Source organism: Sciurus carolinensis, chromosome 16 (genome assembly GCF_902686445.1).
Source record: "Sciurus carolinensis chromosome 16, mSciCar1.2, whole genome shotgun sequence".
Classification (NCBI taxonomy): Eukaryota; Metazoa; Chordata; class Mammalia; order Rodentia; family Sciuridae; genus Sciurus; species Sciurus carolinensis.
The window spans coordinates 52,809,400-53,080,172 of NC_062228.1; the positions used below are offsets into that span (position 1 = coordinate 52,809,400).

Below are 270,773 nucleotides of genomic sequence, written 5' to 3' on the forward strand. Positions count from 1 at the left end.
GAGGGCGGGGCCGGATGGGAGGGAGGCGTGGCTTCACGAGGGCGGAGACGGCCGGAAGTTCCAAAGGGGGCGTGACAGAACCTTAGTGGACTGCCTAGAGAGGAGGAGAGGGCTCGGGAAGAACGCCTCGGGGCCAGGGGGCGTGGCTAGGGCGCTAAAGGGGCGGTGTTTAATACCAGGAGAGGGCGGGGACTGGTTCTGGGGCGGAGCGATCGTAGACTCCTTGGAGCAGTGGGTATAAAATCGCGGGAGAGGGTGGGTGCAGAACACTGGGAAAGGCGATCGTAGAACCCCGGGGAGGGACAGGTGTGGAATTCGAGGGGCGGGATCAGAACACCAGGAGGGGGAGGGACCAGAGCCCGGGTTCGACTCGGCCGGGGGGAAGGGAAGGGGTGGGTCCTGTGACGTCAGCGAGTCCGAACGGCCGGAGCTAAGCTAGGGGCCCGGGCGTGGATCCTAAGAGCGGGATCCGGAAAGCTGAACCAGAACCGAGCAGGGAGAAGAGTGCGCGACAGGAGCCGGCCCCGAACCGAATCCCTCAGGCACCTGCTCGACCGTTCAGCCGATCGGCGCACGCACAGTGGCCCGCAGGCCCCCGCCCCGGCCCAGTCCGCTCCCGGGCCCCCCATGGCCCGGGTCGCAGTCCTCCCGCCGTCAAGATTGTCGCCGACACTGCCGCTGCTGCTGCTGCTGCTGCTGCTTCTTCAGGAAACAGGTGAGCGAAACCGCGGACGCCCTTCCCTCCCTTCTGAGTGGAAGAAGCCCGAGAACCTTCCCCCACCTCACTCCTGGTTCACCGAGGCCCCGCTCTCGTGCCCCTTCCAGAATGTCCCTACCGACTCCGACGCCTTCCCCTACACACCCCATTTTGTCTGAGTCCCGAAAACCCCTCTGTGTCCCTCCCCTCACACCCTTCCTAATCCCCACCGCCCATGCTACCTGGGATCATCCGTCCCGGTTCCCCCTTGGTCAGATCCATGCGCCGAAGTGGTTAAATCTGAGATCTGTGGGAGGCCTCGCGCCCCCTCCCCATCCTGCGCTAATCTGCGATCCGGGTCTGGGTATCGGTCTCCGTTACCCGCCTCAGGAATGTGGGGAATGTGCCCCCACCCCCAGCAGGACGGTCGTGATGGTGTGGCAAGACGCTCCCCACCCCTCATTTTTCTTTCTTGGACGTCTGAGGCTAGGGGAGTCAAGGGCAAGGGCCAGACGTCGAGATCCTCTACGGGAGGGGCGGGGAGCGCGGACCTTGGGTCGGTGGCGGGCGGAGGATGAGAGTTCCTGCGGCCACCGGGGGGGAAGGGCCTGTGCTGGGCCCTCCAGCCCTGGACCTCAAGGAGTTTAAGGGCTCTGAACACTGGGTTCCAGAAAAATTAAGGGCTGGGGGGTTCCCTCTCCCGGGTCCCAGGTGAAATAGAGGCCAGAGGCTGACACTAACCGGGGTCTAAGTAGAACTGGGGGCAGGAGGGGCTCAAACTTCTGTGAGCAGGGGCCTCTGTCTCCTGGATTCGAAGTGGAACTGGGGACAGAAGGTTTAATTTCGTGGGTTTCAGGTTTAATTGTGGGCAGAGGACTGTCTTCGGAACCCCAGATACTGAGGCGGGCAAGGCACCCTGTCCTTTGGCCTCCAGATGTAATCAAGGACCAGAGGTTCTGCTGGAGGCTGGAGGCTTAGTCTGCCGCGTCCCTGGTAGAATCCCAGGCGAGGCCGGGAGTCTGGGTGCCCCCGCCCTCTGCAAGTGAGCGGTCAGTGGGGACGTCCCTGGGGAAGTTTTCCGGGTATCGCTTTCGCCAGCCTGGGAGGGGCAGGGCAGGAGCTCTCCTGCTCCCGGTTCCGGACTCCCGAGTTTCGAACTCCCGGTTTCGGGACCTTATCTTTCTTCTGGTCGCGCCTTTGTCATCACAGCCGCTTTGGGAGGCGGACGGGTGGAGCCGCCTGGCTAATCCCCGCGCCCCTCCCCACCTCACTGGGGGAGGGGTGCGGCCCCCAAAAGAAGAGAGGCTGAGACCAGACAGGTGAAGGCGGCGCTGGCCCCGCCCTTTGCAGGTGACCGGCTGTTTATTCCTAGCTAGAAATACTGGGATGATGGAGTTTCCCAAGGGTTTGCCCAGAATGGGGCTAAGGGTGAACCCCAGCTCACCCCTGACCTCCATGTCTCTGAGTTGTCATCCAGCCTTGACCCCTAGCTGTGAGCTGCTGGCCGCCTCCCCCACCCTCTACCTCTCCCTTCCCTGTCAGCGATAGGGAAATGAAAATGAGATCAGAACTCGCCATTGCTGGGAGAATTCCCAGAACCCAGCAGAACTTGCTCCAAGGTTGACTTGGTGCATAATCTCACAGCAGGTTCCAGATCACCCTCAGAAACAAGTACCTCTTCCTGTTCCCATTTCACAGATGAGGAAACAGAGGTGTAGAAAGGACAAGCCACTCTCCCAGAGTCCCACAGCCAGCTCCTGGGAGCCCAGATCCAGAGACTACTCTCAGTCCACCCTAGGCTGAGCTGGGCGGTCTCCCCAAAGTGCCTCTGAGCCTCTATTTCCTCCTTTGTAAAACTGAGGTGACAGTCTCTTCCCTGAAGGACCATTAGGAAAATTCAGAGTTCCCCTCAATGCCCCAAGAAAGCTGGGGAGGGGCCTTCCCCTTCCTGACTTTCCATTCTTCTGCCCCTGCTGGCTCAGGTGCTCCCCAGTGTCTGTCTGTCTGTCTGTCTGACCTCCTGCCCTCCTCACTTTCTCTCCACCTCTTCCTTTCTTCCTTTCTCATGCTCTCTCCCCTCCTGGGCTTCCCAGTCTCTCTGCATCCCTCCCCAGCCCCAGCTTCCCTTCTCCCATCCCGCCCTCTTCCCTGGACCTGCTCCAGCCCCGCCTTCCCCGCCCCTCACCTCCTGGGGACCCGGGAGCACCACCTGGACCTGGCTGCCCGCTCCCCCCTCCTGCTCAGCTCTCACTGCTCATCCATGTCAGGCAGGCAGCCCCACGCAGTGGAGGGGGATGGGAGAGGGGACTGCCGGCCTGGCTGTCTCTTCTTGTTAGGGAAGGGGGACTGAGCAGAGGAGAAGCGCTGCTGAGCAGAGGAGAAGCGCGGGCAGGGAACGGCATAAACAGAGGACAGAACACAGGGATGGGGACAGAAGCCAAAAGGGGAAAGAAGGTCAGAATCAGATTCAGGGATGGGGTCAGGGACACTTATGAGACAGGAACAGAGAGATGGAGAGAGGAAGAGACACAGCCACATGGACGGGCAGAAAGGCACTGGAGAGGGACAGAACTGTGCAGAGGGAGCTAGAGGGACACCAGGATGAAGGCAGAGAGACAGAGGTTTGGTGACAGGTGGGGAACCCAGAAGACTCCAGCTGAGGGAGAGTGGAGATGCCATGACCCAGGAAGGTCAGGGCACCGGCGAGCCTCAAGGCCAGTAGCGTGGGGGCCACAGGAGTGGTGGACATAAGAGGGACAGGGAGTAGTGCACTAGGGCCAGCTCCCCCGCCCCTGCCTGGGACGCTGTTACATTTTTAATGTCCCAGCAATGCTGAGAAATGGAGCAGGAGGCGGAGGAGAAGAGGGGACCCAGTGAGAAGGCTGGAGCAGTTGAGAAAGTGTGTAGACGCAGGGAGATGGTGGGAGACCCAGGAGGCAGGGAGGTCCCCGGGTCTGAGACACAGAGAGCCAGACTACAGAGATCAGAAGACCCAGGCCAGCAGACGGAGACCTCTGAAGATAGAGATGCCTGGCCTAGAGAGGTCCTGGCTATCTTCCTGGCTAATGGCACTTTTAAAATTTATTTATTTATTTATTCATTCATTTTTGGTACTGGGGATTGAACCCAGGGCACTCTATTACTGAGCTACACCCCCAGCCCTTTTTATTTATTCATTTTTATTAAAATTTTGAGACAGAGTCTCACTAAGTTACTGAGTCTGGCCTTGAACTTGTGATCCTCCTGCCTCAGCCTCTGTCACTGGAATCACAGGCTACGCGCTGCTTTGTTTACGTCATCAATAAGAATGTTCTAAAATCGACTGTGGCTATGGGTACACAATTGTGTGAACAAACCAATAGGCATTAAACTTACTCTTTAAATAGGGGGGGGTGTATTATACGGAAATTTTATCTCAGTAAAACTGTTCAAAAAAGATGGCTGGGAACATCCCTCGGGTCAGAGTGCTTCCTTAGCACACAGGAGGCCCTGGGTTCTATCCGCAGCACCAGAAGAGTGAGTGAGAGACAGAGAGAGAACTGAGACAGAGACAGGCCAGGGGCCTTGAGGATTAGAGACAGAGGAGCAGGGACCCTCAGAACCAGAGGCGGAGGTGAGAAGATCCTGAGAGACAGATGATGAACTCTTGAGTCTCCAAGGGGAGAATTAAGAAAAGACTCAGGACGCAGCACATTTAGGGGGCCCGGGCCTCAGAGAGACAGACACTGAGGTGTAAAGGCTCAGGAAGCAGGGAGCATGTGGGAGGGATCTGCCCTGGGGAGCAATCTTAGAGCATCATCCCGAGGAAGGTGGGCTGGGCCCCCCTTCCCTCCCCAGGCCTGCAGGGCTGAGCTCCTAGGGGAAGGGAGAGGCGGGGAGGGATCCCACTGCGCCCCAGTGCTCCCAGCCCAGTGCTCCCTGCCCTGCCTGATGTGTGACGAAGACCAGAGGCGGGCAGAGGACCAGGCCCAGACCCTCAGCCCTGCTCCAGCCCGGCTCTGTGGGGGTAGGCAGCGTGGTGAATGCAACTAATTAACCAACCAAGTGGCTCAGGCAGCCGCCGAGCCCACTGCTCAAAGCACGTGGCCTTTAAGGGCCTGCTGGAGTCCTGCCACGCCCTGCCCTGTGTTTTATGGGTTTGCAGGGGGCACGCCAAGCCCTGAGGACTCCAAGAGCCCACTTCCTCCCTTAGATCCAGGAGTCCAGGCCCCAGCCCTCCCCCAGGGTCCATGAGTCACCGTGACCTTCCTCTGTGCCTTGGTCAACTCCTCCTGAATCTCAAGATCTCAAATTCTGTATCTCTGTCCCCTCAAGTTCTCCCTGGGCTTTCCTAATGACCTGGGCAGCCCCCACTCTATGAGGCCCAATTCACAGAAAAAAGAAGTGTGTTTGGGGATCCAACTGACACTTCTATAAAGCTATCACCAGTCTGGCTTGCCCAGGGAAGCAGAGGGAGCTGGGTGTTCCCACAGCGACTCTTTGTCCCTTGGCCATGGTGCCATGTCCCCATCAGGGTCAGGACACGGCTCCCTCCCAGCAGTGTGCTGGGGGCCGGGATCTAACTCCAGGTCAGCCGCCCTCCTGCCTGCATTTCGCCCGCCTCCACCTATCACGTGGACCCTTCCCACAGGCTTCCAGTTCCCAAGGAGTCTTCTTGCCTTCCCCTGCCCGAACCCTGTCTCACTCCCATCTACGTCTGTGTTTCCAGTCCAGCTCCTCCTCCAGTTTCTGCCTCACTCCTTTCTGAGGGATCTTGCTAAAGCACTCAAGCCTAACCCCGTTCCTCCCCCATCGTATAACCCTCCACGACGCCCCAGTGCCCTCAGGAAAAAAGCCCACCCTTTGGTGCAACCTCCCTGTGGGATCTAGCACCTTCACGAGTCCTCATTCCGCGTCTTCACCCAGCACATTCATGGAGCGCCTACGGTGTGCCAGGCACCGTTCTAGGCTCCGGGATATAGTAGTGAACAAGATGGACAAAGATCTCTGCCACTTGGCACTGATGCTCTGTGCGGAGAAAGACAGGGCGCTGGCTGCCCGGCAGGTGGTGATCGGTGCCATGAGGTAGAAGCTGGCTCGAGAGAGTCCTTGTTATCACCAGTATTGTGGTCAGGGAACGTCTCCTGAGCAAAACATCAGAAGGAAGTGAGGGAAGAGCCTGGTGACGTGGGGACGGGGAGAGTGCCTGGAATGTTGGAGGAAAATTGGAAAAACCAGTTTGGCTGCCACAGGAGAGAGGGTGGGAGATGAGGTCAGGCAGGGGGTGACTGAGCAGCCTGTCATCCCAGCGGCTGGGGAGACCGAGGCAGGAGGATGGGCCAGCCTCAGCAACTTAGGGAGACCCTGTCTTCAAATAAAAATAAAAAATAAAAAGGACTGGGGGTGTAGCTCAGTGTTTAAGCACCCCTGGGTTCAGTACTGGCACCAAAAAAAAGAGGTGGTGGCTGAGGACATGCAGGGCTCTGTGGGTCACTTTGCTCTGGTGAGGAGCCAGCCACAGGCAGTCCTTGGGCAGTTCCCAGCAGGATCCTCCTGGCTACTGTGGGGACACCTCTGAGGGACAACCGCAATCTCAGGCAGGAGGGCTAGTGGATTAGACGGGGGGAGTTGGTGGAGGGATCACCTAAGGCCTGACTGCAGATCAGTTCACACCAAGCGTGCAGGATTTCCTGATGGAATCGACGAGGGGGAAGAGGTAGAGAAGGCTGGCTCCAAGGTTGCCATCTTGAGCCCTGTTGAGGCAGAGATGCCTTAAAAACGGACTGTTTGGTCACACGTGGTGGCACATCCCAGCAGGAGGATCACAAGTTTGAGGCCAGCCTGGGCATCTTAGCGAGACCCTGTCTCAAAATAACAAATATAAAGGGCTGGGGTGTAGCTCTGTGGTAGAGCACCCCCAGGTCCAATCCCCAAGATCATGCAAAAAGAAGGTCCTGACCACGCGTCCCTATGGGAGCTTAGAAAGAGGCGCTTACGCAGCAGGACTCGGAGCCCACGCCGTCCTCCATTCAGCAAACCCCAAGCATCTGCTAGGGCCGTCCTCTGTTGCAGAGCCCAGGGGGGGCGTCTGGGACAAGACTAGAGGACCCCACCCTGTGGCGCTGACTGGGTTGAAGAGAGAGATCCTGTTGCGAAACAGAGACCGGGAGGCACAGGGCTAACGGACATAAGCAGCTGAGGAGGAGAGGGAGCGAGGCAGGTGACCCGTGGGGCAAGAAGATGGGTGAGAGCTGATGAAGAGTTGGCGGCGTGGGGAAGCCGAGGGTGGGTTTTCCAGGGGGGTTTTGGTGCTGGGATGGAAGTCAGGGCCTTTCGAATGCTAAGCACATCCCCACCCGAGTCCACCCCAGCCCCACACAGCTCGGCACCACCCTGGTCTCAGAAGGGGAACCTTAAAGTCACTGGGACTGCTTTTTTTTTTTTTTTTTTTTTTTTTTAAATAAAAAGTACTTGAGGGGCTGGGGAGATAGCTCAGTCGGTAGAGTGCTTGCCTTGTAAGCACAAGGCCCTGGGTTCGATCCCCAGCACCCAAAAAAAAAAAAAAAGTACTTGAACTAAGCGATGATAATAAAAGTTTAAAATATCTCTGGGACGAAACAGTACTCGGATGCACATTTATAACTTAAACTACTTGTATCGGGAAGAAGCTAGATGAACAATTAAATTATTTTCAAATTAGGTGGTAGGAAGGAAAAAATAAGAGTAGGTGCAGAAATATATGAAATAGAGAAGGGATAATACAGCTAGAAGTTGGTAAAAGTCAAACAAGTCTTATCAAGAAGAAAGCAAAAGCACAAATTAATATCAATGGAAAGAGAGATATCAAAATAGCCCTACAGATGGCTAAAAATGCATTCAGGTAATATTACGATTGCCCGCCAACATGTGTGGCTTACATAACACGGTCTGTATTAGAGAAGGCTCGGGCGCCGCTGAGAAAGAAGACTGTGTACTCAGGCGTTGATGGGCGAATAGTCCATATGTCTGTTAAGTCTAAACTATCGAGCGTGTGTTTTAGTTCTCTAGCTTCTTTATTTAGTTTTTGTTTGGAGGATCTATCCAGTGGTGACAGAGGCATGTTAAAGTCACCCAGTATTATTGTGTTGTGGTCTATTTGATGCTAGAAACTGAGAAGGGTTTGTTTGACATAAGTAGATGCTCCATTGTTTGGAGCATGAATATTTACGGCTGTTTGTCACATTGATGTATAGCTCCCTTAAGCAGTGGGCAATGGCCTTCTGTCCCTTCTGATTAACTTTGCTTGAAGTCCACTTTATCCCGTGTGAGGGTAGAAGCCCTGCTTGTTTTCAGATCCACGTGAGTGATGTTTTCCCATCCTTTCACCTTCTGGCGGATTTTGGCGGTGCTGGGGATCGAACCCAGGGCCTTGTGCTTGGGCAAGCACTCTACCAACTGAGCGATCTCCCCAGCCCTGGACTGCTTCTTAAGGACCACTTTCTTAGGAGATTCAGGACCCTGCGGGGGTGTGGGCTCCTTCAGTCTGGGGTTCAGCTTCCCCAGTGGTCTCCTCCTGATACCCCCTAGACTGCCCTTTCTCAGACAGGTCAAGACCTGCCACCTCGGTCATCGTGATGTTCTTTCATGCTGATAATTGTTGCGCCATATTTACCTCCCCCACCAGAGTATCAGCCCTGGCCACACGTACCTGCTTTGTCCTGTCACTTCTGTGACCTCTGACCCAGCACAGGGCCTGGTATTCACCCAGAAGTGCTTATTGAGCCTCTGTTGAATGCCAGGCCCAGATGTTGGAGCTGGGGTACGGCAGGGAGTAAGACAGACAGATCCCTGTCCTGAGGGGGCTAAGCCTTGGACCTCAAGACCTGTTTGTTGAGCGGCTCTGTGTCTTGGATTACCTGTGAAGGAATAGCAAGCAGGTTCTCTTAGGGTTACCTTTCTCTGACCCCGTTGCCAAATTCTAGTCAGTCAGAACCTTATGGTATTTGTTTTTTGTTTGTTTGTGCTTGATTTTTGGTGGGGGAATAGTTGTTTTAAATGTGAATTAGCAACCTACATGGAAGGGTCTAGATTGTCAGAAAAATCCAGACAGGGCCGGGCACTGTGGCCCACGCCTGCAATCCCAGCCACGCGGGAGGCCTAGACAGGAGGATCCCAAGTTCGAGGCCAGCCGCAGCAACTTTGTGAGACCCTGTCTCAAAAAATAAAGGGGCTGGGGAGGAGCAGCTCAGTGTAGAGCACCCCGGGTTCAGTTCCCAGTACAACAAAAAGGGAAAAAGCACTGTAGAGACCAAAGCCAAGAGGCGCCTGCAGCAGAGGCAGCTGCCAGTTGCCCTGGTCTCTCTGCCAGGCCCTTCGAAGAGCCCGGGAGGGAAGATCCTTCCCTGAGATTCTCACGGGAACCCTGGAGTTGGGGCTTGAACACCCCAGTTTTACAGGTGGAGGAACTTAGGCTTGGAAGAAGGTTCCCCCAACTGGGAGAGGACAGAGCTGGCCGGAAGCCCATGCTGGGTGGTTCCTAGGTGCCACACCGTGCCCGCCATTGCCGTCCCTCCAGAGTGGTGAGGCCATTTCCCACATTTGATGGGAGAATGACGTTTGTGTCGAGGTCGGCCTTCACTGATGGCTTCTTATCTGAAGCCCCTGTACAGGGGACTACTGTCCACTGGGACCCCTTCCTCAGGATCTCCTGTCAGTGTTCTGGCTCCTGGGGGGCAGGCAGAGGGAACCGGGCAGCCCTTTCCCTGACGCGGGTCACGCGCCCTGGCCTTGCCTCACCTCAGGCGAGTCCAGGGCCTCTTGTAATTATCCGGACCTCGTGGTGTTTATTTGCCAAGCTCTGATCTCGAGTTTCCTGTGTCCCTGCACTGCAAACATTCTTTGATACTCATAACAACCCTGGGAGGTGGGCACCATTATTATCCTGGCTTTATAGCTGCGAAATGGACACAGAGGTTAAGTGACTTGCCCAGGGTCACACACAGCAGAGTCAGGACTGGAACCACTAGGTTTGTGCCTGTGTGCTGCCTCGCACAGCAGGACGTCCTTCCTGGCCCTGTTTTCCTTAAAGTGAGAAAACAGGGCTGGGGGCGGCCCTCACGGTGGAGCGCTTGCCTAGCAGCTCAGGCCCTGCGTCCGGTTTCAAAACTGCATGCGCACATCCTAGACGGCCGGAGGTCTTATTAAGTGGGGCAAGTTTATTGCTGCAGAGGGAAAAAATGAAGTCTGTTCTCATACTTAGCATTTTTTTTGTGTGTGAGATGTGTAAAACATTTATACATGTGTTTTTTTTTTTCCTCCCCCCAGCGCTGGGAATGGAACCCAGAGTCTCTCACATGCCAGGCAAGTGCTCTACCCCTGAGCCACCTCCCCAGCCCTATCTTGTATATTATTTAGAGACAGGGTCTCACTGAGTTGCTTAGCGCCTCGCCGTTGCTGAGGTTGGCTTTGAACTGGTGATCCTCCTGCCTCAGCCTCCCCAGCTGCGCCCAGCTCCCAGCTATTTTTTATTTATTTTTGGAGGATTATTTTACTCCAAACATTTTATAATGAAAAATTTCAAACATGGGTGTAAGTCAGAATAATAGCCTCCCTCGGCCTCTCCGTGTGGATTTGTTCTAGAATATTTTCTACACAACCACAATTTAATTTTCACACCTAAGAGTATTGACAGTAATTTCCATATTAGTGTATAATCTAGTTGTGAGCGTGTGAAATATCTATTTGATCTTCCTCCTGACTCCTGGCATACAATTCCTAAAATCCTTGGACGCTCCTAAGTTTGAGTCTTATTCTATGTTAAAGAGCTGACTGTTGCTGGGTGCGGTGGTGCAGATCTGTAATCCCAGCAATTTAGGAGACTGAGACTAGAGGATTATAAATTGGAGGCCGGCCTCAGCAATTTAGCAAGACCGTGTCTTAAAGTAAGACTAAAGAAGGACTAGGGATGTGGCCTTGGTAGAGTGTCCCTGGGTTCAATCCCTAATACAGAAAGAAAGGAGATAAAGAATTATTGGTCAGCAGCCGCTGCACTTTAGGTTGGGGGCTGGTCACCGGAAGACCAAGGCAGGATTAGAGGGTAGGGACTTGCAGCCCCACCTACAACCTCCAGGGAGGAGGGAGGCGCAGAGTTGATCAACAATGGCCAACGATGTCATTCATGGTGCCTACGCAGTGAGGCCCCCATAAACCTTCAAAGGACACTGAGCTTCCTGATTGCTGAACACAGGGAGGGTGGCATGTCCACAGAGCTTCCCACAGGTCTCCCCCTGTGTCCCTCTTCATCAGAATGCTTTGAAATATCCTTCAGAGTAAACCAGTGCACATTTCCCTGAGTTCTGAGCCAGTTGAACAAATTAATGGACCCCAAGCACAGTGGCACACATCTGTCATCCCAGCGAGCTGCTGTTTCAAACTTAAGAAAAAAAGAAAGAAAGAAAGAGCCTGGTGCAGGTAATCCCAGAGAGGGTGAGGCTGAGGAGGAGGCAGGGGGATCACTAGTTTGAGGCCAGCCTACACAATTTAGTGAGACCCTGTCTTGAAATTTTAAAAGTTTAAAGGTCTGGGGATGTGTAAAGTGCCCCTGGAGTCAATTCCTGAAACCAAAAAAAACAAAACAAACTTTGAAAAAAATGAAAAAGAACTGGGCACAGTGACACATGCCTGTAATTCCAGTGACTCAGGAGGCTGAGGCAGGAGGATCATGAATTCAAGGCCTGCGTCAGCAACTTAGTGAGGCCCTAAGCAACTGAGACCCTGTCTCAAAACCAAAGATAAAAAAGGCTGGGGATGTGGCTCAGTGGTAGAGCGCCCCTGGGTTCAATCCCCAGTACAAAAAAATGTTTAAAAAGTTGCCTTTGTTCTTGTTTGAGACAGGATTTCCCTACATTATGGAGACTGGCCTTGAACTTGATACACCTGCCTCTGCCTCCTGAGTTGCTGGGACTACAGGTGTGCACAACCACACCTGTGCAAAAACAATTCAGTGGAACCCGAGGAGGGAACTACGGTGATACCAGTGTACAGCCAGTGAGTCAGGAGTCCAGAAAAACGAGGGGCTTGTGTTTGGCGTCTGAAGGCGGCAGAGGGGGCATCTTGGGAAATGAGCCCTCAACCTGTGGGATCAGATGCAGTGTCCAGGGCCAGCGCCCGAGCTGAGTGGGAGGACTCCCCACCGGCGTGTGTTGCTTGATGCGGCCGGGCATGCGGGGAGGACCCCCACGAGGCTGGTATCAGAGACGGGTTGTGGCCAGGCGCAGTGACTCAGGCCTATAATCCCAGCAGTTTAGGAGGCTGAGGCAGGAGGATTGCAAGTTGGAGACCAGCCTCAGCTACTTGGCGAGGCCCTAAGCAACTTACCAAGACCCTGTGTCTAAATGAAATAAAAAATGGGCTGGGAATAGGACCTGGGTTCAATTCCTAGTACCAAAAAATACAAAGAAAGAAAGAAAGAAAGAAAAGTGTGTTGTGAGAGTCGGGAGAGCAGCCGAGTCACGGCTGTGTCTCTCCACTCCACTAGCTCAGACCCCAGTTCCCCTAAGTTTCCTGAGATGGTCTTTGCTAACTGGTTTCTTTTGGAAGAAGAGACCCCCATCCCACCTGGGGCCAGTTTCCCCGTGGTATGGCTCAGCCTGGTCTGGAGGTCTCCGGTCCCTCATCTAGCTGACCTGTCCTCCTCTCCTCAGGCGCCCAGGATGTGCGGGTTCAGGTGCTCCCAGAGGTGCGGGGCCGCCTGGGGGGCACCGTGGATCTGCCGTGCCTCCTGCTGCCACGCACCTCGGAAGTGCGCATCTCACAGGTGACCTGGCAGCGCCTGGACGCGGCGGCCGTGGCTGCCATCCACCCCTCCTACGGCATCGACTACCCCAGCCCGAAGTCCAACAAGGAGCGACTGTCCTTTGTCAGAGCTGGACAAGGCACAAAGACAGACCTGTGGGACGCCACGCTGGCCTTCCAGGGACTGATGGTGGAGGACGAGGGCAACTATACCTGCGAGTTTGCCACCTTCCCTAACGGCACGCGCCGGGGGGTGACCTGGCTGAGGATCATAGGTGAGCCGGGTGGGTGCGACCTGGAGTAAGCCCCTGCCAGTCTTTCTCTGTCTCAGCTGGTCACTTTCCTGCCATCTTCAGTCAGTCGGCAGACGTCCACCTACTGTGTGCCCGATGCTTTTCCACGTGCCAAGGATACAGCAGCCAACAAGGCATTCTTTCAGCAAATATTTATTGAGCATCTACTATGCCTAGGCACACTCCCGGGCTCTGAGGAGAAAGCAGTTTAAGGGAACCCCCTGTGCCCCAAGAGCTCACACTGCTGTCAGGGGGCGCCAGAGAGTAAGTCATGTAAGAAAAATGAGAGAGTAAGTCAGGGCCAGCGGGGTGGCCCTCGCCTTCGGGAGGCTGAGGCAGGAGGACCACAGGTTCAAAGCCAGCCTCAGCAACTCACCTTGGCCCTAAACAACTCAGTGAGACCCTTTCTCAAAATAAAAAAAATAAAAAGGGCTGGGATGTGGCTCAGTGGTTAGATGCCCCTGGGTTCAATCCCTGGTACAAAAAAAAGACTCCCAGACTTTGACTCCAGCAGGAGGTGACTGGCATAGCCAAGAATGAGAGACTGAGGAGGTGTCTGCCCCAGGGCTGCGCCTTCTCAATGAAGCCCGGAAATCCCCCAAGATGCCACCTTCCTCCAGCAACTTTCCCGAAGCCGCATCACCCTGGATGCATTATTTCCCCCTTCTCAGCCCCAGAGAGTTGGAAGCCCCCTCCCCGCCCCTGGGTAGTGCTTCCCTTTGCAGAGAGCTCGCAATCGCGACTCCTCCCCACAACGCAGAGGCAGCTGTCCTCCCGCCCTGGCGGAAGTCCCTCTTCTGTGCATCATCCGTTCTCTTCAAGAGAGATTCCCCAAGGGTCTGGTAGCACGGCTAGTAGGGCCCTTGCCTAGCGTGCACTTGGCCCTCCCCAGCACCGCAAAATTAATTAATTTATGTATTTACTATCGTTAATAATAACAGTGAAAGAATTCTTGGAGAACACTTACTAGGCACAAGACAGTTTACGTACAAAGAATAAAGCAGCCAGCCTCCGCCCTCCTGGAGAAGCAGGTGATCCATGAGCCACTAAGGAAAGCCAGACAGAGGTCAGGGACGTTGCCTTGAGGCCTTGAGGAAGTGACGCTGAGGCTGGTGTCCAAGACCCCGAAGTGGCTGGCGAGGAACTGAGGGTGGCAGGTGGGGAGTCCCTGGAACTCTGATGGTGGCCCCAGCCAGGTCCCCTGGGCCAGGAGCCTCCCGGGGCAAGTGGAAGGCCTGGGCTTCTCAGGGTCCCTCTGCACCTCCCCGGGGAGGAGGCAGGATGGGTGGGCGGGGCGGTCGGCAGGGAGGGCGGTAGTGGGGAGGGCAGCAGAGGCGGGGTGCCGGTGTGCAGCGCCGGGTGGCACAGGCAGGGCGCGCTCCGGGTTCTCCAGTGGGAGCTGGCTGCTGCTCCTCTTGGAGGACTCCGTCCCTGTCCTCTCTCCTCCTTCCTTCCTTCCTTCCACACTGGAGGTGTCAATTTCTTTGATCCACTCCACAGTCCGACAGGCAGGGGACATTGGTTTTCCCCAGCTGACAGGAGAAGAAACGAAACCCAGGCAAGCTGCCTGGCCAGCACCACCGCCTGCTGCGCGGCAGAGCTGGGACTGGAACCCAGGCGGTTGGGAGTGACGCCCCCTCTGCTCCTCTCCCCAGCTCAGCCCCAGAACCACGCTGAAGCCCAGGAGGTCACGTTCAGCCTGGAGCCCATGCCCGTGGCCCGCTGCGTGTCCACAGGGGGCCGCCCGCCTGCCCGGATCACCTGGATCTCCACCCTGGACGGGGAGGCCAGAGAAAGCCAGGAGTCGGGGCCCATACCAGGCACAGTCACGGTCACCAGCCGCTACACTTCGGTGCCCTTGGGCCAAGTGGATGGGGTCAAGGTCACTTGTAAAGTGGAGCACGAGAGCTTCGAGGAGCCGGTTCTGCTGCCCGTGACGCTCTCCGTGCGCTGTGAGTGCACCCGAGGCCACCCTGCCCCGCAACACCGCCCACACTGGCTTCTCTGTGCCACTGTCTACACTGCTTGCACTGGGTCCCTGGAGCCAGTTCTGCACTGCCTTCCTGCCGGTCGTCTGCACTGGCTCCTGGGGGCAAGGTCTCCTGTCCACACCGACTTCACAGGCTCTTGCCACGCCACCCCCGTCTGTGGTCAGCTGAGAGGGGCGTGGAGGGGCACTGTCCTCCCAGTTCTGCACCCAGCCACATCCCATTAGTAACAGAGTCACCCTGGGGATTATACACCAAGAAGCTGGCAAACACATTGGGGTTTTTCTTTTCTTTTCTTTCTCAATTTTATTTTGTTACCAGGGATTGAACCCAGGGGCACTTGACCACTGAGCCACATCCCCAGCCCTATTTTGTATTTTATTTGGAGACAGGGTCTCCCTGAGTTGTCTAGGGTCTCACTACATTGCTAAGGCTGGCCTTGAACTTGGGATCCTCCTGCTCGGCCTCCCAGGGCCCTGGGATTACAGGCGTGCACCACTGCACCGGGCCAGAGATCTGGTTTTCAGCATACAACCGTCCCCAGCATCACCGAGTGCCCTGACGGTCCTTCTCGCCTGCCCTGGACCATGGTCTACACTGCCCGACCCAACAGTGTCCACTCCACTTCCCATGCTGTCCAGATCGTCTCCCGTGGGCACTGTCCAGAGCAAGCCCCGGAAAGCCCTGCTCCCCGGCACTGTGTACACTGACCTCTCTGGGCCCTCTTGATTCTGACCCCTGCCAGCATTCTAGGAGGGTTCCTCTGGAAACTGCCCACGGTGACACCCTGCAGTGTCACCCAGAGAGCGCGTTCCAGACCCGGGCAAACACTAACTGTACGAGGAGTCTGCTTGCTGGCCAGGCCATGCCTGCATTTGCCCTGGTCCCCAACCTGATCTACACTGGCTCCCTCGGGCTGTAGTCGTCTGCACCAGCATGTGCACAGGCTGCCCGAGCCTCCCAGCCTAAACAGGTTGGCAGACACTGGTCTGACCTCTCCTGCCCACATTGTCCACCCTGGGCACATCAAAAATAACAACTGGGCACGGTGGTGCACACCTGTAATCCCGGCTATTTGGGAGGCTGAGGCAGGAGGATCACAAGTTCGAGGCCAGTCTCAGCAATTTAGCAAGACCCTATCTCAAAACAAAAAATAAAAAGAGACTATGGATGTACCTCAGTGGTACAATCCCCAGCACCAGGGGGGAAACCAGCGCGCGCGCACACACACATACACACCCATGCACACACACGCAGGCACTCGTTATCCATAGTGGCTCCTCAGGTACCAACAGCCTTGAGTAATAACGTCCTCAAAGTTTCCCACAGTGGCCTCAGCAGAGATGGCCTAGGGTACCCACCGCGTCTTGCGTCTCCAGGTATGCCCCTTGCCACCCACTCCTTTTTTATGGTTCCTGTCTAGAAGCTAATCGTCCACTTCCTCTGGGATCATCCCTGTCTCTGACCCAGACACCCCTTTCCCCTAGATCCCCCCGAGGTCTCCATCTCTGGCTACGATGACAACTGGTACCTTGGCCGTAGTGAGGCCACCCTGATGTGCAATGTTCGCAGCAACCCAGAGCCCACAGGCTACGATTGGAGCACGTGAGTGCTGAGGACCCAGAACCTATGTCTGAGGGAGGAGGCTGGGCCTGGACCCCAGGGCCTGAGGGAGGAGGCTGGGCCTGGACCCTGGGTCTGAGGGAGGAGGCTGGGCCTGGACCCTGGGTCTGAGGGAGGAGGGCTGGGTCTGGACCCCTGGGTCTGAGGGAGGAGGCTGGGTCTGGACCCCTGGGTCTGAGGGAGGAGGCTGGGTCTGGACCCCTGGGTCTGAGGGAGGAGGCTGGGCCTGGACCCTGGGTCTGAGGGAGGAGGCTGGGCCTGGACCCTGGGTCTGAGGGAGGAGGCTGGGCCTGGACCCTGGGTCTGAGGGAGGAGGACTCTGGAGTTGACTCCTTGGTCTGAGGGTTGAGGAGGCTAGAGTTTGGTCTTCTGGGTCTGAAGGTGGAAGAGGCTGGTGTGTGGACTCCAGGGTTTGTCTGGGGTGGAGGGCTGAGGCCTCAACTCCTTTGAGGGAGGAGGGCTGGGGCCTCAACTCCTGTGTCTGAGAGAGGAGGCTTGGCCGTTGGGCTCCTGGGATAAGCCAGGTCACTGGAGCTCGGCTCCTGAAGCTGGACCATCGGGATAGGCCTGTGCTCCCTGTGGACCCTGCCGTGCCCCTTACCTGGCCCTCCACCCCCAGGATTTCAGGCGTCTTCCCAGCCTCAGCTGTCGTCCAGGGCCCCCAGCTACTGGTCCACTCAGTGGACCGACTGGTCAATACCACCTTCATCTGCACCGTCACCAATGCTGTGGGCACAGGTCGCGCCGAGCAGCTCGTCTTGGTCCGAGGTAAGTGGGTCTTGGGACCAAGTATGGAGACCCCGCCTGCTTCTGTTTGTCTCTCCCAGGCTTGGGCGACTTTGGGGAAGGCCATGCTGCCACCCTGGAAGGATGGGATACAGACCCGCCTCGCTGACCACAGATGAGCCCAGTTGGGTGCTTCCCTCTGGGCTCTTGGGCTGGGATCTGGACTTGAGGTGCCCGGAGTTAGGAGGTCGAGACCTTTATGGGGCATCCTAAAAGCCAAGGCCTGGGCAGGGCCTTGAGGGAGAAGCCCAGGGAGCAGCTACAGTCCAGCTCAGGAAAGCTCAGCCCCTGCACAGTGAGGGGCTGCCACAGAAGCCACAGCTCTGCGCCCGACTCGGGAGCGCAGACCAGCCCCAAGACATGTAGCCGGAGGGGAGCAGCAGGAGCCAGGCCTGGGCCCGTCACGGAGATGGGGTCACATCATCACTGTCCAGCCACACACTTGGGGCAGGCCGGACTGTCACATGCCTGGAGACAGCCACGTGGGCATCCAGAGCTGAGAACAGAGTGCCCTCCTGTCAGGAGCATGGCCAGCAGGACCTGCACGCAGGACACCTGCGGCTGGGAGCTCTGGGCAGGGAAGCGAGGAAATCCAGACGGACACCAACCTGGTGTAACCCCACACACCCAGACCTATTGTCACCAAGACACACGCCAGGGAGAGCAGTGGCACCAGCCAAGACACACTGAACAAGGCCAATGACACTGGCCAGAGCCCTTGAGACTTAGCACGTGCCTGGAAAGAGCCACTCTTAGAAACACCTTATGGGTGAGTATCCACACGTTCACCTGTGCAGACACTCAGCTCAGGAACGGTGGCCCCGACGGGGGAGCAGAGTCCCCTGAAAACACAACCACAGACACAGGGACCAGCTCCCAGGCACAGCCACCGCCAGAGACCCCTGACCTAGATGCACTCACATCTGCAGGGAGTCCAGACGCTGGCCAGGGAGGTGGGCCAGGCTTCCTCAGAAACACTGCCACAGACGACAGACCCCAAGAGACAGTGGGCCTCGCTCGGCACATCTGACATACTTGGAAGGAGACACACACCACAGGACAAGAGTCTCACATGCAGAAACGTCAGGCCTCAGATGTGAGTGCTCAGAAAGACACCAAGGACAGCTGGGAGGCGCCTGGAACTATCTAGAAACTCAGTTATGAAGATTCCCTGTCCGTCTTTTTGGTACTGGGGATTGAACCCAGGAGCATTTTATGATGGAGCCACATCCCCAGCCCTTTTTATCTTTTATTTTGAGACAGGGTCTCACTAAGTTCTTAAGGGCCTTGTTAAGTTGCTGAATCTGGCCTTGAGCCTGCCACCCTCCTTCCTCAGCCTCCCGAGTAACTGGCATCACAGGCATTTGCCACTGTGCCTCGCTGGAGAGTCTCACTTGACAGGTCATCCTCTGGCAAATATTTGCTGAGGTCGCCTCTTTGCCAGGAGTTCTCCTTGTTGTTGGGACTATTGTGGTGACATTAGAGGTGCTGTCCTGCCTTAGAGGCACACCCAGAGGAGGCCATCTCCCAGCAACACCAAGCTGGAAACACCCCACACCTCTACCCGGAAACATGGCCCGGAAACTGATGTCCCTGCCCACCCTCAGGAGGCACCGCCTAAGCATGCAGCCCGCAGAACACAGGCTCAGCTCACTTAAGTAACAGTCTGCCCCACGGGGGGACCCCTAGCACATGGGGCATCGTTAGGACAAGTGCCAGGATTTGTCTCCATTCCCCCAAGGGTAGCCACAGACCCATGACAGGTAACATCTTCACAAGGACATGCTTCCAAAGATGGATGCCAGCAGAAATGGGGACACACTCAGCACCCTAGATCCAGTAGCAGACAATGAGTGCACCAGCAGACATCCACCCACCCACGCCCAAGAACACACCCAGGGCTCCGTCACATTGCTCCAAAAGAGTCACAGCCCGGCGTGGTGGCACAGGCCTGTAATCTCAGGAGGCTGAGGCAGGAGGATCACAGGGTGGAAGGCAGCCTCAGCAACTTAGTGAGACCTTGACTCAAAATTTAAAAAATAAAAAGGACTGGGAATGTAGCTCAGTGGCAGAGTACCTCTGGGTTCAATCCCCAGTAATACAAAAAAAAAAAAAAAAAAAATGTGGGGGTGTCGCCAGGACACACATCTTCATTCCCAGACACACAGACTCAGGTCAGAGGCACTCACTGTACAAAGACGCAGTTTGGGGTTCACACCAGCACAAACAGAGGTCCTCACACCTTGCCACCCCAGGACAGATGTCTCTAGGGAGGCTCGGCACTTCTGACCCGCAGACACATGAACAGACTCGGCCCTGGACTCCAAAGCTCCAAAGTTCAACCCCAGAGACAGAGCAAACACTCCAGCTGAGCCAGGACGTCAGCAGGTGCTGCTGACCCGCAGTCCCTTAAGAGTCATGTCACGCCCCAGCTCAGAGCGTAGGTGTGAGTTCAGCCGATCTCGGCATATGCGGGGGACTGCTTCCAGGAGCCCCCTGGATGCCCAGGCAGTGTCTAAATGGCCTGGTATCTGCCCAGAGCCCACGCACAGCCTCTGCACCTGAAATCATCCCAGGATGACTTCCAAGACAGGTCAAAGCTGCGGAAGTAGTTGTTACGCTGTGTCGTTGAGGGAGCTGTGACAAGGAAGGTCTGGACAGGGTTCAGTACCGAGTTTTGGTTGTTTCAGTGCAGGGGCTGGAACCCAGGGCCTTGCACGTGCTAGGCAAGCTCTCTACCGCGGAGCCACATCCCCAGCCCTTTTTATTTATTTTGGGTCAGAGGCTCATTTCGTGAGCCTTGAACTTCTGAGCGTCCCACCTCAGTCTCCCAAGCGGCTGAAGCTGTGTGCTCGCCCCACTGTACCTGGGTCTCCTTTTTTTAATGCCTTATGCACGTCACGACGCTGATTCGCCAGCCTACTGGGTCATGAGCCCTTGCTGGGAAGCCCCGCTCTAGGGCTGGGGTGGGTGTGGGGTGGGCACTGCCCAGCGCGCGGCAGGCCCTGGGTTCATCCCCAGCACCACACACAAAAATATTTGAAAGCACTGATTTCAGTGGCCCAGAGGTGAGCATGGTGGTGGCATCTAGAGTCCCAGCTACTTGGGAGACAGAGGCAGACCAGGTGGGCAGCTCAGCAGGACCCCATCTCAAAACCAAAAATAATAAATAAGTAAAAGAAACAAACAGAAGCAGACAGAAGCCCTCAGGAGCCAGGATCCCAGCCCCTGCTGTGTGCAGAGGGTACAGGATGGGCATCCGTTGTAAATGAAGCCCCCTGATCTCCGTCAGGCCAGTGCATGGAGGTGGGGAAGGGGTTGGTGTGAGAGGGCCTGTGCGCTTCTGTCTCTGTCCTTGGTGTGGGTGCTGAAGCCCCCTTCCTCCTCCCTCCTCTCATTTCCTCCTTGGCCCCCGGCTCCATTTCCGCCTCAGCCTTCCCTCCCCAGACCTCCAGTGCCCCTGCTCAGCCACTGCAGGCCTGGACATGCTGGGCTGCGTGGCCCAGGGAGGAGACAGGGCCCGTCACCACAGGGTCAGGCACTCCTGGTCGCCCCTGAGGGAGGAACTGTCGGGGCCCCTGGTCCTCCTCAGATGCCCAAGAGCTTCGGAGTCATAGATTGGTACTCAGGATCCAGCACGGACCCGACCTCAGAGTTCTTGTGAGGTCCCAGTTCGCCAGAGGTGGCTGCAAACGCAGGCACCTGGGGTGCCCACCGGTGAGTGGGAGTCTGCTGCCCACTCCGGGCCTCCACTGCCACGGTGCCAGGCAGAGGAGTTCCTGGTGCCCTGTGAAGTGTCAGCTGGCGATTTTGACTTTTTGGTCTTGACTTGTTTGCAGTGCCAGGGGTCAGACTCAGGCCCTGAGCACGCCGGGCCAGCGCTGCACCACCCCCTGGCCCAGCGATTTTAATTTTTGAGGGACACCGCAGGTGTTGGTGCCTACCTGGGGAGCACCAGCTGGCAGCCCCCCTCCTGCACAGCACCCCTTGGAGCAAGGGGTCCAGAGGCAGCTCCTGCTCCTCTTCTCTCTGTCACCGCCCCCTAAGCCCTGCGCTGACCCTTGGGTCTTGGGTCTCCCCACACCTCACCCCCAGATGTCCTTCTTGACCTTGTGTCTCCCTCTCTCTCTCCCTCTCTCTCTACCCCCCTTCCCCTCCCTCCTTCTCTCTCCTCAGACACCCCCCAGGCCTCTTCCCGAGACACGGGTCCCCTGGTGTGGGGGGCTGTGGGGGGGACACTGCTGGTCCTGCTGCTTCTGGCTGGGGGATCCTTGGCCTTCATCCTGCTGAGGGTGAAGAGAAGGAAGAGCCCGGGAGGCAGCGGTGGAGACAGGGGATCCTACGATCCGAAAACTCAGGTGTTTGGGAATGGGGGCCCCGTCTTCTGGACGCCAACATCCCCGGGTCCCATGAGGTCAGATGGCAAGGACGAGGAGGAAGAGGAGGACGAGGAGGCGGAGGCGGAGGAGGGCCTCATGTTGCCCCCGTCCCCAGCGCTCAAGGACGACATGGAGTCCCAGCTGGACGGCTCCCTCATCTCGCGGAGGGCGGTTTATGTGTGACCCAGAGACGGAGGGACAGAGACAGCCTCCCAGCAGCTGCCAGCCAGGGCTGCAGACCGGCTGGACTTGTCTGGCTGGCTGACCTGGATTTGAGACGCTACCTCCCGCTTTCCAGGGTTGGAGGGAAGGTGGAATCTCGCACTGGACGCCCCCTTTCTCCAGGGCTGCAGGGGGAGGGGCGGCCCTGGGAGCCGAGTGACGGGGACTCAGAGAGACCCCTCAGAGACTTGCTCTTGGCCCTAGCCGGCCCCTGGCCCCATGACACTCAGGAGTTAATAAATGCCTTGGAGGAAAACTTCAGGGGTGTCTTGTAGTACATTAGACCCCCTCTTTGGGTCCCGTGGAAAGAGTGGGTGGGTCAGGGACTACCCAGTCCCAGGGGTTGGAAAGAACTGAACTGGGCCCCCAAGGGGGCAGCCTGTGGGGGCTCAGACCACTTGGGTGCCCAGGACTCCTGGAGCGAGTGGGACTAGGAATTGGGTCACTGGCTGGGGCTTAGAGGCTGGAGCGTTGGGACTCCTGGGTCCCAGGACAGAGGCGGGGTGACCACACTGGCTGGAGGCCTGAGTTCACCAGGGGAGTGAGGCTGGGCACCTGGACTCCTGGGCCCTTGTGGGCGGGGGGCTGGCAGGAGCCAGGGTGCCAGTGTTCCGGGTTTGGAGAGGATGTGCGGGCAGAGGGCTCCGGTCTCACCCGCCGCAGGCAGCCCAGCCCAGACCCCTCTAGGTAGCTGAGGACCTTGAGAAGGGAGGGCCACTTGGCCCCTGTTTTGGCATCCTTGAGGTTACAGGGCAGGTGTGGGTCTGGGAGCCCAGGAAGGCCCACCCCCTGCCCTCCCAGTGGCCCTTAACGGGCCTTCCTCCACCCTTGCTCCAGGGCGCGACCTCAGGGGAGTCTCGGGGATTCAAGGTGGCGTCCCTCCCGCTCCCCCAAGTAGAAAAGTCCCGGAGCTGCCAGGCTCAACCGGAGGAGAAGGGCAGACTTTAACCCTGGCGCTCAGCTCCAGAGCCTCTGTGGCCCCCGGGAAAAGGGGGCCGGCGTCCAAATCTGCCTCCCAAGACTTTCGTGAGATCCAGCGAGGACACACGCAGGACACCTTCTCAGGGCTGACAGCCAGCTGGGGACCCACCGAGCATTCCTGGGCTCGCGTGGACGCCGCGGACTCTGCAGAGCCTGTGCCGGGTGCGCTGGAGGCACGTGGAGGCCTAGACGCGCCTAGCCCACCCTCCCCGGGGGCACGGTGGGCGAAGACAGAAGAGCCAACTGGGGTGACGGTGTGTGTGGACTGAACACGATCCTTGTCCCCGCAACTCCTTGTCCCCGAGCTCTGAAGCCCGGCTGGGGACTGGGAAGCTGGAAACTGGATGCAGACGGCATCCCCTGGGAAGCTCCCTCTCCTCATCTGGACAGTGGGGTTGGTGTCACGGTGACACCGGGACTCTTCACCCTCGTTCCTTCCTGTTGATGGTCCACCCCACCCTCTGGAAGCAGGAGGGCGGGTGTTCTCTCATCTGGCATGTCCCTGAGTGCTGTTTCCAAACCTGCCCTAGACATCTGGCAAACAGCTGCTGTGCACCTGACCTCGGCTCTCGGACTCATGGGGAAATTGGCAAACAGGTCAAAACTTCAGGAACTACTGGGAGAGGCAGATGTGGGACGTAAGACTAGGAACCGCTGCCCCAGAAAGGAGCCTGGGGACCTGGACTCTCAAGTCCTTCTGCTAGTCCGGAGGAGACTCCATCCCCCATAATGAGTGAGGGGTTCTGCTCCTGGGCCCAGCATCTCCCCCACTTCTCTACCTTTTAATTGATCCTCCATCTCCTTCCTTCTCTCTCCTCTTCACTTTGCCCCAGCCCCATATCTCCTTGCTAGTCCTTAAAAGCACCGTGAGGCAGGGCTGGGGATGTAGCTCAGCAGTAGAACACTTGCCTAGCATGAGCAAGGCCCTGGGTGCAATCCACAGAACTGCAACAAACTAACCCAGGGTGCTGCCTCAGGACCTTTGCACTGGCGGTTCCTCTGCCTGCAGCACACTCAGACATTCTCATGGCTCACCCTGCCCCTCCTTCAGGTCTTTACTCAAATGTCCCCTCACAGTACATCCCGTCTGCACTCCATCACTTCCTTATTGCCTTTGTCGCTCTGCATTTTTATCCTCTATCACTGATTCCCATCTGGCATATATGATGTCACAGCCTTTGTTCGCTTTGGCCTCCCCACCCATCCTGAACTAAAGTTCCACGAGGATGGAGATTGGGTGTGTGTTCACTCCTCCCCACACAACAAGCCTTCCTTACTCGCACTCAGCACGGATGAGTGGAATGAAACAAGCTCCCCCCTTGCAGTGGGAAGGAGGAGGGCAGGCGGGGGATGACTCGCAGGGCGGGACTGGGAGTGGGGAGCGTGGCTTCCTCCTGGAGCCCCCCTCACTCTGTCCTTCTCCTTGCAGAAATGCCCAACACGGCAGGTGCAGGGGCCACCGGTGGCATCATTGGTGGCATCATCGCCGCCATTATTGCTACTGCTGTCGCCGCCACAGGCATCCTCATCTGTCGGCAGCAGCAGAAGGAGCAGAGGCTGCAGGGGGCAGAGGAGGAGGAAGAGTGAGTGGCTGGGAAAGGCTGGCAGAATTGGAGGGCACTGGGCGGGGGCTGTGGGCGGGAGAAGATCGTCCATGATGACTTGGGGACACAGACCAGACTACCTGGAACTTCCGTGGGTGGGGAGGAAAGTCTGACAGCACTGCAGAGACGTTGCCAGACCCAGGTTCCTGCTGCCTTGTTGCTCCGCTTTCCCTAGAGTGTGGTCTTCATTTGCATCCCAAGATGGCCCCCTACTCATCCACCACGGTCTTTGTATATGGTAACCAGACAAGCCATCCTGACCTCAGCACCAACATTCTGGCCAGTGGGAATGGGGAACAGCTGGCAAATTAACCATTACTTCTTTTCACTTCCCATTGGCCAGAACTTAGTCACAGAACTTAGTCACATGGTTGCCCCCAGCAGCAAGGGAAGCTGGGAAATGTAGTTCTTATTTTTTTTGTTTAATTTTTTGCAGCACTAGGTATTGGACCCAAGGGCACTCGACCAGGGAACTACATCCAAAGCCCTTTTTAATTTTTTATTTTGACACAAGGTCTCGTTAAGTTGCTGAGGGTTTCACTAAATTACTGAGGTGGACTTGAAATTGAAATCCTCCTGCCATAACCTGCCAAGTTGCAGGGATCATCGGCGTGGGCCGCCACCCAAGCCGTAGTCCATATTCTGAGTGGCCACGTGCCCAGCTGATCACTCTGTTAGGATGAGAAAGAGGGAGACTGGATATTGGGGGAAACTGGCCGTGCTCTGTGTGCCAGAGTTGGTGAGATGCATTTTGTGTGTGTGACCCCTGCAAAGTCTCTTGCCCATTCACAGACTAAACGTGTGCTCAGAAATCCTGACCTGGAGGGTGGGCCACAAGGATGAAATAGACATGTTTTCAAAGGGTTCACACAGTGAATGGATCATGGAAATACTTTTCAGAAGGAACTAATGCTGCTTGTTTTGTGGATCAGGAGTTTCAGAGAGCAGAAATTCCACTGCTGAAATTCATCCCACAAACATTCTTGTGGCCAAATATTTCACAAATAACACCATCAGGTACAGTGGGGGGAGTGGAATGCACATTCCTTCTGGGCACAGTGACACACACCTGTGATCTAGTCACTCAGGAGGCTGAGGCAGGAGGATCGCAAGTTCATGACCAGCCTCCATATAAGCAACCGAGTAAGACCCTGTCTCAAAGTGAAAAAAAGGGCTGGGGATGTGACTCCATGGTTAAGTGTCCCTGGGATTCAATCCTGCAGCACCAAAAAAAAAAAAAAAAAACCCCGACAACAACACAAAAACACATTCCCGGGCCCCCCCAAACTTACTGGATCACAACTTTGGGGAAAGGACTCAGATCCATGTGTATAACAAGCTCCCCAAATTATTCTGATGCATGGAGGGACTGAGGACAGTGAACCAGTCTTCATCCTCCAGGCAGTTCCAGCCAACAGATGCTCTTGGTCTTCTGTGTGCCGGTCAGTGCTGAGCCCCAGGTGCCCTGGCCCTGGCCTCCTGGGGCTCACAGTGGGGAGGAGACAGACCCGTTAGAGACGCAGGGTCAGAGGGGCGCAAGGGAGTTCAGGGAGGGCTTCCTGGAAGCGGCGGCAACAGGGCTGATGGCGGCATAGCAAGTACCCATCATTACTAGGTAAACAGGATGCTTTGGTCTGTGGCTGGGAGAATGGGGGACCTGGCTGAGGGATAAGAAAGCACAGCGTTGGAGTGGCGGGGGGAAGCACAGCGTTCATTTAATCCTTTTTTTTTTTTTTTTTTTTTTTAACAAACCTCTGAATCCTGCGGCCTGGGGACACCGATGGTGACCCAGGTCCTGTTCTTTTCTTCCCAGAGCTCACAGTAGGGTATGGTAATTGAACACTATCATAAATAACATTTCAAGTACACGTTCAGGAAGCTCCCTGAGGGGCTGCACAGCTAGATGTGACCCAAGTTCCTGATCCTGGGCGGGGGCGGAGTCTGCGGGCGACGGGGCGGGGCCGCAGAAAGGGCGGGGGGCGAGAAGGAAGCAGAGCACGCGACCCTGGGGTAGGGGCTTTCTGAGGTCTTGGCCTCCACCTGACCTACCTACCCCGCAGCCTGGAAGGACCGCCCTCCTACAAGCCACCCACCCCAAAGGCAAAGCTGGAGGAGCCAGAGATGGTGAGCATTTCCCCTGGAACCCGAGCAGTCCCCACTCCCCACCCACCTTTGGGGCGGGCGGGCTGGCGCTAGAGGCCCTATGGCTCCAGACCTGCCCTCTCCCCCACCCCCGCCGCAGCCCTCCCAGCTCTTCACTCTGGGGGCCTCGGAGCACAGCCCACTCAAGACGCCCTACTTCGACGCCGGCATCTCGTGCACTGAGCAGGTAGGAGCTCAGGAGAAGACAGATGGGTTTAGGGCCTTGGGACTAAGGGTTAAGGGTCAAGCCCTGACATGAGACCTAGAGTAAGGGTCAGACTCAGGCAGGCTAGTCTGGCTGGAGTGACCACATGAGGTGTATCAGGACGCGAGGTGAAGGGCATCCGGGCAGCGCAGGTGGGTGAGCGCCTGCCCTGTGCCTGGAGCTGGGTCGGAGCAGTAGCGTCACTCCCCTCAGTGGTGTCCTGGAGGTCAGGGGTCAGACTGTGGCTGAGACAAGCTGAGGTTCAAGGAGCTGTTTAGGACTCAAGGTTAAATAAAGTCAAGATGAGGTAAAGATTCATGGGTAAAGACAGGAATCAAGTGGCAGAGGCCCCTGAGGTCCCTGCTCTGGGCTTTGGGTTGGAGGTGGGCAGGCTTATGGTTGTCCCAGTACAGCATCAGCTCAGGGGACCAGGGGTGGCAGGAGTGGAGTCAGGTCTGACTGGCACAGGGGAGAGGGTGGGCAGGGTTTGTGGGACTTTCATGCTCAGGAGATGACCTTGAGTTCCAACTCCCTCCCCATCTCCAGGAAATGCCTCGGTACCATGAGCTGCCCACCTTGGAAGAGCGGTCGGGGCCGCTGCTGCTGGGGGCCACAAGCTTAGGGTCCCCTGTGCTAGTGCCTCCAGGGCCACCTGCTGTGGAGGAGGTTTCCCTGGATCTAGACGAGGACGAGGAGGAGGAAGAAGAGGAGGAAGACTATCTGGACAAGATCAATCCCATCTACGATGCCCTATCCTACCCCAGCCCCACTGATTCCTACCAGGGCAAAGGCTTTGTTGTGTCGCGGGCCATGTATGTGTGAGTCGCCATGACTCTGACCTCTCCCTTGTCACCTGATCCCTTAGCCTTCTGCCAGGGATCTGGTGCCCCTGAACTCTGGTCAAGCCACTATCAGTTAACACATGTGCATCCCATCAATGACTTCCACTTTGGTGGCTCCACTGTGACCTCTCACCCATGATCTCTGACCCAGAGAAACCTGTCATGACCAAGGAAGCTTGATAACTTTATCTCCTGAGGCAGTGGGTAGGGAGGATATGTTTCTGCACAACCTCTGACCCCAAGGACTCTTCTGAGACTGTGACCTTCGACCATACCACTCCCACCCACATCTCCACTCCCCACAAACCTCCCCGCAAGATGCTGCACCTCAGATTGGTCTCAGGCAGTGAAGTCCCAATGGGTCTGTGATGGTGGGCATTATCGGTTCCCTGCTGCAGACCTGAGCCCTCCAGGCAGCGGAGCCCCCCTTGTGCCCTCCCCACCTATTCCCCAAAAGGGAGAGGAAGGGATTCCCCAGGCCAAGGCAGAGCTCTCCCATCTCCCTCCTGCAGGCAGGAGTCTCAGGGCCCAAACCCTTCCCTGAGCCCCACCACCCCAGTTCCTGTCTACAGAGCATGAAGCCCCAGCCCAGTGCTAGATGGGGTGAGCCTCTGCAGAGTGTGCCTTGACAGCCCAACCCCAGGAGGAGCATTTACTGTTACCTTGAAGACTACTGCATCCCTTTACCCCTGCCTGGAGGGATGAGACCTGAATATCCCCCTTTGGGGAAAAGTGGGTCACCCGGGTTGGGGGTAGAGGATATATTGTTTTGTAAACTAGAATTTCCTACAAAATATGAATTTATACTTTGAACAGGTCTTGTGTTTTCTGTGGGATGTGAAGGGGGTGGGGACAGCAGCTGAAAGAAAGACGTAAAGACTATATACCAAAATTGAAACAATGGAGCTGACATTGTGGCTCAGTGGTGGAGGGCTCGCCTAGCACGTGTGAGGCCCTGGGTTCGATCCTCAGCACCACATAAAAATAAATAAATAAAATAAAGGTTTTGCGTCCACCTACAACTAAAAAAATTAATTAATTAATTAATTGAAGGAGATGGCAGAAGTCCAGGGCATGCATGGTGGTAATGAAAAGAATTAGGGCAACAGCAGTCTAATGATAATGGGCTGAAATAAACGTAACAAAGATTTAAACGTATCAGTAATTAGCTAAGAGGGGCTTAGGTTTAATGAAACAGCGGCAGGTAAAAAAAGGCTCAAGACAAAATTATAAGTATTACTTTAATGAGCAAGAGGCAGAATAAAGAATAATGGAGAAACAGGGGCGGTGGACATGATGGATAATGGACACGAAACACGATGGTTAGAGACAGGCCAGAAGACGGTGAAAGTGAACAGGCAGAAATGGGTTGAAGAAAGTTCAGGCAGTGAAGCTGAAATGAATGGGGCGAATGCATGATGGGTAATGGGACGGGAATGAATGGGCCAAAGAGAAGCCGCAGTGACGCGGGGAAGCGGCGGCATGATGGGAAACGAGAGGGGTGGGTCTAGGACAACCGTAACGTTAAGAAGTCATGGCATTGTGGGTAACGAGCAGGGCAGGGTTCACAGAACAGGTTAGAATTCTCCCGAGGCACTGTGGGAAAGACCAGGACTTCCGGTTTTCGGTCAGCGACTCCGGACTAGAGAGTGCCCCTCTGCCGCGGTGCCTGGTGGGGCGCGAGGCCTGACCTTGCTGCCTAGCAGCCTCTGCCGCGCAACGCACCTTTACCTGTGTCCTTCGACCCTGGTATGTTAACCAATGAGAGAACAAAAGTGATACGTCATCAAGGTCAGCCCTCTGTACACTATAGAGACAATCAGGATGCTTCAAGGGCCAAAGCTGACCAATTACCATAGCGCTTGCCGCAGGGCGGAGTCTAAAGAGGGTGGTTCTTCAGGAGGGAGGTGGGACGAAGCGTCAATGGGCGTTGCAAAGTGGGCAGGACAGACCAATTGGTGAGCTAGCCCCGGAACCCGCGGCATCCGGAGCCAATAGGCGTGGGCGCCGAGAGCCAATAGGAAGGACAAGGAGCTTTGCCGAGCCGCTTGCCAGGGGAAACCAATAGAAAAGGACGTTCGGGAGAGGTGGGTGGGACTTCCAGTGACGACTCCAATAGCAAGACTGGGTCCTGGGAACGGGGGAGGGATCCCAGCGCTCACTGAACCAATGGGCTAAGCGGGGCGGAGCGACGGTGGCGGCGGCGGCGGTAGTGGGTTCGGTTGCGCGCGGCGCACGGGGTGGGAGCGGAGCCCAGGCCGGGAGCAGGCACCACCGCCAGTGAGAACCTGGGTCTGGAGCAGGGCAGGGCTTGACTGGGGCTGAGTCCGGGGCGCGCGGGCCCTGACCTCCGCCCTCTGACCTCTCCCCTCGCAGGCGACCATGGGGAACGTGTTGGCCGCTAGCTCGCCGCCCGCAGGGCCGCCGCCTCCACCTGCGCCGGCCCTCGTGGGTCTGCCGCCACCTCCGCCCTCGCCGCCGGGCTTCACGCTGCCGCCGCTCGGAGGCGGCCTGGGTGCAGGGGCCAGCGCGGGTCGAGGTTCGGAACGGACCCCGGGGGCTGCCACCGTCAGTGCCGCAGGGGTGGCTGACGACGGGGCCTGCGGCTGCCTGCCCAACCCCGGCACGTTCGAGGAGTGCCACCGGAAGTGCAAGGGTGAGGGGCGAGGGGCCTCGGCCGGGTGATCGTGATGCCCCGACCTCGGGAAGGGTGCGGGGCCGGCGCGGGGAGGACACTGGGGACCTTGGGAATTGGCGCGCATCAGTGGAATCGAATCACTCAGCAGAGTTGACGTTGGGAGCAAATGATGGAAAGTTGGACTTGGGGCGTACAACTACGAACCAAATGTCAGAACCGCGGGGTGGACTGCTATAGAGTAGAGAAAAGCCTCAGGGAGCCCAGGAGCTCCAGGATCAGTCACAATAGACTCCTAGTGTGATCGAGAAGGGAACTGAGGCCCAAGGTCACGGTGTCAGCAAGGTTCCCTTGAGGGGTGGAACCCAAGGCTTTTGAATCCTGGCTTGGAGTAATTATGGTAGTGATAGTGATGGAGACCTATTGAGTTCTATTCTGGTATTTAGCTTATGTTAACTCATTAAGTCCTTGGAACAGTTCCATTTAGTGATTACAGATGATGAGTTCAATATGAAGTAACCTGGTTAAAGTCATGCAGGTGGTGCCATTGGGTTTTGGACACAGGCAAAGTTCCTGGCCCTGTCCACTGGACATGACGGCCTCCCTGTTTGCTTGAGATACTTTGCAGCTCTTCTGTTGTGGGTCTCTCCAGAGAGCAGGGTGGTAGAGAAGGAGAGTTGAGAGTTGGTGTGTTGTGTGTTGAGTGGAGTCTGACAGCATTTCTCTTCTCCAGAGCTGTTTCCCATTCAGATGGAGGGTGTCAAGCTTACAGTCAACAAAGGATTGAGTAACCATTTCCAGGTGAGCCCTCCTGGCGTCTTTGCCCACCAGAGGTCATCGTGGCCATCCCCCTGCATCTGCACATGCAAACCCCTTACTGTCCCTAAAGGGCTGCGCTCCCTGGTACTTGAAAGGACTCAGAGACACAATGCCAGGCTGAATACTCAGTGGACCCACTGGTAGGGTTTTGGTACCCAGAATCAAGAGATTCCCCTAACTCCATAGCATCCAGACAGGAGGGAAGTACCAGGTATGTCGACCACCTCCAGCCCACTCTGTCTGAGTCTCTAACCTAGCCAGGCCATACCTCCCAGTCTTTCTCTTTTTAGTTGTTAGGTGAACCCAGTACCTCACTTAGGCTAAGCATGCACTCTGCCACTGAGCTACCTGTCCAGTCCTCATCCTCTGCCCAGAAATCCTGTCTTTGCCCCCTCCAATGGGGAAACCAGACTGGCAAATACCTAACAACCTTCCCTTTTCTTCCAGGTGAACCACACAGTAGCCCTCAGCACGATCGGGGAATCCAACTACCACTTCGGGGTCACATATGTGGGAACAAAGCAGCTGAGTCCCACAGAGGTGAGGTTCCTTTTGCCATCCACTTGAACAGATATGTCAGTCGCCCATCTAAGGAGGCTTTGTGGGAAGGTCAGACCTGTAGAGAACACTTCTGGGGTTGGGAATGGGGACTGGGTCTCTCCAAGAGGCGCTGGGACCTGGGCAATCCCTTTCTCCAGCAGCTTTCCTGAGCCCCTGCTCTCTGTTTGCCAAATGCTGGGGGAGACCAGGGTGATCGCATCACCAGACCCTGATGACCCGGAGTGGGCAGGGCTGGGCTTCGGATTATGTGGGATTTTGAGTGCTAGGTGCTTGGACTTTCTCTAGGGGGCACTGGAGAGCCGTGGAACATTTGAACAAGGGAAAGATGATCATCAGATTTATGCTTTAGGCAGATCCTCCAGGCTGCCATGGGGAGGCAGGATATTGAGGTGGGGGTGACTGTACGCCTTGACCAAGGCGGGCAGTACTCAGTTAGGTCCCTGTTTCTATTTCTCTTCAGTAAATTCATTTATTCAACAACTTTGTTGTAATTCTATTGTATGCCCAACCTTGGCCTGGGACACGCTGGGATTCAGAGGCTAGTAGAATGGGACAGATCTGCTCCCTGAGCGTGTTGACTCAGGGTGGGCACAAAGTGAGGGAATTCAAAGGCCGTGAAGGCCCAGAGAGAGACCCTATTGTGGCCCAGGTGGTGAGGGAGAGCTTCATGGAGGAGGGACCCTCTCTCTGAGGTGCTCAGACTTGGGATTCCTGGCGTGAGCCTCCCACTCATGTGCCTCCAGGGCCGCCTTCTGCCCGCTAACCTGCCCTCTCCCCGCAGGCGTTCCCTGTGCTGGTAGGCGACATGGACAACAGTGGCAGCCTCAATGCTCAGGTCATTCACCAGCTGGGCCCTGGCCTCAGGTCCAAGATGGCCATCCAGGTGAGTGGGGTGAACACCGCCAACTGCTCTGCCGGCCAGGTGCTCCCAGCACCCTACTGCCCTCACGCCTCCTCCCCCACAGACCCAGCAGGCCAAGTTTGTGAACTGGCAGGTGGACGGGGAGTACCGGGGTTCTGACTTCACGGCGGCCGTCACCTTGGGGAACCCAGACGTCCTGGTGGGTTCAGGTAAGAGGCGGAGGCCTTGGAGGGTGGTCGCAAACCCGTTCCAGCAGATCTGCCTGCTCCTCTGGACCTGCTTCCCTACCCTATGAGAAGTGATGGGGTGGGACTGACTTCAAGACGGCCAGCCGGGGGTGGCAGAGCTCTTGGCCAGCATGGGTGAGGCCCCCACCTGCCACTCTGAATCGCGGCCCGGGCCTTGGTTTCTTCATGGGTGAACCAGGGCTGCCTCAGAACCACTGAGCAGTTTGCTAGTTTGTGTCAGGCCCGCAGGAATCTTAGAGCGACCTTAGCCGCAGGGCGGGTACCCGAGTTCGTGTGAGTTGCTTTTGGTGCTATAACTTAAGGAGCTCTGGGCTGACTGGAGCACAGAGCAGGTCACTGGGTGGCACCTGCAGTTGTGGGGGGAGGTGCGAGCTGAGGTCGGGGCTGGGACTGTCTGGCTCTGTATTTCTCGTGTCTCCCTCTCAGGTCCCTTTCTGAGGTTGCTGGGCGTCTGCCTTTTGTCTAGTGGGTACCTGGTGAGCGTGTGCTGGGCAGTGTGTGTTAGAAGCACTGGGGACAAGCTGGGGAAGAGAAGAAAACTGGCTTCTGGGACCTTCCATTCCAACAGGGCAGACACAAGTGAAGGAGGGGCAGGTGGGGTCTACAGAGAAGGCCTCGTTCCATAGGCGAAGCTTGACCCAAAACTGAGGGGTGTGAGGGGAGGAGCCAGGCAGAGGGGGATTCGACCCTAAGGAACCGAAAACACAAAGGCCCCGAGGCAAGAAACGAACTTCAGTGTCACATGTTTTGACCTTTCTTCTGAGTGAGTCTGGGGTGATAGGAGGGTTTTGAGCTGGTGAGGGACAAGGCCTGACATAGCTTGTAACAGGACCCTTTGTGCTGATCGGTGGGGAACAGTACAAGGCTGGAGGAGGCAAAGCCTAGACCCTAGATGTGGATCCTAGATGTAGCTGGAAGATGGACCTGCCGGGATTTGCTGACAAGTAGATTCTGGGGAAGATGGGAGTTGGGTGACCGCAGTCTGGTCTCAACAACGGAGGGGACAGAAGCCGCAGTTGCTGGGCTGTGCTCTCAGGAGCCTAGGCTCTTGGCCTGAGTCCTGAGTGAGGGAGTCGTAGGGCTGGGCAACCAGGACTGGCCTGGCCGTTGCTTCTGCCTGTGGGAGGCCAGGGAGGTTTCTCAGGGGAGTTGTTACCTTCAAGCTTCCGAAGGAAGGATAAACCACCCCCGGCAAGAGACAAGAGCAGGAACGTTCCAGGCAGGGCAGCAGTTAGACCAGGACTTGGACAGAGGAAAGGGCCACGTCAGAAAACCAGGAGACAGGGAAGGTAGGGAAGGCAGCCTGCGTGATGCTGCTCTGGAGGGGCCTCAAGGCTGGAGAAGGCATGTCCTACGCCCTGATGATCTGCGATGACCGCACCCCTCTTCTTCTAAGCCACACGATCCCTTCCAATAGTTCTTTCCACCCCAGGACCTTTGTACGCACCGTTTTTGCTGCCCCCCTCCTGCCTCAGCGTGGCTGTCAGCACATACATTACCCTCTCAGGAGGCTTTTCTTGACTTAGCTGGTGTCCATCTTTGTACTTTATCACCTGTCCTTGTCCCTAGACCTTGTAGCACTTCCCTCTGAGATTGTCTTGCTCCTTGCGGCTGGTCTTCCACACTGGAACCTCAGCTCGCCGAGGGCGAGAGCTGGCCTGCGGTGCTCATCACTGTGTGCCCAGTGCTGGGGCCCTGATGAAAACAGTGGGCGCTCAGTAGTGCTGAGCAGAGGAGGGGCTGCTGATGGCAGGTGTTGCTGCTGTTGATTTGCTTTCGTGGTGTAGGGTGGAGCCCAGGGCTTGCTGGGGCAGGTGCTCCGCCTGAGCCACACCCAGCGCTGCTCCAGGCTTGTCCCTCTTCCTCAGTCAGGCCTCAGCGCCCTGCACACTCACCCAGCACCCTGCCACTGGAGGAGGGCCAGGGGAAGGGGCTCCGTGAATCCTTCAGCAGCCTCAAAGGACGCTGCCCCTGTCCCCACCTTATTGAGGCCCAGAGAGGACACAGCACACGTCAGACTCAGTTCCCTGCTCTGCCTCGTGGACCCTGTTCCCTGTGCCACCTGCCAACCGGACTCCTTTGTGCTCCCCAGCACCAGCCTCCTGAGCCCAAGGCCATGGTTCTTTGTCTCCGTTCTTACAGGTGTCCCTCCAGCTCCTCAGACACTGAAACAGAACCCCCTGCCCTGGGCAGCACTGAGTCACTTGCCAGACCCCATGACTCAGACTTGGACCCAGGGACTCTGCCCGCTCTGGGCCTCAGTCTTCTCGTCTGTCACATGGGCATGGTAGCAGCAGCCACCTTTGGGTGACAAATTGAATTGGAAAACCATCCTTGGCCCTAAACCTGTGGCCAAGTGTCCTGCTCCTGCTCGCTCTTGTGGGGCCTCCATGATGCCCTGTGGCCCCCATTTCACAGATGAGGAAGGCAAGGCCAGGGTCATGGGCTGGAGGCAGGAGCTCGGATCTGAATGTTGGTGTAATTCTCAGGAGCCTGTGTGCTGGGCCTCACTGGAGCCTCTGCTGCACCCTGCGCACCAGGAGGCAGGACTGGGCCACCAGGGGACTGGGACGGGCCAGCCTGCCCTTGCAGAGCTCCAGCCACGGGGGACGTTCCCCTCAAACATCCATTTGCCCTGGGCACTGGCACAGAATCCCAGAGGACTCAGGAGGCAGCTCAGCGCTTGCTTTTTTAAAACTTGTTCTAGGGAATTGAACCCAGGGGTGCTTAACCACTGAGCCATATCCCAGCCCTTTTTATTTTTATTTATTTATTTATTATCTTGAGACAGTGTGTCACAAAGTTGTCTAGGGCCTTGCTAAGTTGCTGAGGCTGGCTTTGAACTTGTGATCCTCCTGCCTCAGCCTCCCGAGTCACTAGGATTAGACATGTTCCTCCCCCGGCTTGCATATTTGAGGACCTGGATTCAATCACTAACAGCACAAAAAAAAAAGAAGAAGAAGAAGAAAAGAGAGCACTGTTCACACAATGAACGTGTTCTTGTTTGAGAAATCCAACCTCAGAAAAGTTCCGATTGCTATAATGACTTCCAGCAAGGACCCCTTCTTACCACTAGTGACAAGGTAGTTTCTCTAAAACAGCAGTGGCTGTTCAGACCCGGGGAGATGGGTCAGGGAAAGGGAGTGCTTACTGAGGTCCGCGTGGTGTGGCAGAGGCAAGGGGTTCTGGCTGGAGCCAGGAACCACCTCCGTGCAGGTGGCCTCTGCCTCCGCCTCTGCTGTGGGCAGCCACCACCTGTCCAGTCCTGCCTCAGGTGACGTCCCCAAGCAGCGCTGCTGTGGCCCTAGCCCAGAAGGGCTGAGGCCAGGTGTGGCATCCCAGCCTGCTGCCCTGCCACTCCTGCCCAGCAGGTTTGGGCGGCCGACAGGGCCCCCTTCCCAGCTGGCCCGAGGCCTCTCCCCCCACAGCTGATTCACTTCCTCTGCTTCTCATGGAAACAGCTTTGTTGAGCATCTCAGGAGCCAGGCCCCCTTTTATTTTCTGTGGTGCAGGGACGGAACCTGGGACCTCGCCTTGTGGGCATGCCTCCACCTCTGAGCACCCCCCGGCTGGCAGGCTTCATTGTGAGTGCGGAGTCAGCCTCGGTGTTGCACCTCCGCGCTGCTGGCACAGCCCGGGCTGCTCTGTGGGAGGGGAGCAGTTCAGAGTCGTCAGCAGACATTGCAGTGTTCCCTGGCTGAAAACTGCTGGTCCAGGCGGAGCTGTCCCTGTGGAGTTCACGGTGGGGTGGGGCACTGGATGTAGGCACTGGAGGACCAGAACACCAGTTAAGGCGATCGAGGGGGTCCACACTAAGGCCTCTGAGCTGCACGTGATGGCGCACGTCTGTAACCCTGATGACTGGAGACTGAGGCAGGAGGTTCGCAAGTTCAAAGCCAACCTTGGCAACTTAGTGGGACCCTGAGCAACTCAGCGAGACCCTGTCTCTAAATTTAAAAAAGGGTTGGGAAGGGGGCTCAGTGGCTCAATGCCCCTGGGTTTAATTCCAGGTACAAAATTAAAAAGGGCTGTGGATCCCGCAACTCGTGCTCTCCACCCAGGCCGGCTTCCACCCCCAGAGCTGCAGAAAGAAAGAAAAGGCCTGGGTGTTGTGGCCCAGGAGTGTGGCCGACCTGGGTGACTCAGCAAGACCCCATCTCAAAAAAAGAAAGACCTCTGGGGCGGGTGTGGAGAAAGCGGGGTCCGCGAAGACGGCTGCCTGGGAACTGGAGAGGCCAGGTTGTGGGGTGGCAGTGGGCTGGACGTGGGACCCCCACAGCTCCCCAGGGACTGCTCTCCACCAGCGTGTTGGACTCACCGTGCAGGCGAGTGACCCCACCATTGGTGGATAGGAAATATCATTAGGCCAAGAGCACCACCTGCCTCTAAGCCAGCTGAGCGTCAGAGCGCCGCTGGTTGGTCCTCCTGGGGTGGCGCTGGCCGGGAGTGGGGCTCACTGCAGCTGCGGGGCACCACAGAGTCGCACCCCACATTACCAGCCCCGGAGAGGATCAGATTTAAAAACGTGCAGTGTCTGTTGAACGGGTGTTACCTTCGCAGCCCCGTCCAGTTGGACAGTCCTGAATTGAGCTCTCATGGCCAGGGACCTTCTGCTTCTGCATCCACGCAGGGGAGGCTCCCATGGGGTTGAGCCAGAGAGGTAGCCAGATCTCGGGAACACTAGAAGACGCAGGTGTCACCAGGCGGTGGGAGGGTTCATCTGCTGAAGGGACAGTGACCCAGTTCAGGACCAAGGGAGAGAGGCCAGTGTGTTCCTGCGGCTCCAGGCAACGTGGCTGTGGTGGGATGAGAAGGGGGTGAGGCTCCTGAGGTTGTGACTGAGCCACACGGGGTCTCAGCTGTGCATGAGAAGCCGGATCTCCCCAGGGTACTGGGGAACCATGGACGAGTCCGGGCAGGGAGAGGACAGAACCAGGTTTGTGCTTTAATGAGATCCGGGGTCTGAAGCTGCTTGGAGAGGGTGAGACAGCAGGAGTGGGAGAGGCGGCTGTGGGCAGAGAGCCGGAACAGGTGCCGCTGGCGGGGCCAGGAGGTGGGAAGGATGGTTGGAGACACCTGGGGACTGCTGGCTGCGTCCCAGGCGTCCCCACAGCTGGAAGGCTGGAAGGAGCTTCTGCATTCCGGCCCCTCTGTCTGCGACTAGATGACCCCTGCTCCTCTGGGGGCCCATTTTCCCCTTGGTTAACTGTGCGGTGGCTGGACGGCTCCGGCTCGCAGTGCTCAGGATGGTCATGGGAGCCTGCGGCCAGCTCCAGCCCTGCCGTGCCCTGGCGGTGGACTTGTGGCCCCATCCATTCTGGCAGCCCGTCTTGCAGGCTGCCTCTGCTCCCGCCTGCGAAGCCGCCCTCTGCTCGGCGCCCTGCCTTCCCCTTCCCTGGGGCTTCCTCATCTCCTGGGGTCTCGACCTGTGTGCCCACTTATGTCCACCCAGTCTCGTGACTTTCTCGTGCCTTGTCCCTCTTTCCTCTGTTCCCAGTGTCTCCATCTCCTTCCTCCCCAGTCATGTGACATGGCACTTGTGATGTGTGCCCTGGGGGCTCCAGAGACCCGAGCAAATCACTGTTGGTCCTGGGCCTCCTTGAGGTCAGCCTGGCCCTCACAGTCATTCAGCAGATGGAGGCCTCAGACATGAACCTCAGAGTGACCGGTCCCAGTGATAGTGGACCTGTTATTTTGTCTTTTGTCACAACCCAAGGACACATCTGTTAACAGAAGTGCCAGTGGCCAAGGCGGCTGGGCTGGCAGCACTGGGCCAGGTGAGCCGCTGTCTGCCGCTGTGCGCTCCTGAGCTCGGGGCAGTGACGCCTCTGCCCCTGCCCTCCTGTCAGAGCCGAGGGCTGCGTGGTGCTCTGTGGGCCAGACTGTCCCACAGGCTGGGAGGCCGACCTCAGTGGCAGGGGCTACTCAAGGCGGGTTAGGAGCGAGGAGCGGTGTGAGGGCAGGACCAAGCCTCGGGCAGGGCGGAGCCCACCCAGCTTCCTGTGGAAGGAGCTCCGGGGGCCCCTGGCTGGGCGGAAGCTGACTGTCCCCTGTCCCGCAGGAATCCTCGTGGCCCACTACCTCCAGAGCATCACGCCGTGTCTGGCCCTGGGTGGCGAGCTGGTCTACCACCGGCGGCCTGGCGAGGAAGGCACCGTCATGTCGCTGGCTGGGAAATACACACGTGAGCCTGGGGCTGCGGGCAAGCAAGGGACCTGGCTGCGGGATGGCCGCGCCTTCTTGGTGACCACCCCACTCCTCTCTTACAGTGAACAACTGGTTGGCCACAGTGACGTTGGGCCAAGCAGGCATGCACGCGACCTACTACCACAAAGCCAGTGACCAGGTGAGCCGCTGTGGGAATGTCCACGGGGAGACCTTGGCCTGGGGTCTCGTCCACTTGGGACCCAAGGTGGCAGCTCACTCGCGCTGCCCCTCCCCCAGCTGCAGGTGGGCGTGGAGTTTGAGGCCAGCACGAGGATGCAGGACACCAGTGTCTCCTTCGGGTACCAGCTGGACCTGCCCAAGGCCAACCTCCTCTTCAAAGGTAAAGGCCTCAGTTTTCCTCCTTGGAAAACAGATAAGAGGTGACTCAGCTCGCGGTGGGTGTGGAGGCCAGAGGAGATGACAGAACGGCCGAGTGCTGGGACTTTGTGGGCCTCCAAATTACCCAGGAAGGCCTTTTAAGAAGTAGGTGCTGGGACCCCACCCCTGGAACATCTGATGGCTGTGCCCGGGCCCAGCCTGGAGCGTGGCACACTCTGCCCAGCCAGCCAATCAGCCCTCGTCGCCCTCTGCCACGGCTCGCTCTCCTTCCCTGGCCCCCATAAGTAGAAGGCACCCTGGAAGCTTTCTGCACCCCCATTCGTCTCACGTTAGCTCCAGGAGGTGGCCTGGGCACAGCCAGAGCCAGAACCTCATCCAGGATGACCGTTTCCAGTCCTGATGGCCAGTTCTTCTGGGCCTTGGTGGTTTTAAGTTTAAGGTGGGCAGCAACCACCTGGAAAGCCCTGGAATTTATCCACTGCTGCAGCCTGCTGTGTGGGGACCTGCTGGAGTGTCACCTTCACTTCTGGCACCTTGTTCTGACCCTTTGCACGGTCCCGGTGACAATCCTTAGAAGGAGTTTTAGTCTTTGATTGGACAGAGGTAGAGCCCCTGTCTCAGCCAGTGGGGACCACTGGCCAGTCCCTGGAGAAGGATGACCCAGAACATTCCCAACTTGGGCGGGGTCCCCCGGGGTCCTGGAAAGGGCCTCCCAGGGAGGGGAGCCGCCCAGCTGAGAGCGGGCAGGATGGAGCTGTCCGCTCCCAGGCACAAAGAGGCTTCCAGGTGGCAGGAACAGCCTTGTGGGCGCCTGGAGTGTGCCCACGCGGGGACGGGATGGGACCTAGCACGTCTCTTAGCACAGGTGTTGGCCCACAGGCTCCGTGGACAGCAACTGGATCGTGGGCGCCACGCTGGAGAAGAAGCTCCCGCCCCTGCCCCTGACGCTGGCACTCGGGGCCTTCCTGAACCACCGCAAGAACAAGTTCCAGTGCGGCTTCGGGCTCACCATCGGCTGAACTCACTCCGGCCGCCTTCCAGCCTTCCAGCCCTTCCTCCTCCTCCTCCACCTCCCCACCACGGAGGGAGACCTGAGCCCCTCCCCCTCCTCTCCCTCCCTCCTCCAGGGTCGGGGGGGCAGCGGAAAGGAGGGGACCCACCACCCCAGCAGCTGAGGAGGGGGTCCTGGATCCGAGGGGGCGCTTCAGGACTCTGAGCGCCAGGGCCTGTGTGCCCAATGGGCCTGGGGTCCCAGAGGGGATTCCAGAATCAAGGGGCGCTCGATTCTGAGCACCAGGGCAGAGGCGGCCAGACAACCTCAGGGAGGAGTGTCATGGTGTCCCCATCCTTCACAGAGGGCCCCGCCGAGCCGCCCGAGGGGCAGCAAGAGGAGCTCCCCGTCCTGTCAGCCCGCCCGGCCCACCTTCCCTTCTACCCCTCGGTATAAATCATGTTTATAAGTTATGGAAGAACCGGGACATTTTACAGAAAAAATGAAAAAAGACAAAAAAACAATATACATGGGGGAAAAAGCGGTTGAGATGGGACGCCTTCATTTTCTGTGGTGTCCCTGACGGCATTTAACCCAGCTGGCCTTCCCGCCGCGGCCAGCAGGGGGCGCGGTGGGGCTGGGCCGGCAGGCCTGCTGCCAGGCTTCCTTGGCAGCTGGAGCTGCTCTGGGGAGAGCCTGGCCCGGACCGTGGCTCCCCGTGGCTTCTGCCCCTGGGGGGCAGGGTCTTCAGGTCAGGGGCCCCGTTGAGGTCTAGCCAGAGTGGCCACAGAGGCCTTTGTCCCTGCAGGCCGAAGCAACAGTGCTGACCAGAGCAGAGGTGGGAGCAGGGCCCCGGGACTGAAGGGTCTTCCCAGATGACAAAAAGGGAAGAGGGGAAGGTCACAGCTCAGACCATGGGGTTTCGGGCTGCTGGGAAACCACAGAACTGTTAGAAGCGAGCATGGGGTGGGGGCTCCCCTGGGTTGACGGAGTGGGGCCGGGCCACCTGCCCCCGGGGAGCCTCAGGTTTGTTTTCTTTGGAGATGGGGTCTCGCCCGTTCCCAGACAGTTCTCAGTTTTGTGCTCAAGTGACCCCTCAGCCTCCCCAGAAAAGGGAACTGCAGGCCAGCTGCCACCGTGCTCGGCAGGAGGTGTCATGAGTGCCAAGCTGGAGCTCAGAAACTACCAACCCCTCCAGACAGGAATTGAAACCTGTCTGCCCCAGGGTTGGGGTGGCTCTCGGGTACAAATGACCCCTAGTTACCCCCAGAAGCCACCTTGGGACTCTGCCAACCACCTCTAGACCAAAGCAAACAGCCCTGGGCCTGACCAGGCACGAGGGCTCCCTTCAGTGTCCACCCTCCAGCCGCACAGAATCCAACGTTTCCAGCCCCTTGAGGAGCCAGGCGTGGACCCCAGCGCCCCAGTTCTCACTCTGCAGCTTCTCCCTTTGCCTCAAGTCCGAAATGGCGGGGACAGGAGGACTGCCGGGAAGCTACACTGCGCTCCTGATCAGTCCTGACCCTGGTCTGATAGGGCCCTACTGCGCCAGGCACTGCCCTCAGCACTTGCTACCTAATTACCTTGCTTTACCACCCAGCCACGGTGGACACTGCTGCTTTAAGAGCACCCCACCCCCATACTGGCATTGAACCCACTGAGCCACATCCCAGCCCTTTCCATTTTTTGAGACTGGGTCTTGCCAAGTTGCCCAAGCCAGCCTCAAACTTGGAATCCTCCTGCCTCAGCCTCCAGAGTCTCTGGAATTACAGGCGTGTGCTGCTGCACCTGCCACTTTGCTGCTTTTCTAGAAGAGTCTGGCTGACCAGGATCGCAGGCTGGCAACAGGCTGAGGTGGGATTCAGGTGCTGGTGGTCAGGTTCCGGAGTCCAGGCCTGACGGTACTTGCTGCTTCCAACATATGGAGGGCACCCTGCCTGTGCCGGTCAGCAGGTGCTGGGTTCCTGTTTCACAAGTGCGGGGCAAGCTCTTAAGAGGTGGGCACCTGCACCCATGGTCACTCAAAAGAGGGAGCAACGGTTAAAACAAGTTTCACTCAAAGCCCGAGATACTAGCAGACGCCTCACATTACTCCAGCCCCCAGCCCAGGTTGTATCCATCCCTGCAGGAAGGAGTGGGGGGACACAGTCTGCTCATTCCCTCAAGGTCCCCAGCATCCTGGAATAGAGGAGGATGCCCCGCTACAGAATGAGTCACCTCCCTTCCTGGGGGCGGGGAGTGGTCCAAGGCCTCCAAGCCCCACCTCCTCTGCCCTGCTGCGTGTGAGGAGGGAGAGCACAGCCAGCCTCCCTCGTGACAGGGGGCTGGCCCAGCCGGCCCTAGCCCCGGGGAGGGGGCGGGGCAGGGGAGCCCTATAATTGAAGGAGCCTGGGATCCCAGAACCCTGCTCAGCTCCCGCGGACTCAAAGGACAGGGTTCTCCTGGAGCCGGTGAGAGGTGTTGCCCCGGGCACAGGGACCTGCTGAGGGTCCTTGGGAAGATGTGGTTGGGGACCTCGGAAACCTGTTAGGGGTTTCTAGGGAAAGAGAGTTAGGGGCAAAGAGGAAAAGGCAGGAAGCTCAGGAGAGCCACTTGGAAGACAAGCTGGAGCAGGAGTGACTGACTTCTGCCCAGATCAGTCCAGATGCAGGGGCAGGGAACTGGACCAACCCAGGGAAAACCAGTGGAGGGGCATCCCACCCCTTCTAGAAGGTGGGGGACGGGGACAGCAGTTGGGCAGCCTAGAAGGACCAGGAGATGAACCAGAGCCAGATCCCACTGTCATTTATTGAGCACCTACTGGATGCCCCGTTTGTCTTTGGATCTCCCTAATGGTGGGTGCAGGGGTGGCTAGACCAGATTGAAAGGAGGACTTTTCAGCGAGGGTTAAATCAGCACGCAGATCTGCGCTTAGACGTGAAGCTGCAGCTTAGAATGTGAAGGTGGCCTGAGGCATGCAGAGCTGGGCCTTGGAGAGCCCAGCGGTGGGGGCTCTTGGAATCTGAACCCTGGAGAGGGAGCTGGAATTTTGGCAGAGAAGCAACCTGGGGATGAAGATAGGAGGAGACAAAGAGGGAGTTAGGTGGCCCTGGGGCGCAGCGGGGTGAGTGTTTGTGATTGGATTAGGCTATCGCAGATCTTGGTGTGGGGAGGCTTTGAGGGTGGGGCCAGCTGGGGGAGGAGTCCCCACGGGCTGTTGATCCAGTCTCTCCCCTCCCCAGAAGGACCAACCGCTGGCAGAAAGATGAAGGCTCTGTGGGCCCTACTGGTGGCCACGCTCCTGGCAGGTATGGCAGCAGGGCCTGCGTGGGTGACCTGCTCCTCCCTCTTCCACCCCTTGGTCCCACTCAAGTCCTCAACCCCTCTTCTGTGGCCCACTCTCCTTGAGCGCCAGGCCCAGCTGAGGCCTCCCTGGCCTTCTCTGGCTCTGAGCAGCTGCTTACACTCTCCGGCCCGTTTCCCATCTGTAAAATGGGCACAAGCCATGTCCTGCTGCTGTGTTGTCAGGGAGGTAGTGAGTACTGGCCAAGAATCGGCTGTGACCCGTTCCATTCTCCGTCACCCTGGTACAGCCCGACATGGGCACACAAAGGCCAGAAAGACTCGGGAAGTGATGAAAGTGATTCCACAGCCCCACCCCCACCGCTCCAAGGCGGCCCGAGCTGAGCAGCATCCGCTGTGTGAGGAGCGTGCTGGACCCTTACTGGCCCTGACCTTGGTCTGTGCAGGATGCCAGGCCGAGATGGAGCTGGAGCTGGAGCCAGAGGTGCAGGAGTGGCAGGTGGGACAGCAGGCCGGACAGCAGGCTGGACAGCCCTGGGAGCTGGCCCTGGGCCGCGTCTGGGATTACCTGCACTGGGTGCAGACGCTCTCTGATCAGGTGCAGGAGGAGCTACTCAGCTCCCAGGTCACCCAGGAACTGACGTGAGTGCCCCCTTCCAGGCCTTTGACCATCTTACTGGACAGCTGCCTCTGGAGCCTCTGAACCTCCAAGGACCTGGGTTCTTTTCTGTCCCTGGGTCCCTCCCTCTTTCTTGTTTCTCTTTAAACTCCTGGCTTTACCTCTCTGGTTCTCTTCAGCTGTCTGTCCCTGTGCATCATCCAGTCTCGCGTGCTGGTACTCTGCCTCTGTCCCACGTCCTCATCCTCTTTTATTTTTATTTTGAGACACTCTAACTGTGTTGTTTAGGGACTCGCTAAGTTGCCTCCAACTTTCCATCCTCCTGCCTCAGTCTCCCAAATTGCTAAGATTACAGGCTTGTGCCACCACCCCCGGCCTCTAGGCCTTCTTTGTCTCTAGGCCTGCATCTGTCTTGTCTCCTCTGGGCCTCTTCCCCCTTCCTCCTCTGCCTCCTGCGGGTCCCTCTGTTTCAGTCCTGTCTTGCCAGCGTCCACCCTTTTGGCCTGCAGGGTGCTGATAGAAGAGACCATGAAGGAGGTGAAGGCCTACAAATCGGAGCTGGAGGAGCAGCTGAGCCCCATGGCGGAGGAGACGAAGGCCCGGCTCTCCAAGGAGCTGCAGGCGGCGCAGGCCCGGCTGGGGGCGGACATGGAGGACGTGCGCAACCGCCTGGAGCAGTACCGCGGCGAGGTGCAGGCCATGCTGGGCCAGAGCACCGAGGAGCTGCGGGCGCGCCTGGCCTCGCACCTGCGCAAGCTGCGCAAGCGGATGCTGCGCGATGCCGAGGACCTGCAGAAGCGCCTGGCCGTGTATCAGGCCGGGGCCCGCGAGGGTGCGGAGCGCGGCGTGAGCGCCATCCGGGAGCGCCTCGGGCCGCTGGTGGAGCAGGGCCGCCTGCGGGCGGCCACGGTGAGCAACCTGGCCAGCCAGCCGCTGCGGGAGCGCGCCCAGGCCTGGGGCGAGCGGCTGCGCGGGCGGCTGGAGGAGGTGGGCAGCCGCGCGCGCGACCGCCTGGACGAGGTGCGCGAGCAGGTGGAGGAGGTGCGCGCCAAGGTGGAGGAGCAAACCGCACAGATGCGCCTGCAGGCTGAGGCCTTCCAGGCCCGCCTCAAGAGCTGGTTCGAACCCCTGGTGGAAGACATGCAGCGCCAGTGGGCCGGGCTGGTGGAGAAGATGCAGGCGGCCATGGGCACCAGCACCGCCCCGGCCTCCAGCGACAATCACTGAGCTCACTCTGCCCTGCTCTGCCTGCCCCGGCAGCAGGAGGCCCTGTCTGCACCGCGGCTGGCCTCCACGTGGCCCCTGCTTAATAAAGATTTACCAGGCTTCACGGCAACATCCGGGCTCGCTGTGTGGTTCCTCACCGCTCCAGCCTCAGTCTGTCTTTCCTTCTTCACCCCGCCACCCAGTTCCCAGTACGGTGACTGTGGTGAGCATGTGTATCAGTGCCTTGCGTTTGTTTTGGTACCAGGGATTGAACCCAAGGACACTTAACCACTGAGCTACATCCCAGTCCTTTTTAAAAATATATTATTATATATAATATAATATATTTTATATATTGCTCCAGTTGCTTAAGAACTCACTATATTGATGAGACTGGCTTTGCACTCCAGATCCTCCTGCCTCAGCCTCCAGAGCCACTGGGCACCACCGTGCCCGACCTTTTGTTTTTGATAGCACTGGAATGGAACCCAGGGACACTTTACTGCTGAGCCACATCCCCAGCCCTTTCGACTTTTTATTTTGAGACAGGGTCTGGCTAAGTTGCCGAGGCTGGCCTCGAATTTGCGATCCTCCTGTCTCAGCCTCCTGAGTCACTGGGATGACAGGCGTGTTCCACCGTGCCTGGCTCAATTTCCTCATCTTCATAACACCTATTTCAGAGTGGCTGCTACCCTGAGCTCCAGATTACTTGGTTTGGATGTGTTGTTCCTCCTTTCTTCTGCCCCCTTCCTCCACAGGCCTTTTCCCCTGCTCTCCCTTCAAGGTTCATTTTCTGGCTTCCTGTTTTCCTGGACCTCTGTCTGTTATCTCTGCCTCCTACAGTTGCTTTCTCTTGCTTTCTTTTGCCCGGGGCCTTATTGTTGCTTTTTCCCCCTCCCACTCCCCCCTGGTCTGTCCCCTGCCTCACGGTAACCGGCCTCAGTAAGCTTCCCTGCCTGGCCTTTCCCTCTCTGCTCCAGCTGTGTTTTCCCCAACAAGCATCCAGGAGGCTGGGTTCAGGCTGGGGAGAGGCATTCACCCCAGAACCCTGAGAGTCCGCACAGGCCCTGCGCTAGCTGGGAGCTGGCCCGAAGAGGGTGGTAGGAGCCCCGGAGGGGCTGGCCGCCTTCCCCTCCCACCCCCTCAGTTCTCAGGGAGCGGGTAGGGTTCCCACCAACTGGGGCAGGCCAGGGCTTGAGCCGTGACTCCGGGGTTTGGCCTGTGCTACTCCAGTCCCCTGCCGGCCTTGGCACACCCTGAACTCAGCTTTCCCTGGCACGGCTCTGAGCACCCATGTACAGACAGCTTCCGCTCCTGGAGATGACTCACCCGGCCAGAGAGGAGGGAAGGGTCACTGGGCTCAGAGACAGGGGCCAAGTTGGTTGGGGACATGCCCATTCAGAGCCTTAGTTTCCCTGGATGTTAGTGAAGTCACAGATGCCACCTCCCACTGAAGAACTGAATCCTGAAATCTGTGCCTGAATCCCAGTGACTCAGGAGGCTGAGGCAGGAGGATTGAGAGTTCGAGGCCAGCCCCAGCAAACTATCGAAGCCCTAAGCAACATAGGTGAAACCCTATCTCAAAATTTAAAAAATAATAAGGGTTGGGGATGTGGCTCAGTGGCAAAACACCAAAAAAAGGTCCTTACTACTGAATTCTCACGAGTGAAGACTTCTAAACAGAGGGTGTCCCACTTCAGCTGTGCCCAGGTCAGCCCCAGGAGGAACGGGGGCCAGGGAGGGATCAAAGACTAATGGAGTGCTGTGGCAAGTGGCTGACCCTAGCAGGGATCCTGAGAGCCCTCCCAGAGTCCAAGAATGGAGTGGGGACAAAGCCCTCTTGTTTCTCACTGAGTTATTGACTGTGCTCGGCTGTCCCTCAGTTTCCCCATCTGTCAAAACCGGAAACCCCTGTAGCTGAGGGGAAGATGAGAAGGAAATAGCAAGGGAACTGCTACCCTATTCTGGGGAGGGGGGGTGCAGACATCCGGGTGTCTGCACGCCAGCAGGAGTGTCCGGCCCCAGGCCAGCACGCGGGGACAGGACAGAAGCTCTGGGTCGGGGTGTTGCAATCCTGCCAGGGTCGTGCCAGTGCCGTCTCTTTCACAACCAGCCCCCACCCCCAGAGCTGACACGTGGTTGCCGGGGCACAGGGCCAGCCAACCTAGCCTCTGGGGCCCGCCACCCTCCCCGCCAGCTGCCAGGGATCACTGTCGGTCAAAGGCAGCCCATGGGGAAGGGGGAGGCCTTGCACTGCGGCTCCAGGGAAAGGATGCATGAGGGGAGGGAGAGAATGAAGGGGCAGGCTCGGAGTCCGGAGCGGCTTGGGGGCGCACAGTGCAGGCATGGGGTCCCACGCTGGGGGCTTTGCAGCTTCCATTTTGCAGTTTAGAGAGTAAGAGAGCCATGCATGGTGGTCCACGCCTGTCATTCTCCAGACTCCGGAGACTGAGGCAAGAGGATCACAGTTCCGAGGCCAGCCTCAGCTATTTAGGAAGACCCTAGCTCAAAATTCAAAAAAAGATGAGCTGGGCGCGGTGCACAATCCTGTAATCCCAGAGGCCTGGGAGGCTAAGGTAGGATTGTGCGTTCAAAGGCAACCTCAGCAAACCACCAACTCAATGAGACCCTGTCTCTGAAAAAAAAAAATGGGGCAGGGGATGTGGCTTAGGGGTTGAGTGTCCCAGGGTACAATTCCCAGTACCAAAAATAAAATATAAAAACCCTGGGGGTGTTACTCAGTGGTTAAGAGACTCTGAGTTCAATAAATTAAAAAATAGGCAGGGAGACATGTACTCCGAAGAGGAAAGAGTTCACGGTCTGGAAATTAGGACCCCAGGGATCACCAGGGACACTGAGGACGCTCCCAGGGGCAAGGGGCAGGCAGCTGCGAGGCCAGCCTGAGGGAAGGGCTCGGGGCACAGGGGCGCAGGGGCAGGAGCCAGTCACAGAGAAGAGTGTGAGCTGGGGAGTTTGCAGAGCAGGGGGTGACGGTGGAAGAGGTAGGCTGGGGACAAGCGGGACGGGGATGAAACGCAGGGGCGTTCCTGAGACGCCCCGGAGGGCAGAGGGCCACAGGGAGAGGGCGAAGCTGTCGCCTGAGTGGAGGAGGAAGGGGCGGCGGCAGGCTGAGGGTGCAAACCACCCCTAGGCCTGGAGGTTTGGAGGGAGGGTGCTGAACGGTGGGGCCTGGGCCCTAAGGGACCCGCGTGTCCCGCCCCAGCAGCCCCCAGCAGCCCCCAGCAGAGGAGTCTGGTGGGCGGGCCCGGCGGGGGCGGGGCTCTGGGCGGGATCGTGACTGGCCCCGCCCCTGCCCTGCCCCATAAAGGCCCCTGGCCGGTGGGACCTCGCACCCCAGCTGTCCTCCCACTCATCCCTGGACAGGTCGGTTCCAGGAGGGCGATTCAGACACAGGAGCCAGGGCGGGGGTGGGAGGACCGCGGTGGGGAGGGTCCTTGGGCCACTAACGTCCCCGCCTCCGCCTGCAGAGTCCCTGGCAGTCATGAGGCTCCTCCTGGCGCTGCCCGTCCTGGTGGTGGTCCTGTCCATGGTTCTGGAAGGTAAAAGTGCGCCAGGAGAATTGGGGTTGGAGTTTGGAATCGCGTCGCTGGGCACGGCCACGGGGTCCAACCTAGCGGATCCTGGAGAGCTCCGGGGCCCATCGGTGCCCTGGGTCCCCTGTGGCCCTCTGGCCACCCGCCCTCCCAGGAGGGCTGGAGGTTCTCTAAAGGTCTGTCCCGAAGCCGGAGTCTGCCCAGGATCCCCGGGACTGATGACTTATTGACGCCCAGCCCAGTGGGACTGGCTGGCCTGCTTCTTCCTCCTTGCAAGAGGCAGGGAGGTGAGGGCCGCATAGTGCAGCCCAGCATCCCAGGAACCCCTTTCCAGGACCTCGTATCCTTCTCTGGAACCCCGTGCTGACTCCCAGCCCTGACATGTTTTCACTTCTCCCTCGTTTTGGGTGGCAGGCCCAGCCCCAGCCCAGGCCACACCCGATGTCCTCAGCACCCTGGAGAACATCCCAGATAAGCTGAAGGAGTTTGGAAACACCCTGGAGGACAAGACCCGGGCAGCCATCGACCACATCCGACAGAGTGACATTGCTACCAAGACCAGGTTAGGGCTCTTCCCAGGGTGTTGCGGGGACCTGTGGGTGAAGCACTGAAGGGCAATCCATGATCAGCAGATTGGGGACACTGAGGCCCTAAGAGGCTGGCAACGTCCCTATGGTCACACAGCTAAATCACAGAGTGCTCAGTCTCGAGGGACAAGTTTGCTGCCTCCCATCCGGGAAACATTTTAGAGATGTGCCTGTGTGGTCATGAAGGACCCCAAGCATGACAGTCCTCAGGCTGGTGTAGACCCCCTCTTCCTTCAAGGGCGCCTGGCATTGGATCAATGCCAACACCATAGTTAACCAACCTCTGTTCCCTTGGGCGAGTTGGGAACCTTTCATTCCTTATGGGGTGATTACTGAGCATCTGCTAAGGGCAGGGACGCCACCAGTGTGGGGAATTTCACAGGGAGGAACGAGGGGGGAGGACAGACCACAAACTAGTGGGTTCCCAGACTAGTCCAGGTGGGGCTCAGCAGTGTGGAGACCAAAGGAGGGTGGGTGTGACAGCCAAGGACAGACCAGGGCTTTTTGGGATTTGGTGGCTGGGTCTGCTCTGAGGAGGTGACACTTTCAGCTGAGATCTGAGTGATGAGGGAAGCGCGGCCGACCCGAAACCGAGAAGGGTGTTCTCTGTGAAGGGAGAGGGCACAGACCCTGGGCAGGAAGTCCTGTCAGTGAGGGGAGGACTTCCAGGCTGGGGACAGGTCAGGAAGGGCCGGAGCTGGATGGAAAGTCCTGACTGAGCAGGGACAGCGAGGGCAGGAGCAGCCCCGGTGCAAGTGTTGGGAGAAGAGAGGGCAGGCCTGAGGCCAGGCAGGTGAAGTGCCCTGACTCCAAAGGGCTCTGGTCCACCTGTGGAAACTGAGGCACGGGAGGCTTGACCCGCCCAGTCCAGGGGTCCCCGTGACCCCACAGATAAATGGGATGGCGTTAAGGAAGGGGAAGATGAGGGAGTCAGGGAAGGCGTGGCTTTGGGACACCTGGGGGCAGGTTCCTGTGCTGACCCCGCCCCCATCTCCCCACAGGAATTGGATTTCGGAGACATTCAACAAAGTGAAGGGAACACTCAAAGACACCTTCTCCTGAAGGCCTGAGGACAGAGCCTAAGCAAAGAGGCCCTGCATGAGGCCCTAGTGGCCCCACCCCACACTAATAAAAATCCTATAAATAAAAAATCCTATAAAAATCCTGAGTGCCTCTTCACTGTGGGTCAGGGGCTGCGGGACAGCGTTCAGGGGCGCACTAAGGACTGCTGGCGAGGACTCCAGAGTATCCGGGCGCGTGGCCCCGGCCTGTGCTGAGGAGGTTTTAACTTTGTGATCCCCAATGAGGGGAAGCACTGTTGCTCCCTAAGGGCTTTGAGGCCCAGAGTGAAGTCCTTGCTCAACAGCCACATTGCCAGGAAGCGGAAAGCGGTACTGACGCTGTGCCACTGTTGTGGGGCGCAACTTAAGAACAGACCGCTCACCACTGAGAAGTCCAAATTTGAGAGTCTTTATTAAGCTGGCCGGCTGACTGTCTCACACAATGCCCCAAAAATGGCTATTGGGAGAACAGCCCGAGCATAGGATTGCAGAGGTTCTTATGCCATAAATCAGTACATCAATCATGAGTGTCTGCTGCTATGATTCGAAACTACAAACTAACATTGTGAAATCCTCAGTAGAGGGGGGCAGGGATCAAAATGACCCTTACCTAGGTACAAACTGAAGAATGGTTACTAACATCCACACAATCACCGTTGACATCGCGGTTCACACAGTGCACTGGTTAGGAGAAACAGGAATCAAAAGAGAACAATTTTTTATCACATGAGAATTGTCGGGGTTGGGGATGTAGCTCAGTTGGTAGAGTGCTTGCCTTGTGAGCACAAGGCCCTGGGTTCAAATCCCAGCACCGCAAAAAAAAAAAAAAAGAGAATTGTCTTTTTGGGGCTGTGGTTGTGGCTCAGTGGTAGAACAACTGCCTCGCATGCGTGAGGCCCTGGGTTCGATCCTCAGCCCCACATACAAATAAAATAAACGTGTACACCTACACTAAAAAATTTTTTTTCTAATTGTTCTTTTGTGTTACCAAACATGTCATGTTAAGTAACTATTGATGGGTACAGAGGTGGGGTGTTCCCATGGAGAAGCATTTACTACATAACATGGAGTCTCAGGGTAAAATGGAGTCTGTTAGGTCATTGCCCATATAGCCTGGCCTGTAACATTTCCATAAGACAAATCTGTCACCCTGTCACATTCCCCACTGGTTTTGTGTACACAAACAAATCATCGATTCATTATTCATGTAGAGGTGATTGTAGTGGGTGCATAACACCATTAGCTTAATAGGCTGGATTCTATGTCTAACATATTTAGCTAAACAGTTTATCATGCATGTCCCGATTAAAAGCCCCAGTATAACTAGGATGAGAGGTCCCGCTGTTGTGGTTATTAGAGTAGTTAACCAGGGGGACCAAGAGGACAGACTGTGGAACCAATTTCCCTAATTTCCCTCAGGTTTTCAGCTTTTCCTATTTTTTTTTTTTTTTTTTTTTTTTTTTTTTTTTTTAGCCTTTTTCTAATCAGAGATAAACTATCACTACTGACAGCTGAGAGTGGTTGGTATAGAAATAACAGGTCTCCCCTAAGGCCATATGTAATCCTCCTTATTTTAAAAACAGCAAATTTAATCCTCCTCTGTTTTGTAAAACTACCTCAGCAAGTGAATCAAGGGAATTTTTTAAGTGGCTTACAGAGTTTTTTTTAAAATTCACTTAAGTTCAGATCTTTTTGTCTACTTAAGGTTTTGAAATTGTTGTTTCCTGTAGTGCAGCTACAGCTGTGGACAGAGCAATGCCTAATCCCACTAGGAGGGGAACTAAGACAGGGTGCTCGTTTAGATATTAGTCCCACATGTCCCCTTCTCCCTCCCCATCACAAGAGTACACCTGGGGAATGACGTGAACAGTAACACAGAATTCATCCCATTTCATAATCTCAGAAAGTTGAAGGGCCAGGCATGGAGTTACTCCTGACGTACAAGTAAACCATGTTCCCTCAGGGGCCACAAGATGGTTGTCAGATGGGCCTGAGGAAGTCCCAAGTACCACAGTAGCAAAAATAAGCAAGAGAAAAAACACAATTAACGCTTTTTGGTCTTGTCTTTAGAGAGTGGTTGGGGTCTCTGAGGGCTGTCCATTTTTCTGTTGTCTTGACTCAGATGTGATGAGTCCATGTTGTGAGTAAGGTCCCCTCCATTTCAGCCGGGTATTAGTCCTTTCTGGAACAATTTGATGTAGACATAGTCTTCTGACTGAAATGGGTGGTGGAAATCAGGGGTCTCTTGGGGCTGGTTCTCTCATAAGTTGAACCTGTTGGAGAGACTTCACGACAGGTTAGAACAGGAGCAGGTTCTTGGTAAGGGTGGAGGAAGGGCTCTGGAAGCATTAACACTCTAATCTCTCAGAGGTCATTTGCCTCCAACTTTCTGGACCAATATGGCCTTTATTTTTGTGATTTAACCCAATTACCTATCTATATTGACTGTCTTTTAATTTTTATCATTACCCCTCTAATTTTAGGGACTTCTTACTGCTGTAAGGAAAAAGGGCGATGACCACTCTTGCTACTTCAAGCAGAGAGGGGGTGATGTGGGGTGGGGTAAGCAGTAAAAAGTTCCTTTTCAGAAATTAAGCAGTTTGGAGTTCCTTTTTAGAAATTGGGTTTTTTTAGGGGTAAAAGTCTGGTTCTGTGAAAGAAACAAAAAACCATGAGCACAAAATAAATAACATCTGGAACATGTCAATGAATATCTTGAAGATGTTAGAAATCAATAATCTCTTACCAGGAGGTGGAAGAGCTGAGATATTGTTTACATAAAAAGTCCTAACAAAGTCTAACAAGTCTGGAGAGGATAAGGCCTTAATTGTACATCTTTAACACTATCAGCGTTACCAGGAATGTAAACACAACATTTAGTTAAGTTACCTAATGTCATCTGATTTTTGTAAAATATCTTTATTGGCATGATCTCTTTGTTTAGTAGAGAGCCCTTTATTTTTGTTACTTAGGGCTAGAGAATCATACTAGCAAAAATTGAATAAGTCTACCTGTATCAGAGGTTAGAAAGATCTGTAGGCCTTAAACTGGCTAAAAACTCATAACTCTGGCAGTTTCTCTTGATAGTCAACAGGCATTTTGTCTCAGAATCTTTTTTGAGACCTCCAGTTTTACTTATTTTGGAGGGCTAACACAAGTGTACATCTCAAGTTACATTAAAATAACTATTGTTTTGCTTTTAAAATGTCCAGGAATGACTATGCTTTGGTTTTAACTGTTTTTGCTAGGTGTTTAAGATCAAGCTGGTCAAATTGACTTTGTTCCTATCTGTTGTTAAGAGTTAGCTGAATTCCCACAGGGGTCACTCATGCGGAACTTGAGAGCAATTCTTAGCTCCTTTAGTGCCATTCACTAGGTAGGGTCTCCTTGATGAGGTGACTTCCTTTGGAAGCATCAGAGATGTCTCCCTTTTCCAATGACCCTCCTCTGCAACAGGTGCACTGATTGGCTTTTTATTCTCTAGTGGTCTAATCAATCTCCCTGATTGGGAGGTCATGTGGCCCAGAGTTGTAAAGTTCCTTAGAGAAGTTCTCTTGTTCCCTGGATTCTGACTGACTCTGAGGGCAAGAGCCAAGTACTGATTCTCTTGTATCCCGATTTTAATCTCAATCTTTAAGTCTTGATCTTAAACATCTAGCAAGACAGTCTCATCAGTCATACAATAAGAGTAATGGGCTTTAAGTTTAATGTCTACAACTTTACAGTCATTTACCCCCTTTAATTTAATTGGGGTCTATATAATCTGTCCTATAGGTGATGGCTTATTATCTCAAATTAATTCAGGTTGTTTGTCTTTTTTTTTTTTTTTTTTTTTTTGCGGTACTGGGGATCAAACTTCGGGCCTTGTGCTTGGGAGGCAAGCACTCTACCAGCTGAGCTATCTCCCCAGCCCAGGTTGTTTGTTCTTGAAGCAGTACCTCTGCAAAACATTAATCAGGCAACAGTTACAGAGTTTACAAGGAAAATACAAAATGGAATTAACAACAGTAAAAACATATTTAGTTGTGTTATAACTATCTTAAGTTTTGGCTGAGCTATATATTATATTCCTGTTTGCAATCACAGTAATTTTACAACAAAAAAACCCAATCTTTTAATATAACTTTAAATGAACTGAACTCTGGCTTATTTTGGAGCCACTGTAACATGTAGTGAGGTGGGAGGCAGAGCCTTATCTCAGGTAAGGTGGGGCTCGTCACAAATCTTAGGTAAAGTGATCTAATTCTGAAGCTGATTTTTGCCTCTTTCTTAAATGTCATTTTACAAAGTTTGCATATAATATTTCCTGAGTCTATATGAACATTAGTTGACACAATATAACATTATATCTAAAACATGAATCAGAGAAAGGCTGAGAGAGTTTTTAACTTTCCTTTTGTGTGGCAAAATGCTTTCCTGTTTCATGATATTAATGTTTAAACAGATCAGGCCCTCATTATCTTTTAGAAATACATTTATATTTTTATCCCAGTGAAGAAGGTAACATAAGGTTCAGTTCTAGTTACAGAATATTAAATGACATAAATAAATCCCCAATAAAATTTACTATTCTCATTTGTTTGTTTTTTCTGCATTCCACTGTCTTGGGGACTTGAACCTGGGCCTCCAGCATGAGAGTCAGGCACTCTACATAATGGGCTATATCGTCAGTACAAATTTACTATTCTTATAAGTCTAAAATTACCATTACAACCTAAGGTTGGAGAACACCAGCTTGATAAAAAGTTATTTTAAAACTTTTATTTTAAAGACTGTATACCTGGAAGATATAAAGAAGAATAATAGAATCAAAATTACATTGATGTTTTTATATTATCCAAGTTTAACTTTTAAAGAAAATTTAGATATTGTAATGTAGTACGATACTCTAAAATAACAGTTGCTGTTTAACCAGAGTTGTATAAGCCCCAATTTTAAAGAATAGTTGTTCTAGGAATAAAACTTAACAGACACAATGTTAAGAGTAAATTAATGTTTTAAGAATAGTTGGTCATTTTAGCATATAGGCTGAACCCTGGTTTATATCAGTATATTAATATTTGACCTCAGGAAAAAAAAAACCTTGAATAGTTTTAACTGTTGTGTTACTTGTATCTTAAACCTTTCAAAATTTATCCTTAATGTACACTTTTTAAAATTTCTTAATTAGACCCTCTTGTTGTTTACTTAGATGTATTACAGCTATATTTTATCATACAAAGTCTTTTTCCCTACAAACATTTTTTTACTAAATATACTTTTAAATCTAGAAACTTCTATTTTTTAATCCATTGATCCCCTTTTTAAAAATTTTTTTATTATTTTTTTTATTTTTACAGACTGCATTTTGATTCATTGTACACAAATGGGGTACAACTATTCATTTCTGTGATTGTACACAATGTAGATTCACACCATTCATGTAATCATATAAATACATAGGGTAATACTATCTGTCGCATTCTACTATCTTTCCATCCCCCACCCCCTCCTGCCCCATTTTCCTCTACACCATCCAAAGTTCCTTCATTCTTCTCTTCCCCTGCCTCTTCAACCCCCTTGTTATATATTGTCATCCACTTATTAGAGAAAATAATCCGCCTTTGGTTTTTTGGGTTTGGCCTATTTCACTTAGCAGGATATTTTCCAACTTCATCCATTTACCAGCAAATGCCATAATTTTATTCTTCTTTATGGCTGAGTAATATTCCATTGCATATATATACCACAGTTTTTTTATCCATCTGTCGGTTGAAGGGCATCTAGGTTGGTTCCACAATCTAGATATTGTGAATTGAACTGCTATGAACATTAATGTGGCTGCATCACTATAGTATGCTGATTTTAAGTCCTTTGGGTATAAACCAAGGAGTGAGATAGCTGGGTCAAATGGTGGGTCCATTCCCAATTTTCTGAGGAATCTCCATACTGCTTTCCAGAGAGGCTGCACCAATTTGCAACTCCACCAGTAATGTATGAGTGTGCCTTTTTCCCCACATCCATGCCAACACTTATCATTGCTTGTGTTCTTGATAAGAGTCATTTTAATTGGAGTTAAATGAAATCGTAGGGTGATTTTAATTTGCATTTCTCTAATTACTAGGGATGATGAGCACTTTTTCACATATTTGTTGATCACCTGTATATCTTCTTCTGTGAAGTGTCTGCCAATTCCTGAGCCCATTTATTGATTGGATTCTTTGTATTTTGGGTGTAAAGTTTTAAAAATTCTTTATAAACTTTAGAGATTAGTGCTCTGTCTGGGGTGTATGTGGAAAAGATTTTCTCCCACTCTGTAGGCTCTCTTTTCACATTATTAATTGTTTCCTGTGCTGAGAAAAAACTTTTTAGTTTGAATCTATCCCATTTATTGATCCTTGCTTTTACTTCTTGCACTATGGGGGTCTTGTTAAGGAAGTCTGCTCCTAAGTCAACGTGATGGAGATTCAAGCCTACTTTTTCTTCTATTTGGTTAAGGGTCTCAGGTCTGATTCCTAGATCCTTGATCCATTTTGAGTTGAGTTTTGTACAGGGTGAGAGATAGGGGTTTAGTTTCATTTTACTGCATATGGATTTCCAGTTTTGCCATCACCATTTGGTGAAGACGTTATCTTTTCTCCACTGTAAGTTTTTGACACCTTCGTCTAGTATGAGGTTACTGTACTTATGTGGGTATGTCTCGGTGTCTCCTATCCTGTACCATTGGTCTTCCTGTCTATTTTGGTGCCAGTTCCATGCCATTTTTGTTACTATTGCTCTATAGTAAAGTTTAAGGTCTGGTATTGTGATACCTCCTGCATCACTCTTCCTGCCCAGGATTGCTTTGGCTATTCTGGGTCTTTTGTTCTTCCAGATGAATTTCATGATTGCTTTTTCTGTTTCTATGAGAAATGTCATAGGGATTTTAATTGGAATTGTGTTAAGTATGTATAGCGCCTTTGGAAGTATGACCATTTTGATAATATTAATTCTGCCAATCCAAGAACATGGGAGATCTTTCCATCTCCTAAGGTTTTCTTCAATTTCTTTCTTTAATGTTCTGTAGTTTTCATTGTAGAGATCTTTCACCGCTTTGGTTAGATTGAGTCCCAAGTATTTTATTTTTTTTTGAGGCTATTGTGAATGGAGTTGTTTTCCTCCTTTCCATTTCAGATGTTTCATCGCTTATGTATAAAAAGGCTTTAGATTTATATGTGTTGATTTTATATCCTGCTATTTTGCTGGATTCATTTATTAGGTCTAGAAGTTTTCTGGAGGAGTTTTTTGGATCCTCTAAATATAAAATCTTGTCATCAGCAAATAGTGACAGCTTGAATTCCTCTTTTCCTATTCATATCCCTTTAATTTCTTTGGTCTATCTCATTGCTCTGACTAGTGTTTCAAGGACGATGTTGAATAGAAGTGGTGAATGAGGGCATCCCTGTCTTGTTCCAGTTTTTAAAGGGAATGGTTTCAGTTTTTCTCCATTAAGAATGATGTTGGCCGTGGGTTTAGCATAAATAGTCTTTACAACGTTGAGGTATGTTCATACTATCCCTAATTTTTCTAGTATTTTGAGCATGATGGGGTGTTGTATTTTGTTGAATGCTTTCTCTGTGTCTATTGAAATAATCATATGATTCTTATCCTTAAGTCTATTGATGTGATGAATTACATTTATTGATTTCTGGATGTTGAACCACCTTGCATCTGGGGATAAACCCCACTTGATTGTGGTGCACTATCTTCTTAATATGTTTTTGTATGCAATTTGCCAGAATTTTGTTAAGGATTTTTGTGTCAGAGATATAGATCTAAAATTTTCTTTCCTTGATGTGTCTTTGTCTGGTTTGGGTATGAGGGTGATTCTAGCTTCATAGAATGAGTTTGGTCGGGTACCCTCCTTTTCTATTTCCTGGAATACTCTGAGAAGTATTGGGATGAGTTCCTCATTGAAGGTCATGTAGAACTTGGCTGAGAATCCATCTGGTCCTGGACTTTTCTTGGTTGGTAGGTTTTTGATAGCTTCTTCCATTTCATTGCTTGAAATTGATCTGTTTAAATTGTGTATGTCCTCCTGGTTCAGTTTGGGAGGAGCATATGTCTCTAGAAATTTGTCGATGTCTTCAAGATATTCTAATTTGTGGCAATATAGATATTCCAAAGTAGCTTCTCATTATGTTATGTATTTCAGTGGTGTCTGTCATGATATTTCCTTTTCCTTTTTTTTTTTTCTTAGTAATTTGAGTTTTCTCTCTCCTTCTCTTTGTTAGTGTGGCTAAAGGTTTATCTATTTTGTTTACTTTTTCAATGAACCAACTTTTTGTTTTGTCAATTTTTTTAATTGTTTCTTTTGTTTCAATTTCATTGATTTCAGCTCTGATTTTAATTATTTCCTGTCCTCTACTACTTTTGTTGTTCTTGTTCTTCTTTTTCTAGGGCTTTGAGCTGTAATGTTAGGTCACTTAGTTGTTGACTTTTTCTTCTTTTCTTGAATGCACTCCATGCAATGAATTTTCCTCTTAGTACTGCTTTCATAGTGTCCCAGAGATTTTGATATGTTGTATCATTGTTCTCATTGACCTCTAAGAATTGTTTTATCTCCTCTCTGATGTTTTCTGTTATGCATGCTTCATTCAATAGCATATTATTTAGTCTCTAGGTGTTGGAGTAATTTCTGTTTTTTATTTTGTCATTGATTTCTAATTTCATTCCATTATGATCTGATAGAACATGAGGTAGTATCTCTATTTTTTGCATTTACTAAGGGCTGTTTTGTGGCATAACATATGGTCTATTTTAGAGAAGGATCCATGTGCTGCTGAGAAGAAAGTGTATTCGCTCGTTGATGGATGGAATGTTCTATATATGTCTGTTAAGTCTAATTTATTGAATATGTTATTGACTTCTATGGTTTCTTTGTTTAGTTTTTGTTTGGAAGATCTATCCAGTGATTATAGCAGTGTGTTAAAGTCACCCAGAATTATTGTGTTGTGGTCTACCTGATTCCTGGAATTCTGAAGGATGTGTTTGATGTACATGGATGCACCATTGTTTGGGGCATAAATATTTACAATCATTATGTCTTCCTGATTTATGGTTCCCTTAAGCAGTATGAAATGTCCTTCTTTATCCCTTTTGGCTAACTTTGGCTTGAGGTCCACTTTATCTGAAATAAGGATGGAAACTCCCGCTTTTTTACTGAGTCCGTGTTCATGATTGTTTTTTTTCCCATCCTTTTACCTATAGTCTGTGGATGTCTTTTTCTATGAGACAAGTCTCTTGAAGGCAGCATATTGTTGGGTCTTTCTTTTTAATCCATTCTGCCAGTCTATGTCTTTGATTGATGAGTTTAGGCCTTTAACCTTCCGGGTTATTATTGAGATATGATTTGTATTCCCAGTCATTTGGGCTTATTTTTGGTTTTTAACTTGGCTTGGTTTCTCCTTTGAATGAATTTTCCTTTAAGGTAGGTCCTCACTTTGATGTTGTTCATTTCCTCCTCTTGGAATATTTTGTTGAGAACATTCTGTAGTGCAGACTTTCTATTTGTAAATTTTTTTAACTTTTGTCTATCATGGAAGGATTTTATTTCATCTTCAAATCTGAAGGTTAGTTTTGCTGGGTATAAGATTCTTGGATGGCAGCCATATGCCTTCAAGGCTTGAAATATGTTTTTCTAGGCCCTTCTACATTTTAAAGTCTGGGTTGAGAAATCTGCTATCCATATTGGTTTCCCCCTATATGTAATCTGATGTTTTTCTCTCATGGCCTTCAAAATCCTATCTTTATTTTGTATGTTAGGCATTTTCATTATAATGTGCCTTGGTGTGGATCTGTTGTAATTTTGTGCATTGGGTGTTCTGTAAGCCTCTTGTATTTGATTTTCCATTTCATTCTTCAGGTTTGGGAAACTTACTGATATTATTTCATTGAATAGGTTGTTCATTCCTTTGGTTTGTATCTCTGTGCCTTCCTTGATCCTGATAATTCTTAAATTTGGTCTTTTCATGATGTCCCATAGTTCTTGAAGAATCTGTTCATGATTTCTTACCATCTTCTCTGTTTGGGCAACTTTATTTTCAAGATTCAATATTTTGTCTTCATTGTCTGAGGTTCTGTCTTCCAAGTGGTGTATTCTGTTGGTGATGCTTTCCATTGAATTTTTTATTTGGTTTATTGTTTCCTTCATTTCAAGGATTTCCATTTGGATTTATTTATTTATTTTTTGAATCTGTATCTCTTTGTTGAAATGATCTTTTGTTTCCTGCAGTTCCTTTTTCAACTGCTTATTGGAGTGATCATTCATTGCCTGCATTTGCTCTCTTATCTCATCCTTTGCTTCACGAATCATCTTAATCATGTAAAATCTGAAGTCCTTTTCTGACATTTCTTTTACCATGCTGTCACTGGAATCTAGATTTGTTTGGATCATTTTTTCCCTTGTTTTTTCATGTTTTTCATGTATCTTCCCCTCTAGCAGTGCAGATCTGGGGTATTGCAGTTTCCCCCCTATAGGCTTATAGTGACCCTATAGGTTTCCAAAACCTTTTCTTTAAGGGGGAGATTAATATTAGCAGTGCCCAGTTCAGACAGTAGGCAACCCTAGACCAAATATCCCCTATGAGGATATTAACAATATTGTCATAATAAATAGAATGAGTTCAATTATTATCTTCAGTGTAACAAATAGATTTGCAATAAGGTCTGCAGATTCTAATGAAGGACAAAGAGGATGTGGAGGGGTATAGGATGTAACTGTTAATGGGAAAAGAAAAGAATATCTAGAAGTTCTAGATAATAGAAAGTGTGAGAGTATAATCAAAAGAAGTCAGTTGTTAACATGAGAAAAGGGAGAAAGAGACTCTGAGGAAACAGGTAAACAAAAGGAAAAGAGGTTGAGAAAAGTAAAGAAATAAAAACTTAAAAATTTTCAATAAGGAGAAAAAAGAAAATCTACAGTGTAACAGTCATATAGTATTCAACCTCCCAGAGTTCAGTAACCTGATGCATGAGAGGTACCTGATAGGGAGCTTCAAGTCTCCAGCAGGCTCTCAGGATGGGATTTGCCCCACCTAAAGATGGGAGATATGTCTTCCAGGATTATCCAAGATGGCTGCTCCAGCTTCCAAATGTGTTGACAAATGGGGAGCTGCAGCTTGGGGTGTGGGCGTGGTTGGCTGGAGGTCCTGGAGCCGGGGTGCGGTTGGTCAGGCAGGGGTTCTGGAGATGAGGTGTGGTCAGTCTGGTTGCAGGATCCTGTAGGCCGGGTGCAGTCAGTCTGAGGGTCCTGGTGATAGGGCACAGTCAGTTGGTCTGGGGGTCCTGGTGGTGGGGAGCAGTCAGTTGATGTGAGGACCCCAGAGGCAGGGAGTGATCGGTCGGGCTGAGGGATCCTAGAGACGGGGCTCAGTCAGTCTGACCAGGGGTCCTGTGTGGCCTGGTTGTTGTCTCAAAATGGCAGCAGCCATGTGTAACCAAGCCTGCAGTTACTGTGACAGTGAACTTCCAGGCAATAGCAGACAGTTGGCGCTCCACTGGTGGTCTGTGGTCAGATCAGGAGGTGAGCCTTGGGTGGTGGGTGATGGATAGGTGAAAGACAGGTGATGGACAGGCAAGAGGTAGGCAATAATAGGCACCTGACAGTGAGCAATCTACACTCAAAAAGGTGTCTATATGCTGGCAGACTGCAGGTGATCACAGTAGACAAATGGGGTAAACAGCAGGGGATCGATAAGCAGCAAAAACTGCCTCACCAAGAAACAGATATCCTCTGCTTGAAACCCGAGTTACGGAGCAACAAGGAACGCAGCCTCTGTAGTCTGCCATCTTGGATCTCCAAAAATATTTAAAATTCGGCAGTGTCTTGGTTTAATCACAGAAGGTCAACTGAGTATATCCTCTCAGAATTGTTCTTGGGTACATTCAGGTTTCAGAGGTCTTAGCCACAGAAGGCCAGTTCCACTCCTCACGGCTCAAGGTGACACAGAACATCATGGCTGAAGAGCGTGGCAGAGGAAAACTGCTCACATCACAATCAGGAAGCAAAAAGAGGTCTCTCTCACAGAATTTAGAGAGAGAAAAGATGTCACAGCGGCTCCCGTTGTCAGCGGCCCTTCTCTGGAATTCCTGGAAATTGTTCAATGTGATTGAAGGGGGTACATGACGAACATGAGGGAGGCTGACCATGTCCACACTCAAGGGCAACAAAAAACAGAAAAAGATGAACAAACACAGGACAGGCAAGACACCAAAGACACGGACAAGTGGCCACTCCTGATTCCTGACCTGAGGGCCTGGGCAACCTCTCGTCACAGTCTAGGACTCAGGAAGTAACGCTGCGTCCAGACTTCCTCAGAGTCCCCAGATGCAGATCCCCCAGAAACAGACTTACCAGTCCCCCAGGGGTGCAGAAACAGGTGATTCTGGGAGAATTTAGTTCAGTCCTGGGGTGGGGCTCCACAGACCGTGCAGCCTGGGGCTGAGGAACGTCCCTCAGAGGCCTTCCCCTAGGAGCAACGCTGTGGCCTCTCCCCTCCACAGGAGTTCCCAGGTCAGTGGTGAGCGGTGGTTACCCACCAGGCAGCGAGGATCTTGCTGGGGCCTCCAAATGTTGTGGAGCACAACTTAAGAACAGACCGATCACCACTGAGAAGTCCAAATTTGAGATCTTTATTAAGCCGACTGAGTGTCTCACACAATGCCCCAAAAAATGGCTATTGGGAGAACAGCCCCGACCACAGGATTATAGGGGTTCTTACACTGTTGCTATGATTTGAAATTACAAACTAACATCATGAAATCATAAGCAGAGGAGGAAGTGGGTCAAAAAGACCCTACGTAGGTACAAACGAAAGAATGGTTACTAACATCTAAACAATCATGGTTGACATCACCATTCTCATCATGCATTGTTTAGGAGAAAGAGGAATGAAAAGAGAACAATTTTTCATCACATAAGAATTGCTATTTTATATTGCTAAACATGTCATGCTAAGTAACTGATGATGGGTACAGAGATGGGGTGTTCCTATGGGAGAAACATTTCCTACATAACATGGAGTCTCAGAGCCAACTGGAATCTGTTTAGTCATGACCCCTATAGCCAGGCCTGTGAGGTTTCCATGAAGCCAAATTTGTCAGGCCAACACACTACTTCCCTGGTTGGGGCTGCCCAGGATGAGGGACAGGTTTGATTGACCTCAGCTCAGTAGCTGCTCATTAAACTTCAAATGCAGAGGGACGGGGACGAGGAGGCCGGCAAGGGCGAGACTGGCTGGAGCCCTCAAGGAGACCAGCAGAGCTTCACCCTCCAGGTCTCAACCCTGATCCCTCGTCCAGGAAGCCTACTTGACCCTAGGCTGGGTCAACAACCTCCTCCCAGCCCTGCCCACTCTGGGTCACCAGTGCCTGTGGACTGGACTACGTGTCCCCAGAGGGCAGGACCCAGGCTGCTGTCCCCTTGGTGTCTCCAGGCACTGCCCAGCGTAGAACCGGTCCCAGTTCAGGGCATCAGTTATATGTGGTAACATAATGCAGCTAAATTTGAATAAAAGTCCATCTTTTTCTCATATTTTAATTGGTGCGATAGAGTGGCACAACGGAGAGATTTGGGGTGGCTGTTTCTGGCACCAGGGTGGTCCCGCAGGCGCTGGGACCCACATGGGCTCCACTGTGCTGGCTTCCAGGGCAAATTTATGGGATGCCAGCGGTATTTCAGTTTTCCCACATGAGTGAACGGACGGATGGACGCTTCCCAGGGAGGGGACACTCCCATCTATTCCACCCCTGGTTCCCTAGCAAGACTCAGCACAGCCAGCAGGGGAGGTGCGTGGTTAGAGAGGCCAGAGGAAAGCCCTGAGGGTGTGTGGGTATCGGGTGAGGGGAGGGGTCCTGGCGGGCGAGGACCCTGGGTCAAGTGCAGAGGACAGTGACTGGCGCTGATGGCCAGGCCCGCTGGCTTGGAGAACATGCTCGGTGGCCCGAGACGCTGTCTGCCAGCAGACAGGCCCTGGGATTTGGGATCCATTGCCACCAGTCCTCGGGCCCTGGGGCTGAGGGCTCTGCTCCCTTCACCCTCCCAGCCCCCACAGGTGTATCTGAGCTGCCACTGAAGTCCACTGTGAGTGACCTTTGGCCTGTCCCTGTCACTAGGATGAGCAAACATTGTGGGCAGCAAACAGCAAACAGCCCACGGCCCTCCCTGGCCACTGGCCTTGGAGCTGGGGCAGGGGACAGAGTCCTGCTGTGACCACCCCAGCCCTGCTCCATGTCCCTCTGGCCCTCTAGAGTCCTGGTGAGAGGAGCAGAGGAAGTCCCTGCCTGGCCAGAGGCCTGAGAGGCCCCTGTGCCCATGGGCCCCCACGCTGCAGCCCAGTGTCCTCGTGTGTAACAAGGGGATTGTGCTGGGCGGGGTGGCCCAGCCTGTCATCCGAGTGGCTCAGGAGCTTGAGGCAGGCGGACGGAGAGTGTAGGCCAGGCTCAGCAACCTGGTGAGACCCCAACTCAAAACAAAAATAAAAGGGGCTGGGGATGTGCTCAGTGGAAAGAGGCCCTGGGTTCAACCTTCAGTGCCAATAAATACAAAAATAGGCAGAGGAGACATGTATCCCGAGGTTGAAAGAGTTCATAGTCGGGAAGTTAGGACCCCAGAGATCACCAGGGACACTGAGGACGCTCCCAGGGGCAAGGGGCAGGCAGCTGCGAGGCCAGCCTGAGGGAAGGGCTAGGGGCACAGGGGCGCAGGGGCAGGAGCCAGTCACAGAGAAGAGTGTGAGCTGGGGAGTTTGCAGAGCAGGGGGTGACGGTGGAAGAGGTAGGCTGGGGACAAGCGGGACGGGGATGAAACGCAGGGGCGTTCCTGAGACGCCCCGGAGGGCACAGGGCCACAGGGAGAGGGCGAAGCTGTCGCCTGAGTGGAGGAGGAAGGGGCGGCGGCAGGCTGAGGGTGCAAACCACCCCTAGGCCTGGAGGTTTGGAGGGAGGGTGCTGAACGGTGGGGCCTGGGCCCTAAGGGACCCGCGTGTCCCGCCCCAGCAGCCCCCAGCAGCCCCCAGCAGAGGAGTCTGGTGGGCGGGCCCGGCGGGGGCGGGGCTCTGGGCGGGATCGTGACTGGCCCCGCCCCTGCCCTGCCCCATAAAGGCCCCTGGCCGGTGGGACCTCGCACCCCAGCTGTCCTCCCACTCATCCCTGGACAGGTCGGTTCCAGGAGGGCGATTCAGACACAAGAGCCAGGGTGGGGGTGGGAGGACCGCGGTGGGGAGGGTCCTTGGGCCACTAACGTCCCCGCCTCCGCCTGCAGAGTCCCTGGTAGTCATGAGGCTCCTCCTGGCGCTGCCAGTCCTGGTGGTGGTCCTGTCCATGGTTCTGGAAGGTAAAAGTGCGCCAGGAGAATTGGGGTTGGAGTTTGGAATCGCGTCGCTGGGCACGGCCACGGGGTCCAGCCTAGTGGATCCTGGAGAGCTCCGGGGCCCATCGGTGCCCTGGGTCCCCTGTGGCCCTCTGGCCACCCGCCCTCCCAGGAGGGCTGGAGGTTCTCTAAAGGTCTGTCCCGAAGCCGGAGTCTGCCCAGGATCCCTGGGACTGATGACTTATTGACGCCCAGCCCAGTGGGACTGGCTGGCCTGCTTCTTCCTCCTTGCAAGAGGCAGGGAGGTGAGGGCCGCATAGTGCAGCCCAGCATCCCAGGAACCCCTTTCCAGGACCTCGTATCCTTCTCTGGAACCCCGTGCTGACTCCCAGCCCTGACATGTTTTCACTTCTCCGTCATATTTTTGGTTAGGTCCTGCCCCAGCCCAGGCCTCCCCGGCACAGGCCTCCCCAGAAGTCTCTAGCACCTTTGAGCACCACCTGGCTAAACGGGACTCTGGAGATGATGACTGCACAGCGCCTGAAAACAAGTATCCCGTCTGGTGAGGGCTTCCCAGGGTGTGCTAGGGGGACTCTGAAGGCAAAGGCCTGGAAGGCTGCCCAAGAATAGCAGATGGGGACACCGAGGCTCCAGGAGGTGGACAACGTTCCTGTTGTCACACAGCTAAATCACAGGGTGCTTAATGTTAGGGGACAAGTTTCTTGACTCCCATCCTGGACACATTTCAGATATGGACCTGGGTGTTCATGAGGACTCCAAACACAGTAGTCCATGGTCTGGTGTCTCCTCCCTGTGTGATCCTAGGAGAGAGGCATGGCCACCAGCCCCCATCTCCTCACCTGTACAATGGGGAGTTCTGAGGGGAAGTTGAGGAGAGGGCCCTGCCAGGCATCTGGCTAGGATCAATGCTGACACACTAATCAGTCAACCTCTGTTCCCTTGGGCGAGTTGGGAACCTTTCATTCCTTATGGGGTGATTACCGAGCATCTGCTAAGGGCAGGGACGCCACCAGTGTGGGGAATTTCACAGGGAGAACGAGGAGGGAGGACAGACGACAAACTAGTGGGTTCCCAGACTAGTCCAGGTGGGGCTCAGCAGTGTGGAGACCAAAGGAGGGTGGGTGTGACAGCCAAGGACAGGCCAGGGCTTTTTGGGATTTGGTGGCTGGGTCTGCTCTGAGGAGGTGACACTTTCAGCTGAGATCTGAGTGATGAGGGAAGCGCGGCCGACCCGAAACCGAGAAGGGTGTTCTCTGTGAAGGGAGAGGGCACAGGCCCTGGGCAGGAAGTCCTGTCAGTGAGGGGAGGACTTCCAGGCTGGGGACAGGTCAGGAAGGGCCGGAGCTGGATGGAAAGTCGTGACTGAGCAGGGACAGCGAGGGCAGGAGCAGCCCCGGTGCAAGTGTTGGGAGAAGAGAGGGCAGGCCTGAGGTCAGGCAGGTGAAGTGCCCTGACTCCAAAGGGCTCTGGTCCACCTGTGGAAACTGAGGCACGGGAGGCTTGACCCGCCCAGCCCAGGGGTCCCTGTGACCCCACAGATAAATGGGATGGCATTAAGGAAGGGGAAGATGAGGGAGTCAGGGAAGGCGTGGCTTTGGGACACCTGGGGGCAGGTTCCTGTGCTGACCCCGCCCCCATCTCCCCACAGGTGTTGGTTTTATTGCTTATTCAGTTCAGTTTGTTAACAGCTCAAAGACACCTTCTCCCGAAGGCCTGAGGACAGAGCCTAAGCAAAGAGGCCCTGCATGAGGCCCTAGTGGCCCCACCCCACACTAATAAAAATCCTATAAATAAAAAATCCTATAAAAATCCTGAGTGCCTCTTCACTGTGGGTCAGGGGCTGCGGGACAGCGTTCAGGGGCGCACTAAGGACTGCTGGCGAGGACTCCAGAGTATCCGGGCGCGTGGCCCCGGCCTGTGCTGAGGAGGTTTTAACTTTGTGATCCCCAATGAGGGGAAGCACTGTTGCTCCCTAAGGGCTTTGAGGCCCAGAGTGAAGTCCTCACCCAACAGCCCAGAAGCAGAAAGCGGGACTGACGCTTCATCCAGGCACTTGCCCTGTGCTACTTCCCTGGTTGGGGCTGCCCAGGATGAGGGACAGGTTTGATTGACCACAGCTCAGTAGCTGCTCATTAAACTTCAAATGCAGAGGGACGGGGATGAGGAGGCTGGCAAGGGCGAGACTGGCTGGAGCCCTCAAGGAGACCAGCAGAGCCTCACCCTCCAGGTCTCAACCCTGATCCCTCGTCCAGGAAGCCTACTTGACCCTAGGCTGGGTCAACAACCTCCTCCCAGCCCTGCCCACTCTGGGTCACCAGTGCCTGTGGACTGGACTACGTGTCCCCAGAGGGCAGGACCCAGGCTGCTGTCCCCTTGGTGTCTCCAGGCACTGCCCAGCGTAGAACCGGTCCCAGTTGAGGGCATCAGTTATATGTGGTAACATAAGGCAGCTAAATTTGAATAAAAGTCCATCTTTTTCTCATATTTTAATTGGTGCGATAGAGTGGCACAACGGAGAGATTTGGGGTGGCTGTTTCTGGCACCAGGGCACTCTAGCTCTGAGCTGCACCCCAGCCCTTTCTTTGACTTATTGATTGTGTCTGAGGCAGAGTCTTGCCAAGTGAGCCGGGCTGGCCTTGAACTTGGGAGCCTCCTGCTCCAGCCTCCCCAGTGGCTGGGAATGCACCGCCCCAGGCTGAAGGTTCATCTGAACACCTTGAGCCGCTACAACCCCCTGCGAGGGAGAGGCTAGCAGCTCCTTTCGTGCCCTTTGCCTCTGTGTGCTGGGCTGGACCCCAGGGCCCCTGGCCTGCTGGCATGCACTCTGCCACCCAACTGCAGCCCCGGCCTTCCAGCCGCTCCCCGGCTCTGCCCCCCACCTGCCTTCTCTACTGTGTGATGTCTACTTCATCAGCGGCCTGTTGACCCGCTGGCTCCAGTTCTTAGGAGCCATGCTCATGGAACCTGTCTTTCCTTGGTCGTTCTGTTGGAGACACAGATTAAACCCAGGGCCAATCGGAGGCCAGGCAAGTGCTCTACCGCTGAGCCACATCGCCAGCCCTTTCCACATTGCATTCTGAGGCAGAATCTTGTCAAGTTGCTTGGGGTCTCGCTAAGTGGCTGAGGCCGGCCTCCTAATTCCATCGTCGTGCCTCAGCCTCTTGAGTCACTAGGATTACAGGCGAGCGCCCCACACCTGTCTCCCTGCAGTGCCCCAGTTCCTACCATAGGTCCTGGCACATAGTAGGTGCCCAATAAGCACTTGTTGGGGCTGGAAGTGTCGCTCAGTGGTAGAGCTCTTGCCCAGGAGGTGTGAGGTCCTGGGCTCCATCCGCGACACCGTAAACAAAACCAAATACACCTTTCCCAAGCCAGGAAGGAACGCTGGCATCCCACCGCGAGGCCGGCCTGCAGCCACCGGGTGCCAGGCACCGTCCACTCCTCAAGTCCCACTTGGCGTCTTACCCTCCCATCCCAGACTTCAGAGACTGCACACTGGTGCTCTTCAGGGTCTGTGAGAGCAAAGGGCCCTGGTCACTGCAAGGAGCTTCCCAGAGTCCAGGTCCCGGATGTACAGAGGTTCCCGCTGCGCATGGCGCATGTCGGGAGGGGCGCTGCCATGCCCCTCAGCTGCAGCCCCCGCCCTGACACCACCCTCGGTGGCCAGGGCAGGGAGGGGGGCTCCCAACTGGGGCACCTGGCCAGGCCCCTGCGTCCTGCAGGGATTCCGGGGTGAGGGGATGTGGGATGGAAATCCAGATGATTCGGAATTAGCCAAAGAGAACTGGGGCCAGGCCCAGGGGTCCACTCCTGATTCCAGCAGCTTGGGGACTGGGTGAGGTGGATGTGGTGGTTTGAATGTGAGGCGCCCCCCAAAACTCCCATGTGAGACAATGAGAAACGATGGGTTGTAAGAGTCTTAACCCATCACTGAATGAGCCCTGGATGGGATTAATTCAAGTGGTAGGTGTGGCTTCAGGTGGGCATGGGGGCGTGGCTATGGGGCATGTATTTTGTATCTGGAGAATGGAGTGTCTCTCTCTCCTCTCTCTCCTTCCTGAGGATGCGGGCTGCTTCCATCTGGCACTCTCTTCTACCATGATGTTATGCCTCACCTCGAGCCCCAAGGAATGGAGTCAGCCTTCTATGGACAAAGACCTTTCAAACCGTGAGCCCTCAAATAAACTTTCCCTCCTAAAGTTGTTCTAGTCTCATCTTTGAGTTGGAACAGCAGAAAAGCTGAGTGAAACATAGTAGGCTCTCAACTTCCAGTCCAGCCTGTGCAACTTTCAAAGACGTGTATCTACTTAAGAAAGAATAAACCAATAACATTTCAAAGTGCTGAGTATGTAGCTCCCAGGTAAAGTGCCCCTGAGCCCAATCCCTGGTGCAGGAAAGAAAAACAAATATAGAGTAGCTGAATGAAGCCCCTGGGGAAAACTCTTAGCTGTTCCTCAAAAGCTCCACAACAGGCAGGGTGTGGTGGCACAGGCCTGTGATCCCGGCAGGTGGGGGGCTGAGGCAGGAGGATCACCCCGTGCAAGGCCAGCCTGGGCGACTTTGCAAGACTGTGTCTCCAAAGATATGTCAAAAGGGCTGGGGATGTAACCCAGCACCCCTGCTCAATCCCCAACACCAGGAAAAGAAAGAAAGAAGGAGAGAGAGAAAAGAGATAGAGATAGAGATAGATAGATAGAGAGAGAGAGAGAGAGAGAGAGAGAGAGAGAGAGAGAGAGGAAAGGAAGGATGGAAGGAAGGAAGGAAGGAAAGAGAGAGAGACACAAGAGGAGAGCAGAGGAGAGGACAGGGGAGAGGAGGAGAGGAGAAATAAGAAAACCCGAGAGGTAGTGAAGGAAGTCAGACTCCAAACCATCCGTCTGATTCACTCATGTGAAATTCCCAGGGAGGCGACTCCACAGGACAGAAGGTGGAGCCAGGGTGCCCACATCAGGGAGAAAGGGAGATGGGGCAGGACCCAGAGGCCTCTGGGTTTCCCTCTGAAATGAAGGAATGTTCTGGAACAGGCGGTGATGGCCGTGCACACCTGTGAGCACACTAAAGACCTAGGCAGGTGCTGCATTTCCCACTTGTTTATTCATCTGCGTGTGCAGCACTGGGCAGGGCACCCAGGCAGCGCCTGCCAGGCCAGCACTCTGCCCTGAGCTGCGTCCTGGGCCCTCCTCCTCTCCTCTGAGCAGGGCCTCCTTCAGGCCCAGGCTGCCTTGGAACTTGCCATCCTCCTGCCCAGCCTCCCGCAGGCGCTGGGACCCACATGGGCTCCACTGTGCTGGCTTCCAGGGCAAATTTATGGGATGCCAGCGGTATTTCAGTTTTCCCACATGAGTGAACGGATGGATGGACGCTTCCCAGGGAGGGGACACTCCCATCTATTCCACCCCTGGTTCCCTAGCAAGACTCAGCACAGCCAGCAGGGGAGGTGCGTGGTTAGAGAGGCCAGAGGAAAGCCCTGAGGGTGTGTGGGTATCGGGTGAGGGGAGGGGTCCTGGCGGGCGAGGACCCTGGGTCAAGTGCAGAGGACAGTGACTGGCGCTGATGGCCAGGCCCGCTGGCTTGGAGAACATGCTCGGTGGCCCGAGACGCTGTCTGCCAGCAGACAGGCCCTGGGATTTGGGGTCCATTGCCACCAGTCCTCGGGCCCTGGGGCTGAGGGCTCTGCTCCCTTCACCCTCCCAGCCCCCACAGGTGTATCTGAGCTGCCTCTGAAGTCCACTGTGAGTGACCTTTGGCCTGTCCCTGTCACTAGGATGAGCAAACATTGTGGGCAGCAAACAGCAAACAGCCCACGGCCCTCCCTGGCCACTGGCCTTGGAGCTGGGGCAGGGGACAGAGTCCTGCTGTGACCACCCCAGCCCTGCTCCATGTCCCTCTGGCCCTCTAGAGTCCTGGTGAGAGGAGCAGAGGAAGTCCCTGCCTGGCCAGAGGCCTGAGAGGCCCCTGTGCCCATGGGCCCCCACGCTGCAGCCCAGTGTCCTCGTGTGTAACAAGGGGATTGTGCTGGGCGGGGTGGCCCAGCCTGTCATCCGAGTGGCTCAGGAGCTTGAGGCAGGCGGACGGAGAGTGTAGGCCAGGCTCAGCAACCTGGTGAGACCCCAACTCAAAACAAAAATAAAAGGGGCTGGGGATGTGCTCAGTGGAAAGAGGCCCTGGGTTCAACCTTCAGTGCCAAAAAAAGGGGGTTCCGGGAGGGGGACATCAAAGATGCCTGCCTCCTGGCCTGATGACCCTGCTCTGTGTCCATGCGCTGCCTATTGCACAGCACGTGCTCTGGTCCATGTTCTAAATAAAGAGCAGCCGACCATCCAGAGCTCCTCCCCAGGCCCTTCCTGTGCCGGGTCTCCTGATTTCTGTCACGCTCCACGTTCTGCCTACATGGTCAGCGGTCTCTGAACCCCAGGCGTGGTGAAGTCACAGGCCCAGAGCGGTCAGGTGACCTGTGTCCCGTCACTCTGCTGGAAAGAAGAGGAGTCGTTTCTGAACCGAACACCCGGCACTGGGTTCATGTTCTCCTCAGCTTTTGCTTCCGCTGTGGCGCCATCCACAGGGCGGGCATCTTTCCATTTTATCCGTTTTTTTGTGTCGAGTGCAGTAAGTACATTCACGTTGTTGCAAAACCATCGATACTATTTCCAGAACTTCTTCATCATCCCAAACCGCAACTCTGGGTAGTCATCTTTTTCTTTTTAATGTTATCATTTTTGTATACCTTCATTTTATTTATTTATTTGTATGTGGTGCTGAGGATCAAACCCAGTGTCTCACATGTGCTAGGCGATCGCTGCACCACTGAGCCACAACCCCAGGCCCTGGGCATCTTATCTCGTGGATCATCGTGAGCAATGAACTCCAGCGAATGTTCGTCACCTACCACGGGTAGGTCCAAATTCTGCTGGAGGCTTCAGGTCAGGACCGTCCTCTTGCACAGTCGTTTAGGTTACAGTCAAGATTAGGTTCTCAGAATTGTTCCATCAAAACAGAGCCTGCGTATAAGCCCAGCAACTATGGAGTCGGAGGCAGGCAGATCTCAAGTTCAAGGCCAGCCTGGGCAATTTAGTGAGTTCCTGTCTGAAAATAAAAAGGGCTGGGGATGGAGTTCCATCATAGGGTGCCTGAGTCCAATTCCTAGAATGAAGAAAAAAAATTTTCAAATTATTCATTCTGCCGGGTAGACTGGCACATGACTGTAGTCGCAGCTACTCAGGAGGCTGAGGCTGAAGGATCACTCAAGTTCAAGAGTTGAAGGTCAACCTGGGCAACATCGTGAGACCCCGTCTTAAAACAAACAAACAAACAAACAAAAAACTGTCTTGAAAAAAAAAAATCATTGTTTAACTGAAATTCAAATGCAACTGGGTGTCTGGTATTTTATCTGCATCCCTAGACCAAGGCATCCCACAATCCCTGTCCAAACCATGTGCCCTGGGGTGTGGCTGGGTCCCTTCCTTCCCACCTGGCACCAGGCCCGTGCCTGTGGTGGACCCTCTGACCTGCTCTGCATGTGGACCTTCCCTGCACGGACCCTGCCCAGTCGCCACAGGAACCCCAAGAGGCAGGTGCCCATTACCCTCCCATTTTCCACATGGAAACACTGAGACCCAGAGAAGGGAGCATCTGTGCCTGGTTGTGCAGTGAGGGAGTCGGGGCTTGGAGGCCAGGTTATCAGGCAGAGCCAGCCAAAAGAAAAGAGCTGGAATTCAGGGCTGAAAGGATGGTAGGAGGTGAACGGGAGGAACACAGTCTGGGGACCTGGGACTGTGCCGCTGTCCTACACCCACTGCTGGCCTGATCCATGGGCACCCTCACTGCCGGTCTCTCCATTCAGGGCTTTCCTCGAATCATGTTCAGCACCTTCAGCTGTGAATCATGGTCCCATTTTTCAGAGGAGGAAACTGAGGCCAGAAAAAATGGACTGCCTCATGAGGCAGAGTGAGAATTTGAACTTGCTTCAGTGCAAGAGACCAAAGAATCTCTGTGTTGGGTCAGGCCAGGGTGCTGGGAGGGTGGGAGGAGAGAGGCCAGCGTGGGCGGGCATGGCCTCTGTCACTGTCACCTGGGCTGTTCTTTCTGAAGTCCCTGCCAAGGCGTGTGGGGAGGTGGCTGTGGGAGGGCTCTGCTGGTGCAGCCGGCCCTTCCCCAGATCTGGAGAACTGAGCACACAGGGACTGAGAGACCGAACCCCCAGAAATGTCGCTGCTGGGAGGCAGGTCCTGGGCCCTGCCCTCCCTCTGCTTCTGCGTGCTGGTCCTGGCCTGCATTGTGGGTGAGCAGCAGGGTCTCGTGCGACTGGTAGACATGGGTACAGCCCTGGGGGCCGATGGTGTGTGCGTGTGCATGTGCGTGTCTGGGGTTCCATGTGTCAGGGACCAGGTGTGAAGTGGAAATGTGGGGTTGGAAGTGGAAATGACAGTGGTTATCTGCGTGTGTGCAAGCAGAAGCATGTGCAGTTGTGGCAAATATGCATGCCGGAGGATGCACTGGTGCGCGTTGGTGTGCTTTTCTCCTATGGGTATAACTGTGCAAAAGATTAAGCTGGGCACAGTGGCACACATCCGGAATCCCAGCGGCTGGGGAGGCTGAGGCAGGAGGATTGAAAGCTCGAGGCCAACCTCAGCAACTCAATGAGGCCCTCAGCAACTTAGTGAGACTCTTGTCTCAAAATTAAAAATAAAAAGCTGGGGATGTGGCTCTGTGGTTAAGTGCCTCTGGGTTCAATCGCTGGTACCAAAAACTAAGAAGAAATTGGAGTGTTGGGCGGTGTGTGAGGGTTTCTGTGAGTGTGCAGTGTGGAGGTCTGTTTTGCACATGCATTTAAAGTTCCTGTGACGTGGACATAGTGCCTCGTGTACAAGGTTCCATCCCTCGTGCTGCATGTGTTAGCTCACAGTTCTCACGAGAGGCAGGTACCCTCAGTCCCCCATTCTACAGAAGGGAAAACTGAGTCTCAAGGCAGTTCCGTCATGGGCACAAGCCACGCAGGTCACGTGGTGCCTCTGGACAAGTGTGTACAGTGGACCTGAGTGACGGGTGGCCTGGTGGGCAGGGCTATGCCCAGGGGCATGGGTACTGCACCCACAGGTGTGTGCAATGAAGCACACTGACCTGTGATGGGCCCTCTGGCCACCAGGAGGGGCTGATGGCATGGCTGTGCCCACCGCCATCCTAGAGGGAGAGAGCCACTGCGGGTTCCGCCTCTGCTGCGTGGGTGGCTCGGACAGTGTGCAGAGGCCGAGGGAGGGCTCGGGGGGCTGGGGCTGCTCCCAGGCAGCAGAGCAGGTGGCGAGAGGAGCCAGGGAGAGGTGGAGTTAGACTGAGGGAGAAGACCCTGCGGGGCGAAGGAGCGCCCTGGGGTGGAGGGAGGGGGTGGACCAAGGGGGGGCAAAGGGTCAGTGGGACCAGGAGGGAGGCCAGGCCCCCGGAGTGACAGAGGGTGAGTAGGGATTCTGGGGAGAGGGAGGAGCGGGATTCTGGGGTCCTGGCAACTCAAGCTGCTCTCTGGTCCCATCTAGCATGTACACCCACGGGGACCCCAAGCCCCCAGCCAGGCCCCGAGAAGAGCCACTGGAGCCTTGTGCGGGGCAAGGTGAAGGAGCTGGTGGAGCCACTGGTGACGAGGACCAAAGAGAGGTGGCAGTGGTTCTGGTGAGCCTGTGCTGGCACTAGGCTGGGGAGAGCAGGCAGGACCCCAAGGTCCAAGGGAAGGCTGAGCCTGGACCCCGGGTGTGAGGGAGGAGGGCTGAGCCTGGATCCCCGGGTGTGAGGGAGGAGGCTGGGCCTGGACCCCCGGGTCTGAGGGAGGAGGCTGGGCCTGGACCCCTGGGTCTGAGGGAGGAGGCTGGGCCTGGACCCCTGGGTCTGAGGGAGGAGGGCTGAGCCTGGATCCCTGGGTCTGAGGGAGGAGGACTGGGGTCTGGACCCCTGGGTGTGAGGGAGGAGGCTGGGCCTGGACCCCTGGGTCTGAGGGAGGAGGCTGGGCCTGGACCCCTGGGTCTGAGGGAGGAGGCTGGGCCTGGACCCCGGGTCTGAGGCAGGAGAGTTTGGAGGCCTGGACTCCCAGGCCTGCAGGGGAGCAGGAGTGGGCTTGGGCCACCGCTGGGGGCTGAGCAGTGGAAGGTGAGAGTGAAAAGCGGGTCCCTGGGGCACAGGGAGGGGAAGTCAATGGGCAGAACCTTCAGAGGTGACTGGGGCCTCAACCGCCGTGTCCCCTGTCCTGCAGGCGCCCTGGGGCTCTCCAGGGTTTCATGCAGACCTACTATGATGATCACCTGAAAGACCTGGGTCCACGCACACAAGCCTGGCTCCTCAGCTCCAAGGACAGCCTCCTGAACAAGGCCCAGAGCCTGTGCCCCCGGCTGCTCTGCAGGGAGCAGGCCCAGGATTAACCTGCTCACGCCCCCACAAACCAATAAAGGCCTTATCTGTGTCCCTGTCCAGTCTCCTCCTTTGTGAGACCAGAGACACCCCTCCCCACCCGCCTAGGAATCAAGGAGTGGGAGAGGCGGCACCTGACAGGGAGCGAGCTGGGCAGGTCTCTGGGGCTCACCGGGTGGGAGACTGCAAGGCGTCTCAGTTTTTGGAGAGCTGGTGGGGCGAACAGGTCCCCAGGGTGGTCCTTCAGAGTTCTGCCTTATTTCCCAGCAGAGAGAGACCCCAGGCCCCATTCCTGATGGGCACCCAGAACCCCCCACCCCTCCACAGCCCCCCACCCGTCCCGACTCTGTCCAAGGGGAGTTTTCAGACTGGGGGTTATCTGAGGTTTGACCTGGTAGTGGACGTCACTGTCCTTCCTGCCCTTCCCGCCCATGCCCCACCTCAGTGGCTCTGTTGGCCAGGACTTTGGCCCAGGCCAAGGGGCTGGCAGCCGTGGAGGGAGGTGGGCCTCCCGGGTATAAAGCCCGGGTGCCTGTCGGGAGCTGGTGAGGACAGACTGCCAGAGTCCGGTAAGAGAGGGCCTGCGGGGCAGGGGCAGGGAGGGGGCCACCTTCTTAGATCCGAAATTACTCGAGTCGCGTGAGGCTCGCGGCGGGGTCCTGGAATTCAGAATCACAGTGTGTTTCCCATCCTGAGTCTCGCTCGGGTCGCATCGCCACTGTTCTCTACTGTGGTCTCTCGTCCCCAGCGTGTGAACGGTGATTTTGTGCACTTAGTCTGAGAGCTCCTTCCCCTGAGGACTGGTATGAGGGTTAAGGAGCCCCGTGGAGAGAACAGAGCCAGGTCAGGCACCGAGGAACCCCAGCGTCAGGCGGGTTGGATGGACATGCAGCTCCACGGCACCTCTGGGTGTGGTGGGTTTTGGCAAAGGGCAGGAGGTTTCTGGTGCTCGCTGAGGGACCAGGGCTCTCAAGGCCTTGGGAAGGCTTCTCAGGGCCAGGACTGCAGCTCAGAGGTGGAGCGATTGCCTGGCATGTGTGAGGCACTGGGTTCCATCCTCAGCACCACATATAAATAAAATAAAGGTCCATCAACAACTAAACAAATATTAAAAAAAAAAAAAAAAAAAAGGCGGCTTCTCAGTGAATGAATGAACTTGCTTGGGATTGACATGACAAGGGTGGGGGGCGCTCGGTGGCAGAGCTTGCCCAGCATGCACAGGGCCTGGGTTCCATCCCCAGCACCGCACGCGCGCACACACACACACACACACCCCGGTGACCCTGCTGCTCGGCACCCCTCAGCCTTCCAGGTCCCCGACGTCATGGGCACACGATTCCTCCTGGCTCTGTTCCTGGTCCTTCTGGTGCTGGGCTGTGGTGAGTGGCCTGAGAGGCGCGTCTCTGGAGGGTCTTCAAGCATCTTCCAGTCCAGGGCTTTCCCTGCCCCGCCTGGTCGCCTCCCCTCCTCTGCCAGCTTGTTTCTCCCCTGCTCTTCCAGCAGCTCCCCTAACCTTGCCCTCCATCCCCCTGCAGAGGTCCAGGGGGCCCAGCTGCCCCCACAAGATGAGCCTGCCAGCCTGCCTCTGCTGGCCCAGGTACAGGAGTCGCTCTCTTCCTACTGGGGCACTGCCAAGGAGGCTGCCCAGGGCCTGTACCAGAAGACATACCTGAACGACATGGACGAGAAAATCAGGTATGGTCTCCCCTGTGGGAGACACAGCCTGGCCCCTGATACCTACCACAGCAGGAACCTGGACGTCCAGGCCCAGCCTCCTCCCTCAGACCCAGGGGTCCAGGCCCAGCCTCCTCCCTCAGACCCGGGGGTCCAGGCCCAGCCTCCTCCCTCAGACCCGGGGGTCCAGGCCCAGCCTCCTCCCTCAGACCCGGGGGTCCAGGCCCAGTCCTCCTCCCTCAGACCCAGGGGTCCAGGCCCAGCCTCCTCCCTCAGACCCGGGGGTCCAGGCCCAGCCTCCTCCCTCAGACCCGGGGGTCCAGGCCCAGCCTCCTCCCTCAGACCTCTCTCCTTTCTTCCCAGGGACTTGTATAGCAAGGGCTCTGCAGCCATGAGCACATACGCAGGCATCTTCACTGACCAGCTCCTCACTCTGCTGAAGGGAGATTAGCAACAACCCATGGTGGTGGAGGGGGTTAGCCCAGGCCCAGCCTCCCCCTGGCTCTCCTGACCTTCCTGGGGAATCAGACTGGGCTCCAACCACACCAGCTGCTCTCAGCCCTCTCCTCCTGCACTAGCCTGAACTCTCATCTGTGAATCAATAAATAAATAATAAGTATTTATTCTCTTTGATGTGGTGGCTTTTCTGGAGCTCAGGGACCAAAATAGAGACAGATTCAGTCCAACCAACATTCAGTGAGCAGGTATTGTCTGTGTGTAGCCCTAATCTGGAACTGGGTCCTGGGAGTGAAGAGGAGAATCAAAACAGTTAATAATCAAAACAATGAGTCACTGCTCTTCACTAAGGTCTGATGTTCTCATCTGTAAAATGACAAATCATGGATGTAGCTAACCTGCAGTGACCTCTGGCAGTTTAGAAGCCCTGTGTTGACACTTCACTCTTTGTTTTCTTTTTTTTCGTGGTGGTGGTAAGAATGGAGCCCAGGGCCTCAGGCATGCTCAGCAAACACTCTAGCACTGAGCTCCACCCAGCCCCTGGGTTGGCAGTTTAGATGTGCTATTGCAGTGAGTGTCCAACGCAGGAAGCTGGGCCCCCAAGAGTCCCTGCTAAGCTCATGAAGTCAGTTCACAGCTTGGAGAGGACACAGGAGGACAGACCCCTAAAGTCCGGATGCTTCAACAATTCCAATACCTTCACCCACGTGCTTTCCTTGAGATCAATACCAAGCCTTGCGGGCATAGTAGGGAAAATGCAGAAAGTCCTGCCCTCACGTGACCTCTCAAAAAACCACGATGCCAGACCTGGTGGGGCATGCCTGTAATCCCAGGAGATTGGGAGGCTGGAGGATCACACGTGCAAAGCGAGCCTCAGCAACTCAGTGAGACCCTGTCTCTAAATAAAATACAAAAAAGGGCTGAGGATTTGGCTCAGTGGTTAAACATCCATGGGTTCAATCACAAGTATCAAAAAAAAAAAAAAAAAAAAAGTCACTGATGGAGGCTGGGGATGTAGCTCAGGGGTGGAGCACGTGCCGAGCACGTGCGAGGCCCTGCGTTTGATCCCCAGCACATTTAAAAAATAAAAATAATAAAGTAAGCTGCATATTGGGAACTGTTGCTGCTGCAAACGGTTTTGGTGATGCTGGTTTGTATTAGTGTTCTGTCAGCTGTTCTCTCCTTGTTACTAATATTTCCTGAGCTCCTTAGAGCCAGGAGCTTCAGTCCATCCTGAGGCTTCAGGTAGACCTGTGCTCCCAGGAAGCAAGCAGACAAGTGGAGATCTTTTCAGACAGCAGCCCGGACCCTGAGGAAGACTGAGTGGAAGCGATTCCCAGACCTTGGAGGTGGATGCTGTAGGCAGGTAGAAGTGGGGCCAGGTTCTCTTGAGGACCGGATGACCAGACTGGAACTAGTCACAGGGGACTCATCACAATGCAGTCCAGGTAGGACTGTTGTTGCTGGAAGGTGAGGGGGCTGCTGATTGGGCCCCGTGTCCGGGTGGGGTGGTTAGAGGGTGGGAGAGGGCTTGGAGCAGCAGGAAATTGCAGGCAGAAAGCACCAGGTGAAGGACAAGGACAGGGGCTCCACAGGCTGAGGGAGGCCAAGGATGGAGGGTGGGGGGCTGAGGGATCAGAGGATGCTCCCACAAGTCCCGAGGTGGGGCTGTTGGTCTCTAGGGATCCATGGCCTGGATTTCTCCTAATCTGCTTGGCATCACCCTCCAGCCAGTCTTTCAACGGTCTTGGGGCAGTTTTCCCAGGTCCTGAAACTGGGCAGCTCTGAACCCAGTAGAAAACAGAGGCCTGGGGAGGGGCTGTGGGCAATGTCCCCAAGTCCCCAAGGTCTGGGAAGAACTGAGGCTGCCAAACCCAGGGGGTGATGGGGAGGGGAAAACCCTGGCGGGGCGGGGGGAACAATCCCTGCTCTGTCCACTTGTTTCCCACAGACTCGAGCCAAACCAAACCATTGCCCAGGCCAGCTTTGCTTCCAACCAATCAGGATGCTACTCCCAGTCTCCTCCTGCCTTTCTCAGACCCCGACTCCCTCCAGGGCCCCAGAATCCAGGCCCCCAGACTCCTCCACCCCAAGAACCCAGCAAACTGGACACTAGACCGCTCCTCCCTAAGACTCAGAAGTAGATCCCAAATCCCTTCTCCTTAGAACTTATAAGTTCAGGTCCCCAGCCCCACTTCTCCCTCAAAACCTGAAATCATAAACCCTGGTCAGTGTTGGGCTCCCCCTAGCGGAGGGCAGAGTAGGTCTGTTCTGTGAACCACTTAACAGAATGAAATTCCTTTGGTCACTCAGCAGGGAGCAGGGCTCCTGAGGACTCTGACTCTGAAGGGCCCTGTGCAATGTCACAAAATCGCAAGAGATTCTCATGCTCTAACGGTTCTGGACCTGCAGCGTATGAGGCTTGGAGGGCAGATTGGGGTGTTTTGTAACTAGAGCTGGAACTGGAGATGGAAGTAAAGTTGGAGAAGTTGAAGCTTCAAAGCCCCTCCCTTGCCTGGACTTTCAGTGGTCCTCGGTACTGACGTTGGCAGGTGTAACTTTTAAAATTTGGTGCTCTGGACTGAACCCAGAGTATTGCACATGCTAGGTAAATATTCTGCTCATGCACTACATACCTAGTCCTTTTAAAATTATTATTATTATTGTGCCAGGATTGAACTCAGGGGCGCTTAACCACTGAGCCACATTCCCAGTCTTTTTTATTTTTTATTTTGAGACAGGGTCTCACTAGGTTGCTTACAGCCTCCCTAAATTGCTGAGACTGGCTTTGAACTTGTGATCCTCCTGCATCAGCCTCCCACACTGCTGGGATTACAGACATGAGTCACTAATCTCGGTCCTTTTTAAAATTGTGAGACAGGGTCTCGCTAAATCGCTGAGGCTGGCATCAAATTTGTGATCCTCCTGCCTCAGCCTTCTGCTTTGCTGACATGCACCACCACACCACCTAAGCAAGGAGCTACAAGCTTCACTCTTCCTTGCACAGACCCTCAAATCACCTTCTGCACTCTGAGGTGCTTTTGCTCAGCAATCATCCCCAGGGCAGTACTGGAGTTTCAGCAGAGGACACCAGGGTTCTGGGTCTGCCTGATCAGTGACGGGGACACAGTCATTCCTGGCAGTTATGACACAAAGTGAACAGGGATGGGGAAGCTGAGGGAACCAGAGAGGCTGGAGAGAGGATGCACGGCCCGTTGAGAAGAAAGGCTTCTATTATACTCTCTAGTTTAAACTGGGCTTGGTGGAGAATGTTTGTAATCCCAGCAACTCAGAAGGCTGAGTCAGAAGGATCTTAACTTGGAGACCAGCCTCAGCAGTTTAGCCAGACTCTGTCTCGAAAAACAAAACGAACAAAAGGCACCTAGTTAATAGGGATGACACTTTTGGGGGCTCATTTAGCCGGTTGGTAGCACGACCCGAGTGTGAATTCGGGTGACCTCCACCCAACGCACTGGTGGAGGTTCAACAGTCTGAGAGGTCTACGTCCCCTCTATGCCTCCATGAGGCCCTTTCTGAGGTCACCCTCAGCACGTGCCCACGTCGGAGCTGTAGGAAGACACACAGCTAATGAAACACGATGGCGTCCTCAAAGCACACGAAGCCGAGTTCAGGACTGCGAGGTTTGCCAGAAAGCGAAGGCCCCTAGGGGAACGAACATGCGCACTAAAAGTACGGCTGCCCAAAAGCCTAGGGAGGGGCTGACGCGGTCCTATTCCGAGATTTTGTGGCCGTGAGAATCCTGAAATAGGAACTCTGAATGCACGGAAAGGCTTTAACCTCTGGGGACCTGAAGGAGGAAAGAGGTGACAGGAGGGGAAACACAGACCAAAGGGCCTTCTCCGTGAGTCCCACTACGGTGGCCAGAGAGGTTCCTTTAACGCAGGAGGGGCGTGGCTCGGGCGGAATGTTTTGAAAGGTTACGGTGGCCGGAAAAGCTCAAGAACCATGCAAAGAAAAACACTCAGAAACGGCGGACCGAAGTGGGCAGAAGGGCATGGAAGGTTCATATGACTCGAAAAGGCTGGTTTACTCAAGGGGACAGAATGAACAGAACTTGTGGGAAGTGTACGCGTTGCCCCAAAAGTCCTGGAACTTCGGTGCACGCAGTTTTTCTTCTGGGTGAAAACAAACGGGCTGCAGGGCAGGAGGAGAGGCGGAGTACGGTGGCTAGTTTGGGCCTTTCATAGACGGAAGTGGGGCTTCGGAAAGGCGTGGCTGCGGCACTCCTGGCGGATACCATTGGGTCGGACAACTTGTGAAATCTCGCGCGATTGAGCTGATGCCGTCGGGGACGGGGCGGGGCTGGCGGCGGGGGCGGGGACCCGGAGCGGGAAGATGGCGGCGGCGCAGGAGGCGGACGGGGCCGGCAGCGCCGTAGTGGCGGCCGGGGGAGGCGGCTCCGGTCAGGTACGGAGGCCGAGAGGGGCCTGAGGGGGCTCTTCCCCAGCCGGGGGGCCTCCCACGGGGCGTGTCCTGCCTCTCTTCGCGGAATCTGGTGCATTGGGGGCTCCATGGCTAGAGGGACCTTGAATATCGGGCCCAGGCGGGGTCGGGCCGCCCGGGAGGCCGGACAGTGGCGGGAATGGGGCCCTGTTGCGCGCCCGGTCCCCTGCACGCTCGTGCCGGACTCCCACTAGACTCTTCATTCGGCCCGGGAAGACCGTGGCGCGGTGGGGCGCAGGCTTGTTCCCAGGAGCCCTAGGTTCTTAACTCTGCGATTCCAGGCTCCAAGACCATTCCTAGAGTGGTCTGACGTCCTGGGTCTCGCCTGCAGTGCCTGAGACGTGGGCAGTGGTTAATTGGAAGTTTTCTGGCCCTGGGGAAGTCAGGTAATTATTGTTGGTAAGGGCACGGGCGGTGGAAGCCAATAGACCCATTTTACAGAAGGAATCCAAGGAACAGCGAGACTAAGGCGCTTGGAGAAGGTCACCCGGGTTAAGTATGACATCCATTCCATAGAAGCTGATCCAGGGTGTCTGGACTGGGATGGGTGTGCTTTTAGTATAAACTGACCCTGTGGGGGAATGGGTCCAAGTGCGGATGACTTCTGACCCATTGTTGCCTAAACTAAGCTGAGGCTGTTGAGCACCCCAGTTCAGGCAGCCACCATTCAGGCATCTAGGGAATGGATGGAGTGACAGCAAGGTGCTGTCGACCCACCCACTGGATGTCACTGACATGTGGGAGGCAGCTCCGGAGGGAAGTGCAGGTTGGGAGGGGAGAATGAAGCTGACTCTCTCTGTGACCTTGGGCAAGTTCCTTTCTGTCTTTGGGCCTTCAGAGATTAGTGGAGGACTTGGACAGGAGGGCCAGCCCTGTGATGGGCCACACAGATGGGCTCCAGCCATGTTCCTGCTGTCAGGGGAGTGGGAGGGGAGACTGCCATGTAAACAGAGAGTTATGCTCTTGGATGACTTGGGTGGTGACAGAAGTCTGGGTCAGGGACTCAGAGAGCCCAAAGGAGAGCAAATAATATCACCTGGGGAGGGCACCAGGAGGAAATTTGGGCGACAGAGCCCAGCATATCTGGACTGAGTTTTTTCAACATTTCCAACCAGGGTTTGGCAGCTAGAAAATGTTTAAGTTCATCTTGGAATGAAAATATGGGCCCTGTCTTCAGGGTCTTCCTGGTCTTTCAGAAAGGAGATCTTTCCTCCTCTAAGTTTCTATTGACTAATGGGTGAGGCTGACTCCGGTTGCCCTGAACTTCCAGATACCTAGATCCTCTCTTGTCCATCTCTGCTTGAAAGCTTTCAATGCTTATCCCTTTGCCTTTAGGAAAAAGTACTTTTTTTTTTTTTTTTTAGCAGATTGAGGCCTTGCATAATCTAACTCTTATTTAGATTAAACTAGGATTTCTCAGACTGGTGCTGTTGACGTTTTAGATTGAATACTCTTTATTGCGGGGGTTGCCCTGTGCACCTGCGGATATTTAGCAGCATCTGTGGACTCTATGTTCTAGAGGTCACTAGAATACAAACCCTTCCATACACACCCTTCCTTGGTTATGACAATAAAAATGTCTCCCGATGTTGCTGAATGACCCCTGGGAGCGGGGCAGAATTACTCTTGCTTGACTACCACTGGACTAGAGAAGGGTCAGCCACTCTGAATCTCTCCTGTGTGTGTGCCTTGAATCTCATTCCTCATCGCCTTCACATGCTTCTCCCTCTTCATGTGGGTGACATCTCATATGTCTTCTCCCCCAGAAAACCCTCTCTGATCCTCTCACACTGGGTCAAGTGTCCCCTCTGGGATCCCCTGTTCCACGCTACCCACTCTGGATTGCCAGTGTCTGGGAACAGGTGTGTGTGTGTCTCTTCTGGTGAAGTGGGAACCCTAGGAGGGCAGAGCCAAGGACTCTCTTGGTCACCATTGTGTCCCTAGCATTGCTCAGTTCAGGGCCAGGCACAGAGGAGATGCCCAAGGTTTGTGGAATTGAACCAGAAGCTGGACTGAGGTGAGGTTCCCCAACGCCCATGGTGGATCCAGGCAGATCATCGGCTGTGCCGGGAGCCCGGCTCCTCCTGTCCTGCCAGCCCCTGCAGTGGCAGCTGCTTCCTGGTCCCTTATGGATGTTCCTAGGTGTTGCGTGAGATTGGACATGCAGGTCCGAGAGTGGGAGCTGTGTCTTAGTCACTTGATGTGTTCATAGTCCCCGCCACCATCCACCAACTCAAGGGCCTAGCACAGCTCTGGAGTGGGCAGACCCTCACCCAGTTGGTGACACAGCCAGCTTGCTGGTCTTTTAGCCAGGAGCTCAGGCCTCCTAGAACCCACAGCGCCACCATTTACTCCTTCAGCTGATAGGGGTTGAATCAGTACTGCCTGCTGGGGACACAGCTGTGCACAAATAGGCCCTGCCCTCTCAGAACTCCTGCTCCACTAGTATGAACAGGGACACATAGTAACAAGATAAATAGGAAGAAGACACCGTGTCCCAGATGGCAGCAAGTACTATGGACAGAAGTGAAGCTATGGTGGGGGTGGGGGGTTGGTTGATGGAAGGCTGCAGTTTATTTTTTGGTTCTGGAAATTGAAGCTGGGGGTGCTTTGTAAATGACTTACAACCCTGGCCCTTCCTTTTCTTTCTTTTCTTTTTTTCTTTTTTTGTGGACACAGGGTCTCACTAAGATGCTGAGGCTGACCTCAAACTTGTCACCATCCTGCCTCAGCCTCCTGAGTCACTGGGATTGCAGGTGTGCACCACCATCTCTGGCTGGTTGCAGTTTATTTCATTAAAAAAAATTTTTTTTTTTTTTTGTATTGGGATTGAACATAGGGGCATTGTACTACTGAGCTACATTCCTAGCCCTTTTATTTTTTATTTTTGAGACAGGATCTTGATAAGTTGCTAAGGCTTTGAACTTGGGATCCTCCTGCCTCAGCCTCCCATGTTACTGGGATCCCAGGCATTATGCCCAGCTGGCTGCAATTTAAATAGGTGGTTCAGGAAGGCTTCACTGAGGAGGTGACACCCGACCAAAGACCTGAAGGAGGTGAGGGAGGAAGTCACAAAACTATGTGAGGGAAGAGCTTTTCAGGTAAATGAAAGCTGCTGCAAAGGCCCTGGGGTGGAACATGCCCGGTGTGATGAAGGAATGGCACAGGCTAGTCAGTGCCTCTGGGGGCGGGGGGCCTGCGGGTTGCCAGGCCCTTACTCTGGGGGAATGGGGAGTCAATAGAGGTCTTTTCCCTCTTCCTCAAGGTGTAGCTTAGCTACTGTAAACTTGTTTGTGGTTGGTGTACAGTGGAGTGGCCTTTAGTATAGTTGTGCAGTGAAGAAATACCACAGTCTGGCCTGAGAACGCCCTGGATCCTTAGAATCCACAGGGAGTGGCCTTAGGACTCCCATGGGACTCCCCTCCTCACTGCCCAGATCTGGTCTGCTCCAGGCCTCTGTAAAATGCTGTGTTATTTGCATATAACCTATACAGCGGTCACTTCTAGAGGACTTACAGTACCTAATAACAGTGTGAATACTGAGTAAACAGAAGAGAACACTGGTGCTGCGCACTGTAACCCCAGCAGCTGGAGGCTGAGGCTGGAGGATCGCAAGCTCAAGGATAGCCTCGGCAACACGGCGACACCCTGTCCTAACACAAAAGATAAAAAGGACTGATGTAGCTCAGTAGTAAAGCGCCCCTGGGTTAATCCCCAGCACCCCACCAAAAAAGCAGTCAAAGTTTTACTGTATTGTTTAGAGAATAACAATAAGAAAAGCGTCTGTACATACACAGTATGGATGCAGGTCCCCCACCGGAGTATCTCCATCCGCAGCAGGTCGAACCCTTGGCTGCAGAACCCACTAATGTGGAAGCAAACTGGACTTCATCCCCTTCAAAGGTCCCCATCTCCCACCACTGCCCTTGTGTTTTTGGTAACAGGGAGTGATCCCAGGGACACTTACCCACTGAGCCCCAGTTCCAGCCCTTTTTATATTTAGAGACAGAGTCTCACTGAGTTGCTTAGGGCCTCACTAAGTTGCTGAGCTTGGCCTTGAACTTAGATCTTCCTGCCTGAGCCTCCCCAGCCTCTGGGATTATAGGTGTGTGCCACCACACCTGGTCCCCAGCCTTCTTGTCTTGAGACTGGGTTTCACTAAGTTGCCAGCACTGGCCTTGAACTTGCAGTCCTCTTGCCTCAAGCTCCCAAGTCCTGGAATCGAAGATGCCACACGTCCAGTCCCTCACCCATACTTTTCTCTCTTGCCAGAACCCTGTCCTTGGGCTCCCCATGGGGCTACCTGTCTTGGCCAGAGGGGTCTGACACAAATGTCACAGGTAGCCCCTCAGAGAGCCTCTGATCCCCAGTCCTCTGGGATCCCACTCGCACCCTGGTTGCTGTCGTTATTCCTTCTTGTTTTTGCAGAGCACTTTTTCCGTTGGTCATTTTTATTGTCCTGTTTACGTGACCTGCACGTGTTCCTGCTGGACCCGGGTCTGGGCGGGCAGGCCATCAGGGAGCCACCGCAGGCGCGGGGCCTGGAGCACAGAGGCGTGCAGGCAGCACGGTTCTCATCACACCAAGGAAGCTCTCCTCCCTAATTTGTACCAGTATTTTTATAACCTGGCTCTCAGGTCAGGGAGGTAAAGTGACACGTCCAAGATGTCACAGCCAAGAACTGTGGGACCAGGACCCTGCTTCCGACCTCAGTGTTGTCCTGTGCTTTGGGAAGGCAGGAACGTGCTTCTGCTGGTGACGGGACAGGAGGAGACAACACCTGTAATGCACCAGCCCCAGCCTTCGCCCCTGTTCCCGAGGCACTTGCTGTCTGTCAGGCGAAGTGGACAGGGAAGACAGGAGTGGCCCTGTGGGGTGGGCCGGGCAGTAGGGCCTGGGGAGCATGAGGGGACAGGTCCTCTGGGGACAGCAGAGCTGACTGTTGTCATGCTGTGCCCAGTGCTGCCCTATGCTGGACAGTACTCCTGACTAGACTGGCCCGGAACAGCTCTGGTTCTGCCTCCTAATTGTGAGGGGACAGTAGCAGGAGGGACAAGGACAGCATGGGAAGGCCAGCAGGGTGCAAGGAGGGGCAGGCAGGGTCCTGCTCAGACTGCTCTACACCTCTCCTCAGGGTTTTTCTGCCTCTGAGCCTTATTCCAAGTGAAGGCTCCTCAGTGGTCCCCCTGCCCCTGTCATCCTGTTTTGGTCGTCCTTCCTGAGTGACCCAGACCAGTGGCTTCACCCCTCAGGGCCTCGCTCTTTTCTGCATGGAGCTGTTGGGAGCCAGGCCACAGGCTTGTGTGTGCGGGCTGCGTTCAGGCACCCACCCTCCTGCGTGGCTCTTGTGTCTGTCTCGCCTCTGGACCAGCAGCCCCTGGAGGGCACGACTGGGCACCCAGGAGCCCGCAGGAACTTTTCACCCAGGGAAGGACCTTTCAGGTAGACCACAGCCTGGCACAGCCTGGCACCTGTCACAGGACCCTTCTCGTGTCTCCAGTAGACACCTTGCGTATCCTGGCTGCAGCCTCGGGCTGATGCAGCCCCAGCCTCACACTGGCTGCCCTTGCCTGCTGCCTCGCACCTAGCATGGCCTTCCCTCCGCCTCCCACACCCACTAGCTTGCTGCACTTTCGATTTCAGCTCCCTGAGCCTGGACTGGGCCAGGTGTCCCTTCTGGGGTCCTGCATCCCAGCCCTGCCCACTTTGGGTCACCACTGTCTAGAGATAGGTCTGTCCCTGGGTTATAGATCCCTACCCAGGAGGTCACCCAGGACTGTGTGGGTTACCACTGTGTCCCCAGTACAGAGGTGGTGCTCAGGAAGTGTTTTCCCCCTGAGAGAAGACGACGCAGCACCCTACCTGGTGCTTGCATTTATTCATTCTCCAACTGTTGATCAAGCCTTCTCTGTGCTCGGCCTGCCTGGGCCTTGGTGGGTGGTAGTACCTAAAATAGCCCTGTCTCATGTCCCATTCCCCCTCCTAACTCTGCTGTATGTCCCCCACAGGTGACCAGCAATGGCAGCATTGGGAGGGACCCGCCGGCGGACACCCAGCCCCAGAACCCACCACCCCAGCCAGCACCCAACGCCTGGCAGGTCATCAAAGGTGTGCTGTTCAGGTGAGCAGCTGGGGCTTTGGTTTGTTTACTGAAAAACTCTGAATAAGGAAAGCATAAAAATTAGGCGGCGTGTTGAACATCTGGAATCTCAGCAACATGGGAAACTGAGGCAAGAGGATCACAAATTCAAGTCCAGTCTGGACAACTTAGCAAGACCCTGTCTCAAAATAAAGAATGCAAAGGTCTGGGGTCTGGCTCAGTGCGGAGCACTGGCTAGCACGTGTAAGGCCCTGGACCCAAGCCCTGGCACCATTAAAAAAAGCAAAGAACTGGGTGGTGGCCCCCGCCTGTCATCCCAGTGGCTCAGGAGGTTGAGGCAGGAAGATCTGAAGTTCAAAGCCAACCTCAGCATCTCAGCAAGGCCCTGAGCAACTTAGTGAGAACCCCATCTCAAAATAAACAATTAGAGGACAGCTCCGTGGTAAAGGGCCCCTGTGTTCTACTCCCAGTACAAAAAAAGAAAAAAAGCGTAAAAGGAAAACACCTGAGGATAATGGTCATGCCACATGTCCAGGGTCGAGGTGGCGTCTGGGTTGGCTTTCTCAGAGCCCTCTCTCCTTGACTTGCAGCCGCCATCCCGTGTGTCCACACAGGGTCTCCCCTCTGTGGGAATTTTTAAACATTTTTAGTTGTAGATGGACATAATACTTTCATTTATTTAGTTTTTTTTATGAGGTGCTGGGGATTGAACCCAGTGCCTCACACCTACTAGGCAAGTGCTCTACCACTGAGCCACAACCCCAGCCCAGGTCCTAGTCTGTTATAAGGAAACCGGTCATAGTGGCTTAGGACCTCATATAACCTGAGTAACATCTTGATTTTATTTTATTATTTATTTATTTATTTATTTATATTTCTTTTTTTGGTGATGTTGGGGATTGAACCCAGGGTCTTGTACTTGCAAGGCAAGAACTCTACCAACTGCGCTATATCCCCAGCCTGATTTTATTTTATTTTGTGGTACTGGGGATTGAATTCAGGAGTGCTCTATCAGTGACATATATCTCTAACCCTTTTTATTTTTCATTTTGTGACAGAGTCTCACTAAGTTTAGTGAGATCCCCCTGCCTTGGCCTCCTAAGTAGCTGGGATTACAGTAGCTGGGCCCCGCTTTGTTTATTTAAAAGGTTTTATTCATTTGTGCTGAGGGTCAAACCCAGGGCCTCATGCGTACGAAGTACATGCTAAGTTGCCTGTTAGTCATTATTTATTATTATTGCTATCTAAAAACCTTGAGGTACCAAGAATTACTCCTTCAATGTAGGAATTTTGGGAAACATGATTGAGTTCACAACCCATGCTTAGTGATAGAGGACTTACCTAGTGTGCTTAGAACCCTGCCTACTACAATCGCCAGCACTGCAAAAAAACACAAACATTTACCATTTGAAGTGTATATATATAATACACACACACACACACACACACACACATACACACACATATATATTCTTTTGAACAGGGAATTGAACCCAGAGACACTTTACCACTGAGCTACATCCCTAATCCTTTTTATTTTTTAATTTGAGACAGGGTCTTGCTAAATTGCTGGCCTCAAATTTGCTGTCCTGCCTAAGACTCCTGAGTTGCTGGGATCGCAGGTGTACACCATCATGCCCAGCTATTTTAAGCCTTTCTAAGTGTAGGCTCTTGTGGCATTCAGTATATTCACATTGCCAGGTGAGATTGCACACTCCTGTAATCTTGGTGACTTGGGAGGCTAAGGCAGGAGGATCACAAGTTCAAGGCCAGTCTGGGCAACTCAGTGAGACCCTGTCACAGAATAAAAAATAATACGGACTGGGGTTGTAGTTCAGTGGTAAAGTACCCCTGGATTTAATCCCTAATACCCCCAAAATAAAAATAAATAAAAAATAAAAGGTCTGGGTGTAGCTCATTGGTAGAGTGCCCCTGGTTGCACCCCCAGCCCCCCACCAGACACAGAAGTACATTCACCCTGTCACATACCTGTCACACTGTCCACCTTTGGACATCTTTCATCTTCCCAAACTGAAACTAAAACCCACTAGATACTGACTCCCCCGCTTTGTCCTCCCTCTGCCTCTGACAACCTGTATGCTTTCTCTCTGTCTTCTGGCTCTAGAGATTGAACCCAGGGGCACTTTACCACTGAGCCACACCCCCGTTTTTTTTTCCCCCTAAATTTAAATTTTTAAATCTTGAGACAGGGTGTTGTTAAGTTGCCAAAGTTCTTGCTAAGTTGCTGAGACTGACCTTGAATTCGCAATCCTCTGGATTGCAGGCATGCACCACCATACCCAGCTCCACCTATCTGCTTCCTGTCCCTGTGACTTTTACCGCTTGGGTTAGCTCTAATAAGTGGCCTCAGACAGCCTTTGTTCTCCTATGACAGGGATGGCTCCCTTTTGTGTATGGATTCGCACGTTCCTTCCCAACGATGGGACTCGGGGTTACTTCCTCAGTGCCCAGCTGCTTGAAGTCTTGGGGGATGCTGGGTGGAATTGGGGTGATATATCTGTCACTTGGTTTTGTCCCTGTCTGTCTACACCTAGTGAGAGACCCTTTTTCTGCTCTGTGCCCTTATTTACCCATCTGCAAAATGGACATTTCTTTCTTATGTTCTTTTTGGAGAGGTACTTTAGTCAAATGGTCAAGAGACCATGTCATACAATTAGGCAGTCATTTGTCCCTTTACAGCTGTAAGGAATTACACAGCAGAATATCTAATTATTTTCTTCTTTTTCTTCAGGGGCACTCTACCACTGAGCTACATTCCCAACAATATTTATTTATTTGAGACAGGGTCTCATGGAGTTACCCAGGCTGGCCTTGAACTTGTGATCATCTGGCCTCAGCCTCCTGAGTCACCAGCATTACAGGTGTGCACCACCACACCTGGACAGCAGAAGTGTTTAAAAACAGAAGTCTCCTTAGCTAGAATGTCCGCACATCCCCACAGCCAGCTGCAAGGAAGGCTGGGAAATGGGCTGTTTATTCTGGGGACCCAAGCACCCTGCTGAAAAGCAGCGATTCTGTTCCTGAAATAAAAGAGGGTGGTTCTGTGGGGGCAATGATCTGTGTAGGTTGTTAGCAGATCTGGTAATCAATTAGATTTTCCCCTAAATTTATAAATTATATATGTTTATTGTACAAAATAAAACAATTTAGACAACACAGAAGAGTATCAGGAAAAACGTACAGGGCCTGGCAGTGTAGCTCGGTGGTACAGTGTTTACCAAATCCGAGGATACACAAGTCCCGTGTGTAAAATGATGTTGAGTCTGCGTATAACCTACTCACGTTCTCCCATTTACTTCAGTGATTTTTGTGGGTGAGGGGAAGGAATTGAACCCAAGGATGCTTTACCACTGAGCCACATCTCCAGCCCTTCTTAATTTTTTCTTTAGAGACAGTTTTGCTAAATTGCCTAGGGCCTTGCTAAGTTGCTGAGTCTGGCTTTGGACTTGCCATCCTTCTGCCTCAGCCTCCTGAGCCACTGGGATTGCAGGCGTGTGGCATTACCCCTGGCATTCCTGTTTACTTTAAATCATCTCTGGATTGTTTATAATACCTAATACAATGCAGATGCTGTATAAACAGGCGTTACACTGTACTGTTGAGGGGATAATGAGAAGAAAAGAGTTTATGCATGTTCAGACACAGTTTTCATTTTTAAATGCTTTCAGTCTGTGGTTGGTTGAACTCACCTAATTGAAACCTGGAGCTTGAGAGGCCGACTGTAATGAAAAGATGTGACTTGGTTGGTGGCCATCTGGTGAGCACATACCTAGCAATTGGCCCTTAGTGGGATCACATGAGGATGCGCAAAGACAAACTTGTTTAAGAAAGATTATGAGCAACCCGCTTGTCCAAAATAGGGAATCAGCTAACGTCATTTGGGGTCAGGGGAGGTTGAGGGGACAGGCAGCCTCGGACGGCCTGGAGGAGTGGGTCTTCTTCCCGAGTCACGGCTCTGTCACCTCTCAGGTGTGGCACCTGCTCAGGTGATCACCGCTCTTGTCCCTCAGTTTCCATCTCACAGATGGTAGTGCTGACCAAGAGTCATCAAATGGATTCCATGAGAATCCGTACCACCAGGGCGCAGGTGTGACCTTTGGATTGCTTTTGTTGTTCAATTAAAAAAAAAAAAAAATTAGGAAACAGAAATAGCTAAAAAATAGCCCACAACATCTGACACAGTCATCAACTACATTCTTGCTTGGGACAGAGTCACCTGCCTCTCGTGTCCTCCAAGGTGTCATACAGCCAGACGTGATGTCACACGCCTGTAATCCCAGTGACTCAGGAGGCTGAGGCAGGAGCATCGCAAGTTCAAAACGAGCCTTAGCAACTTAGAGAGGCTCTGAGCAACTCAGCAAGAGCCTGTCTGAAAGTAAAATGTCAAAAGGGCCGGGCTGTGGCTTGGGGTAGAGCACTCCTGGGTTCAATCCCTGATACCACAAAAACCAAAAAGGTGTCATGCAGGTTGCTGAGAACTGTGGGAAGGAAGTCTCCAGTGTTCAGCCCCGTGGCTGGGCATGTTCCCACCTCGGCTGCCCCAAGCTTCTCCACCATGTATCTCTCGTCCATGTTCCCTTCTCCAGTGGCCACATAACAGTTAAGGATTTTATTCTGTATCACTCATTTTTCATGGCCCAGCAGCTCTACATAGATTATTTTTGTCCCTCCCTTCATTTTTGCAGAAGAAAAGGACTATGTTACATACTGTCCTGCTCCTTGGTGTTTTCTCATTAACAGTGTATCTGAGAAATCTTTCTGCATCAGTACATAAGGGAGCTTGCTTCAGAGAGATTTAATACAGCCTCGCTGCAGGCTCATTTCCTCCCTGAGAACCAGCCGGCGCCACGGATCAGTGGGGTGGGTGCTCACAGACCATCTTGTCTGGAGTCATCTTTTAAGTACTTTTTTTTTTTTTTTGGTACAGAGATTGGACCTGGGGCGCTTAACCAGCTCTAGCACTTATTCTTTATTTTGAGACAGGTTCTCGCTAAGTTGCTGAGAGTCTTGCTCAGTTACTGAGGCTGGCCTCAAACTTGTGATCCTCCTGCCTCAGCCTTCTGAGCCACTGGGACTACAGGCGTGTGCCCCCACGTCTGGCAGCGCTTTTTATTTTTAATTTTGATTCAGGGTCTCACTGGGTGGCCCCAAGCTGTCTTTCAATTCGTGATCCTCCTGATTCCGCCTCCCCAGTAACTGGGCACCACGACCACTGCCCCCTGCCCGTCCACACCCCCAGACGGTGCTGGGAATGGAAACCAGGGTCTTGTGCACGTTAGGCACACACTTACCTCTTAGTACTTTTTTCTTTTCCGACAGGTCTCACTGTGTTTCCTGGGCTGTCCTCGAACTCGTCATCCTCCCGTCTGTGTTGGAGTTCTTAAAATGAGATTCAGGGTTTATTTCTCCCCACAGCTTTAGGGAGGTTATGTGACGTGGGCCTTTTTCGGGGCAGGGGTGGTGGTGTGCCTTTGGTAACTGGGATGGAGGTGGCCAGCAGCTGGGTAGAGAGGAACGGGGAGAGGAGGTTCAATCCCAGGACTAGGGATTGAACTCAGGTGCTTATTTTATTTTGAAACAAGGACTCACAAGGTGGCTGAGGGAGGCTTTGAATCTGTAGTCCTCCTGCCTCGGCCTGTGGAGTCACTGGGCTTACAGGCCTGCACTTCTGTGCCCAGCTAGGAGTTTTAATTGATGTCTTTTCATATATTTTCAGCTGGGTGTGGTGACGCACACCTGTAAACCCAGCTCCTCAGGAGCCGGAGGCAGAAGCATCGCAGGTTGGAGGCCAGCCTGCAGCGCTCTAGAGCCCCTGTCTCAGAATAAAATACAAGCCAGAAGGGTGCTCGGGGTGTAGCTCGGGGCAGAGCGCTGGCCGAAGCACGCTGGAGGCCCAGGGCTCAATTCCTCGTACTGAGAAAAAAAGGAAAGAAATCATGTTTACAATTGTTCTGAACTGGTGCCTGTAGAGTACCGACCTGGGGCGGAGGGAGGACTTAACGTCTGTTTCATTTGCTTCCTTGAGTAAACTGACAAGTGTTAGGAGGGCCCGTGCCCTGCAGGCCTGGGTCCATGGGCAGGGTACAGTCTCCATAAGCCCTCCCAGAAGGTCCTCAAGACCACGGTGCTATAGGGACACAAACATGTTCTCCAGAGAATAGGGACCTGGAGCCCCAGAAAGAGCTGGTTTCATCTGCCTGGTTTTATTCAGGGGACTTTCCTTCTGGGACCCAGAAGCCCAGAGGGATGAGAACCTCCATAAGCCCCTCGCTAAGCAGGACGGAGCTGCCTGTGGGTGTCCTTGCTCCCAAATGTTCCTTGGGGTATTTACTAAAATGGGAGCTTCTCATGGAGGCGGCAGGGTCCCTAGAGAATACCAGCCGTGTGCATCAGGGACTTCTTAGGGAGGCAGCAGATGGCTGAGCTAGGCCACGGCCCCTGAGACCCCAGACTCCTGGGCTCCATGGCTTCTGCAGGCAGAGGCAAGTCCCTGTGCCAGCTCCTGCTCCTGGTGGGGCTCAACCAGCAGGCAACCTGCCCACGCCGGCAGCCACACCTGGCACTTTCCCACTCCAGAGCTTTTGTTCTTTTTTTGTGCGGGGAGGTTAGGGGGGTACCGGCTATTGAACTCAGGGGCACTTAATCACTGAGCCACATCCGCAGCCCTATTTGGTATTTTATTTAGAGACAGGGTCTCACTGAGTTGCTAGCGCCTTGCTTTTGCTGAGACTGGCTTTGAACCTGTGATCCTCCTGCCTCAGCCTCCCCAGCACTGGGATCACTGTAGGTGTGTGCCACTGTGCCCAGCCAGATCTTTTGTTCTTGTTGGACTGGGGTTGGAGCCCAGGGCCTTGTGCATGCTAGGCGAGCGCTCTGCCACCGAGTTGCACCCCAGGTCAAGATCCAGGCTTCTCAGCCAGACATGGTGGCACGTGCCTGTAATCCCAGCCTCTGGGAGGCTGGGGCAAGAAGATTGCAAGTTCAAGGCCAGCCTCAGCAACTGAGACTGCCTCAAATTAAAAATAAAGAGGACTGGGGTTGTGACTCAGTGGTAGAGCACCCTTTGTTCAATCCCTAGTCTCTCGCTCACAAACACACATACTGAGCCACATCCCCAGCCCATTTTATATTTTATTTTGAGACATGGTCTTGCTAAATTGCCTAGGGCCTTGCTAAGTTGCTGAGGCTGGCTTTGAACTCGCAATCCTCCTGCCTCAGCCTCCGGAGCCACTGGGATTACAGATGTGTGCCTCTGTGCCTGGCCTTTCCTGTTGTTTTTTTAGGAAGACAGGATCTTGCTGTCTTGCCCAGCCTGGCCCTAACTCTGGGGCTCCAGGCATCCTCCTGCCTCAGCCTCCTGAAGAACTGGTGCTGCAGGCGTGCACCACCATGCCTGGCTGTGGTTTTAAGTTTTTCCTGAAAAATTTTTGTCTGAGCTTGTTGACTGTACGAATGCAGAACCTGCAGATGCTGTGGGCCAAATGTGTTCTCACTTTATCAATGTTTGTAATTCCAAATATGAAACGCATTGATACAGTCTTAGTATACCGGTTGATTTTGGCTCCTCCGGAGGGTGAGCAGGTCTGGAGAACCTCATCCCTTGAGACTAAACGCAAGGCTGACCCTGCCCACCACCGTTTCTCCAGCTCTCAGTTGATGTGAAGTTTGAAAATGTTCCTTCTTTGAAGGTTTTGTGCCTCTGAGATACTGGGACTCTAGATTCTTAGGATTCTCTCACATGGGGAAGCCCAGGGTTGGGACATCGTGTTGCCCAGGTGTGGGAGTTTCTAGGCTCTGAGCCCTGTGGCCTCGTGGCTGCTGGAGCTCCTGGGGGAGTCAGTGCGGAGCCAGGCAGTGCCAGGCCCCCAGCACAGGCACCTGAGGCCTGTCCCCAGACCTCACCTGGGGCCATCTTGCCATCTCAGCAGCCCTGTGACTGCCTTCTTGGGGACCCTCCCCACTTCATCACCAGCCCCTCTCCGGACCCCAGGCAGCCGGTGCCCAGCGAGGGGCGGTGGGCCGGGCCAGCTCACCCGCTGTGTGCTTGCCTCCTCAGGATCTTCGTCATCTGGGCCATCAGCAGCTGGTTCCGTCGAGGGCCGGCCCCTCAGGACCAGACGGGCCCCGGGGGAGCCCCGCGCGTCGCCAGCCGCAACCTGTTCCCCAAAGACACTTTAATGGTAACTCCTGGGTGGGAGATGGGCAGGATGTGGAGGGGCGATAGGGATGAGGGCAGCCGGGAGGGAGCAGACCTGGTCGTGGCCACCGCCGGCTTGTGAACAGGCAGAGCTGAGCAGGGCTGAGTACCGGGCCAGCACAGCAGGCAAACCCTGTGCCGCCCAAGGGACACGGAAGGAAACCGTGAACTCTTTGGCTTGTTTTTTGGTGCTGGTGACTCTGAGGAGGGCAGTGGCACAGGCTTCACTCAGTTATTCAAAAACTATGAGTATAGGTTCTTCGCTTTGTTTTTTTAGAAGTATGCAAGGGAGGCCGCAGGGCGGGGGACGGGGCAGGGCGAGGAACGGCCTGCAGCCTCCGCCCGCCTGGCCTCTGCACGCGGTGTTCTCAGCTCCCCATGCGGTTCCCCAGCTTCTGTTGGAAGGGTGCTGTTCTTGAGTCACAGGCCTTGGGCTCCAGACTCAGATGGCCTGGGGAAGGAGGGTGTCCTCCAAAGCCTGCCTCCCCTATGAGTGGCTAGCCTTGGGCCTGCAGAATGGTGGAGGGGGACAGTCAAGGAGGGATGCTGTCCTCGGAGGTCCTGCTCTTTTCCACCCTAAAATTCTTTCTTTTTTCCTTCTTTTTTTGGTCCTGGTGTGTGAATCAGGTGCTTTACCATTGAACTATATTTTTGTTTTGAGACAGGGTCACACTAAGTTGCTGAGGCTGGTCTCAAACTTGTAATCCTCCTGCCTCAGTCTCCTGATTCAGGCATGCACCACCACGCCTGGCTCCTGCCCCTAAATCCTAACTGGAGGGTGGCCACTTGAGGTGCTCTGTGCTCATTGATGTCACACTCAGAGCAGGACAGGTGGACCCTCCGTGTCAGTGTGCTGCCACTTCCCCTTCCTGTGCTCTTTATCCACCAACCTTCACCCCTCCCCACAGAACTTGCACGTGTACATCTCAGAGCACGAGCACTTTACAGACTTCAACGCCACGTCGGCCCTGTTCTGGGAACAGCACGACCTCGTGTACGGCGACTGGACCAGTGGCGAGAACGCTGATGGCTGCTACGAGCACTTCGCCGAGCTCGACATCCCGCAGGTGGGGCACTCCAGGCCCTCAGGAGGGGCTCCTCCCGGCCGACCCTGAGGTCCTGGGCTTCCTCTGCCCCCTGAGGAGTGGACGGGGGGACTGGCCTAGGATCCTCCCTGCCGCCTCCAGGACTGCAAAGTCCAGGCGTTAACCAGCGAGCGCAGTGACCATCTCCAGGGCCGCCTCATCGCCTGCTGTCAGGAGGCCCAGTTTCAAAATAATGTCAGCGCCCCCCGAGCCCTTACCCTGCAGGGAGACTCTGCACCCCGTGCGGCAGCCTCTGTTACCGTCCCCATTTGGCAGATGGGGAAACTGGGGTCCAGAGAAGTCTGGTGACTGCCCAGGATCATACAGCTCACGAGAATTCGAAACTCAGGGCCTCTGTCTCTGGATGCCGGCAGCCTGGGTTTGAATGGAGCCTCTTCCAGGCTTGGTCACACTCCCCCCGGGTCCTCACAGCCTGCTCGACTCCCCATCCTTCCCTGTCCACTCTGCGCCTCACTGTCTGGGGACAGATCTTTCTCTCTTGTGAGATTCTGAGCCCTGCGAGGGTTGAGGCTGTGACTGGTTCAGTCAAATCCGTGTCCCTGTCACTGTGACCCAGCCAGGCACTGGGCACAGGGTCAGCAAACATCAGGCAGTGAGGGGACTCTTCTTCGGGAGCTCCCTGAGATGAGCCCTCCGCCTTTTCCTCGGCAGACCTTCCCAGCGTAAAGCGTGGGGCACCTCTGCCCGTGTCTGGGTGGCTGGAAGGGTGGGACACCACCTGCCATGATGCCAAGCCTCAGCCCCGCCCCAAGGCCCAGAGGAGGCTGGGCCTGACCAGTTCACCAGCGGGAGCTGCTCCCGAGGACTTGGGTCTCACCGTCCCAAGGCGGGGTCAGGGATGGGCTTAAAGGCAGGCCCTGGGGTGGCCGGGTGACCCCGAGCTCTGCCCAGATGAAGAGGCAGGCTCGGAGCTGTCCCAGGTCTTCCACTGAGAGCACGCGGGCGACCTGCCTCCTCTCTTGGCCTCGGTTTTTTCATCGGTGCCCAGTGAGAGCAGCCCCTCCTGGGAGGCGGGAGAGTTCTGGTGAGAAAGGCTGGGGCAGAGCAGGCCAGTGGGAGGCAGGACCCAGCGGGGGTGGCAGCGTGTCGGGCCTGGGCTCTGCTCCACTCACTCGCCCCATATTCTTTTTCAGGGAGTGGGACTGGGGATTGAGCCCGGGCACTCGACCGCTCAGCTGGCCCCCGCCCTTTTTCTAAAATTTACTTTGAGGTAGGGTCTCACTAAGTTGCTGAGGCTGTTTTCACACTTGGATCCTCTTGCCTCAGCCTCCCGCGTAGCAGGGGTTACAGGCGTGTGCCACCATGCCTGGCCACCCCTGTACTCTTTAATCCCTTCACGTGAGCCCCCGTCGTCTTCTCTGAAATGGGGCTGTCCTGGGACCCCACTCACTGCACAGGGATTCGCGCTGATGGCTAGCTCAGGTAGGGGCTGCCGTGTGCCGTGCCAGAGCAGGAGGACCGTGGTAAGGCTGGTGTGTGTGGGCCTGTCTTCTGTCCGGCAATGACAGTGGCTGCTGGTGATGGTGACCAAGGCCTCACTGTGCCCTGTGGACACTGCTGGGTGCTCTGGATAGGCCTCCTTGCAGTGTGGTCTGACCAGCTGCTGACCCACGTCCCTTCGTTGGGCACTGAGCTCCCCAGCGGTGGTGGGCTCGGACCCTGTCTGAGTCTAGTGTTGCTCTAACCACCCGCTGCTCTCCCCACCCTGGGCCCTCGGTAAACAGCTGGAGAGGTGACACACAGGCCTTCTCCCTTCTCCCGCCCACCCGCCTGCCCGTGTGTCTTTCAGAGCGTCCAGCAGAATGGCTCCATCTATATCCATGTCTACTTCACCAAGAGTGGCTTCCACCCAGACCCCCGGCAGAAGGCCCTGTACCGCCGGCTTGCCACCGTCCACATGTCCCGGAGTAAGTAGAGCTCCAACAGCCAGGACCCGCCCTACGGGGCCCAGCATCCTGGGTCCCCGGGCTGGAGTGGTGTACAGTGAATCCCAGGTGGAGAAGAGCAGGCGGGAGCCCCATGCTGGGTGGGGGCCGGGTGGCAGGAGGTACTCACACCACCACCCTGCACCCATCCCATGGCCTCAGCGCGCAGACCACGGAGGCGAGGGCAGGGGAGAGCAGGTGGAGTGGAGGCTCCTAGAAGGGGAGACAGCATTCCGGGGCTGGCGGGTTGGGCGTGTGCAGAGCCCCACCAGTTGAAGTGGGTGCTCAGATACCCTGTGGACCAGCTGCAGGGTGAGTGGCAGGGGAGCCGGGTGGGGCTTGAGATGGGGATAGGATCTTTTTCATTGCGTGTGTGGTGGCGCAGTCTTTCCCTGCGGTTGCTGGGGCACACACTGCCTTTGGGGGAGTCTCTGCATGTGTGTTTTGTGGAACACAGCCTGGCTCCTAGGTTGTCCATTCAACAGGGTCCCATGACCGTCGGTTCCCATAGTGAGGTCCAGATACAGCCCATCCTCGAGGAAGCATTTCAAGGACTCTCCCCTCTTTTCATGCTGCCTGGTGCCCTGGGCAGTGCTAAACTCCCCCTGGGAGAATCTTGATGGGGTGGACAAATCTCCAGACACTCTCAAGTGACCCTGAGAAGCCCTGGGCGAGCTGGATGCTTGTAGCTTCTTTCGTGTCTGTGCAGGGGCTTGAGCCCAGGGTACCTTCCCACCCACCATACCCCCAGCCCTTTTTATTTTTAGTTTTAGGTAGGGTCTTGCTAAGTTGCCCAGGCTGGCATCAAACTTGTGATCCTCCTGCCTCAGCCTCCCGGTTCCTGGGGTTACAGGTGTGTGCCACCGCACCTGGCTGTTGGTAACCTCTGACATGACCTGTATTGAAACCAAGGTTCTCTCCGCCCGGTGCACCTGGTTAAATGTTTTAGATCTCTTATTGCACATATATGGTTTAAAATTCAAATCCTGCGTCAGCTCAGCAAAGCCCAGGTTCCTGCCGCTCCTCAGTCCATGCTGCTGTTTCTCTGCTGCCAGGCCCCAGGGCTCCCATAGACAGGTCAGCACTGGAGTTTCTCTCTTTGTCGTTGGTGCTGAGGGTTGAGCCCGGGTGCTTTACCTCCGGGTACAGCACTTCCTTAAATACTTTTGAGTATGTGACTGTTATTCACTTCTGAACCAGCAGTGAATGTGGTTATTTCTTTCCCTTTCTGCCATATTTCATGTTTTCCGGGAAGCTAATAATTGTCTTTCTATTTCCCTGGCTCTCTGTGATATTCCCTTGAGTCCATGGTCTCCTTTCAGCACCCAGAGAAACCTCTCACTGTCCCTGAGTTCCAGCAGCTCTGGAGAAGGGCTCCTTCTGAAACCCCATCCCCCATTCTCCTACTTTGAAATTTATACTCTACATAGCTTTTATTTTATTAAGAACTATTTATTAAGAACTATTCCCAACATCTCCTTGGGCTTGGTTAGACCCATCTGCCTGTTTTGGTGACACATGTCATTGTTTTTGTATGCGTCAGGTCTTCCCTGCTCCCTTTGGTTTAAAAATATTCTGAAGGATGGTCATTCTGTAAAAGAAAGTTGGTGAGCTCATGTCAGTCCCCAAAACTAGTTTGGAAAAGTCCCCTGGAGTTTGCCGGGCACATTCTACGCAAGTGTTCCTAGGAGCGTGTTCAGCGTCTTACCCGCTGACTGGCTCCCTGGAGAAAGCTGGCGAGAGGTGGGGAGAGGTGGCCTGAGAGGCTGCAACCTACCAGGATGGTCCCCGTGGGTGTGTCCCTGCAGTGCATGTGTCAGAGGACTGGGTCAAATTGTGTGACACCTCAGAGGTTGTCATGAATGTAACCCAGGTGGGTCCTACTTGATCACATGATCATCCTAGTGAGCTGTCTGATGCCTGTGTATGCTGTGGTTTTGACTTTGGTGAGTGTGACTTGTCACTTGTGTGGCGAGGTTGTTCATGGGCAGTGCGACAGATGTCAAAATAGTCTGTAAAGTAGGCACTGCCACTACTAGACCTGAAAAGCCCCCAAAGTCACCCAGGCTTTCCCCTGCCCCAGCCTCTGTGCTGGGACCCCTCAGCAGGGACATGGAGGAACTTGGACTTGGCTGCCTTTGCCACAGGGTAAAGAATGAAGATGTGACCAGACGAGCTCCTTTTGTTCCCCAAAGGCCAGCATCAGGGTCCAGAGTGGCACTGTGTGGGGAGCCGCAGTGTGGACCAGAGGCTGTTTGCAGTTCCTTCTGGAGAAAGAACCAACAGTAAAAGGGGCAAATGAAACAAATAGATTTATGTTAATGGTGGCATGATCCACATGGAATCAGTGTGGAGTGAGCATGAGGCCAGCGAGCATGTAACATGGCACGTCTCCCACTGACCAGCCACACGGGCCAGTGACCACCTTACGGGTGATCTGGAGAATAGGAGGCTTTTTGCTCCCCTCCACAGCCGGCCCATCTCCTGTGAGAACCCGTTCCTGTTGAGCCGAGCCCTCCCTCCACGCTCCCCGCCCTGCGCTGCCCTGTGGTCTTGCCCAGCGCCAGCCTCCTCCCTCTGCTAGCCACCCCTCCCAGGTGAAGATGGCGGGCAGCATGGCCTTCCAGAGTTCAGCCTCTAGGGTACCCACCGTCTGGCACTCACTGCTGCCCTTGGATGTAGGTGCCACATCTCAAATTAGTTAATTTTCTTTTTGTTTCTTTTTAAATTTTGGGGGGGTACTGGGGAATGAACTCAGGGGCACTTACCCGCTGAGCCACATTTTGTGTTTTATTTAGAGACAGGGTTTCCCTGAGTTGCTTATTAGCACCTCACTTTTGCTGAGGCTGGCTTTGAACTCATGATCCTCCTGCCTCAGCCTCCCGAGCTGTGGGATTACAGGTGCATCCCACCACGCTTGACTTTTCTTTTCTTTTTTTTTTTTTTTTTTTTTTGAGATGGGGTCTCCTGGTGTTCGCCAGGCTGGTCTTGAACTCCCGGGCTCAAGTGCCTCTCCCGCCTCTGCCCTCCAAATAGCCAGACCTGCAGGTGCACACCACAAGCCCAGCTTCAGATGGGCTGATGAGGACAGCCAAGTGCTGGTGTGTGTGTTGGCGAGAGTGCAGGCTTGGGCCTCCTCCCGAGCCCAGGGAGGGACTCACAGCATCCCTGAGCTGGCAGGAGGCAGATCCCGGATTGTTTCCCGCGCACCTCTGTGGCCAGCTTCTTTCACCACCTCCATCCCCGCTGCCCACAGGGCAGGCTGAAGAAGGGTCCTGGCAGGGACAGCAGCCCTTCCCAGTAGAAAGCAGGATGGCCGTGGGGCACGTGCAAGCACTAGCCTACCAGCGAGTCCAGGCAGCATCCAGGCAGGGTGCAGGGAGCCCGGGGGCCAGCCTGGCCTTCCCAGGAGGAGCGAGGGCAGCCCTGGCTGGGGCGTCACAGCCCCCGAATGCTTCTCGTGTTGGGGCTCCGGGCCTTCTCCAGACTCCATGGCCACCTGGTCATGGCCATGTGCTGCGCCATTCCAGCCTGTGCACACGCATCCGTGTTCAAGTGTGCTCAGGGGAGTCGCGGGAGGATGGGACAGTCGGTCTGAGACATCCAGGCTGAGAAAGGACCAACCATGCAGACTGCAGGGGACAGTCACAGGGAGACGGGACAGCTGTCTAGAGGCCCAGGGTCAGCAGACTTGAGGAGAGAGGGCTGAGGCAGCGGTGGTGGAGGTCAGCTCAGGTGCTGCCCCAGGTACATACTTACAAAGCAGTCGCCTGCCCAGCATTCGCCCTCCACGGAGGTCAGAGGGGGAGTGGCCTCTGGGAGGCCAGGGAGAAGGCACCCCCAGTTGTCTGGGAGGGACACCCGTGGGATGTGCAGTGTGGTAGCTGGCGTCCCCCACTGGGCTGTGGAGCAGAGCAGACAGGCGGGTTCCAGAGGAGCAGACGGGTGGCAACGTCCCTGGGAGGGTGGGACACCTGGCTCAGATTTGGGAGGCCATGGAGGCTTTCCAACTCAGCACTGCCAGGTGGGCAGGGCCTGGCGTCTGGACAGCAGTGCCCTCAGGCCTCATGCCTCTCGCCCTCCTGCCCTCAGTGATCAACAAGTACAAGCGCAGGCGGTTTCAGAAAACGAAAAACCTGCTCACGGGGGAGACCGAGGCCGACCCCGAGATGATCAAGGTGAATACAAGTGGGGCCGTCGGGCCGCAGGGACAGCCGGGTGGGTCACCCTCAGCTTCCAGGCCCCTGGCTCGCGGTACTCCTGAGCTGCGTGTCCCCTGAGCCACGTGGTAGCTGGGAATCCTGTGGAGTGGGAGAATCTACCTGTAAGCCTCTCGCTGGCTCTTCGAGGGGTCCTGCCACCAGTTCCATGTTCAGACGGGGACACTTGCCTAAAGCCTCATACCCAGGCAGGATGGAGCAGGACTCATCCCCTGACTGCTGGCTACAGTAGAGGCACTGGAATGGGCTGGGGAGGAATTGTGGGCTGCAGGCCCTGGTGGGCTGAGAAACAGGTGGCCCGGCAGGCATAGGCTTGCGCCCTGGGTGGCCCAGGTAGGAGAGGCTGCCACGCAGGAGCGTGGGGTCTAAGGACTGGCGTGGGGCTGGCCAGAGCGAGTCCTCTACCGTGGCTGCGGTGGTGGAGGTTCGGCCTTGACAGTGTTGTGGGCGCTCTCAGGAGGGGGCCCTTCAGGGGTAGGCGAGTGGAGGGCAGGCCGCTGGTCCCTTTGCGTGCCTCTGAGGCCCGTGGCCATCCCCGTCTCCCCTCAGAGGGCCGAGGACTACGGGCCTGTGGAGGTGATCTCCCACTGGCACCCCAACATCACCATCAACATCGTGGACGACCACACGCCGTGGGTGAAGGGCAGCGTGCCGCCTCCCCTGGACCAGTGTAAGCCCGGCCCAGCGGCAGCTCGCAGAGCCTGGGGAGGGTGTGGGGCCCTCGTCCGTCTCCTGGCCGTGCCCGGGAGACCTCTCTAGGTCTTCACCCTTCCTGAGCTCCCGCCCCTGGCCTGCCTCCTGTCACACCCATGCGGCTGGTAACCCAGGACTGGCCACCATGTGCCAGAGTCAGTCTGCAGCAGGGTTCGTCCAGCGCACAGGCATTTCCAGAAAGTGCATCCGCTGCGGCTTTTGCAGCTGAGGCAGTGCCTTAAAAATCCTGAGTTCTGAGTGATCCTGTAAAACCAAGGACATGTGGTCACCCCAGGGCAGCCGGGTGCTACGGAGCCCCTCTGCCTTCTTCAGTGGGGCCCCGTGCCCTCCACTGAGATCGGGGGCCCACAGCCCGGAAATGTCCCCCACCCTCCAGTGCTTGTCAGCGGGGCCCCGTTGGGTGCCCGGCCCCCTGGCTGGGCTGAGCAGGGCTCCGCCCTGTGTGCCCTCAGACGTGAAGTTCGACGCTGTGAGTGGCGACTACTACCCCATCATCTACTTCAACGACTACTGGAACCTGCAGAAGGACTACTACCCCATCAACGAGAGCCTGGCCAGCCTGCCGCTGCGCGTCTCCTTCTGCCCGCTCTCGCTCTGGCGCTGGCAGCTCTACGCGGCCCAGAGCACCAAGTCGCCCTGGAACTTCCTGGGTGACGAGCTGTACGAGCAGTCAGATGAGGAGCAGGATTCAGTGAAGGTGAGCGCCTGCCGGGTGTGGCTGTTCCCGCCTGGGGCCTGCCTCCCAGCTTCCGGTGTCCTTGTCACAGCTTTCTCTTCACTGGGCCAGGCCCCCTGATCTGGACCTGCGCCGCCCTGCCTTCTGACTTCAGGTCTCTGCCCTCGCTGCCCCTAAGTGCCTTCCTGTTGCCATCTTCCACCCTGGCTATGTGACACTGGAGCTGGGCTGTGTGTGCCTGGGTCGGGTGGCCTGGGTGGCCGCTGTTCCTCACTCCTGCTGTCCCTTCGTGTCTCTGCCCCACCCCTCTCCCTGTCTGCCCCTCCCTGCGTCGTCTTCACGTCTCTGCATCATGTCCTTCATTCCGCCCGTCTGCCCTTCTCTGACCAGCTCTCCTGAAGGCCCCAGGAGAAGGCCTAGGGGTCGTCAGCAGGCCTGAGACGGTGCCCTGGGCAGGAGGGTGGCTCTGGGCAGGGACAGGCAGTACTCACAGCCCCTCCCCACAGGTGGCCCTCCTGGAGACCAACCCCTACTTGCTGGCGCTCACCATCATTGTGTCCGTAGTCCACAGTGTCTTTGAGTTCCTGGCCTTCAAGAACGGTAGGTGTGGGACCCCAGGGCCTCTGAGAGACCTGTGGGGCCTGGGGTAGGAGCAGGGTCTGCCCTTCGTCCCCACACCTCCCCCTACCTGGGATCTCTCAGTTCCACTTTCCAGAAGCCTGGTGAGCTGGGGAGGGACAGTGACCCCAAAAGTCCCAACCCAGAAACTCCCACCCAGCAGGCATAGAGCAGAGGGAAGCCTGGACCTGCTGCAAAGGCAGAGGCCAGGATGGCACCATCAGGAAGCAGGCCGGGGAACTCCAAGGCCAAGAGCAGGGAAGCCCCAGAGTGGCTCCCAGCCTGCCTGGCGGGAAGGCAAGAAGGCCGCTGGGTCCTGAGGCCGGCTGTGCTAGGCACTGTTGAGCCCCGAGGAGGCTGTCATTAGCCTCAGGTACAGCAGAGGAGGCCCAGATCAGAGCTTAGGCCATTTCCCAGTGTCACCTACAGTTCCAGCCTCTGTTTCACCCTCGAAAGTGGGGCCCCCAGGAGGAGGGGGGCCTGCAGCTACTGCCCAGAAGAACCTACGTCCCACTGCAGTCCCTGGTGTGACCTCCATGGGGACTTGGTTGGCTGGCACACGGGAGATTCACTGGGCACTGGCTCACTAAACCCTCCGCCACCCCTGGGCCCGTCTGCTGGGCTCCTCTTGTCCAGAGGAGAGATGAGGCTCATGGAGGTGCGGGTGCTCCCCGGGGTCACGGCAGGGAGCAGAGCTGCCGCCTCTGCTCCAGGCTGCCTCCCGCCCCAGGAGGGACTCAGCTAGACCTCCCGCCAGAACTCGGTCTCCCATTCTTGCTGATGGGGGCTGGGGGGTGCTGAGGGGGTGAGCAGAGTGAGCCGAGCTCTGGGACTGGGGCAGGTGGGCCCTGGTCCACAGCCCTGAGTGCCCGCTGGCCGGGTGTGACTGTGGGTGTGCTCTTGCTTCCGGGAGCCAGCGGTGGTGTGCTCCTGGGGCTGCATTTGTCAGCCTCAGCCTGGCTGGGCTCAGGGGTGTGGCTGACCTGGGTCCCACAGGCTGTCCAGTTGGAGACTAGAGCCCAAGGGTGTCCACAGTCAGTTCCTTTAAGACGCGGGGAACTGGAGGAGGTCCCCAAGCGTGTGCCCCAGATCTTCCCATCCAGGGAGGCAGGACGGACCACGGTGTGGCACATGCCACATCGGATTCTGCCACATCGGGCTGTGACCTCAGGGAAGCAGTGTCCCTTACGAGCTCTTGGCACTGTGCACAGTGACCATCTGTCTGACCTGCAGACGAGGGACGGCACCCAGGGGCCCTGGGTGCTCCTGACCTGCGGGAGGACCACAGAGGTCCTGCCACTGGTGAAGAGGGACCCTCCCCAGGGAGGGCTCCTCACCGCCCGCTCCCTTCGGCTCACAGACATCCAGTTCTGGAACAGCCGGCAGTCCCTGGAGGGCCTGTCCGTGCGCTCCGTCTTCTTCGGCGTTTTCCAGTCTTTCGTGGTCCTCCTCTACATCCTGGACAACGAGACCAACTTTGTGGTCCAGGTCAGCGTCTTCATCGGGGTCCTCATCGACTTGTGGAAGATCACCAAGGTCATGGACGTCCGGGTACGTCAGGGCCACCATTGCTATTGCGGGGCCTGTGGGGAGGGGACTGTGCCACCCAGCCCAACCCCGGAGCTGACCTCTGGGGCTTTCCCGACGCCTGCTTTGCTCCCTGGACCAAGGGGATTTTCACACCAGGGGATTTTCTGGGTCATACGTCGGCCAGGGGAACTGGGAACAGTGGGGAGGGAGTGCACTGGTTCTGGCTTGGGGACATCAGGAGCCAAGGCCACCGCTGAGCCCAACCTTCTTTCCTTTGTGCAGCTGGACCGGGAGCACAGGGTGGCAGGGATCTTCCCCTGCCCGACCTTCAAAGACAAGTCCACGTACATTGAGTCCTCTACCAAGGTGTACGACGACGTGAGTGTCCCCGCAGGCCGGGGTTGGTCTCCAAGTACCCGCACGGCTGAGGAACGGGGGCTGAGCCATCAGCCTCCCAACTGCTGAGCCCACGATTTGGGGCCTGTGTCACACCCTGTGTCCCCTGCCTGCCAAGTCCAGAGTTCCCAGGGCTCCCTGGAAATTCCCCCGGCCCAGCTTGCCAGGCCAGGTGTGGGTGGGTGAGGGCGGGAGCTAGGTGGGGCCCGCAGAGCCAGCCACAGCCCTGCCTGTGACCCCACAGATGGCCTTCCGGTACCTGTCATGGATCCTCTTCCCGCTCCTGGGCTGCTATGCCGTCTATAGCCTCCTGTACCTGGAGCACAAGGGCTGGTACTCCTGGGTGCTGAGCATGCTCTACGGCTTCCTGCTGACCTTTGGTGAGCCCAGCAGATGGGGTGGGCATTGTCTGTGGAGTCCTAGGCCCGCTCTGGGCAGTGCCAGGACACAGCACCATCTAGTCAGCAGACTGTGCCCTCCCAGGGCTTCACCGCCCCTGGGGGAGGCAGATCTGTCCCAGACAGTGACAGCCCAGGTGGAGAGGTGGGATGTGGGGGTCTGGGGGGCATCTGGCCCCACTGGTGGTCAGAGGGCTTCTGGGAGGGCCGAGCATGGGGGCCGATGAGAGGCAACCGGGGAGTCCACTCCAAGAGGGCTACCGGAGCACGGCCTGAGAGACGCCAGGGATGGGGCTGTGCAGAGATCTCGGGGCAAAGGTCCCGAGGCAGGGTATGCTGGGCTGTGATAGGGGCCCAGAAGGTCAGTGGGGCTGGAGGCTGGGGCACCCTGTGCCCCACACTCAGGGTGCCCTCCGTGGTCACTGCAGGCTTCATCACCATGACACCCCAGCTCTTCATCAACTACAAGCTCAAGTCCGTGGCCCACTTGCCGTGGCGCATGCTCACCTACAAGGCCCTGAACACCTTCATCGACGATCTGTTCGCCTTTGTCATCAAGATGCCCGTCATGTACCGGATTGGCTGCCTACGGGACGGTGAGGCGGGGCAGGCGGGGCTTGGCCCAGGTCTGGGGGAGGTGCCAGGGCGGCACGGGGCTGAGCCGGACCTTGAGGACCCTCCCCTTAACGCCGCCCCCTCCCCAGATGTGGTCTTCTTCATCTACCTCTACCAACGGTGGATCTACCGCGTCGACCCCACCCGCGTGAACGAGTTCGGCATGAGTGGAGAGGACCCCGCGGCCCAGGCCCCCGCGGCAGCAGGGGCCCTCACCCCCGCAGCCCCCACAGCCACCGCTGCCAGGGAGGAGGCCCCCGCGGCCCTGCCCGCCCAACCCAGCCTGGGGGCCAGCCCCGCCACGGAGCCCCAGGAAGCCCCTCCAAAGCCAGCAGAGGACAAGAAAAAGGATTAGTCGCGACTGGTCCTCCTCGTCCACTCCGGTTCCTGGCGACCACCACCCCCGCCTCCCTGGTCCCCTGCCGCCCCTTCCTGTCGCTCTCCCTGGACAGATGGGGCCGGGCGGCAGGAGGTCCCCTCGGGCCAGGGCCCAGCGTGTGACATGGGGGCTGGGCAGGCGGGGCTCGTTGTTGTGGAGGCGCCGTCTGTCCGTCCGTCCGTTTCCAGCCATCTTGCCCTGCCAGCCCAGCACCGCTGGGAATCATGGTGAAGCCGACGCGGCGCTGCCGAGGGGGGCCAGGCGGGCAGGGGCCGGGGCCCCTCTGTGGGACGCCTGCAGTCATCCATCGTCTTGTCCCTCGTTCCCGACCACCCCCTCCTCCCAGACCGCCACCCTTAACACAGTCTGGATTTAATAAATTCATGTGGGTGTTTAACTTAAACTCACCAGGCTTCCTGCCTGCCTGCCTCTGCCACCCAGAGCGGCTCTCCTGGGGGCTGGTGGCTCTCCTGGCTTTGGGAGGGAGGCCTGCCCAGTGCGTTTGCAGAGTGGTGAGTGCGGGGAGCCGCGCCTGGGGACCAGGCCCCTTTCTCACCTCTCCCCTCCCACTGCCCTCCAGGGGCTTCTGAAACTGTCAGCCTTTCGGAAGCTGCTGGGGAGCTGCTGGCGGTGGGCTGGCTGCCCGAGGCTTGTCCACACCCCAGGCCACTAGGCAGGGCCGGGTGCTGCCCAGCAGAGGCCTGCCTCCTGAGTGAAGGCAGCTGCCGCGGGAGGGACACTGCAGGCTCCCTGGCCTGCTGACATGCCGCTCTCCAGCTGCGGCAAGAAGCAGCGTCCTTGAACCTGGGGCAGCACCAGGTGTGGGTGGCTGAGCGCCCAGGACTGCCTCCACTTGGCCCCTGGTTCTGATGCTGGTGCCTTCACTTGGTCCTGCCAGCTGGGACTGTCACCCACTTAAAGTGAGGTGGCTGGGCTCCAGCCTTCCGAAGGGATTGGGACCCCGATTACCCACAGCTGTCTGGGCGGGTGGGTCTCTTCAGCTCCGAGGAGGCCGGCTGGGTGCCACACCTGAGTCCCCGCCCACCCCCCAGTCTGCAGAGCCAGGCAGGGGCTGAGGCGCCTGGGAGAGGGTGGTGCCCACAGAACCCCATGTGTGGCACCGCAGGCAGCTGCCATCCCTCAGGGACCCTGGGTCTGCTTCATTCCCTGCCCTGCTCTTCATCAGTCCATGGCTCCCCAGTGCCCTGAGAGAGTTCCCGGGCTCCACAGCCTAGCTCCTCTGGGCTCTACTTCGCTTACCAAACCCTTCCTGAACACACCCTGGCTCAAAACTTCATGCCCCATGCACCCTCCAGGTTGCAGCTTGGGGGCCTCCTCCAGGATGATTTCCCTGATCCTATGTCCTCTAGGACTTGTACTTGGGATCCTCCTGCTTCAGCCTCCCCATCCTCTGTTCTTAAGCCACACATCTTCCTACCTCAGGGCCTTTGCACTTGTTCCCTGTACCCTGAACATGTACCCCCCAGAAATCCACATGGATCTCTCACCTTCAAGTCTCTACTCAAATGTTACCTCAGACCCTCCCCAAACTTACTAACCCAAGTATCCCCCAAATTCTATTCATATTTCCTGCTGTTATCCATAATACCATCACCACCAGATGGTTATTTATCCATTTTCCACCTCTCTTGCTTGGATTTTGGCTTCTTGATGGCAAGGGCTTTTGTCTGTGTTTCCTTATCACGTCCCCAACTTTTAGAACAGTGCCTGGCACTGTTAACACTGAGTGTAACTTTTTTTTTTTTTTTTTTTTTTGTCCCGGGGATTGAACCAGGGGTGCTCCACTGAGCTGTTCCTGCAGCCCCTTTTTAGTTTTCTTTTGAGATGGGTCTTTAAGTTGCCCGGGTTTACCTTGAACATGCAGCCCTCCTGCCTCAGCCTCCTGAATAGCTGGGATTACAGGCATACACCACTGCCCGCGTCGTGTGCAGTAATTCTCTAAATGGAATGTTCCTGACAATCCTGTGGAGCATGCTGTGGAGCCTCCTCTCACAGATCAGGAAACAGTCCCGCAGAAAGGAAGGAGTTTGTCCAACGTCATACAAAAACATTGCAATGCAAGTAGTGCGGACCTAAAGTGTTTTGAACAGTACCTGTCACATGGAAGAGCTACCACTGTTATTACAGTGATTATGATTATGATTATTTTTTGAGATGGGGTCTCATTGTGTTGCTCCAGCTGACCTCAAATTCTTAGGCTCAAGTGTGGTCCTCTTGCCGTATCTTCCCAAGCAGCTGGGATTATAGGCGTGTGCCACCACATCCAACATATTATTAGTATTTAATCCCCACAACTGTCATTAAAGACCCGTTTTACAGACCGGAAACAAGTTCAGAGAGATGAAGTCAGTTGCCTGAAGTCACACAGCAATCTTGGTCTAGGATTTGAACCCAGGCAGTCTGATTACACACAAACCACAACCTCTCTGGCAATGCCTAGATGCCAAATCCACCTGCCACTTGTTTTTGAATGGTTTTTGCATTTTAAGTGGTTCTTACAATCTAAGGAATAATCTCATGCTCTTTTCGTGGCTCACGGTGTGATAATTGGTATTTCATACCATCGAGGGGCGTGTCTCTGTCCAGCCTTGTTATGATGTCAGTACATTCCCCATCTGGCAGGAAGAAAGAGAATGTATTCCTTTATGTGAAAATTGTATGAAATTGCACTAACTTTTTTTTCAGTACTGGACATGGATCCCAGGGCCTCATCCATGCTAGGCAAGTGTCTACCTCTGAGCTACATCCAGTGAAATTTCACTTGTAACATCCATAAAAATGTTGTTGGAACAGCCACACTCATTACTACTTTATCTTTTTTTGTTTGTTTGTTTGTTCTTTCTTTTTGGAACTGGGGATTGAACCCAGGAGTGCTTTACACTGAGCTACATCCCAGTCCTTTTTATTTATTTTTTAAAATTTTGAGACAGGGTTTTACTAAATTGCTGAGGCTGGTCTTGAACTTGAAATCCTCCTGCCTCCGCCTCTGGAGCCTCTGGGAGCACGGAGTGGGCCATCACGCCCGTCTACACGCCTGCTTTTGTACTGCCGTTGACTGATGGTGTGCAGTGGCAGTGTTGAGAGTCAAGACCACCTGGCCCTCAAAACCTAAAGCCTGACGTATTTGCTGCCTGGTCCTCTGTGAGATGAAGTTTGCTCTGTATTTTGCTCTATGGCATTAATTCTCCAACTTGGGCCTCCTGCCCATCACCTGAAAGGTTGGAGGCCACACTCTGGGAATCACTGCTGTGCATGAGAAGCTACAAGACCAGAGCAGCAAAGCCCTGTTCCCTACTATTCATGCAGATTGTAGCACACAACACATGCTAAAGTGTGTGTGTGTGTGTGTACGTGTACCAGGGATACCTGACCATTGAACCACATCCCCAGCCCTATTTGTACTTTATTCAGAGACAGGGTCTCTACGAGTTGCTTAGCACCTCGCTTTTGCTGAGGCTGGCTTTGAACTCGCGATCCTCCTGCCTCGGACTCCCGAGCTGTCAGGATTACAGGTGTGCATCACTGTGCCCAGCTAAATAAGTGTATGTTGAATGGATCAATGAATCCAGATGGGCCATGGAGAGAAGAGGTGGAACATCCAAAGTTTGCACGAGCACACAGGGAGGATATCAAACTTTGGTTCTGAGGTCTGGGGGTGCCTGGGGTTGCATCCAAACTTGAGTCTGATAGTGTGACCCCCTCTCTGAGCCTCAGTCTCCTCTGCAACCATTCTAATTCTGGCTAGTGCTGCTGGTGCTCTTGCCAGGTACCAGGCACTGTGGGCACACTGCTCTGTACGTACAGCAGGGCTGCCACCGTTCCCAGACTGAGTCACTGAGCCTTTGGACTCAAAGTGCTCTGTATGTGCGTATATATATATATCAAGTCTAAGATGATAGTTTCTGGGAAGAAGCCAAAGCATTGATCCCACCCTAAACTTTCCCACATACTGACCACTGACCCCACACCCTTCATCTGGCCCAGTAGATAGCCCAAACTGACATGTTTATTAAGTCACCTCTCAGTGTAACCTACACAAACCTGAACTCCCCCTTTGGCTGATGGTTCATTGTACACCAGGAAAGTGGGTCCTTCAGAGGCATCACTCTGTTCCTGAATAAAGCTGTGTGGATTGGTGAAGTCTGCAACCCATCAGTCCTTTTGTGCTAACACTACCACTGAGCAACATCCCCAACTGCCCCCCTCTTTGTGTGTGTGTGTGTGTGTGTGTGTTGGTGGTGGTGGGGTTTGAACCCAGGGCCTGTGTGCATACATACAAGGCAAGCACTCTACCAACTTAGTTATATCCCCAGTCACTGCCCCTATCTTTATTTGAAGCAGAATCTCTCTAAATTTTTGAGCCTTGAATTTGACATCCTCCTGCCTCAGCCTGGAGAGTTGCTGGGATTACAGGCGTGCACACAATGCCAGGCACTCTGTGCTATTTCCAAGTATTTTAGAGAGGTAGTGGGGAAGGACAAAACATATACAACCTCCATACATTCATTCAAAAATATTTATTGGGCACCTACCTACTATGTTGTGTCCTAAGCACTGGGGATACAACAAGGTACGAAACAAATCTACATTCTGGCATTCCAGTTTTAAACGTTCACTAAGTATCTTCATTCCCTAATTTGCAGCTGAAGAAACCTCGCGGATTTCATAAAGATTATCAATGACATCTCTGGGTAGCACAACTTCTGAAGCTTCCCTTCCAGCCTGAGAAACAGCACGCTCAAGTCCTACTGGGAAAACAAAAGGCGAGGGGCTCGGCTTCCCGGCTAGCTCACTGGGTAAGGCGTGAGCCGCCCTGGGCAGGTTTCAGTTGTTCTGTCCAGGGTAATGGGCAGTGACTCTCGCCTGGCCCCTCCACAGTGCCCAGACACCCCTTCCCGGTCGGCCCCGCCCCCACGACCACGTGACGCGCGGGGGTTTTCCCGTTTCCCTGGCGTGACGTCACGACGGGGGTGCAGACCAATGGGCGCTCAGGCTGGCGGCGCCGGGGAATTCCGCCGCCCCGCCCCCTCCCGCCGCCCGCCCGGCCCGGCCCGGCGCCCCCCGCAGCCCCGGGCGCCGCGCGTCTTGCCCGGCCTGCGGCCCCAGCCTCTGCGCCGCTCTCCCGACCCGCGATCGCCCGCCAGACTGTGCCTCCCGGCTGTCCGGCCTGCCCGCGTGCGTCTGGGCCGGCCTCCTGGCCTTCGGTCCCCACTGGCCGGGCCATGCCGAGTCGCCGCGTCGCTAGACCGCCCGCTGCGCCGGAGCTGGGGGCCTTGGGTAAGCGGAGCCGGCGTTCGGGAGAGGAGTCTGGGGCGGGGCTGGAGATGTGGGAGTTCTGGGGGTCCCGGAGTAACCTGGGGGTTCCTACAAGAGTCTAGGTATTGCGCGGGGAGAATGTGAGGGTTATGGGACACTGTATTGGAGGGAGGCACAGGACGATGAAGGCTCCGGCCCAAGGTACAGGCAAGGCGTCCCGCTGTAGAGTGAGAAGGGGGCGGGGCCTGCCTCTGAGGCAGAGAAAGGGGCGGGGACCGACTGCCAGAGGGAGGAGGGGCGGGGCCTGGCTCTGAGAAGGTGGAGCTGGAGCTGCTCCTGAGGGACATAGGGGCGGGGCCAGACTCGGAGGGGGAGGAAAGGAGCCACGAACGGGGCGGGGCCTGCTCCTGAGGGCGGGAGGGGGCGGGGCCTAAAGCAAAGAAGGAAGCAGGACCCGACTCGGAGTGACGAGGGGGCGGGGCCTGGCTGCGGAGCGAAGGGGGAAGGGCGTGTTCTGGAAGCGAAGGGCGGGGCCTGGCGCAGAGAATGCGGAGGGGTGGGGCCTGCCTCCCGCTGGAGAGGGGGCGGGCGTGACAGTGAAACAGCAAAGGGGTCGCGTCCTGCCCTGGGAGAAGGAAAGGGGTAGGGGATTTCCTAACAGGTCGAGAATGGGTCCTCCGAGCCGCACCTTAAGGGGAAGAGGCACGGACGGGTTTTGGGCGTGATGAAGGGTGAGGTGAACGGTAGAAAGGTCAGGACCTGTCCAAGAGTTGGGCGAGGAAACGTGGCCCGACTCTGCAGGTGGTAAGGGGAGGGGCCTGATCCAAAGGGGCGGGACTAAGAGAGGAACAAGGTGGGGCTTGAATAATTCTCTGTTCCTCTCGCTGCCCATCACCCTCTGAGACATGCCTCCCTTTCCTAGGGTCTAATGACCTCTCCTCGATCTCACTGAGCGTTTCCAGGACCACAGGTGAGCCACCCTCCTCAGCCCCCGCCCACCTGCATGTGCGAGATGGGGTGGGGGAAGCCCCTGTGTTGACAGCATTGGACCTACTTCCGTCTGGGGGATTTGCAGAAGTCTATTTCATCCCCCCTGAGATGGGCTGTGTCCCTTCCTGCCCTTTGAGATGGCCCCCTAGGTGTCCCTACTTTCTGGACTGTTAGAGACTCACAGGTAAAAGTGAAAGAGGAGCCCTGGTTAGAGATTCCCCATGGTATAGCAGAGGGTAAAGACTGCCATCTTGGGCCTTAGAGCTGGCCTTTCCATGCTGGAGCCACTGCCCCCTCACTGTATGAATGTCTGCCAGTCGCTTACCCTGCCTGGGCCTCAGTTGTCCTTATCTGTAAAGTGGGCATAATATTAGTGCCTCCCTTTTAGGGAGATGGAGAGGATACAGTAAGTTGATACATGTAAACTTGCAAAGCAGTGTCTGGCACACAGTAAAGGCTCAATAAGTGTTAACTGTTAGAGGTGTAATGATAATGGTAATAATTATTATTAGAAAAGCTATAATAGTGTTTAAACCATGTGTGTCGGAATCACCCCAGAGGGTTTGTTAAAACAGATTATTAGGTCCTACCTAGAAAGTTTCTGATTCAGTGGGTGTGGGGATGGGTCCTGAGAGTTTGCATTTTTAGGAAGTTCCCAAGAGATGCTGAGAACTGTTTATAAAGTCCCTCAGCCTGTGCCTTCCAAAATCCAGTGCTGCCCAAGGAAATGCAGAGTCCTCACCCAGTTTTGACACCCTTTCTGTTTTAGATTTGCTGGATTTGGAGGGCAGGGATAGAGTCCTGACATTGTGACCATGCGATGGTCCCAGTTGGCTGGGTCTGGGCCTCTGTCTAGAAGTAGAATCTTGGGATGAACCTCAAAAGTGCTGGGGTGACCATAAAGGAGATACTGTAGCTTCTCTAACAGGTCTGAGAATTCGGGGGGTGGGGGAAGGTAGGAAATGGCATTGGGGATAGATTTGGTCCAATCACTGGTTCTGGGCAGGAACCAGTGGCTTGAAACCTAGATCATTGGTTTCAAATGAGAGTAATTTCTGATGTCATCTATTCAATAAATATTTATTGAGTGCCTGTTGTATCTCTGGCCCTGTGCTGGGCAGGGCTGGGGACATAGCAGTGACTGAGATAACCCCAGCCCTGCCCTCACAGCATTCCTTCCCTAGATGGGAAGGCGGACATATAAACAATAAGTCAAATGTGGGATTATAAAATGTAATAAGGGCTGTGGTGAAATCCTGGGATCAGTGATATTTAACAGTAGGGTGGGGACAAGAGAACTAAGGAGATAGAGGGAAAATTCCCTTCATTTTCGTCAACACAGGCTGGGCCTGGGGGACACAATGAGGATTGGGCAGACGTGGTCCTCCCTTTTCAGTGCTCACAGTCTGTAGGAAAAGACAGATGGGAATCATTATAATGATAGGCTATGTCAAATCCTAATCAGTGCCATGAAAGTTATAAAACAAAGGTACTGGAGTTGGGGGCTTGGGGGACTGTCTTGGATAAAGTGGCCAGAAAATCCTGTCTAGCGGGCTGGGGAGATAGCTCAGCTGGTAGAGTGCTTGCCTCAGAAGCACAAGGCCCTGAGTTCGATCCCCAGTACCGCAAAAAAAAAAAAAAAAAAAAGAAAAGAAAAAGAAAATTCTGTCTAGGGGGTGACATTTGCACAGAAATCTAAAGGAATAGGAGGAGGGAGCCATGCAAAGAGCTGGGGGAAGAACATTCAGGAAGAGACCAACCTGTGCAAAGGACCTGAGGCAAAAAATACATCATCAGATTTGTGCTCCCAAGTGACCCATCCTGGCTGGCCCTGAATGGCAGCAAATCTGTATGGGAGGTCTGTTGTTTGAATAGAACCCTGAGTAAGGAGAGGAAGTTCCTAACATTTCCTGGCTGAAAGAAGATTTCAGATAACATTAGCCAAGCTTTGGAGGGCATAGAGTGACCAGATACAGCAATTAACAGTTTACCTGTGTGATCTCGAAACCTCATGTTAACTCCCGATAGAGAAGCTCAGACCTCCGAGGAGACTCCGAGGAGACTTGGAAAAGTTAACTAATTTGGCCAAGGCCACAGGCCAGTGATAGCTAGGATTCAAACCAGCCCTGTGTACTCTACCCCTTATGCTGTAAAACCATGTCCCCAAACTTTCCCATTTCATAGACAGACAAACTGAGGCCTAGAGAGGGGAAAGGATTAATGATTCCCCAAAAAAAGGTCCCCCATCACTTTGTCTAATAGCAGCCAGCATTTATGTAGGGAAGCAGTTCTAAGTGTTGTTTGATTTTTTTAAAGTATTCAAGCTTAACAAGGTAAGCATTATTATGCCCATCTTATAGATGAAGAAACAAAGCACAAAAAATGTAAGCAATGGCGGGCGGGGGTTGCGACTCAGTGGTAGAGTGCTTGCCTAGCATGTGTGAGGCACTGGGTTTGATTCTCAGCACCACATATAAGTAAACAAAGTAAAGGTCCATCAAAGACTAAAAACGTATTTTTAGAAAAATGTAAGCAATGGCCCAAGGCCACACAGCTAGCAAATAGCAGTGTTGGAACTTAAACGAAGCTGTCAATCCCAAGCTCCAGCCCGTGTTCGCCCCGACTCAGCATCCCCCTGCAGCCTGGAGACTCGAGGGCCCCAAATCTAACTTGTCTTTGGGTCCCCAGCTTCATCAGCATAGAAGTCTAAGAAGGATTTTCCAAGTTGAAGTAACTTGATGGTGGCCCTGCCAGGGACCGCAAGCAGGTCCCTTTCTCTCTCCCATCCTCGGTCTCCCCATTTCCCTAGTGGGGACCTGAGCACCCTGCTGACTTCACAGATGACCTGAGATAAAGGGTGCAGGAGAACCACCTTCCAAGGGGCGAAGTCCTGGCTGCAGCGGCCACGCCCGGAGAGGAGGAGGAGGGTAGCTCTGGCAGCAGGGCCCGGCCAGCCAGTGGCCTGCTCAGCAACCCTGGGTGGAGCCTCTGGCCCGAGCTCCTCTGCTGAGTGACTCCGAGGCTGGCTTGTGCCCTCTGGGCTTCCCCTCGTCCTGTCCTGTCGTGGAATGACGGGAGGTTGGTTTCAATTTCTCCACCGCCCCTTTCTGGGCTGCATTTTCCTGGGCAGGAGACAGGGGGCTTCCCCGAGGACCCAGCATCACTGTCACTCCTCTCTCAGGAAGCAGGGGGCCATCTGGGGAGTGGGTGGGCACAGGGGCCGGGCTGGAATGCAGTCTGGGCTTGGATCCAGGCTGCGACCAGATCTGCCTCCTTGGGCCTTCACACAGCAGCCAGTGGCCTGCCCGGGCCCAGGCTGGACTCTCGGGAAGGAGCCTGCACTCTGCTCAGCATCAGGGGGTCCATTTTTCCCCTAGTGAGAAGACCCTTTCTTTTGCACAGGTCCCCAGCAATGCTTCCCAATCCCTAAATTGGTCCCTAACATGGTCTAAATGTTAGTGGGGCGTTTGACTGAGTTTGAGGGTGCCCTGATGCTGAGCCCCCGATATTAGGGGCTGAAGGGAGGTTTTCCCAGAAGGGGAAGATGGGGGCTGGGGCTTGGTGCCCAGGAGTCATCCTAGGGTGTCCCAGGATGGAGGCAGGGGGAAGGGTCACAGGAGGGACAGGGCTGGGGATCCGTCTGGAGAGATGACAGACCCTGGCCACTTTCTGAACCTTTCTTTCTCTTCCTTCCACAGATGAATTGGGTGAGTACCAGGAGGCAGGCGTGCGGGAGGCGGAGGGCCCAGGTGCTCACAGGGGCAGGCGGGGAGGAGGGTGCAGGTGCCGCCCTGGGGAACACTGGGGGATTCGCACTGAGTCATGTTCCCAAGACCCTGAGCAGTCCTTGAAACTGGGGGAGCCCTTGGGGGAGTCAGCAGCCTCCGGGTTACTGTTAGAGCAGCCAGGCTGCTGTCCTTCAGTGATGTCAGTGAGCCCTCCCGGGAACAGGGGTCCCGTCATGACAAAGCAAAGTCCCTGCCCTTCTGGAGCTGAGTTGAGTGGGGGCTCTGGAGGCCAAGGAGTGACTGTGAGATCGGGCTGAGGCGGTGAAGGACTAGGAGAGGGACAGGGGCCGGGAAGGCAGGGGATCTGGGCTTTTGCAAGAGGTGACATTTGAATGCAGAGACCAGAAGGTTGAGGGGAGCCTATGTGGGGAATGGGAGAGAAGCAGGGTTTAGGCCGTGGGAAGAGCACATGCGAGGCCCTGAAGGGGGCCAGGTTTCTTGGGTGCAAGAAACAGAAGGGGCTGGAGCTGGTTTTCTAGATGAATGGAGTTTGGGGGAGTTTTCTCGGGGGAGGGTGTTGATTTTGACTCCCAGGGAGGCTTGTGAGCAGAGGAGGGACAGGCTTGGACCTCACAAAAATCCCTCGGGCTGTGTGGGGGGGACAGATGCAGGTGGAAAGGCAGGAAGAGAGGACTGAGCTGCCGGCAGTGGTCCAGAGGAGAGGTGAAGGAGCTGGATGTGGACAGTGTTGGGGGGAGAATACGCAGAAAGTAAATCTAGTTTTGAAATAGAAACATAGAGGTGGAAGTACTCCATGGATTAGAAATATATATATATATATAGACAGGGTCTCACTGTTAGAGCCTAGCTAACTTGCTGAGGCTGGCCTTGAACTTGCTCCTCCTGTCTCAGCCTCCGCAGATGCTGGGATTACAGACCAGTGCCACTGTGCCGGGCTACTACAAGGGTCAGATTTAGCAGAGACGGGATGGTGGGCATGAAGAAGACCCTTGCCAAGCGGGGTTTCCGCACCTGTGATCCCAGCCACTGCGAGGCAGGGAGGCCGAGGCGGAGGCCTCGCTGTGTTGCCGGGGAAAGTTGACCCTTCCAGCTGGGGCCCGGGGCGCGGCCGCTGCAGAGCGGCTATCATTAGGGTTACAAGACGCAGCCCTGTGGGTTGCCCTTACCTTTATCCAGGTGAGGGGCGACACAGAGAATGGGTTCAGGAGTGCTAGCGAGGGGAGTCCATCTAGGGGGTGGAAGAAAACAGAATCAGAGCGACCCGCAGGTTTCTGGCGTCAGCAGCTGGGGATGCCGGGTGGTTTGCCAGGAGGAAGGCGAGGCCCCTGGCCGCGCGGGCTGGGAAGGAGCCTGGGAGCGGGCGGGTGGAGCGGCGGCGCGTTCCGGCCCCTCCTGGCGCGGGGTCACCACAGTGTCTGCTTCTCCCGCAGAGATCATCGACGAATACATCAAGGAGAATGGCTTCGGCCTGGAGGGGGCGCCGCCCGGCCCCGGCGACGGCCAGCCGCGCCTGGTGTCCCGCGGGGCCGCCTCGCTGAGCACCGTCACCCTGGGCTCCTCGGCGCCCGCCACGCCGCCGTCCTGGGGCTGCGCCCTGGGCCGGCTGATGCCGCCCGCGCCGGGCCCGGGCCCGCGGCCGCACCTGGTCATCACGGAGCAGCCCAAGCAGCGCGGCATGCGCTTCCGCTACGAGTGCGAGGGCCGCTCGGCCGGCAGCATCCTGGGCGAGAGCAGCACCGAGGCCAGCAAGACGCTGCCCGCCATCGAGGTGGGCCGGGCGCGAGGCCGGGGCGCCCCTGCACGTCCTGGCCCCGGAGTGCACGGTGGTGGTGGTTATTGCTCTCCTACTGTCGGGCCGGGAACTCAAAAGGCGCAAAAGGGCGTCCAGAGAAAGGCTTTCTACCTGGCAGTGTGGCAGTATTTATCAACACTCATCAAAACTGTCACTGGCTGTAAAGGCAGTGTAGCCTCCCGGTTTCCAAGTGAGTGAGGCCTGAAGACTCAGAGTGCCTGGGTTCCAACCCCACCTTAAGCCGTTTACTAGCTGTGCAACCTTGGGCAGGTGACTCGGTCTCTCTGTGCCTGTTTCTTCTTCTGCAAAGTGGGATAATAATAATAACCCGCCTCCTGGGGTTGTTAGTGGGGTTGAATGAGTTAGTTAGACATGTCTGGGCCTCTTCCATGGTAAGTGCTAAGTACAGGTGGGAGCTGGCATCGTTAGCGCTCCTGGGCTCACCATACCCGGGGCTCGGCCACTCCACCTGGAGGGATTTGCCAAGAGCTGTGCATGCAGTTTGGTGAAGGGGGATCTTGTTAGCCTAGCTGGGAATTGGGAGCTTTGGTGTCAGTCAGGAGGGAGCTGGTGCTGGCATCCACACAGCTCTGAGGAATGCATCTGTGAGCGCAGAACCTAAATACGGGGACTGATAGGTCAGTGCTTGGAAATGGAGGTGCCCCTGAGCGTTGATGTGGAAGTGTCTCCAGAATACATTAAGAATCAAAAACATTCAAGTGCAGTGCAGAACGTGCCTGAGTGTCATACCACCGTGTGAAACCCAGGAACCCAGGGCCTGGAGCATGCTAGGCAAGGGCCTTAGCAATGAACTACACCCCCAGCCCTGCAAAAACAAAACCCAAAAAGCCACACAGTGTGTTTTTGTTTATATTTTGGCATTGGGCACTGAAACCAGGGGTTGCTGAACCGCTGAGCTACATCCCAGCCCTTTTTATTTTTTATTTTGAGATGAAGTCCCACTAAATTGACAAGGTCGTTGCTAAGGTGCTGAGCCTGGCCTCACACTTGTGAATCCCCTGCCTCGATCTCCCAAGTCACTGGGGTCGGGGTGCACCTCCGTGCCGGCTCGCGCCGTGCTGTACGCCGTGCCTGTTAACTGGGAAGCCAGCTCAGTGGGAGGTGGCCTGTTAAATGCACAGGACACCTCTGCTCTGAACCCTTCCTTGGCCCCCCCAGTGCCCTCAGGAGGGAGGCCAAGCTCCTCCCTGGGACTCCAGGACCTCTCATTGACGCTGGCTGCCCCCCACCGTCCCCAGCCCCTCCTGACTCAGTCCTGCAGTCACTAGGCCATGGACCATGCTGTTCCTCTCCCTGGAGTCCCCATCTCCTGCAGCTTGGTCTCCTACTCAGCCACCGCAGGACAGACCCCGCCCCCCCATGTCTCTGCGCCCCGTTTGAGGTCCTGGTTCCCTCTCCCTCATGACCTTGGCACTTGTGGCTTTATTTGGGTGAGGAGCCGGCAATTGCCTGTCCTCTGGGTCCCCACCACCCTGGAGGAGGCCTCGACCTCAGCTTCGGGTTTGACAGTAGAAATCCTGGTCCTGCTGTGTGAATGGGGGCCAGTTCAGTGTGCCTCGTGGCCTCAGTTTCCTCATCTGCAAAATGAGTTTCCTCATCTGCCACCCACAAGGCAATCCCGCAGGGGCAGTGGCGGGCTCCGCGCTGTGTGCAGGCTCCCTTTCCTGCAGCTGGGCTGGGGTAGCCTTTATCTTCACTCGATTGGGGCTGGAATTGGGGTGCAGAGTGTGGGAGGGGCATTCTGATCAACGGCGTTCTACTGCGCACGCCTGTGACTCCAGAGGCTCAGGAGGCTGAGGCAGGAGAAGCCCAAGTTGGAGGCCAGCCTGGGCAACTTAGCGAGACCCTGTCTCGCACTAAGAGAAAAACGGCTGTGGGCGCAGCTCTTCGCAGGGTGTTTACCCATCATGCACAAGCCTTGGGCTCCGTCCTCGGTACCAGAGGGAAATAAAAAAAGTTGCCTTTAAATGTATATTCCCAGGCCTGGGGCAGAGGAGAGGGCAGTGTGCAGGGAGCGGGCAGCTTTACGGTCCTTGCTTATCCCCACCCGTCTCTCCGTGCACGCTTCTGTGTGGCCCCGTGCGTGCCAGGCGAGCCCTCTACCCCTGAGCACACCCCAGCCATGTCCCTTACATCCATCCTTGACCATGATCCGTTTTTCCAATTTGAGAGGGGATTTCGCTTTTCAACTTTAAGTCCTAACCTTAACCTTTTCTTTTCTCTTGGTTGTTTATTTGTTTTGCAGTAACGGGGGTGGAAACCAGGGCCTCAGGAGCGCTAGCCAGGCGTCTGCCGCTGACTGCAGCCCAGCCCTGTTGTGGTGCTGTGAACGTACAGCATGTGCACAAGAATAGAGTGAATACCCAAGGCCTGGGCCACGCTCGCTCGCTCGCTCCACCTGAGCTCTCCCTCGCATTTGGCGCTGGAGTGGAGCCAGCAGGGGTGCCCACCTTCTGTCTCTGTGCAGACACTGGCAGAGGGATTTGACGTGCGAGACGTGACACTGCACCCAAAATGTTTTGTCATGTGCTTCTTGAGAACAAGGATGTATTCTTTTTTCTTTTTCTTTTTTCCTTTTTTTGGGGGTACTGGGGTTTGAACTCAGAGGCACTTAACCACCGAGCCACATCCCCAGCCCCCCACCTTTTAATTTTTTTTTACAGGTTGTCTTTACAGTTTCATTTCTGTATACACATTTGCTTAAAATCAGTGAGTTTCTAGGCCAGGTTCAGGTAACTGAAGGGCCTTTATAAGTACTTCACATTGTCTAGAGCCAAGGTATGCTGCAAACATAGTCTGAAGTAAAATGGGAAGTAACATCCTTCTGAAGAGAGGCGCAGAAATTCTAATCCGGAAGTTAAGGTGTTTCCTTTCTCTGGTAGTGGAGCTGACTGATACCTGGCTGCTAGGCCACCATTTACAGGTACAGCCAAGAAAACAGGGTACAGTCCTCCTAAGACAAAACCAGCAAGCCCGCTCCGGGTCATGACACAGGTTTCACAATGCAGTTCACCTGTACTCAAAGGTAAACTTACAAAACCTTTGAGAGATACATTTGCTGTCAAAAATGGGAGCGCTGCCTATTGGTAAACCAGCAGCTCTTTGGGCCTGTGTCACATGGAAGATGTGCCGAAAAAGACTGTTTGCTCTTAGGCCACAGAAGCAGCTCTGGGTCCAGCATCTGTGGATCCGTGTTCAAGTAGATTCCTTTCTGGTTCTGGTAGTAGTTCAATTTTTCTGGCTATGATATCAAAAATTGAGTTTTCCCTGATGGCATTATGTATGTGGCTTATGGTTTTCCATCTTGACCCTGTTGCTCTCCTCCCAGTGGCCAGTGACTCTCCAGTTCCTCCTCCAACACACCGGGACTTCAGCTACTCCTGGCACAGCCATTTCGGGCTGCCACCTTTTTTTTAATATATATGTTATTTAGAGGCAGGGTCTTGCTGAGTTGCTTAGGGCCTCACTGTGTTGCTGAGGCTGACTTTGAACTTGCCATCCTCCTGTCTTAACCTCCAGAATTGCTGTGATGAGACAGATGTTTTGGGTTTGTTGGCTGCTTGCAGATTAGATCACGTCATGCATTTTGGGAGAAATACCCAAATCATGTCGCTGTAGCTTTTTACATTTCTTGTATTAAAAGACCTCGGATGTTACTTTGACCCAGTGTTAGTGATGTTGAGTCGGATCTTGTGTTTAAAGTGGTGACCACCAGGTCTCTGCATGGTAAGGGATGACTTTCCCATTGTGCTTAGTAAATTATCTGCAGGACAATATTTATTTATTTTTTATTTATTTATTTATTTATTTTTTTTGTGGTGCTGGGGATCGAACCCAGGGCCTTGTGCTTGAAAGGCAAGCACTCTACCAACTGAGCTATCTCCCCAGCCCAGGACAATATTTTAAGACTGTGTTTTCCCTAATTTTTTAAAATTGCTAAGTCTTTCCAGGCCATTATTCTGGCTTTGTGCTCATTTGATTTTAAATTGTTAGAATCTAAAATTCCCAATAAGAATTATGAATCTGAATTCAGAATTTTTATCCCCATCTTTATAAGAAAACTGAGGCTCAGAGAGGTTCAGTTACTTTCTCAGGGGCACACAGCACATTCACCTGACTGATGACTACCATTTACTAGGCCAGGAACTTTGCATGTTTCTTTCTTGGTTCTGCTGATTGAAAACAAGGATGCTCTACCACTGAACTATATCCCAGCCCCCCCTTTTAAATTTTATTTATTTATTTGTTTGGTTTTGGTACTAGGGATTGAACCCAGGGGTGCTTAACCCCTGAGCCATATCCTCAGCCCTTTTTAATTTTTAAATTTTGAGACAGGGTCTCACTAAGTTGCCTAAGACCTCACTAAGTTGCTGAGGCTAGCTTTGAACTTGTGATCCTGACAGGTGTGAACCACCATGCCTGGCCCTTTTTTTTTTGGCCTCAAACTTGTGATCCTCCTACTTCAGCCTCCCTAGTTGCTGGAATTACAGGCATACTCCACAGTGCCCAGCACGTTTCTTGATATGCATTTTATAGGTAAGGACATTAAGATCAGAGACGTTTCCTAGTTGGCCCAGGGCAGAGCCTGACTTTGGTGCCAGGCCTGACTTGCTCCAGTCTAAAGTCTCCCCCACCGTCTTATGCAACATCTACAGAGATGAAGGGCTCAGTCCTGGAGGCTTCTCACATCCTGAGAGTGTTGATTTTGAGATTCTTCAGCACCTCCTGATGTTACGAGAGGCGTGTGTCGTGTGTGTTTTAAGTGCTGGGGGTGGAACCAGGGCCCCACACTTATTGGGCAAGCACTCTACCACTGAGCTGGGTGCCAGCCCTAAATGAATGGTTTAACCCTATTTGACTCAGTGAGACTTATAGACACTATTACCTACCTCCCCCGTAGTCACTCCCAAATTCGTATCACCCACACTGTAACGTGAAGAAGTAATAGGAGGACGTTAATCCAGCACTTAACGCCTAGGGGCACGTTTACTTCAATATGTAAATGTTCACGCACAGCCCTGTGGGATACCTAAGGAAAGCTGATGGTTGTCTGGGGCTCTGTGCAGACTCCTTGGCACAGTGTCCATGAGGGGCAGCCTGACCCAGCCTCCCAGATCTGGTGGCTTTAATGCCACTCTGCGGGCTTGCCTTGGCGGGGAGATTCTTCAGAGTAGTAAACAACTCTTGACCTAAACAAAAGCTAGTCTTCTTTCAATTTACGTGGTGGCTGCAGCCCTTGAAAATTCAGTGTATACTGAAATTATGGGGGAAATTCTGTTTATGTAAAAGGGGGCTAGGTTCTCGGCTCTGGTCATTTTAGACAGGTTTGTTACTGCTGTGGCTATCTGAAGCATGATCAGAGGCCTTGGGGGACATGGGATGGTAGTGTTGGACTGTCCCTGGTCTTAGAAACAAGCATTGCCCTCTGGTCCCCCTTCTACCTGCGGTGGGTCCCCATCACAATGTCAACCAAAGTCACTCTCAATATCCCCTTCAGCCACTAGAGGGCAGCACGCCCCCACGAAGGCACCTGGGTGAATTGCATTTCCTTGTTTGGTGCTGGGGACTGAATCCAGGTGGGGCTTTACCCTTGAACTACATCCCCAGCCCTTTTCATTTTTTTAACTTTAGGACAGGGTCTTGCTGAGTTGCTGTGGCTGGCCTCGAATTTGTGATCCCCCTGCCTCAGTCCGCTGGGATTACAGGCATGGCCTCTGAGCCTGGCTGGTTTAGTGCCGTTTTACTGTTGGGCGTCTGAAGTTCAGAGCTGGCTTCAGAAGGACTTAGATGTCAGCAGGGCCCAGCTGGTGACCCAGAGGAGCTAAGTGACTGCGTCAGGGACTGTTGGAAGAGTCTGGTTTCTGTCTGCTGTTGCCTGGGATTGCTAAGTGAGAATTCTAGCTGAAATTGTGGCAAGACTTTTTTTTTTTTTTTTTCCTTTTTTTCCCCCAGTGCTGGGGAAGGAAGCCAGGGCTTCACATGCTAGGCAAGGGCTCTGCCACTGCTCTGCATCCCCAGCCACCCTCACCCATTAAAAAAAAAAAGGGGTCGTTTATTTATTTATTTATCTATTTTTGCGGTGCTGGGGATTGAACCCAGGGCCTTGTGCTTGAGAGGCAAGCACTCTGCCAACTGAGCTATCTCCCCAGCCCTTATTTATTTATTTGTATACTGGAGATTGAGCCCAGGGTCCCTTAACCCCTGAGCCACATCCCCAGCCCTTTTTTTTTTTTTTTTGTATTTTATTTAGAGACAGGGTCTCACTGAGTTGCTTAGGGCCTCGCTAAGTTGCTGAGGCTGGCTTTGTGATCCTCCTGCCTCAGCCTCTTGAGTCGTTGGGATTCCAGGCATGTGCCCTGTGTCTGGTCCCAAGCGTTTTAGATGAGGGACACTCAACCTGTTCCAAGCGTTGTCCCCAGTGTTGGGGATGCTGAGCTGGTTCACATGGTGGCCACTGGACCCCTCTGCTGTACAGGTGTCTTTCTTTGCTCGTGATTGGCGAATTACCTGTGTGTGACAAGGAGATTCTGTGTGCGTGGAGTTTTTAAAGCTCTGCTTGCCCAGAGACACCTGTGGAGGGGACAGTTCTTTAGGAGGCCTCCCAGAGTCACCGGTTGGAAGTTTCCGACTTTGGACAGGAGAGGGGTCTTGAGCAACCACCCTTCCATGGCCCTGGTGGGGGCGTGGGGAGGAGGGGAGCTGCCGGGCGTCCCGGGGACCGTGCAGGGGCGCGGGCCTCTGCGATGAGCCCGCCAAAGCGCGCCTCTCTTCCTGCAGCTCCGGGATTGTGGCGGGCTGCGGGAGGTGGAGGTGACCGCGTGCCTGGTGTGGAAGGACTGGCCCCACCGAGTGCACCCGCACAGCCTGGTGGGGAAGGACTGTACGGACGGCGTCTGCAGGGTGCGGCTCCGGCCCCACGTCAGCCCCCGGCACAGGTACCTGACTCTGACCCCGACCCTTGGCCCCAGAGATTCGGAGGGGCCGAAGGTCGCCCAGGGAAACGGCAGGGCAAGGCCAGCTTGGCCAGACCCTCCCTACTGCATTTCCTAGCTGGGGAAACGGAGGCCCGGGCCAGGGAGGGCCTCGCCTGAGCCACAGCCCTGCCGCACCCACCTGCGCGCAGGCGCCGTGCGTCCCAGTTTTACAGAGGAAGAAAGGAGGCTCAGCTAGGGGAAGGAGGGTCGATGGCAGGGCTGGGACGGGACTCCGGGTCTGACTTAGTCGCAAGGCCTATTCCTTCCCTCACTTTCCAATGTATGTGTTTTTATCAAATAAAAGATCTAAAGGAGGCAGGTGTGGTGGCTACTCAGGAGGCTGAGGCAGGAGGATTGCAAGTTTGAGGCCAGGCTGGTAACTTAGCAAGACCCTGTCTCAAAAAATACATAAATAAATAAATACAAAGGGCTGGAGATAGAGCTCAGTGACAGAGTCTCAAGGCCCTGGGGTCCATCCCCAGCACTGAAAAAGAAAGAAAGAAAGAAAGAACATCTTTGACCCTCTGGTTTCTTTTTCTAGAAACAACTGAAGATGTGACACACATATGCATGCACACATCTATCTTTTATCAACAGATATTCACAACTTATTTTTTGTTTGCGCTGACAGGGATGGAACCCAGGGCCTTGTGCATGCTAAGCAAGTGCTGTATTACTGAGCGGCACCCCTGGCCCTGCATCTTGTCTTTTTGTAACAATACATCTTAGACCTCATTCCCTATCAATATATTCAGAGCTGCTCTAGCCCTTTTCATGGCTATATAGCATTCCATTGTATAGATACATGCAATTAACTAAAACTGTCCTCTGTTAATGGATACCTTTGATGGTTCTAGTGCCTTGTTGCTCTGTGGCTAACAGCGCTGCAGGAATATCTTTAAAGATATGTCATTCTAGCTGGGTGCAGTGGTGCACGCCTATAATTCCAGTGGCTTGGGAGGCTGAGGCAGGAGGATCTCAAGTTCAAAGTCAGACTCAGCACCTAGTAAGATCCTGTCTCTAAATAAAATATTAAAAAGGGCTGGGGATGTGGCTCAGTGGTTAAGTGTCCTTGGTTCAATCTATGGTATGAAGAAATTTTTTTTTTAATGTCATTCTTCTTCAGGATCAGTTCCTAAAAATGAAGTTGCTGGATCTAAGCTGATTTTTTATTATTATTATTTTTTTTTTTTTTTTTTTTTTTTTTTTTTGGTACTAGGGATTGAACCCAGAGATGCTCAACCACTGAGCCACATCCCCAGCCCTTTTTATTTTTTATTTAGAGACAGTGTTTCACTGAGTTGCTTAGGGCCTTGCTAAGTTGCTGAGGCTGGCTTTGAACTCTCAGTCCTCCTGCCTCAGCCTCCTGAGCCACTGGGATTACAGGCATGTGCCACTGTGCCCAGTTGCCCTTTTCATTTTTTATTTTGAGACAGGGTCTTGCCAGGTTGCCCAGGCTGGCCTGGAACTTGAGATCCTCCTGCCTCAGTCTCCCATGTGGCTGGGATTACAGGTGTGCGCCGCTGCACCTGGCTTGATTTCTAATTTCAATGATTTATCAATTTAGTGAAGACACGAACTCACTGAGAGCAGGGATTTTCTTTTTTCTGTTCCCTGCTATATTCCCAGAGCCCAGCCCAGCGCCTGGCATGTAGTAGATACTCGGGAAACACTTGTGGACTGAATGAGTACTGCCATGTCACACAGTCCACATCCTGCCGGCCAGGGCTGGGTGCCCCCAACCCCCAGGCTCCCCACGGCCTCACCAGCACGGGGCAGTGTGAAACACTCCTGCCTTTGCTTGGGTGAATGACCTTGGCCAGTGTTTTCACGTGGTGCAGATAAGGCGGGTTCCCGGGTCTTCCAAGAAACCATGGCAACTCCCAAGAGGCTTGCATTACGCAGACCCTTCCTGATGTCTGGCCCCACTGGGCCCAAGCCCTGTGGCAGCGTTGAAGGCCGCAGCGGCCCCTCACGAGCACTCCTCCTCCAGCTTCAACAACCTGGGCATTCAGTGTGTGAGGAAGAAGGAGATAGAGGCTGCCATTGAGCGCAAGATCCAGCAGGGCATCGACCCCTACAATGGTGAGTCCACTGTCCCAGCCCCTCTCCAGCCCGCCCCGCCCCGCCCCGCCCCTGCCCCGCCCCCTCAGCCTCCGCCTGTCCCTGCCACAGCCGGCTCCCTGAAGAACCATCAGGAGGTGGACATGAACGTCGTGAGGATCTGCTTCCAGGCCTCTTACCGGGACCAGCAGGGACAGATGCGGCGGATGGACCCTGTGCTCTCTGAGCCTGTCTATGACAAGAGTGAGTCCAGGGTGCTGTGGCCAGTTAGGATTGTCCTTGGCTGCAGGTATCAGAAAACCCTCCTTAAGGTGGCATGAACAAACAGAATTACTTATTTTTATTTGTCTCATTTACTAAGTTTGTGCATATGGATTTAGCGGCTTAGCATCAGGAAGGTGCTGGTTCTGCAGCTCTGTGAGTCTCTGCTTTTCCTTCATGGTCACAAGATGACTACCATAGCTCCAGACATCATGTTTGTGTTCAAGACATGGGATAGGCAGCATCACCCTGTGTGTTCGTGCAGATCGTACCCAGCCTATTTGGGGGATCAACATTTACTGTGTAGCTGGTGAAAATGGCATTTCCTGGTGTTAAGAGACTGCACAGCAGTTATACCATGAAGCCCCAGGCAAGGGGCATCATGCATACGACCTCTTTCTTTAGTAGAGAAAAAATTTATGTTCTCCAGAATCCCCTTGGTAGCCTTCTGCTCATATCTCATTGGTTAGAACTTGGTTCCATGGCCACACCTAGTTGCAAGGGAATCTGGGTATGTGTTAGGTTTTTTTCAACCTGCATAGAGGGGTACAGACCCGAAGAGGGGATTCGGAATAGCCGTTCAGCTTTAGCCAACCCACAGCAACTGCGGCAGCATCTAAACCAGCAAGGATAAGATGGGCACAGTGGTGCATGCCTGCAATGCCAGCGGCTTGGGAGGCTGGGGCAGGAGGATCGCAAGTTCAAGGCCAACCTCAGCAACTTAGCAAGAGCCCATCCCAAATAAAAAAATAAAATAAAATAAGAAATTAAAGATTGGAGATGCAGCTCAGTGTGAGAGTGTCCCTGAGTTCGCTCCCAGGATTGCAATAAGCCAATAAATAAATAAGCAAGGAATATTAATTAAATAAGGGATTTTAAGAAAAAAAAAAGAATTTATTTTGCCCATTAACTAAGAATGTACAGAAGTAATGCCGCAAGTTTGAAGCCAAGAAGTAATCGCAGGTTTGAGGACAGCCTCAGCAACTTAGTGAGATGGTCAGCAACTTAGCAAGACCCTGTCTCAAAATAAAAAATAAAGAAGGGCTGGGGTGTGGCTCAGTGGTTAAGCACCCCTGGGTTCAATCGCAGGACCAAAACCAGAGCAAAACATAAAACCCGATTGGGCAGTACCTCAGGTGTGGTTGTATTCAGCCCTCAGGGTGCCGCTGGGTGGGGGGCCTCTCTAGTTTTGTCCCTCGTTACGCTTGCTTCCTGCCAGGGCCTTCCCATGGCTGTGTTCTGGATACCTCTCCTGAACTCCAAAGAGAGCTTCTTTTCTTACCCCAGTTTTTTTTTCAATATTGGCAATTGAACCTAGAGGCGTTATACCACGGAACTACCTCCCTAGCCCCTTTTTTTTTTTTTTTTTTTTTTGTGGTGCTGGGGATCGAACCCAGGGCCTTGTGCTTCCTCCTGCCTCAGCCTCCTGTGTCCCTGGGATTACAGGTGTGACCCAACACACCCAGTTGCAGCCTTTTTTCATAATTTGTTTTGAGGCTGGGTCTAAGTAAGTTGCTGAGGCTGGCCTCAAACTTTCCATCCACCTGTCTTAACCTCCTGAGTTGCTGATTACAGGCCTGCCTTAGGAATCCTGGCTCTTTCCCAGGAGTTTTGCTAAAAATAAAAATAAAAAAAAAAATCTCAGGGCCGTCTCTCATTGACCTGAGTGTGGTCATTTGCTCTTCCTTGACCAATTGGCTGTAGCTTGGGGGAGGCCGTGGTTCGACTGGCCAGATCTGGGGCATGTGATCACTGCTGAGCTAGTGGATGGCCTCCTACCCAGTCCCCATGACTGAGATGGCCGGTGGGGGCGTGTCTGGAGGGAAAGTGGTGTCCGGAGGGGACTCTTAACGAAGAAGGGCTGGGACTGCTGGTCAGGCAGAGCGACGGTCCTGCAAGATGTCGGACCATGAACCCTTCTCTGGCCCCTGGCCCCATTGGCACGGAGGACTTGCCATTGGCGGGTGTCCTGACGCTTCAGTGGCCTCCGCCTCCTGCACCCTCTCCTGCCTCTCCACCGCTGGCTGGAAAGCTGCCCGGTGGGTTTCCCTATGGCCTCTTCCTCTCGCTCCTTCCCAGAATCCACGAACACGTCAGAGCTGCGGATCTGCAGGATCAACAAGGAGAGCGGGCCGTGCACGGGCGGCGAGGAGCTCTACCTGCTGTGCGACAAGGTGCAGAAAGGTGAGGCCTGGCGGGCCCGCGGGGCGAGGCCGGGGTGTCTGACCAGGGCGGCAGCCTGGGAAGATCCAGAACCCTGGCTTTGGGTCACATGGATGCAGTTCATAGGTTCATCCGGGCACCTGTCCCTGAGCAAAGGTGGTGGCCTGTGAGTGACCCAGGCTGGGTGTCAGCAGCATGGCCATCACTCAGCTCACCATCCAGGAGACGCTGATCTTGGTGGAGAAATTGTCTAAATAGTTCAGGAGGAGCCGGGGCGCGACTCGCGAGGAGCGCTGGCCTGCACAGGCAAGGCCCTGGGCTCCATCCCGGCGCGGGGGTGGTGGAGCCCCGACACGAGTGATAACGGATATAAAGAAAGCAAACAGGGCAAGAGAAGTACCTTACAGCCATTGGCATCTATTCAAATGCTCCTTGCTCAAAGAGGCTTCCAAACAAAAACCAAAAAACCAACAACCAAAAGACACCTCCTTTCACCCGGAATCGCCCAGCTCAGGAGAGGGCAGAAGGCTGTGGTCTTCCCTGTACAGTACTCAACTTTCCTGTATCTCTTGCAATTTCTCTGTCTGCAGTTTCCCTCTCCTCTCCTCTCTCTCTCTCTCTCTCTCTCTCTCTCTCTCTCTCTCTCTCTCTCTCTCCAGTGGTGGGGACTGAACTCATACATGCTAGGCAGGTGCTCTACCAGTGAGCCACATCCCCAACCCTTTTTATTTTTTTTTTATTTTTAGACAGGGTTTTACTAAGTTGCTGAGGCTGACCTTGAACTTACCATCCTCCTGCCTCAGCCTCCCGAGTAGCTGTGATTACAGGCATGTGCCCTTGTGCTGGGTTTCTTTTACATTTTCCATCATGTGACTATATCATAAATAGCATTACCACCAACAATTATAATCTCTGTCTCTCTCTCTCTCTCTCTCTCTCGTGTATGTGGTGCTGGGGATGGAACCCATGGCCTCACTCATCCTCAAGATGCACTCAGCCACTGAGCTACATCCTCAGCCCATGACATGTGCCGTGTTCTAGCTCCATGCCTAGCATGGCTGTGAGCACTTCATATGCACCGTTTATTAGGTCATCTGAGCACGTCACAGCTCTCTGAGGCAGACCTTGTTATCATCATCCCCACTTCACAGATGAGGAAACTGAGGCATGGACAGGTTCAGCAACTCGCTGAAGTCACCCCGCTGGTCAGGTGGAGACAGGATTCAAATTCAGAAAAGACGACTCTGAAAAGAATCCTTCTACCCTTGGCATTTCTTCTAGGAGGAAAGATAAGATAGAGTGTTGGAGAAAAATGACAGGAAGTTGGTTAAGAGTAATGTTTAGTCCTTTTTTCCCCCAAATGAGGGAAAGAGGCAAATTTGAAAAGCCATCTGGAGAAAGTGACCTTCCAGAGTGTGTCTGATGTGATGGTGATAATCATAGCACTGATAATGACCGTGGATCGTGCTCTGGAAGTCCTGCGGCGACTCATTGGATCTTACCGACCCCTGAGGCAGTTCTGTGGTTTGGTTAAAATGAGGAAACTGCTCCCAGCAACACCATCAGCTTCCTCAAGTCCTGGCAGAGCTGGAAGACTGTGGCCTTCTCGGCTCCGCTGCTCACTGGTTGTGTGATGTTGGACAAATGACTTCACCCTCTGTGCCTTTGTTTCCTTCTCTATATAATAGGATACCTGATGGCACCTTCTTCTTAGGGTTTTTGTGTGACACAGAGGCAGCCTGTATGCCTCTGACACTTAGAACCTCCGTACTGGCTGCCAGTGTGTTGAGAAGCAATGCAGTTAGACACGGAAAAGAAATAGCAGGCAGGACAGCTCAGTGAGTCCTGACCATCCCGCTAGCAGCTGTGTGGAGTCTCAGCATCTCCAAGCCTTGGTTTTCCCATCTGTGAAGTGGGTATGTAGACAGGCGTGAACACAGCAGATCTGAGGCTTTTCTCCTTCCAAAGCCCTCCTTATAGTTAGGTGCGGTGGTGCACCCCAGTCATCCCAGTGACTCAGGAGGCTGAGGCAGGAGGAACTCAAGTTCAAGGCCAGCCTCAGCAACTCAGTGAAGTCCTTAGCAACTTGGCGAGACCCTGTCTCAAAATTTAAAAATAATAATAATAATAGGGCTGGGGCTGTAGCTCAGTGGTGGAGCTTTTGTCTAGTTCGTGTGAGGTGCTGGGTTGGATCCTCAGTACTGCAATAAATAAATAAGTAAAAAAAAAAAAAAAAAAAAAAGGTAAAACGGGCTGGGGCTATAACTGTAAAGTGCCCCTGGGTTCAATCCCCAGCACCAAATAAATAAATAAATAGATAAAAATAAACAATGAAAAGGGTGGGGGTGTTGCTCAGGTAGGGAACCCCTGGGTTTCATCCCCGTACCCCCAAAATAATAAATTCATAAATAACTAGCTCTGCTCACAAAGGTCCTGGGAGCATGGAGTTTGGGGGTTCCCACCATTCCCTAAGGGCCAGGAGCGCCCATGATCTGCGCGGGCAGGACGTACCCATGTGACAAGCATCCAGCGAGAACCCTGGGGCGGAGCGTCCTTGGTGGACCGCACGTCTCACGTGTCTCCATGGTTCTTTGCTCGGGGGCTTCAGTGTGGCCCCTGGGACTGCGTGGGGGAAGGATTCTGGACCTCTGGCGCCTGGGTCCCCCTGACTTGGCTCCGGGCGCCTCTGTCCCTTGCTGCGTGCCCTCCATACCGTCACTAACGGATTGTGGCCCGGAGCCTCGCCATCCGCGGAGCTCCCTCCATCTGAGCCTGGCCGTGGGCCCTCCCACAGGGCGGGGAGAGTGATTCCACCTGCCTCTCACATGGTCCTCAGCATCGGAGGAGGTAGCGCAGACTGTCCCAGCTTACGATGTTCAATTTAGGATTTGTGACTTTAAAACGATGGTGTGAAATTAATATACATGCAGTAAAAACTCTCCTTTGAATTTTGATCTTTTCCGGGGCTATCCACATGTGTGCTTCTGTATGCTCCCTCCACGCTGGGCAGCTGCAGAGAACCGTGGCTCCCGCCCAGCCCGCGGTCACCAGGGAAGACTACCGGCAGGCCAAGCATACGGTTGCTAAGCTACAGTGTTCCCTAGGTCGGGTAGAGTCAACGCATTTTCTTCTTTTTATTAACATTTTTTAATTTTTACATACAGCTTGCATTTCGATTCATTGTACACAAATAGGGTACAACTTTTCATTTCTATGGTTGTACACAGTGTAGAGTCACATCATTCATGCAATCATACATACACGTAGGGTAATACTGTCTTTCATTCTATCTTTCCATCCCCCACCCCCTCCCACCCCGTTTTCCTCTACACCATGCAAAGTTCCTTCATTATTCTCTTCCCCCTGCCACCCTCCCTTGTTATATATTGTCATCTACTTAGCAGAGAAAACATTCAGCCTTTGGTTTTTTGGGCTTGGCCTATTTCACTTAGCAGGATATTTTCCAAATTCATCCATTTACCAGCAAATGACATAATTTTGTTCTTCTTTATGACTGAGTAATATTCCATGGTGTATATATACCACCGTTTCTTTATCCATTCATCAAGTGAAGGGCATCTCAGTTGCATTTTCTTTTTATTTATGTAGTTTTTGGTGCAGGGAATTGAACCCAGGGGCTCTTTACCACTGAGGTACATCCCCAGCTCTTTTTCATTTTTCATTTTGAGACAGGGTCTTGCTAAGTTGCCCAGCCTGGTCTTGACCTCTTGATCCTCCTGCCTCAGCCTCCTGAGTGGCTGGGATTACAGGCCTGAGCCTCCCCGCCTGGCTCAGGGCATTTTTGACTTGAGATATTTTCAGCTTCTGATGGGTTTGCTGGGATGTAACGCTGTCACAAGCCAAGGAGCATCTCTATAAAAATGTAGGCGATCCGTAGTGACCGGCTGCAGGGTGCACTCCAGTGGGAGCCAGCTGCCAGGTGGTGAGCTTCGGATTGGGAAGATTAGGGCCGATTCTGAGGGAGGCTGAGCCCGTCGAGGCTCAGTGGGCCAGCTGTCCCTGCTCTGCTGATGTCTCCCTCTCCCACCAGAGGACATCTCGGTGGTGTTCAGCACAGCCTCCTGGGAGGGCCGGGCCGACTTCTCCCAGGCCGACGTGCACCGCCAGATCGCCATCGTGTTCAAGACGCCGCCCTACGAGGACCTGGAGATCGTGGAGCCCGTGACTGTCAATGTCTTCCTGCAGCGGCTCACGGACGGGGTCTGCAGTGAGCCGCTGCCCTTCACGTACCTTCCTCGGGACCACGGTAACCACGGCATCTGGTGGCCGTGACCCCTCAGGGCTGTAGCCCTCCCTGCAAAGCAGACACAGTCCCCGTCTCCGGGCATTCGGATTTTCTCACTCATCCCCTCCACCTGTCTGCTCCACTGTAGCCCTGTGTGGCATGCTGGGGACACAGCAGTGACCAAGATAGCCCCTAGCACTGCCTCATGCGTTCTGTAACGGGGGAACAGCTTGTCCCCACAGTGATGACCAGAGTGACTAGACTGGAGTGTAGCTGCTTGGGGGACTCGGGGCACCTGGCCCAGACTTAGGGATCAGGGAAGGCTTTGGAGGAGAGAGCAGCTGAGCCGAGGACAGAAGGATGACTGATAGGTGGGAGCTGAGAGAGAGCATTTTAAAAAATATTCGTAGCTGTAGATGGACACCGTATCTTTTATTTATTTATGTGGTGCTCAGGATCAAACCCAGTGCCTTGCACATTGCTAGGCCAGTGCTCTGCCACTGAGCCATGTCCCAGCCCGAGGGAGAGCATTTTAAGCAGTGAGACAGCAAGTGCAAAGGCCCTGAGGCCAGATTGTATCTCAGATGTTCCAGGAACAACAAAGAGGCTGGTGTGACCGGAAGTGAATTTGGGTTTATTCTGATTAGGATGTGCACATCTGCTTGCATTGGTTGGTCAAGAACCAACTCACCTTTTCCTAAATGGTCTCTGATTCGTTGTTAATGTGTTCCTGTTGTTGACGGATTGCTCTTTGTATGCCCTGGTGTCTCCTGAACAGACAGCTACGGCGTGGACAAGAAACGGAAACGGGGGATGCCCGACGTCCTCGGCGAGCTGAACAGCTCTGGTGTGTCTCTATGCCCCTTCCCACACCCACCCCCCCGTCCTTTGGAGGGGATTGCTGATCCAACACTCCGTCCCTGCCCCAGAGTTGAGGGTCCTATCTCTGTTTTCCCTTCCTTCAGACCCCCATGGCATCGAGAGCAAACGACGGAAGAAGAAGCCAGCCTTCTTGGACCACTTCCTGCCCAGCCACGGCCCAGGTGGGTCCTGCTCCTGCCCGGCTGTGCCCTGGGCTGAGCTGAGGAGTCCCTACTGCCGGCTTCCCTGGCAGCTCCCAGGCCAGTACTCACCACATGACCAGGCTCCGGAGACAGGACGGAGGCTGCCCTCGCTGCCGGGCGGTTTATGTGCTGCGTGACCTATGCCGGGTTTGTCCCCTCTGTCTCGGAGGCTCCTCTGCGTACCCACCTCACTGAGCTTTTCAGACTAGTCTGTGGCCTGACCCTCCTGACTCTGCTGATCTTGTTGATCTCAGAGTAGCTGGAGAGAAGACTGCCCTGGAAAACCGGGTGCTCTAGGCTTAAAAAACTTTTTTTTTTTTTTTTTTTTTTTTGAGACAGGATCTCACTAAGTTGCCCAGGCCGAGTTCAATCTCATGATCCTCCCTCCTCAGCCTCCTGAGTAGCTGAGATTACAGGCGTGCCCCACCTCACCTGGCATAGAACAAATTTTAAGTGTTTATCTTTTTACGGACACTGGAACAGGCACCCAACTGGTCTGTGTTTACCCATGTAGTCTGCACACCTAGGCTCTGTCATTCCACCCATTTTATAGGTGGAAAAACTGAGGCCTAGAGAGAAGTCTCTTGCTTGAGGCTACCACGTGGCAGATCTGCTGGAGCAGGGAGTTGACACCATCTGTATGGAGGGATGATGTGGGTGGCGCAGGTACTGGATGGCGCGTCAGCGGTGGTGGCTAGAGCCCACCGACCTCAAGTTCAGGGCCCTCTCCAACCTAGCCGCGCACTGGGCCTTCCTCTCAACTCCCACGCCACATCTAGTTCTCACCACTCTAGTCCTAACTGCCTGCCATCCAAAGAAGCCTTCCCACCCGCCCTGACCCCAGCCCTCAAACCGCCAGCCACCACCCAGCCAGCCACCAACCACTCCAGCCAGTCCCACCCTGGCTGTTTGTGGTACCGCACGTTGTCCCCACCCTCCCGCGGCTTGTAACCAATGCCCAACAGCCCCACCCCTCGCAACCACCAATCCCAGCCCACTCCGCCAACCTCCAGCGGAGGGTCCCCGGCTCTGCCCTCCATCCACCTGCTGGGTTCTCTCCCTCATTCCTGAGGCAAAGCCGCAGGGGCACGGCTTCTGGATTCAGTCTGGATTTGAACTGGGTCCACGGTTTTGCAGCTTTGCGACATCTGTGCCTCAGCTTGCGCGCCCATCAGCTGGCGGCCCTTCCTCGCGTTGCAGGGCAAGGGCGTGTCGCAGAGCTGAGCCGCCCCTCAGCCCTCTCACCAGTTCCCAGGATCGCCCCAGAAAGATTTCAGACAGACCACTCAGTAGCAGGCCTGAGTTTATAAGAAGGGATGGGGAAAGGGGAAGGGGACACCCTCCAGGGAGAGGCTGGGTCCTCTCAGAAAGGAGGCGGATGGTACACCTGTCCTGCCCTCCAGTTTTATTGGGAATCCAGGAAGTTTCCAGAGAGTCCCACCCAGGTCCACCTCTTGACCTTTTTTAAAAAGTTTATTTATTTATTGTTTTATATGGTGCTGAGGATCAAATCCCATGCCTCACATGTGCTAGCAAGTGCTCTACCACTGAACCCCAGCCCCAGCCCACCTCTCCACTTTTGATGGACAGCACGATGACTTATTTTTTAATATTGTTTTAGTTGTCAATGAACCTTTATCTTATTTATTTATATGTGGAGCTGAGAATCCAACCCAGTACCTCACATATGCTAGGTAAGCACTCTGCCACTGAACCACTGCACATGGTAAAGGTCCAAGGCAGCTCTGAGTCACTTTGAACCATGCTGACCATTCTAATTGGAACTTGTTCCTATAGATTTTATGATTAGGGGGAATTTTGCTTATCTCCCTGAGCTCTGTGTAAAGGTCACGAAAATCCACCCCTCACCTCCAGGGCAACTTGTGGTCTTATCGGCATTTCAGGCCTGCATGTCTCCTGCAGGTTACTGGTTGTTTTCTGAGGAGTGTAACATGTCCTATCAATGAAGTCAGGCAGGGATGCAGGTAAATTGCTTTTTAAAAGCAAGCATGTGGGCCCATTTTATAGAATTATTCCCTTAGCCTCATGTTCCCATTGCCCATGTCTGTTACCTATCACTGTTTGGGTCCTTGCCAAAATTGAGTGAGATCATGTCATAGTTACTTCTCACAGTCGTATGTTAGGAACTTGCCAGAAATCAGGAATGCCACCTGCCTTTGTTATAATCCTGTTTAACTACATTCACAGCAAAACCCAAAATGAAAGAAGTTTTAAGAGGATAGAATTTTATTTCTTCTCTCACATAAACACACTGCAGTGGTAGGTACTCAAGGTATGATCTGGTGGCTACATGGTCATCAGAGACCCAAGCTCTTGCTATTTTCAATTTGCAGTTTCCACCCCATGCCCAGGTTCCACTTAGTCACATGTCCACAGTAAGCTGTAGAGGACCCTGGGAATATTACTAGGCCTGTGTCTCTGTGTTTTTGTTTTGGTACAGGGATTGAATCCAGGGGTGCTTAACCACTGAGCCATATCTGCAGCCCTTTTTTGTATTTAATTTAGAGACAGGGTCTCACTGAGCTGCTTAGGACCTCCCTAAGTTGCTGAGGCTGGCTTTGAACTCAAAATCCTCCTGCCTTAGCCTCCTGAGCCACTGGGATTACAGGTGTGCGCCACAGTGCTCAGCTCCTGTGTCTCCTTCTAAGAGTAATTAGCCTTTGTTATCAGGTTTGTTTTATCTAAAAAAGAGGAAGAGATACTCCAATAAAACGGATCATTTAACCTTCCATTTTCGGGACTGATAACTTCCCAATTTAGGAATCTCACGGTGTGGAGAGTCTTGCTTTATTGATGGTTACATAGAAGCCTCCTTCCTTTCCTCCTTCTTGGAGAAAACTGCTCATAGCCCTGCAGGAGTGTGGGTTTGATCCTGGTTTCACCACTCGACAGCTTGGTGTGACGTCCAGCCTCGGTGTTTCATTTGGTTATTATGAGAATGATGACAATCTCTACCCATAGGCTGGTCTTAAAGGAGGCCAACCCAAACAGTGCATTTGGTATGGGGTGGAGCGTTTGAATGAGTGCCTAGACAAAATTGGCGCTAAAGTCCGCTGCTCTTCTCATTCTTATAGGCCCGTTCCTCCCACCCTCAGCCCTGCTGCCGGACACAGACTTCTTCCCCGGTACCGTGTCCCTGCCTGGCCTGGAGCCTCCCTGCGAGCCCGACCTCCTTGATGACAGCTTTGCCTATGACCCCACGGCCCCCACGTTTTTCACCATGCTGGACCTGCTGCCCCCAGCGCCACCACTCGTCAGTGCTGTTGCCACCAGCGGGGTTGCAGGGGCCGCGGTCGGGGAGCCCCCTGGCGCCGAGCCGCTGACGCTGGACTCCTACTCAGCCCCCGGCCCCGGGGACGGAGGCACCGCCAGCCTCGTGGGCAGCAACATGTTTCCCAATCAGTACCGAGAGGCAGCCTTCGGGAGTGGCCTCCTGTCCCCGGGGCCTGAAGCCACGTAGCCCGCGGCGCCAGAGGAGAGGCGCTGGGTGGGGAGGTGGCTGGAGGGACCCTGCGAACCCGGCCAAGGGGTAGGTCCAGTACCTCCATCCCCTTGGGCCGCCGTTGGTCAGTCTTCCGACCTTGTCATCCTTAATCGGACATCCTCAGCGCTGGCGAGAAGCTCGGCAGCACTGGTCTCCCCTTGACCCCATTTTACCTATGAGAAAACGGAGTCGGGAGAGGGAAAGGGGCCCGGCCCGGGTGAGACCCCCGCGCGCGGGGTTCCTTCTCTGGACGGATCCCGAAATATAACTGTGTTTAGGAGTAAGGGAGCAGGTCCGCGGCCCTCTACCACAGGGGCGTGGGCATTTCCCAATAAAAACGTTGATTCGTGGGGGTCCGCTGTCTCTGCCCGGGAAACACCGCGTCAATGGGGCCGCAGAGCCTCCAGCACCTCCTCCGCCCCGCCCCGCCCCGCCCCGCCCCGCCCCGCCCCAGCGCCGGCGGAAGTGCGTTCGCGACGCTCCGCCCTACCCCTTTGCGCGACTCCCCATTTCCGTTTCCGGTGCGGGCCGCGCGCGAGCGCAGGAGTGGGAGGCGGCGGCGAGCCGGTGAGTGCAGGCTTCGGCCCCGACCACCTTGGCTTTCGGGTGGCGCCAGTCTAGCTGCTCCCCGGCCCCGGGCTCTCCCGGCGGTGCCGCGGGTCTCCGCCCCGACGGCCCCCTGCCCGCACCCTCTTCGTCCTGAGGGGACGTCAGGCCGCGCCCCGACCCGGCTGTGGGCCCGATTCGCGTCGTCCGACTCGGCCCTGACCTGGTCCACAAGATCAGTCGCACCTCCGGGCTCCGCCCCTGTCCACACACACTGCCCCCCGACTCGGCCCGCCCTCCCCCGGCAGCCAGCTCCTCTCCAGGTTGTTTTACCTGGGTGCCCCTCTCTCCACACATCCCTTCTGTACACCTCAGCCCTCTGCTTTCTGAGCAGACCCCCACTGTGCCCCTCCTCCCTCCGGCGGCACCTTCCATCCACGCCCTTCACCTGTCCTCGACCCCCGCCTCCCTGCCTCTGCAATGTTCCGGTGAAATTCGCCCCTCCTCCGCCTGCTTTCATTCCTGTCACTCTGCAAACCCATCCCTGTACCCAGCCCCACCGATGGCCCCTCGCGGAGTCCTTTCAGCTCTTCTCGAGCGTCAGCCCCAGCTGCTTAGGGTTTACCTCAAACTTACGTTCCACAACCTTTCATCCCGACTCCGGTGCTTGGAATCTAGGATACCCCTTCCCAGGGGTGCTCACCCCAGAGTCACCCGAGAGGATTTCTCACAGTTCTCAAGCTACTGGTCCTGGCTGTCAGGGATGCGCTTGTGCGTCAGGACCGCAGATCTGCAGCCTCACTTCCCTTCCCCGAAGCTGAGAGACATGGATCGGTTCTGCCACCAACTTGTTAGAATGCTGTGATTCTGCCCATCTCACACCCCTCATCCCCTCATCCCCCAGGTTGAGGCCTCAGGCTTGGCCTCACCACAATGTGGCACGAGGCTCGGAAGCATGAGCGGAAGCTTCGAGGCATGATGGTTGACTACAAGAAGAGGGCAGAACGGAGGCGGGAATATTATGAAAAGATTGTGAGTGACTCACCTTTTGTTTGGGGTGGGAGATTCTCTGGTGGGTGGAGCCCTGGTCATCCACTGTAAAATTGGGCTTGGAAATATGCCAAGACAAGAGCCCTGTTTTCTCAGAATAGTCACTCCTCGTTTTTTTGTTTGTTTACTTGTTTGTTTGTTTGTTTTGTTTTTTGTTTTTCTCTTTTTTTTTTTTTTTTGGTACCAGAGATTGAACTCAGGGGCACTCGACCCCTGAGCCACACCCCCAACCTTGTTTTGTATTTTACTTAGATACAGGGTCTCATTTTGTTGCTTAGCAGCCTCACTTCTGCTGAGGCTAGTTTTGAACTCATGATTCTCCTGTCTCAGCCTCTTCTTGCCCCAGCCTCCTGAGCCACTGAGATTACAGGCATGGGATGCACGGGCTCCACTCAAGATTTCTTGAGCCTGATTGGCAGCGAGGGCCTGAGGACGAGTTTCTGATAGCATACTGTTTGGTGCAGCCTCTGAATGCAGATGTGGTATTGGCAGGAAGGAGGGAGGACTTTGTAACACTGAGCAGCACAGCCACAAGACTGCCTCCAGAACGTCATCTGTGTTGCTTATTGCTGTGTTCCTGGAACCCCAGAGAGCTCAGCCACTCTTGAGGTTTGGTTTGGCACACAGTAACTGTGCCATCAGTATTCACTAAATGACATCTGACTACTTCCCTCTCCTGTCTTCAGTTGCTTTTGGAGAAAAGACCAAACTCCATGTCTTGGCCTTCAAAGTGCTTGTGGTCTGGCCTCTACTGGCTTCTTGGACAGCAACATTGGCCTTTTTCCACTACTGCTACCATACCACAGGGCTTTGGCCTATAATGCCTCCCCTCACTTGTTTACCTCCTGCTTGTTCTTGGGACCCCAGCTTGGAATGGACCTTGTTTACCAGGCTCAGTTCTGTTAGATGATTTTAAGTAAACACTGTTTGCTTCCTGCTCTCCTGGCTTCCAGTTCTGTCTCTTCCACCATCTTCAGGGGGCCAAAGAAGTGAGTTTCTTTGTTTTTTTGTGTTTTTTTTGGCAGTGAGATTGAACAGAGGGATGTTTTACCACTGAGCAACATCCTCAGTCCTTTTTATTTTTAATTTGAGACAGGATTTCACCAAGTCGCTGAGGCCCACCTTGAGAGCCATCCTCCTGCCTCAGTTTCCTGTGTTGCTGGGATTACAGATGTGCACCACCACTCCCAGCTCATAGAGGTCTTTCTAAAGGACAAAGCTAACTTTGTCCCTTGCTCAGAAATCTTCCTTGGCTCCTTAGTGTCCATGCTCCTCACCATAGCCTTCAGGGTCTGACTTTTTGTTTCAGTGCTGGGGATGGAGCCCTGGGCCTTATGTATGCTAGTCAAGCACCCTACCACTGAACTACCCACCTACCGTGGTCTGGCTTTTGTCCCACCTCTATGCTCATGCTGCTGCACTCTGCCTCATTCCTTCTCTCAAGCCATCCTTGTCAGTCTTCTGTGTACCCAAGCACTCTGACCACAGGATCTTTGCATGTCCTCTTCCCATGCCTGGCTAACTTGTGTTCATTATCAGATCTTGGTCCTCAGGGAAGTCTTATCTTGACCCCCCAAATAGAGTCAGGTGTCCCCTATAAATGCCATCATAGTCCACTGTCCTCCTTTGTGGAATGTAACACATTTGAAATGTCATACAGATATATAAAGCATATTTATGGATGTATACATATACACACACCGAACTCTTGGAGATTAGAATTAGGTATTTTGGGGTCACATACACATCCCAAGTTTGGGCCTAGCAAATACGGTTTCGAAGAACAGACAAAACAGGATTAACAATAGTAGTTGCCACTTTGTTGCCCTTCTCTGGCACCAGGGAGGATTTTAGATATGTGGATTTTTTTTTTTTTTTTTTTTTTTTTTTTTCGGTACTGGCTGTTGAGCCCAGTGGTACTCTACCATTGAGCTATATCCCTAGCCCTTTTAATTTTTATTTTGAGACAGGGTCTTGCTGAGTTGCCCAGGCTGACCTGAAGCTTGTGATCCTCCTGCCTCAGCCACCTGAGTTGCTGGGATTACAGGTGTGCGCCACTGCACCTAACTGGGTGGTTGTTTTTGAATCTCACAGACACCCATGAGATGGATGCAGATTGTTCTTGTCCCACTCTGCAGGGAAGGGGAAACTTTAAGAGCTCCTTGCTTTCTGTGTGACCCAAGAGGGATCCATTGACTAGTGGGAAAGGCTGTCTATAGTGGTGTCAGAGTAACTCTGAACGTGACCATGATGGCAGGGCCTGGGTCTGTGTTGGTTCTAGTCGAGGCCCCAGCAGCGAGTCAGAACCAGTAGCATTCAGGCAGGAAGAGCTGCTGTTTACTGTGGGAGGGTGTGTGCCAGGCCCAGTGCCCACTTCCTAGTTCTTTCAGCAGGCCTGAGAGGTAGGCAGCAATTATCTGTATTAAAGGTGGTGACCGGAGGAGCCATTTCTGCTTGGGACCTAATGTTACTTCTGTTTGTGCTTCTGCTGCGCATAGCTTCTCTTCCCTGTGTTGTGTTTAGGCCTAAGAGGGCTGCTTGGATTCTAGTTGTCCTGTCTTCATCCCATCCAGCAGAGAAGAAGAATTCAGAGAAATGGGACAAAGTTGCGCATGTCAGTTGTTAAGAAAGTTTCTAGATGTTTTCCCATGGTACTTCACCTGTATCCCACTGTCTGGAAAGTAGTCCCATGGTCACGTACAACTGGGTGGTCTTGACCAGATATACAAGTTCCGTTCCTACCAAAGCAGGGGTATTGGAGATCATTGCCAATTAATGGAAGACAAGAGCAGCTCCCTTGAGCAAGGTGTGGTGGCTCTTGCCTGTAATCCTATCAACTCAGGAGGCAGAGGCAGGAGAATCCCAAGTTCAAGGGCAACCTGGGCAACTTAATGAGACCCTGTCTCAAAAACATAAAGGCCTGGACTGGGGTTGTGGCTCAGTAGTAGAGTGTTGTCTGGCACATGTGAGGCACTGGATTCAGTCCTCAACACTAAATAAAAATAAATAAAGTAAAGGCATTGTGTCCATCTACAACTAAAAAAAAAAAAAAAACATAAAGGGGCTAGGTGTAGCCCCAGCAGTGGAGCACCCCTGGCTTCCATCCTCAGTACTGCCAAAAAGAAGGAAGCCAGGCATGGTGACACACAGCTCCCTTGCAGATTCTTACTGTTGTGCAAGTAGAGCTCTGAGTGTGTGCCTGCCTAGAGTATCCACTGTCCAGTAAACATTCACTCTTCCTGTGATTGACAGGAATTGTGGTAGAGTAGCAGCATAGAGCTGGGATTTTGATCCAGGCCAAGGGGTGGCACAGAGGAAAGAAAACTCAGGTGGTCTGGGACTCTAGGCCCCCTCAGTGTTAGCAAGGGACCACCTCGCTTGATTTTCCCTTGGGACAGTGGTGATGGCCAGCCCCTCACTGCTTGACCAGAGAGCTCTGAAACAGGCATCTGTGGGGTGCTGTGTGGTGCAGGCCCGTACAAACAGCCAGTGTCCCCGCACAGGAACGTGATCCGCATTCAGATGTATACTGCCAAGCTGTGGGCGGTGGCTGCCAGTGGCTGGTGGCTGCTTTGAGGAGGAGATGGGGCTGCTTATGCAGGCCCCTCATCTTCTTCCCAGGCTGAGAAAAGAGGCGGAGGGGCACCTGGGAAGAAACTGAGGTCACCTGACGGTCGAAGGTGTGTGTCTGGATGCGGCTGCTTTCTCTGTTCCTGATTGGCCCTTGGGGCCTTCTCTCTCCCTGTTTCAGTTCATACCTGACTCTGGTTCTGTGATTGCGCTTGTCTTTGTCAGTTTTCTTCTTCTTTTTTTTTTTTTTTGGTGCTGGGGATTGAACCCAGGGTCTTGTGCATGCAAGGCAAGCACTCTACCAACTGAGCTATATCCCCAGCCCAGTTTTCTTTAGTCAGTGGTTTGGTTAAAGAAACAGTCCTCTGTTGACATGAAAATGGGAGATAAACAAATGGTCTGCTCTAGGAGGACCTAAGCTGGCCCCTAATGCTGGGTCAGCGTTCCCCTGGGCTCCCCCTTCTCAGCACTGCATATACTAAGTCATCTCTATGTGGGGCAGGCCTGTGTCCCACACTGCACTGTGAACCATGAGGACAGGGTCAAGGCCATCTCAGTCACTGCTGTGCTCCAGCACAGGGCCTGCCATGTAGCAGTGCCTGCCAAAAAGTCGAGTGAGCAAGTGAATGAATGAACTCCCCTGACCCCACCTGATCCTAGAATCAGGATAGTCTAGTGATGCAGAGTAGATTTGGGGATGGGTGCACTGGTACATGCCTGTATTCTCAGTGACTCAGGAGGCTGAGACAGGAGGATTGAAAGTTCAAAGCCAGCCTCAGCAACTTGGCAAGGCCCTAAGCAACTTAGTAAAATCCTGCCTCAAAATAAAAATGGCTGGGAATGTGACTCAGTGGTTAAGTGCCTCTGGGTTCCATCCCAGTACCAAAAAAAAAGTAGATTTTGGCAAGTCGGCAGGAAAACTCAATGGTAAAGTACCTGTTTACTGTCAAAAAAAGTGGGGTTTGGATTTTTTTTTTTTTTTTTTTTGTACCAGGGATTGAACCTGTGGGTGCTCTACCACTGAGCTACGTGTACCTCGACCTTTTTTTTTTTTTGGTACCGAAGATGGAATCCAGGGCCTTACACATGCTCAGCATGTACTCTACCACTAAGCTGCACCCCCAACCTGGATTTTGGGTCATGAAGAAACATTTATGCACTGATATTTGTTACAGCATTATTTACGATAGCCAAGAGATGAAAGCATCTAAATGTCTATTGGTGGATGAATGGACAAAGATATTTTGATGTATGTACCTGCAATGGAATATTATTCATCTTCACAAAATAAATCCTTTCCATTTAGTACCTTGAGGACATCATGCTAAGAGCTAAGCAAAATAATCCAGTAACAAAAAGACAGTACTGCAGGACTCTGTTCACAGGAGGCATCTAAAACAATCAGACACTTAGAAACAGAAAATAGGTGATAACTAGAGGCAGGGGAGAGGGGAGCTCAGTGGGTACAGAGTTGTAGTTTTGCAAGGTGAGAAAGGTCTAGAGACTTGCATATTCAATACATAAGTGCATGTAATTAATACCACTGTACTGTACACTTAAATGCTGGAGGGCTGGGTTGTGTTCAGATGTCGAGAAGGCCCTAGGTTCCATACCCAACACCACAAAAAAATAAAATATATATATATATATATATATACACACACACACACACATATATATATATATATATATATATATTTTTTTTTTTTTTTTTTTTTTTTTTTTGGTACTGGGGATTGAACTCAGGGCACTCAACCACTGAGCCACATCCTAGCCCTATTTTGTATTTTATTTAGAGACAGGGTCTCACTGAGTTGCTTAGTGCCTCGCTTTTGCTGAGTCTGGCTTTGAACTTGTGATCCTCCTGTCTCAGCCTCCTGAGCCACTGGAATTACAGGAATGCACCACTGCGCTAAAAATAAAAATTTTAAGCCAGCCGTGGTGGCACATACCTGTCGTCCCAGCTACTCAGGAGACTGAAGCAAGTGTTGGGACTGTAGCTCAGTGGTAGAGTGCTTCCCTAGTGTCTGTCTAGTGTGGCCCTGTGTTCCGACCCTAGCAACAGAAAAGAGAAAAGAAAAAAGGAAGGTAGATTTTATGGTATATGCTTTTTACTACAATAACAAACTTAAAATTTGAAAAAAAAAAAAAAGTGAAAATTAAAGTAAGAAGTCAATTTTGGAGTCAGGGCCATCTGGATTCAAAACCAAGTTCTTACTGGTGGTGTGGTCTAGGCACACAGGTCTCTGCTCTGAGCCCCACTTTCCTCATCTGGAGCGTGGGGAGATAGTGTTTTTCTCCATGGCGGGGACGCCTCATTGAGGAAGTGTAAAATAGCTCTTAGCTCAGAGCCTGTCTTTTAGTTTGGTTCATGACTTCCAAATTGCTGCAGAGCCAGGCCCTAAACTCTGGCCTTTTATTCCCAGAAATCAGTGTTTTTTACTCCCGTGATGCTGACCTCGCCAGGTGTTTTTCCTCACTTGCCAGATGCCACATGGTGTCCCTTGAGTCTTGGCTGTGGGAACTGGGGTGGAGGGAGCTGGACGTGTTGGTGGCTGGAGGTGAGGCCTTACAGGAGCAGGTCAAGCACTGGGGCAGCGGTTTCATTCCAGAAATGCCACCTGACTGGACCTTGTGGTCTTGGTGTGTTACCCCCTCGGTGTCTTTAGGTGTGAAATCAGGAGATGACTGCCGGTGCCTGGCACAGAGTGAGTGCAGAGTTGGAGTTAGTTGGCGCCAGCTGTGGTCCCCAGGGGCACCCTCAGCTCTGCAGTAGTAGGATGTGCCTGCCGTTTGCTGAGGGGGGAACCCCAAGGAGGGGGATGCCTTGGAAACTTGGGGCAGGTGCTTGTTTCTGAGCCAAATGGCTTGATCTCCTCTCTTGTTCTCCTTTTCTTCGTTGGGTATTCCTGAGTGCCCTGTGGGCCTGGCCCTGGGGACACAGCAGTGAAACAAACAGATCCCTGCTTCCCAGGAGGCCCTGCAGCTCTGAGAACAGGGGTTGCCGGGATAGAGTAAATACGGGGGGCTGGAAAAGCTGTGTAGACAGGGTCTACATCTGTGTGGTCAGGAAGACTCTAGAAGGAGACCCGGAGTAAATGAGGGAGCAGCCGTGGGGAGAGCGCATTCCAGGCCCAGGGAGTAACAGAGGCAGGTGAGGAGGGTGCAGGGCACGTGGGAGGTCGGTGTGGAGCCCGGCCATGAGGAAGCGTAGCAGTGGGCGCCGCTCCTGCTGGACTGTCCTTTTCATGTCCCTGTTGTGAAGATTTGGACTTGTGACCCGAACCAGAACTCAGACCTGAGGGCCATGGACTTGGGACATTCTCCCTGTGGTGTCCTGTCTGGGGTTGTTTTGCTGAGAGATTCCCATACCACAGGGCTCCCTGGTTGCAGGCATGCAGTTCGGTGCCTTTTGGCATGGGTTGTGCACCAGGAGCACTGCCAGAGCTTGGCGAAGTTTCTTTACCCCAGAGGGCAAGCCTGCCACAGCAGCCAGTGCCCTTGCGCCCCATGCCCCTCCGGGCAGCTAGAGTCTGTGCTGTCTCTGGTTTGCCTGTTCTGGACGGCTCATGCAAGTGGAGTCCTGGGACGTGTGGCCTTTTGTGACTGGCTTCTTTCACTCAGCCCTGTGTCCTCAAGGGTGTCAGCGCTGTTGCACTGTGTGGACATACCCTATTTTGTTTTTCATTAATCCATGGTTTATTGATTAATGAAGGTTTTCACCTTCTTGCTTTTGTGAATAATGCTGACATGAACATCAGAGTACGAATATATAAGTCCTGTTTTCTGTCCTTTTGGGTCTGTATCTAGAAGCAGAATTGCTGAGTCATATGGTAATTCTTCATTTAACTTTCTGTTTTTGCATTGCTGGGGATCAAACCCAGGGCTTCACACATGCTGGGCAGGTGCTCTTCCACTAAACTCTACCAGCCCGACTGCCTTTTTGGGGAATTGAATTTTTCCACATTTTTGTCACTGTTTTTGTCCTTTCAGACAAACTCGGGCGCATTAAGGGTGGCATGGCCCTCGTGGTTTGGTCCTTTCGATTTCAGCTGTCCTAGTGTGTGTGAAGTGCTACCTTGTGGTTTTGATTGGTATTTCAACGTCCCTGGTGACTAAGGACGTTGGTCATCTTTTCCTGTTTCTCAGTCTTACTGTCATAGAGGCTGCCCCGAGGCCAAGTGCTCACACCTGGTTCTAGGGGAAGATGAGCTGCTGGGGTGGGGGTGTGATATTTTAGGCCAGGGGTCTCAGTACTGGCTTACAGAAGATTGGTCCAGAGCTCAGAGCCCCTCACCACCGCCTGGGGAGGAACCATGGCCCTGTTCTAGAGTCAGGCGACCCATTAATTAAACTGCTGCTGTTCTGCAGGTTGGTTGCCTCTGAGGTGTGGCCTGTTTGACATCAGAGGCCAGCTCACCCCTGAGCTTGATTATGGGGGTGGGAACCGAAGCTCACTGGTGGTGACCTCTGTTCTGTCTACCCCTGCAGAAGAAGGACCCAGCCCAGTTCCTGCAGGTGCATGGCCGAGCCTGCAAGGTGCATCTGGATTCTGCAGTGGCCCTGGCCGCAGAGAGCCCAGTTAACATGTGAGGCTACCGTGGGGCAGGAGAATGTCTGTGACTGGGGCCTGGGCATTGGAAGGGACCAGGAGGTGGTGTGAAGTCTGCAGCAGAGATTCTGGGATACAGGCAGGCCTTTGGGAACTCAGAGGCAGGAAAGGTTGAACCTGCCTGTGAAGGTGACAGTGAGAGGCCACGTAGAGTACGCAGGGTTGGGATGGAGGCCCCAGCTAGACTTGGAAGGGAATGGGTGGGGCCGGGCCAGAGGCCCAGAGAAGCAGAAAGAGGGTAGGTTGCCAGAGGGGGTGTTGCAGAGTGACCGGCCCCTCAAGTGACCTGTAGTCCCTGGCTTAGGTTCTCCACTGTTACTTGGTCCTGAGAAATGGAGCCTCATTCTTCCCAGGGGCAGTCAGATGGTGGTCTCTTCAAGGTTCCAGGAGGTTGACTGTAGATTTCGGGGCTTTGTAGCAGCAGGGACTAAGAGCGGGGGCTGAGGGTAAAGGCCATACTGTGGGTGTTGGGTGCAGCGGGCCAGGCTTTCAAGCACAAGGTGGGAGGGAGCAGGTGCCTGGTCCTGGTCAGTGGCCCCTGAACTCCTGGCTTCCCTGCTCTCATCCTCCCCTCTTCAGGATGCCCTGGCAGGGGGACACCAACAACATGATTGACCGCTTTGATGTTCGTGCCCACCTGGACCACATCCCCGACTACACCCCCCCACTGCTCACCACCATGTAAGCTGCCTCCCCAAGGGGTTGCCCGAGGAACCAGCAGCACATGTCCTTGCCCCGGCCTGCTTGTCACCTTCCTAGGGAGGAAGCGTGCAGGTGGGGAGGAGCACTCCCTCCCTGAGCCCGGGTGCCTCATCCCTCTTCCTGCTGGCTTGGAGTGGGATCCATCCCTCCCTCTGATCTCAAGATCTTGACCTCCCCAAAGCTCCCCGGAACAGGAGTCAGACGAGCGGAAATGTAACTACGAGCGCTACCGAGGCCTGGTGCAGAACGACTTTGCTGGCAGTGAGTGATTTGGGCAGGGAGTGGGGAGTGGGGGGCCCCTGGAGATTGGAAGACCTAGACAAGTTTGGGAAGAAAACTTTTATCCAGGTACTTTCTACCAAATGACCTGGAGTTCTGGTCATGGCTCTGTCAGGGGCTTGCTTTGTCTGTCTCTTTCCCCTTCGGGACCTTTGTCTCTGGATTGGCACAGAGGATATTAGCAGACTCACAAGTACCTGCCAAGGTCACGTCCATGTTCCTTATGCTCTGATTCTGTACTCTTTTTTTTTTTTTTTTTTCTCTAAGAGAAGAAATGGGGAAAATAGCAAGCACACCTGTATTTTTCCTTGCTTGCACAGGTGAGATTGTCAGGACAGAAGAGGAAATTTCTTCTTGTTTTAAACGACGATTTAGACAGCATTTGACAGTTTGCTAGGTGTTCACAGACATCCAGAACTCTCCAAGGCCATCTCTTCCCACTGTCATCCTTTCCCTATGTGAAAGCGAAGGCTCAAGGAGGCGGCTGCTCCTCCCTCTGGGCTACCTGAGGAGGTGGCACCTGGCAGACTTGTGCTTTTTTGTCCATATGATCTGTTATCCCTGCACAGTCACCAGCAAGATTAGGGTGGCGTTCCACTTTACAAACTGGATGTTGAGGCCGAGGGTGTCTGAGGAGCTGGGGTTCTCCCTGCGTTGGTGACCACTGCTGCCTCCCAATGGAGCGCTCCCTGCCCGTCTTCCATGCAGGACTGGGGTGGCTCTCCTCTCAGTGTCCCTGAGTCCTCTGCTTGGTCTGTCCATATGCCAGTCCCTTACCTGGTGGACCTGGGTTTCCTCCTGAAGAAGAGAGGCAGCAGCGGTTGTGCGGGGCTGGAGTAGGGCCCAGCTGCAGGCCCTGGTCTCTGCTTGTGTGTTTGTTTCCAAGGCATTTTGCATATCTAAGATCAGAAGTTGCCAAAGTGCTAGCAGTCATCGAGGTCTCGGAATCAGGGGACTCTGTCACTGTTACTGTGGTCTTTGCCATCACCTGAGGTCGCGTGGGTTCTCGAGGCGGGTTTCCTTAGCTCTGTCTCTGCATGCGTTCATCTGTTCTGAGCAACCTGGGCCATGGCAGGTGCTGTTCTGGGATCAGGAGCCTGATGGGGGGAGGGAGCAGCAGCACAGTGCACAGAAGTGGTAAGGACAGACTAAGGTGATGTTATAGCAGATGGCATACTGTTCTCTGAGAAAAATAGGACAGGGTTTGATGGCATGGTCACTGAGGGATAGAAGGCACCCTGGCAAGGTGGGGTTGGTGCTGGGCTCCAGGCTACACACAGGGTACACAGAGGCTGCAGGTGGGTGCCGGAGGAGACAGCCTGTGTGATCGGGACAGGTGGGCCCTCTCCTGGGCCATGTAGACGGTAGGAGTCAGAAGGTGTGCCAGAGCAAGGCAGGGCCATGCTGCTCCCCAGACAGAAAAACTAAAGACCCCAGAGGGGAGAAAGGACTCACCCAGGCTCCCACAGCAGGTTCAGGGCAGGGAGAAGGGGAGGACTGGTATGTCGTGGAGCTCCTGGAGGAGGGTCGGGGGCGAAGGCATGCCCAGATCATTCCAAATGACGCTTAAACTGAGCCACAGGGAGGCACACAGTGGAGTGGCCCATGGGGTCCGAGTGACATCTAGCACTCGGGAGAGCAAGTTTATAGTTTGGCAGGGTCCAGCGGAGGCCTCCATGTCCACAGTCATGGTAGCAGTGTCCAAGTTCTAAGCGCTCACTCCGCCTTACAGAAAAGTAAACTGAAGCACAGAGGGGTTAGGTCACTTAACTGTTGCTGCACAGCATGTTGGTGGTATAGCCAGGGCTGTTCTGTCCCTGTGTCCCACCAGAGGGGGCATGATTATCTGGAATTGGTGACTGTACCCCTGGCTGCACTTGGGTTGCCCCTGCCCTCCTGCATTCTAGCGGCCCCTCCCACCCTGACCCCGGTGTCTTGCTTGCTGCAGTCTCAGAGGAGCAGTGCCTGTACCAGATTTACATCGACGAGTTGTACGGAGGTCTTCAGAGACCCAGTGAGGACGAGAAGAAGAAGTGAGTCAGGGCTGGGGTGCTGCAGGGTTGGGGAGCAAGGAGCACTGCGAGCCTCCCAGGCTCGCCTCTTCCGTCCTCTGCATCGCAGCCTCACCCAAGCCGAGGACAGCACTAGGCACACAGTAGGTGCTCACACTCAGTGAAGGTGCAGAAGAGGAAGCAGTGGCTAAGGGACAGGGTTCGCCAGGGGCTCTTCTTTGTGGCTTCAGCTGGGGTGGGGAGGCAGGCCTGGGCGCACGGGAGGTTGTCCCCTCGGTGTTTGATGTGCCCCACTGCGAGCAGAGCTGTGAGGGGTGCGGAAGTCGGGCTCACAGTGCTCTTGTCCCCGTGCCTGCCGTGTCAGCAGTAGCTGATGGCACTTGGAGAGTTGCTTCTCAGGGCAGTGTCCTCAAGGACTGGCTGGAGGATAGGGGCCTGAACCGACACAGCCCCCGGCAGTCCTGCGGGTCTCCACGCTCTGCACACTCGCTTTGCCCTGTTGGCAGGCCCGTCCCCCTCTGGGTCGGATCCTGCTCCATCTCTTTGGGGACATGCCGTCCTCAGTCACTCCTTCCCTCAGACTCCTGAGGTTCCCCTGGGGATTGATTGGTTCCTGGGCACTTGCTACTTTCTCCATCCAAAGAGTTTTCACGGGGCTGCACTGGGTGCCTCCAGAAGTCTCTGCCCTCACCTGTGACCCCTTCAGAATGAGGCTGGCGCTGGCAGATGGCAGGGAACGTTGACTAGATGAATGCCGCCATGGGCCCTCACAAGGCCCCTGCTGTGCCCTGGCCCTGTTCTCATGGGACTTTGGTCTAGTCAGGGAGACAGAGCTGTCCCCTGGCATGATGACCCAACGCAGGCAGGGCTGAGGAGAACAGGGTAATGCCCGGCCCAGCCTGGAGGGGTGGTGGGAAGGGGCACGCAGCCTAGGCTGTCCTGAGGGTGCTGTGGAACTTGAAAGGCCAGTGTGTGGGGCCTCCCTGGGGCCCTCTTCTCTGCTGAGCATCACCCTGGCTCACACGGTCCCCCATCCCAGGCTGGCAGAAAAGAAGGCTTCCATTGGTTACACCTATGAGGACAGCACAGTGGCCGAGGTAGAGAAGGTAGCAGAGAAGCCCGAGGAGGAGGAGTCGCCGGCTGAGGAGGAGAGCAACTCGGATGAAGATGAGGTCATCCCCGACATCGGTGGGGTCCCCTCTCTGCCCTCCCCACCAACAGTCCCTGGGCATCGTTTTTGTGTCTCGTCCCTTACTCTCTGTGGGACACCCCTGCTTATGAGTCCCTCCTCCCCTCCCCACTCCAGGACATTCCTGCCCTGCCCTGCCCTGCGTCACTCAGGTCCTGGGTTCCCAGCCCCTCTGTATTTCTAGGGTGCTGTTCTTAGGGTACCCACCGAAGTGTAGACTCCCTTTCCTTCCACTGGGGTTGGCTTCTCTCTGCCTTTCCTTCCTGTTCCCTTTTTCCTCTGGGAGACAAGTGTTCATCCTTGGACAGAGCAGCCCCTCCTGCCCCAGCATCTGTCAGCCCATCCTCTCCAGCCCCTGCGGGTCCCCTCCCCCTAATCACATGGAGCAGCCCTCAGCCTGGCCTGAACCCTGCTGCTGCCTGTTTGTTTATTCTTGGGCAGAGCCAGATATTTGTGTCCATCCACGTATCCCTCACGCACATGGCTCTGCTCAGCCCATCTCCCTCCCATGTCCTCCCCCTGCTCTCCTCCCTCAGCGCCTCATTCATCCCTCCACCCATCTGTCTCCACCCAGCTGTTTCCCAGCCCCCATCGCCCATGGTGTGTTGTGTTGGCTTCTGGCCAAGCCCCAGGCCAGCCTGGGGATGCTGAGCTGAGCCCAGCCGGACCTGAGCCAGCCCCTCCCTGACAATTCCTGCAGGCTGGTGGCTCCTGGTCCATCCCTCTTCCTGGGGCACTGCCCCTTCTTCCTGTCCTCTCACTTGGCCTTGGCTCCTGACAGCCTTTCTCTTGGTGCAGACGTGGAGGTGGATGTAGATGAACTGAACCAGGAGCAGGTGGCAGATCTCAACAAACAGGCCACAACCTATGGCATGGCTGATGGGGACTTTGTCAGGTGAGGCCAGCTGCCAACATCCTCCCTGCTGTGTGGATCCCTGCCTGGTTTCCCTGTGTCCATATCCCAGGTGCCAACAACCTGTTTGCTCCTGAGCCTATGCCTTGGGTACTTGGGTACTTGCAGAAGCTGAGGCTGCACCCAGAATTACTCAGCCTGCCCTTTTCAGCGTGCCCTGGGGCAGATCTGCCCCTTGAAGCTCCCCCAGTTCCTGATCTGGTGGACAGCACCCCCTAGTGGAGCGACTTCATTCACTGGGTCATTCCCTCAGCCACTGCCGCTGAGCCTTTGCCCTGTGCCACACGAGGGCAGAGCTCTTAGCTTCTGTCCTCAGGAGCAGAGCAGCAAAGTGCACATTGAGTAAACCCAAGTCTAAACATGGCAGCCTCTGTCCAGAACCCTCTGTGACTCCCACATGACTCAGGAGCAGCCAGAATCCTCACCTCAGCCTCAAGGCCTTACCTGTCTGGTCCTCTGTCCCTTCCCTCACCCCAGGTCCTTCCACTCTGCCCATCGCCTCTGCCCAGTCTCTATGGCCTCTTACTTCGCAGAGACCTGAGGCCCCGTCTGACCGTGGGCCTATCCATCTGCCATTTACTCTGCTCTTCACCCTGCCTGGCATCTGCACAGCCTGCTCCCCAGGTTTCTCTCAGATGTCATGTTCTCTGCGAGGCTCCCCAGTCTCCCCACTGAAATGTGTAGTCACCCCTGCCTGGAACCTATCCCTTCCTGTCCCCTCCTGTGATTGATGTTTGCTGTCAAGCTTGGTGCCATCACGGGGACTGTGCACTGTATTGCTGTGGTCACTGTCTCTTCTACCCTAGTGTGCCAGCCCACAAAAGGGGCATTTCAGTGCTGAAATCTTAGTGCCTAAGCCAGCACTGGGCACACAGGAGGGGCTCAGTAAGTCATGCTGATGGAATAGTAGGCACGGGACCCTCACTGTCACTGAAGCCTTTGCTAAGGCCCAGCTTCCCTGTGACCTGTGCTCTCTGTGGGGATTCTCATTCCCCTCTGCAGGATGCTTCGGAAAGACAAGGAAGAGGCGGAGGCCATCAAACATGCCAAGGCCCTTGAGGAGGAGAAAGCCATGTATTCGGTGAGGTCTGGGCCAGGGTGAAGGGGACAGGGGTGTGCCTCAGGGAGTGCACACTCCTCACCAGCCTGGCATGCCCCTGCCCAGGGCCGTCGCTCCCGGCGCCAGCGGAGAGAGTTCCGGGAGAAGCGGCTGCGGGGTCGCAAGATCAGCCCACCCAGGTAGGGCTTCTCCCCTGGGCCTCTCCTGCACCCCACTAGCATCAGTCCTGGAGGCTGTAGGGAGCGGGCAGGGGCGGGTCCAGGAAGGCTCTCTCCAGGCAGACTTTCGAATCTCCTCCTGGGGGGCATCGAAGACCTGACATGAAGGCTCAGTGGCAGGAGTGACCTTGAGGGGCTTGTGGACACTTCCCCCTATCAGCTGCTCCCCTCACTGGCTGGACTTGGGACTCTTGCCATACTTGCCAGGAGCCAGTGGGCTGCTGCCCCAGATAGCTAGTTGAATTGAGGCCTGAGCTGGGAGACGCGCGTCTGACTGAGGTTCTCTGGAGCCTGGCCGCCGCCTCTGTCAGAGTTGGAGAAGCCACTCCCTCCTGAGCCTGTTTTCTCCTTTGGAAAATGGTGGCCACCACTTTCCAGGAGAGAGGATTTGGCCTCCACATGGAGGTCTTGGGACAGGGTGTGGGGGACTGTCTGGTAGCTGAAGAGCCCCAGGCAAAGGCACGCCCCCTGCCACGGATCTGTTGAGCAAGTGTTTGAGGGAGCTGCAAGACGAGAATGGCAGGTGGTGGAGAATGTCGTCCAAGAGAGGCACTGATTCTCACTGCCACCAGCGTCAGTGTCACGGGTGCAGCAGTGGCTTAGGGTCACAGGCCTGCGTGACCTGGGGCAAGTGACTTCATCTTTTGGGCCTGAGTTTCCTCAGCTGCAAGGAGTGAATGATCAGAGTTGGTATGAGAGCCACCCGATTAGTGCCTGGCTTGCAGTACACTGTTAAGACTGGTCAGCTATTCCAGGCTCTTCGTCCTTGTCAATAAGCCAGGACTCAGCCAGGGATGTGGGATGGAGGAGGGACCCTTCTAGTCTCAGTCAGAGGCTAAGCAGGATCAGGTCCCTGTCGCTAGTCAGGGAGGGTCTGGATGTTGTTGGGGGTTGGGCCCAGGCACTCAGCTGGCATTCAGATCCGATGTGCCCTTAGGTGGAGGAACCAGGGCCAGCCAGGCTCACAGCCCAGGTAGCAGCCCCCTCACTGTGCCTGCTGCCTGGCTTTGAGTCCTGAGGTTGGGGACTAAGCCCGGTACTGCGCCTGATTGGATCTCCCGCCCTCACTCCTGCCTGTTCTCTCCGTAGCTATGCGCGCCGAGACAGCCCCACCTACGACCCCTACAAGCGGTAAGTTCCCACCGCCCAGGGAGGGGCACCGTTGAGCTGCAGTGCAGGGTGGTGAGGCAGGCCAGGAGGCCCCCCTTCAGGGCCACCCTCTAGTCACATACTGCATGGCTTGCTCTGTGAGGGCTCGTGGCTCATTTTTGTTTTTCCCTTTTTTTCTTTAAATTTGAACTTTCCTTATTTTTCTTATTTAAACATAATAGTTTTGTGGTAAACACAATGAAACATGGCAGAAAGATGTGACTTAGAAACCAAGTGTCTCTTTAATCTTTGCTCTCAGAAATGCCCAGTAAGGAACAGCAGTGGCTGAGCCCTGTGCTAGTCCCTGGTGTGGAGTGGATGTGGCAGCAGTTAGGGCAGGGCCTGGGGGACCAGCCTGTCCCACCCCATTTCCTTCCTTTGACGTCTGCATCTCTGCAAAGTCCAATTGAACTCAGAGTGGGAGCAGGGATGGGCTCTCCCTTGGACTGGGGGCAGGCTAAGGGAGCTGAGGCGTGGTTGGCTTTCTATGAAATCCAAGGCTGACCAGGGCTGCTCACGCTCTCTTAATTTATGCAAATGGAATTCTGCTGCACTTAGTTTAGACCTTCCTCTTCCCCCTATTTATTGAGAACTTTTCAAATGAAATACAAAGATTTGCTCATCCCACACCTGTAACCCCAGTGACTTAGGAGGCTGAGGCAGGAGGATTGCAAGTTCATGACAGCCTCAGCAACTGAGTGAGACCCTGTCTCAAAATAAAAAGGTCTGTGAATGTGGCTCAGTGGTTAAGTACACGTGGGTTCAACTCCCAGTACTGCCCTCAAAAAAAAAAGAAAGAAAGAAAGAAAGAAAAAAATCTCATCTGATCTTTTGTCTTTTCATGGTTCTGGGGATGGATGGAACCCAGGGCCTCCTATGTGGTAGGAGATGCTGTATTGCTGAGCTCCAGCCCCAGCCCTTTAAATTTATTTTGAGACAGGGTCCTGCTAAGGTGCCTGCTAAGGTATGGTCCTTAGCCTCCAGAGTAGCTAGACTGTGGGGGTGCACCACCTGGTCCCACTCTTCTTGTGTGTATGCGGTACTGGGGATTAAACCCAAGGATACTCTACTACTGAGTTTCATTCTTAGTTGTTTTTACTTTTTTGAGACAGGGTCTCACAAAGTTGCTCAGGCTAACCTGGAACTTGTCAAGACTGGCTTTGAACTTGTGATACTCCTTCCTCAGCGTCCTAGTCATTGGGATTACAGGCGTGTGTCACTGTGCCCATCTTCATCCTTTTTTTTTTTTTTTTTTTTTTTTTGGTACCAGGGATTGAACCCAGGGCATTTAACCACAGAGTCGCATCTTCAGCACTTTTAATTTTTTATTTTATTTATTTATTTATTCGTAGATGGATAAAGTGCCTTTATTTTGATCATTTAGTTTTCTTATGTGGTACTGGGGATTGAATCCAGTGCCTCTTGTGTGCTAGGTAAGTGCTCTACCACTGAGCCACGGGCCCAACCCTATTTTTTATTTTGAGACAGTGTCTCCCTGAGTTGCTAAGGCTGTGACTTTGCACTTGAGATCCTCCTGCCTCAGCCTCCTGGGCTGCTGGGATCACAGGCATGTGCCACACCACCCTGCAAGCTCATCCATTTTTTTTTTTTAATTGTTGCATCATTTATTTTTTATTTATTTATTTAAATGGGATTTTTAAAATATCTTTTAATTTTTTACAGACTGCATTTTGATTCATTGCACACAAATGGGGTACATACTTTCGTTTCTATGGTTGTACACGATGTAGATTCATACCATTCGTGTAAATCCACTTTTAATAACCACATAAAGTCAGAAATTGCCTCGCATTTCTTTTCTTTTCAAGCGCTCTGTGGTGGCGACGTACAGATAGCTGTCTTGTCCACCCTTTCGCGCTTTCCACCCTTTGCTGGCAGTGGCCGTCACCTCCCTTGCTCTGTAGGTCTCCTCACTGCCTAGAGGGCTGGAGGAGCCGAGACCCCTGAGCCGTTCCTCCTGCTCTCCCTTCAGGTCGCCCTCAGAGTCCAGTTCCGAGTCCCGCTCCCGCTCCCGCTCCCCGAGCCCAGGCCGGGAAGAGAAGATCACCTTCATCACCAGTTTTGGGGGCAGCGACGAGGAGGCAGCCGCAGCTGCCGCTGCTGCTGCCGCATCAGGGGCCGCCACAGGGAAGCCCCCCGCGCCCCCTCAGCCGGGCGGCCCCGCACCGGGACGCAATGCCAGCGCCCGGTCGGTAACGCTCACGCTGCCCGCCCTACGCCCCGGCCGACGTGGGGGGGCCCTGGGGCAGAGGGGGGCCCCAGCCCAGGCCCGTGCTGACCGGCCCTCCGTGCCTCGCCTGCAGCCGCCGCTCCTCTTCCTCCTCCTCCTCCTCTTCTGCCTCGAGGACCTCCAGCTCCCGCTCCAGTTCCCGGTCCAGTTCCCGCTCCCGCCGTGGTGGGGGCTACTACCGCTCCAGCCGCCATGGCCGCTCCCGCTCCCGCTCCTGGTCCCGCTCCCGCTCCCGCTCCCGGCGCTACTCCCGGTCGCGCAGCCGTGGCCGGAGGCACTCAGGTGGGGGCTCCCGAGATGGACACCGCTACTCACGTTCACCCACCCGGCGGGGCGGTTATGGGCCCCGGCGCAGAAGCAGGTGCGTGAGGCTACGTGTGTTGGGGGCAGGCAGGCGGGTATGGTTCCCATCCGAGGAAGGCCAGGCTCCAGGGAACCTGGCCAGTCTGAGGGACCAGGCATAGACCACTGCTCTCTGTTACGAAGCTCTGGGTTTGAAGGGAGAGGCCTAGGTGCCTGCTCTGTTCAGGGAGTGCCAAGTGGGGCAGGCCCAGTGGGGCAGAGCCAGCCCAGTCTCAGGAGTCAGTGGGGAGAGGAGGCTTCTGGTCACCATGTGCCTCTGTCCCTGCTATCAGGAGTTCTCAGGCTGCAGGGAACAGAAGTCATGGAGGCTGCAGGGTATCCTGTAACTTGCAGTGCAGGACCCAGGGAACCAGGGGGAGGCATTGCTGGACGTGTGGGTGCAGGCGGGGAGGGAGGCAGAAAAACCAGGGCTCCCTTCGTGGAGGAGGCTGGGTTTCCAGTAGCACTGCAGCTGCTGAGGAAGCAGTCACCAGGGACCAGAGCACTCTTCTACCACCAGTCCCCTTGCACAGTGGGTTGGGGACTCTGATTTAGACTTTGGGTTTGGTGGGGGGAGGTGGGCCACCTGGCTTGGACCCGCCTCCTGGTGAACTCTGTGGGCCTTACTTCTGCATCAGCAGAACAGAGCCAGTAGCTTCGCCTCCTTGACTCTTGCGGAGGTTTGAATAGTGATCTGTGTAAAGCACCCAGAGCAGGGCCTGGCCCTGGGTAGGAACTGTGACTGTCACCAGTGTTACTGCCTGTGTTGTAGAGTGGATTGCAGTGTCAGCTACCTGCAGGTGCCCCTGGTGCAGTGGCAGCGTGTGTTCCTTTGGTGGGGTTGTGGACCTCCAGCAGCAGGCCTGGTGCCTTCCAGTATTTCAAGAGAAGTTGATATCTGGATATTTATTTATTTATTTTTATTTTTTGATATGGGGGATTGAACCCAGGGGTGCTTAACCACTGAGCCAGATCCCCAACCCTTTTTATTTATTTACATTTTGAGACCAAGTCTCACTAAGTTGTTGAGACTGGCCTTGAACTTGTGATCCTCCTGCCTCAGCCTCCTGTGTTCTAGGATTATAGGCGTGCATCAGACACACCTGCTGAGAATCTGGATTTTTAAAGATCAGCTCTTGTTTTCTCAGTATTTACTACAAATACTAATTTTGTAAATACCCACGACGGGATTGGACATAGTGGCGTACACCTGTAATCCCAGTTACTGAGGTGGCTAAGGCAGGAGGATTGCAAGTTCAAGGCCAGGCCTTGGTGACTTAGTGAGACTATCACAAAATAAAAAACGAAGGAGGGGTGGGAATATAGATTAATAGTAGAGCACTTGCCTAGCATGTGTGACGCTGGGTTTAATCCCCTATACCACAGAAAACTAACAAAAACAGGATGGCCCTGGCAGGGCAGGCATGTGTGGCCCGGAATTGGCTTGCAGGTCATTCTGTGGGGTCTGACCCAGTGCAACCACAGGAGCAAGGCTAGAGGGCGGAAGTAAGGCCTGGTCACACTAAGGCCAGTCTGAGGGTGAGCCCTTGCTCAGAAGGTGATGGTGCTGTGCATGCCCGTTCCAGAACTTGTGGGTCTGTGCTGGAGACTGGTGGGATCCCACAAGTATTGGGACCCCAGATCCACCGCCCCAGCAAGAGAGCACCCTGGGACACTTTATGTGCCCCCCCCCTTGGGATGGTATGGAAAGGGGCCAAGTCCTGCCCACCCAGAGGTTGCCTCCTGGGAATTCACAAGTGGGTGTGGGGCTGGGGAGATCGCTCAGTTGGTAGAGTGCTTGCCTTGCAAGCACCAAGTCCCTGGGTTCAATCCCCAGCACCGCCAAAAAAAAAAAAAAAAAAAAAAAGACACAAGCGGGTGTCTACTGAGGTGGAGGAGCTGGTCAGGCATTGCCAGTGCAGGAGTGGAGGCTGTGGGTTTCTGGGATGAAGTAGAGGATCATGCCTGGACATGCAGGACCTGCAGGAAGACCCCGGTGTGCAGGTCAGGGTGAGTGTGTGGGGTCCCTGGAGCCTCACAGCCCTCCTCCTGCCCTCACTGCACCCTAGGAGCCGCTCCCGCTCAGGGGACCGCTATAGACGGGGTGGCCGGGGCCCCAGGCATCGCAGTAGCAGCCGCAGTCGCAGTAGCTGGTCCCTCAGCCCTTCCCGTAGCCGAAGCCTGACCCGCAGTCGCAGCCGAAGCCCAAGCCAGAGCCGCAGTCGCAGCCACAGCCGCAGCCACAGCCAGAGTCACTCGCCATCGCCCCCAAGGGAGAAGCTGACCCGGCCAGCAGCGTCCCCTGCTGTGGGCGAGAAGCTGAAAAAGTGAGCAGGGGAAGAGGGTAGCCAGCCTCAGGTGGGGCCTAGAGCTCCCTGCCCTCTGAAGGGAACTTGGTCCCAGGAGGTCTGGGTGGGACCTGGCCCTTACCTGGGCGTGGTCAGAGGATTCCGCCCAATGGAGGCTCTACCCTGGAGGTGTGTGGGGATGGGAACCTGTCCAGGAGGTCTGAAGAGACAGGTTTACTCCCTGTGGATCTGAGGTCACGACCATGACTCCTGGGGGCAGTGCTGGGGCTATGGGGCCAGAGGTGGCAGATGCCATTTCCTCATCCCACCAGGACCGAACCTGCCGCTGGTAAAGAGACAGGAGCTGCCAAAGTCAGTAAGAATTTGGAACTCGCCCGTCTAATTCCCGCCAGCAGCAGTGCCCGAGAGCTGGGCCCGGTGGGCCTGCAGGGGGGCCCGGGTGGGCCGGGAGATCCCGCCCCAGGGATTGAGGAGGGAGGGGGTGAAGGGGTCTGCCTTCATGAAAACCATGTCCCCTCCCTGCCTCACTGCACATCCGGGCTCCATCTGTCCTTGAGCCTCTCAGAGCCTTGTGGCAGGTGTTCATGGCTTGCCCCTTTCCCCACACGTCCCCCACAAGTCCCAGGCGCTTGCCTGAGGTGGGATGGGAGCTCCAGGACACCCACCCCTCCTGCTTCTTCTCCCCCTTCCCCAGCCCAAGCTGACGCCACAGGAGAAGCTGAAGCTAAGGATGCAGAAGGCGCTGAACAGGCAGTGTATGTCCCACCCCGGGCCTGGCCTTGCAGCTCCTGGGCCTGTCAGTGGCAGGTCCTAGGAGACCTAGCCCCATCGGGTGGCCTCACCCTCCCCTGGGGAGGAGGTTGTGCCTGCCCTGCCGCCAGTGCTGAGGTCCCCTCTGTCTGAGCCCTCTTGGTGGGGTAGGAGGTGGGGCTCCAAGGGAACCCTCAGCCACGCTTCTTCTTCTGCAGTCAAGGCGGATAAGAAGGCTGCTCAGGAGAAGATGATCCAGCAGGAGCATGAGCGCCAGGTCAGGGGGAGGGCGTGGGTGGGGTGCTGCTCGGGTGGGTGCTGGCCTGGCCATGCCTCACAGCTGGCTCTGCCCTAGGAGCGGGAAGATGAGCTTCGAGCCATGGCCCGCAAGATCCGGATGAAGTAAGGCTGCCCCCCACCCCAGCCTCCTGCCGCCAGCGGCTGGAGCCCTGCCCGACCTCTGTGGGCGGATGAAAGTCAGCCCTCACCTGGCCTACAGGGTGTGCCTGGCCCTTGGGCTCCTCTCCCTCAGTCGGCTCCCTGCATCACCCAAGTTCACCTCCTTTGTTGTCCTCTTGGCCCACGGTGGCTCTTTCCCTGGTGCCCAGCCCCTCACCTCACACAGGCCTCGACAACCGTCCTGTCGAGGGCGTCACCTGGCCTGGCCCCATGTCTTGTTCACTCCCCACTGTGTGTCTCCACTGAAGCCTTGTCTGCCAGCTGTGAACTTAAGCCAGACCTGTGGCGGGTGCCTGCTGCCTGGCCTGCTGCTGGGGACAGGGGCTTTTCTCTGCCTGTCTGCTTGCTTCTCCTGCAGTGTGGAGGTGGTCAGGAGTTCTGAGCTTGGGTCACAGACTCCATCAGTTCCAGCTGTGCTTCTCTCTGATCATGTGGCCCCTGGGCCCTCTCAGAGCCTCACTTAATACTCTGAAGTAGGACAATCCAAAGTGTCTACCTCACTGGACAGACCAGGAGGTAGTGTCCATAAGACTTCAGCTGGCCTTGGACCCATGGGCAGAACTGGAGGCGCAGCTGAGCAGGGTGGTGCAAACCTGTAATCCCAGCAACTCGGGAGGCTGGGACAGGAGGATTACAAGTTTGAGACCAGTCTCAGCAACTTAGCAAGACCCCCATCTCAAAAAACGGTGGTGGGGGTGGGCTTTGGGATGCAGCTCAGTGGTAAAGTGCCCCTGGGCTCGATCCCCATTACCAAAAAACAAAACAAAACAAAACCACCCTCAACTTGGGGCAGCAGCGCTGTGTGCAGCGGAGGGGAGTCCATTGTTCATGGTTCCATCCCATCGCTGAGTCTGTGGACAGGTAGCTTACCCTTTCCAAGCTGGGACCCCTTCCTCTGTGTGGTGCAGGTGATAATGCTCCCACCTCCACCGGTCTGCCAGGCCCACAGCACGACGTCTGGTGGGCGGGAAGGCCTGATGCTCAGTGCTGCTCTTCCTGTTGTCACTGTTGTGTTTACTACCACCCATTTTGTGTTGAGCTTCAGAGGGTGCTTTGTGCTGCCCTTAGCAAATGGGGGAAGAGCTGGGCATGGTGGCACACCTGTAACCCCAGCTACTCAGGAGGCTGAGATGGGGCCCCAAATTCGAGGCCAGCCTGGGCAACTTAGCAAGGCTGTCTCAAAATTAAAAAAAAAAAAAAAAAAGTGGGGGGCTGGGGATGGCACCCAATAAACGCAGCCATTGGGTTGCCAGCCCTGCCCACTCAGGGTGTGCATGTCGAGTGTGATGGAAACGATCGAGACCTGTCTGGCCTACCTTGGGTGTTTGACCAGGCTTTCCTTGCCAGGGCCCCCTGGAACTCCAGTCCTGACTGCCAGCCAGTGTCCATTTCCAGGTGGGGACAGCAGTACCTGCCCCCGTGGCTTAGGGCTGTACTTGACTCAGGTGTCACATGTGATGGGTGTTCACAGCAGGCGCTCACCCCACCCCGGTTGCCTCCACTTTCCCCCTGCAGAGAACGGGAACGCCGAGAGAAGGAGCGAGAAGAGTGGGAGCGCCAGTACAGCCGGCAGAGCCGCTCGCCCTCCCCCCGCTACAGTGAGTGCCCCTGCTCCTCACTTGGAAGAGCCAGGCTCCTTCCAGGGCTGGAGGGCTCTGGGATATTAAATAAGAAGTCAAGAAGTGGGCGTGGTGGCGCACGCTTGTAATCCCAGTGACTCTAGGGCTGAGGCAGAATTCCAAGTTCAAGGCCAGCCTCAGCAACTTAGTGAGACTTAAGTGTCTTAAGGTAAAAAAGGGATTGGGAATGTAGCTCAGTGGTCACATGCCCTTGGGCTCAATCCCCAGCACCAAAAAATGTTTGCCTGGTGCGGTGGCACCTGTCACCCTGGCTACTCAGTTGTCTGAGGCAGGAGGCTCACGGAGCCCATGGAGCAGGCAGCCTAAAAAGTGCCAGACAGGATCACACAGAACAGCACCTTTCCCAGGTTCGCCGTCCACAGAGCAACTCGTCCGAGGCGAGCTTGCGCACAGGCACAGTGGTGGCTGTGAGGGGTGCAGGCGAGCTTGGGTGCAGGAGGTATTGGTCACCTCAGTTGAGACAGTGCAGGAACAGCAGCCTCAAGGACCCCATTCAAGGTTGGGGGGGGGTCCTTGGCCCCTGGGGGTGACTGTCTTCACCCATCCTTTCCTTTCTAGGTCGAGAATACAGCTCTTCCCGAAGGTGAGAAGTCCCCCAGGCTCCCAGGGTGGCCCTCCACTACCTGGGAAATGATTCTTCCTTGTGTTTGGGAGACACCACCCCCAATTTCCCCATTCCCACCCTGCACCCTGTCACCGGAGTGGTGTTATCCACTGGGAAACCACCCAGTCCTGGTGGCTCCAGGAGTATGGTGCACATGCTCACAGCAAGGCTGCGCCTGTCCCACCCTCACGCTTCTGCACTTCTCTCTGCAGGCGCTCAAGATCCCGGTCGAGGAGCCCCCATTATCGACATTAGGCAGAAGAATGGGGGGCGGGGAGGGGGCGGGGCACAGGACTCAAGCCGTGATGCTGCTGGTTTTCTCTAGTGAAATAAAAGCAAATGTTATTTAATGCCCTTCACCTGGCCTTGTGTCATCTGTGGTTGGTGCAGGGCCTTCAAACCCCAGTGCCCACTAGCTGGCAGCTGCTGTGGGTTCCAGAACCTGCTGTGGCCTGCTTAGGCTAGGGGCCTGAGTTGGTGGGAAAGGGCTGCCCACGTGTGGTCTGGAGGACCCACCCAGCACTCTCCATGTGAATGATGGGCCAGGACTCTGCCCAGGGGCCTCTGGTGACAGGTCCAGGCCTCTCTCCCCGCCCTCACCTGGCCCCTGCCCTGGCCTCACCCACACCAAGAACCGGGAGCACAGCTTTCTGTGCCAGTCCTGCTGTGCCCCAGGCACTGGGGGCTGGCCTTTCCCTTCACCCCCCTAACTCTAAACCGGTCCGTCCAGCCATCCCCAAGGGGGAGAATCCTCCCTCCCCACCTTAGACACCCCAAGAAAGCCACAGTCCAGGTGCATGGGTGTGAATAGGGGAGTATGATTTACTTGCAGAAAGGTAAGGACAGGAGGTCAGTGCAGTGTTGACAGGCGCGAGAAGGTAGGGAGGGAGGGCACTCAAGCTCAGGCCACTTCTCCCACCTCGGGGTGCTTCTGTCGCAGATGTTTGTCCAGGGTGGCACGCAGGCCGAAAGGCACACAGCAGTGTGGGCACTCAAAGCGGGTGCTACCAGGCCCCAAGCCATGCATGCGGCGGTGGCGGTTGAGCTTGCTGCTTTGGGCACATGCATAGGGACACTGGTCACAGGCATAGGGACGCTCGCCAGTATGTGAGCGCCGGTGCACGGTCAGGTTGCTGCTGTTGGTGAAGTGCTTCCCGCAGAACTCACAGCTGCCCCCTGGCCCACGGCTCTTTCCAGCAGACTTGGGAGTCTTCTTGGGTGACATCTTCTGATTCTTTGCAGGATCAGTTCTCTGTTCTTTGGCAACAGCTCCCCAATCACCCCCACCTGGACCTGCCTGAGCTCCACTGCCAGGAGCCCCAGGCTCCTGAACACCTGCAGTAGCTGCGGCTCCGGCCCCCTCACCTCCACTGCACGGGAGGGTACTGGCTGGGGCAGCGGCATGGGCAGCTGGCTCTGGAGGCGCTGTGGAAGCCTGTTCCTGGCTAGTGTCAGCCATGCAGGGACTCTGGGACAGCTGCCGGTGGGTCTTCTTATGGCGGTTGAGCTTGCTGCTCTGGGCACAGGCATAGGGACACTGGTCACAGGTGTACGGCCGCTCACCTGTGTGTGAGCGCATGTGCACCTTGAGATTGCTGAAGGAGCTGAGGGTCTTCTTGCACACTGAGCAGGTGGGGCTCCGCCGGGTGAGGCTGCTCACACGGGAAACCTTGGTTTCAGCTGCTGGCCCTACCACTGCCGACACGGCTGCAGCCACCTCGGCCAGGCCCAACAGTGGGGCCTCTGGGGCCTCCGATTCTGTCTGATAGATGGACAGTCCATGATCCCATTGGGCATGACGCAGCAATTTCCAGGCCCCTGTGAACTGTCTGCCGCAGCGGAGACAGCTCAGAGTCTTCACCTCCTTAGGTTCTGGAGACGAGAGAGGGACAGAGTGTTAGTGCTGGTGGGCAGCAGATTATAGGTCACAGTGCCCAGCTGGACCCCTTTGTGGGAAAGGCTCTACTTCAGGCGCAAGAACTCTGCAGTAAAAGAACACAGGTGGAAGCCACGTCCCGGGAAGCTCCTGAAGCAGGGACAATCTCTGTAGCAGGGGCTGAGTGTGCCAGGACCGTGGACTTGAAATCTATTTCTTGTGTTGCTGGGATGGAGCCAGGCCTCATGCATACTAGGCAGGTGCTCTTGCGTGGAGGCGCATCTCCAATAAGATGAAGACAAGTTAAGACGGGAAACGTTAGGGATGCAGGGTTAGGACAGCCTTGCTGAAGGTCACTGGGGTCTAAAGGTGTAGCTCAGTGGTAGAGCACTTGCCTAACAGTCCCAAGGCCCTGCATCAAAGGAAAAAGGTGACCAAATTCAGAGAGCACTTTCTATGTGCTAGGTGCTGTGCCAGGGCTCAGCTCACTCAGAACCTTCCCTCAGGACAGGAAACAAACTCTAAAACAGAGACATTTCCCCCAATGGCATATGGCTTGGAAGGGGTGGAACCAGGGTTTTAATCAGAAACCTGGGCAGTGGGGTCGGGAGTCAGGGGTGGAGAACAGTGTTTTTCTTTAAAAAAAATAAATAAATAAATAAATAATAATAACAGATCTTGATTAGTAGGGGGGGCTCCTCTGTTCCAGGCCCCATGCTTAGGGTTCCATGCTAGGGGGATAGTAACCCACCTGCCCCTTGCATGGACCCCTGGAGGGAAGACCCCAAGAAGGTTTTCTCTAGACCCCATTGGGTATTATCAGTGGATACTTCCTGGATCCACTTGGCTTTATATTTTCAAATCCTAGACAGTTTTGGATGGAGTGGCCTTACTGGACAGGGTTAAGGTCAAGAGCAGAAGCTGGGGAGGCTCAGCCTGACGAGTTGAATTTGGACTTCCCTGCTACCTGGATGTATGACCTTGAGCAAGACATACCCTGTCTGAGCCTCAGTTTCCTCAATTGCTATGTATGGGGATCCTAGGGATTCCCTCCCTTCCAGGATTGTTGTGACCTCACACACAGAACTGTTGAGAGCTTTGGTCCATATAAGCCCTCAAACATTAATCCAGCCTAGGATACCAAGGTGCCCACAACCCCCAAGTGCAAGTATTATTCCAGTGAGTTCCTGCCCTACCAGGCCACCCTCCCACTGCAAACTAAAGCTGAGAGAATCACAGCCCCTCCCACCAGCAGACCCTCCCTGGCACAGATCTAAATATAATTCCATTTCCTAAGTCCCACCAGGGCTGGAGGCTAGAAATTCATAGGTCTGAATGAATCCCCCTGCCACAAACTCAGGAATAGCTCAGCGGGTAAGCACCGTATTCAGGATCTTAAGTCCCTCAAGAGGACACTAGGTGTCTTGCCTCTGGCTCAAACCAGGGGCTTCCCAGCACTCAGGGCTGGGAGATTCCACCATGGCACGGAGAGAAGCCCCTTCCCTGGCTCTGAACAACTCCCAGCACCTTCATCAAAAGTGATGAAGAAATGGGAGGGATTGGCATCCCCCCTTCCTGCTGGCCTCCACCCCCTCCCCCAGGCCACTGCCCTCCCTAGAGGTCCCTCTACTGCCACCCTGGTCCAGCCACCTGGCCAGTTATTTCTGTCCAAGGGGAAGGAGAAGTGAAACCTGATTGGGGGTGTGTGGCAAATCCCCAGGCCAGTTTTCTGGGGCTGGCCACACCCTGTGGGCCGCCCTCCTTCCCTGCCCAGCCCCCGCCCCACCCCCTCCGCACCTCTAGTCCCTGCCCCAGGACGGGCAGGCCCTGACCACGCCTAGGCTGCTCCCGATGGGGAGCGAGAAAAGGGAAGTAATGCTCAGTGCCCTGCTTGTCCACCTCAGCCCCCTCTCCCGCAGGAAGCCGGGCCTTTGAACTTGAGGGGGACCGAGCCTGTCGTTACTCACCTGAACCCTGGCAGGGGCTGGGGCCTCTGAAGAGCTGACAGCCCAACTTCTTATGGTCCATGAAGGCAGTGATGGCCTCCAACGGGAAGGTCTGCAGGCAGCGGCCGCAGGTCAACAGATCTGGGTGTTTGTCGGTCCAGGGTTGGCGGTCTGCAGGGAGGAAGCGGGTGGTGAGCGCGGGGTGGGGCCAGGACGGGGGCCGGGGGTTCCGAGGGAGAGGGGAAACCCGAAGGTCAGAAGGGGGCTGGGGACCAGGACGCGGCTAAGGCGATAAGGCTGTCCCAGGAGCCCATGCCCGGCGCAGGGATCCCACCTGGGGGCCACAGGGAAGGAGGGCTACCCCGGGACTGCGGCGAGGGGCCGGGGAGCTCACCGGAAGAGTTCGGGGTCAGCGGCGTCCACAGGGCCCACTGGTTCCGCATGCTCATGGCCCCGGCAGGCATGGGGCCGGGGGAGTAGCCGGGCTCGCCCCCGAAGCGCCCCGGCGCCGACACCTCCTTCGGGGAGAAGGGCTCTGGGGCCAAGGCCTGCAGGGGCCGCACGTCTGGCTCCGGCTTCATTTCGATGACGAGGTCGGGCATCTCCATCCCGTCGTCTGGGCTGGCGGCGGGCGCGGGGTCTACTCGGCGGGGCGTGCTGCCGGCCTTGCGGCGGGACATGAGTCGCGGGCCGGGCGAGCTGGCGGCCTGGCGGCGGAGGACGCGCGGGCGGTGCACGCTCGGAGCGAGGCGCTCAGGTGAGTGGCTGCGGCGACCGGCCGCGAACTTTTACACGTGCTGGCCAGGCCGTGGCTCCGCCCCCGGGGCGGGGCCTGACGGGAGAGGTCCGGGCCGTCCCGCCCGGGCTCCGCCGGCCGCCAAACTTAATCTGCAGGCCCTCCCCTCTGCCTTCGCCTTAGTGACCAAATTCAATCAATCCAAGTTCTTAGAAGGAGGCGTAGAAATAGGTCTTCCAGAGCCCATTTTGGGGCCGGCGAAACTGAGGCACGGGATGCCCACACACACCCTTTTTGGGAAGGGGTAAGGCCACCTTTCTTACTAGGCACCTAATAATCTGGACTATTCCATCAAACGTATTGCATAAAAAAAATATCATTGGACACCATTTACTGAGTGCCTACTGTGCACCAGGCGCTGTTCTAAGCACTGCAGATGCAGAAGCCAACACAACCACAACAACCCGGCCCTTTGGAGCTTATGCTGCGGGGAGACACTGATCACAGATAACCCGGGTAGACTACGGAGCACTTTTCATGATGACAGGCGCCAGGGAGCAAAATAAAGCTAGGAATGGGGACAGGGTAAACTCATGCCGGCTTCAATTTTCTCCCCGATGCCAGAGCAGAGTAGCGCAGAGTTGAGACCTAGGGAGGTGCAGGAGTCAGCCTGGGACATTCGGGAAGCCCCTGTGGGTGTACGGTGGAGGACTGATTTCAGTGAGAAAATGGGGCTCCATCACAAGGGCCTTTGACCAATTTCAGGTCTTTCGGTTTTCCTGAAACAAGCCCAGGTCTTTCTCTTCGGGGCTGAAGAGAATGGTAATATGTACATCTATTTTTCCCCCTAGGCCTGAACTGGTCAATAAAATCAAATAGCCAGGCAGGTGTGGTGGTCCATGCCTGTAATCCCAGGGGCTTGGAAGGCTGAGGCAGGATGATCACAATTTTGAGGCCAGCTTCAAAACTTATCAAGACCCTTTCTCAAAATAAAAAACAAAAGGAACAGGGGATGTAGCTCAGTCGAAAAGCACCCCTGGGTTGAATCCTCAGTACCAAAACCAAATATAAACAAAAAAATATGTAGTCAACTGTCCTACCTGTCCCTTCTTGGGCCCCCTTGAACTTCTTCCCTCTAGCAATTCTATCTGCTGCTGTTTGAAGTGGCATTGACACTGTGCCCCACCCTCAATCCTTTATGAGTTCTCTTTTCTTCCTGGCATAGACCACATCACAGAATAGAACTGTTTGTTGACTGTCCCCCTCCCAAAATAAGGCATGCCCCCTGAGGTTAGGGCCAGGGTCTGTCCTCCAACAGGTGTCCCTAGCCCAGCCCTGAGTGAATTCCAGATGCTGATCTCCTGGAGTTCCGCATATTGTTATTCAGGTCTGAGCTCAATTGTCCTCTCAAGAGCAGAAGGCCTCCTGACTGGCCTATCTAAAGTAGCCCCACCCTGCTGAAGGCCTTGCAAATTACCCTGATGACCTCCATCTGTCCCTGGTTCTCTCTTTGGGCCTCAGTTTCCCCAGGTCTCAGAGGAATGTTAGAACTAGAGGGTTACCAGAGGTGGCTTCTTCCCAATCCTGCCACACAGTAATGCTGTGCCCCTTATTTGATTTAATTTTGTTTTGCAGTACTGAGGGATTGAACTCAGGAGTGCTTGACCACTGAGTGACATCCTGGACCCTTTTTTATATTTTATCTTGAGACAGGATCTTGCTAAGTTTCTGAGGCTGGCCTTGCAATCCTCCTGCCTCAGCCTCCTGAGTCCCTGGCATTCCAGGTGGGCTCCACTACTGGGTTGGGATTATTTCATTTTATTTGTGGGATCAATTTATGAAGTCTCGAAAGAGCCGTTTATCTGTTTATGTATTTGCTCATTTATACCCTCTTCTGTGTCGTCCCCCCCCCCCCTCTAGAATGCAAGTTGTGAGATGGCAAAGGGACCCCCTGTCTGTTTTGGAGCTCCTAAGCTTCGTGATTCAGTCACCAAATACGAACTGACCTCCTTTTATGTGTCTGGCGTCTTTCCACAGATATTTGCAGAGCACTTGTGTGCCAGGCCCTAGGCCTTGCAATCGTGGAAAGCCGAGGTACTCAGGGTCCCTGGGCCTAGGGCAGTGAGGATCAGTTTCGTCATTCAGGGTCTCAGTTCTGTAAACCGGGACAGCGGGGAGAGCTGGAGGACAAAATGACCCTCTCTCGTCCATCCCAGCTGCTGCACTTTAAGCCTATTTCCTGGTTCGCGGCTGCTGAGAGCACGATCTCTGGGTTTCTGCGGGAGAGGTGGCGTTCTCCCCGGAGGTGCAGGGTAGGAGCGTGTCGGTGCAGCGGGGCGGGGGCGGGGCGGGGGGGGGACGCTAAGCTCGGCCCCTGACGCAGCCGCGGGCAAGGCTTTCCTCTGCGAGCCTCAGTCTTGTACTCTGTAAAGTGGGCATCCTAGACGCCCCCCACTAACAGGCTGGCCGATCTGAGGCGCCGGCGGGGTGGTGACCGGGGCGGTGCCCGGAGCCGAGCCTCCCAGCCGGCCGCGACCACGTGGGGCGGCGGCGGCGGCGGCGCGGGCGGAACCCAGGCTCGGCGGCTCGCGGCCCGCCCGGGCCTCTGCAGCGGGGGCCCCGGCGGAAGTGGGGGCGCCAGAAGCTGCTGACCTGGGTGAGTACTGGGTGGCGGTGGGGGATTGAGGGCAGGTTCTCGGCCCCGGGAACCCCCGAGTGGCGGGAAGAGGCGGCTCGGGGCCGCGGGTGGCGGAGGGGGCCGGCGGAGTGCTGTCCCTCGGGGAAGGAACGAGGACCACGATGGTAACAGTCGCAACGGAGGCAGTCTGGAGACCCCCATCCTTCCCGGGGTGGAATCGCGGGTTTCTTCGGAGCCTGGAGGTGGGCGGAACGTCCAGCCGAACGCCCAGGGCGTGGTGGGAGGTGGACGCCTGGGGGCCGGGAGGACCTACTTAGTATAAGAAAAGGAGAGCGATTGGTGGCCGGGAGGAATTGAAAGAAAACTGACCTGCCCCAGGGGCGGAGGGGAGATGTCGTGTTTGGGGTTCATTCCCTCTCAAGTGACCCCATTTAACTAATTTGCCTCAAGACTGGGCATCCCAAGGTGTGTCCCCTCTGCTCAGTTAGGTCCCGTCCCTCGGCTGTTAACCAGGTAACTCAGCTGGTACCCTGCCCTGGCGACTGTGAAGGGTTGGTCGCATGCTGGTCCACTGAGCTGATGATCCTTTCTCATTCTCTTAAAGAGAGCCCGAGGCCCCAGGCAGAGAGATGGGTGAATCCCCTGACTCTGCCATGGGGTCTAGTCTGTGGGGTTGGTTTTCCCAGTGGTGGCAAATTAATTTGGACATTTTTCCTGAAACCTTTGGGCAGGAAATCCCTGACCTGGGGACTGAGACGATAAAGGCCTCTAGGGTCTGGTACCAGGGAGAATGAATTAGCCGGCCCTGGCCTTTCTTGGACACGCCCTGTGTGAAGTTTCTCAAACCAGTTTCTTATCAGGTCACACCTTGACTCCAGAACCCTCAAGGTCTCCCCCCTGCCATTGGAAAAAGTTTGTCCTTCTGCGTAGGGCAGGGCGAGGGCCACTGCTCCATTGACAGACCAACCCCAGTTGGCTCCCTTTCTGCCACTCTCCAACCTGTACCAGGTAATGATTCAACATCTCCCAACTTCATTTCATTTGTACTTTAGGAAAATGGAGATTCCTTGCTTTTCCCCCAGTAGAGCAAACAAGTCCCTTCACTGGCCCTTCCTTCAGTTTTGTTTTTTTTTTTTTAGATAGGGCTTTAACATAATTTTTTGAGCTGGTCGTGGTGTGCAGGCCTGTAGTCCCAGTTACTCAGGAGGCTGAAGCAGGAGGATTGAAAGCTTGAAGCCAACCTGAGCAGCTTAGGGAGACCTTGCTGCAGGAAAAAAAAAAAAAAAAAAAAAAAAAAGGACTGGGCATGGGGATCTAGCTCAGTAGCTCAGTGGTAGAGTGCCCCTCGGTTCAATCACAAGTACCTGCAGAAAACAAACAAAACCCCCCTAAAACGGTATGTTCCACAACTTGATTAATTTCCATCTGGAAGACCAGGGTGTTTCTCTTAAAACACTTAAAGGTTAACCTAGGTTAGAGAAAGGCCCTGGGGTCTGGTGACTAAATTTGAGTGATAGTGGTCAGATAAATTTTAAAAATGTAAATAGCCCTTAATCCCATCCCCCTTCTGCTCCCTCATCAGGCAGAAAAACATTGGAATCTCCCCTGACCACCCTTTCTCTAACTTGCACTTTGCATCTCAACCTTAAAAATACGCCCTAATCTGACCTGCTTTCCCCACTGTCACTGTCCCCACCCTCTCCTAAGCACTGTCATTTGCCTGAGCCATGACAGTGACCTCTTCACTAGAGTCCCTGCTTCTCCCTTTGTCCCAGTCTGTTCTTTGGGTAGAAGTGAAAACCTAGGCCAGATCCTGTTTTTTCTCCAAAGGGTTCAGAACCATCCCGTGGCTCCCATCTCTCTGGAATTTGAGGCCAGAATTCTTATTACAACCCACAAGGCTCTGGACCATCTGATCCTGACCCTCTCTGCTCCTCACGGCCTCCTGGCTGTGCCTCAAGTGCACCTTCCCTGGACTCTGTGTTTACTGTTCCCTCTGACCAGTCTTCCCCCCACCTCTCCCCATCTATTCCTTCCTCATTCAGGCCCTTGCTCAGATATGTCTGCCCCTCTTGGATGCCACCTTCTGCCCCCTCCCCTTGACTGGGTGCTGCCCCCTCTAGGCTCCTTCCTTCCCACTCTGCCCACTGTGGTCTGCCCTCTTGTCTGGGGATGAGCTTGTGTACCCCACTGGACGGGAAGCCTGTGGGGCAGGACAGGGTTGAGCTGTTTGAGTCCCTAGATGTGTTCCCAAGACCCCACCAGCATGGGGGGCACAGAGCAGGCACAGGGATGATGTGTATTGATAATATTGGATAAAGGGGATGGGTGAATCATTTTCTTTCAAGGACCTTTTGATTTGCTTTATTCTGTGATTCTAGAATCAGGCACCTCTTCATTCCATAATATCAAGTAAGTGTATCTTGGGTGGGTGAATCTTTACAAGTCTTCAACAAATATTTACCAAGTCCCCCGGCACCCTGCACCTGGTCAGTGAGTTCCCTTTAGTCAGTGAGATACAATTGTGAAGTCATCAGACCTCTGAGGCTTATGTTGGTGGGACAGGCAGCATGTAGGTAGATAGGTATAGTTAGGCACTTCTTGACAGCATTTCCATCAGGATGGGCCATGTGACAAGAGTCACCTAAGATGACCACAGAGCTGAGAAATTTCTAATGCCATCGCTGGCGTGACATTGTAGTGCAAATGCAACTCACGTGGTGGTGGAGCTGGTGTAAACACTGTGGTGTGCCAGGGGCGTAAAAGAATAGCATGGACAGTTATGGACAGTAATTAATACTTGATGTTGACAATAAATGACTATCTTACTGCTTTGTGTATTTGTGTATGCCATGCTTTATATCACTGTTTTAGAGTGTACTCCTATTTTAAAAAAGCAGCCTCATTTCATGTGCTCTGAATCTCTTGATTGCTTCAGGAGGGCACATACAGTGATTGACGTATGCCACCTAAGTTTGTGCAGGGACACTGATTTGCACACAATGATGGAATCCCACGCTTCTCAGGAAGTAGTACTCCTGTTAAGTACTATGCACATGACAGTGGATGCATATTGTCAGGAGGTGGCAGTGCCAGTGGCAGGTGCCCATAGTCCCAGCTACTGGGGATGCAGAGGCAGGAGAATTTCTTGAGCCCAGGAGTTCAACCAGCCTGGGGCTGAGTACAGCGGGGCACACCTGTAATCCCAGTGCCCCAGGCTGAGGCAGGAGGATCTCAAGTTCTAATTTAGCAATCTCAAAATTTAAAAACGGGTTGGGAGGGGTGGGGGGAAGGGAAAAAAATAACAGAATGAATCAAACATTACCCTATGTAAATTTATGTTTACACAAATGGTATGCCTTTACGCCATGTACAAATAGAGAAACAACATGTATCCCATTTGTGTACAATAATAAAAAAAATAAATAAATAAAAAATTTTAAAAAAAATTTAAAAACAGGCCTAGTTCAGTGGTAAAGTACCCCTGGGTTCAAGCCCCAATGCCTCACAAACACACAAAAAAAGGTTAAACAACAACTAGAAAAAAAACAGAGTGAAGGGGCTACTATTTTTCCTGCCCATAGAGGTGATATTTGAGCAGCAAAAAGTGAACTATGCATCTGGAAATACATGCTCTCCCCTTTGAAAGAGGGTTCCAGGCAATAATAATGGCAGACGCAGAGTCCCTCAGGCAGGACTGTGCTTGGCATATGCCTAGAACAAAGGGTAGTTGGGGTGGGAGATAAGGTCAGGGAGGTGACAGGCCTTATAGACTCTGCAGCAGCTTTGGCTTTTGCTCTGGGTAAGGTGGGAGCCTTGAGGAGAGGCCCTGGGACTTAGTTCTAATAGGATCCCTCTGACAGCCAAGGTGTGATTGCCAGGTGGGAGGTGATGTGGCTGGACCCAGGAAAGGGCAGAGTAGGGGTGGTGAGTTGTGGATTCTGGATGTCTTTGAACAGAAGACCCAAGCTTTGCTAATAGAATAAATTGCCCAGGCTGGCCTTGAACTTGTGATCCTCCTGCCTTGGCCTCAGTAGCTGAGATTACAGGTGTATGCCCTCACACTTAGCAAAGCATCGCTCTCTCTCTCCCTCCCCCTCCCTCTCCCTCCCTCCCTCCCTCCCTCCCTCCTTTTTTGTGGTGCTGGGGATTGAACCCTGTGCATGTGAGGCATGCACTCTACCAACTGAGCTACATCCCCAGCCTCTAGTTCTGCGACCGTGGGGTTGAACCTGGAGCCTTGCAAGTGCTAGGCAAGCTCTCTACCATTGATCCACATCCCCAGTCCAGCAAGACTTTTTTGGGGGGTGGGTACCAGGGTCTCACTGAGTTGCTCAGGTCCTCACCATTGCTGAGGAACTTGTGATCCTCCTGCCTCAAACTCCCCAGCCTCTGGGATTAAAGGTGTGAGCCATGGTGCCCAGCGGCAAAACGTTTTTTTTTTTTTTTTTTTTTTTTTTTTTTTTGCGGTGCTGGGGATTGAACCCAGGGCCTTGTGCTTGCAAGGCAAGCACTCTACCAACTGAGCTGTATCCCCAGCCCAATCAAAACATTTTTGATGCATGGAAATTATATAAATTTAGAATCATTGGAATCACCGCCTCCTGGGGTGCTGGGTGCCCAGTCCTTGTCAGTCTCCTGTCAGTCACTATGTGTTTTTATTTTTAAAACTGGGGATTGAACTCAGGGGTACTCAACCATTGAGCCACATCCCCAGCTCTATTTTGTATTTTATTTAGAGAGGGTCTCGCTGGGTTGCTTAAGGCCTCGCCATTGCTGAGGCTGGCTTTGAACTTCTGCCTCAGCCTCCTGAGCTGCTGGGATTACAGGTGTGCGCCACTGCGCCAGGCAGTCACTAGTTTTTTAAGGGCAAATAAGCCTCTGTCCTTCTGTCTCCTGCTCACAAAGCTAGTGTTTCTCTACACACATTTAACAGCAGCAGCACTTAACATGTTCCAGGCCTGTGCTGAACACTACGTTGTTTAGGTCATTTGGTCCCCATGCTAACATTGTGAAGGAGGTCTCTGCTTTAAGATGAGGAAACCAAGGCACAGAGCAATGAAGCAGTTTCCCAGGCCCCATCTTCAGGAGCCTGTTGAATCCTGATAACAGCACAGGAGGCGATTGGTACTGTCTCTATTGTCATTATTATTTTCTTGCTGTGCAAGCGATGGAACCAGTGCTAGGCAAGGGCTGAGCTGTATCCCCAGCCCAGGGCTGTCTCTGGACTGAGGTCACACAGCTCAGGCTGGTGGGAAAGTATTTCCACCTTCAGTGGAGCAGAAGCAGGACTTGATGAGCCTGGTCTTTGGACCATGGATGGGAAAAGCAAGGTGGCTGCTTTGAAGCCAGTTGAGGGGAAGGAGATCCAGGCAGAGACAGGAGGGCAAATGCAAGAGAGCCTCAGGGGCCGCCAGGCCTTGTGCCCAGGGACCAGTGAGGCCAGTGGTGGTGGGGATAGCATAAGTGGCACCCACTGAGCAGGAGTCTTGTGGGCTGTGGGTTTGGCTTTGAGCGAGACAGAAGCTGGAGGAAGGCTCGGAGCAGAGGGAGGTGAGCTGCGTGGTGTGTTAACAGGGTACTTGGCCAAGTGGGGCACAATGTGGGGGGGTGAAGGTGGAGTCTTAGGACCCAGTGAGGGGCTGACTCTGTGGTTCAGGAAGAAGAGACTGAGGTGGCACAGGATGGAGGCAGAGGAGGGGTGAGAAGTGGGAGGGTGTGAATGAACATGAAATTGTTTTGTAAGCCTTTCCTTGTCTTTTATGACCTTGGTTTTGTGTGTGTGTGTGTGTTGTTGTTGTTTGTTTTGAGCCCAGTCTAGCTTTGTTGGTTTGTTGTAGAATGTGCCTCAACTTGAGTTTGGTAATCCATTTTTGGAAGGAATACCAGAGACATGGTGCTATGTCCTTGCTGTCTCATTACTGGAGCTGCTGGCTTCAATCGCCAAGTAAAGGAGGCGTCCATCAGGTTTCTCCACTATAAAGTTACTGCTTTCCCTTTATAGTGAATAAATATTTTATGAAGAGGTACTTTAAGACAATGTAGATATTCTATTCCTCATCAAACTTTAATCCATAAATTTTCACATCCCTTGATGATTTTCCACACATTGTTCCCCCTATATTCATTACTTGCTGTTATATAATAAAGACCTTTCCTGTCTCCCTCTTTATTTATTCCTTCATTTATAATTAGTATGGACTCTGATTTTATTCAGTAGTTGTAGTTTGTAACTATCATTATGTTAATGTTCAAATAGTTCCAGATTCAGCCAGCGGGATTCTTTTCGGAAGCAGGATTTCCTGATGGCCTGAATGGTTTGCGTGTGAGAGGAAGCTGAGGTTTGTTGTTCTGGTCAATATTTATTGCTCAGAATTCCGATAAAGTTTTTTTTTTTTTTTCCTTGCCATGCTGGGGATCGAACCCAGGACCTTGTGCTTGCAAGGCAAGCGCTCTACTGACTGAGCTATCCCCCCAGCCCTGGGATAAAGTTCTGATAAAAGCAGACAAAACTCCCTTCCTTCGCCAGGCTTCATCTGTGCTTGTGACACTTTGATTCTGGTCCAAGCCACTGGAGGAATGGTGGTGCCAGTTCCCAGGAGGAGGGCAGTGGGGGAGACTGGCCCAGATTTTAGGAGACTCAGTGTTTTAGACAGGGCGAGATGCCTGGAAAAGCAGCATCTGCCCCCCTCCTCAAGCTCTGCACCCCCACTTAATGGCTTCCCTGTTTTCACTTAACAGCCAGCACAATGCAGACTCCACTGGCCATTCCTGTGCCTGTGCTCCGGCTCCCCCGGGGCCCTGACGGCTTGAGTCGAGGCTTTGCCCCTGATGGACGCAGGGCCCCCCTGAAGCGTGTGGCTACTGAAATCCAAGCGTGTCCCATCCTTGAAGAATATCCAGAATCCCAGGAACAGCGGGCCAGAGCCGCCCTTCGGGAGCGCTACCTCCGCAGCCTGCTGGCCATGGTGGGTCGCCAGGTGAGCTTCACGCTGCACGAGGGTGTGCATGTGGCCGCCCACTTTGGAGCCACTGACCTGGATGTGGCCAACTTCTACGTGTCGCAGCTGCAGACTCCCATAGGTGTGCAGGCTGAGGCACTGCTCCGATGTAGTGACATTATCTCATACACCTTCAAGCTGTGAAGATATTATTGTGGTCACCCTTCCACTGTGGGCATAGCCACAGTGTCCCAGGCCTCCAAATGTTCCTGAAGCAGGCACACTGGGCCCCACAGAGTTCTGATCTCCCTGGGAATTTTGAGCCAACCACCTCTGGATTCTTGAGGCCTTCAGGGTCTAGTTGTAAAAGTCTGCAACCCTAGGAATTCTAGATCCTGTTGAAAGGACTGCTCTACCTCACAGAACTCTGGACTCTACAAAGCATGGGCCTGATGCCAATTCCTGAAAACCGGGGTGCGGGGGTGGGGCCTGGAGGAAGATGAACTGCAGAGTGGGGATTTGTTTAATTGAAGAGGTTGCAGAATTCAGCCACCCTGAAGATAACTCCCCAGTGCTCCCCTCCTGCCAAAGAACCAATTATCCCAGGAAAGCTCGACTCCTCTTTTTCATTTTCTATGTACCCCCATGGGGGATGGAGTAAAATTTAGGAGGTGGTCGAGTGGTTATGCAAGGGCTGAATCCCGTGGAGCTGGATCCAGCCCCACTGAAGATGGTGAGGAACTCGGGTAAAAGTGCAGGGATTGTGTCACCTCGGGTCCCAGGGAATGGCTGGAGACCCCTGCATAGGGAGATGGGGACCTAGTTTTGGGGTGGGCAGGACCTGATTTCGAGGTGGGCTGGATGGACAAGGCAAGGGGCGTGGCTCTTATTGGGTCACTTGGTCCCGCACAGGTGCTCATGGCAAGCAGCAGATGCGTGTTTTTTGTTTTTTTTTTTTTTCCTTTCCATACCGGGTTGGGTAGGGGGGATGCTCCGATCCTGTACAGCGACTTCACTGAGAAGAGGCTGGGTATTAGAGCTTAGCGTGAAGCTTCAACCTTCCTCCATTTGGCCCAGGCCTTGTAGGGTGATGGTCCGTGTCACCAGCTTCACTCACTCCCCTCACTAGAAATCTTCCAGCAGATGGTATTTAAAAAAAAGTTCCTGTCCTTCTCTTAGTCCCTTCAAATTCAGAAAGTGAAGGATTCCTTTTCAGTCTAAAAAGTGCGGCTGCTAATGTAGGGGGCAAGCAGATAACTAAGCTGCCAGGGTCCTTTCTTAGTGCCACCTCTGGCGAGTCCTACCTCTCTAGTTGCCTTGGCAACGATCTGGCTTGCTCCGCCCCGAGTCTCCTTTGATAATTTGAGCCCCGCCTTCCCGGGTCGCTGGGTGGGCTGGGAGTCTGTCGAAAGTGCGGAGGCGAATCCCGAGTGCCGAGTCGTGGCCTGGGGGCGTGGCTTGAGCACGCGCGGTCTGGCCTGGCTGGGTGATCTACCGTCCTCTCCCGGTATTTGGGGCGGCAGATTCATCCCTCGCCTTTGGAATTTCATTCTCCCAGTTTTAAGTCAGGTCTAGATACTTCTCACTGAATCATTTATTTTGGTATCGTGATTTCCACTTTATGTAATGCTGCCAAGATAGTTTTTGATGAAACTGCAGTCTGCAAATGGAAAGCTAGAGACTAGCAAGGGAGCAGTCCTCGTTTCCAGAGGATCCCTTCTGTCAGCGTCCGTCACCTGTACGTACTCAGCGCAGCTCCCATTACCTTTACTTTCAGTGTCTTTATTTTCAGCCTCATCAGTTGACTTGAATCCTGCCAAATATGTTTCGATAACTGTCACTTCGCTCCTTTCCACATACCCAGGCTCGTGTCGAATGTGCGGGAACCTGAACACGTTACCTGGACTGAGGCGGGGCGGGGGGCGGGGCTGATCAGGTTCGCGCGTGCGCGCTGCTCTTGGAGACGGCGTCCACCTCGCCCCGCCCCCCATATTCTGCAGTTCCGGCTCTGCAGATTCGCTGCTCACGTTTCTTTTCCCCGTGGCTTTTTCTGTTCTTCGTTCCCCTTTTCACGTTGCCCATAAAACATTTCTTCCTGTAAATGACCTAAACAAATTTTCTGACTTCCTTAGTACACGGCGGGGGTGGTCCTCGGCCTTTAGCGAAAGTGCGACTGCCAATAGCAGGAGCACGCGGGGCTCGGCGGAGGCGCGCTTGGGCTCCCGGCGGCGACGACGACTACGACGACAAGGAGAGCGGACGGAGGAGTCGCCTGAAGCAGCGGCGGAGCCCATGCCCCGGGACGGCGGGCGGACCCGGAGAGACGAGTCCGGGGCCCGGGGCATGTCCCCGGGGCCCCCGTGAGGAGGCGGCGGCGGCGATGGAGATCCCGCCGCAGGAGGAGCAGCCGGGGCCGGGCGCAGACGCCGACGCCGACGCCGAGGAGGCCCCCGCCGAGGCCGGGTCTCCGAGCCCCGCATCACCCCCGGCCGATGGGCGCCTCAAGACGGCAGCCAAGCGCGTTACCTTTCCGTCGGACGAGGACATCGTGTCCGGAGCGGTGGAGCCCAAAGACCCCTGGAGACATGGTAGCTACGGCGAGGGCGCGGGGGCGGGCTGGAGGGGGACCGGCAGTCGGGAAAGGGCCGGGCACGGAGGTGGCGCTCAGTAAATTGTACCGAATGTTGATTTAAAGAGACAGTACTAGGTTTCGAGATGAAGGCTGATGGGGGCCGGCTGTCGGCTTGGGAAAGTGGAAAGTATTGGGTCTCCACCCCTACCCCACCTCGGGACCTGAGGCCGAGTGTTTTAGGATTTAGCACGATGGGAAATTAAAGTTTGGTTTGGTGGTTTATGAGAGTGGGAGGATGGCAACCGTTGAGCTCGTAGTTCCCCCCCAGAGAAGGATAGGGCATTCGGGGAAGAAGAGTGGGGCAACATTGACCCGGAAAGGGCAATTGGAGGAATTTGATAGGCCCATGGGGACGGCAGGAGATTGTTGGTCCGCAAGCCTCGAGGCAAGGGGTCGTCACGCTGATGATTTTCTTGGCTGAAAGGAGGAAGAGGTATAAATCCGGATTCTGGCTGCAGAGAAGCTGGTAAATCCTAAAGTTGGGGAAAGGGAATAGGGTAAACTCCAGGGCACTTGCCAAACGTGCTCCAGGCTCTGGGTTTGGGGTTGGAGCGGGGAATCCCAGGCAAGGAGCAGGGATGGTGGTGAAATTTCCCGTTGAGATGAACAGTCAGAGGCAGTGTTAGGAATTCAGAAGAAAAGCCATGCCTCTTTCTCCTCCTCCCCCAGAGAAGGGAAGCAGAGGATTGTTCATTGGCAAGGAACAGGGGAAGTTGGGGCCTGGCAATAGAAGGATCTGATTTTCCTTCTTGGGAACAAGTTGGGGATGTTATCAAGTCAGGAATTGGAATCGCTGGTCAGTAGGATATGAAAGCATTGAAGTCTGGTGGCTTGTGGGGGTTGGGAGAGAGTCAGGTCCCTGGGTTCTAGGCTCTCTGGAGAGGGTTGGACTTGAAAGGGTAAACTGGAGGCCTACATTGGACCCACAGGACTGCGTGTTGAGCTTGCTTCTGCACTGGAGAAGTCGGTTTTACTGGGGTGTGGCCTGTGAAGAGGGGCCTCACTGGCCATGGTTCCGAAGACATTGGTCTGCTGGTCAGAGGAAAGGGGAGGCACTGTCGCCAGTCTGTGGGCATTGGAGGAATTGGTGGCTTTGATGTAGGGGTGGGACACTTGGTCACTGCAACTGAACACACAGGGAGCCTGCCATAAATGCCAGTTTGTCTAGTTATTGTCAGAGATGATAGTTAATTTAAGACTCTTAAATTAACTATCCAGCCAATTTTTGGGCTCTGGATGCCAGGGCTAGGGGGCCAGTTTGGGGTTGGAGGACTTGGGAGACTAGGAATGAGGGAAGGAGGAGTGTCGGAAAGGTCCCTAGCTATTACATGATGGCCAGTCCAGGGAGTTCAGAGCGGGAAGGGGAAAGGCCTGGAGAGGCAGAGCAGGATGGTTAACAGCAGAGGCTGTGGGAAAATCCTGACTCTTCCATGACAGCTTTGTGAATTAAGGGTGGTTACCCAACTCTCCTGAACCTCACTTTACCCGTCTGTAAAATGGGCAACAATACCTATGGCAAGGACTTGGGAGAAGACAAGATGAAATCATATATGCAAAATGATAAGTCTTTAGGATGAGTCTTCCTGAAGTTGCAGTTATTGTTATTGTGGTGGTTGTCTTGTTTTTTGGTGTTATTTATTATTTATTTTGTGGCACTGGGTGTCAAACTCGGAGCCTTGTACCTGCTAGGCAAGTATGGAGTTGTTATTAATGCAACTTTGGTCTACGTAGGTGCCAGTAGAGTGGAACTGGCTGTGGGAGGGGCCCGGATGGGGCTTCAGAAACTTGAAGAAATGCAGAGGTGGTGGCGGATTTGTGGGCTGGAGGATCAGGGAGGGCTCTGGAAGAGTTTGATCCAAGTGCGGGTAACACCCCTGGTCTGCAGGTTCTGAGAAAAGGTTTGGCTTTGAGGAAGCAGCTTTTCCTCTCTCAGACTCCTTTTTCATTCTCTGCAAATGGAGGTGCTAGCTGTGAAGATTAACTAAGACAGTTCTTGTAAATTCCTGTCACATAACTAGCAGCTGTTACCCAGGTAGCTTGGTGTTTGTTTTTCACTTTCTCAAGGGCAGGCTTTTTGTTGTTGCTTCATTTTGCTTTTTGGTCCTGGGAGTTGAACCCAGAGATGCCTTACCACTGAGCTACATCCCCAGCCTTTTCATCTTTTCATCTTTTCTTTTTTTTTTTTTTTTGGTACCAGGGATTAAACCCAGGGGCACTCAACCACTGAGCCACATCCTGGCCCTTTGCTTAAATATTTCTTTTAGAGACAGGATCTCACTGAGTTGCTAAGTTGCTGAGGCTGGCTTTGAACTCATGATCCTCCTGCCTCAGCCTCCTGAGCTGCTGGGATTACAGGCTTGCACCACCGTGCCTGGCCTCACGAGCAGTTTTGGAAAGGCAGCGAGAGAGTTTTGTGGGGAGGAATGAATGTGAATCTGAAAGAGGGGCATTGGAACCTGGCTGGGAGGGATTGGATCGGGGGTGCTGATCGGCCTGCCCTGGGTAACAGGTGGAGATGGCGGTGTCTCAGTCCCAGAGCTTCAGAGAGGGGCAAATGCTCCAGAGGAGTTGGGTGGGCAGGTGGTGGAGAGGCAGTGACCTGATGGGGGCGGGAAGAGTGGGTCTAGGCTGGCTGGGGAGAGGGCTGCAGGAGTTAGCCTGGCAGGGAAGGAGCTGTGTGAACTTGGACCCTGGCAGGAGAGGGATCTTGTGAAGTTGGTGAGTTTGGACAGTGGGAGTTGCAGGGCAGAAAAAACAGAGGACCTGTCAACACCAAGAAGCAGGTGATAACTCTGCCTGGGAGGACAGTGGGGGCGTTGCCTGGCTTGGGGCTGTGGGACGTGAGGGCTCACTGGGGCAGAGGACCCGTGGCACAGAGAGCTGGTCCAGGGGACTCAGGGTGGGTGGGGGCTGCAGGGAGGAGTGGTCCATCTGGGAACGGGAGTGGAAGATTCCTTGGATTTGGTATCCGCCCAGAGTGTGGCAGGGTGTGTCATTTGAGCTATGGGTCTAGCGGAAAGAGTGATGGAGGAGTCCATCTGGGACCTGCGGGGTGGCATAACTCCAGCCAAAGCCAAAGGGTGACAGTGGAGCTGGCAGGTCTGAACTGAGGGAGACTAGGCCACCCAGAGTCTGTTCTGCTTCTCCGTGGACTTGGAGCACTTGCCTAGGCCCAGCTGTAGAAGGGTCCCAGGCTGGGGAGCAAACCACGGGGCCTGCCTGCGCGCGCAGGTGCCTGTCTAGCAGTGTCTTGCTCTGGGAGGAGGGCCTCTGGCTGTGGTGGCAGAGGACCAGGAACTGGGTGGGAGCCTCTGGGTATCACTCTGAGGGAGGGAGGCCTCGGCCTTGCAGGAGTCTGGACTGGGGGCTTTCTGAAGGTGAGGTGAACCCAGGGACCTGCTGGGGACCTGCCGCGAAGAGAGTCTTCCGCCTGTAGAGGCCTAACCCAGGGCCTCAGTGGACCTTCCTAGGCCTCCGTCCCAGTGTTCCCACTGCTGGGGACTTGCCTGTGTTCCACCAGTGGCCATCTGATGTTCCCCACCACAGGAGTAGGAGCAAGCGCCGAGCCCTGCTCTCTCAGCATCTCCTGGAGCCACCTAGCACGGTGTGTCCAGAACTGGGTGGCCTGGGGAGGGGGCATTCCAGGTGGGCGTTGGTAGCATGTGCTCTCTGGTCTCTTGCTGCGTGTCGTTTCCTTATCTGTAAGATAGGGCCAGTGATCTGTGTCCTGCAGACCACTCAGATGTCTGCCAGGCTGGGACAGCCCAGCTCCAAGGGGCTGGTGAGCCAGGACAGGTGTGCGTGGCTGGGCAGTGAAGCTGGGCGAGGAGGTGGGTGGAATTGTGAGTGGTAGAGGCAGCTTCCGCCCTGCTGGCTGGGCACGTGGGTGTCAGGGGAGGGGAAAGCCTGCTGCACCCCACCACAAGAGGCAAGCGCTGTGGTCCCAGTTTTCCTGAGGACCAAAGCTGGCCTTGTGCCAGGAACCCTTCCGGACCTAACTGCAGGAGTGACCCGAGGCTTGGCTGGTGTCCCCAGTTGCAGCTGAGCGCTGCGTGGGGTTTGCAAGACAGGCGTGTGAGAGAATTGTGATCAGAGCACATGATGCCAGCACAGTCCCAAGTCTTGCCACCCCCCACCCGCTGGTGACTCATTCCTGGTTCCCTGGCCAGCAGTCCTGGAGTGTGTGGCAGGGCTGCCCACCAGGAGCACCTGGTGTGAGTTGCTGGTGTCTGAATGGGAAGGGGGCCCAAACATGCCGCCCTCTCTGGCCCCGAGTTTTAAGGATCAGAGGGTGGTGGGGGCAGTGGCCATGGTGTCCTTAAAAGTATATACAAGGGAGTGGAAAGGCCACACTGTTCTCATTGAAGCCTGTGTGGCACATTTAGCCCTCAAAACTGGTTTGACAGGTAGAAACGCGTCTGTCCACAGAGGCCCTAGGTTAAAAGCCCCAGCTGACTGGGGAGTGGGGCCGAGGGGGTGGCTTCAGTGCCACCTGGGCCCAACATTGCTTCCTGCTGCAGGAGCGGGGATAGACTCTGCCACTGAGCCGCGCAACTCTGGGTGGTGGTTCTCTCTGGGCCTCGCCTTTTCTGTCTGTGAAGAGCAGCAGGCACAGGGCCTCCCAGGACAGTGGGACCGGTCCAGGAGCAGGCCTGAGCCTGCGGTGCTAGCAGGGGCCACTCTCTTTCTTCCCGCCCTGCCCCCGTTGGGATCTGCTTCCTCTGTGCATGTGGGCTCACCTCTCCCTGTCCCTGTCACCCGCCAGCATCCCTCTTTCCCTCAGGCCCGCCTAGAGGAGTGTGCCACCTGTAGAGAGGCCTGGGCTCCAGGCCTGACAGTGTCTGTTACAAACTGGGTGACCGAGGGCCAGTTGCCTAACTGCTTCTGAGCTCAAACTAAACAGGCAGGTGTTGGCCCCCTGGCCTGAGAGGTGGCAGCGGCCCAGGACATCCTGGACCTGGTGCCTGCTGGCAGCTTTGACCAAGCTTCTGCTGCTCCGGAGCCTTCCTCTTCCCTGCAGTGTGGCCTCACTGCTGACCCCACCCCCTGGCACTTCAGACCTGGCCGCACTCGGTGCCCGCATGCCCAGGCACCTGCCTGGTTCTTCTGCCTCTGACTTTTTTTTTTTCCTTAGATGCTGATAGACCTTTATTTTATTCATTTATTTATTTTTCTGTGGTGCTGAGGATGGAGCCCAGGGCCTCACACATGCTGGGCAAGCGCTCTGCCTTTGAGCCCCAGCCCCACCCCCACCTCTGACTCTTGATCCGTGTTTGCATGCTATCCCTGCTTCAAGGGCAGAGAACAAGTGTGAGTCACCTCGGTGACCCCAGACTGGTTCCCACGATGAACGTCAGAAGAATCGAGTTTTTCCTCAGATCTAAGACCACGTGGTGGTGTTTGGGGGAAATTTGTAAGGAGCTAATCCAGCTTGTGCCAGGACAAGGGCTCTTCAGAGTCTTCAGACAGGCTTTGCATTTATCCCGAGACCCCAGAAAGAACATGCAGAGCTGGCCCGCCAAAGAGTCATCCCGAGAGGCAAGGGAGGTGCACGTGTGTTTCTGGGAACACAGTGTCAGCCCGCTCTGCCTGGGCGCTGCAGGGATTAAGCGCCGTGGCGCCACAGGCCCTGGGCAGGGCAGCTGCGGCTGAAGCACGGGGGAGCAGGCTGGGATCTATTTTTTTCCCAAAGGCTCCAGGCTGTTCTGACAGCTGGCTGGGCTGTCCTCGTGCTTGGGGCCCTTGACTCAGCTTATGTATTCAGGACTCCATCCCGACTGTCTTCAGACGCAGGGGTGGCTGGGGTGGACCTCAGCCTTGCTTTGGAGCAGGTCAAAAGGTGAGCACTGAAGTGTCAGATCGAAGGAGCCACAGGAGTCAGCTGGGGAGGCGGCCTGCCGCAGTGGAGCGCAGGGGCGCGCAGGGGCCTGAGTTGGCATGGATGGCCGATGTGATCACCAGCCCTTGCCTTCTGTGGGCCAGGCACTGGTCTAAGTGCCTTTGATATATTATCTCACTAAAAGCTCCCAGCCTCCGAGGAAGTAGGTGCTGTTCACCCCAATTTGTAGAGAAGGACATGGAGACACAGGAAAGTGAAGTAATTTACCTGTAGTCACAGGGTTGGCAGTAAGTGTCCAAGTTCAGGTTCAGATCCCAGCATCTGGCCCTGGAGCCTGTGCCTGTGACCTCTGTCCTGTCTGGGGAGCTCACGTACCACACATTCGATTCAGCATGCGCATTGTTTCTTCATCACTAACCCAGCCCTTTACACGCTGAGGCAGCCATTCTGGTCCCCCTAAGTTGCAGCAGGGATAAGAAACAGCAGACCTGACCCCTCAGGCTGTGGGGGGACCATAGGCTCTGGGGCCACTTCAGAGTCTTGGGAGGGCCATGTTGCTCTTCTGTCCTGGCTGGTTGTTCTGATGTTGGCCCTTGGGACATGCTGCATGGTGTCTGGTAGGTATCCTTGTTGCATGAGTGACTTGGTGACCCTGAGGGTCACCTAGGTGGAACACAGGCTCAGTCCCTGCCTCCGTGGAGGTCACAGTAGCATGAGGGAGCCACCCAGTAAATATCAAATCAAGGGTTGGGCCTGTGGTGACGGAGAGATCCCAGGCGTGGCAGAGCCTAGGAAGGGACATCTGATAAAGAAATGACTAGTCAGTCAGGTGAACAACTGCAAGTCTGTGCAGGTATCAGGCAGAGTGAGAATGGCATGTCCAGGGGACAGAAAGTCAGCCCGGCTTACTGGAGGTGGAGTCAGGAGCCACAGGTGAGGCTGGAGAGACACTGGGTAGTGGGAGGCCTCAGAGGGTTTTAAGGGGGACTGTGATATGATGTGTGCTTTATTACAACCCTTGGGGAGAGTGGCATGAGGGAGGTGTGTGGCCAGGGACCAGGACCTATAGGCTCTGGCTTCACACATTGGCTAATAGGTCACCCAGGCCTCTCTAGAGGCCTAGTATAATATAGGTATCGTAGCATTCATAAAATCCAGAATATTTCAAATTCCACAACAGGTCTGGCCCAGGGGCTTCCAGTGGGTGAGTAGGAGTCCATGGTGGGCCTGTATCTGAAAAACGGAGCCCAGAAGGTGTCATCTCAGCTTTGACCTTGGGCTGTCACTCAGCTTCTTTGCCTCAGTATCCCTATTTGTACAGGATTTAAGGATTAAATTTATATGTCCTGGAACAAACTAGCTGTTTAGGCACACGGTAATGCTGAATGAGGTCGTGTTACCTCCTGTCAGCCTGCCCTGGCTCCCTCCTTTCAGAAAGTGAAGTGACAGTCCCTCCTCTTTCTTTTCTCAGACAAACAGAACCAGGTGACTAGTGGGTGGGAGCAGCCTGTTGGAGCCTGACTTCAGCTTCTCCACACCCCAGCCGTGTGACCTTGGGCAGATGCCCCCGCCTCCCTGAAGCCCTCTTGGCAGACCAGCGGTCTGTTTCTAAGCTGTTACACTCTGGGAGGAGCAGGAGCCAGCCTGGGCCACACAGTGGAGTGTGCCCTGCCTGCTCCTGTTGGGTCTGCCCATGGCGCCTTCGGAATGGAGGAGGCTGCCCCAGTCCTGGCCAGAATGACTTGGGTCAGTCCTCTCCATGGGAAACTGGGGCCTGTGTTTCAGTGTAGTGTGGACGGGAGTTCAGAAACTCGGTTCCGGAAGGATCTGGAGAGACTCGTCATATTTCCCACATTAGAAAGGAAGCTCCTGGAAGGCAGGGCTTGTCTCTGGCTTGACTCGCTTCTGTACCCAAACCTTTTTGGCACCCAGCTCCCCACCCCACAGCCTCTCGGGAAGGATTGGTCATGGAGGCGCACATAGGCACTCGAAAGTGCTTCCCCTTCTTCTCGGCAGCTGCACAGAGCTGTCACCCCTAGGTGGGGGCTTGACAGTGTCTGCTGGCAGCCGGTCTCCTTCCCATAGAAGCCTGGGGCGGAATCCTTGCAGGCCAAGCATGATCCAGCCAGGTTGTCCTTTCTGGTTGGGTGAGTGGTCCCTCTTGCCAGCTGGTGTTTGGGGCCCACCAGGTCAGCTGCGTGTGCCACTCATGCTCACCCCTTCCTATCGGTTTCAGAGGCGATGTCAGTTGCTGCCAGCCGGCTGCTCAGGACTCCTGTTTCGTTCAGCTTCCCCTTTTCACCTGGCAAAGCATCTTCGTGGGGTGCTGCCTAAGATGAAAGCAAACCCCAGGGAAGGGACCATGTGCAGGGTCTTGCTTCCTGATGATGGCAGTGATGGTGATCGGTGGGGGTGATGATCACAGATCCCTTGGGTGGCGCCCTTCCCATGTCCGAGCTCCCAAGTCTGCCAGCAGCCTGACCCCATGTAGAGCAGACCAGGTGCAGCAGGCATCTGCCAGCACCTGTCGGGTCCAGCACCTGTGCCCACTGCCCACCCAACCAGGAGGATCCAGGGCAGCACAGGCCTCTTCCCCCTCTCGGGTAGAGGGCTTACCCAGGGATGGCCTGTGCCCCTCGGCCACCTCTAGCTTTGAGGGGTGTACTAGAGAAGGGAGGGGAAGGAGGAGACCTTGCTGTAGTGCAGCTGCACCCCGGCCCACCTTATCAGTAAAGAGCCACCAGCAGGAAGGTTGGGCCCTGCAAAGCTGGGGTTCCAGCTCTATAGCTGCACCCTGTTGCTCAGAGCCCGTGCACCCTCCTGGAGCTGGGGAGGAGGGTGCGCAGGCCCCTGGAAGCTGGAGCAGGCTGTTGCTAGGGGAAGGCACTGGTGCCTGGGTGGTGCGCGCCCATTCTCTTGTGACCCTAAAGAGAAAAGTGTGCTCCCCGAGCTCTGTGGCATGTGCCCGTAACGCAGTGACTCCTCGGGCCGAGGCTTGAGGCCAGGCTTATTAGCACCTTAGTGAATTCCTAAGCAATGTAGAAAGACCCTGTTTCAAAATCAAAAATAAAGTTTTGGGGATTTAGTTCAGAGGTGAGGAGCCCCTGAATTCAATCTCTAGTACCCCCCCAAAAAAGAAAAAGGAAGGTATGCTCATCACAAACTACAAAAACAGAAAGTCTAAAGAAAATAAATCCCTTGTTAATCTTGCCATCTGGGATTTTAAAAAAATAGATGGATTGAGATGTAATTCACATAGCATACAGTTTGCCCATTTAAAGGGCACTGGTTTTTCAGTATTTCAGAGTTAAAAATCCCATTATCACAGACCAGTTTAGAACATTTTGATTATCCTCAAAAGAAGCCCTGTACCCCTTAGTATTCACCCCCACCTCACCCCCTTGCACCCCAACAGGCAATTTATTAACCTCTCTTTTCTGGAGGTTCTGGACATTTCCTATAAACAAGTCGTGTCACATGTGCCCCTTTGCAAACAGCCGCCTGCCCTTTCAGAAGCCCCCCCAGGTTATGGCGTCAGTAATCATCCCTTTTTATAGACAGATGATTTTCCGTTGTATGGAACCACAGTTGACTAATCTGTTGATCCGCTGGTGGATATTTGGGTCGGTCCCACTCGGGGCTGTTGGAATGCTGTGTGACCGTGAGTGAGCATGGTTTCTGTGTGGACGTTTTCAGCTCTGCTGGTGGAACTGGTGAGCAAATGGGTGACTGTTTTAACTGAGGAACTGCCAGACTGCTTTCCAAAAGTGACTGTCCCACTCGCCATTGCCCTCCGCGGTTTGTGAGGGTTCCATTCCCACACACCAGTTCTTCTTACCTGTTTCTATTTCTTCTTTTTGTTTTGTTTTTTTTTGTTGTTGTTTTTTTTTTTTGGTGCTAGGGATTGAACCGAGGGTCACTTAACCACTAGCCACATCCCCAGCCCTTTTGTATTATTTATTTTGAGACAGGGTCTTGCTAAGTTTCTTAGGCCCTCACCAAGTTGCTGAGACTGGCTTTGAACTTGGGATCCTCCTGCCGCAGCACCAGTGCACAAAGCCTTTTGAGTGTGGTTCTCAGAGAGGTATGGAATGGAATCTTCACTGTGGATGGGTTGGGGAAAGGGTTGAACCCAGGGGTGTTCTTCCCCTGAGTACACCCGAGCCCATTTTACTTTCAGATAGGGTCTTGCCCAGGCTGGCCAAGAACTTGCCATCCTCTTGCCTTAGCCTCCCAAGTAGCTGTGATTGCAGGCACCTGCCAGTTGTGATTTTGATTTGCATTTCCCTGACATCTAATGATGTCGAACCTCTTTTCATGTGCTTATTGGACACTTGAGTATCTTCGGAGAAATGTTTTCAGCACTTTTGCCTATTTTTAAATTGTGTCATCTTTTTATTACTGAGTTGCAGGAATTCTATATATATCCTCGATGCACGACTCTTATCCGATCAATGATTTGTACCTCCAGGGAGGGATGTTTTCAATTTGGCATGCTGGTGGGTTTCCTTCCTATCTTTTCCTTGGCTAGGCACACAGCCACCGGTGTATACAAATAAAACTGGGAGGATTCTCTAGATACAGTTGAATATAGTGTCTCCTCACTTCATTTTCTCATTTTTTAAAGAGGATGAGTTAAAATAATCATTCAGCTCTTGAAGTCTGCCCTGGCTGTTTCCACACTGCTGAGCATTTAGGTCCTTTCCAGTTTTCAGCCACATAAATAATGTAGTGGTGTTTATGCTCGTCCATAAATCTTTCTGTTCATCATGGGTAACTTTCTCAGAAGACATTCTTAGAAGGTGATTTTACCAGGTCAGGTCAGGAGCTTTTGAAGCTCCAGAGTCAGTTTGCCTTCACTGGACTGTAAGCCTGGAGGGTAGGGTTCTGTGGTCATGGTCACCACTGGAGGGTTTTTATTTATTTATTTATGTTTATTTTATTTTTTTCAAATACCATTTACTTTAACTATTTCCTATTCAATTATAAATTTATTAATTTGCACCTTTAGGTTGAGCTGGTACTTCATAAGCTTAATATATAGCAACTACTTAATGATTTCATTTTATTTTTTGGTATGGGGGATTGAACCCAGGGATGCTTAACCACTGAGCCACATCCCCAGCTCTTTTGTGTTTTTTATTTTGAGACAGGGTCTCGCTGAGTCCCTTAGGGCCTTGCTAAGTTGCTGAGCGTGGCTTCGATCCTCCTGCCTCAGCCTCCTGAGCCACTGGAATTATAGGTGTGGGCCACGGTGCCTGGCTTAGATCTTCTTGATACCAGGATGGTGTGGTGTTTTAGGTAACATTTCTTTGAGTACTAGTTAACCTGTGTATTGTTAAACACCTTCTATGCTTTAGGGAGTTGTTTTCTCATGTCCTCTGCCCCCACCTTTTTTCTTCACGCAGTACGGGAATTGCACCCAGGTGTTTTCTGTCACTGAGCTGCATCCCAACCCTTCCAAGTTACTGAGGCTGGCCTTGAACTTGAGATCCTCCTGTCTCTCCTCCCGAGTCACTGGTATTACAGGTGTGCACTAGCCCTCCCAATCCAGTGACCATTTTTGTTTTGAGACTTGTAAGGGCTCTTTCCCTGTTGAAGAGATGTGGAATTTTGGTGTGCAGGTCTGTTTTCCCTCATTTATCATTTGTCTTGCTGGAAAAGTAGGGAAGAGGGACAGTTTCACTGGGTCTTCATAGCATCTTAGCCCAAGCAACGTTCGGCAGAGGAGCCCTGGGGAGCCTGGCAGAGAGCACAGGAGGCCCCGTAGTGCAGGAGGGCATGCGTGTTAGTGGTGGCCTGGCCTGGGCAGAGACGGCTGAGTATGGAGGGGACCTTGCACACACACCTGCAGTGCAGGCCCAGGGAAGCTGGCAGTACCCCGCGCTTTGTAAGTGGGGAAATGGCTCCTTGGAGTCATTAGTCACTTGCCAAGAGCATTCTCCTTTGCAGGCGGTGGCACAGCCCGGGCAGCCCTCACCCCATCCCTGAGCACCTCCTGGAGGCTCAGTGAGCCCCCCGTGCCCCAAGTTTCAGCAGGAGCCCAGACTCCCAGTCCTCCCACAGTCACAGGTGCCACGTCGCTGGCACCCCTGGGGTGGGGGTCCTATGTGCGGTTTCCAGTAGCTTCTTGACCCTTACAGAATACCTTTCTCTGGCCCTGTGGGATCTGGTGTTTTGAGACAGGGTCTCACTTAGTTGCTGAGTCTGGCCTTGAACTTGAGATTCCTCTTGCGTTGGTCCCCTCTCACTGGGATTATAGGTTTGTGCTGCTGTGCCTGGTGCCTTGACCTTTTAAGTCCCAAGTTTTCAATTCCAAAAATATTTTAATGAAATTGACACAGGTGCATTAAAATAAATTGGAAATCATAATCCAGAGCTTATGTATCCTTTATATATATTTTTTGGTAGCGGGGATTGAACAGCCTAGGGTGCTTAACCACTGAGCCACATACCCAGACCTTTTTATTTTTTATTTTGAGATGGGATGTCACTGAGTTGCTTAGGTTCTCATTGATGCTGGCTTTGAACTTTCGATCCTCCTGCCTTGGCTCCCTGTTGCTGGGATTACAGGCGTGCACCATTGCGCCCAGCTTACGTGTATTTTCATATATGCACATGAAATATGTTTTTTTTTTTTTTTTTTTTTTTGTGGTGCTAGGGATTTGAACCCAGGGCCTTGTGCTTGCGAGGTAAGCACTCTACCATCTGAGCTATATCCCCAGCCCGAAATACGTATTTTTTTAAATGCTCTGATCATTCATCTATTACTTTTCTCAAAATAATAGACCTCTAAAAACAACCATGTCAAAGTTACCATAAGTGGTATATTTGTTGCTTAATTTAAGTTTTTATATGTGCCACCTCTGGGACGAAAGGGGTTTATAAATGTTCCTTTTTCTTACGGGTCTTTGGTAATTACTCCTGCAAATCTATCTGTGTATACCTACTGTATTTCCTGTTAAGTTTTTTCTTATAATACTCCTAACAGTTAGTCCCCCAGGGCAGGGACAGACCTGTTCTATTCACGATTGTGTCTCCCCAGCCCATTTAATTCTTTGGTAGAGTAAATGAGTAGGTCTGCATGGTGTCACATGCCTGTAATGCCAGAGACTCCAGAGGCTAAGACAGGAGGGAGGATCTGAAGTTCAAGGATAGCCTGAGCAATTTAGCAGGACCCTGTCTCAAAATAAAACTTTAAAAGGTCTGTAGACGTGGCTCAGTGGTGGAATGCCTGCCTTGCACCTGCAAGGCCCGGGCTCCGTCTAAACCCTGAATGCCAGAAAGAAAGAAGGAAAAGACAGAGACAGACAGACAGACAGATTCTTTAGTTCCCAAGCAGATTCCTGAGGCTTGGTGGTGGTCCCACCTGGTTTGGTTTGGTACCAGAGGTTGAATCCAGGGTGCCCAAGCTCAGGTGACTCAGCAAACCTTTTTCAAGCACCTCGGGACCCCCAACTTTTTGCTGAGTCCTTGCTCTGTGCCTCATTTGACCCTAACAGTGACCTTTACTTCCCCAAAGGTGCCATCTATACTCTGTTGAGCATGATACGCACCAGTCCCTTGGCAGCGACACTTGCCACCTCCCTCTGCTTTTTAAATGGCTTCTCTTCTCAGCTTGTGGAATAAATGCTAACAGGCATGACAGGTGGAACCTCATAGAGGCTGGGGCTTGTTTCCCAGTCTGAGGATGAGAAGGCCACGCGCTCACCATGCCTCTGGTGGGCAACTGGCACACGCAGGCTCAGAACACTGTCCTACCTGGGGTGACGATCACACCTCACTTTCATTTTCATTTTTTAAAGTTTTATCACCTGTGTATGATGAAAAGCGTGGCGGTCAGGTCGGCTTGTTTTCAAGTGTTACGAAGGGGTGCGTTGCGCGTGGTCGCCTGGCTCTTGCTTTTTCTCTTGCCATTCTGTCTCCCATTTTCCCCGACAGGCTCCAGAGCCTTTTTTTTTTTTTTTTTCCCCAGTAGTACCAGGGATTGAACCAGGGCCACTAACCACTGAGTCCCATCCCCTGTCCTTTTTATTTTTTATTTTGAGACGGCCTCACTGAGTTGCTGAGGCTAACTTGGAACTTGGAATCTTCCTGTCTCAGTCTCCTGAGTCACTGGGATTCCACGTGTGGCCTCTGCACCAGGTTTTGCTCTACAGTCTGAGATCGGCCATGCTGCTACTGGTGGATATTCTGGCACATTCGCTTTTGAATATTGCAAACTCAGGCAGCAGTGAACTTCTAATACACATTCCCTGGATGTGAGCAAGACTTTCTGCAGGGTCTGGAACTGAGAACGGCATTGCTGGTGGCAATAGATTCAATCTGGATAGGTTCAGCTTCACAGGGTAATGGCAGATTCTACAGTGAGTGGTTCTTCCTTTTTCTTCCTTTTTCCCTGGTGAGCACTTGCTCATTCTCCAGGGGTGCCCTTTCACTTCTTTCCTTCAGCAGTGTCTTAAGAGCACTGCACCGTGCTAGGTGCAGTCATGCCATGGGAGCGATGTGAGTGAGAGTCTTAGATCCTGCCCTCCCGCTGCTGGTGATGTTAGGCGGTCTTCCTCCAGGAAGCCCTCCCTGATGCCCAGGCTGGGTGCAGTGCTCTGCTAGGCTCCTCTGCTCGCTCTGGTCTGCTAATGTCTGGAGAGGAGTCTGTCACACTGACTGGACAGGGGTGGGGCTGTCTTGGATGCTGTGGCCCCAGCTTTACCCTGAGCAGGTGCTCATGGAAGCCTCTGTTGGGTTTGCTGTTGAGTCCCGCCTCAGGATGTGGGACTGGGAGGGAGCAATGGATTCTTCTATCTGGTACCCAGCCCTTACCCAGATGCCTGCACCCTTGTTGACACCTTGCCTGTGTGAGCTCTGTGGCAGAGTGAGTGGACAAGGCCCTTACCCTGGGAGCTTAGAGAAGGGTTGTCGCCAGCTGCACACTCCCCAGCTCTGTGCTAGCCAGGAAGTGGGCCAGCGTGCTGCCTCACAGAGACGGGAGGCCACGGGCTGTGGGGAGCTTGAGTGCTGGCCTGAGTGTTCTTTTGCAGACCGAAGACAGCTGGTCGTGCAGACCCTGACAAAGGCTGGCAATGCCAGGGTCATTGCTCAGACCCCAGAGGAGCAGCTAAGGGCCAAGTGGGGGTGCTGGGCCCACAGGTCAACAGCCAACCGTAACTGCCGGCATTGGTGCTGAGCCCCTGTTAGTTTCTGCTGGTTCTGCTGGGTGCCTGTGCCTCAGGGTGCGTGGAATTGTTGCTCTGTTTCCCAGAAGAGGAGAACGCTGAGCCCCAGAGGCTGAGTGTCCTGCCTACCTCGCTCATCAGACCCGGGCAGCCACACACCGAATCCGTCCCCTGCCCTGCATGGCATCCCCAGAGCCTGCCAGTGGCACGGCACAGTTTTACATCCTGCACACTCGATTCTCCCTGGCAAAGCTGCCGGTTGGGCAGCAGCGTGTCCACTTTGCGGGTGGGCTGGCGCTAGTGGTAGTCGGAGTGGAGGAGGCGTGGTCCTGGCGTGGCTCTGCCCAGCCCGCCTCTCCCTCGGGCCAGCTCACCGCTTGTTCTTTTCCCTGCTGCTCCTCACGCTGCTGACGCTGGTTCTCCCCAGAGCCTGCCCCTCTGCACCCTCCAGTGCCCATTCCCGAGTAAATATTTGTCTTAAGGGCAGATGAGAGCTGTGTGACCAGTGTTTTTGAGATGGCGTGCAAGGGACAGACAGAGGCAACTGGTTTGGGGACAGATGCTCTGTGAGCCTCTGACTGCAACCAGTGGTTTTGTTTACTCTTCGCTCCTCCGGCTGATCTGCCAGGCCCAGGATTGCAAGGACAGTGACTACTGTTCATGAAGCACCGGCCTGTGCTGACTCTAACCAGGTGACCTCACTGGCTGCTTCTGGAAGTCGGCGTGTGCTTGGTGCACGTGTTCATATGTCATTGACTCCATTTTCCAGATGAGGAAGCTCAGCTGTGCGGAGACAAGAGCCAGTGCCTGTGACAGTTGTTATCAGGGCCAGATCCCCCAGGGCTGTGTGAAGTTATGTGGTGTTCTCTAGGAGGACACGGGGCCTCTGCAGCCCCTCAGGGGTCTCAGAAGCTGGCAGGAACTGGGCTTGGTGCCTGGGCTCTGGCCACATGCTTTCCTTGTTCCTCTTTCTGTCTTTAGAACCTTTTCTCCCACGGGACTGTCCACAGGCCACAAAGCCTGGCCATCCTACCAGCTGGCCAAGGACACCTGGTCCAGGTGCCCAGTGCAGTGTTCACGTAGACTTAGCTACGATTCTGCCTCTTCCCTATCAGTCGGGATCCCAGAGGGCAGCTCGTCCTTGTTGCGGGACAGCTGTCAGAGAAGGAGGCATGGGCTCTGTAGATACCCCAGTAGGCACAGCCACGTTTGCCCCACACAGCCGAATAATGCAGCCTGGCTCTGGCGGCCTCGCCCTCACTAGGTCACTGTTTCCTGTGTTGAGAGGTGCGTTCAGATCACAAGGCTTGAAGTCACCAGCTTGCTCAGCTGCACATATGCCTCTGGGGAGCTTTCTAGTCAGGGGCTCTTGGAGGCCACCACAGACTCCCCTAGACCTGCATGCCTTCCTGCAGGATACCCTGGACTGGGGACGGACTCGGGCACTGTGGTGGCACAGTGCTGTCTGTGTTCCTGTGGTGGTTCAGGAGCTCATTCAGCCAGGGTGGATCTTGTTCCCAGTCCCATGCTGGGACACAGCAGTGGCCAGGACAGACCTGGCCCTGCATCTCAGGTCACTGTCCAGAAGGGGAGGTACGAGAGAGGCCAGCAGGCCGCCCAGCTGCAGCCTGAGAAAAGGATTTGAGGAAACAGACCAATGGCTGGGACAGAGAATAAGGTGTCAGGGCTGAGGGCAGAGCGTTGGCCACCTTGTGCTGTCCTAGAGGGCACGGCCACTGCACCCCAGGCCTGGCGAGGCAGCTCTGCAGCCAGGCCTGCCTGCACGTGGGTCTTCGGCACATCCCACCATCTCCCTGAGCCTCAGGTGCCTCCTCTGGGGGGCAGGGGCGGGATGACCAGAGCAGTGTTCAGCGAGGGCACCGAAGTCTCAGGCAGTCCCAGCTGGAGTGCCACCCCTTCCTTTTGCTGGCCTTGTGTCTCCCCATGCCCCAGTTTCCCCAGTTGAAAGAAGAGGGTGCATCCCACCTCCTAGAGTTGTGGGGAGAGTAAGTGGGGCGACGAGTGTCTACTGGTGTTCCTGTTAATACTGAAAAGGTGTCTGTCACACAGCTGGGACCCAGGCACTTGGCGCTGGCTGCAGACCTGAGACCAGGATGGAGGTCTGGACTCACCTGTCCTCAGGAAGCACTAGGCCTTGGCGTGCGCGCCCTGGTGGCAGCTTGGCGCCAGGCAGCGGAGAACTGGCTCGACCTGCCTCATTTCTTCTGTCTGACTTGGTCGCTGTGGGTGTCTTCTGACCATACATGTCTCTGTCAGCCAAGTGGCTTGTAAGGTCAGGGTGCAGTGGGTAGCGGTGGGGACGCCTGCCATCTGCAGCCTCCCACTTCCCTGCCGATGCCCTGGCCTGCAGGGCCGGCTCCCTGCTGTTGGCAGAAGGCCAGCCACCTCCTGCGTCGGGGTTCCTGGTTGTGCTGCTTCCCTCCCAAGAGGGGTAGGAAGACCAGCTCTTGTCACCCAGAAAGCTGAGGTGTCACGTCCCTTGGCCATCACCTGAGCAGGTCTCCCTGCTAGGAAACAGTGTGGCTTCCCTTCCTCTGAGCTGTGACTGGAGAGAAGGGCGGGTGGGCACTGTCTCCATTTCCCTAGAGGCAGCACCTCATTCCTTCCTCGACATTTGCTTGAGACAGCACAGTGACACTGGAGGCTCAGGAACCCTGGCTCTAGGAGAGTGAACAATAAGCAGATTCTCACAGGTTGGGGGTGCTCTGTGAGGGGCCCGGGGTGCTGCCATAGAAAGGACTGGGAAGGCTTCTGGAAGGAGGTAGCAGTGGTCTGTTAGCCATGGGGAGCAGTTGCAGAGCCAGGTCGGGAACACAGGGGTTGGAGAGGGCCAGTGCGCAAGTGGAGGGGCACAGGGCCTCCTCTGCGAGGGCCACCAGGGAGACCTGGTGCTGATGATCATCATTTTCAGTGCAGAGGACATACGGTGCAAAGCAGGTGTGTGGCAGAGCCTGGCCTGTTCCATGCCATGGTTACCACAAGCCTACTGAGCCTGCTTCTGTCTCAGTGGCAGGAACAGCGAGGTGGTGGCCTTCCTTCCCCGGATGGGGTGCTTGGTCTCCCCACACACCCTCAGCTCCCCCAAGCCCTGCCTGGAACCGTTCTTAAGCTTCAGCTGCAGACGGAGAGCGCAGCCTGGGGATCCTCTTGGCCTCCCTGCTGTGGCAGGGACAGGCCATGTGCCACCTGGGCAAGGCCCCGAGCATCTCGTAGGCTGGGTTGCAAGAGTGAGGCCGTGGAGTTGGTCTTGGGAACGTGGCAAGTGTGGCTGCAGGAAAGCGTTGACATCGTCACATAGACTGGCACTGGATGGCCAGAGCCGCTGGGAGAGGTCAGCTCCGGAGTAGTCTGCGGCCCCAGGCTCCTCTGAGTCACTGAGCTCCTGATAGGGTGGAGGGAGTCTGAGTGAGTGCTCAGCAGGAAGGGTCCTGCCACCGGTGTCCCTTCACTCTCCCAAGGAGTCCAGGTGAGGGTCTTCAGGACAGCCAGCCCGCTGGAAACCCTGCCTGAGTCTCATCCCACGGTGGGCAGCGGCTTACTGTCCCATGCCTTGCAGTTGTCTTCTGATGGATCTTGGATATTGTTCCCTGTTGGCTTCGAGAGTATGCCTGCCATTGCAAGGGGACGTCACCTCCTTCCGGGGCCCTGAATCACTGTCCCCCAGAACACCCTGCAGAATGCCCAGTGTGGTGGGGAGAGAATTCTCCAGGGGCAAGTGGGTGGGAAGCCCAGGGCCTGAGGAGTAGTGGTGACCTGGGCCAGCGAGGACACCTCCTGGATGGCGAGTGGCCAAGCTGATGTTGGGGTTCCGGCTAGAAGGAGCCCTGGAGGCTTAGCAGTGAGAGGAAGTCTCACATTCCCTGGGGAATGTGTGTTGACTTGGGCTGTCACCTCTCTCTGCTTCCTCGTCTTTGTCTTGGGTGAGGGTCCTGGTCCTCCCCCACTTCCCGGGCACTCGAAGGGGCTGCCTGAGGGGCTGCCTGAGGGGGCGTCTAGAGCACAGCTGCCAGGGCACTCCCCTTGCTGACACCGGTTCGGACTGGAGCTCCTTGGACAAACAATCCTCCTTCCAACTGTCCTTGTCCCTGAGTGGGGGGTGAAGTCCTTTCTTCCTGCAGCTCCCATTCGCTGAGCACCTGCCAGCCACACCCTAAAGAGCTCCCAGGGTGGCTGCCACTGAGACCACACGAGCCTTTATTATTGAGGGTGTGGCCAAAGGTGGCCTTGGCCCAACCCCACCACAAGCTACGCTGAGTGAGAGTCAGATTCCTCTCCCAGCCTTATGCCACCTCTGACTCCTGGGCCACCAGCTCTGATCAGTTGCTGTTTCTAACCCCTCATTTAGCCTTTTTTTTTTTTTTTTTTTTTTGGTACTGGGGATTGAACTCAGGGTGGTTTAATGGAACACTGAGCCACACCCCCAGCCCTTCTTTGTATTTTATTTAGAGACAGGGTCTGCTGAGTTGCTTAGGGCCTCCCTTTTGCTGAGGCTGGCTTTGAACTGTCCGTGCTCCAGCCTCAGCCCCCTGAGCTGCTGGGATGACAGGCGTGCCCACTGCTTTTTTTTTTCCTTAATGAACATTTTCCAATTTATGAAAGTAGTACAGTGAGCCCACAGTGCCACTTTCCAGCCTCACTGATGACCAATAGCTGTAATCCCTGCGGTCTCCACCCCCATTATTTGCAGCAAATCAGATGTCAGCCTCAGGACTATTTTGCCTATAATTTTTTTCTGAATTGCTTCTGAAGTGCTGGGAACACTCAGTCCCAAGGCAGCTATCTTCAGTCCTCTTCTGTCACCTGCCCAAGGCCTAGGACAAGACCACCAGGGAGGTAGCCAGGTTGGGACTGTGCTCTCCTGTGGCTGCACCTGTGGTGGGTGTCTGGTGTCGTACTCAGAGAAGAGCCCAGCTGCATGCTGCCCCTGACCCTCGCATGGCCTCCCTGCTTGAAGAAAGCCACCACCCTGGAGTGGCTTTGTGGGCTGCTTCACTCACTACTCCAGCTCTGTTAGTTTGCTAACTAACAGATTTTTATTTCATATCAGGTAGCATTCAGCTGGGTGCCTCCTGCACCTGTTTTTTTGTTTGTTTGTTTTGTTTTGTTTTTTTTGCGGTGCTGGGGATCGAACCCAGGGCCTTGTGTTTGCAAGGCAAGCACTCTACCAACTGAGCTATCTCCCCAGCCCGCCTCCTGCACCTGTAACCCTAGTGGCTCAGGTAGCTGAGGCAGGAGGATCGCAAGCTCAAACCCAGCCTCAGCAACTTACTAAGACCGTGTCTCAAAATAAGATATAGGAAGGGTGGGGGTGGGGATGTGGCTCCATGCTTAAGCACCTGGATCCAATCCCTGGTTAAACCAAAACAAGACAAAAAATCTGGGTCACATTCCCAAGCATACTGTCCTGCCCTTTCAGTTTTCTTCTGATGTACCTTGGCTGTTGTTCCGGGTTGGCTTATGCTCCATGGTGACAGTGTTCCATTGCATGGGGGAACTGGGTCCCCTGTTGGTGGATACTGGGGTGGTTCCAGTTCTGCCTTAGACAGTGCAGTGAATAACCTTTTAATAAGTAATTTTGCACTGGCAAATGTATCTGTAGGGTGAACCTTAGGAATGGCATCGCGTGATCAAAGGTGTGTGCATTTGTACTTGGGGTTTGTTGTGCTAAATTGTCCTTAAGACAATTCACATGCAGCAGCCAGCTGTGGGTAAGCCGGCCTCCCATAGTCAGACAGCAGCTCGTGCTGCCCAGCTGTCTGGTGGATAAAAATGATATCTCAATGTACTTTTTTTTTTTTTTTTTTTTCCCTATTGGGGATTGAACACTGGGGCCCTTTACCACTGAGCCACAACCCTGGCACACACACACTCCACCTTTTTTTCTTTTTCTGAGACAGAGTCTTACTAAGTTGCTTAGCGTCTTGCTAAGTTGCAGAGGCTGACTTTGAACTTGAGATCCTCCTGCCTCAGCCTCCCGAGCTGCTGGAATTAGGGCTGCGTGCCGCTGCGCCCAGCTCAGTGAATTTTCACTTAACTTGCATTTCTCACTATGAGAATCAGTGTTGAAGAATTCTAAACCTCAACTTCCTACTTTGGGGAATGGACTCAAAAAATCCCTCTTAGAAGATCAAAATGAAGGATTGCATGAGCGCCCAGCCAGGGTGAATGGAGCCTTCCTAGCCGCCCAGAATTCCGACTCTGGAGGGCGGCAGGCGAGGATCCAGCCCTGCATCTGCTTTCGTCTGGAAGCATGTCTCACCTCCCAGCCTGTCCTGCAGAGTGGAGATGGTGCCTCAGCCGCCAGGAGCCGTGAGAGGAGGCTCCAGCAGCCTGCCGTGCTGAGTATGCTGAGGCCCTGGGAGGGCCGCCGGCGTTCTGCAGCGGCTGAGGGGTGCAGGCGCAGAACGGGCCTGGGTGTGGACCCCACATGGAGTGGGACCTTCCCCTCGGGCCTCTGATTTCCCATATGAAACGGTGCAGGTGTCGGCCGTGGCCCCTGGTGTAGGCTCAGACTCAGGTTCCTTCCCACTCTGTGGCAGCAGACTGTGTGGGCAGGAGGCCAGCAGGCAGGTGGGCACTGCTAGCCAGGTGCTAGAGTCAAAGGGTGGGAAGTCTCCAAATAAGGAAGAAGGTCAGAGTCTGGAGCTACCTTCCCCACCTTGGGAAAACTGACTCGTACCAGTCACTGAGCCACTCCCAGGGCTCCCCTGGCAGGGAGCAGGGCCCTTTGCAGGCAGCCACGCGTGCTGTGTGATGGGCAAGGTGACAGCTCCTGTGGTACCTGGACTGAGGAGACCTCAAGGTGCTCAGGGCCAGCTGCTGGGGCTTCCGTGGGCACTGCGTGGCACCTCGGGCCTGGGTCTGAGCGTGCATCGCCTGCCCGTGCCCTTCTGGGAGGGTGCTGCCGTGGAAGCATCTGGTCTCGGGAGGCCAGCTGAGTTGAGCCTTATGCAGTGTCAGGGCCCAGAGCAGCATGGCTAAGGACCCAGAGTTGGGAACGAGGCCAGCCTGCATGTGACAGCACAGCTGGGGGCTCTGTGGGGATGGAGACCTGCAGCATGGCACGTCTGCAGTGGTGGCGAGCTCTGTGCACGGGTCTTTTGCCTTTCCTATCTCGGGCCGCAGGAGCCCTCTTCCCCCATCATGGTACCCTAGGAGAACAGGACGGAACCGCGCACCTGACTCGCCCCTGGCAGACGCTGGCTCTGGCCGCTCAGCCCTTCCCGCTCCACATTCTTCCAGTCCTCTCATGCTCATTGTTTCTGCCAACAGGCGTTTCTTGAGTACCTAGTGTGTTCCCAGGAAGGCCTTTCTGGGGATACTGAGTGAACACAGCAAGAGCTGTCCCCTTGGGCTGTGAACACGGATTATAAAGCTTCACATCAAGTCAGAATGAGGTGCAGCGTGGATTGTGACAGGGAGCAATTTTAGTAGAAGCTGGTCAGGGAAGACTGTTGAGATGACTTTGGAGCAGAGACTTGCAGGGGGTGGGGGGCTGGCATGGGCAGAGTGTAAGTGGAACCGGCTGCTGGTGCAGAGGCCCTGAGGCAGTGCCGAGATGACCTCTAACAAGGATGGGGCACCTTGACTGCTGCAGGGGGCAGCAGCCCCTCCCACATGGCCCTGCCAAGCGCCTCTCCTTCCCCCAAGCTTTGCCGCCCTCTGGGTGTCCAAGACCCAACTCCTTCCTGCCTCCTTGCTGACCCTCTGTCCTCTCACACACCCAAAAGTGTTGTGCAGTCTCCTGTCCCTGTCCTGTGGTCACCACCCTCCCTCTGCCTGGACAACTCTCCACCTCTCACCCTTCCAGACAGCAGGAAGACTTCCCAGATGCCTCTCACTAGCGGCCCCACTGTCCCTCACGGCCTTGACGCTGTTCTGTGACTGTTTTCACCTTTGTTCCCATGCAGGGGCTTTAGGACAGGGCTGGCATGTGTGGGACAGGTGGCTGCTTATGGGGGTAATTTTCAGGAGGGGGTAGGGCTGGGGGAGGGCTGCTCTGCTGAGGCCGAGGCTGGTCCCGATCCCAGAAGCCCAGTGGAGAGTGAGTCGTCCTTCCGGCAGCTGCCCTGTCTGCTGTGGGAGAAAGCTGCATTCCAGGCCTCCGGGCCATCTGTCCAGTCTGAAGCCAGGTCCCCAGAACCTCGGGACAGCAGGGGAGTCAAGGGCAGCCCTGAGGATGATCCTTTTTCTGCCATCTCCAGTGTGCTTGGCCATAGAAGATCACGGAGTGTGGCTGAGACAGTTTCCCCTTTGTCCAGTGGTGGTGGCCGGGCATGTCTGCTCGGCAGGATTAAGATGGGAACTGAAGACGTGGCGATCAAGCTTCTGTGGGCATGGCCCCTAGGTTGCTGGTGCGGTGGACCTTGTAGCGGCGCCTTCCTAAACACGGCACGGACTGGGCCTTCCTGGTCGGAGGTTCATGCCCACCCTCAGGGCCTAGTCCAGTGGCCGGACCTGAATGCCTCTCCCTGTCCACTCACTCGTCCTGTCTTGGCACCTTCTCTGCCTGGCCCCATGCTGGGCAGTGTTGGAATCATAGCGAGGGAGATGCTGGTCTCCAGGACTGAGATGGGGCATCCAGAAGGTAGGGCCTGACCCTGCCTTGTCAGGTCAGGGAGGACTGCCTGGAGGAGGGGATGCCACGGCTGAGAGTGGCAATCGCAGTCCCTTGTGGGGTGGGGTTGCCTTAGTGGACAGTGCTGGGGCTTCCCGTGTGCCAGGCACGGGGCCGAGCCCAGGGACAGGGGGCTGTTAGGTGGTGTGGGTGCAAGCAGAACCCAGGCCCAGCTCCACATTTGCTGGCAGTGGTGTGCTGCGGACAGGCGCTCAGACGCGCCAAGGTGTGGTTCTGCTGCTCCTGGCCCCTCCTGTCTGGCTTGAGAATTCTGAAAAATCCACGGTGAGCAGACTTTCCTCTTCAGAGTTAGGTAGTCAGTGCCTGCCCCATCCTCCTGCAGGGCCACGTGTCTGTCCAGGTGGCCTCCACACTGGCCCTTCTATCTGTCCTGGCCTCTTTCCAGTCGCCCTGGCCTGAAGTCAGAATCACCCCCTTCTTTCCCCAGCCTGCCCACCCCTGTCCTATGGGGTCCAAGTCCTGTTGACTACCTGCCCAAGTCCTCTGGAAGCAGAACCTTCTGGGTTGGCAGTTGCCAGGAGCCCGGCCTCCCAGGACCAGCAGACATGGGGGTTGTGCAGGGCTGGAGACCGTTGAGTTTTCTTTTTTTTTTTTTTTTTTTTTTCTTTTTCTTTTTTTTTTTTTTTTTTTTTTGCGGTGCTGGGGATTGAACCCAGGGCCTTGTGCTTACGAAGCAAGCACTCTACCAACTGAGCTTTACCCCCAGCCTGACCGTTGAGTTTTCTTGTCATTTTTTTTTTAAAGAAGGAAGCCTTTTTTTATAACTTTGTTATTAAATTTATTTATTTTTATGTGGTGTGAGACTCGAACCCAGTGCCTCCCACGTGCTAGGCAAGCGCTGCACCACGGTGCCCCAGCCCAGCCGGTGGTTCTCTTCCTCTGCCGTGGGAGTGTTCAGCGTGGTAGTGGTGCGTGCACCCTGGCACTTGCAGATGTAAAGATGCAGGGAAGGGGGAGCTCCTCCCACCCCTGCCAGCTTCCCGCTCACCTTGCTCAAAGCTGCCTCGTTTGTGCGGGTCTGCGACAGCACAGAGACATAACCGGAGCTGGTCAAGCCCAAGCTGCTGCCGGAATTTGTAAATAAAAGTCGTATTTGAGCATGCCTGCATTAACTGTTTGCACACCACCTGTGGCTGCGTTCTTATGGGGGTGGGCAGATGACTAGGGATGGACCCAGAGCTGCTCTGCCACTGAGCCACATCCCAGCCTTTTCCACTTTTGATTTTGAGTCAGAGTCTGGCTAAGTTGCCCAGGCTGGCCTCAAACTTACAGTCCTCCCGAGTAGCTGGAATTGTGTCCCCATGCCCGTCTTACCATTGCTTTCTTACGATAGAGACTGTGTCCTGCAAAACCCAAACTCTTTGCCACCTGCACTTTAAGAAAATGTGACCTCCAGGGTGTGTCCGTTTATTTGAAGTCAGGCCACACCTCTTTCTTCCACTCTCAACCCCTTCCGCCTTCCATCTGAGTCTGCTCTGAAAGGGGAACCCTTCCGGGCGGTCTGTCCAGGTGGCTGGGCCGCCCAGCCTGGCTGTGGCGTGAGCTCCTCTGCGCCCACAGCCCCAGCTCTCCCTTCCTGCCTCGCACTGCCTGAGGTGGAAGGGCACCTGCAGGAGTGCCATGCTTGTTGCCCAGTGTGACAGGCCCTGCAGCCCACCAGTTGGGTCAAGGCCAGGGCCTCTCCTGAAATCTAAGGAGATCCAGCTCCTACAGGAGACCTTCCCAGAGCCTTAGCCCCCAGTGACTCCTGACTCCCGAGGGGCAGGTGAAGGCCTGCAGGTCGCCACCCCTCATCCCCTGCCCCCACCCCCCGTGTGTAGCAGCCCCCTGGTACCCAATCCTTCACTGCCATGCTTGCTCCACCCCAGGATTGTTCCCTGCCACTCTGCCTCCAGATCATTGGTGTCCTCAAACTGAAGTCCCTGCAGGGACTCACTTGGGACCTGTCCAGGTCCTGGAGAGCCTTCTGAATAAGGACGCAAAGCTGTGCCCACGACTGGGCCTCTGGGTCGCCCCCTCTCCTTTGCCAGCTCCCTCCTGCTCCTTTCTCCTCTTTCCAAATAGCGAAGCAGCTCCGGCCCTGCAGAGTTTGCTATCAGATCACTGGATCCCTGGGCCCTAGCTGGGACCTCCTGGCCCTCAGAGGTGCCCTTCACACAGGGGCCACTGGTGTGGAAAAGCTGTTCTGGCCAAGGACAGCAGGTCTGTTAGAGAGCAGCTCTGAGCCTTCTGCCTCTGGACTTGTGCAGCCGCCATCCTCCGTCCCCTCCACCCATGTTGCTTCCTGGTGCCTGTGTCTCCACCAGCTTCAGGCTCTCGAGGATGGCCTGAGCCACTACAGCCCCCGTCCTTGCATCCCAGGGGTTCCACCTCACCTGTGTGCACATGTGAGAGCCACCCGACACCTGACATCCAGCATCAGGCCTCGCTCCAGTGGACTGGAGAGAATCGGCCCTGTCTGCCCTCAGCCTGACCCTGGGAGGCTGGCACTAGCTTCCGGTGGGCTGCAGAGACCCAGCGGCAGCTCAATGACTGTCTCTCCTGGAGCTCAGCTCCCCGAAAGTCTGGTCTGCCTGTGCCTTGGGCCAGTCGGGGTAGCGCGATTGAGCTTCAGTTCCAGAGCAAGACAGGTCTGGTAGTGTGTTCCAGTTGTGCCACTCCTGGTTGTGTGACTCGGGTGGACATCTCACCCTCTGGCTGTCTCCCTAGTATGAAACGGAGATGTAATTAGGCCATCCCATGGGCCATCAGAACTGGCTGGCTAAAAAGATTTTAATGTGAGCCGGTGAGTGGAGAGGGCTTGGCATCGGGCCTCACCCAGGGCAAGTTCCTGAGACTGGAAGGGGCCGCCCCATCAAATTGTTCTCCAGCTGCGCCTCCTGCTGGCCAAGCCAGCACTGTGTTGTGGTGGCAGCTACATCTCAGTGCCCTCATGCCCTTATCTACTGAGACCTCCCCACAGATGTCCCTTTCAGAGGCGAAGAGGTCTCTGTGATCACTCATCATACCCTTTCCAGGCAAGGCTCTGAACTTGGCTCTAACTCTAGGCCATTGCCTCTGATTCCATCCCCAACACACGCTTTTGAACACACACGCTGCCCTTCCCCTCCAGGTAACCACTTGATCTCCAGCCCCTGCTCCAGGTGGAGTTCAGAACATTGGACTTGAGGGAAGACACCCAAACCTGCCCTTCGAATGCACGCACACACGCACACACATACGTGTGCGCATCTTGACTTTACTTGCCAGTGAGCGCCGCCCTCCTGCATGTTTGGTTGCTCAGCAGATGCTTTGGGGGCCTGTCCCAGGGTCTAGTGGAGAGCAAGAACTGCATTCCTGGGGGACAGAAAGGGGGCAGGAGGCTGCTGGGGTGTGTGAGCCCACTGTGGGTCTGTGGAGCGCCTCCAGCTGACCCTCTGCTGGCCCCAGGGGCTGTGGAGCTGCTGAAGCCCACTCGTGGGCCAGTGCACCAGGGCCAGCTCCCAGGCGCTAGCTGCTTGCCACATGACCTCGGGCAAACCATTGACCCTCTGCCCTGCCCTCAGGTTCCTTTGCTCTGCAGTGGAGATCAGGGGAGCATTCATTGCATGGAAGTGTTCGGGAAATTGACACACGTGCCTGGGATGGCGCCTGGCAGGGCACAGGTGCTGTGTAGATGCCGCCTCAGGTCTCTCCTCCGCCTGCGCTGCTGTCTCCGTCCTGTTTTTCTCATTGGTTTGCTTTTTAGTTTGGACACGTTCGGCCTCACACTGTAGCCTGTGTGGAGTTTTGGTTTAATGTGCCAGTCTTTCTTTTTTGGTGCTGGGGATTGAACCCAGGGGAGCTCTATGCCAAAGCCACACCCTGGCCCCTTTTGAGACAAGGTCTCACTTTGTGCTGGCCTCAGATTTGCAGTCCTCCTATCTTAGTCTCCCAAGTCACTGGAATGACAGGTGTGCACCCGGCACCTGCCCAGCTGTCAGCTCTTCATCTACAAATAAATGCTCATAAATAACGATTGATGTAGTCATTCCCAAGCCACCGAAAACACTGCCACACGTGCCCACTGGTGACGTGCCAAGCCTTGAGATGTGCTGATGACACTGTCACGGGTGGGGGCTGCAGCGGGGCAGCCTGAGGCCCTGCTCTGTTCCTTTGTGGGGTCTGTCCCTGACCCAAAGGTGGGTCTCCATCTTAAAGAAGGTTGACAAGAAGCCTTTGTCATTCTTGTCTCTAGGGTTACCAAGTCGCTCTGAGGCCTCCTTCCCCAACCTTCTCTGAAGATTCCTCATCCTCCCCTGCTCCTCCCCTCAGCTCAGTTTCCCTTCCTGAAAGGGAGTGGGCAGATGTGATCTCCAGGCCCAGGCTTCGGCAGTGACAGTGACTCTTGTGTGACTGAACCTGCTTCTGACCTTGCAGGTGCCCGACTTGGGCAGGCAGGTGGCAGCTGTGGGGGGTGCTGCTGGGGAGCTTGCGGGTTAGAAACCCTCGCACCCCAAAACACTGGGATTCACGTGGGAAAAAGTGCAGCACCCGGTGCCCTTCTGCTCTCCGCTGTCCCCGTGGGCCTCTGGCCTCACCACTCAACAGGACAGCGGTGCTTGGGGACTGCACGGAGCCTTGCTGTTTCCATTTTGCAGGTGGGAAACTAAGGCCCAGGGAAGGGAAGATGGTGGTGGCTGGGTGGACCAGGGCCCTGCCAGCCATGGCTCCCCTTTTAGTGCCTCTCACCCTCCACCACCCAGCCATTTGTAGAAGAAATGTTTTGATTCAATTCTCGTGCTGGTGTTTGAACCCTGGCCTCACCATGCCAAGCACACGCTGTAGCACTTAGCTCTTCTCCAGCCCCTGACAAATCTGTGCTGTTTTGGTTTTGCCTCTGTGCTGGGGATTGAACCCAGGGCGCTTTCTCTTTAAATGACACTCAACCACTGAGCCACATCCCCAGCCCTGTTTTGTATTTTGTTTAGAGACAGGGTCTCACTGAGTTGCTTAGACCTCGCTTTTGCTGAGGCTGACTTTGAACTCAAGATCCTCCTGCCTCAGCCTCCCCCTGCCCCCCCCCCCCCAGCCACTGGAATTTCAAGTGTGCGCCACCACGCCAGGCTGTCCTTTTTTTTTGAGATAGGGACACACTGAGTCGCCAGGCTGGGCTTGAACATGCGGTCCTCCCACCTCAGCCTCCTGAATAGCTGGCATTGTAGGTGTGCACCGGTGTACCTGGCAACAAACATTTTGATATCAACCGTAAGACCCATGCTGCACTGGGCAGTGCCATGGAAAGAGTGGTGACCAGGACAGCCTGGGCCTCTCTTCCTGCGCTCAGAGTCCAAACCCCTCCCCAGACAGGCACGCCCCCGTGGACAGACCTGGGATGAGGGGTCCCAGGGGACTGTAGGAGCCAGGTGGGGAGCCTGGGGCAGCCTCAGCTGTCAGGGGGACTTCCTGGAGGAGGGGCTGTTGGACCTACACACCCAGAGGGCCGTGGCAGTTCCAGAAGTTGCTTATGGGTCTTCTTTCCTGTGGACCTTGCAGGAGCTGAGAACTGGTAGTGAGGCCACATTAGTCCAGTTCAGATAGCCCATCAGATTGTGCCAAACCGGCCCTGGACCAGGAGGCCTTTTTTTAAATGGCGTTAGGGATCGAATCTGGGGACTCACATGTGCAAGGCAAGCATTCTACCACTGAGTTGCATCCCTTTTTATTTTATTTTTCACTCTTATTTTGCCAATTCTGGACTCAAACTTGTGTTCTTCCTGCCTCAACCTCCCAGGTAGCTGGATTTACAGGTGTGTGCCACTGTACCTGGAGACTTGGGGGCCCTTTAAAGCAAGTGTCTGTCCACACTCTTAATTCTCACTCTGTGGTGTCCACTAATCCTGTGGCCCCTGCTCCAGTCTTTAAAAGGTAAAATATCAAATATGATTATAAAGGATGCCAGTTAAGGTAGCTTGACTCACCTTTTAAAATTGTATCTGGACCTGGCATGGTAGTGCATGCTGGTCAGCCCACGACTCAGGAGGCTGAGGCAGGAGGATTGCAAGTTCAAGGCCAGCAGCAGGAGGTTAGTGAGCCCCTGTCTCAAAATGAAAAAATAAAAAGGACTGGGGATGTAGCTCAGTGGTAAAAATCCCTTAGGTTCAATCCCAATACCAAAAGGAAATAGAGAAAGAGAGAGAGCAGGAGTTGTTCTCCAGTGTTCACGCGTTCCCTCATGGACACGCGAAGTGATTGTCGGTAGCAGCAGCTCTGATGTCTGCTCTGTTCAGAGTGGCTATGAGCATTCAGAACCCCAGTGACTCACGTGGAAAGGTCTGTCATTTCTTTGGATGACAAGGTCGCGGTTTCTGTCAAGCATTGTTTATTTTCTCCCCTTTATTCAACCTATGTTAGTAAGAAAGAAGATGCTCAATTTCAGTTTAGTTAGTGAAAATAAAGGGGTCATTTTCCCACCCCAAGTTCGTGGTCACTGGTTGATCAAGACCAAGCTGGAGTGGCTGCTGAGTCCGGAGCGTCGCCTTCCCAGGCAGAGCCAGTTTCTGGGCCACAAGCATGTGTGCCCTTGTCAGCGGATCTCCCTCACAGTATGCAGGCAGGGCAGTCAACGCCTGAGAAGCCACTGGTCCCCTGCAGCTGCTCCCCGGCTCCAGCCCCAGGCAGCAGTGAAGGCCCTACGAGACCTGGCCCCTGGAGGCCGTCCAGCCTCTCCCCCGCCCCAGCCCAGCAGCTCAGTACCCCGCCACCACCCTAGACAGTGGCGAGTGGCGAGGGTGCTGGGCCAAGCATTAGATTTGCTATGTCCAGCTGCCTGGCCCCAGGGAGGTGACTTCTTTCCTTGCACCATGGTTTTCTTCCCCCGAAAATGGAGCAGTCTACATGAAGCCAGGAGAGCTGGCCCTGGGCTAGAGGATGGATAGAGGCAAAGACCACGTGGAGATGGCCACTGGGAGCACCTTGCAAGAGGCCAGGGGCCAGAACATGTGGCAGCAGGGCAGGGTGGCGCAAGGAGGGCCGCTGAGAGCCCTTTTCCTGACCCCTTCCCCACCTGCCTTGTCACCTCTACCCACTCTACTCTGCCACCTGAGAAGATCTGGCCCTCTCCCCGTCCTGCTCAGAGCCTGCCTGCCCACTCTCCCGGTCGCCCGGTAAAATACACGCCCCGGCAGCCAAACACTGAGAGCAAGCACCAGCCAAGAATGGGTTGCGGGCAGCAGGTCGCCCGATTCCTCATTGGCAGTAGATGGAACCGAAACTCGGGCCCTGCTTAGTGAGAAAAGCCAGCTGCCAGAGGCCACACAGTGTTTGGTTTCATTTTCATGAAATGTCCAGAAAAGGCCAGTCTGTGCCTGCAGAAAGGACACATGGACTTCCAAGGAGCGGGGACGGACAGCAGCCAGGTTGGCTGCCGGTTTCATGTTGGTGCTGGGGCCAGCCTGGCCTGAGTGCTGTGGTGCTGTCCAGCTGTGCCAGGTGTTGCATGAAGGGGTGTCCAGAAGCACCAGGCATTGCACTTTGGGAGCTGAGTTCAAGTCCAGCTCCATTGTGAAACAGCTGTGTGACTTTGCAGGAGGCACTTCATCTCTCTGAGCTTGGTTTCCTCAGAGTGGAAATGAACCTTCTTCCCTGTGTCAGAGAACAGTGGTGGATACCTACTGTCAACCTGGCCCTCTGTTGAGCAGGGCTGGGGACATGGTGGTGACCTAGAGGGCTGCAGCCATGCCCTCCTGGGACTCTCAGTGCTCAGGTGTTAGGTGCTGTTAGCTGGGTGGTATTGTGGGAGGGTGCCCGGAAGTCCAGGTGTGGTGTGGAGGCAGCACTGGCTTGGATTGGGGGTGCCAGCAGTGGCCCTGAAGGGCCGGGAGGGGAGACTGGGCTTGGGTGCTGAGGAGGGGCGGGACAGGGCGTCACAGGCCTGCCCCTCTGCCTGCAGCCCAGAACGTGACGGTGGACGAGGTGATCGGTGCCTACAGGCAGGCCTGCCAGAAGCTGAACTGCAGACAGGTCCCCAAGCTCCTCAGGCAGCTGCAGGTATGGAGGGGTCTCCCTGGGGTTCCTGGCCTTTCCAGCCAGCCACCCAGCCAAGGCCTGTGAGCAGAACTGTAGCAACCCTCGTTCACGTGTGAAGTTGATCCGGCTCTCCCAAGTGTTTGAGTAGCCTGCGACAAGTGAGACTTCCCAGCGTTTGTCCGCCCCCAGAGAAGTTCTGGTCCCCAGGGAAAAGCCTCGCATGCTGTTCTCATAAGTCTGAAATATAAAAGGAATACCTGTCCTCTGACTTCTAAAAAATTAAAATGTAGATATAAAAGGCCACTTCTCATTTTTTGCCTGAGGCTCCCAGGAGGCCCCACTGCTGACAGTTCTCTGGCCTGTTCTGCTCCTTTGTGGGAGACTGGGTTACTGGTTCAGAGGGACACAGGCTCCGGGGCACTGGTCGGGGTCTGGTCACACCTGCAGTGGGTGCGCTTCCCCAGCGGTCTCCCTGGGCGCCTTCCTGACCCACCCAGCCTGGCCACATTGCTAAAGCACTGCCTCTCCCTCTTGCGGATGAGTCCTTCCAGAGGGTTCCCAGGTCGCCTCTTTCTAGGCTGCTGCTCCCACAGCCAGCTCTGCTGAGCGGCACGTGCCCTGCCCGCCTCTGGATCTGGGTTGGGAGGTTCTGCAGGATGCCAGGCACGGGTGCTGCCTGCCCGGGGGCAGAGGGCCGCGGTGTGGCGGCTGTGGGAAGGCACAGACTGGCTTCCCCTGCTGCCCTGGTGATGTTGGTTGGCAGGGCAGGCCTTCGCCTGTCTCCTGTGTGTCCTCACTGTGCCTGTTCCCTGAGTGACATGCAGGAAGCCAGAGAATAAAACCTGTGCTTGTGGGGACATGGGAGGGCTCAGCGGTGGGGACTGGGAGGACGTCAGGTGGGTTCCTTCACTCCCTTCCTGCCTTCTCCATTAGCGCTCCAGGCGGCCCTGCTCACCCTCCCACCTGGGCGCCTGCCTTAGTCCCTGTGCGGACTTCCCTCAGCTCGGACACCTCAAGATGCCTGTGGCCCACTCCTTCCGTCCCCCAGCTGGGGCTGAGGGGCCAGGGCCAGGCCGATCCTCTGGCCCCGGGGCATGGAGGTCTTCCCACTCTCGGGCACATACCCTGGGTTCCCGCCCTGGAGTCCTCTGGGACTTTGTTCAGCCACCCTCCCCGCTGGCCCTGCCCTGGCACACTGCTTCACCCCAGGAACAGCAGAGCGCACGGAGCCCCGGCTGTCCCGACGGTTGGGTCGGCCTGGCTTCTTGGGTGTCTTGCGACCTTGACCAGCGCCCACCCTGCTTTCTTAGGAATTCAAGGACCTCGAACACCGCATCGACTGCCTGGACCTGAAAGGTGTGTGTGGGGGCAGGGGAGAGGCTGTGGGGCGGGGCCGTCCTCCTCTCCAGAGCCCCCGCCCCAGGCAGGCGCATGGTCTCAGACACACGGGGCCACACCTCCCTCCTTCCAGGGGAGAAGCTTGACTACAAGACCTGCGAGGCCCTGGAGGAGGTGTTCAAGAGGCTGCAGTTCAAGGTCGTGGACCTGGAGCAGACCAACCTGGATGAAGACGTGAGCAATCCTGCACCACCCCACACAGCTCCCTCCGTTCCCGGGCCCCTCTGAGGTCTAGTTGGGCGGGGACCCAGCAGGAGATGGCACCCTAGACCAAGGCCAGGGTGAGGCAGGAGCAGGGCCTCCTGAAGGACAAGAGGGAGACATCGATGTGACCTGAGTGGGTGGGGGCACGGTGGGACCCCGGAGGGAGGCTTGGAGAGCTGGCAAGGGCAGCTGCAAGGCCCGCTGTGCCTTTTCAGAAGTTTGCCCTGGAGGTCGCAGCGTGCAGGGCTGGGAGTCATTTGGAAAGCTGCCTCTCATCAGGACCAGGCGTTCTCACCTCCCCAGACTAGGAAGTCCCCAGACCGAGGATCTGGGGGAAACAGGTGGCCTGACAGGAGGGATCCCAGGGGGAGGCTTGCTGCAGAACTGGCCCGGCCACGCAGCGCATCAGTCAGGACCCTCCATGACAGAAGCAGGCTGACTCGCTGACGGGCAGGCTGCAGCCTGCTCTGCACACAGCTGGCTCGGGATCAGGTGTCCTGGGTGGACGCCGTGTCCGTCTTCCTCCCCCAAGTCTCGTCCCTGCCCAGAACCTCTCATGTCCCTGACATTCTGTGTCAGGGCCCACTTGCCTCCCCCGGGGCCACCTCTCGCTGAAGCCAAGTCCCTGTCTCTGCCCCCAGGGTGCCTCCGCCCTCTTCGACATGATCGAGTACTACGAGTCGGCCACCCACCTCAACATCTCCTTCAACAAGCACATTGGCACCCGGGGCTGGCAGGCCGCCGCCCACATGATGCGCAAGGTGGGTGCCTCCTGCCCAGCTGCTGCCAGGGTGCAGGGCATGCAGGCACAGAGGGCACCAGGTATTTCCCCAAGGCACCCAGTCCTTCGGTCCTGAGTCTGTTGAGCCCTCACTGGGGCTGATGCTGGGCCTGGCACCTAGGCCAGTGGGAAGCAGTGTCCCCAGGTACCCTGCACCCAGGTCCTCCCTCCTCCCCCTCTCTCTGCAAGACCACTTTCCCCCAATCCTTCACTCCTCCTGGGTCTCATCCCTGAGAGGTGACCATGGTCACCAGCCCCAATTTAGTCATGTATGGGAAGAAGCTGGGCCCAGGGAGGGCGCTGGGCTGTCCAGGAGGCTCCACCGCAGAATCCAGGAGCTTGCCCGCAGGACCCCAGGCTGAGCTTTCCCTCGCCAGCTGTGAGACCAGATGACAGCTGTGCCTTGCCACTCACTGAGACTGGGGGGAGGCCTGACCCCGCCCCCGCCCCCACCAGACGAGCTGCCTGCAGTATCTGGATGCCCGCCACACGCCCCTGCTGGACCACTCCGCACCCTTCGTGGCCCGCGCCCTGCGCATCCGCAGCAGCCTAGCAGTGCTGCATCTGGAGAACGCCAGCCTGTCCGGGCGGCCCCTCATGCTACTCGGTGAGCCCAGGCCCCAGGAGGACAAGTGGGGACCCCCACAGCCTGCTGTTTGGCTGGGGCTATTAACCGAGTCTCTTAGGTAGGGCTACCCAGGAGGTGACCTGGCCAGTCACTCCCTACCCCGCACCGCTCCCCCAGCCACAGCCCTGAAGATGAACGTGAACCTGCGGGAGCTCTACCTGGCTGACAACAAGCTCAATGGCCTGCAGGACTCAGCACAGCTGGGCAACCTGCTCAAGTTCAACTGCTCCCTGCAGATCTTGGACCTCCGGAACAACCACATACTGGACTCAGGTGTGTGGGGGTCGCCCAGCACCTGTTCCGTACCCAGCTGGGGACACCCATATGGCCAAGGTAGTCCCAGGGCTGGGCCAAGGGAGCGCAGAGGGGGTATCTGACCCAGTGCGGGCTTCCTGGAGGGCAGGACAGCTGGTGTACACCCAGAGGCGCGGCGAGGTATTGAGCAAGGTGCCAGGGTCATGATCTGCAGAGGGCACCGAGGGAGGCGAGCTGTTGGGGTCCAGGACCCGAGGAAGACAGGCCACAGAGGGCTTCTGGACAGTGATGGTGACGCTGCAACCTTGCCAGAGAGGCAGAGGGAGTGGCAGGCGTGGTGACCTGCGTGGGAAGGAGCTGAAGGACTTGGGGTTTGGGCGAACCGCGGTGCTCTTACTGGGGTGGAGGCCAGGGGGTGAGAAGAAGAAGAGGTGCAGCCAGTGGGAGGGGCCCCTGGAGGAGGTGGGGCGACCTGCTGCACCGTTGAGCCGAGTCCTCGGCTGCCGCCGGTCAAGAGGGAGGTGCTGGGCAGGAGGGACCAGAGGCCCGTGCCTGCACGGCATGGCAGCCACCCCAGCAGGTGCTCCAACTGTTCTGGCTCTCCACTCAGCCAGGAGCGAGGCAGAGATGAGACATGAGTGAAGCGTCCAGTCTGCAGTTGGCGAGATGAACTGGCTCCTGAGCCGGGGACATTCCCATTTGAGCAAAGATCAGAAGAAGCAGCTGCTGGGGGGACAGGGATCAGGGAACCAAATGCCAGGCCAAGGGAGGCAGCAAGGCCAGAGCCTGCGGGGCCAGGCAGGCGGGGTGGGGTCAAGCGGAGGGTCCCGCACAGGCATGCCTGGGACTGCCCCGGGGGCCGCAGACAGGGCTGTGACTCGGGCCTCCCCTAGGTCTGGCCTACATCTGCGAGGGCCTCAAGGAGCAGAGGAAGGGCCTGGTGACCCTGGTGCTGTGGAACAACCAGCTCACACACACCGGCATGGCCTTCCTGGGCATGACGCTGGTGAGTGGCCCAGGAGACCAGAGGGGTGTCTCCCTCGCTGCTGCCGCCCCACCCAGCCCCTGCCCAGCTGTCTCCCAGCAGAGTTGCTGGGGACCGCTCGTCCTGCAGGAGCAGGCTCTGCCCCGCAGCAGCCTGCCGGGCCCATCTAGCTCCTGCTCCTGCTTCTCCTCGCCAGCCCTTCTCACTCAGTGTGAGGGACAGTAAATGTTTCGCTTGAAACGCTGCTATTTCTGGAAGCCTTCAGTGAGTTTTCAGTCTTCTATTACGTAACGAGTAACACCAGCTGAGCAGTAGAGGCTCCGAGGGCGAGCCCTGTGTACCCAACGCCAGGGTCAGATTCCCCTGCGGGAAGGCTGTCCTCAGACCCAAGGACACTTGATGGCCAGGCTGTGGGGTGTGGGGACCCTGGGATGCTGGAAGGGCTGGGAGTGGACAGGGCATGGCGCTGGGGGAGACCATGTGCACAAGGGCTTGGCTGCTCTGGGGGTGCAGCAGGTCAGGGCCTCCAGCCCCGGGGAGGAGCACCCAGGCTCATGTCTTTTTCTGGTCTCCTCAATGACCTGTCCTCGGGGCCTCTGCTCACCACCCCTGCCATCCCGCAGCCGCACACACAGAGCCTGGAGACGCTGAACCTGGGCCACAACCCCATTGGCAACGAGGGCGTGCGCAACCTCAAGAACGGGCTCATTGGCAACCGCAGCGTGCTGCGCCTCGGCCTGGCCTCCACCAAGCTCACGTGCGAGGGTAGGGTGCGGGGCGGGGCTGGCAGGGCGGCAGGGCGGCCAGCAGGCGTGGGGCCCATGGCCAGCCCTGCGGTCCCCCTCCCAGGCGCGGTGGCAGTAGCAGAGTTCATCGCCGAGAGCCCCCGCCTCCTGAGACTGGACCTGCGGGAGAATGAGATCAAGACAGGCGGGCTCATGGCGCTGTCGTTGGCCCTCAAGGTGAACCACTCACTGCTGCGCCTGGACCTTGACCGCGAGCCCAAGAAGGAAGCGGTGAGCAGGGCTCTTCTGCTGCCTGCGGGATGGGGAGGCAGCTGTGGGCACGGGCAGTGGGCGGCCCCGAGCCAAGCCCTAGCCAGGCTGCCCGCTGCAGGTGAAGAGCTTCATGGAGACACAGAAGGCGCTGCTGGCCGAGATCCAGAGCGGCTGTGGGCGCAACTTCGAGCTGGCGCGAGAGCAGGAGAGGGAGCAGCAGCTGCAGCCATCAGCCTCCATGCCAGAGATCACCGTCACCGGGCCCCAGCCCCTCGAGGAGCCCGGGGACACGCCTGTTGCTGGGGCACAGAACGGGGCCCCGAGCACCGGGCCCAGCCCAGACTCAGACTCAGACTCAGCCTCTGACGGGGAGGAGGAGGAGGACAGGCAGAGAGAGGAGGCCAGTGGTGGCCAGAGACCCTCGGCCCCCTGCCCTGCCCTGGTGCCCCCCACGGACTCCTTGGGCCCTGGGGACAGGAGCCCCCCAAGCAGCCCCTCCTCCCCCACTGAGCAACGCATTTCTGTGTCCAGCCCAGGCCGGGGTCACAAGGTGTTTGTGGTGACCCGGGTGGAGAGTCCACCTGAAAGGGCAGAGCCCCCTGCTCCACCCACCTTAGTCTCCCCGCCCGCCTCGCCCCCTTCCTCCCCGCCCGCTTCACCAACCCTACCGCCACCTGAGGCCATTGGCACCCAGGACCCAGGGTCATCTGAGCCTCAGCCCCAGCTGGAGCTGCCTCAGTCAGGGCCACCACTGCCCAACGGCCTGAAGCCTGAGTTTGCCCTCGCACTGCCCCCAGAGCCACCCCCGGGGCCCGAGGCCAAGGGGGGCAGCTGCAGCCTGGAACACGGTGAGAGGGGCTTGAGGGCAGGGTGACCAGGGGCCCCAGGGTACCATGTGTGACCCCAGACCAGCACCTGCCTCGGCAGGCCTGATTCCCAGCCAAGGGCAGGACGAGTCCTTGGCTCTTATCCTGTGTCCCTGGGGTCTTGGGAGCTCTCCCCAGGGTGGGAGCCTGTGAAGTCTGTGGCCTTGGTCCCTCTGCTGGCCCCAGGTCAGCCTAGGCAGGGCCGGGCCAGGTGTGTGCACCCCACCCACCCAGCTGACCAGCTGCCGCCCACAGAGTTGCACCGCCCCCAGGACGAGAAGAAGCTGGAGGAGATGCTTCTGGAGGCCAGTCAGGAGGCCACACAGGACACACTGTGACACTGTAGGTGGGCGAGGACCTGGGGGCTGGGGAGAGCGACAGAGCCCTGCTCTGACTTCACTCCTCTCTGCTCCCTCAGTTCCTTTTTCCCGGTGGGTCTTTGATGAGCCGAGACCAGAGCCATGAGAATCTGCTCCCCTCGCCCAGCCTTGCTGAGACCCAGGATGCCGGGTGGGTGCCCGGAGGCCTGTCCCAGGCGACACTACGGGTGCAGGAGCCGCAAGCGCTCCACCTGATTTCAGCACTTCTATTTATGTCTGCCACTCGAGACTCTGGGCTGGGGGCGGATGGGAGGAGGAGGAAGCGGTCCCCAAGGACATCAGGCCATAAGGCCACTCCAGGAGGGTCCACTGGCCAGGCCTGCCCTGTTGAGGGCAGGAGTCCAGGGTGGTGGTGGGATGGCCCCCGTTGGTCCAGAACAGGACCAAGTGGTGGCACGGGAGGGGTGGTGAGCCGAGGTGGTGGTGGAAACTGGAGGCCCCGTGGGGTGGGGGGCTGGGTGCGGAGATCAGAGCTTTCTTCTTCTTAAGTGCAATAACTCTATCAGGGAGCCGGGGCGGTGTGGCACGGGCTCTGGGGCTCCTGTTGCCCGGGCCACTTAGGCTGCGCCCTGGGAGGCACTACGAGCGCGGGCGGTGGCGGTGCGGGCTGGGACGGCCCCCTGCCGGCGCAGCTCTGTTCACACCTTTTCTAATAAACGGGGCTGGGTTCACCATTCGCCCCTCTCTGCGTGCTCTGCCTTCATGTGCCCTGGTTCAGGTGCTCGTGGTCCCCAACGAGGAAAAACAAGTGGCCTCCCCCTCCACCCACACCTGTGTCCAGCTGGGTGCCGCACGTCTTTGGGGGACCAGGCCCTGAGCACCCACCAGCTACAGGGCTCGAGTGCAGCGGTCTCCACTTGGTCACCTGTGGCTCAAGGAGAGCAGGTCCCGCCTGAGGAAGGGCCTTGGCCATCACCCTCTGCCCTCCCCAGCTGAGTGAGGGTCCCCTCCTGCACACACCAGGAAGCACCTTTCTCATTTAAGCCACCGTACGCTTGTGATTGTCATTTGAGTGTCCTCCCTGCTCCGTAGGACAACCTCAGGGCTCCCATTTGGGCTCAGGGAAACCATACACAATAGCTACCACCAGCTCGTGTCATCCGTCTGTGCCTCAGCAGCTGGGAGACATGGGCACAGCCAGCCTGTCTCCACTTCTGAGTTCTGGACGTGTCATCCTTTCTGATGTGGCTGTGGGCACAGTGGGGAGGGGGTAGGAGGGACCCACTGCAGGACACCCTGGCTTCAGCCCCTTCTGGGTGAGCCCCAGGATTGAGAGGTGCCTCCGAATGCTGAGAAGCCGGGCTTGCCTGGCCGGGGTCCGTCAGCGTTGGCAGAGCTGTGTGGCCAGTTTAACCAGACCTCGGGCTTTGGCCTCTGCCTCCGTCTCCAGGCCAGGTGGGTGTGGCTCATCTACCCCTGCGTACCTGTGAGGGGCTGGGGTCCTCATCCTAGCCTTGTCCCTGCCCATGCTTGCAATAAATTTGCTTGAGGTGAGGAATTGGGTTTTTCCAGCTGTTACAAGTTGATGTGCTCCCCACACACAAAAAAAGATACCGAAGTTGCAGCCCCCAGTAGCTCAGGACATGGCCTCTGGGAATAGACTTTACCAAGGTAATCATGTTTCCAATAAGCGCACTAGGCAGGCCCTAAACCAGGGGAGCTGGGTGGGGCTCGATGGCAGAGCGCTTGTCTATGTGCCCAAGGACCTGGGTTCCACCCGCAACGCTACTTTACAGGTGGTGCATACCTGTAATTCCAAGGACAAGGGAGGCTGAGGCAGGAGGATCACAAGTTCAAGGCCAGACTGTTCCTCAAAAAATAAAAATGGCTGGGAATGTAGGTCAGTGGTTGAGTGCCCTGGGTTCAGTCCTCAGTACCGTAAAAGAATTTGGACACAAAGGTGGGAGTAAAGCCATAGATGAGGCACAGAAGGGTGCCCTCTGCACCTTGAAGCCACTTCACCTGAGGCTGTCCTGTCCATGGGACTTTGTTGTAGCAGGCACCAGAAATTTTACAGTTTTACAGGGCTCCTGATTCTCAGGGACCCTGTGTGGGCTGGAGGTAGAGGGGATCCCCTGGGCCAAGGATTTTCTCCCCTTGCCCTCAGTCACCCACAGTATGCCCAACTGGTCCTCGTGGGGGTCTCTGTTAGCCGAGCCCCAGCTCTTGATGGACCTTTATTTTACTTCTCTATCTGTGGTGCTGAGCATCAAACCCAGTGCCTCACGCGTGCTAGGGAAGTGCTCTACCTCAGCCCCAGCCCTACGCCAAATCTTAAAAGACCTTGGTGGCTGGAACAGTCGTGTGGGTTGTCGTGCTTGTGGGGTTTTGAACCAGGCCGCTATTCACAAAGTGACTTGTGGATGTGGCCCTGTCACGCACTTGGAGCTCCATCATCCCCCAGAACCCCGGCATCCCTGCCTTGGGGCAGATGGCGAGAAGGCCAGCGTGCTTCACCCTCTGCTGTGCAGGACAGGCACAGCCTCGCTCGAACACCCTTACCGCTGGTGACAGCCCCTTGGCCTTGCCTGTACCGATACCCACGAAAGTCCCACACTCCCGAGGGCATGTGAATCTTGGCAGAGCCATCACGGCCACACAAGCCACTCTGACGTCCTGTTGCCCTCCTGGCCAAGGTCTTAAGATAAAATGAACAGTCTGGCCACTGCTGGGTGCCACGTAGCACTGACCGGGGCTTCTGACAGCAGGGCAGCCCAGGACCCGGCCCACCTCGATAGCCTGGCGCTCAGCTGTGGGGAACGGTGGCCGAAGCAAGACCAGAAGAGGGCTGTACTGGTGGCAGTACGCCAGAGACGCCTGACCCTGCCCTCCCTGGTGGCTCTCCCCTGCTACGGGCGACGTCTCCCAGCTGGGCCCGCTTAGCCACGCCCGGCTGAGACCAGCATGTGAGGCCAGGTGGCCAGAGGTTAGGCACCTTCACAGAGCCCTGGGGTTTCAGGGCCTTGGCTCAAAGCCATGCCCTCAACCTCTGATCCCCAGCTTATTCGTTGACGGTCCCCGTTGCTCCCCCAACACCAGGTTGGGCCAGGCACCCCGCAGGCCTTCCTGTGAGGCTCAGTGTTTGATGAATGAGGAATTGGGAATTGCCCAGAGGACAGCCCTGTCCTAGGTCTCTGTCCTGCTGAGGAAGGGGCAGGTGGTGGCAATGCCAGTCTAGCTCACATTCCAGGTGCCCCGAATGTCCCTAATCCCTGGTCCTCAACTTCCCTGTCTTCATCCACGGGGCTGCTCAGGTGGCTTCCGTGTCAATGACAGCTTGTGGCCCTGGAATGACTCAAAACAGGCACCTCCTGGACAGTTACTCGGCTGGGGCAGGCTCTAGCCCACGCGGCTGCCTGAGTCCAATCAACCCATTGTGCTGGGGGTGGAGCAGCTGCTGAGGTCATCAGGGCGCCACCCTCGGAAATGCCAGTTCCTTCCCTGCCCACAGAGGGCAGGCTAGGGCGTGGGGACAGGGACCTGGGATCCCCTGAGGCCTGGACGCCCTGCATTGCCTGAGTCAGCCTGGCACATCTGTCCTTCATTTCCCCCGCCTCCACAGCCTCACCACCCCCGCAGGCCCTCCTGCCACCTGGGATGCCACCTTCTGTTGGCAGGATGCAGCTCAGAGGTCTGGCCCTCAGGAGGAAATGGGCAGGGCAGGGCAGGCCTGGTCCTCAGTGCTTGCTGAGCAAGGCAGTCCAGGGCATCAAGATCAACCCAAGCCATCTCTATCTTCATTTATTGCACTTGAACCCTGTGTGTTTCACTGGTCCCGTGCCGCTCTCAGGCACGCCCAGGCACACTGCCCCCTTTTGGAGGCTACTGCCCTCTCTGGCTCCCAGAGCGGCTTTGGTGATTCGGCCACTGCTGGCCTCACTGGGTCCTGAGTTTTGGCCCAGACTTTCCCCACACACCCTCATCAGGGCTGGCAGGGGAGTTGCTGCTTTCTGCCGCCCTGGAGTTTTCATTCACGGTCCACCGAGGCTGGTCCCCCTGGAGTGGAGGGCGCTCAGGCTACAGGCCTCGGCTTGCCCCCGTGGGCACGCTCCCGGGGGTGGTGGGCTTCACTGGTGTGCCCTGAATCCCGGCCTGCTGGAGACGGTCCTGAGGCGCCGTTGGCTCCGTTGATGGCGTTGGGGGCATCCCGGGCAGGGGATTTGGGCGGGGTGGGCGGCTTGAGCGTGCTGACTGCCCGGATGAGGCCCATGCGGCGGCGGATGGAGTGGTCCAGGTTGACGGTGCAGCGCAGCAGACTCTGCGCCTCGGCCACCGTGAAGGGGAAGTCAGCGCCCAGAAAGCGCTGAAAGAGCTCCGGGTCGCCGTCCAGGTCGAGCACATTCTGCAGTGCCTTGGTCATGGTGTGCAGCTCGCGGCTGTTGTCGCAGAACACGTCCCAGAGGCGCGCGCGCCCCTCGGGCGCGCCCCCGGCCTGCTGCCGGTCCTCCAGGCATTGCAGCACCCAGCTGAGGCGGCAGGGCCACTGGTTGGCGAGCACAACCCAGGCCACGGCCTGGCGCGGCGTGGGGCCCCCGCCGTCAGCCTGCTGCTGCTGCTGCAGCAGGCGCACGGTGATGGGCACGGTGTTGACGATGCGCCGCATGGACACCACGTTGTCGGGCACGTACTCGTAGAGGCAGTCGCGCTCGTCGTGCAGGCAGAAGAGTGCCTCCTGGATTCGGCGCGCCGCCTCGGCGTCGATGCGGCCCTGCTCGCGCTCGCCGCCCGCCTGCGTCTCCACTGCCAGCAGCTGCGCGCCCTCGCCGCCCTCGCCCCCGGACGGCCGCAGCTTGCGCGTGATCTCGCGGTACAGCAGGTCATCGCGGCTCAGCACGGCATCGTGCAGGAACTGCAACTTGGTGCGGCGGCCCATGATGGGCACCGAGAAGGGCAGCGTGACCGTGCGGTTGAGGAAGAGGTAGCCGTTGTCGGCCGTGCCCTTCATGTTGCCCGCGCTCTCGAGGCACGCGGCCAGGATGCTGGGGTCCACGACCAGGATGAAGATGAAGGGCGCGTGGCTGTCGGACAGCAGCGTGTTGATGGCGTTGAGCACCCCCACCACGCGCTCCGGGTAGCACGTGTCCAGCCCGGTGACCTCGAGCACGACGCGCAGCCGGCGCCGCTGGTAGATCTCCAGGAAGCACAGGAAGTCGGTGAGCAGCTCCACCTCCTTCTTCACCTCGCACATGAAGCCCAGCTGGCTGCCGAACTTCTCGCGCGACACCAGCCGCTCGATCTTCTTGCGTTGGCTCACGAACAGGTGCTTGCCCACCGAGTACACGGCCATGAGCAGCCCCGAGCCCGACAGCGTGGTGGCCGCGCCACCGAACACCTTGAGGACGCTGCCGCTTGCGCTGCCGTGGCCCAGCGCGCGGCCGCCCAGGGACAGGTAGAGCAGGCCCACGCCCAGGCAGAGCGCCGCCAGCAGCGCCAGCAGCGCCAGGCACACGCGGCGCCGGCAGTGCCACTCGCGCTGGCAGAAGTCCGGCGTCGTGGCTGGCTTGTTGCCCAGCACCGAGTACACGCTGAAGGGCAGCGCGCCATAGTGATGGCGGATGCCCTCGCACAGCGTGGTCACCAGGCCGGCCCACAGCTTGTCCGTGCCGGCGTACTGCCAGGCGCTGAAGCGGATGAAGAGGAACTGCACGTTCTTGCGCCGCAGGTGCACCTCGGTGATGATGGGCTGCAGGAACACCAGGTACCACAGCAGCCGCGGGAAGCCCCAGCCGCGCACGGGCCGCGGCCGCCACTGCACGCGCTGCAGCTCCTCGGCCTCACGCTGCGCCGCCTCCTGCTGCATCAGCGCTGCGGGGCGGGAGGGCGCGGGAGGCCGCGTAAGTGGCAGAAAGGCCCGCGGTGGGGTGGGGCGCTCCGGCGAGGCTGGGGACGGGGAGGGCTGGGAAGGGGCTGGACACCTGGCGGCAGGGACTTGGACTAAAGAACTGGGGCCAGTGCAGAAGGTGGGGCGTGGAGAGGCCTGGAGCCGGGCTTGCACTAAAAGCGGTCAAGGGCAGAAGCAAAGCCTTCAGGAGAGAGTGGATGGGAGGAGATGAGAAGAGCCAGGACTCTGCAAGAGGCTGGTGGCCATTCTTAGGGGTCCTGAGAAGGCCCTAGGAGGGCCCCCCAGGGGCGGAAGGAACGACAGACTGACTCGCTGGGGAAGAGAATGGGAAGCAGTAGGAACACAGCATGGGTTTCCTTTGACGGTCCTGGTCCTCCTCCAGTGCCTTAGCCGCTGTCTCCTCTCGGAAGCTCCCCACCCCAGGCTGGGTCACCACTGTCTGAAGACAAATCTGTGTCCCTTGCTGCACTGAGGGCAGGGCCCTGGTTATCTTGGTCACCACTGTGTCCCCTGGGCACTAAGATGGAGCTAGGAAACCCAAAGAATGGATCACGTCCAGGGCAGGTTCTGTCCCAGGCAGCAAGTGAGCCAGTGGACCTCACCTAGCCCAGGGCAGGGACTTCAGAACAGCCTCTCCCTGTCATGGTCTTTCTGATCCAGGCCCCTGCTGTGCCCCTGTGACAGCACAGGGGCAGGACTGGATGGGCAGCACTAGAACTGCCACCAACACCCATGGAGGAGCCCTGAGGTCTCTGGCCACTACTGGGGCTGAGGTCTGAGCTCCAGCAGGGTCTGGGAGCTGGCCAGGAGGTCTCCACACATGCCTTCAATGAACATCTGTCTGCTGGGTGTCCTGGGAGTGAGCACCGGGCCACAGGGACCAGTAGGGTCGGCAGGAGGCTGCCACTTCAGTGAGGAACCAGGTTTTCTCCCCAGCGTGCTGGGGAGCAAGGGAGGCTCCTGAGCAGGGGAGGACCAGTTGGTATTTTACGAAGATTCCTTGGAGTGGATTTGTTGGGCAGGAGGGACACTGGGAGCAGATGAGCTTAGAGGCAGCCAGGAGGTCAGGGAGGAGCGTGGGCAGGGACAGGGCAGACGCTATGGACAGGGGCATGGTCACTGCTGAGTTATGGGTGCCTGACTGGGGCAGGCTGGTCTCAGGGGGGGTGGACCTTGGGGCAGTCTCACACTAGGCAGAGGCCAAAGGCCAGAGGCTCTGCTCCTTATCCTCCCCACCCCCCACAACCCAGGTCCTCACTGGTGATCTTGTCCAGCATCATGTGCAGCCGGCAGCCAAAGGGGGCATAGAAACCCACAGTCACAGGGACGGGCACGTGGCAGAGAGTCTTGGCCAGGCAGCTGCAGTAGACGTCATCCTCTGTCAGGATGTCTGGGGGTCAGGTGGGGAAACAGTCAGTGAGGCTGGCCTGGCACCACCCTCCCTCCTCCCCTCTGTCCTTTGAAGCCCCGCCCTCAGCCCCTCCCTGCAGGAGAAGCCCCTCCCTGATTCCCCAGGTGATCCAGGTCAGCCACTGCAATGGAGACCTCTGGAGCCTCCACTGCCAGAGACAGATGTGCCCTCTGGAGGATCTGGACCTGGACCTGCCATGCTGAGGCTGGGAGTCTGGACTCTCCCAGCTCCAGACCAGAGGCTTGTGGGAATCTGGCTGTCTTGACCCTCCATCATCAGGCTTGCTGGGCCCAGCTCATGGCTGCCCTGGGAGAATTCCATGGACCTTTCATGGGACACAAGGTCCTTGGACACTAAGACACAGCTTTCCACCCTCAAAAGTCCCCCATGCAGGTCAGCTCCTGCCCACTGTTAGCTTGGCACAGGGTGGGTCCAGAGGACCAAAGGCTCCCCTCCACTTCCTGCCTACCTTTTACCCTGACCTCACCTCTCTCCAGGACCCTATGCCCACAAGTCACCTAATCCCACCTGACCAGGCTTGGGAGAGAGGTGCCAGACCAGGTTCCTGGTTCTCTGCAGGACTGTGGAAGTGAGACCTGAGAGGCTTAGCCCCTCCTAGGAGGAGTGCCAGGGAGCATGGAAGCCAAAGGGTCTGGCCAGGTCCTTGTTCCCTGTCTGGAATGGGCATCCAGGACACAGATACCTGGCTACCAAGCACCACATTGTCCCCGCCCACCCCTCAAGTACTTCTTGGACCTGGAATTGGAGTGCCAAGATGGGGCCGGGGTGGGAGATGGGCCAACCTCAGGGCAGCTGGCAGTGGGACACACCTGCTTCCTCACAAGCTGGTGTGCTGCGGGAACTGGGCCTTGCCTAGTGGCAGAGGCAGGAGGGCAGGAGGAAGACTCAGGACAAGGTCGGCTGAGGTGGCGGTGGCCAGGGCGCACCTACTCCAGCTCTCCCTAATCAATGGGTGACCTCACCTCACTCAGCCTCTATTTTCCTGTGCATGAAATGGGCATCCTGGCCCCAAGGCTCCAGTGACAAGGTCGTGCCCAAACTAGAACTGAGTCCTTGTTCATCATCTGTTGAACCAGAAGCAACTGTGTCCCCACCTCTGCCGCCGGGCCACCAGCACCTCCACCCACTCTTGCAGCCTCCTGCTCCCAGGGCACCTGCAGCCCATTGTCCTGATGGATCCTGAGTCAGCTCCTGTCCCTCCAAAGCTGCCCGTGGCTCCCGCCTCGCTCGGGGAAAACCCGAAGTGCAGCACTGGTCTCCTTGCTGTCCCTGGAACAGGCCACCTCAGGGCCTTAGCCTTGGTGACTCTGCTGCACCGGTTCTGCGCAGATGCCTCCTTAATGAGACCCGGCCTTGGTGGCCGGGTCTCATCTGTCTCCTTCCTGTGCTGCCCTCTCCCCCAGGAGAACAAGCTCCATGAGGATGGCCCCCCTTGCCCGCTGCCTGGACCCGGACCTCCATACCTGGCGGGACCAGTGGGTCCCGCCCACCTCTGCCCTGCTGGCTCCGCCCCCCAGCCCACTCCCTACCTCTTGCTGCAGCTCCGCTTGGCCGTCTCCCCCACGCCAGAGCTGGCCAACAAGCTGCCCATGTCATTGTCACCCCCTGCCCATGTCCTCCGTGGCCTCCAGGGCCAGCGGAGAGAGGGCTGGGAAGAGAAAGCAGAGCCAGGGGTCAGCAAGGAGAGGGGGAGAGAGGCCCTGGCTGTCGCCGGACCGAGACACCGTGCACCGATAGGCAAGGCAGAGGCAGCCCCTGGGACCCAGGGGCAGGGACGAGCCCCTTCTGAGCAGGACCAGAGTGTGGGAGGTGGGTGGTCAGAGGCGCTAGCCAGGGAGCAAAGGCCCAGGTGAGAGGCGAGGCAGGAGCGGAGGGAGCCGGGCAGGCCTGGCTGAGCACCGGAGCCGTAGGCGGTGAAGGAGCCGCAGGCGGCCGGGGCCGGCAGGGGCCGGGTCTCGGTGGGCTCGCTGGGCTCCAGGAGGGTGGCGGCCGAGGCGGGCGGTGTGACGGGCGCAGGGGGTGGCTGGGGGGCGCTGGCTGGTCCCAAGGGGGCAGCGGCAGGTGCAGGCGGCCCCTTCTGCACCCCGTGCACTGGGCAGAGGCGCTGCCGCAGCGGGCTGGGAGGCGGGGGCTGGGGCTGCCGCCGCTGCTGCCAGGTGCGAGGCTGGGGGCCCTGGCGCCGGCCACTGCCACCCCCTCGGTGGATGTGGTAGGCCTGCTGCCAGTGTGACTGGGGGGACGACCGACAGGGCCCATGGGCTCCAGGGGCCGCTGGGTCCTGGCGCCACTGATGACAGCATCCTGAAAGGAAGGAAGCGCCCGTGACTGCGCCTGACTCCCTGACCCGGGTGCTGGCAGAGGGGACTGAACCCCGGGGCTCGTGCGCCGGAGGCCACACTCTACAACTGAGCCACGTCCCCAGTCCGACCAGGCCGGGTCTTGGGTGGAAGCACTGGTGGGGGCCCCAGGGGCCCTGAGAAGCCAGAGGCCCGAAAGAAGGGGTGTGGGTGGAGTAGGACTTGGGCCTGGTGGGGTCAGGGGTGACAACCGAGGCTTGTGCATCCTGGTGCCCCAAATTCCTGCTACCATAACTCCTGGGTCCCTGGGGAGTCCTCTCGGCAAGGTTCATTGAGGGTGCTGGGAGCACCCGCTGGGAGCTGGCCTGGCTGGTCCAGAAGAGGCCAGGGTGACTGGTGGTGGCCTCTAGACAGGGACAGGGCAGGAAGGCTGGACTGTGTTCCAGACTCAGGCAGGCTGGCAGGGCAGTGCTGGCCAGGGAGGCTGGGGGCCCCTGGGCCCTGAGGAGGCTGGATCGGCCCTGATGGGAGGTAGCCGCCCCCTCCCACCCTGCCATGCAGACAGGCTGGACTGGGGCTCCCCCAGGGTTGGCTGTGTCCCTTGAAGCCTGGAGATTCACAGAGGGTCTCCCCTGCTGCTGTCCCCAGCACAGGTTCCTGTTCCTGGCCCCCTCACCCCTGCCCCCAGGCCCCACCAAACTGAAGCCTCTACAGGCCCAGGCACAAGGTCAAGCCTGAAGTCCCAGCTCCTGGGGAGGCTGAGGCAGAAGGACCGCCTGAGCCCAGGAGGTGGACAGCAACCTGGGCACAGAGCACCTCCCCTGGGGCGCTGGCGGGTCTCCCCGGGGCCGAGTTCTTCCCTCAACAACCACTCAGGGCAGCCTCCCCAGCCCACGCCCTCAACGGGAACCCTTACCTCTGTGGCGTCCCACCTCTGGATCCAAGAAGTAGCGCTCAGCAGGGGTGTGGGCACTCTTGGTGAAGTGGACGTTGTAGTGTGTGTTCATGGCAGGCCGGGACATTGGGGGCCTGCTCCTGGGCAGGAGGGACACCACAGACTCAGTGCCCAGCACCCTGGGGCCCGAGTGGCAGAGAGCTGGGGTTGCCATCTCAGCCCTGTCCCAGGACAGCCCCATGTGCTCCTGGGCAGGTGAGAGGCCTGTCCTGCTCCCGGCCCCTGGGCTGCGGGGCGAGGCAGGATGGGGGCCGCCTGGCCCCCCTGGGTTGGACAGGCGTGCCCAGCTGAGGCAGGCTGGGGTAGCGGGGTGCCCGCTGAGGGAACAGGCTGGGCCTGGGCTGGGGGGCTGGTGTGGCTCGAGCGGGGGGCGGCCAAGGCTCTAAGGGCAGCAGATTCCACAGCTGGGTACACTTGGAGGTTGAATGAGGGGATGGGGAGTCTGGGGACAACTGAATTGCAGGGCTCCGGGTTGGGAAGAGGGCGAAGCTGGGCCGGGGGGAGTGTGGGCTTCAAGGCGTGAAACACGCGGGCAGAGAGGAGGGGTGGCGGCTGGGGGGCGCGGCAGGGAAAGCCGAGGGACCTAGGGGACTGGGGTGGCGAGGGCTGGCGGCCAGGTCTGCAGTCCTGCCCACCACCTCCCTTGGTCTGGGGTCCCCAAACGTACCTGGAGGCGGCCTTGCGGCCCCAGCTCCCTGCCCGTGGCCGAGCTGCCGGGCCAGCCCCACGACTGTCGCGCAGGCCCAACTGGAGCCCTGAGCTGCCCGCCTGCCAGACCGGTTTGCCTGCCTGTCCCCGCCCCTCCTGGCAGCCACCCGTCCTGGTACTCTCTAGGACTGGGCGCCCCATCACTCCCACACTGTCCCCCAGGAAAAGGATGGAGTCCACGGCCCTCCTCACACATGGCCAAGCCATAGGGTCTCTGCCCAGCCCCTGGACACTCCTGCAGGGGACAGGAGCCTGGGATAGGGAGTAGTCAGACCTGGGAGAAGACACACAATTCAGTCCAGTCGCCAGTTCCTCCATGGCCCAGCTGTGTGACCTTGGGCAAGTGACTTCACCCCTCTGAGCCTGTCTTCCTCATTACTGAGTGGGCCTGGCTGGCGCCCGCCTCAAAAAGAACCAGGAGTCCACCTAGTTCAGGGCCAGGCCCTTAGCAACGGCCCTAGCTGCTACGTGTGGGGCACGGCTGACCCACTTCCCGTGCACTGCCCCACACATGCCTGCCCAACAGCTGCATGTGCACAGCCTCCCAGGGGCCTGCTGGGATACTCACTTCACAGATGAGGAAACTGAGGCCCGAGATGGGCAACCCCTTGCCCCAGGCCACATGGAAGCACAGTAGGGACTTGAAAGCAGGTGACCAGCTGCTCCCAGGCTCCTGAGGCTCTGCTGGGCAAGAGGGGCATGAGATGTCCCTCGCTCCCCAGGGGCATCTCCAAGGAGGCTGGTGCCCAGGGTAAGCAGTCACTTCCCCCAGAGCTGGGGTAGACCGGTGGCAGGAAAGGGGCCTACTGGGCCTGCGCTCCCTCTGGGGCTCTGGCTGGCTGGCCACACTGGGCCCCCCTCCTGCCGCCCACTGTTCTCTCCTCTGGTCCTTCGAACGCTTTGGGGCAGGTTTCCTCCCCTGCCCTCCAGCTCCCCAGGGCTCTGCCCTCCCCTGAAGCACCCTGGCCACCAGGGAGGCAGGGATGGCCTGTGAGTTGGGGGCATTTACAGGTGGACCTCGGGGCCTTGGCAGGGTTGGGGTGGGACAGGCAGGTCAAGAACTGAAGGGCGTGGGCTGGGCGGGGCTCAGGGGTGGAGCGCTGGCCTAGCACGCGTGAGGCCCTGGGTTCGAGTCTCAGCGCCACACACGTCTGTCGCCTATGTCTAAAAAGTCTTTAAAAATACAACTGAAGGGCAGGAAGGACGGCGCCGAAGGGGCCTCTGAGGAGACTCCAGAGACTGAGGCGGCCACGCCCACGGCATGTTTCCAGCAGGGGACCCTCTGCAGTCAGGGTGCTCCAGCCCCAGCCATGCCTGCATCCCAGGCCTGGGTGCTCACAGGGGGCGCCTGGCAGTGGAGCCAGGTCCAAGTCAGGTGTGATGCGAACGGGGCAGCCCCAGGGCAGAGCAGCTGGGGTGCCAGCCACACTGGCCAGGCCAGCACAGTAGGCCCAAGTATTGGGGTAGGGACAGGGGATGAGGGTGCCTGGCCTCTCCCTGCCCCAGGCCTGCCCCCAGAGGGACTGTTTAGTGTGCCCCCCTGGGCAGAGGACAGCCCCAGACTCGATGGGCAGAGACCCCAGGGAGGCCAGCAAGCCCAAGAGCTCAGCCTCAGTGTGGCTGAGGGGGCAGAGGGGAGGGCTCTTCTGCCCCCAGTGGGACCTGTGACAGTCGCAGCACTGTTGTCCCCCACACTTCCACTCTGAATCCGATGCCACATACAGAACTTTATTGAACACCTGAGTGATGCATCCCATGTCCCTCCACAGTCCCAACTGTGTGGGACCACCTTGCCTCCAGGACCCCGACGTCCCTTTGGGCATGTGACATTCAGCGCTGGGATCCCAGCACTAGCTGCCAGACCCCCCACGAGAGCAGCAGCCCAGGGCCCTGGGCCCAGGCACGGCTTCTGCAGAGGGCGTGAAGGCCAGGAGGACTGTGCGCTGGGCGGGGGACCCGAGGGTCTCAGGATTTCTGGATCACCACCTGGAACTTACCTGGAAGGCAAAGGCCACCTTTAGCTGGAGGCTGGGATCTGGGAGAGGCAGAGAGCAGCCAAACAGCCCAGATGTCCCCCTGCCCTATGTGGACAGCCTGGGTGGCTGGGCGGGCCCTCAGTTCACCAGCAGGCAGGTCACAGGGCACAGTGCTCCCGTCCTCCTGGCCCACATCCCAGGCTGTGTGGGTGACGGGCAGGGAGGCCAGAAATGAAGGAAGCCCAGGAGGGCCCGGCACAGGCCTCTGTGGCACGTATGGCTTAGGCTCTGCTCACATGGACCCCAGGTCCCCCAACAAGTGACCTGGGGGACTGGGAGACGGGGAATAACTGGGTGGCCGGGCAGCAGCTTCGGGGCAGGCTGCCCTTGGCAGGGACAGGGCTTCAGCTCACCTGCTGAGAAGCCTGCATCCCAGCAGCGACCAAGGCGGGCTGCAAGTCCTCGCCCGTCTCTGCAGCCCCCCGCGAGTAAAACCAACCTGGAGCATGTCTATCATGTCCCCTGGGTTCCATGTTTGGGAAGAAATGTTAAAAATTACCACGTGGTTCTCTCCTGGGGCTGGGACACCCCCGGGAGGCACAGAGCCTAGAACCGCCCCAGCACCAGGGCAAGGATGGGCCTGCGCCAGCTGTGTGGCCCAAGCAGGTGACTTGGTCTCTGAGGCCCAAATCCCACATCCATCAGATGGGGCTTGGACTGGACTGGCCTCCCCAGCACCCCCCAAGTGAGGGATGAGGGGAATCCACCCCCAAGACTCACAGGCGGGCAGGGCTGCCACGGAGGCGGTGACCAGGCTCTGGAAGCCCAGGGTATGGAGGGCGCCGCACAGAAGGCCGCAGGTGAAGGCCAGGAACTGGGGCAGGGGACACAAGACCATTGTGGGAGGAAAGGAGGCCCACCCAGGTCGTGGGCCCCAGGATACCCCTAAGCCTGGGAAGTGGCCTAACCAGTGGCCAGGGTGGGTAGACAGAGTAAATGAAGGCGAAGTCCCAGCCCCCCTGTACCTTGGGGGCTTCTTCCAGATACTGCAGGCCCGAGGCCATTGGGACAAGGAGGGGGAAGCTGTTGTCCTGCAAGACGTAGGTCCCCTGGGAGCAGAAGAGAAGCCCGTGGGGGCCGAGCTGTATACTGGCAGCGAGCAGAGGGAAGCCAGGACCCCACCCTCAACACCTCCTCCATCAGGACCCCATCCTGCAGAGCTGTGGAGGGCCTGGGCCTTCCACCCATCAGGGACTGTTTGTCCTGCCTCTTGGGCTACATGGCCTCCTGGGAAAGGAGCTCCTGCCCCCCAGGGTGGCTGGGAGAAGCTGGAGACCCTGCCCACGACGCAGCCGCCGGGGCTGGCACATGTGGGCGTTCAGTGTGAACCTGGCAGCACGAGGCGAGTGGCGCCCGGCCAGGCCCGATGGTGCCAACCCCAGGGCTTCCTCCTGGGAGCGGGTGGGCGTTCTGGGAATGGCCCTGACGCGCCACTGCAGCCCGGCTTCTTACAGGATCAGACAGACCCAGAGAAGTGGTGGCTCCCATGGGAGACGGCTCCTGCCCCCCGGCTTCAGGCAGCCCCGACAGGCCCCTCGCGGCTTCCCACAGGGCTTTTCCTCCCTGGCTCAGCCTCGGCCTCCAGCCAGGCCGGCCACGCTGGAGCTGGGCCAGGGCACAGGGCACACACCCACCTGGTGATTGGTGCGAAGGCCATCCATCTGCTTTTGGAACACGGCCACCCACAGGTCTTTGCAAAGGAACTTGAGGACATCCAGCTCCTCCCTGAAGGCCGGGATGTCCCGGGGCAGCCTGGAGGGCAGAGCAGGCCCAAGACCAGGCTGATGCTAGCGGCCCTCGTGAGAAAGTAGGATGAAGCCACCAGGTTCCTGCATGGAGCATGTGACCTTCCCCACCCTAGGTGTGCCCAGCAGAAGACCCAGCCTGGGGTCCTGGGCACTCTCCCAGCCAGGGTGGGGAAGGCAGGGGGTGGCCCTCACCTCTCACCCAGAGCCTGGCCCACGCGGAAACCCACACTCTCCAGGACCGACGGGCTCGTCTCTGGTCCCTAGAAGGCCGGGGAGGAAAGGATCAGGGGGTCCTTGGTCACTTCCCATCAGAAGCCAGCCAGGGCTGGCAGCTGCGAGGGAACCCCAAGAGCTCAGCCTATCAGCCCAGGAGGCAGCATGGAGGGAGCGGCCTCCTGGGTGGCCAGCCTCGCCCTCTGCCTGCTTCCCCACGACCCCCCACTTCAGAGCCCACAGGCCTCCGGCTCGGCAGCTCCTTGCAGATGGCACCCATCACATGCCTGGAGCTCTTCCAGAGGGTCCTTACACCACCAGAGAGGACCCCCCCAGGCGACTTGCCCGAGGGCCCATGTGGCAAAAACTCTGGGCTGGGCCACCAGAAGGGGCTGTGAGAGTTGCCTAAGACCATCAGGCCTGAAAGCCGGCCAGAATCCCTGGGAGGACATGGGGGGTGCCAGGAGGCAGTGGGGGGCCAGGTGGTATCCTGGGGTGCAGGTGAGGACCTGTGGCAGGAGGGGACTGAGATGACAGCCAAGGCACAGTGGGGAGCAGGAGTGCTGCACACAAGGACCATGTAGTTCAGGCTTTTTTTTTTTTTGGGGGGGGTACCGGGTATTGAACTCAGGGGCATGGGCCACCGAGCCACATCCCCAGCCCTATTTTATTTAGAGGCAGGGTCTCACTGAGTTGCTCAGCGCCTCGCTGTGCTGAAGCTGCCTCTGAACTCTCGATCCTCCTGCCTCAGCCTCCCAAGCCTCTGAGATTGCAGGCCTGTGCCGCGGTGCCTGGCTTGAGGCTTCTTTTTCTTTCTTGTTTCCTGAGATGGGATCTTGCTGTGCTGCCAGGCAGGCCTTAAACCCTGGGTTCAGGCAGTCCCCCATCTCGGCCTCTCAGGCAGCTGGGGTTACAAGCGTGCATGGCCATGCCCAGCCCCTCATTTGAGTTTAATAAGCCCATAAGGCCGGTTGTACTTCATACCTGGAAACGGGCTCCAAAGGGTTAAGAACCTGTCCCAGGCCCACTCAGCCACAGGCTCCCAGACCACACAGATGGGCTCAAGCCCACGTGGGCAGGAGGACGCCCACGGCTGTGCCGGCTAGGGGAGATGGTAAGGGTGCCACCCACCCGGAGCACTGGGCATGGGGCTGGCAGACTCAGCATGGTGACACATGGTCCCTCTCACTGCCGGGTGGCTTCAGCACCTGGGGTTAGATCTGCCCCTACGCTTATAGGCGCGGGAGCTTGGGAGATGGCCGACGGCCTGTGCCTCAGTTTCCTCGTGTAAGAGGAGGATGATGCTAATAGCAGCTCCCTCCTGGGATCTCCGGGAGTAAAGGGATCAGTCCATGTAAGTCAGGTGCTTCAAGCAGACTCCATCAACCTCACCAGCACCCCGTCCCAGCCTGTCAAACGAGGTGACAGGGCCCTGGCTGGAGAAGAACCCAAGAAGGAAGGGGCTCTGTCCTGGGGCTGCCATTCCCCTGTGGCCTCCCAGCCAGAATTCTGAAGCAGGGTCGGCTTCCGTCTCCACTCTTGAGGACTTCCCAGGGTGACAGGGAGCAGAGCTCTCCCTGGGTATCCCGGCGTTCCTTGGGGTCCTCCAGAAGCTGGCCATGTCCAGGGCAGGGCAGCGCCAGCTCCACCAGGAGGACAGTCAGAGAATTCCAAGCAAAGGATGGGTGCCAAGGCAGGGCCAGCCCAGAACGCAGCCCGCCAAGGGGGTGCCCTTCCCCACAGGCACCTGCAGTCGGCCCCAGGGTCAAGGCCACAGGTGCTGCCTGGATGCCACACTCGGACAACAGACTCAGCCCCTGCCCTGCTGGGACTGGCATTCTGGCAGGGAGCACACAAGAAGTGGGGACGCAATGAATACCCATTAGGAAGGCCGAGCTGGGTGCCCTCCCTAGGACACCTGGTCTCCACAGCAGGAGTGGCAGCCAGGACAGCAACCCCAGAGGCTGAGAAGGGCCTGACGGGGCCAGGGAGCCTCCGTGGTCCCCAGTCAGGCCGGAATTCCCGAGGGGAGCCAGGGGGTTGCTGGCAAGTGCAGGTTTTCTTTCCATGAACTTCAGTCCAGCAGGGTCGGAGACCCCAGCTCCAGCACCTACTAGACGTGTGAACTTAGGCCTCGGCTTCCCCACATGTACAAAGGGGCTCACGGAGGCACCTGCTCACACGTGGCATCACGGCTATTGTCACTGCAGGTCTCACTGTGCCTGACCCAAGATAGGGGCCACTTAAATATCTGCTGACCTGAAAGATTGGCAGGTAGCGGTATGCGGAAGAAGGGCGAGAGGGAGGGGCAGGGGATGCGCAGGGGGCAAGGAAGGACGGGCAGAGGGGGAGGGGACACGCAGCCAACTGCCAGTCACAGCCTGTCTTCCGTCTGTCCTCTCTCAGATGGCGCAAGGTGGGGACTCTCATCACAGATGGGTCAGAGCCCTAACCAGTCAGAGCATTCCTTCCGGGGCTCTCCCCGCTCCCCTCCAACGGCTGAAGGAGAGGAGATGACGCCAGGCAGAGGGGACACCAGCAGGGGTCTTGGAGTACTGCAAGGCGTCCTCACACAGCAAGGAGCTGGTGTGGGCAGGGCCCTGCCAAAGGCACCTCTGACTGTCCCTGTGCAGCCTGGGAAAGGCCCTTCCTCTCTCATCCCAGTCCTACCTCTGCTCTTCGCCTGGCTGTACCTGAAGGCGCCCAATAGCTTCCTGAGCCTGATGTCCAGGCCACGTCCCCACCAGTCCCTGGGAGGGGAGACCCCAGACTCAGAACCATGCCCAGGAGTCCCAGGCGAGTCAAGTGCTCTGAAAACCGGGGTGAGTAAAGCTGACGACAGCGGTGCTTCCCATACTCGCCTGACCACAAAACCCATTAAAACCCGCGCAGAGAGTGGCAGGGAACTGCTGGAGACGCAGGTGAGAGTTACCGCAGAGGCCTGGGAAGAGAACCTGGCTCCATGCCCCACTCCGCCCTGAGAAGCAAGAAGCTCCGTCCCCACAGCCTTAGGTGCTTCACCTACTGAGTGGGGAGGGTCAGGCCCACCTGGGGTGGCGAGGAGGATCTGCAACCAGGAGTGATGCCCAGGTGGCATGTGCAACACTTCTACAGCAAGAGCTGTGTGGGTTACAATGCTCAAGGGGTCCTGATCTGTCCCCTGTACCCCCCAGCACTGGGTCTGGGGTTACTTCTGTGATAAATCCACTCTGAGAACCCACTACATGCTAAAGGCACACAGTGGTGATCCACACCAACTGGTCTCAGCCCATGTCGGGTACACAGCCTGGCAGAGGATCAAAGGACCATGTGGGGGCTGGGGATACAGCTCAGTTGGTAGAGTGCTTGCCTCACAAGTACAAGGCCCTGGGTTCAATCCCCAGCACGGCAAGGAAAAAAAAAAAAAAAAAAAAAAAAGACCATGTGGAAGCACAACTCAGATACGGCCTTCTTGAGTGTGATGAGGCCAACCAGGGAGAGGGGGAGGGCCCGAGAGACCAGGTAAAGGAGACCCAAACTTGCCTGAGGAAGGAGAAGCGGCATCTGAATGAAGATCTGAAAGATCCATAGGTGTTAACCAGCAAGGATGTGACAGGAGTTAGCAAGAAGGGGAGCAGGCGCCTTTCACAGGGGCAGAGAGGAGGGAGCCTGGACCATGGCAAGGGAGGGGACCGAGGGGAAACATTCAGCCAAGAGAACAGAACAGGCAGGGCCCAGCTGAGAGCTGGAGGCAGGGAGAAGTGGCAGACGTCAGGGCCCCTGGGTTTCTGGTTTGAAAGCCAGGAAGTCTGGGTGCTGAGATGCTGTTAACCCCCTGCCCAACTCACCAGCTACCATGCACTGCCAGGCTCTAGCCTTCTCATGGCAGTTACGGAACGTGCCACGAACTTCACCCATCTGTCTCTTTCCACTGTAACATAAACTCCAGGACAAGGATTTTTGTGTGGTTCACTGAGGAATGCCCAGAGCCTACAGAAAGGCATGGTACCCTGGAGGTCTGAGTAAAAAGTCTGTCACACGAATGAAAAAAATTCACAAGCAACACCCTCCCCAGGACTCCTGATCGGCAAAAGGAAACCTGGGCCAATAAAAACGTCTTGCACAGCCACGCATGGTGGCCCATACCTGTAGTCCCCGCTACACAGAAGGCTGAGGCAGGTGGATAGCAGGTTCAGGGCCAATGGGGCAATTTTGGGGAGAACCTATATCGCAGGTTCCATCCTCAATACACACAAAATAAATAAATTCTTGCATGTAGATGATGACCATGATCACAAAACAATAGTGAAAAAAAGTGACCACCACCCCAATTATTAAACTCCATTTTTTCCTCACTAACTGATTTCTTCTTTTTTTTTTTTTTTGGTGGTGCTGCGGATGAAATCCTGGGCTTAGCGCAAGGCAGGCAAGCCACATCCTTAGCCTACCCCCAACAGATTTGATAGCAAAAGCTCTCATGTTTCATAGACTGACCACGTGCTTCACAGGGTAGTGAGTGTTTTAAAGTTTTTGCCAAGCTCAGTGGTGCATGCCTGTAATCCCAGTAGCTCAGGAGGCTGAGGCAGGAGAATCAAAAGTTCAAAGACAGCTCAGCAACTTAGCGAGACCCTGTCTCAAAAATTTTAAAAAGGGGCCAGGGATGTGGCTCAGTGGTTAAGCACCCCAGGGTTCAATCCCCAGTACCAAAAAATAAATAAAGTTTTAACTCAATTAGTCTCCATAAGGACTAACTTCCAAAATGTCAAACATGCTCCTCCTTCGGGGCTTGGCCCCTCCTTTCTTTCTTGGACTGACCTTACCAACCCGCCCCACCCCCACCAGTCCCCCCGGATTTACTGCCTCCTCCCTGCCCTTTTTCATTCTTCAGGCTTGCCCCCATCATCCACCACCCATCCCTCTTCCTTCCCGGACTCTTCTCGAGTTTTTTATAGTACTTGTCAATAGCTGATGGCATGTTTTATTATTTGATTCCTCTACTACAACGTAAGTTTCACGAAGACCGGCATTTTGATTTAGTGCTTATCGAGTGAATAAATGTCCCTCCTACTCTGTGACTTAGGTATTGGTGGGAGACTCATTTTGCAAAGAAAGAAACTGAGGCACAAAAAGATTAAGTCATTGGATCGCACGCCGGGTGAGTGGTGGAGGCGAGTCCTCGGTACACGCCCAATAACAATTATTATAATTACAAAGCGCTTACTCTGCCAGGCCTTGAACTAAGTGCTTTACCCTGAGTCATCTCGCTTACTTGTAACGATAACCCGCGAGGGAGGTACTGTCGCGACCCTCCAAAACGCAAGCCGATCCCAAAGCTGGGGCGGGGCCTGGGTTCGGACCCGGCGGCCGACAACACACCCTCCGGGCACCCCGAGGCCTCCACACCGTCTTTGCGTCGCGGTCCGCGTCTCCTCCCCCCAGGCCCCGGCGCTCACCCCCGAGCCTGGGTCGGGGTCAGGAGTCCACAGCTCCGCCACCATCTCGGTGTGCAGAAATTCGAACAACACCGCATCCGCCATGCGTGAGCCTCACGCGGCCAACGACCACCCAGCGCCTCCAGCTCTCATTGGCCGCACTGGGCCTGCCTCGCCTCCCTGGTCCGGGTAGAGCCCGCCCACTTCACTCCCATTGGTGTTTTAGGCTGGCCCCGCCTTCCCGCGGTGGGCTCACGCGATGAGCGCGTGAACGGGGGAGACAAGGGGCTGCCTTCTCGCCTCTCATCGGCCGCACGTGGTAACATCTTCCGCCTTTACTTCCACCCCTGCCTAGATCCACATCCTCAAGCATTCCATTGGCCGAATACCGGACTGCACGTGACATTCTCGTTTTTAAAAAAAAACCCCTATTTGTCGCTTTAGACTTTCCTCGAAGCACAACACGGAAGAGCCTGCCCAGCAGCTTCCCTATTGGCTATACCTTCGTTCACGTGACTCTGCTGTGCACACGCCTTCAAAGATGATGCTGAGAACTGGCTTTCTGGTTGGTTGAGAGCGACCCCTCGTGACTTGGCGATCAAATACCCGCCCAATTCACCCTCCTATTGGTTGGAACTGTAGCCGTTTCAGACGCCACACTTCCGCCCGATAGCGGATCCAGCCGACTCGGAGTTTCTGTGACCTGGTATGGCCTTGGGCGATTGTGTTGACCCCTCACCCTTGCCCGGGGTTAGTGTGCCCACCCCAGTGCCTGGACCGGGGCCCTTTCTTTGACTGTCACTGGTTCCTGAGCGACTCATGAGCCCGCGTTCCTGGAGGACGGTGTGTCCTCCGTTTGGAGACATATTCCGGAAGAACTGTTTGGAGCCCTGGGAACCAGCCCTAGAGCCTTGATCGAGCGGTGCTTCACTTTCCCATCTGTACGCTGAAGAGGCCGGGGTCCGGTAGCCCTCATCGCCTCCCAGTTTACGGAAGAGGAAACTGAGGCTGCGACAAAGGAGGCAGTTGGCCCCAAGTCGCTAAGAGAATCAGTAGAGGGACTTGGATTCCAGGTTATGCCCTTTTCACGCCCCGGGCGCCCGCCTCTCACTCGGTGTTTTCGCTTCTCTTTCCTAGCTCCGCGCCATGGCGTCCCAGGGTCGTCGGCGGAGGCCGCCGCGGAGGCCGGGGACCGTGGTGCCTGGGGAGGCGGCTGAGACGGACTCCGAGCTCTCTGCGTCCTCGTCGGAGGAGGAGTTGTACTTGGGCCCTTCTGGCCCGACACGCGGCCGACCCACGGGGCTGAGGGTAGCCGGGGAGGCCGCAGAGACCGACTCGGACCCGGAGCCAGAGCCGACTGCTGCGCCGAAGGACCTGCCTCCGCTTGTGGTGCAGCGGGAGTCGGCGAGGGAGGCCTGGGCGGCCGAGGAAGCCCCGGCACCGGCCCCCGCGCGCTCGCTGTTGCAGCTCCGGCTGGCCGAGAGCCAGGCGCGGCTGGACCACAACGTGGCCGCTACTGTGAGCGGCGTGTACCGCCGTGCGGGTCGGGACGTGGCCGCTTTGGCCAGGAGACTGGCGGCCGCCCAGATGGCGGGATTGGCAGCCGCCCACAGCGTGCGCCTGGCGCGCGGGGACCTGTGCGCTCTGGCCGAGCGTTTGGACATCGTGGCTAGCTGCTGCCTGCTGCCGGATATCCGCGGTGTGCCGGGAACCGAGCCTGAGCAAGACCCAGGACCTCGGGCCTGAGGCTCTACTTCCCCACCTGACTGCCTCCTGGGGCTAGGCCTGGCAGCATCTGTGACCTGGCTGTGTCCCTGTACTCTTTATCTCCCTTTCTCCATCTTGGTTGTCGCCCTAGGGCTATCCCTGCCCCCTGGATAATGCTCTGGTTTTTCCCCATGGCCCTGATCCTAACCTCTGGTAAAGAACTTCTCCGTGGTCTCTTTCCTCCTTGGGGCTCCTGATGTCCCACCTTTTCTAGCGCTTTGTCTTTCTGATTTTGATTTCTGGATCCTTCACTCCCTTGGCTATAACTCGGGCCCTAGCACAGCTTTCAGGAATTTTCACTTCCAGGCTGGGTCTCCCCGACCTCCCGACTACAGGCTCAGCTCTGCTTCCTTTCTGGTTCTAGAGTTTATTCTGCGTCTTTGGCTCCTCCTCCTCCTTGGGCTTGGCTCCACCCCTTCAGCCTGATCTCAGCTCCTGAGTCCACTGTATCTTTAGGACAGGTTTTGCTTCCTGTTGCTTTTCCTGTCCTCTTTACACTACCTACCTGGTCCTAAGCTCCAGGGACTTCCTAGTTTCCTTCCTCAGGCCCCAAATGATGCCCCCTCCTGCACCAGTTCCCCTGGACCAGTGTGGCATCTCTTCCAGACCCAGGAACTCTAGGCCAAGGTGGTACCCTCTCCTGACTCTCCAGACCTGAAGTGACACCCTTCAGGCACTTGGGCCCAGTTTAACCCACCACGGTGCTTTTGGTGCAGTAACCACCACTTTGCAGATAACTTGACAGGTGAACTTGCTGTTGATTCCTGGGTGCTAGAAGGATGTGGATTTCTGACGCAGCTCCTCGGAAGCTCCTGGGCTGGGGTAGCAGCCTCTTTGTGCACCTTGCGCTTCCTCTTTTAGGCCTGCTTCTGGTCCTCGTTCATTCACATGTACACCCTCCCCCCAGCCTTACTCCATCCCAGCCCCACTCTAAGACCTGAGCCCCAGGATCTTAAGGTGGGGAAGAGCTCTCTCTCTGGTGGACTCATTAAAATCTAAACCATTTCCCAACGTGCTCTGTTCCTCTTCTCCCCTCTCCTGAGTCTAGGATGGGTAAGTTGGTGATTTCTCTGAGGAGTCCCCTCCTCTCTAGCCTGTTGAAGGTTCAACATACACTTTGGGGGTTCCTCGCTGTGTGGTACAACAACCAAGCCCTGCTTGCAAAGAGCTCCCAGTCCAGTGGGGGAGACCAACATTAATATTCTATAAATAACTTGAGGAACCATACTTTTTTGTCTTGCTTTGTTTTGTTTTGTTTCTGGCATGATTCAAGCTCTAAAGAAAGAACAGGGGTGTGGTGAAAGTTTGCTGGGCGCTGTGTAACCTGGTCTGGTCAGGGGTGGTCACTCGGCTTCTCTGAGGAAACGACCTTGATGTCTGAGCTGAACCCTGGACGTGTCCATAGGTGAAATTGTGGGCTGGGAGGACTGCAGCCAGCCTGTGCCAGACCCGAGTCAGAAGGGACGTGACCTATTGTTAGCCTTCCAACACTGTGACAGAATCCCCGAGGTGATCAACCTGAGATGAAGAGGAAAGGTTCCTTGAGGTCACAGTCCATGTTTGCTTGACTCTATTGCCTTTAGCCCGTGGCAGGATGCATCGTGGCAGGGATCACCTAGTGAAGAAAACTGCCCACCTCATGGCAGCTGGAAACAAACAGGAAGAGGGACCAGCGCCCCAGAGTGCCCTTCAAGGGCCAACCTCCAGTGACCTAACATCCTTCCATGAGGCCCCACCTCCTAAAGGTTCCACCTCCTAGTAGCATCTCATGCTGATGGGCAATTGTTTTATTATTATTATTATTATTATTATTAAACCCAGGGTTGCTTAACCACTGAGCCACATCCCCAGCCCTTTTAAATATTTTATTTGGACAGGTTCTCACTGAGTTGCTGAGGCCGTCTTTGCACTCATGATCCTCCTACCTTAGCCTCCTTAGCCCCTGAGATCATAGGCATGCGCCACCAAGCCCAGCTAATGGGCAATCTTTTAACCCAAGGGCTTTCAGAGGCCTTTCAAGATCCAAGCTATCTGGGCATAGTGGTGCATGCCTATGATCCTGATACTTGGGAGGCTGAGGCAGGAGCATCGCAGGGTTTGAAACCAGCCTGGGAAATTGGCAAGACTGTATTTCAAAAAATAAAAAGGACTGGTGATGGAACTCAGTGGTAGAGTGCCCCAGGGTTCAATCCCTGATATTAAAAAGAAAAAAAAAATCTGAGCTATTGCATCTACTAAGGTATTAGAAGGAGGGCACTTCACACCTGAAGAGGAGAGGCTGTGTGGAAGTGAGTGCAGCACCAGCAAGGGCCAGAGGAAGGGGGCTTTGAGGCTAGGCAGGGAATCTTAGTAGGCAGAGAAGGACCTCACTGGGTATGCCTCCGATGAAGGAAACGGGCTGTGCTTCACCATGTAGTTGCCTCTTATCTCTGAAGAATACCCAGAAGGGACGCTGTGGCGCACACCTGTAATCCCAGTGACTTGGGAGGCTGGAGGTAGGAGGATGGCAAATTCAAAGCCAACCTCGGGGACTAAGCAACTCAGTGAGACCCTGTCTCCAAGTAAAACACAAAATAGGGCTGGGGATGTGGCTCAGTGATCGAGTGCCCAAGTTCAATCCCCAGTATCTTCCCCCCGACCAAAAAAGAAAAAAAAAAAAGCTTGGAGCAGGAAGCTTGGCTGATGCCACGGAGGCAGTAGGACACAGCCACTTCTGACCGGCGGAAAGCCCTCGGAGAATTCATACCCTTCTTTCAGATGTGGTTGGGGTTTGGATTTACCCTTTCAGAATGGTCCCCGAGACTGCACGTGGAGAAATGAACGGAAAGCAGCTCTGGCTAAGACCAGGGAGTCACCCTTTGACTCAGCGCATGCAGCCGCAGAGCAGTTGGTTTCCGCTCAGTCTAAACCCCAGAGCCCACAAGAGGATAAAATGGTGAGAGCTGGACCCCTGGTTGCGTCCTTGGATTTCTCCTTGGACAGATGGTCAAAGACTGAATCTGAGGAACAACACAGGATGCTGAGAAGTCCCTGGGGAGATGGGGGGACTCTGATTTCTAGTGCTTTGTAACAAATGCCCCAAAACTGAGTGGCTTAAAACAGTTGTTCTCCTATGCCCAAAGAATCTGTGGGTTATGGGTTGGGTGTGGTGGCACAGGCCTGTGATCTGTTACTCAGGAAGCTGAGGCAGGAGGATCACAAGTTGGAGGCCAGCCTCAGCAATTTAGCAAGGCCCTAAGCAATTTAGCGAGACTGTGTCTCAAAATAAAACATAAAAAGGACTGGAAATATGTCTCAGTGGTTAAACACCCCTGAGTTCAATGCCCAGTACCCAAAAAAAATGTGTGAAGAACACCCCGGTTCAACCCCCAGCACCACAGAAAGAAAGAAAGAAAAAAAAAAAAAAATACACACACACATCTGTGGGTTAGGAATTGCAGCAGGACCCAGCTGGAAGATTCTTCTGCCTCCAGGATGGAGAGCTAGGCAAGAGTGTCCTCTAGCAGTTTCCGTAGAAGTCGGTTTAGACTGAGGTGGTTGCATGGTCGTCACCTAGCGCATGGATCGGCCTGCAGAGTTCTAGATGGTCATACTTCGTGTCTGTGCTGGTCTATCTCAAAGAGTAGGCCATTGACTTGAGTGTCACATGGTCCCCACTGTGTGGCTTGGGTTTCATCTTCACATGACTGCCTGGGAATCGCCACACAGTGAGCTCAGGGCGCCAAACTTTTTTACCTGGCAAACAAGGCAGACACATGGCTACTTCTGACCTAGATTCAAGAGTCCTGCAGCCTCACTGTATTCTATTCGGTAGCAAGTCACTTGGTTCACCCCGGATCCCAGGGGATGGGTGTTTATCAAACAAAAACATTGGAGGTGTTCCTTTTTTGTTTTTAAAATTTATTTTATATTTTGTTAGTGAAGATTGAACCTATGGGTACTCTACCACTGAGCTACATCTCTGGCCCTTTTAATTATTAATTTAAAAAAATTTTTTTAAATTTCTTTTTTGTAGATCAACACAATACCTTTATTTTACCTAATAATTTTTATGTGGTGCTGAGGATCGACTGTGTGCTAGGCAAGCGTTCTACCACTGAGCCACAAACCCAGCCCTTAATTTTTTATTCTGTAACAGGGTCTTGCTAAATTACCCATGCTAGACTCCAACTTGCGGTCCTCCTGCCTCAGCCTCCTGAGTCCCCAAGATGAAAGGTGTGCATGCACCACCGTGCTCAGCAGCAGTATTCTTTTTTTTAAACCAGAAAGATGTCAACCATTATCATATTTAACCCATTAAGATGGTCCCTGCTTTGACTTGACTTTGTGGTTTTTTAACTTTTTAATGGTATGAAGGTAAAATGGGCTCTGTAGAAACCGTACTTAGAATTTGGATTTTGGTCCTTCCCCAGGCTAGCGATATGCAGTTGGATCTCTGAGCCTTCCTCCATCTGAAGCTTCTTAGAATGTTTCACATAATAAAGCTGAGGTGACTCAGTGGGAGAACATCCGGCCCCAGGTCCAAACCCTGGTATGGGCAGGGGTCCCGTTGATGGCACTGGGAGAGAGATTCCTGTTAGTAATTGACAGGAGAGTTGTGGAACAGGGAGAGGGAAACAGATTAGAGAAAGAATACAAATGCAGAAAAGAACAAATCTAAGCAACTGTGCCCACATTCCGTTCCATCAGCCTTCTAATCCCGGGAAAGGTAGGCTCAAAAGATGGTGAGCTTCTGTTATCGCTAGAGGATGCTTAGCGGCGCTTTTCACTGGTGTGAGTTATGTGCTATGTGCCCAGGGTGATTCACCTAAAAGCAGTGAATTGACAGTCTCCTTGTAGCTAGGCAATTGGTACCAGGGTATGGGCACGGTAGAAGGTAAGAACTGTTAACTTTTTTGTTACTTTAAAAAAATTTTTTTTTCAGTTGTAGATGGACACAATACCTTTATTTTATTTATTTTTTTATGTGGTGCTGAGGATCAAACCCACATAATGTGTTACATTACTACAGATTTCTTTTTTCTTTTCTTTTTTACTTCCTCTGGAATGTGACTTTTTTCATTCTCTTTAAGTATACATGACAGCAGGATGTATTTTGACATACCATACACACAGGGAGTGTAACCTCCCATTCTTTTATTTTATTTACTTATATGCGGTGTCCAGCATTGAACCCAGGGCCTCACATATGCCAGGCAAGCGCCCTACCACTGAGCCCCAACCCTGGCTCCTAACTTCCCATTCTTGTGGTCCTACATGATGTAGAGTTACACTGGTGGAATTTCTGATCACCTCTTCTAAACCATAAGTTCTGACGTTTGGGAATGAAGTCCTCAGTGTTGAAAAGAGTTCCTAGTGGTGACATGCAAGTGGATTTTCAGTGGAATCTCATTCGTCTGGCACCACCTTTCAAATGAGGGAGCGGGAATTTGTGATCTAACTGGCATTTAAGCAGGAGTGCATGGTGGTGGGTGGAGCCAGGCAGCAGTCCTGCCCTCTTGACCATTCATGGGGTAGACTTCATATACTTCATCGACATACTTTTAAAACAACAAGAAAAAGACAAGCTGGGTGCGGAGGTGCCTGCCTGCGTATAAGCCAAGGCACTCCAAAGACTGAGGTGGGAGGACCGCAGGTTCAAAGCCAGCCTAGTCAACTTAGCAAAACCCTGTCTCAAAATGAAAAGGGCCCAGGGCGGAACTCGGTGCACAAACGAGACCCTGGGTTCCAGTCCCCCTCCCCCACAGGAATAAACCAATAATGCATGTTCATGGTCAAGGCCAGAGTGAAACCTGATATTCCCTCGGCCCCCCACCCCGTTCAGAGGTGCTACTGTCATCCTAAGGGCAGGACAGGTCGCAGAGCCTCTGACAGAGGAGGCCTGAACTTGGCTTTGGCAGCTCTAAGACTCAGCTTGTCGCCTGACCGAGTTAACCTGGACTTGTGGTCTACCTGCGTGTGACCTGTGAGCAGCTGAACCCTGGGAGGAACACTAGGTGGAGGGAGGATCAACCAAGGCATTTGGCCATCTGGCCAGTGTTGTGGTCATAAATGTTAGTGCTGAGTCACTTGTGCCCTAGTGAGAGTTTGAGAGTGTTGCCTGTGGTTACGACATTGTCTTATTCTGAACCCCGGGTGCTCAACCCCGGAGCCACACCCCCAGCCTGTTGAAATATTTTTTTTGAGACAGGGTCTCACAGAGTTACTTAGGGCCTCACTAAGTTGCTGAGGCTGATCTTGAGGTCCTCCTGCCTTAGCCTCCCGAGCTGCTGGGATTACAGGTGTTTGCCACTGCTCCCGTCCATGCCAATTTTTGACAAAATTTCCTTCCCACTGATCTCACCTGCAGGATTCTCTGTGGGTGTCCCTAGAAGTTCATTGAGGCCCCATTAACTCATCAGAAGAGGTTTTGGTTTGAGGGTGTGGATACCACACTCTTGTTCATTCATTTTCCACACTTGGTCCATTAGGTGCTCACTTTGCAGAACAAAACCCAGTTCCGGTTCCTTTGCCCTGTTGGGTGTGGACAACCCCAGCAAGCACACCGATCAGTGGACATACTAATGTCTGGGAAATGGGCACAAGGCCAGGAGGGCTTTCAGGAAAGCAGGAAAGATCCATAAGAGCAAAGTGGAGTTTTAAAGACAGGCCCGATGAACATGAGTGCCAGTTGGCTGTGACATCTGTCACCCCCTGGTCACCAGGACTTACAAAGAGTCCATAGTGGAAGGTCAGAGAGAGAAGGGGACACATGGACAGAAGCAGTTTCCCATTTGCTTTTTAATAGACGGGAGAAGAGAAGTTTTCATTTAAAAGGTCAAACGAGTTTGTCCCCTGTCCTCCCACTAGGAGGGGTGTCTTAGGGGAGAGGAAGGGTGGAAAGAGATGAAGATGAAGTTCTTTTTTCTCTTTTTTTTCCAGTGCTGGGGATGGAACCAGAGCCTGCCAGTTAACTGCTTTACCGAGCTGAATCCCCAACGGTGAGATGAAGTTCTTGGGAATAATCTATTTCATGGCACTGTCTGCTTTGGGAGCCTGGAAACAGACTCTTTGAGACCATCTACCTGTAGGGCTGGCCTTCCAAGCCATCCTGAGGATGGTGACCGGGGTCTAACTTGGCCCAGCTCCAGGGAGTCCAGAGGGATCTCTTATTTGATGGCAGCATTGGCCGTAATACTTCATAAAATCCTTCTTAGCAAGGGGACAGGGTGAGCTTTTTCAAACAACCTTGAAGTGCACTTGATCTCCTGGTGAAAAGGTGCGGGCCAGGCATCTCTTTCCCGTGGATGATCACGCCAGGTACCCCAGAACAATCAGATTGCTCACTCATGTTTCCATAATACCCAGTCAGTCCAGGAAGGGTAGATTTAGAGAAGTCCGGCACTGCACAACCAGGACAGATGAATTTGCATCTCCTATTTGAAGTATTCCAGATTTATTTATTCTTTTGGCAGAGCAGCAAGGGCTATATTCAAAGCATAAAGTGGACACTGTTACATTTCCCATCTGTCAATTTCTATATTCCCTTTCTATGGGAAAATGTATGATGACATCTCCAAGCTGCTTCCTGTTGAAAGAGGATGAAGTTGGGGGGAAGTAACCCAAAGTCCCTGTTCTCTATCAGGTGGTGCGTGGACAGTTAAGGGCATTCAGTGACAGAGCAGCCCAGAGATCCATAATGGCAGATTTTATTTATTTATTTTGCAGGACTGGGGATTGAACCCCAGGGGCTCTACCACTTCGTTATATCCTCAGCCCTTATTTTATTTTGAAACAGCGTTGCTAAATTGCGGAGGCTCGGAGGCTGGCCTCCAACTTGTTATTGTAAGCGCAAAAGGTTGGCAGGCAGAACCCCACGGATTCAGAGAAGCCTTTATTTCTTCAGGGACTCGCCATTGGGGTCCATTTTCGGGATGGGGAAAATGGCCACCAGTTACAGGGGGGATTCTGGCTTTATAGGGCACAATGATGTAATCTTTGGAAGCTGTGTAGTGCAGTTTTGACCATCAGGGGCTAGTTGAACAGGTTAAAAACAGACCCCGAAGGATGATTATTCAAATCCTGCCCATTGTCATTCAGGGCTGGGTTGACCGGGAAGGCCGAGGTTTAGGGCCTGGCATTCCATATCCGCCCCTTTCCTTTAGGGCCCATTGTCATCAGGAATGCACTGGGAGAGGTTTAATGTTTGGCCAATTTCCCCTCCCACTTCCTGAGCCACACCATCCCTCCTTTTTCTTGGGGAGCTGTCTTTAATAATATTATTTTCCATAACTCTTCAGTTATCCTCCTGCCTCAGCTTCCTGAGTACTTGAGATTACAGGCATGTGCCACCAGGCAAGCGGTGTTTTTTTGTATTTGTTTTTTTTTTTTTTTCCTGCTGTTCCTTAGTCCAATTTGACCCACAGAAGATTTGAATCTATAAAATCCATTTGGCTGTGGGAGAGAGGGCAGGGCAAGAAAGGGTGGAAAGGAGGTGGATGTGAGCAAAGTATGATATACGCATGAATGAAAGTGCCATGGTGAACCTATTAATTTATGCAATTAATGTGCGTTAATAATTATAATTTAAAAAGAAAGATTCATCTGGAGGGTTGCAAGGGGCAGACACAGCTGTGTTACTGACACAGCCTGGGGAGCCGGAGGCGAGTGGGGAGCCCAGTGTTAAATAAGGCCTTTGTCAATTAGGGCGGCAGCTGGGGTGACCACGTGCAGCATAGGGACATGCCTGCCTCCACGGGGCCCAGCTGACCTGAAAAAATCTGCTTTACAACACATCTGAGAGGCTACAGCTTGTCCTAGGACACCTGTAGAAATCCCATTCTTTTCTTGGCAATATAGGTGAACAAGTTTGTCACAATCAGGTGAGCCGAGAGCAGAGTATATAGATGGTGCCGATTTTTTTTTCCCCCTAGTAATTGATCCCCAGGTCAGTCTACCACTGAGCTCCATCCCCAGTCCTTTTAATTTTTAAATTTTTGAGGAAGGTTCACATTATGCTACCCAGACTGTTCATGAGCTCCTGGGCTCAAGCAATCCTCCTGTTCGCGGCCTCTGGAATTGCTGGTGACTACAGGTGTGAGCCACTGTCCCCTACTGGTGCATTTTTCTGGTTGCCTTTTCAAGCGAGTCTAACAAAATCTTAATCCGTTCAGTTGTCAACAAGCTATCAGGTTTTTGGATGTGTAAATCCAACCTCATGTAAAAGTATTTGCTAGACCACAGCAGACATTCCGGAGGATGTTCTTTGCCGAGGCTGATTCTTCTCTTACACAATAGCTTCCCAACATCAAAACCTCAGCAAACATCCTGCCCCTGCTGCTTACTTTCAGACAGGGTCTCTGCCATCCCCAAATCAGGTGTTTTTCGACTGACGTAGAATATTTCACGACCAAAAAATTAAAATGGTAAAATTTTATGTTATGCATATTTTGCCACAAGAGTAATAATAATAAAACACCAAGAACCAGTGCAGGGAAAAGGGAGTAGCAGAATTCATAAGGGAGGGTGAGAAGGACAGTCACGGGGAGGCAAGAGCCGCTGCAAGGACTGTCTTTCAGCCTGAGCTGAAAACCTGTCGGTGGAATTCTTTTGTTTCCATATATATGTATCCACAAAACTCCTTCGTGATTGACAGCAGCGATCAGGACCCCTAGCAGGTAGGTTGGCTTCACCAACCAGCACGTGAGGCCCTTCGCTGACCCTCGCTCACCTAGCGCCCAGGTCATGCCCAAGGAGACCGCAGGGGGCGGTGCGAGGGCGGGTGGGCGTGGCCTGGGCTTCAGCAGGTTGGGGCGTGACTAGGGCGAGGGGCGGGGCCGAATGCCGGCCCCGCCGAGCGTAGCGGGCCGGCGGGCGGCGGGAACACCTGCTCACCAGGCGCCTGCTAGACCTCCCGGTGGTCGGGGTGGGCCCAGTGGCCTGTGCCCAGCGCGCTGGGGGCGGAGTCCACGTCTACCCGATGCCCCGGGCACGCAGGGGCGCCCCGGCCTTGGGCCTACGGAGTCTGAACGGGTGGGGAGTGACAGGCGCGGGGTTGTAGGACCGAGGACCGGAGACAGGTGGGAGTCCCCGATGAGGGCGGGGCCGGGGGACTCCTGGAGGCAGGAGAGGTGAAGGCCAGGCGACCAGGATGAGGGGGCAATGAAGTCTTCCAACCTGTGCGGATGCGGGAGCAGGCGCCAGAGAGCGCGCCAGACACGGAATGAGGACCAGGGTCGGGTCGGGGCGGACAGCGGAGGAACCCGCCGGGGCAGGAGGTGGGGTGCACTGAGGTTTGGCGGGGGCACCGGGCAGGGCCACTGGGGAGGAGGCTGCCCCTTCCTGCCCTCCCCCTCCCCCTCCCCCAGTGACGACAGGAGCCACCAGAGGCATTGGTAAGGCCTGCGCACAGAAAGTTGGGGGGCAACAGGCGGGTGGTGAGAGCCTCTTTGGTCTACTTGCTAGTCATCAGTTGCCTCCATAGATGGAGAAGCCTCCCTTAAGTGTCTCCTTGCCCCACCCTGGGGGTAGGAGTTTCCACTGGGTGTCTATTGCCTCCTGTCAGTCCTCTCATTATCACCCTGATTCACTCGTTCAAGAAGTATTTATTGACCACCTACTCTGTGCCAAGCATCTTCTAGGTACAAGAAATGTAGCCGTGAATAAAACAGATTGTTTTTAAAAAATCCAAAGACTGAGCCCTTGGAACTTCTGTTCTAGGGCGGGGAGGCAGGTGTAAACAAGATAAAGCATGTCGTGTCAAAAGGTGGAAACAGTTAAGGAGAAGCATCAGGAAAGGAGGGCAAGGAGTCCTGGAGATGTACAAATTTCTTTTCTTTAGGTGCCGTAGATTGAACCCAGGACCCCTGTGTATTCTAACCTCATCCTCTGCCACTGAACTACACCCCGGCTCCCACCTTGCAGTTTTTATCTACTTTCACAGAGAAAACTGAAGGAGGTGAGGGAGGGGGTCATGCAGACAGTTGACAGTAGGGAATTCCAGGGTGAAGATGAAGGCAGCTGCAAAGGCCCTGAGGCAGGGAGCATCACTTGGAGAATCAGGAAGGTACTGCCCACTGTGACTTTATCAGTGATGAGGAAGGGAAGCTAGGAGGTGACAACCAAGATGCCCCTTCAGGGCTGGTCTTGGGATCTGCTGGGTTATTGTGGAGACTGTAATGTTTCCTGAGCAAGGTGGGGTCATGGGGGGGCGTTCTGAGCAGAAGAGGTGATACATAAGGGGTGAGGGTGGAAACAGGGAGATCAGATTAAGAGTCTCTTACAAATTCCAAGCGAGAGAGACGTTGGTGACTTTGACCCCGGGGACAGCAGTAGAGGTAGGAGAGATGCCTGGATTTTGGATCTATTTTGAAAGTAGAGCTGATGAGATTTACTGAGAGACTGGATGGGGAGACGAATGCAAAGGTTTTTAAAAATATTTTTTTAGTTGCAGGAGGCGGACACAATGCCTTTATTTTGTTTATTTATTTTTATGTGGTGCTGAGGATGGAACCCAGTGCCTCACACATGCCAGGCGAGCGAGCACCTTACCACTCAGCCCCAGCCCCAGCCCCAGCCCTGAGCGCGGGGTTTTAACCTGATAACTCGAAACATGGTTAAACTCGCTTTCGAGTTCCTATGTCATTTTTTAAAGTAGATTTCCTGGAATCGTCCACATCACCAGTCATGTCATCTGTGAGCAGTTTTCTCTCTTCCTTTCTAATCCGTATACCTTTTATTTCATTTTCTCACCTTATTGCACTAACAAGGAACCTCAGTATGATTTTAAAGAGGATTGTAGTGAACAGCCTAGTCCTGATCCTGATCTTAGGGGGAACAGCATTCAGTCTTTAGCCATTAAGCATAATGCTAGCAATGGATTTGTTTTCTGGCATATTCCATCTGTTCAGGTAGATTTATTAGGGAAGGTCCATTCATATCTAATTTGTTGAAAAAAAATTTTTATCGTGAATGGTAATGGACTGTTGTGAAATTTTTTCCTGTATCTTTTGAGATGGACATTCTTTAATATTTTGTATGGTAAATTACACTGATTTTTCTTTCTGTGCATTTTGAAAACACTCAATTAGCAATTTTCAAGAATATAATACATAGTTATTAACTATAGTGACAATGTTATATAGTAGAATTCTTGAATTTTTTCCTCCTGACTGAATTTCTGCACATTCCTGGTACCGGGGTTGGCTGTCGTCATGGCCCATGCTAGGCGAGCACTCTACCACTGAGCTGCATTCCCAGCCCTTGAAATTTTGTAGCCTTTGACTAACATGTCCCCTATCCTCCGTGTCCCTCAGCTCCTGGTAACCACCGGTCTAATCTCTAATTGCATGAGATCAACTTTTTTAGATTGCACACATAAGTGAGATCATGCAATATTGATTTCTGTGTGCCTGGCTTTTTTTTTTTACTAAGAGTTTTCTATATTTGTCCAAATAATAGGATATCTTTCTTTTTTAAGGCTGTGTGGTATTCCATTGTGTATATGTACCCTGTTTTCTATTTCCATTGGTGGACATTTGAGTTGATTCTCTATCATGGCTCTTGTGGATAAAGCTGCCACAGACATGGGGTGCAGATGGCTCTTTGACATTCTGATTTCACTTTATTTTCAGCATACCCATTGTTGGGACTCCTGGATGGGATTGGTCTTTTCACACATTGAATCAGTCCTGTCTTTCTGTGACAAAACTCGTCTCCTCGCAATCTCTTATTCTTTTTACACATTGCTGGGTTTGGTTTACTAATATTTTATTGAAGATTTACTAACATTTTATTTGATGTATGTTCATGACAGATATTGGTTTGCAGGTTTTTTTTTCCTCATAGTATCTTTCCTTGGCATTGGCACTGAGATAATCCTGACCTTGTAAAATAAATGACTCCAAAGTGTTTGACCAGAGCATTCAGAGTGAGCGGCCATTTCTGCAATAGGGAAGGACCCGGGGAGAAGCAGGTTTCAGGGCCAGAGGGTGAGCTTAGTTCAGAGGGGGAAGCTCAAGCTGGAGCTAGAAAGTATGTTTTGTCAATATGTCGATGCCATTTAAAGTCAAAAGACTAAGAGGAGAAGCCTGTGGGAGCAGGGACCCATGGGGAAGTACTGTCAGGTTATCCCTACAGTCCCCGAGGCTAACAGTTCTTTGAAATGAGAAAGGAGACAGAGCAGGAGGAAAACCAGGGGCAGCTGGGTTACGAGTGATTTCATTTTGTTTTGGTACTGAAGAGTGAACTCAGGGCCACTCCACCACGAAGCTAAATCCCCAGGCCTTTTTATTTTTTATTTTGAGATTGGGTCTCACTAAGTTGTGTAGGGTCTTACTAAGTTGCTGAGTCTTACAAGTTGCTTGCTTCAGTCTTCCAAGTCACTGGGATTACTGGCGTGTAATCACTTTGCCCAGTTCATTTTCCATATATTTACTAACTGTGTTTCAAGGGAAAAGAAGGTCTAGACAAAAGGAACAGCATGTGCAAAGGCCCAGTGGCAGGAAATCCAGGGTGCTTATGGGAACTAGGTCAATTGTCTGCTTGTCTGTACTCCCCCGGAGGGCCACTGACAGAAGATACCTCGGGCAGAAGCCAAGCTGTATGGGGCCAGAGTAAGGGGCATAGTTTTGTCCCAGGGGTCCTGGGGAGCCATGGAATGTTCTGAGCAGGAGAGTTACATGGGTTGCTGAGTGGAGGGTGCACAGGAGGGGTGAGCCTGGGTCTGTCATAGTTACCCCAGCACCTCCCAGAAAAGAGCAGGTGCTCAGGAGACATGTCTGGGATGAGTGTGTATATAGAGGCAGTAAAGATGACTTGGATATTTTTTTGAGGGGAGCTGGGGATGGAACCCAGGGCCTGGCACCTGCTAGGCCAGCCCTCTACCACTGAGCCACGCCCCAGCCCCGAGTGATTGGGTTTTCTATTACTGAGAACATAAATCGATGTCTTCACTGGGACACAGGAGACCCCAGGGGCTCCTAGACACACTCCACTTAAGTCTGTGACCCTGGACTCCGGCTGTCCTGAAGCTGCCATCTGCCACGTGGCTTCCTGGAATACCTTCCTCAGTGCCCACTTGGCAGGATGCTGGTTTTCTCTTTCGTTGAGCCGTGTCCACAGGACCCATAAGGCCAGCAATCTTGCAGGCGGGACACGGTCAATATTTGGTGACTCCTGGGACACGTAAAGGAACGGATCCCGCAGCTCGCCAAGCTGCGCATCCTCCTCAGCCAGAGCGAGCCGGAGCCCCAGGGGCCTGGCTGGGCAGGGACAGGATCCCGGGCTGGACAGGAGTCTGGGTCGTGGCGGATGCCCAGCCAACAGCAGAGTCTGTGCCTGAGGCGCGGGTGGAGCTGGGTCAGGGGAAGGGCTGCGGCTGGACAGCGGTCGGTCAGGACCGGGGCTAAGGGCGTCACCCTCCACTCCCTGCCCTTTCCAGAGCAGCAACTTCATGGCAGGATCTTCAAGGATCCCCAGGGACTTGGTGGGGGGGTGTCTATCGGGCCATCAAGGCAGGACTGAAGGGCCTGCCCATGGAAGTCCTGGGTGTGTCCTAGGACGCGTGTGCGGCAGCCGCCACCTGCACGCGCTAGCCTCAGCCCTCTGAGCTCGCCCTCCCACTGCCCCACCCAGTCTCTCTGGGACTGTTGGAGGGACACAGTATGTCCTCCCTCGCTCAGGGAACCAAGCTGGCACGACACGGGGACTCAGGCAGGTACGCACAATGAAACATGCACTGCGCGGTTCTTTCGCTCACTCTACCGCCCTCTGTTGGAAAACCCACAGAATACCCCGGCCTCCTGAGATCACGGTCCTCTATTGCCTTCTACTGGAAAAGTGTTCTAACAGCTACGAATCAAGGTCTGGGTCACGCGTGAGGGCCGCTGGGATGAGGCGCCCTTCCGCAGTGCCCATCCTGCACAACTGTTCAACTGGATCTCGGTTCTGACCTCACATATTCCCTGGTGCTAACTTTAAAGAATTCCCCTCACGGGAAAACCCATGCTGCCTTTCTGAGCATGTGGATTATCTAAAAGTAAATATTTATTTATGGTACTGGGGATGGAACTCAGGGTCTTTCTACCATTGAGCTTCATCCTAAGCCTTGTTAATTAATTTATTTTTTTTAATTTGAGACAGCAAACTGGAGATGATGGCTCACTCCTGTAATCCCAGAAGCCCCTGAAGCTGAGGCAGGAGGATTGCAAGTTCAAAGCCAGCTTCAGCAACTTAGGGAGATCCTGTGTCCAAACATAAACATAAACATAAAAAAACTGGAGATGTGGCTCAGCGGTTAAACACCCCTGGGTTCACCCTTGGTACAAAAGCAAATTGTGATACATTCTCCCTAAGTTGCTGAGGTGGGCCTCAAACTTTCAATTCTCCTATCTCGGCCTCCCCAGTCACCAGAATTACAGGTGTGCACCAACCACGCCCATCTGTTATTTCTATTTTAGATGATTGTCATTCTAAATCGGTGAGATGAACAGGGTAGTTCTGATTTGCATTTCCTAATAGCTGAAGATGTTGAACATTTTTTCATAATTTGTTGGCTATTTGTATTTTTTTCTTTTGACAACTGTTTATTCTTTTCCCATTTATTGATTGGGTATTTGTTTTTTGGTGGTTAAGTTTTCTGAGTTCTTTATAATATAAAGTTCAGAACTGGACAAACTCCTCTGTTGGAAGAGTAACTGTCAAAGATTTTCTCCCACTCGGTAGATTTTTCCTTTATACTCTTCATTGTTTCTTTTGCTCTGCAGAAACTTTTTTTGCGGTACTGGGGATTGAACCCAGGGCTTTGTGCTTACGAGGCAAGCACTCTACCAACTGAGCTATATCCCCAGCCCTGCTCTGCAGGAACTTTTTAATTTGATGCCGTTCCACATATTCATTCTTGGAGTAATTTCCTGAGCTTTAGGATCCTGGTGAGGAAGTCATTGCCTGGCCTGTGTGTTGGGGTGTTGACCCCAGTTTTCTTCCAGCACTTACAGTCTCTGGTCTAATTTCATTCCATTATGATCTGATAGAACACAAGGCAGTATCTCTATTTTTTTGCTGCTTTGTAGCATAACATATGGTCTATTTTCGAGAAGGTTCCATGTGCTGCTGAGAAGAAAGTGTATTCGCTTGTTGATGGATGGAATATTCTATATATGTCTGTTAAGTCTAGGTTATTGATTGTGTTATTGAGTTCTATGGTTTCTTTGTTTGGTTTTTCTTTGGAAGATCTATCCAGTGGTGACAGTGGTGTGTTAAAGTCACCCAGAATTATTGTGTTGTGGTCTATTTGATTCCTGGAATTGAGAAGGATTTGTTTGATGTACAGGGATGCACCATTGTTTGGGGCATAAATATTTACGAACGTTATTTCTTCCTGATTTGTGGTTCCCTTAAGCAGTATGAAATGTCCTTCTTTATCCCTTCTGACTAACTTTGGCTTGAAGTCCACTTTATATGAAATAAGGATGGAAGCCCCCACTTTTTTACTGGGTCCATGTGCGTGGTAGGTTTTTTCCCATCCTTTCACCTTTAGTCTGTGGATGTCCTTATCTATGAGGTGAGTCTCTTGCAGGCAGTATTTTGTTGGGTCTTTTTAATCCAATCTGCCAGTCTAGTCTTTTGATGGATGCTCTGGTCTAATTCCGAGGTGTTTTTTTGTTGTTGTTGTTTTGTTTTTTGTGGTACTGGGAATCGAACTCAGGGTCTTGTGCTTGCGAGGCAAGCTCTCTACCAGCTGAGCTATCTCCCCAGCCCCCGGTGTTAAATCCACTTGGCTTTGACTTTTGTGCAGGGAGATCGGGATCATTTTTCTACCAGTAGATAATCAGTTTTCCCAGCTCCATCTCCTTCTTCCCCCTTCTTCTCTTGCAGTACCGGGGTTGAACCCAGAGCCTCTTGCCCAGCAAGCCCGCTTTTCCCCCAGCACTATTACTTAAAAAGGCCCATTAATCTGACACAGGTTCCTGGAGCCTTTGTCAAGGATCAGACTGCAGAAGGATCCTTCGGAGCCACTGGTACTACAGGCCTGTGCACCCCACCAGCTCTGCGTCTGTTTTTATGCTGGAACCATTCAGTTCTGTCCCTCAACTCTGTAGTATAATTTGATGTCAGGTACATGATCCCTCCAGCATTGCTCTTTTTGCCCAGAATTGCTTTAGCTCTTCTTGGGTCTCTTATTCTGCCAAGTGAATTTTAGGGCTGTTTTTCCTAGGTCTGTGCTGAATGCCACGGGCACACTTGCACGTTGCTAGTGGGCATATGAATTTGAACAATTTGGGGAAATTGTTTTAGGAAACTCGTCCGAAGTTTGGGCATGTGTATTCCGTGATGCCTCCTCATCCCTCCTGGTTATTTATGCGTGTGTGTGTGTGTGTGTGTGTGTGTGTCTGTGTGTGTCTCAAAAGCCACAAGGGTGTTCCTAGGTAAATCGTCAGTGATAGTCTCAAAATGGATACAACCTAAATGTCCACCCACGGTTGACTGGATAAACAAAGCACACGGTGTTCATACAGTGCAAAATCACAGAGTGAACGTGAAAGAATCTCTGCCACCCACAACAGGGATGGATCTCACGAATTTAGTATTTAAGAGAGGAATGGAAGAAAACACACTGGACATTCCGCTTATAAAGTTAAGAACTGGACAGGTTGATTCTAGAAGGTGTTAGAGGTCAGGACAGAGGCTAACTAGGAGGGGCAAGGCAAATGATTGCAAGATGAGGCACTTCTGGAACATAATCAGCATTTTATTTCTTTGTATTGGTTGGAGGTTAAAGATTTATTTGTATTCATTTTTTCATACTTAAGACTTGTGCACTTTGGTGTACATTTCTTTATAAAGTTTACAGATTTAAAAATCCAAAGGGAGAAATTGATGAAATAACAGTGGAGCTGGGGGTGGTGGTACACGCCTGTAATCCCAGTGACCCAGGAGGCTGAGGCAGGAGGATAGAGACTTCAAAGCCAGACTCAGCAAAAGCGAGGTGGTAAGTGACTCAGTGAGACCCTGTCTCCAAATAAAATGCAAAATAGGGCTGGGGATGTGACTCAGTGGTTAAGCACCGCTGGTACAAAAAAAAAAAAAAAAGAAAGAAAGAAAGAAAGAAAGGAAGAAAAGAATATGGAAACCTGCCTGCCTCCTCCAATTCCATTTCCCCAAAGTGCCCCCCAATTAAACATGTTACGGATAATTTTTCCTCTATGCATGTGGAAGCATATTGATTAACTTTTTTAGAAATCCAGAACAAAATCTACTCTTCTGTAACTTTTCAAGTAGGCATATGTCTCAGGGAGCATTCTTATCTGGAAAAAAAAAATAGGTGACCATTGTTGTTAGTGCCCCACAGTGACCCAGCCATTAGCTAACTGCTCATCTTATCAGTCCCCTATTGGTGAGCAGTCAGGGTGTTCCCTATTATTTGTGACTACCAATGCCATCGCAAGGAATAGATTTCAGTGTATTTATTGTCCCCGTGTGTAAGTATCTTGCAAAGGAACAAGTTTCCTGAACTGCACTTGATAGGTCAAAGCAGGTTTGTGTCCTTTAAATTCCAGCAGGTACTTTACTGGGGATTTGAACCCAGGGCCTTGTGCTTGCAAGGCAAGCATTCTACCAAGTGAGCTATATCCCCAACCCTAGTAGGTACTATTTTAAAAATATCCATTCTAAAGTCTTAAATAACAAAATGTGGGAGGTGGGGAGACTGGTGAGGACAGGAAGAGACCCGTCCCATTTTCTTCCTCAGCGATCTCAAATACTGCAAGCTGCAACATGATACCCATGGTCCAGGAGAGTCTGGGCCGGAAGGGGCTGGTCCAAGCTCGGTTCGGCTCCCGCCACTGTGGATGGATGGGCCCCACCATCCTCTTCTGGCATAGATTATGTAGGAAAGTTCTGAAGTGGGGGGATCGTGTGCCACCTGACGAGGGCTGTTCTAGGTTCGACAGACGTCCGAGGCACAGTACAGGGAGCAAGTAAGATTTCTTTTCTTTTTTTTTTTTTTTTTTAAGAGAAAGGGAAGCTGGCAGTGTTATAGGATTAGAGACAAATATGGGGCAAAGGGCTCAGAAATAACATGGCAGGGGTGGCAGTCCACGAGGAGGCAGAGGAGGATGTCAGAGAGACGCGTGACCTAGAAGGGTTTTAATGGGAAGCTGCGTGTTCTTGCAGGAGGTGTGGTCTTGCCAGAGGCGGGGCCTCAGGGGCGGAGCGTCAGGGTGGGGCTTGGGGCGGGGCCTCAGGAGAGTCCTGGGGCGGGGCGTCAGGGCGGGGCCTGGGGTGGTGGGACCTGGGGGTGGAGCCTCGGGAGCAGGCACTGGGGCGGGGCGTCTGGGGCCGCGGGGCGTCTGGGGCCTCGGACCTGAGCCTCGCGCCCACTGCAGGTGGATGGGTCCGCGAGTGCCGGCGAGAGAAGGGGCGTTCTTTCCTTTACCCCTTCCTTCCTGCAGCGAGCCCGGTGTGAGTCTCCACTACTATGACATGACAATCTGGCTGTCGGTGACGGTCCCCGAAGATCTCCCTCGTCAGGGATTGGACACCCCGGGCTTCGGGGTGCCCCAGTGGGGCCGCCCTAGGCAGAGAACTGCGAGGGTCGTTCATTCCCTGGCCGAGTGCGCGGGCCTCAAAGGGGACAGGTGCGCAGAGGAGGGGAGGCCCTACCGCTGACGGGGAGCAAGAGGGCAAGAGGCCGACTGACCCCTCTGCCGTTCGCCCTGCCCGGGCGGGTTTTTCTCAGCCGCAGGAGAGTCCAGTTTTTCTCTCAGGAGTCGTCGCCGGTTGTCCTGCTTTTCCTCTCTCTAGAATCCTGGCCCAGAACTGTCGGTCCTAATAAAGATGTCCTCAAAGATGTCTCCCAGGGCGGAATGGACGGCCTGGCAGGCCTCGGGGCAGAGCCGCCTCCCCGCGCACACGTGGACGGGGAGCCGGGCGGGCGGTCCCACTGCCACCGCAGAAAGGAGGAATTTCTAATGACACCCAAGGAGCCGCTCGGTGAAAATGTTACATTGAAAAATTATATGTAAGATGTCGGTGGTGTGGTTTGCACGTCTCTTGTGGATATATTAAAACCCCCTGAATTGTACACATTAAAAGGGTGAATTTTATGGCTTGTGAATTATATCTCAAAAATAACTTTAAAAGTAGAACATATATATATGACATATATATGTATATGTGACATTTATGTGATCCATTCCTCAAATTATGCCCAGTACGATTTCCAAATGAATCAGAAATTCCCACTGAAAAAGGGAAACAACTACTAGAAAATAAAAGTGAAATTTCCATCTTAGGAGTGGATCTTTCCAATTAATGCTGAGAATTAAAACCACAACAAAAAAGCATCACTAGCCAGGGTAGAACTCTAGTTAATAATATGCAAACTGAGTTATTTAGAGAAAGGCATTGCAGAGTTAGGTGAATTCGTGGATGGATGGAGTGGGTAGAAAATGATAACACAAGTATAGTAGATTGAGTGAAATTTGTATTGACCACATGGGTGATCATTGTGTAAATCCTTTAATTTTTTTCTGTGGATTTGAAATTATACATAATAAAATGCTCAGGGAGACTCAGGAACAATAAAATAAAATTTACAATAAATCTACTTCAGCAGATTTAGAAATTGCTTAAGAAAAGATGATACCATAGCAAAGTAAAAGTGTAATAATCTCAGAGAAAATATTTACAACTTTCATTATAGAGAATTTGTTTATCGCCTCAACATATAAAGGACTTTTAAAAGCTCAAGGAAAAAGACCAAAGTTCCAATTTTTTAAAGTGTGCCAAAGAGAGGAACAGACAGTTCACAGAGGAAGATAAACAAATGGTCCTTAACTCCATGAGAAGATGCTCAGCTTCACGCATCCTAACGATACCAGTGGGACTGGTGTGTTGCTCAGTGGTAGGGCGGGTGGCTGGCATGTGCAAGGGCCTGGGTTCAGTCCCACCAACGGGGGGAATAAAAGGAAAAATAGCAAAGAAAACTATTTTTGAAGTAGCATTTTTCACCTATGGAACTGGAAATATTTCATAAACTGGCATTGCTGGGGCACACACAGGGTCCCACCTCTGTGGAAGGAAAGTTGACAATAGCTAACTAACCGTGTGCGTTTACTCTTACACCTAGCAATCCTCTCCAGGGACAGAGAGAGCCACTAGCAGAAGACAACATTGCAGCCAAGCTTGATACCCTTGAACAACAGAGAGGAGACCTTGTCTTTGGAACAGGGATAGTAGAGAAAGGCAGGGCTACTTTTGGGATTTTATTTCGAAAGAATTTAAACCTGTAGAAGTTACAAGACCAGTACCTACGTGTTCCTCACCAAGCTCCACAGCTCATTCACATTTGCTTATCTGATTTTTTATCTATCCAAAGAGAAGTGATGACCATGGTAAGGAATGGATCATTCGAGAGTAAGTCAGGACATCATGATCCTTTACTCCCGAATCCTTTAGCAGGGAAGTCCTGAGAACAAAGACGTTCCCCTCTGTAATAGTGCAGCGATCAATTGCCGGAAATTCATCATTGACACGTACTTGGTGTGTGTCCTGGGAGCTGAACCCAGAGCCTTCTACCTGCTCATGCCTCACCGCTGAGCCACCCCTGGCCCAGCACATACTACCGGTAAGAAACAGTTCATATTCAAGAAGTTCCAGGCATCAAAATAATGTCTTTTGTAGCAATGTTTTTTCCTTGTCTAGGATCCAACCCAGGATCACAAATTAGTAGTTGCTACAGTTCGGATCTCCAGGATCCCTGGAAAAGGCCCATGTGTTGCGGACTTGGTCCCCAGGGTGTGGTGCTTTTGGAAGGTTGTAGAACCTTCAGCAGGTGGGGTTTAGTACAAAGAAGTCAGGTCATTAAGGGTGTGTCCTTGAAGGGGATATCAGGACCCCAACCCCTTCTCTTCCTCTCTCTTTGTTTCTCAGCTGCCTTGAGTGAGCAACTTCTTCTGACATGCACTCCTGCCATGATGTACTGCCTTGCCACAGGCCCAAAAGCAATGGGCAAATTGACCAAGGACTGAAACCCCCAGAACTGTGAGCCAAAATTAACCTTTTATCTTTTCAATTTTATTATCTCAAGTACTTTGTAACAGTATCAGAAAGTTGACTAATACAGTTGTCATTGTTCTTTAGTTCTTTTCTTTGGGCTGTACAACCTTGACCTTTTTTCCTTTTTTTGTTTTGTCGTGCTGGGGATCAAACCCAGAGCCTCCTACACGCTAGGTAAGTGCAGTACAACTGGGCTATACCCCAACCCAACGTTAATTTTTTTTTTTTTTTTTTTTTTTTTTTTGGGTGCTGGGGATCGAACCCAGGGCCTTGTGCTTGCAAGGCAAGCACTCTACCGACTGAGCTATCTCCCTAGCCCCACGTTAATGTTTTTTAAACAGAAACTTTTTTTGGATATCCAGAATTAAACCCCAGGTGCTCTGCCACTGTGCTACATCCCCAACCCTTCTTTTATTTTGAGACAGGGTCTTGTTTAGGTGCCCAGGTTGGCCTTGAACTTGCAGTCATCCTGCTTCAGCCTCCCAAGTCCCTGGGATTACAGGGGTTTGCCATGACAGCCTGCAAAGCAGAAACGTTCTAGAAAAGACAGTCAATGGAGCTGTGGGAATCACCTGCCAGCCCTCCTGAAGCAAGTCAGAGTTTGGAGGGAAATCTGGGGGACAGGTCTATCCAGCTGTGAGAGTGAGACTGAAGGCCTCCGGGTGAGGAGTCTGTGGAAGGCTGCTGGCTTCCGTCTGGTGGTGGGTCTGGGACTCCTGTTGCTCAGCAGGGCAGATGTAGAAGAGAGATGAAGAGGAGTGTGGGGAATCAAGGTCTTGAAGATGTGTCTCTCACACGGCAGGTGAGTGCAAGGGCAAAGCATAACCCTCTAACGACGCATCTACATCTCTTCTGGCTGCACTTAAATAGAGAACATCCATGAAAAATGACCATGTTACACGTGTTACCTCCAATTTTCATGTGGTTTTCTTTTAGCCAACTGTAACCCAGAACCATATGAGCAAGAGGAGTCTAATGATGGTAGGCCCCGCTTAAACCATTTGGCCCACTATAAAAGCAGCAGAGGCCAAGCATGGTGGCGCATGCCTGTAGTCCCAGCAGCTCAGGAGGAGCACAAGTTCAAGACCAGCCTCAGCCACTTAGCTCTTGAGGCTCTGTCTCAAAATAAAGCAAACAAACAAACAAAGCAGCGGAGAAGTGGCCCTGACTTTCTCCTCCCTGAAGAAACATTCCTTCCTTAAGTGTTAGGAAGATTTCAGTCATGAGGACATCTGGATCTGGATTTTTGTGGAAAGGTTTTTAAATATGGGGCAAGTTCCTTTGATAAATACAGAACTATTCAGGGTTTCTCTTTCTCCTTAAGTCAGTTGTATGAAGTTTAATTTTTCAAAGAATTTCCCCACTTTATCTAAATTGTCAAATGTGTAATAAAGTGACTCAACATTCTCTTACTACCCTTGTCAGGCCGTAGGATCTATAGTGATGTCCCACATTTTTATTCTTTTTTTTTTTTTTTTTTTTTTTTTGCAGTGCTGGGGATTGAACCCAGGGCCTTGTGCTTGTAAGGCAAGTACTCTACCAACTGAGCTACATCCCCAACCCTTTTTTCTTTCTTTTTTTTTTTTTTTTAATATTTTTAATTGTAGGTGGGCCCAATAACTTTGTTTATTTTTTTATGTGGTACTGAGGATCACGCCCAGAGCCTCACAAGTGCTAGGCAAGCGCTCTACCACTGAGCCACAACCCCAGCCCCATATTAATCTTTTAAATAAACCCATTTTGGTTTGTTGACGTTTATATTGTGCTTCCCCCCGCGGGTCATTGCTTTTATTTCCACTGCCTTTGATTAGGCAGAAACAAGGGACAGTACCAGCAGAGATGCAGGGGAGGAAACTACAGAAGAGCATGCGTACTGGGAACCATCTTTGAAGATTAGCTACACCTGAGCTATGTTGTTACGTCTGTGGTCAAAGTAATAGCCTTTCTCTCTTTTTATCCCCTCTCAGTAGGTTGGTTTTTATAACATTTTTTAAAACAATGCCCATGGGTTAATAGAAGCAGCAAGCCAGCTGTGGTGGCCCACGCCTGTAATCCCAGTGACTCAGGAGGCTGAGGCAGGAGGATCACAAGTTCAAGGTCAGCCAGGGCAAGTTAGTAATTTTTCAGAATAAATGAAAAGTGTTGGGTATGTAGCTCAGTGATAGAGCGCCCCGGGTTCGATCATCAGTACCACAGATACATAAATAGATAATCAGCAAAGAACCAAATAATTAAAATGTAAGCTTCTCAATTAGGGATGAAACTCAGCAGCAGACACTTTCCTGGCATGGGTGAGGCCCTGGGTTCCATCCTCAGTACTGCAAAATGATTGAATGAATGAAAACTTAAGCTATGTGAGACTTCCAACTAAACCCAAAAGTAGACACTTTTGAATCCATTAGAAAATCTGTTCATTCATGAGCTAAATAAAAGCCCAAGAAAGACAAGACACCCAATGTAATAAAGTATTGCAAAGCAGTGGGGAACTTTCAGTCATCAAAAGTGTGGGATTTGCATTTTGTATCTTTTTTCTCACTCCAGAAAGAAGTTTTTTTGAGTTTTACATAACATATATATGAAACAAGATAGAAAATACCTTATAGACTTATAACAATGACTGTTGAACACATTGCCTTACACATTTCTCCTGGACAATAGTTTGATCAATACAGAGCACGAAGAGAGTAAGGAACAGACAAAATACACGTGAACTCTGGATAGGAACATGCAAGCAACGCTTCCACCTATCCATGCTAGAAAATGATATCACACTGTCAGAAAAAAAAAAAATCCTTAAAAACTACTTTCCAAGAAAACTTTTTGAAAAATAAAGGTGAAGCATACTTCTTGTCTTGTTCCTGATTTTAGAGGGAAAGCATTTTGCCCTCTCAGCTTATTGAGGTATAATTGGAATAAAATAATTGCATGTAGCTGGTGCACACCTGTAATCCCAGCAGCTCAGCTCTGGAGACAGAAGCAGGAGGATCTCAAGTTCAAAGCCAGCCTCAGCAAAATCGAGGTGCTAAGCAACTCAGTGAGACCCTGTCTCTAAATAAAATACAAAATAGGGCTGGCGATGTGGCTCAGTGGTTGAGTGCCCCTGAGTTCAGTCCTCAGTGCTCCCCCCAAAAAAACCACAAAAGTGTACTTAACTCATTGACTCACAAAATGTAATATCAGATTGTTGTTTGAGGTCACTGAACTTTGGGATGTTTTTATTAACAATGATAGATAATTGGAATAGCATTTTTTTTTTCTTGTGGTGTTGGGGATTGAACCCAAGAAATAGCATTCTTAATTTATCAAAGTCTATGCAGAGTTTGCTTGTTTGTTTGTTTGGTGTTGCTGAGTATTGAACTCACAGATGCTCTCCCACCGAGTTGTACCCCAGCCTTTTTGATTTTATTTTGAGATAGAATCTCACCAAGTTGTGGAGGCTGACCTCGAACTTGGGATCCTCACACCTCATGCAACCCTGCAACCTGACATCCTAATGAATCTCATCCCAAGACAACCACTGATCTGATTTCTGTCATCGTAGATTTTCTAGAATTTTCTAGAAATTTCTCCTTTTGTCAGGCTTCTTTCATGCCACATAGTTATTTTGAGATTCATTTGTGCTATGGCATTTATCAATAGTTCATTCTTTTTTTGTTGTTGCTGATTAGTACAAGATTTTACTGACATGCTATCGTTTGGCTACCCATTCATGTGTCAATGGTCATTTGGGTTGTTTCCCATTTCTGTATATTTATTATGAGTAATACTGCTGTGATCAACTGCATTCGAGTCTGTGTATGGACAATGATTTCTTTTTTCTTAGGTAGGTACTTAAGAGTGCAGAGGTTCCTCCTCCTCCTCCTCCTCCTCCTCCTCCTCCTCCTCCTCCTCCTCCTCCTCCTCCTCTTCTTCCTTCTTCCTTCTCTCTTTTTTTTC

The 270,773-nt window shown here is 54.8% G+C and overlaps 15 protein-coding genes, 4 non-coding genes and 1 pseudogene across 47 annotated transcripts; 13 read left to right on the forward strand and 7 right to left on the reverse strand.

Moving 5' to 3' along the window:
* Window positions 1-354: 354 nt before the first annotated feature.
* On the forward strand, window positions 355-28,326 carry Nectin2 (nectin cell adhesion molecule 2). Of its 5 annotated transcripts, none has more exons than XM_047528679.1 (10): window positions 355-715; window positions 9,980-10,015; window positions 12,358-12,723; window positions 14,397-14,693; window positions 16,217-16,334; window positions 16,972-17,120; window positions 24,240-24,303; window positions 26,385-26,448; window positions 26,567-26,653; window positions 27,218-28,326. In XM_047528679.1, the coding sequence occupies exons 1-10, from the start codon at window positions 628-630 to the stop codon at window positions 27,491-27,493; spliced, it is 1,545 nt and encodes a 514-aa protein (XP_047384635.1). In that variant the 5' UTR covers window positions 355-627; the 3' UTR covers window positions 27,494-28,326. The 5 variants fall into 5 exon arrangements, with proteins under 5 accessions (XP_047384635.1, XP_047384633.1, XP_047384636.1 ...); XM_047528677.1 differs by having other exon boundaries at window positions 356-715; window positions 24,150-24,303; XM_047528678.1 differs by lacking the exon at window positions 9,980-10,015 and having other exon boundaries at window positions 359-715; window positions 24,150-24,303.
* A 1,342-nt stretch (window positions 28,327-29,668) lies between these two features.
* Window positions 29,669-40,731, forward strand: Tomm40 (translocase of outer mitochondrial membrane 40). Of its 2 annotated transcripts, XM_047530028.1 has the most exons (10): window positions 29,669-29,793; window positions 29,890-30,169; window positions 30,882-30,949; window positions 31,415-31,507; window positions 32,310-32,411; window positions 32,494-32,599; window positions 38,700-38,822; window positions 38,908-38,984; window positions 39,083-39,185; window positions 40,064-40,731. In XM_047530028.1, the coding sequence occupies exons 2-10, from the start codon at window positions 29,896-29,898 to the stop codon at window positions 40,201-40,203; spliced, it is 1,086 nt and encodes a 361-aa protein (XP_047385984.1). In that variant the 5' UTR covers window positions 29,669-29,793; window positions 29,890-29,895; the 3' UTR covers window positions 40,204-40,731. The 2 variants fall into 2 exon arrangements, with proteins under 2 accessions (XP_047385984.1, XP_047385985.1); XM_047530029.1 differs by lacking the exon at window positions 29,669-29,793 and having other exon boundaries at window positions 29,800-30,169.
* Window positions 40,732-42,531: 1,800 nt separating this feature from the next.
* On the forward strand, window positions 42,532-45,412 carry Apoe (apolipoprotein E). The gene is made up of 4 exons (XM_047529584.1): window positions 42,532-42,625; window positions 43,397-43,462; window positions 43,904-44,099; window positions 44,586-45,412. The coding sequence occupies exons 2-4, from the start codon at window positions 43,420-43,422 to the stop codon at window positions 45,301-45,303; spliced, it is 957 nt and encodes a 318-aa protein (XP_047385540.1). The 5' UTR covers window positions 42,532-42,625; window positions 43,397-43,419; the 3' UTR covers window positions 45,304-45,412.
* Window positions 45,413-48,577: 3,165 nt separating this feature from the next.
* On the forward strand, window positions 48,578-67,644 carry Apoc1 (apolipoprotein C1). Of its 2 annotated transcripts, XM_047529586.1 has the most exons (5): window positions 48,578-48,666; window positions 48,771-48,842; window positions 49,251-49,398; window positions 50,425-50,487; window positions 67,545-67,644. In XM_047529586.1, the coding sequence occupies exons 2-4, from the start codon at window positions 48,785-48,787 to the stop codon at window positions 50,483-50,485; spliced, it is 267 nt and encodes an 88-aa protein (XP_047385542.1). In that variant the 5' UTR covers window positions 48,578-48,666; window positions 48,771-48,784; the 3' UTR covers window positions 50,486-50,487; window positions 67,545-67,644. The 2 variants fall into 2 exon arrangements, with proteins under 2 accessions (XP_047385542.1, XP_047385541.1); XM_047529585.1 differs by lacking the exon at window positions 67,545-67,644 and having other exon boundaries at window positions 50,425-50,587.
* A 6,269-nt stretch (window positions 67,645-73,913) lies between these two features.
* Window positions 73,914-76,271, forward strand: Apoc4 (apolipoprotein C4). Of its 2 annotated transcripts, none has more exons than XM_047529241.1 (3): window positions 73,914-74,168; window positions 75,358-75,490; window positions 76,065-76,271. In XM_047529241.1, the coding sequence occupies exons 1-3, from the start codon at window positions 74,036-74,038 to the stop codon at window positions 76,228-76,230; spliced, it is 432 nt and encodes a 143-aa protein (XP_047385197.1). In that variant the 5' UTR covers window positions 73,914-74,035; the 3' UTR covers window positions 76,231-76,271. The 2 variants fall into 2 exon arrangements, with proteins under 2 accessions (XP_047385197.1, XP_047385198.1); XM_047529242.1 differs by having other exon boundaries at window positions 73,923-74,111.
* A 457-nt stretch (window positions 76,272-76,728) lies between these two features.
* Apoc2 (apolipoprotein C2) lies at window positions 76,729-78,524 on the forward strand. The gene is made up of 4 exons (XM_047529240.1): window positions 76,729-76,788; window positions 77,524-77,598; window positions 77,755-77,914; window positions 78,257-78,524. Exons 2-4 carry the CDS (start codon window positions 77,544-77,546, stop codon window positions 78,342-78,344), a joined length of 303 nt encoding a protein of 100 aa, XP_047385196.1. The 5' UTR covers window positions 76,729-76,788; window positions 77,524-77,543; the 3' UTR covers window positions 78,345-78,524.
* Window positions 78,525-82,398: 3,874 nt separating this feature from the next.
* Window positions 82,399-110,111, forward strand: Clptm1 (CLPTM1 regulator of GABA type A receptor forward trafficking). 2 transcript variants are annotated; one of them, XM_047529548.1, is made up of 14 exons: window positions 82,399-82,467; window positions 88,822-88,934; window positions 96,991-97,114; window positions 98,040-98,198; window positions 100,027-100,144; window positions 104,255-104,340; window positions 104,932-105,052; window positions 105,549-105,793; window positions 106,279-106,372; window positions 107,751-107,941; window positions 108,203-108,298; window positions 108,561-108,696; window positions 109,143-109,310; window positions 109,419-110,111. In XM_047529548.1, exons 1-14 carry the CDS (start codon window positions 82,414-82,416, stop codon window positions 109,682-109,684), a joined length of 1,971 nt encoding a protein of 656 aa, XP_047385504.1. In that variant the 5' UTR covers window positions 82,399-82,413; the 3' UTR covers window positions 109,685-110,111. The 2 variants fall into 2 exon arrangements, with proteins under 2 accessions (XP_047385504.1, XP_047385505.1); XM_047529549.1 differs by lacking the exon at window positions 82,399-82,467 and adding an exon at window positions 82,687-82,777.
* Window positions 110,112-112,249: 2,138 nt separating this feature from the next.
* On the forward strand, window positions 112,250-112,350 carry LOC124967648 (small nucleolar RNA U13). The gene has a single exon (XR_007105570.1). It is a non-coding gene; the product is annotated as a small nucleolar RNA U13 (small nucleolar RNA).
* A 2,393-nt stretch (window positions 112,351-114,743) lies between these two features.
* Relb (RELB proto-oncogene, NF-kB subunit) lies at window positions 114,744-142,162 on the forward strand. 3 transcript variants are annotated; one of them, XM_047528909.1, is made up of 12 exons: window positions 114,744-115,006; window positions 115,908-115,955; window positions 119,674-119,724; window positions 121,155-121,492; window positions 128,315-128,472; window positions 130,505-130,596; window positions 130,687-130,818; window positions 132,916-133,020; window positions 137,051-137,266; window positions 138,024-138,092; window positions 138,211-138,288; window positions 141,405-142,162. In XM_047528909.1, exons 1-12 carry the CDS (start codon window positions 114,952-114,954, stop codon window positions 141,788-141,790), a joined length of 1,728 nt encoding a protein of 575 aa, XP_047384865.1. In that variant the 5' UTR covers window positions 114,744-114,951; the 3' UTR covers window positions 141,791-142,162. The 3 variants fall into 3 exon arrangements, with proteins under 3 accessions (XP_047384865.1, XP_047384867.1, XP_047384864.1); XM_047528911.1 differs by having other exon boundaries at window positions 114,745-115,006; window positions 119,674-119,682; XM_047528908.1 differs by lacking the exons at window positions 114,744-115,006; window positions 115,908-115,955 and adding an exon at window positions 117,622-119,053 and having other exon boundaries at window positions 119,674-119,682.
* LOC124966997 (transmembrane protein 126A-like) lies at window positions 124,244-124,840 on the reverse strand (annotated as a pseudogene).
* On the reverse strand, window positions 125,351-125,424 carry Trnae-uuc (transfer RNA glutamic acid (anticodon UUC)). Its single transcript has one exon. It is a non-coding gene; the product is annotated as a tRNA-Glu (tRNA).
* A 163-nt stretch (window positions 142,163-142,325) lies between the features above and the next one.
* Window positions 142,326-167,824, forward strand: Clasrp (CLK4 associating serine/arginine rich protein). 6 transcript variants are annotated; one of them, XM_047529184.1, is made up of 22 exons: window positions 142,326-142,381; window positions 143,265-143,392; window positions 151,472-151,569; window positions 152,172-152,273; window positions 152,476-152,555; window positions 154,522-154,606; window positions 155,625-155,773; window positions 156,573-156,669; window positions 157,690-157,768; window positions 157,853-157,926; window positions 159,055-159,096; window positions 161,108-161,323; window positions 161,439-161,726; window positions 163,777-164,034; window positions 164,328-164,367; window positions 164,711-164,771; window positions 164,985-165,043; window positions 165,122-165,168; window positions 166,573-166,620; window positions 166,741-166,823; window positions 167,424-167,448; window positions 167,682-167,824. In XM_047529184.1, the coding sequence occupies exons 2-22, from the start codon at window positions 143,294-143,296 to the stop codon at window positions 167,722-167,724; spliced, it is 2,073 nt and encodes a 690-aa protein (XP_047385140.1). In that variant the 5' UTR covers window positions 142,326-142,381; window positions 143,265-143,293; the 3' UTR covers window positions 167,725-167,824. The 6 variants fall into 6 exon arrangements, 2 of the variants coding, with proteins under 2 accessions (XP_047385140.1, XP_047385141.1); XM_047529185.1 differs by lacking the exon at window positions 166,573-166,620; XR_007105466.1 differs by lacking the exons at window positions 166,573-166,620; window positions 167,424-167,448; window positions 167,682-167,824 and having other exon boundaries at window positions 164,328-164,371.
* Window positions 167,825-168,277: 453 nt separating this feature from the next.
* Znf296 (zinc finger protein 296) lies at window positions 168,278-172,123 on the reverse strand. Its single transcript, XM_047528045.1, has 3 exons — window positions 171,686-172,123; window positions 171,313-171,462; window positions 168,278-169,341 (listed from the first exon to the last, which is right to left on the reverse strand). Exons 1-3 carry the CDS (start codon window positions 171,969-171,971, stop codon window positions 168,371-168,373), a joined length of 1,407 nt encoding a protein of 468 aa, XP_047384001.1. The 5' UTR covers window positions 171,972-172,123; the 3' UTR covers window positions 168,278-168,370.
* Gemin7 (gem nuclear organelle associated protein 7) lies at window positions 171,287-182,222 on the forward strand. 9 transcript variants are annotated; one of them, XM_047528048.1, is made up of 4 exons: window positions 171,287-171,422; window positions 175,526-175,673; window positions 180,925-181,006; window positions 181,407-182,222. In XM_047528048.1, the coding sequence occupies exon 4, from the start codon at window positions 181,415-181,417 to the stop codon at window positions 181,808-181,810; it is 396 nt and encodes a 131-aa protein (XP_047384004.1). In that variant the 5' UTR covers window positions 171,287-171,422; window positions 175,526-175,673; window positions 180,925-181,006; window positions 181,407-181,414; the 3' UTR covers window positions 181,811-182,222. The 9 variants fall into 9 exon arrangements, with proteins under 9 accessions (XP_047384004.1, XP_047384008.1, XP_047384009.1 ...); XM_047528049.1 differs by lacking the exon at window positions 171,287-171,422 and adding an exon at window positions 174,445-174,683 and having other exon boundaries at window positions 175,515-175,673; XM_047528047.1 differs by lacking the exon at window positions 171,287-171,422 and adding an exon at window positions 174,445-174,683.
* Window positions 182,223-182,607: 385 nt separating this feature from the next.
* On the forward strand, window positions 182,608-223,080 carry Ppp1r37 (protein phosphatase 1 regulatory subunit 37). Its single transcript, XM_047528044.1, has 13 exons — window positions 182,608-184,194; window positions 215,819-215,916; window positions 217,206-217,251; window positions 217,367-217,467; window positions 218,139-218,258; window positions 218,735-218,885; window positions 219,024-219,179; window positions 220,055-220,167; window positions 220,770-220,911; window positions 220,996-221,162; window positions 221,263-221,992; window positions 222,266-222,352; window positions 222,429-223,080. Exons 1-12 carry the CDS (start codon window positions 183,987-183,989, stop codon window positions 222,346-222,348), a joined length of 2,115 nt encoding a protein of 704 aa, XP_047384000.1. The 5' UTR covers window positions 182,608-183,986; the 3' UTR covers window positions 222,349-222,352; window positions 222,429-223,080.
* Window positions 223,081-226,115: 3,035 nt separating this feature from the next.
* On the reverse strand, window positions 226,116-234,156 carry Nkpd1 (NTPase KAP family P-loop domain containing 1). Of its 3 annotated transcripts, none has more exons than XM_047528580.1 (5): window positions 233,899-234,156; window positions 232,878-232,996; window positions 231,564-231,965; window positions 229,491-229,622; window positions 226,116-228,195 (listed from the first exon to the last, which is right to left on the reverse strand). In XM_047528580.1, exons 1-5 carry the CDS (start codon window positions 233,940-233,942, stop codon window positions 226,403-226,405), a joined length of 2,490 nt encoding a protein of 829 aa, XP_047384536.1. In that variant the 5' UTR covers window positions 233,943-234,156; the 3' UTR covers window positions 226,116-226,402. The 3 variants fall into 3 exon arrangements, with proteins under 3 accessions (XP_047384536.1, XP_047384537.1, XP_047384538.1); XM_047528581.1 differs by lacking the exon at window positions 233,899-234,156 and adding an exon at window positions 233,584-233,684; XM_047528582.1 differs by lacking the exon at window positions 231,564-231,965 and having other exon boundaries at window positions 233,899-234,155.
* Window positions 234,157-235,316: 1,160 nt separating this feature from the next.
* Window positions 235,317-243,352, reverse strand: Trappc6a (trafficking protein particle complex subunit 6A). Of its 2 annotated transcripts, XM_047528587.1 has the most exons (7): window positions 243,054-243,352; window positions 237,601-237,668; window positions 237,295-237,412; window positions 236,626-236,709; window positions 236,381-236,474; window positions 236,014-236,122; window positions 235,317-235,621 (listed from the first exon to the last, which is right to left on the reverse strand). In XM_047528587.1, the coding sequence occupies exons 1-7, from the start codon at window positions 243,135-243,137 to the stop codon at window positions 235,618-235,620; spliced, it is 561 nt and encodes a 186-aa protein (XP_047384543.1). In that variant the 5' UTR covers window positions 243,138-243,352; the 3' UTR covers window positions 235,317-235,617. The 2 variants fall into 2 exon arrangements, with proteins under 2 accessions (XP_047384543.1, XP_047384544.1); XM_047528588.1 differs by lacking the exon at window positions 236,014-236,122 and having other exon boundaries at window positions 235,319-235,621; window positions 243,054-243,346.
* Window positions 243,353-243,556: 204 nt separating this feature from the next.
* Bloc1s3 (biogenesis of lysosomal organelles complex 1 subunit 3) lies at window positions 243,557-246,026 on the forward strand. 3 transcript variants are annotated; one of them, XM_047528586.1, is made up of 2 exons: window positions 243,557-243,738; window positions 244,170-246,026. In XM_047528586.1, exon 2 carries the CDS (start codon window positions 244,179-244,181, stop codon window positions 244,776-244,778), a length of 600 nt encoding a protein of 199 aa, XP_047384542.1. In that variant the 5' UTR covers window positions 243,557-243,738; window positions 244,170-244,178; the 3' UTR covers window positions 244,779-246,026. The 3 variants fall into 3 exon arrangements, with proteins under 3 accessions (XP_047384542.1, XP_047384540.1, XP_047384541.1); XM_047528584.1 differs by having other exon boundaries at window positions 243,737-243,782; XM_047528585.1 differs by lacking the exon at window positions 243,557-243,738 and adding an exon at window positions 243,758-243,875.
* Window positions 246,027-260,551: 14,525 nt separating this feature from the next.
* On the reverse strand, window positions 260,552-260,625 carry Trnat-cgu (transfer RNA threonine (anticodon CGU)). Its single transcript has one exon. It is a non-coding gene; the product is annotated as a tRNA-Thr (tRNA).
* A 7,697-nt stretch (window positions 260,626-268,322) lies between these two features.
* On the reverse strand, window positions 268,323-268,396 carry Trnav-uac (transfer RNA valine (anticodon UAC)). Its single transcript has one exon. It is a non-coding gene; the product is annotated as a tRNA-Val (tRNA).
* Between the last annotated feature and the right edge of the window lie 2,377 nt (window positions 268,397-270,773).

Excerpts from the sequence above, each read along its gene's own strand:
- Nectin2 (XM_047528677.1), top strand. The coding sequence starts at position 628 with ATGGCCCGGGTCGCAGTCCTCCCGCCGTCAAGATTGTCGCCGACACTG. Across the intron at positions 17,121-24,149 it reads GCAGCTCGTCTTGGTCCGAG|AAATGCCCAACACGGCAGGT; the intron begins GTAAGTGGGTCT and ends TTCTCCTTGCAG. Across the intron at positions 26,449-26,566 it reads AGCTGGAGGAGCCAGAGATG|CCCTCCCAGCTCTTCACTCT; the intron begins GTGAGCATTTCC and ends CCCCCGCCGCAG.
- Tomm40 (XM_047530028.1), top strand. The coding sequence starts at position 29,896 with ATGGGGAACGTGTTGGCCGCTAGCTCGCCGCCCGCAGGGCCGCCGCCT. Across the intron at positions 32,600-38,699 it reads AGACGTCCTGGTGGGTTCAG|GAATCCTCGTGGCCCACTAC; the intron begins GTAAGAGGCGGA and ends CCTGTCCCGCAG. Across the intron at positions 39,186-40,063 it reads GGCCAACCTCCTCTTCAAAG|GCTCCGTGGACAGCAACTGG; the intron begins GTAAAGGCCTCA and ends GTTGGCCCACAG.
- Apoe (XM_047529584.1), top strand. The coding sequence starts at position 43,420 with ATGAAGGCTCTGTGGGCCCTACTGGTGGCCACGCTCCTGGCAG. Across the intron at positions 43,463-43,903 it reads GGTGGCCACGCTCCTGGCAG|GATGCCAGGCCGAGATGGAG; the intron begins GTATGGCAGCAG and ends TGGTCTGTGCAG. Across the intron at positions 44,100-44,585 it reads CAGGTCACCCAGGAACTGAC|GGTGCTGATAGAAGAGACCA; the intron begins GTGAGTGCCCCC and ends TTTGGCCTGCAG.
- Apoc1 (XM_047529586.1), top strand. The coding sequence starts at position 48,785 with ATGAGGCTCCTCCTGGCGCTGCCCGTCCTGGTGGTGGTCCTGTCCATG. Across the intron at positions 48,843-49,250 it reads CCTGTCCATGGTTCTGGAAG|GCCCAGCCCCAGCCCAGGCC; the intron begins GTAAAAGTGCGC and ends TTTGGGTGGCAG. Across the intron at positions 49,399-50,424 it reads GACATTGCTACCAAGACCAG|GAATTGGATTTCGGAGACAT; the intron begins GTTAGGGCTCTT and ends ATCTCCCCACAG.
- Apoc4 (XM_047529241.1), top strand. The coding sequence starts at position 74,036 with ATGTCGCTGCTGGGAGGCAGGTCCTGGGCCCTGCCCTCCCTCTGCTTC. Across the intron at positions 74,169-75,357 it reads TACAGCCCTGGGGGCCGATG|CATGTACACCCACGGGGACC; the intron begins GTGTGTGCGTGT and ends GGTCCCATCTAG. Across the intron at positions 75,491-76,064 it reads GAGAGGTGGCAGTGGTTCTG|GCGCCCTGGGGCTCTCCAGG; the intron begins GTGAGCCTGTGC and ends CCTGTCCTGCAG.
- Apoc2 (XM_047529240.1), top strand. The coding sequence starts at position 77,544 with ATGGGCACACGATTCCTCCTGGCTCTGTTCCTGGTCCTTCTGGTGCTG. Across the intron at positions 77,599-77,754 it reads CCTTCTGGTGCTGGGCTGTG|AGGTCCAGGGGGCCCAGCTG; the intron begins GTGAGTGGCCTG and ends ATCCCCCTGCAG. Across the intron at positions 77,915-78,256 it reads GACATGGACGAGAAAATCAG|GGACTTGTATAGCAAGGGCT; the intron begins GTATGGTCTCCC and ends CTTTCTTCCCAG.
- Clptm1 (XM_047529549.1), top strand. The coding sequence starts at position 82,706 with ATGGCGGCGGCGCAGGAGGCGGACGGGGCCGGCAGCGCCGTAGTGGCG. Across the intron at positions 88,935-96,990 it reads ATCAAAGGTGTGCTGTTCAG|GATCTTCGTCATCTGGGCCA; the intron begins GTGAGCAGCTGG and ends TTGCCTCCTCAG. Across the intron at positions 100,145-104,254 it reads CACCGTCCACATGTCCCGGA|TGATCAACAAGTACAAGCGC; the intron begins GTAAGTAGAGCT and ends TCCTGCCCTCAG.
- Relb (XM_047528909.1), top strand. The coding sequence starts at position 114,952 with ATGCCGAGTCGCCGCGTCGCTAGACCGCCCGCTGCGCCGGAGCTGGGG. Across the intron at positions 119,725-121,154 it reads GCGGGAGGCGGAGGGCCCAG|AGATCATCGACGAATACATC; the intron begins GTGCTCACAGGG and ends CTTCTCCCGCAG. Across the intron at positions 133,021-137,050 it reads GTGCGACAAGGTGCAGAAAG|AGGACATCTCGGTGGTGTTC; the intron begins GTGAGGCCTGGC and ends CTCTCCCACCAG.
- Clasrp (XM_047529184.1), top strand. The coding sequence starts at position 143,294 with ATGTGGCACGAGGCTCGGAAGCATGAGCGGAAGCTTCGAGGCATGATG. Across the intron at positions 155,774-156,572 it reads TGAGGTCATCCCCGACATCG|ACGTGGAGGTGGATGTAGAT; the intron begins GTGGGGTCCCCT and ends CTCTTGGTGCAG. Across the intron at positions 167,449-167,681 it reads GAATACAGCTCTTCCCGAAG|GCGCTCAAGATCCCGGTCGA; the intron begins GTGAGAAGTCCC and ends TTCTCTCTGCAG.
- Znf296 (XM_047528045.1), bottom strand. The coding sequence starts at position 171,971 with ATGTCCCGCCGCAAGGCCGGCAGCACGCCCCGCCGAGTAGACCCCGCG. Across the intron at positions 171,463-171,685 it reads GCTGACCCCGAACTCTTCCG|ACCGCCAACCCTGGACCGAC; the intron begins GTGAGCTCCCCG and ends TCCTCCCTGCAG. Across the intron at positions 169,342-171,312 it reads CAGCCCCTGCCAGGGTTCAG|AACCTAAGGAGGTGAAGACT; the intron begins GTGAGTAACGAC and ends TCTCGTCTCCAG.
- Gemin7 (XM_047528048.1), top strand. The coding sequence starts at position 181,415 with ATGCAGACTCCACTGGCCATTCCTGTGCCTGTGCTCCGGCTCCCCCGG.
- Ppp1r37 (XM_047528044.1), top strand. The coding sequence starts at position 183,987 with ATGGAGATCCCGCCGCAGGAGGAGCAGCCGGGGCCGGGCGCAGACGCC. Across the intron at positions 218,886-219,023 it reads GCGGCCCCTCATGCTACTCG|CCACAGCCCTGAAGATGAAC; the intron begins GTGAGCCCAGGC and ends CCGCTCCCCCAG. Across the intron at positions 219,180-220,054 it reads CAACCACATACTGGACTCAG|GTCTGGCCTACATCTGCGAG; the intron begins GTGTGTGGGGGT and ends GGCCTCCCCTAG.
- Nkpd1 (XM_047528580.1), bottom strand. The coding sequence starts at position 233,942 with ATGGAGGAACTGGCGACTGGACTGAATTGTGTGTCTTCTCCCAG. Across the intron at positions 232,997-233,898 it reads AATTGTGTGTCTTCTCCCAG|GAGCAGGCCCCCAATGTCCC; the intron begins GTCTGACTACTC and ends CCTCCTGCCCAG. Across the intron at positions 228,196-229,490 it reads GATGCTGGACAAGATCACCA|CGCTGATGCAGCAGGAGGCG; the intron begins GTGAGGACCTGG and ends CCCGCCCCGCAG.
- Trappc6a (XM_047528587.1), bottom strand. The coding sequence starts at position 243,137 with ATGGCGGATGCGGTGTTGTTCGAATTTCTGCACACCGAGATGGTGGCG. Across the intron at positions 237,413-237,600 it reads GGCCAGGCTCTGGGTGAGAG|GCTGCCCCGGGACATCCCGG; the intron begins GTGAGGGCCACC and ends TCTGCCCTCCAG. Across the intron at positions 236,710-237,294 it reads GCCTTCGCACCAATCACCAG|GGGACCTACGTCTTGCAGGA; the intron begins GTGGGTGTGTGC and ends TTCTGCTCCCAG.
- Bloc1s3 (XM_047528584.1), top strand. The coding sequence starts at position 243,741 with ATGGCCTTGGGCGATTGTGTTGACCCCTCACCCTTGCCCGGG. Across the intron at positions 243,783-244,169 it reads ACCCCTCACCCTTGCCCGGG|CTCCGCGCCATGGCGTCCCA; the intron begins GTTAGTGTGCCC and ends TCTCTTTCCTAG.